This window comes from Paramisgurnus dabryanus, chromosome 16 (genome assembly GCF_030506205.2).
Source record: "Paramisgurnus dabryanus chromosome 16, PD_genome_1.1, whole genome shotgun sequence".
NCBI lineage: Eukaryota > Metazoa > Chordata > Actinopteri > Cypriniformes > Cobitidae > Paramisgurnus > Paramisgurnus dabryanus.
This window is the reverse complement of record NC_133352.1, coordinates 29,318,962-29,575,124: the sequence shown is the minus strand read 5'-3', so window position 1 is coordinate 29,575,124 and position 256,163 is coordinate 29,318,962. Positions and strand designations below refer to the sequence as shown.

Genomic DNA, 256,163 nt, shown 5'->3' with positions numbered 1-256,163 from the left:
TTTACAAAGAAAAACCCACACACTTTATGTAACGTGTCTGTAAGTCATGCATAAGCTGTTATTTTCTGTATTTGTGCAGATAAGACACTCTTATTTAATAAGTGCATATGAATTCACATTCAGTACTGTAAATTTCTTTAGGTTTTTGTTTGGCTATATATACTTTAATCTTTATTAGTGCACTAATCATGAATCACAACATAATTCACGGAACACAGACAGTCCACATGCTGTGGCCATTCACATCATTTATTCAATTGAATTACTGCATAAATGTGCACTAACGTAAGCCATAACCTGATTCATTGTGACTTTTTTATAGACTTTACAAATGTCATCAATCACATAATAGTGCATACAGTAGTAAAGTTAGCAAAACAAACATATCCACTGTTAATGGAGAAATATTTTAATGTCAAATGTGTGCAGTGTTACCATTATGAAGTCTGGATCCTAAAACAAAAAAATACCTGAAGCACCAAATGCCTTTTTCTGTTATTTTAGATTGTCAGTGAATTCGATTAATTCTTAAAGTATTGTTTTCATTTTATACTTAACTGCAAGAGAAGAAGAGGGAGACATTTCTGCACTACCGCTGACACAGATCATTTCTTTCCCTGAATTTTCTCTGCAGCTGGGAAAAGCATTAATGCTTATAATCAGAGAAAATTTATTTAAAAACCTCATGCATAAAGAAATGGGTCGGCAGTGTGTTTTTCACCCGCATACAGAGCCCACTTGTATTCAGGACTATTTATCTATAAGTCCTTTAATAGAAAGATGAACCCTTCTCTTCCCACCAGCAGAATGTCTCATCACTGCAGAAGAATAGAGCAAGTTATTAAATGTAGATGAAAGGCAGAAAGAAAGAGAGCAGGTAGGAAGAAAGAGAAATATAAAATGATAGCAAGAGATTTGTCGTATGGAAACCTGGCCTGCTTAGGGTCATTTTTATTAAAAAAGAAAGAAAGAAAGAGGTTTTCATACTGTATAAACATTCCCAACTGAAGAGAGCGGCATTATGCATTAGTTTGGCTGAACTGAGTCTGTTTATGGTGTAATGAATTATTGAAGCATGAACACGTACTGTACCTGCTTGTCACAAACAAATCTGAAACAAGAACACAAGAAAATAAAAAAGTGAATCTACAGTAGAATAATAAATATAAAGGTGTGGACTTAGGTTAGCTTATCATTACAATTACACTAGCTGTATGAAAACAACATCTATACTGTATCTACAGTTAGATAGTAGTAAACATGTGTGAGTGATTTAAACAAGTATCTTCATATACCATCATTTTATAAGATAATTTTTGTATATCTGAAAGTTGAATAATAGGCTTTGCATTGATGTGTGGTTTGTTAGGATAGTTGGCAGAGATACAACTATTTGAAAACTGGAATCTGGGGGTGCAAAAAAATCTAAATATTGAGAAAATTGCGTTTAAAGTGGTCCAAATGAAGTCTTTAGCAACTGCAATTACACACACAAAAAAAAGTTTTGATAGATTTAAGATAGGAAATGTACAAAATATCTTCATGGGACATGATCTTTACTTAATATCCTAATGATTTTTGGCTGAAAGGAAAATCAATAATTTTGACGCATACAATGTCTTGTTGGCTATTGCTATAAATATACCCATGCGAATTATGATTGATTTTGTGGTCCAATGTCACATATAGTGTATCATATCATGTAACATATCACATCACATCACAACATCATATCATACAGAAACAATGAGAAGAAGAGAGACAGAAGTATCAGAGACAGAGAAGGATCATGAATAATAAACCGTTTAGTTCACTGCCTAATGTAAACATCTCCAGGTCACATTTAAAAAAACAAATTATATTTACATAGAGAGTTTTATAATCTTTTCATTAGTGTAATGCACGCAGATGTCTCCCTTTTAACTGATTCACAGTATCAAGGTGATTTTTAAGTGTATTAAATGAAACAAAAAATATATAAATATAAACAAACAAATAAAAAGAAATATTGCAAAAAAGACCATAAACACACACACACACACACAGAATCTGACACACAGGGGTCTTGAAAACAGCTGTTACTCTTGAATACATCAAACCATCTAGGACACAACATCCCTCACAAACACACACACAAGCACATGAACACACACACATAAGCACACGCACACACACTCCTCCTTTAGTGAGAAACTTGCTTATCAAAATTGAACACATAAATTAACACAGTTTGCAGGCAGAGAGGTAGAGAGGGAAAGAGAGAGAGAGAGAGAGAGAGAGAGAGAGAGAGAGAGAGAGAGAGAGAGAGAGAGAGAGAGAGAGAGAGAGAGAGAGAGAGAGAGAGAGAGAGAGAGAGACTGAGTTAGTGAGATACAGTTTGCTCTGCTCCCAGTGTTGCAATATATGAAATATTATTATTTGGTGCAATTAAATTCCTGCATTATGGATCACTTGTGAAATGCACATGGCTTCCCTAAACATTATCTTTCTCTACAGTAAATCTATAGACTGATTGATTCATTAAAGTTGACAAAGAATGCATTGAAATAATATGTTTAATTGTTCTCTGATATCTACATAGAAGGTATGCAACTTTATTAAGTGCAAAAATTATCTAGAGACGGTTTACAAGTCCATTTACAATCCGAGGATTTGCCTTTAGAATGAAATGGTCTATTACCTTGTTAAAAAGGTCATAAATAATAATGTCGAGCTCTGCTCTGATTAGCTGTTTCACAGAGCAGCTCCTTCAGTAGCTTTGTGTGTGTGTAAACAGTGTTTGAGCCTGTATTAGACAAGGAATAATCAATTTTTCAAAAACTGAATGTAAGTTTGTTGGGGTTTTTTTTCAGTATGGACCTGCAAAATGAATAGTAGAACTTCAGCCTAAACGTTATAGCATTAAGTAGTATATATAGCGCTAATTCAGCATTCACAACTTTGTTTTTAGCATTGTAACATCATTGTTCTTAATTTAATGTGTTTTTTGCATGCACAAGGTTTACACAAGAAGAGGAAAACAATCGTGTTTGAGCCTCACGATATGTCATTACCATGTAACAACTCTTATTATTTGTTTATGCCTAAGTAAATACAGTTTTACATTTTACAGCACATTTAACAGAGATTACTACAGTATACAGTATAACAATTCCAATACACCAAAGATCAAAGAGTTTGATTTAATTGTCTAGCTGCTTTAACACTACATAATTATTGGTTGGTCTACCGAGGGGCAACCATCTCAACAGTATCTGTCTGCGTCCTGCAAGACGGAGGCGTGAGTTGTAGTAGGCGTGACTTGTAGTAGTTGGAGGCGTGTCTTGTACTTTTCTAAATCGCGGTCCACCACGCGAGATCTACCTCTAAGTCAGAATTGAAATTATGAAAGTTTTAATACTTATTTTAAAAATAAGCTTGTATGTTAGCAATTTGGGAATCAATGTGTTTGTAGTGAATTTGTCATTAAATAAGATTTAGAGTCTGTTTGAAAACGGGTCAGGTTAGGACAAGCTGAGGATATATGATGAAAGCCTTTTAATGGTAAATTTCGTTTTGTGCATACATTTGTGCAATGTGCATATTTCAAAAAACGTATGGGTGGAATGTTTTTGGCACTGTGATTCTGCTGGTTAATTAAATAAAATACAATGAATTAATTTATTAATTACTCGTATTAATAAAATGTATATTTTAACACGTTCAGGGATTAATAATAATTGAAAGTGATGACAATGGCATTTTTCATCAGATGTTTATATTTACAACAAAAAGAAAACGACACTAAGCCAGGGGTTTTATTATAATTTATAATAAATTAAAGAAGTGCCTTATGAATATTTTTTATGTTATCCTTTGTATATTTATAAACGTATGAGATACATACACAGCACACAGTCAAGTACATTATAAACATTATAAGCTTATACTGCAGGCCTACTACAAACTCTCTCCCGTTTTAATAATAACACCCTGACCTCTGCATTACATCTGAAGCCTCCAAATTAGGCAATTTTGGGAAAAGATTATCATCTTAACTTTCGAGATGTATAGGAGAGCTCGCGTGATCCGTGAACCGCGATGTACCGTACACACTGCATATTAATTGGGTTGTCACTAAAATGGTTGTCACTTATTAATTCGGTTGTCACTTCACCTTTTAATGCTTAATCCTGTTCTGACAACCGCATAATACAACCGCATTAACTTCCGCAAAATGCAGGGGACAACCGCATTTATAAAAACTCTGCATAGTGTGTACATTACAACTAAAGTGTTCAAATGTGGATCATGGATATGACAGGTCTCTCTTCTGAAAAACTAAATTCCTAAAAGGGGAAAAGTCTTTTGCGTGCGGTGCAGAAATTGACAGAGAGCGTTTGCTGACTAGTGTTGCCATATTGCACTAAAAAAAGCGAACAGGAAAATTCCAATAATAAACCGAAATAAATCCAAGTGCTGATATCAAAATATTGGGTCCCGGTACCTTTACACTTTAATAACACCAAAAACTTGTTCGCTTCATGAGCAAAAAGCAAGCCATAAACGGTTAAGCGCCAAAACAGTACGTACAAAAAACCCGAGGACCTGGCAACACTGCATGACAGCGCGCTGTTTTACAAATGCGTGCAATGCACAACTCCAAGACGGTGGTTTAATGCAAAACATAATGCTGTTAAATTATTTTGGTCAAAGCTTTGAGACGCGAGACGGCAGAACGTTGCTATGGTTATCTCTGGGTCAATCATCACATTTTCGGGAGTGAGTCTTGTTCCATACAGACATGTAACGAACATTTAAGGGATTCACTCCCGCATTTAAATGCGGTTGTCACTCCCGAAAGTTTGCAGTGTGTAATAGAGGATTTAGAAGAGCTTTTTTACCGTGAAAGAGGAAGATCTTGCGTTGTGGACCGTGATTTAGAAAAGTACAAGACACGCCTCCTACTACAAGTCACCCCTACTACAACTGACGCCTCCGTCTTGCAGGGAGTCGGGTCTGTCTGCGTCCTGCAAGACGGAGGCGTCAGTTGTAGTAGGGGTGACTTGTAGTAGGAGGCGTGTCTTGTACTTTTCTAAATCACGGTCCACAACGCAAGATCTTCCTCTTTCACGGTAAAAAAGCTCTTCTAAATCCTCTATTACACACTGCAAACTTTCGGGAGTGACAACCGCATTTAAATGCGGGAGTGAATCCCTTAAATGTTCGTTACATGTCTGTATGGAACAAGACTCACTCCCGAAAATGTGATGATTGACCCAGAGATAACCATAGCAACGTTCTGCCGTCTCGCGTCTCAAAGCTTTGACCAAAATAATTTAACAGCATTATGTTTTGCATTAAACCACCGTCTTGGAGTTGTGCATTGCACGCATTTGTAAAACAGCGCGCTGTCATGCAGTGTTGCCAGGTCCTCGGGTTTTTTGTACGTACTGTTTTGGCGCTTAACCGTTTATGGCTTGCTTTTTGCTCATGAAGCGAACAAGTTTTTGGTGTTATTAAAGTGTAAAGGTACCGGGACCCAATATTTTGATATCAGCACTTGGATTTATTTCGGTTTATTATTGGAATTTTCCTGTTCGCTTTTTTTAGTGCAATATGGCAACACTAGTCAGCAAACGCTCTCTGTCAATTTCTGCACCGCACGCAAAAGACTTTTCCCCTTTTAGGAATTTAGTTTTTCAGAAGAGAGACCTGTCATATCCATGATCCACATTTGAACACTTTAGTTGTAATGTACACACTATGCAGAGTTTTTATAAATGCGGTTGTCCCCTGCATTTTGCGGAAGTTAATGCGGTTGTATTATGCGGTTGTCAGAACAGGATTAAGCATTAAAAGGTGAAGTGACAACCGAATTAATAAGTGACAACCATTTTAGTGACAACCCAATTAATATGCAGTGTGTACGGTACATCGCGGTTCACGGATCACGCGAGCTCTCCTATACATCTCGAAAGTTAAGATGATAATCTTTTCCCAAAATTGCCTAATTTGGAGGCTTCAGATGTAATGCAGAGGTCAGGGTGTTATTATTAAAACGGGAGAGAGTTTGTAGTAGGCCTGCAGTATAAGCTTATAATGTTTATAATGTACTTGACTGTGTGCTGTGTATGTATCTCATACGTTTATAAATATACAAAGGATAACATAAAAAATATTCATAAGGCACTTCTTTAATTTATTATAAATTATAATAAAACCCCTGGCTTAGTGTCGTTTTCTTTTTGTTGTAAATATAAACATCTGATGAAAAATGCCATTGTCATCACTTTCAATTATTATTAATCCCTGAACGTGTTAAAATATACATTTTATTAATACGAGTAATTAATAAATTAATTCATTGTATTTTATTTAATTAACCAGCAGAATCACAGTGCCAAAAACATTCCACCCATACGTTTTTTGAAATATGCACATTGCACAAATGTATGCACAAAACGAAATTTACCATTAAAAGGCTTTCATCATATATCCTCAGCTTGTCCTAACCTGACCCGTTTTCAAACAGACTCTAAATCTTATTTAATGACAAATTCACTACAAACACATTGATTCCCAAATTGCTAACATACAAGCTTATTTTTAAAATAAGTATTAAAACTTTCATAATTTCAATTCTGACTTAGAGGTAGATCTCGCGTGGTGGACCGCGATTTAGAAAAGTACAAGACACGCCTCCAACTACTACAAGTCACGCCTACTACAACTCACGCCTCCGTCTTGCAGGACGCAGACAGATACTGTTGCTTGCAGGACGCAGACAGACCCGACTCAACCATCTCTCTGATGAAGCCAATACGGAAGTGATTTAAATTGCAATTCATCGACTGGCCGCTAGAGTCTGGCTCCAAAAGGGAGTCAATTTCCCACACACCTCTATGTTAAAATGGCCATCTTTAGAGCAGAAAAGAATATGTTTATAGCCAGGTACAAAAAGTGCTTATGGTCTATATAGCAAATTTTGCGCCCTTCATGACAACTGTGAGGGGGGTAAATATTTTACTAATTCATCCGTTTAAATGATATTAAGCCGTAAAGTTCTGCAGAATTAAGGGCGTGGCTACTTGAGTGACGGTTGAACAGCCACTGCTGTCCCTAGAGTCGAGCTAGGCGGGCGTGGTTTCAGCAACCAGCCACCTCAGCTTCACCCACATCCCGAGTCTTTACCATAGACAGTAAAAGAAAGGTCTTTACCAATTTTCGGATATCCGTTAGTGATGCCTAGATTGGCTATTGGCTTCGCCTTCAAAAACGATCTTCACGTTCATTTTTTTTTTACAGTCTATCGTTTATATATCCAGATAAATATAAAAACATCCATATAAACACAGTGTGACCCCTTCGAACTCAGTAAGTACTATACACAATGCTGTATACAAAATATAAAAAAAAAATCCACGGCAAAGTCCATATTTATAAAAACTGTCTCTGGAAAATTGCCGTTGCGCCACGTCAGGGTCTGAGCAGACGTACGCACTTTTGCTTGTCAGATTGTTGCAGGTTTTTGGAAATATAAGCCATTCTGCTGCACGAAATTGGGTTTAAACACTGACAAGCGCTCTTTTATATGTCGCTGCTACATTAGGCATCGTTCAAAGGCGGAGATCTGAAACTGCTCAGCTGCGCACAAGTTCAAGATCATTTGGGATTTATACATTCACATCTGAAAGAAAGGTGTACGCGTTTTTTACGTTCGGTTTAAGAATCACACGTACGCATTTTTGATAAATGATCGTACGCAGCATTTCTAAGCAGGATTTGATAAATGAGACCCCTGATTTCACTGACAGCTAAAACCAGGACTAGGCCTTAGTTTATTTTATAAACATTTCTTAGAAAAATATGTCATTTTGAGACAAATCAATAGCACATATTTTAAGATCTGTCAGTTGTTAAGTTATTATGAATTGAGACAGCTCAAACATGTGTTTTAGCCTTGTCTGTGAAACCAGAGAAATAACATTTAAATATATTACATACAAAATATTTTATATACTACAAATATTTCATAGTTTTTTTTAGAGCAGTGGTTCTCAATATGGAGCCCCCAGTTTTATGACATTATAAAAAAAATACATTAATCATGAATTCTGTGTAATAAAAAAAAAGGCTACTAACCAAAAGTTTGAGAACCACTGTTTTAGAGTCTAATTGTTTAGATTTATTTCTTCAACTGTTTAATTCTTTAATTAGTATAATATTTAACTCTTAACACATTTCTCTCTCACTTTCTAACATGTCATATGTGTGAGCGGATTTCTATTCTGAGGGATGAAGAGAGAAAACCAGAAAGAAAAACTCATAATGGATGTGTAAACAGAGAGGGGGAGAGCGAGAGACTCTTCTCACTGATTTGTGATTTTCAAGAAGAGACCAGTAAGCAACATTCACTTTTGTCTTAAAGGTGTCTACATAATGACAATAAAACACATAAAACAGAGAGCTGAAACTCTGCTCTGCATAAACAGCTGCCATGAGACCGACTGTCAGAGTCCAGATATGAACGAGAGGATTCAGTCAAACACACTGCAGTTTATGCACCTGCTTTAAAATCCCACATGTCACTACAGCAGCTTTCTCCTACAGCTGTGCTGATTTGTTTGGTGCGCTGTCATGAAGGTTAATTAAACACAAGGTGAAGACTTGTGTGATAAATTGAAGAAAGAGATCTCAGAGGTGTTGGGTTCTCCAGCTGGAAACTCAGCTCTAAAATATTCCTCAAATTATGATTTCACATTTATTTACTGCTTATGGCCTGACAAAAGAACAAATCTGAAAAATTATAGCACTCAAAGGTTCAAAACATGTTATGTGCAAGTGTATTACGCAAACGCTTGTAGCTGCAGTAGATCAATTTCACGCATCATTACGTTACATGTCAGCACAATATTTATAATGCGATGCAACGTATACGTGCTGAATCCCAAGCAGTGCCGCATGAGGTGCTATAGTTAACATGAAAATTTGAGAAAATCCTTGACAATAATGAAATCTGAAATCTTATTTATTGTGCAACTTTTTACTGTAGGCAAAACTACTCAATTTATTTCAAAGAGGTCTGGAGACAGCTACACCGAGTTGTTTTTAACTCATAGTTGAGTAAAGTATGGAGTAATTTAAACCAGCATGTATCCATATTTTACCCAAATATGGCTTAAACATAACGCCTATAACAGAACTGCTTAGATATTTTAACACCATGAGTTCCTTCTGAAATATGTAAGGGATAATGTAGGCAACAGATTGTTATCGCAAAAAATAAGCCCTGACAGTGTGATCTTGTATCACACTAAAGGGGCTTATTTCCTGATAACAACCTGTTGCCTCTACATTATCCCACTTATTACACAGCAATTTACCTCATAAGTAAGGTAAGGAGCAATAAATATAGATTTGAAATATTTTAATATTTTTTAATATTTTAATATTTTGCTAATTTTGAACAAATGCAGACCTTCAATGAGGAAAACCCTTTTACTTAAAGGAAAACACCATAGTTTTTCAATATTTTACTATGTTCTTAGCTCAACCTAGACAAATTAATACATACCTATCTTTTATTAATGCGTTCAGTTAGCATCTTTGTACAGCGCGTCGTGAATGTGTTAGCATTTAGCCTAGCCACATTCATTCCTTAGAATCCAAACAAGGATGAATTTAGCTACCAAACACGTCCATGTTTTTCCCTATTTAAAGACTCTTACATGAGTAGTTACACAAAATAAAATGTGACGATTTTTTAAGCGGATAAAAAATGAGAACTATATTGTATGGCGGAAGAGCACTGCAGCACTTCGACGTTTGTGTGTGTGAGAAAAAGAGACTATGATAAAGAATGGACATTGGGTTTGGACATAAATGTGTGTTGGCAGTGTGTGAACACAACGTCTGTACAATTAAAAAAATCCAAACTTTATATTTTAATCCCCATTAAACCAAAGCAGTCTCTTTATTAGACATGCTGTGGTGATTCTCTTGTTAATGTGATGTCACACAAACAAAGCCCCGCCCACGACCACTGACTGACTGGTTAATTTGACCTAAAAGCTTTTCTAAATGGGTTTGTTAGCAAATTGTAGCGCCAACATGAAATCCGCGTTATAGTCACAGAAAATTTGATCACTTTATCCGTGACCATGTCACGGAATTAAGCTTTTTTCTGTGACGCGACCACAAATGTCTTTTCCGTGTCACTCCCACCGATTTCTCGTGTCATTTTATGTATTGTTTTCTCATTGTTTTTTCCTATTTTCTTACCATTGTTGACTGGTGTTAGGGTTTGAATCACTTTCTGTTACATTTTTAGACATCCTAAACCAAACCCCAACTCCAACCCCAACTCCAGGCAAGATTAGTTTTAAAAGCGGAAGAAAGAAATGTAGAAACCAATACATAAAAGTACATCTTAACACAAACCCCAAATCTAACCCTAACCCTACGCGACAATGATTTGAAAAACAATGAAAAAACAATACATAAAATGTGACTATAGACGGTTTCAGCAGTAACAACTTAAACAAGCGGCTGTCGTGGTCCGCACGTAACTTCCAGTAAACGCCGCTAAAAATAAATAACAACAAAGTTCTTTTAAGTAGTTTATTTATATAACAAGCAAAAAACAACACATAGATTACCTAGGAAACCAAAACATTGGTTATTTTCGACGAGGCATTTGTTTAAGAGATCAGCTTAGCAAGTCAGACCATTAAAAAAAACGAAACCGGATGTAAAATCACCAGTTTTAAATGTACACTGCTGGTGGTACCCATATACACCAGCAGTGTACATTATTTAGGGCATTTTGGACATGCTATAATAAATATGTGGGGTATTTTGAGCTGAAACTTCACAGACAAATTTAAGGCACACCTGAGACTTATATTACATCTTGTAAAAATAGGCATATTATGTGCACTTTAAAAGTCACACTGCCAAACAAAGTGTGCTATAATAATATTACGGAATTATTTTATTATTTTATAATATTAAACAAAATCATACTCTCTATTGAACTGAAGTATACTTGAGTAAAAGACTAATTAATTTATAAGAAGTGTGGGCCTGAAGTGGCTTGCATTACTTGGCATAACATGAATGCTTCAACCATTGGGTTTTCATCGAACATTCTCAGAAATAAAGGTACACAAGTTTTCACTGGGACTTTTGTACCCAAAGAGTGCATATAAGTACTTCAAAGGTACATATTGGTAGTTCAAAGATACATATTTGTACTAGGGATGCACCGATAGGATTTTTTGGGGCCGATACCGATTTAAACAGACAACTTCTGGCCGATGCCGATACCGATATTAAACACTTGTATACGATACTATACAGTTGGTCTATTAGCTAGTTTATTTCTGCATCAAATTATTTTTACTGAACATGGATTGGATCTAATTAACATTCAACTGACCAACATAATAAGAGGGGCACAAATTAAGCTAAAACAAATATAATAAGACAGCATGACAACCTTCAAAGGTGGTTTTTGCTATTCAGCATTTATTTTATTAACAACATTAACTCATTTTTTACATATAATGGATTTCTTTATGCAGTTAATTAATAAACAATCGGTATCGGCCTTTCTCGTGCTATTGCCGATATGCCGATGGTTTAAAATTAATCAAAAATTGGCCGATAAATATTGGCGGCCGATACATCAGTGCATCGCTAATTTGTACCTAAATTGTATTTGGACCTTTTTTAAAAGGTACTGCCCCAGTGACAGCTTTTGTATCTTTATTTTTGACAGTGAAGGTGAGTGGGCATTTTCAATGTCCTCAACCTCTTAAAAAATAAAGGTGCTTAAAAGGTTCTTCACAGGGATGTCTATAAAACCTCAAAGAACCATTCAGTCAAAAGCTCTTAGAAGAACCATTTCTTTCATACCTTTTTATATTTTTTTACTACAAATAACCTTTTGTGAAACAGAAACCATCTTTTTATGTTAAAGGTTATGAAGCCATTTAGCCAAAAACAGTTGCTCTATGGCAAGTATCATGAAGGTGTCATGAAGGTGTAATAAAGAATGTAAAGCCAATTGAGATATTTACAAATGACAAACGTGCGTGATCCTGTCACACACATGACCGCAAGAAATATTCTTCAAGTAATGTCTGATCTAAATCACAATGCAAATACACATGCAGAACAATTATACAGTTTAAAAACAAGCATCACAATTTGTTTGGGGTTCTTCAAAACTTTATAAATCTGAAGGTGACTTCAATTCTCAAATAATGCAGCTTGTTTTTTTTTCAGGAAATTAAAAATCTAGTTTTGTTGGGTCTTGTAAACAGTGTCCCGCCATCCTTAATAATGCTCAGTCGTTATAAAATGAAGTAAAGAGCTTCTGGTGTTAGGACTGGCACATTTACTGCCGCAAGATCATTAATTTGTTTTGCAGTAACGTTCACTCAACCATTCTTTATCATAGTCTCTCTTTCACTCAAATAAACACATGCACACTTTCTCCCTGGTGCACATTCTGTAGCATGCAAAACTTGTCTCTCTCCTGCTGTTTTTGCTGAGGTGTGTGGTTTAGACGGCAGCTTACCTTCCCCCAAAACAGCAATAAATGGCAGTAATAAACAGTGCACATTGCCAGAGATGCCTACACCAAAGCCTGTGTTTGTGTGTGTGTCAGACAGGGTAATAAACAACAAAGGCTTACTGTATTTCCATGCCATTTTGAGCAGTAACTTTGAATTTATCATCAGTGTAGGGTCGGCTTAATTTCATATGAGCTCTAAAACATCAATCTTCAATTAAATGCCACTATAATACACTACAAAATACAGTGCACAAATTATGTCTGATTAACTCAATTACAGACATTGGGTTCTTAAAAAAAATATATATGAAATATGCTGCCATCTAGTGACATTACAAAGACATAACCAAATGAAGGCTGGATTTACACTGCGTGTCTTGATGCCCAATTCTGATTTGTTGCCTGTATCAGATTTTTTGGATAACCCGCTTACTTCATCTTTTAAAAGTGACTTGTATCCGATATCAGCATCTACACTAAAAACTTGGCAAAACAATTCAAGAAGTAGACCCACTGACTTGAAGCAGCTTAAACCACAGACTAAGTAAAATGTTGCAATAGGCAATGAACAAAGACAAAATTATTGTACATGATTATAGAGCTTTATTTCTGTTACAAGACATAAAACTTCAACATTATTCCACTAAGCGTAGCCCTCGTTCTCTATTGCGCTGCTAAGAAAAGTCATGTGATCCAAGTGGTGTATATCTGAGTTGACTTCATTTGCCAGCGTCGCATTTTAAATGACGCACGACACATCTTGACATGGGAATATCCACTTTCATTGCGGACGCGAATGCATGTATCCAATTCAAATTCCTATATAAATAAAGTCTTAAACCGATTGGAGAATATTGGAATCTATGCGCTTTTTTCCTGCTTACACGTTTGTGGGTCATATCCAATCTTTATAAGTCACTTAAAACATGCAATGTAAATGCGCCTTAGTGACAAGTTATGCAAAATTACTTCCGGGTTACTTCCGATATTTGCAATTATCCTTTGAATTTTACAACGAAACACCACTTACAAAAAATAATGGTATGAGGTTATTATGGTACTGATGGCAATGCCATGATCATCTACTGTATGACAACTATTCATGTACTGTACAATGGTATTTTTATGTACCGCTACCATAGTACACTTACAATCATTTATTTTATTCTAATCAAGTTACAAAAAATGAGGGCATTCAACTTTTCGTATCATTTAAAGTGTAGTATCAATGAATCAATACAGGTTTTTTTGCATGTTTAAATGTGCAGTGTGTAATTTGACAGAAATGCAAAAAAATATACAAAACTATATTATCAATGGTGTGTAAACACCTTTCTTAATAAACCATTATGTTTTTATTATCCTTAGAATGAGACGTTTCCATCTACATACACTGAGGGTCCCCTTACATGGAAGTTGCAATTTTGTGCCGCCATGTTTCTACAGAAGCCCTTAACGGACAAACTTTTTTTTACTAAGTTGTCTCAGATGATGACATGTTTGTCTGGTGCCGGCTACCGTTGCTTCTTTATGCGTTTCAAAAGCAAGGGGTGAGCAGTGAACTGAGCCATTGGTTGCAATTTGCAACCTCACCACCAGATGCCGCTAAAATTTACACACTGCACCTTTAATTAAACACCATGCTATTTCGTACTTGTCATGACTCTGTTCTGTTTTCCCTGTGTATGTCTCCTATTTTGAAGTCTTGTCCATGTTTTGTAGTTTTTTTGTAGTTTTTTTGTTTCATAGGTCTGCGTGCTGATTGTTCCCCCAGGTGTTTTTCATTTCCTAGTGAATTTAACCCCTGTGTTTGTCTTGTCTTATGTCAGTGATTGTTTTATGCAATGCTCTTTTCCAGTTCCTGTCTGCCTGTTGTACCTGTTTAGATTTTGTTTGTACCTGTTTGTTTGGAATTACTTTAATAATAAATACTGCACTTGCCTCAGCGTGCTTTAAGCAACCAACATTACAGAACTATTTTAAAATGACGCTTGCTTAAATTTGCTCACATCCAGTGTATTAAATAAAATATATTTTATATAAATGCCTTGCCATTGGTTTAAAATAAAAAACACCTTTTAAAAAAGAAAATGGTAAATTAAATTCAAGATGGTAAAGAGCACATGTATATAAACATACACACGGTAAACTGATGTACACTGTCTGCATGTGTGTCACAATTTATCCTGAAATCTGTCATCTTTGTAAATCATTAGCTTACTCTGGCGTTTGTTTAACCGGTTTAAATGATACATAGACGTGGCAGTGAAATATTCAGTCCAAGTTACAAAAGTAAAAGCAATCAACATCACACCACAGTCCAGTAGTGAGTCCAGGTCAGGTCACGCTGAACACTGATGTTTACATCATCAGGTGCATGTTAGAAGAGTGACTAATGCTCAAGATAAAGTAAAATATATACACGTGCAGTGTAATTATTTCTCATAGGGCCTCTCAGAATTACACACATACATACACTACTAGATTTTAACATTTAAGTAACACTGGAAAAAATATTTTGTCGTTTGTTAATGTTTTAACTGTGTGTTTATGTGTGTTTGCATGCTTGTTTTGCTTGCATTTTAATATTTAATCAGTTTGTAGTACTGATACTGTAACTTTAATAGAGAATTGTGTCATTGTGACAACATGTGTTCCTCTTACACTATCTGTCCTTGAGCTCTGCTTGTCGTTTTGTCTGAGATTTCAATGTTGAGTTGTTGTAAAGCACTATTAAATTATTTATCTGTGCCTTATCTATAAGAATGTGTTTAGATTTAACAATCATATTAAATCTTATACATGTATATCCCTTTTATGTATTGTATCTGCATGTGTATATAAAAAAGGTATAAAAGTTGTATCTGTGACTGTACCTTTTAAAATGCCCTAATATGTAGCATTTTGATATGTGAGGTACTAATATGTTCCTCTAATGTATCAATTTGAGGTAATATGCACCTATTAGGTACAAAAGTGTACTTTTTGAAGGTACCCAATGACAACTTTTGTACCTTTGTGTACTTTCTGTTTAAAATTACAGCTTTACATTCATAGAAAATGAGCTTCATTCAACAAATTTGATCAGAGAATAATTAATAACTGCTTGGGAACTGATCAAAATCAATGTTGCATTTTAGAAAAATGAAATTTAGCTGAATCATCACACCCACTACATTATAGCTATCCTACAAAACAACCACTGTAGACAGCACAATATAGGACTGAACATATACGTAGTAGTGATGGCTGTTTAATGTATGAGGCAATATTGCGCAACATGCACGCACTCGTCACTAGAGCTCGCGTGCAGGCGCCTCAGCACATTCCATAACAAGCCGATGCACATGTTGAGCTTTATTTATCACACCAGGGAAGTTTATCTGTATTACACTACAATCACTATTGCAGTAACTGTACTGGGGAGAGGACAGCGAGCATTATTTTCGTCTTCACCAATCAGAGAGTGTGTTTGGATATGGGCTCATGTTCGGACTGATCCGGCACTGACACGTCCCATCATCCCATGCGTCCACGTGCAGCCTACTGTATCTGAATCTAGGATTGAGGTAAGAGAGAAGTGGGAAATCCTGTTATGACACTCCCAGATTTCATTATTTATGCGTAAAAGCGCGAGTCTCCTCCCCGGAAGGGTCATTTCGCGTTTATGTGCTGTGAGCCGGGCATGAGGAACACGCGGGCACATTAGAGTTTGATCTCTAGCTGTATTTTACTTTATTAACTTTGTATAACTGATCATGGACCAAGGTAAGACAAATGTATTTGGAAATGTTATCTTCATCTGTCAATATTTTGTTCAGTATGGTATGATGTAACATACGGATGGTGTTTCTGCAAATTTTAAATACATTATTTTAATGAACAATAAATTACAATTAAAACCACATTTATTATTTAATTATAGAAAACTGTGAGCAAAATATGTGCCAAAATAAAATAAAAATTATTTAATTATTTTAAAGGTGATATGCACCTTCCCTGTCAAATTCATGATGTTTGCCAATATTACAATTAAAAGGCAAACATAAAAAAGAAACTGCTTTTTTTCAAAGGTTTTTTTTAATACTCATGCAACAGTTAGAAAAGCTAATTAAATTGTAAAGTTCACCTTTCATTTTATATTCTCTTTTCTTTAATGATTTCGTTTTTATTTTCCAAGTAAACTTTTGTGCAAATTATATGTTAATTACACATTTATAAAATAGGCATCAAAACCTATAGTGTTTATCATGATGATGGATTTTAATTTAACATTTGTCACTTAGTTTTCAAACTTTTCTGACTTTAGTCTTTCTGAGAAAACTTTGAATAATTGTGGTTACATTATGCAAATCAGTTTAAATGAAACAAAAGTGAAATAATAATTTCTAGATGGCTATGCTGGATAGTCAAATTAAGTGATAAAATATTGTCATTATATTTTGATTGTTTGATCTCTTTAGATACTCAGAGGAACCCTATGATGGAGTTTTGGAAGGAACACTCAAAATCTGCGACGGTCGAGGAGATGATGCTGGACTCTAATGCCCAACAGCTGACCCAACATGAGCTTCCAGAGATCCTCTCAATGCTTCCATGTCTCGCTGGTTCTGATATATTGGAACTGGGAGCTGGTATTGGGTCAGTGATAATATTGTCCTTTAGATTGTGATTAGACCCACGTTTCCTCTAACTGATATTTGGGTAAAAATCGTCATGCCCAGGTCATATTTCAACTTTTCAAGAATGATTATTAGATTCTCATTACAATAAAATATTTTACTTTAATACTGTGAATCTGACATGTGTCCGGTTATATAGTGATTATTGAGAGCAAACAGAAATGTTTTCAATTAATGAATTTAAATTTTTGTAGCAGTTCAGGATAGTGTGTCTGTGTAAACAAGGCTTCATTTTCTTTGTTGTCATCGTGACCTCTGCAGTCGTTACACACAACACCTCATTGGCCGGGCCCGTCACGTGACCGCAGTGGACTTCATGGAGAACTTTGTGGAAAAAAACAGAGCAGATAACAGTCACAGAGGCAATGCGGAGTTCCTCCAAGCTGATGTCACACAACTGGACTTCCCTAAACACAGGTGATAGATGCTGACATTTTCATATTATCAACACAACTATATGCAAATCTTTATTCACTATAATGAATAAATAAAAATCTATAACATATGATAAACTTATCTCCCATGTCATTTAATCATTTCATAAATATTGAACTGTTATAAATTTTGATTTACAGCCGACACCTGTTACTCACAGCCATGCTTACAGTATACAGTAAATATCTGCATGTGACAAATATTTATATTTCAGTTGGTTGAATATAAATATATTGATTTGCAATGAATTATAATAGTTTAAAGGCGGGGTGCAGGATTTTTGAAAAACAGGGAGTTGGGCAGAGTACCAAAACACACTTGTAGCCAATCAGCAGTAAGGGGCGTGTCCACTAACCAACATAGTTGCTGGGTTGCGAATGTGTGGGGTGGGTCTATCAAAAGAAGGTCCAGATTCTATTGGGGTAGGGGTGTGTTTGTTTAAGTGATTTTAAATGTCAACATTGGCTTTCAGAGATCATGCACCCCGTCTTTAATGGTTGAGCATATAAGGCATAAAAGAACAAAATAATTATTTTATTACGCTTACCATTTCTCCATCTCTCTGTCTTCTCTCTTCCTCTGTTTTAGTTTTGACATGGTCTTCTCTAATTGGCTCTTGATGTATATAAGCAATCAAGAGTTAAAGGCATTGGCTGAGAAGATGCTCGGGTGGCTCCGCCCAGGTGGGCACCTGTTCTTCAGGGAGTCCTGCTTTCACCAGTCAGGTATGAGAAAAAAACGCTTTGCATCTTGCTGGTTTGTTTTTATGGCATTAATTTACTATAATAGTTATATTTTTTGGTTTTAAGATTGATTGCTGAAAATAATCAGAACTTAGTAATAAAGTTGTAATAAAGTTGTTTGACTTTTAACCAAACAGGTGACAGCAAGCGAGATTTTAATCCCACCCAATACAGAACTCCCGCCCATTACAACCACCTAATGACATCAGTGCTTCTGGACGAATCAGAAAAAGGCGAAAAGAAATGCTATGGTTTTGACATAGTGCTCAACAAAACAGTTCAGACGTACGTCAAGGTAAACCAGTCAGTCGGAGTGTTACGAAGACCTCTGAAATAAAGGAGATGATGTGTTCCTAAAGAAAACTAGTAAAGCATTCCAATTGAAGCACAAAGGTCATGGGTTTCAATCGCAGGAAACACATGTATTCATAAAAATACAAAAAACTGTATAACATTAAATGCGATGCATTAGATAAAAGCGCAGTGGCGGCTGGTGAATGCTCTTTTCGAGGGGCACACATTCAAAATATGTGTTCGGAGTGTCATGTGTGTTGCTCATGTTTTCAAAATATGTGTTTGTTGCATCATGTGGACCATGTGCGTCACGTTTTGTCAAAATAAGTGCCTGCTGCACACGCGTCAAAACCGTTTGTGATAAAAGAGACACTCAAGTTCACAAAATACACGCAAGACACTCACTTAACAGTAAACTCTGATTCGAATGAGATTATGCGAGTATCTGGCAAACGTGAGCGTCTCTTTTATCATAAACCCTTTAGACACGTCTGCAGCAGGCACTTATTTTGACAAGACACGTGATGCACAAATGATCTCTCGACGCGCAGAATACATATTTTAAAAATACATGTTGTGACGAACTTCGCACCGTGCGCCTTCGAAAAAAGAAGTCACTGGCCGCCACTGTAAAAGCGCCTGCCAAATGTATAAATGTGAAGAACCGATAAGGAACGTTCTCATGTTCTAGATGAAGAAGAATCAGAATCAGCTGTGCTGGCTCCTGCAGAAGGTTCGGCGTGATGTCGTCGAGCAGCATCAGGCTGGATTCTCAACCTTCCAGCAGTTTCTGGATAACCAGCAGTACACGCACAAAGGAATCTTGCGTTATGAGAAGATGTTTGGTTCGGGATACGTCAGCACAGGAGGGCTGAGCACTACTAAGGTCAGGAGTTTCAAACAAGTCAAGTGAATTTAGAAAAATCTGTGTGCACAATACAGGTTCTTGTATGTGAAATGTTATACAAGCAGGCACATATAGAATATATGCCCCTAAAAGAAGGAAACATTCATCTTTCGGCACATTAAACGTTTTTTTTTAGAAATATCACTACATTTGCCTTACAAGTACTTTTAAAATGTTTAAGCAATTTCAGCGTTATGGATGAGACATTTGCAATCAAAACTTAAAATATAAATGCTCAGATAATGCCTTTGTTAAATTAAATTATTTGTCTTCAACATTTTGCCCGCACTAAGTCTGTGAGTTGCCTGCCAATGCACATTATATTAACTTTAATATTTATTTTTTACTTATTTGTATATAAGACTTTTTTTTGATGTAAAATAAATCTTTGGTGTCCCCAGAGTACATATGTGAAGTTTTAGCTCAAAATATTCAGATAGATTATTTATTATTACATGTTAAAATTGACACTTTGTAAGTGTGAGCAAAAATGTGCCGTTTTGAGGATTTCCTTTAAAATGCAAATGAGCTGATGAAATTCAAACTCTGATTGCAATGATGTGGGTTTGTTGCAATTGAAACTACATTGTGCTGTGAATTATTTTCACTCTCTTTCTTTCTCCCTGCACTAAATGGATGTGCCGTGGTTGGATAGTGCAGATTAAGGGGCTGTATTATTATAATAAGTTCTCCTTATGACATCATAAGGATAGCCAAATTTCAATTACCTAATTTTTCACATGCTTGCAGAGAATGATTTACTAAAACTTAAAGTTATTGGGTTGTTTTTCACATTTTCTAGGTTGATAGAAGCACTGGGAACCCAATTAGAGCACTTAAACATGGTAAAAGTCAGATTTTCATGCCATGGCCCCTTTAAACAATGATAAAACACATTAACAGGTAAAATAAAATAATATCAAGTAAAATAGTACCTAGACTATATCAAAAAAGTAGCCCTCCAGATTATTTTATCCATTGTAGTGGCCCTTGCTCACAAAAAGGTTGAGGACCCCTGCATTAAATCATCTGTTTATATTTTTTCTAAACCTCTGAAAATAGACTCCAGAAATCGTAAAAATATCAGTCTATACATTTTTTTTTTCAAATTCAGATGAGGCATACCTGTCAAGATTGGGATTTGAAATTAAGGGAAATTTCCCAAACCCTTAAGTTTTGTATGCGCATTTATGAATAAAAGCAGCATTATGGATGTGACAATTCTAAAATTTGCACTTGTAAAATAATCCATTAACATTAAGAGAGACTTTGCATGGGCATTTAAACCACTTAATATTGACATCTGAGATATCGGTATTGTTAAAAACTTTGGGTAACTTTGGTAAACTTTGCCTTTAATAATCAGGTTGACATTTGCATGAAATTTCCTGTTTATTATTATTATTATTATTATTATTTATTATTATTTAACAAACAGTGTTAAATAGCACTAAAAGTGGTTCTTAATAATCTTAATAAAAGTGGTTCTCATAATCAAAGAGAAACCATTTTAAGTGCCATATAGCACCAATGAAGTACCCGTGTAGCACCTGTGTAGAACCATATTGTGCTATGTAGAACCCTTTGTGTTCTATAGTGGTGCTATATGACCCCAGTATGGTTCTTCATAGGTGTTATATCACTAAAAATGGTTCCTCTATAAAAAGGAGCCAAGAACCACTTTTATTGCTATTTAGCACCATTTGCTTTAAGAGTATTCTTTAAATATAAGTAGTCTGATGCCAATTGCTCCTTTTGGCTAGTTTCTACCTAGTAAATTTGGGACCTGTTTTTATGTCATGACCCACTTGTGGTGAACCACTTTTGTTGAATTTTTAGTGAAACATTAATGGTCTGTTTTTTGTTTAATCTCTCTGATATGTTAATCTATAACCCATCAGGAGTTTGTTGATATGTTGAACTTGACCCCTGGACAGAAGGTTCTGGATGTCGGCTGTGGTATTGGAGGTGGAGATTTCTACATGGCCAAGGTGAGTGACCAGCAACTGACATCTGGCAGATTTTTGTGCTGCTACACTGTCAGAAAAATTGTCACTTGGGCGGTGCCTTTTAAATTGCACCTAAAGGGTTCATAATTGATACCTCAAAGGTACATTTTGGTACCAAATGTACTGTATATATTTCTGTACCTAAATGGACCTTTTTAAAGGGTACTTCCCCAGTGAAAAACTATTGATCATGTTTTCTTGATCAGTGTCTAACAAACACCATCGAACATCAATTGAACAGCAGCTGCATGTGTTTTATTGTTATTTTAATGTCAGACTTTTGCTGTTGAAGTTCTGGGGATGGACTTGTCGTCCAACATGGTGGAGATTGCCATGGAGAGAGCCGTCACAGAAAAACTACCTTTAGTAAGTCACGTTTTTTTAGACACTGTCAGTAACTAAATCTCACACTGTTTCCAGCCAGGTATAATGGTAACCATAGCAACCACCTAGCATTCATCTGAGAAGTCACACAGAACACCTGAGCAACCTCTTGGTTGGTTTATGGACGTGTAGCTCTTTCAACAAAATATCTTGGGCTGGGTGAAAATTATTGATTCTTCGATTTTAATAGATTGTCAATTTAACAAATCCAGATCAATTCGGGAAATCCCTGAATCTATTTTTTCTGCGCATGTTTTACTTAAGGGGATGTAAATATTTTCTGTAATTTGTAAAAATATTTAAACTCTTTGGTTATTTTATAGCACGATGCTAATGGTCTAATCAGATTCAATGGATTATGCTAAGCTATGCTAAAATTGGTACCGCCAAATGTTTAACTCTAGGGGATCTGGGAAATTAGCATATTTTTCAAAAAAGTGGGGTGTCCCTTTAAGTTTCACGTTGTTAATAAATTTCACAGTTGCACCTTTACAGAAATGTTCAGGTGTTCAATTTGTGCACCTTGGGTGCATTGCAGTGCATTTAATATTTAAAGGATACCCCGACAATGAAGACTTGTATGCTTTACTACTTTCTATTTAAAGTAAATAAAATTGAATTGAATTGAATTGAATTTACCTTCTACTACTACTGTAAGTCCATTGATAGAAACACATTAAATATTTTCATTATTTCAAAAAAATCACAACATGTAATACTCGTTTTAAGCTGTGGAGGCCGCCATTGCTTTGTGCATAATGGTTTCTTGGTCGATGATGTGTTATTTTTTTGCAAAATATTACTACACTTTACTCTTTAAATACTATGGTATCTATTATAGTTTTTCGTGTGAGTATGTATTTCCCGTTTCTTACATCTCAGATCATCTGTATTTTGATCATCTTTCATCTGTATGTTTTCTGTATTATTTATAATTTATGTTAATATGATTCATATTTAAAGGGGCTGAACAGAAAACGCTGATATACTTGTATTTAAATGACATGGAGGTGCCAAGATCACATAGCGCCACCTGCTGTCTGTGTACATTTATAACTCTCATCTTCTCATTTACCGATTGAAGACGTGTTTACTAGTGGTGGGCGATACTGCAAAATTTGGTATCGATCCGATACCAAATACATATAGGGTCAGTATTGCCGATTCCGATACCAATCCGATACTTTTTACTTAAAAAATACTTCTGTGTAGGGGAGAGCAGTATGTCATAATTTCTGAGGTGAATGAATGAATAATTCTTTAGGCTTTTTTTATGAAAGTATTGAAGTCCACAAAATTATTAGTTATTAGAAACTGTAGAATTAATTTGTTACAACCTTTTTTTTTTTTAAATAAAGAATAACAAAAATCTGTCATCTGTGTCAGTGAGTCACGTGACGACACAACAACGAATCACAGCAGAGCAGCAGGAGGGGGAGGAGTAGCAAAGTGGGCCAGGCTGAGAAAGCAGCGTTTGCTTAGGATTGTAGGTAGAAGACACAAGCAAAGTATAATGAACGTAGAGGAGAGTTATTTAAATTGAAGTATCGATTCAATTACAATTGTATCGATCTGATACCAATACCAGTGTTGGCATCGATACTATCGATATTTAGATCGATCCGCCCACCCCTAGTGTTTACCATATTTACCTCGCTGTACTGTTAATAGAATGGGTTTTGATTGCAACCATTTTACGTTACGTAAATAGTGGGCTCCGATTCAATATTGAACCAAATAAATCAAAACCATATAAATAAGCATCGCACTGAATTGCAAATTGATCGCAATACCTAGCCCTATAATCTTTTGTATAATGTAATTCACACAGGAGAAAACTATTTAAGCTCTTTCCTTACATTTTAAGAAATTAAAAAAGTGGACAGGAATTACAATACAAACATTTTCTTTTGAATATAACTACAAGACTTTATCTTTACTAGTGTGATTGGATTACTTACTGACCTTGCATATGTAGTGTAATGATACAGGCAATCGTTTCACTTTGTTGACATTGAATGGATGCCTCCTCACATGAGATCGTGATACGTTGATGTCCTTCCTCTGCAGGTGCAGTTTGAGGTGTCAGATGCCACGAAGAGAAGGTTTCCTGACTGCACGTTTGATGTGGTGTACAGCAGAGACACGATCCTGCACATCAAGGACAAAGTTGACCTCTTCAGAAAGTTTTATGTGAGTTAACCAACAGCTGAACGCTCGTGCACATGCCTGCAATGCATGTTGTACACCTGTGCGTGTGAACCTTTCACACGTTTACTAAGACTCAAACATAAACCTTTCTTTGAAAACCAGTACTAAAAATATTGACTTTAGCTGGGTTTTCACAGGCAGGGTGACATATGAGATGAGAGTACTTACCTTATAAAAACAAGTCTTGCATTTTTACTGACCTGCAGAAGATACGCACAGTCAAACTTAATGGTAAAATAAGAAAATAAAGTGGGCATGAAAATTGATTAGAGGAAATAAGAGGTCATTTACATACGTGTCCTCTGATGGACAAATAATGGCAAACACAGGTAAAAATGGTGGTTTGTCAGTTATACTAATGTTAGATGTTGTTTCAACCCCATACTGACTCTCTTTAAAGTGTGCATTTACTGTAGCGTTCACAATCTGGAGATTATCTTTTAGGTTGTGTTGCACAAAAGAAATAAAGAAATAATTTTTATGTGTTTGTGTTTCAGTCATGGCTAAAGCCCGGTGGAAAGCTTCTGATCAGTGATTATTGCTGTGGAGAAGAGCCGTGGTCTCCTGCGTTTCAGGATTATGTGAATCAAAGGGGATATATCCTCTACACACCTCATAGATACGGACAGGTGCGACACAGATACAAAACCAAAATCTTACATTAGTACCTTTACCCTAATAAACCTCATGAAGTTTGTAATCAGATTTATCTATCGATCTGGTGTGTAAAGTTGATGTCACCATGCCAAACCAAACATTTGTTTATGCCCGTGTTGTAATGATGCCGTGTGATATTGTGTTGTAGTTTCTGAGTGAGGTGGGATTCACAAATGTTCAAGCTTTGGACAGGACAGAGCAGTTCGTTCAAGTCATAAAGTCTGAATTACAGAGAGCAGAGGAGATCAAAGACGACTTCATACAGGTGAAACATTCACTCGCATACACATTATGAGCACACTTTCAGTCTTTTGTAATATAAATCATTCACAGTATCTGTGTCAGGAAGCAACTCCTGGCTTAAATCTTCACTCCCCTCATACCACAAGTTTTTTATAACATGAGGAACATTTGGTTCGACCATTTCCGCCAATACCGAGCCAATACCGATTCGGAATATCGTACCGGGCCACCACTAATTAGTATATGTTGTTCAAAATAAATTAATATTGGTATCAGCTCAGAATTGTTTTATCGTTGCATCCCAAATTTTTACTTGTACATTCATGTACATTCTCTAAGTATCTGTACTTTTTCACAGTGGTTTTCATTAAAGGAACAGTATGTTAGCCTGGTTAGCCAGACCTACATCAAGATGTAAGGTCTGGCAACTCTTCACACAAACGGCTCAATGCAAGGGGCGGGATATAAGGTTGTCCCTCAAAATGCCTCTGCACGCAATAGGATAGCGCTATGAACAAACAGAGCAACGAAGAAGGTGACGCAGTTACCGTAACCAGTCGGCAAAACTCCAAACACATCTTTCTTGCTTAAAACGGACTTCAGTAGGGTTATTTGCTCTTCTCTCAAAGAAAAACATAAGTCTAAAGTCGCGGCCAAAGCCGCTTCAAAAGAAAGCTGTTCGCCAGCAGCAGCAGCCATTCGTTGCAGCTCTGTCGTCATCATGTTAAGCCCGCCCCACAGACGCTACACACGATGTGATTGGCCTGACCAAATTTTGGTTTTTGGAGCTGTTAAGTGTATTGTGAGTGCCTAGACTAAACCCTGGCAGCAAATATATTTTGCGGCCGCTAGGGTGCGTCTAGATTTCTAGGCTAACAGTATGTAGGATTGTGGCCAAAACTGGTACTGCAATCACACAACTCGTGGCCAATACACGAAAAGACAACATAAACATCAGTTGAGGGCCACAACTCCACTTTTTAAATGGCAATACCCTGGCCAGACCACTGTTGTCAGTGATATAAGTATTTGAAATGAAAATGATTTCTTAATGTCTAGTGACATATCAGGGCCATTTTATGATTAATTGATATACATTTCTTACATACTGTTTCTTTAACTTAACTTTTACTTCTTTTAATTTCATTTAATACTTAAAGGTGCTGTGTGTACATTTTAGTGACATCTAGTGGTGAAATTGTGGATTGCAATCAACAGCTCAGTCCACAGCTCACTAGAGGTCTTCTCAGGTCCAAAGAAATGTACCTGACCCGAATCACTTTTTACCCTTTTAAGTTTTTTTCTTTTAAAGAAAGACCTGACCCAAGACAAACCCAACAAAAAGTAGACCCGACCCAGTGTTGCTTTTTTACATGAAAAGTAACCAGTGGTCGTAACCATTTTGGACACCTGCTCCATTTATTTTCATTTGTCTTCTGACTACAACCCCAAGGTAATGGTTACAGTGTGCATTCAAAGTTGATTGACAGGTCTGTCTCAATGAAAGTTAACCTACCGCCAGCCACACAATGTCGCAAGCGCTCTTGGCAAACAGACAGAGGGGTGGTTGGAAAAGGACTTGATGCACACACGCAAGATAGTTTAGTTCTTCTCGGGTCCGTACTACAAAAACACATTTATTTTAAATCACCCGAGGCAGCAAATATTATACACGACCCGTCAAAACTGTAAAAACAAGACCCACGGTGTATGTAGATAAAAACGGTTTCGTTATTATTTTTATGATAATCGTATGTTTTTGCACGATTAAATTCATATGCATTCATATATGTACGAATTCTCATGAGATCAGACTGGGTGAGCTGTCGCCTGAGCCATTGGTTGCCATTAACAATCTTACCCCTAGATGCTGCTAAAATCTACACAGTGGACGTTTTAAATGCAGAGGTCACATTTCGAGTACGAGTACCATACTTGACAAACATGTCACAGTTTCACTTTCAGATTGTTTTAGTGTCCATAAGTCTGAATTTTGCTATAAAGAAATAAACATCTGTCTCCTCTGCAGGAGTTCTCCATGGAAGACTATGATGATATCATAAATGGATGGAGAGAAAAACTACAGCGCTGTGAGACTGGAGATCAACGCTGGGGTCTTTTCTACGCTACCAAAAACTGACAGAGAGAAGGACAAAAGTCTTCAAAATCTTATTTTTTTCAGAAACTATACAGTAACACTGTTAAGTTCTAAAGACACGACTTTGCTCTTAACATACTGTTGATATAAAGCCACTGTCATCTTCTTCTTCCAGCATCTACACATGTTCAAAAGACACAGTTTTGTTTTAAAGACGTGATTTTGTTCTTAATTCTGTGAATTGCAGGACAGCGTTGTAACATCAGCATTTTCAAAGCTTCTTAGACAAACATACTGTACTATGAAGCAGAAATTAAATAAAAAACAACACTTTGCTCTGTTTGTCCTCTTGTCATTTTTTTTTCAAGCAGCCTCTTGAGGTTCTTTAAACATTATTAAAGACGTTCATTTTTCTGGCCTCTTATCGGCTAATTTTGCATTATTATTTACTATTATTTACATGTCCAAGTCATGCATTTACAAAATACTTTAAAAAATAATTTGAAGCTTTTTAATGAAATAAATGGATATTTTGGCACAATTACAGTACATTGTTGTCTTAAAATCATGAAAAACATTTCTGTCAGGTGACCTTTAACTTTCAAAAGAATGAAAATGTGTAAAAATATTAAATATGTATTAAATAAAATGTAAAATACAAAAATGATTTGTATTAAATTAAATATTTATATTTGTTCATATATTTATAATGCATTTATCATGTATTGAGTTTCTGGATTTAACAGTTTACACAACCTTTAATATGTTTACTAAGACTCATACAGTATGAGGTGACGGTACTTACTTTATAAAAACAAGTTTTTGCATTTTTACTGAACTCTATTACATACAGTCAAACTCAGAGGCATAGTAGGCAAATACAGTGGAAGTGAAAAATTATCTGAGGAAATGAGAGGTCAATGATTATTTACATATAATGCAACATTATAAACATATATATACGTTTTATCCCATATGGCAAATATATATATATTTTTAAATATAATTTTAAATATATTTCAAAACAAACAAAAAATGGCCAAACAATATATGTGCTGAAATATATTTTGAAATATGTTTACACATTTTTTTTTCACCAATATATATTTTTAAAATAAATATATTTTAAAGCATTTATATTCATGTCGCATTGAAAGAAAACTTTGTATGTTACAAACCTGTAAACTTAACAGGTTTGAAAAGCTTCAACTGCAAAAATATACTTATAATTTTTATATTTTATACATATACATTTTATTCTTATACTTTATAGATTTTTTACAAACTTTTATATTTTGAAAAATTAAAATAAATATTTGTTTCCCCCCTCAAATTCAAAAATATATTTAATTAAGCTTTACTTTCTTCAAAATGTATTTAGCAAATATTTATTTTTATGGGATTACAGTATATGCAACATTATAAAACAGTATCGTATACAGAGATGTAAAGAGAGAGAGACAGAGACCTGACCTAATGTCTCCATGGAGATCTGTTGGTGGGCGTGTCTCAATGTCTCATAGACAGAAAGAGGAAGCGTTGCTGCTGCTGCTGGTGGTAGTGATGATGATGATGATGAAGCGTTTATCTGTCTCTCTCTCCTCCTGACGCGCGCGTCTTCATCTCTGTCTGTCTGTCAGTCGTCTTCATGATGGCTAGACTGAGTGAACACGGCATTCGCCTGAGCTCTGTAAGTTTTCTATAAAACTTTATTGACTTTCATAGTCTTATATAGTTATGGTGTTATACAGTACGTTGTTGTTGTTTTACTGTAGATGAGCCCGTCGTATCTGGAGAGCAACTCTACAAGTCACACGTGGCCATTTAGCGCTGTCGCCGAGCTCATAGGTAAGCGAAACAAATGCACTTTTCCTCTATCATTGTGCTGAATTTGTTATGTTTTGTCAGGAAATGATCGAGACTTTTGGACTAAACTTCCGCGAAATCATACAGACACGCGCAGTGAGAGCTCGGTGCTGCGCACCTGTTACTGTATGCACGCTCATCTTTACATATACAATACCATTTATTATTTAAGAGCTTATTATACAGTGAATATGCATGATGCATTTTTGTGCAATGAAGTCGTCTATTAGTTTTACCTGATTGAGCAAAGATGCGTCTAGGAGACGTCGCTTTTACGCGTAAAAATACATTTTGTATGACGTCTTCTTTCAATGCAAAAAATAGGGTCGTCTTTTTAACGTCTTATAATAAAGTGTGCCGTTTACATTATATGATATTATTTTTAATGCGTGTGGATTAACAGTCTCTGCATTTCAACTTGCATTTATTGATGTCATGTCCCGTTGTGCAGTATGTTAGATGCAAAAACTACGTAATAAAAATAATTGAAAACAAAAGTGAAACTTATGCTGCAGTGTGTAACAATTAACAAATAATACACAATCTTGATATTAAACTGCATATCTGCACATATAGACGTGCATCCAGAATCGGTAACGCTTTATTTGCATTGTCCACTTTAGACATTTTACTAATTATAAGTAACTTGCAACTATGTATTAGTAGGCAGTCTCCTTAATATCTACTAACTAGGGCTGTCAAAAGATTAATCACGATTAATCGCACACAAAATAAAGGTTTTACACATGTAATACTTTTCTGAATGTGTGTATTACAAGTATACAACATAATTACACATGGTGCACACACATATATTATGCATAAACAAACTTTTTAGTATGCGATTAATCGTGATTAATCTTTTGACAACTCTACTACTAACACTTTATTGTGATGGTTCCCTAACAGACATTTAACTGACTGTATCTTTGCAATTACATGTCAACTTATTCCACTAACCCTAACCTCTTGACTAATTCTACCCCCCTTGCGGTCTGCTAATACTCTAATGAGAGTTAGTTGACATGTAGTTGCATGTAGTTATTTTTAGTTAGCAGAATGTCTAAAGTGGACTATCAAAATAAAGTGTAACCAATCCGAAACCATCTGATGCAATATAGACTTGATCATCTCATGTTTGCTGAAAGGCTTAAAAATATTTAAATGCTGTTGTTAGTTGCTAGTGAAAGCAAACGAACAGACTTCATTTATCCAATAAAATCACACGATATGGCTGAGCGGAAAAGATCTAACATGCAGGTGTTTGTCAGTTGATATCATTTTTAATTGTGGCTTACGTGTACATATGCTTTCTGGGGTCACATCTACAGTAACGGTTAAGAGATATGTGTGCAGCTTTGGGGAGCAGATCTCAATACCGTTTGACAGGAAACTGACAGAGATTGGTGGAAATATTTCTAAATGTGTAATCAAGATATGAAGTTTAAAAAACTAAATTTAGTGTAATACCCTGAACAGGATGTATAAAACGGGAAAAACTGCACAAGCGTGTGTGGTTATGGGTTCAGTTACATATAAATAGTAAAAGAGTGTGAATGATGTAGCCCTCCTAGTACATTAAACAGAAATGAAACTGAAGATGGATTTAACTAATTCAGATTATTTATTGCAGATAATGCATCTGACCCCGGAGTCACGGCCAAGAACATCTGGATTGATGTTCTGACCGTCCGAGATCAGCTGTGTCTCAGTTTTATGGACAATGGTAGTGGCATGACGCCTAACAGACTCCACAAAATGCTCAGGTGATGAAACACAGATATTTACATGCAATGTTTGATAGCAGGTCATGCAAGTTTAGATGCTTGTCCATGCAAAGTCATCTTAAAGAAGCCATCCATCAACACCGTTTATGGTGTGTACCACAGATTGTGCAGGTGGTTATAGAGAGAAAAAAAAAACATTTTTAAAGGATGAGTCTATTTTCTTTTAAAAAATCCAGATAATTTACTCACCACCATGTCATTCAAAATGTTGATGTCTTTCTTTGTTCAGTCGAGAAGAAATTATGTTTTTTGAGGAAAACATTTCAGGATTTTTCTCATTTTAATGGACTTCAATGGACCCCAACACTAAAAGTTTTAATGCAGTTTAAAATTGCAGTTTTAAAGGACTCTAAACGATCCCAAACGAGGCATAAGGGTCTTATCTAGCGAAACGATTGTCATTTTTGGCAAGAAAAATGAAAACTATGCATAACAACTTCTCTTCTTCCTCTGGCTGTGTAACGAGCCTGCGCGACCTCACGTAATTGCGTAATGATGTCGAAAGGTCACATGTTACATATATGAAACGCACATTTGCGAACCATTTAAACAATAAACTGACATAAAGACATTTATTAGTCATTCGATATACAACAACGTCGGAACGGTCCTCTTTCTCCACACTTGTAAACACTGGGGCGTAGTTTCGCATATGTCATCCGTGACCTCTTGATGTCATGACGTATTACGTGAGGTCGCGCTGGCATGTCACAAGAAACAAAAAGTTGTTGTTTAAAATTGCATATTTTTTATTTTTCTTGCCAAAAATTACAATCGTTTCATTTGGGATCATTTAGAGTCCTTTAAAACTGCAATTTTAAACTGCATTAAAACTGTTAAGTGTTGGGGTCCATTCAAGTCCATTAAAATGAGAAAAATCCTCAAAAAACATAATTTCTTCCTGACTGAACAAAGAAAGACATCAACATTTTGGATGACTAATCCTTTAAGTTTAATCAACTTAGATTTGCAAGTCTGTATTGACTAGTGATGAGTTGCTCTAACTTATAAAATAAAGTTGAAATAACTAAAGCAAATTCAACTTGATTTAATAAGTTACAGCAACTCATCCTAGCTGATTGAACTTAAAAATGTAAATGCAAAAAGATTTTTTTTACAATGTAACATCATGGCATGGCATAACATTGTTTTTTCTCTTTGCAGTTTTGGATTCACAGAAAAGGGTTCGGCTAAAGGCTATCACAAGCCCATCGGGGTTTACGGGAACGGGTTTAAGTCAGGCTCGATGCGGTTGGGTCGTGACGCTCTGATTTTCACAAAGAATGGGGGCTGTCAAAGTGTGGGTCTCCTTTCTCAAAGCTTCCTGCAGGCCATCAACGCTCAAGCTGTGATTGTACCCATCGCACCCTTCAACCAACAGACCAATATCCTTCTCATTCAATGACCATTTCTCGGTTTATCTGTTTAAACATGAAATAATATTTTTAGGGATTGCCTTGGTTCAATTGAAGAAGCTTTTTGTTTGGAGACCCTTAACAGTGTTGTTTCACAGACGCTGGTGGTAACAGAAGATTCAGAGGCCAGTCTTAAAGCCATCCTGAAATATTCTCTCTTTAAGACTGTGTCTGAGCTAGAGGAACAGCTCGATTCCATACACGGCAAAAAAGGCACCAAAATTATCATCTGGAACATCCGCAGGTCTGTAAGCGCATTTAAACCGTAAATGCTTGTTAGGGATAAAGGATTGACTCATGATACAAAGCAAACGCTGGCTGATCCAACCAGAGACCGTTGACAGAAATATACGCAGACAGGAGGAACATATTATTATTTACATAAGATTTAAATGCTGTGAATAGTTGAGGATACCGACTGCACTGGAACTGAGCTCGGCTGATTTAAATGTGTTTTGAATATTACCCTGGACTGTTTAGTTTAACAAATGCCTCAACAAACATGAAATTCTTGGAGCTCTTTCAAACAACAAAGTATTTAAAGAGGCACTTCTTTTTTTTAAATGCATCATGTATATTAAAACAGATTATGAGACAAAATAATGCAATGTATGGAGGACAAATAGTTTTTTCTCATCTTTTCCGACTAACAGAAATAAAGACGAAAAGCCCGAGTTCGACTTTGACACGGATGCAGAGGATATCCGCCTGCCGGAAATCCATCCGGAGTCGACGCAGGAGAAATGGCGGAGAGATTATTACAGACATCGCAGAGAGAATCACAGCACACCTGAGATCGAGTTTTCTCTCCGAGTGAGTGATAGAGAACAGACGTCTGGAAACTTAGGGCGTGTGGTTGTGTTACAGTGTGAATGCAAATGTGTGTCTGTCTGTGAGAACGAGAGAATTTGTACAGTAGGTTGACCTGAAGAAATGTTAATACAGTGAAAACTTCTTAACATTTGTGCATGTACATTTTTTACATTTGGATATGCATTGAAATCATAAAGTCATTAATAAGCATCTAGAAGTTTAACCCTTTCATTATGAACAGCTTCAGAGACACAAAGGAAAATACTTTTATAGCTTCAGAAGTAAATAGCAAGCAATAGCTGTTATTTCAAAGTCTAGGTTAACCATAGACGTGATATAGTCAGGCTATAAGTAACCCACTTCTAGCCAAAATATACTTGAATTTGGTTACATGTGGTTTTTTCCAAAATAACTTGAGATGATGTGTGACATTACATTTAATGTACGCAAAGTCAACAGTGATAACAAGCTGTTTGCTTTCATTTATTTATTTTAGGGCTGCAAAACGATTAATCGCGACTAATCGTTTGTAGAATAAAAGTTTTTGATGCAAGTATATGTTTAAGAAATATTTATATATATTTATAATATTATATATATAATATTTTTATATTTATATATAATTTATATTATTATATATTTTTTAATTATACATGCATGTGTGTGTATTTATATATACAGAATTATTATACATAGTATACACACATATATGATGTAAACAAAAACTTTTACTCACGATTAGTCGCGATTCATTTATTTATCTCATTTTATTAAATTTTTCACTGACAGCTTAAATTTTGCCTTGATTTAGCCTAGATATGGGAGTTGTGTTTAGATGCTATTATGATGTCTTTTAAATGCAAAAACATTGCTTACTGGGTATGAAAATGTATAAAAAAGCTCTGCATTCCTTAAAATTCCTTAAATCTCTGAAGTTGTTCATACGTGAAAAGTTTATGTGGTTGCTTTTGTTTGTCTCCGTCTATTCAAATATATGAAAATATGTGTCCTGGACACTCACTTTACATACAAATACCTATGAATACAAATTAGATCTGTTCTTGTGAATCCGCTTAAAGGCGGGGTGCAGGATTTTTGAAAAAGATTTTGGAGAAGGGAGTCGAGCCGAGTACCAAAACACACTTTTAGCCAATCAGCAGTAAGGAGCATGTCCACTAGCCGACATCGTTGGAGGGTCTATCAAAAGAAAGTCTAAATTCTATTGGGGTGGGGGCGTGTTTGTTCAGGTGATTTCAAATGTCAACATTGCCTTTTGAGATCATGCACCCCGCCTTTAAACATAAATTCAGCTTACAGGCTTGAATTAAAATGGATACACAAATACATTTCTCTCTCTTTTATTTCAGGCGTATCTCAGTATTCTTTACCTGAAGCCCAGGATTCAGATCATTTTGCGACAGAAGAAAGTTCAAACTAAGCTGGTTGCCAAGAATCTGTCTATGATCGAAAACGACGTCTATAAACCTCAGTTCATTGTATCCTTTCACTGAACGTTAATATTATATTTGATTGTGTTCAGCTCATTTAGACACTTGGTTTCTTTAAAATCTACCCCTCAGAACGAAAGAGTGAAGATCACTTTTGGATTCAACAGGAAAAATAAGGAGCACTATGGCATTATGATGTACCACAAAAACAGACTTATAAAAGCTTATGAGAAAGTTGGCTGCCAAATCAAGGTAATTGATGACATAAGACCACCGATTAACCCTACTGAAAAATCCAGCAAAGACCAGCATAAACTGGTAGCTGGTTTAAGGTGGCAGTAGTCTAAGATGGTCCTTCCAGCATGACCAGCTAAGTCCAGCTAGACCAGCCTAAAAAGTGACCAAAACACAGCTAGACCAGCTTGCTACACCAGCAATACCAGCTAATACCAAGCTGGGAGACTAGCTAAAACCAGCTCACCAGTTTGTGTTGGTCTTAGCTTGATTTTTCAGTAGGGAACGGCCATGATCACAGAAATCGTCCTGATTGTTTCACGGTGGTAATCTTTCGTGACCAAAATGATCTTTACATTATGTAGATAACAGTAAATCACAACAAAATGACTTAAGCTGGGTTTTTACAGGCAGGGTTTTGATTTTAAAATCAACCCAGAAAATATAAGCTTTCATTGTGGGCCTAAGTATGAGGCTGTGTTAACATCAGTGCGTTTTTATTTGAAAACACATTACTTTTTGCTACTATTATGTCTGTCAGGCACACTGCTCTGGAATTTTCCACCCTCATAAACGTAGACTTTTGTGAACGCTGCAGACTATGTTTTAGTTTGTTGTGTTGCAGTGTAGACGGCCATAACATGTAAACGAAAACGTAAGTGCACACGTTCGGTCCCTGATTGGGTGTTTTGGATTATTGTGTATTCGTCCCTGATTCGTCAAGCCCCTATCATATGATCATTATGCTACCGAAAGATGACAATGATCAACCACAACTCCCGTGTAAACAATAACATGGAGACAGAACTGCAGGCTTTTATAAACACTCAAAACAAGCAAACAAGTACTACAATAAATGTTTTTTCCACTTATGGGAGCATATAAATCAACCATTAGCGATCACTGACATTGCTGCATCCTATTGTTCAAGCTTTAAAGTGACAGCACATCATTTTTATTCCCTTCGCACTTCAAATACTACATTTAGTGCCACCAACTATTGCCACAGATTATAAACTTTATTGTTATTCGTTAATGTTATTCTGCTTATACCATGGTTAACACAGGCATTGCTAAGGCTCTGTTTACACGAGAACGCTTGAGGGTGAAAACGCAAAAATATTTTATCGGATGTGCCTTTCATTTACACGGCGACGACATTTTTGGGGCTTAAAAAAAAAAAAAAGTGAAACCACCCTCCAGAGTGGAAATCTTAAAAATGCTCTACTGTCACGTTCCAAAGTCTGCTCGCAGTGGCTCTCAACGCGTACGCGTTAACGTCACAGGTATGCGCCAGCTCAGGAAAATAACAACAAACATATCGGATTTTTCCATACGTCGGACCTTTAAGTTGCCATATCAGCTCTGATAAATATACGAGAGTTTTTCCAGCAGTAATACAAAATATTCACAGCTAGTATTACTGATCAGAAAAGGTGCATTAATTACCTCTATCAAATTGTTGATGCGCCAATTCGTCAGAGGCAAACCAGACGGCTTTGGACGAGACCTGGGAGAACAAGGAAGAGGGTTGTACGCAGGCGTGTGGACCTACCCGCCTGGAGTGCATGCTCATCGAATATCAAGCTTGAATATCTTTGGTATTTCAAGTCAGTCGTTAGTTCGAATTCATTACTGTTTGATCTTACTGATATTATTTTATACCAAATATTGTACCCCAGCCCCAAGCAAAGTTAAAAGTTTGAGGACTTGACATAAACTTCGCTATCTTTGTGTAAACAGCCCGGAGCGACCAAAAAACATAGGCTACATGACAGACTGCCCAGTCGGCATATGAATATCTTCATTTAATTTGACATGTTTTTGTGAAGAAAGACGACCATATTTACCCTACCTGCTCCGATAAAAGCCTGTTCTATATTCTGTTCTGTACTTTATATATGTGCGTTTATCGAAAAATAATGCATACCTGTGGAACATTTCTCAGTCAGAGTAAAGCATCTATATAGCAATATTTCTGCGCAAATCTTTACAGAAACTTCACTGTAGATGAGGATCGTTTTCATATTAACTCTTTACCCGCCAGCGTTTTAAAAAAAGTTGCCAGCCAGCACCAGCATTTTTCATGATTTTCACAAAAGTTTAATGCCTTCCAAAACTTTTCTTCAAAAACACCCAATTTTGAGCAAAAAGCTGAGATAATTCCATTTTTGTGAAGGACTTTTGATAGAGATCAGATGCAGAGCGATCTATAAAACATAGACAGAGTTTATTCTCTTTCACGTGAGGCACTACTTCCAGGTCACTACTTCCGGGTTGTATAAGTTGCGGAAGTGCGCCACTTGGTGGATAACAGCGGTATTGCTGAAAGCCGGAAATTCTTGTCAATGGCAAGGAAGCGTTTTCTCTTAATTGACGAGTTATCTCGTCAATGGCAGGGAAAGAGTTAAAGCACTGTTAAAATGAAGACGCACTACTGTAGTGTAAACATAGCGAACAATCAATGGTTAAAATGTTTTTAACCAACAGCAGCCTATTTGGTGACCCTACAGTGTGTTTAACTCCTATGTTTCTCTTCTGTAGTCATCAGGTCAAAGGTCAGGGGTCGGGGTCATTGGAGTGATCGAGTGTAACTTCCTCAAGCCGGCTCATAACAAGCAGGATTTCGAGTACACTAAAGAGTACAGGTGCAGTTCACCACACACATGAAACATGCAATGCTACACCGAAGCAAACTAACTCAGACCAATCGTCATTTGAATCGTGGCCTGATACTCTCTCTCATTCAAATCCACAGCCGCATGGAAAACATCCTTTAATGACACAGAATGCTTTGTTGTCTGGCTGATCACAGCCGTGCTGAACTAACAATACATCATTTAATGCATTTCAGTTTGTAGCGTTTATAGTAGGGCTGCAAAACGATTAATCGTGACTAATCGTTTGCAGAATAAAAGAATATCATATGCATGTGCATTGTGTAAAATAATTATGGATATATTTAATATTTACATGTAGGCCCAGTACTAGACTTGCTGGATGGGGAGCAGTCTGCAATTTTGGGTGGCAGCCATAACACTCAATGCAAAATATATATAATACAGATCTGAAGGTTTTACTTTATTTGTCTCCCTCAAATAGAAAATACATAATTCATATTTTGTGTCTTATCAATGTCGCCGACATTGGAAGGCGGGAGCTAACATAAATAACTTTTGCCAACAAGGGACACTATTTGTATAAAAACAATTTTTTCATGGTTGGCTGGACATTTTTGGAGGGGCAGAGGGAAAATCTAGACCCGGCCTTATTTACATGTGTATAGACATTTTTATATTTAAATATAAGTTATATTATATATAATTATAAATACATTTTTTTCTTACAATTATAAATGCATGTGTACGGAAGATACGGAAGAGGATTAGGGCCACTGGTGAAAAAAATATTTGAATTCTGACTTTAATCTCAGAATTCTGACTTTAATCTCAGAATTTGAAATCTCAGAATTTGAAATCTGACTTTAATCTCAGAATTTGAAATCTGACTTTAATCTCAGAATTTGAAATCTGACTTTAATCTCAGAATTTGAAATCTGACTTTAATCTCAGAATTTGAAATCTGACTTTAATCTCAGAATTTGAAATCTGACTTTAATCTCAGAATTTGAAATCTGACTTTAATCTCAGAATTTGAAATCTGACTTTAATCTCAGAATTTGAAATCTGACTTTAATCTCAGAATTTGAAATCTGACTTTAATCTCAGAATTTGAATTCTGACTTTAATCTCAGAATTTGAATTCTGACTTTAATCTCAGAATTTGAATTCTGACTTTAATCTCAGAATTTGAATTCTGACTTTAATCTCAGAATTTGAATTCTGACTTTAATCTCAGAATTTGAATTCTGACTTTAATCTCAGAATTTGAATTCTGACTTTAATCTCAGAATTTGAATTCTGACTTTAATCTCAGAATTTGAATTCTGACTTTAATCTCAGAATTTGAATTCTGACTTTAATCTCAGAATTTGAATTCTGACTTTAATCCTACTTTAATCTCAGACTATAATCTCAGAATTCTGACTTTAATCCTAAAGTCATAATTCTGAGATTAAAGTCAGAATTCTTAGATTAAAGTCATAATTCTGAGATTAAAGTCAGAATTCTTAGATTAAAGTCAGAATTCTGAGATTAAAGTCAGAATTCAAAGAATAAAGTCAGAATTAAAATATTTTTTTCACCAGTGCCCCTAATCCTCTTCCGTACATGTGTGTGTATTTATATATTCATAATTATTAATTATAATAATTGTTTTATAGATTTAATCGTTTTATTCGTTTCGATTAATCGTTTGGCAGATCTAATTTATAGTCTATTTTATTTATCATATCATTAAATAGAACATATTTAAGAAATATTAAGCATTTTGTAATGAATAAAAATATACATAACTATAGATATAAATGAACTAATTTACAAACTGTACATAACATTTTTTATTTTATGAATTAATCACTAATGTACTTCAGAAAGTAAAGTTTGCCTGGTTTTGTTTATATCGCAGACTTACTCTGGCTGCTCTTGGTCTCAAACTGAACGACTACTGGCGTGAAAAGAAGGAAAAGAAAGCAAAAGAGAGAGAGTTTCAGGCCTTGGAGAAAACAAGCAAAGACGATGAATCGGAGGAAAGCGAGGAAGAGGAGGAAGAAGAAGAGGAGGAAGAGGAAGTGTACGGTTGTTTTTAATCAGATTTTCATACAGCTGCACAACATGGTTGTTTAAATGCCACTCGTAGTCAGAGACAGCAGTTTCCTCATACCTGATATGTTGGTTAGAGTTCATCCGTCTGAAAGTCAGGTGGCTGAATTTGTCATCGGCAAGCTGTGGGTTTGTGGGTAATAGTGAGAGATGGCGTAGCTTAGCTAGCTAAATACTCAAGCTAAAAAAATTTCAGTTAGACCACGGATGTCACACATATATACACACACATACACAGCGAGAGGCTTTTGATAGCACAGATACATTCATGCTGTTAAATGCAGCTGGGCGACACTGAGAAACTTCATCTGTTTATCATGTGGTTAATAGTGTGATAGTTGATCTGAACAAGTCATACTAGTAGACCCTAAAACAATCATAGATCCAGAATCACACAGATTTGTGTGGACCGGTGGCAGACAAAATCTTGACAATTAACTTTAAGCAGATGTATGCGATTAAAATATCATTTCTCTATCAGGAAAAATGAAAGATTACCTGGAGAACATTGCTGAAAGATGATGTATTCTGCCATCTTACTTTCTACTTTGAGCCAATCACTTCTGCCATAAATGTCATGTGACTTTTGGAACCACAGGAATATGACATTGTGATTGGCTGTGAGCACTTACAGGCCCATTCACTAATGATGATTATATTAGTGTCCACAACAAGGACGATAAAGTTTATTCTAACTCATGCATGCACTACGGTTTCACATTTTAAATATGTGAGACTTTCAATAAGAACTGATTTTGATCGCCTGTCATTGTTTTATTGTTCATAAACTGTAAAAAAAATATTCCAATGATATTCCTTCCCTGTTTTGCTATAGTTGTTGTGTGGATAGGGCTGTTGTCTTATATTTAAGCTAGATTTACACTGCATATAGACGGTTTTATCAGACACACGTGCGTTGACATGATTGCGTGTCTGGTCTGAACTTTACTTCCGTTTTAAGTTTTTTTAATGGTCTGACTTAGTTGCTAAACTGAACTCTGGAAAAAATACCTCATCAAAAATAACAAATGTTTGAATTTCCTAGTGTTGTTTATTTAGCTTGTTATATAAATAACCAACTTTTTTTCTTAGCGGAGTTTACCAGAAGTTACGTGTTGACCACGGAAGCCGCTTGTTTATGTTGTTACTGCTGAAAGCGTCTCTATATCTTGATGCCTAATTCCGATTTGTTGCCTGCATCCATTTTTTTTTTGAAGATCCGCTTACATCATCTTTTAAAAGTGACTTGTATCCCATATTTGCATTTACTCTAAACACTTGGCATAACAATTTAAGGTAGGCATACCGACCCGGAACAGCTTAAGCCACAGAGGAAGTAAAATGTTACGATATGCAATGGACACAGACAAAATTTATTATACAAGATTATAGAGCTTTATTTCTGTAACAAGACATAAAACTTCAACTAAGCGGACGAAGTAAGCGGAGCCTTCATCCTCCATTGTGCTACAAGCATCATGTCATTTGCAAGCATCACATTTTTATGACGCACGACACGTCTTGATATGGAAATATCCGATCTGTCTGCTTACATTGCGAAGCAAATGCATTTATCCATTTTATATCCGATTTATTTCCACATATGAATGAGGCCTTAAAAAACGAGCTTTTTTCCTGCTTAGACGTCCGTGGGTCACATCCGATCTGTGCCACATGAGGGGAAAAATCTGAATTGAGTCGTTTCAAACAGGCAGTGTAAATGCGGCCTTATATCGAGTTTTAAAACTTTATAGTTATTGGTTTCGTGTTTGTGTGTAAGCAACCATGATCACTTTAAAGTACACTCGCATTCATTTGACATTAATAAGTCGTAGCTCATGGCTGTGCAAAATCTCAAGGCTAAAAAATATAAACATATAATGGACATTTTATTTAAAATGGAACCGAAAAGGCAAGGTCTAGGGGAATATGAGAGAATTATGTTGGTGGATTGACGAGTCTCTTCTCTTTCAGTGGTGTGTCATGGATTCAGTGTGAGGAATGTTTGAAATGGAGAGGGATTTCCACTAATCTGTTTGCAGGAAACATTCCTGATCCGTTCAGGTGCAACATGCATCCAGTGGCACGCTTGCGGTGAGTCACCCGTTTCAGTCCTACATCAAACACCGTCTTCATACTGCTAGTAGTATTAGTATGTAAACTAGGAACACAATGCAGATTTTCCATATGCATGCATTGTCCTACAATCCAATGTGCTTAGTCTGACCTAATTCCCTTTAATATCAAATCTCCGCGACACGATCTGCTGACTCTGTAGCTGTCTTGAAGAATCGGTTAATAACCCATCTCTTCCGACATTACCTCACTTCCTAATATAGGACTTCCTATCTTTCTCTGTTTTCCTTTTCTTTATCTGTACATTCTTAAAAAAAAAAACACCCTTGGCTATGAGACTATTTCTAGTGCACCTATGTATTGCTGTTCTTGTGTTGCTATAATTGCTTCTACTGTATTGTTTACATCATTTGTAAGTCGCTTTGGACAAAAGCGTCTGCTAAATGACAAAATGTAAAGGAATTAAGGAACTATATAAAAGTTTTCTTATAATTTACTTGACCGTATGCCATTACAGATGTATATGACTTTCAGTAAAATCTTTTTATGGGGAAAGAAAATAGGAAATTTAGCATGATTGACATGCTGCTATATTTGTATTTTGCAATGGATATGCGATGTATTGATTGCTAAATAAGCATAAAGGTTCTCTCTTTTTCACTTTAGAGGACATTTATTAACCCACTTGAGTCACTTGGATTACTTTAACTCTTTCACCGCCAGCGTTTTAAAAAAAAGTTGCAAGCCAGCGCCAGCGTTTTTCATGATTTTCACCAAAGTTTAATGCCTTCCAGAAAATGTTCTTCTTCAAATATATAAACATACAATATACCAAATGAAAGAACAGACCCTCTGCTTTCAAACAAAAAAAACTGTTTCATCCTACCTTCAGTAGTTCTTTTGTAATCAGCTTTTGAATATGGGTAGGTTTCTGCAAACACCACATTTTGTGCAAAAAGCAGAGATAATTAAATTTTTGTGACAGACTTTTCATAGAGATCCCATTCAGAGCGATCTTTAAAACAGACACGGACATGCAGCAGCTTGCCATAGGGCAATACTTCCGGGTTTAAAAAGTTGCGGAAGGGTATTGTTGGAAATGTTGCGGTATTGCGGAAAGACGGAAAAACTCGTCTTTGGCGGGGAAGCGTTTTCTCTTGATTGACGAGATATCTCGTCAATGGCGGGGAAAGAGTTAATGATAAATGTAGCTATATGGGCGATTATATAAGTGCAGGTACGGTTGGTGTCCAAAGTGTTTTCATAGAAAGTTTTTTCAGCTTTTTTCAATGGTTGCATTTTTATTATTTTGGTACTCAATGTCGAGGATCAGAAGATTGTACAGTATATAATATAATATTTCCTGTGAAAAGTATCTCATATACTCTACCACCTTGGTAACAAAGTTTGATAGTAACAGAACTGACACCGACAAATTTAGACAAGAGAAAAACGTGATTTTCAACTATATAAGACACTAAAACGATAATTAAAAAAAAAAAATTTACCTAAGAAGTAAACATGCCGCAATTCATACTGGGAACTTTCAGTTTTTTATTGTTTGTTCAGATTACTCATTTTGGCAAATTATTTGGACAAACACTTAAAGGGGACATCCTGATGAAAATCTGACTTTTTCCATGTTTATGTGCTATAATTGTGTCCCCAGTGCTTCTATCAACCTAGAAAATTTGATTAATAACAACCCAGTACCTTAATTTTGGTAAACCATTCTCTGCAAGCATGTGAAAAAATAGCTCATAATAATTTGGCTCCTCCTGTGATGTCAGAAGGGGATAATACCGCCCTTTAATTTGCACTATCCAACCACGGCACTGCCATTTAGTGCAGAGATCAACTCATTTGCATGAGCTGACACACACACAAAATGGCACATTTTGCTCACACCTACAAAGTGGAAATTTTAACATGTTATAATAAATGATCTAGATGATATTTTAAGCTAAAAGTTCACATATGCACTTTGGGGACACGAATGACTTATTTAACATCTTTAAAAGTCTTAAGAAAAGTCCAGTCAACAATATAATACTTGTTAGCAGGATGATTATCCTTATTTCATTCAGTAAACACAAAATCATAAATTGACCCCATTCAAAAACTTTTTTTTTTACTTTGGACACCAAATATACCTGCGACTATATATAATCACCCATGTGGTTTTTGAAGCTTCACTATGTTGAACCCATATAAGATACCATGGCAACAGTTGAATATAAAATCAGACAGTTTTCATGTTTTGGTGAACTATTTTTTAGGGCTGTCAAAAGATTAAATCACGATTAATCACATACAAAATAAAAGGTTTTTAGTATCATATATGTGTATGTATTGTGTGTAATTATATAAAACACAAATACATGTTAGGAAAGTTAGGAAAATATTATGTATATTTAAAAAAAATATAATATAAAATATTATAAAACATAATATCATTTCTAATAAAATTATATAAAAATTACTAATATATATATATATATATACATATACATATACACACACATATATACATACATACATACACACACAATGTTTCTAAAATACATATGTGCATGTGTGTGTATTTATATATACAAAATAATTACACAATAAAAACTTTTTTTCATCTTTTGACAGCCCTAGTTGTAACGTACTGTAAGCAGTCAGAAGTTATGAAACTGTTAATTCAAAGATTATGCTACAATATGTAGACCCTGACATGTAAACTTTGGTTAATAATTGGTCTCTATGGGTTTATTTCATAATTGTTCTCTATGGGGGTTTATACACAGTACTTACAGTAAAAGTTAAGGGTGTTTAATCCACATCAGCATCTAGGATTGAGCGATTCATCGTTTCTGTCTATTTGTTTACAGGAGTTGTTTGTTGCCAGAAGACACAGAGGAGAACGTCACGACACCCACCTATAAAAAAACTCTCAAGAAACAGTTAAGATAATACAACCATCTGTTTGTGTGCGTGCATGTACGCGTGCGTGTGTGTATACTGCGTGTGTTCAACCACATCCTGAAGTCTGAATTCACACATTCACAACACTGTTAAAGTGCACGTATGGGTGTTTCTTTAAAGCGACGTTTGTTTTCTTTCACATGTGTACACAGGGAACAGGCATCTGTGAGGAGAAGAGGAAGATCTCTGGAGGTACACGTCTCTGTGTTGCTGTATGAATACAGGATCTTATCACACTTACTCATTGTTGACTCATTGGTGTCTAAATGTTGTCTGTAGGTCTCTTCAGGGCTGTTATATTTTACATGTGGCCATTCAGAACAAATAATGCATATATAAAACAAGAACTTTGCATATGCAAACTTAAACTATTGTTTAGTGTGTGTCAGTGTTAGGTTAAGTTCCTTTGAAACTACATCTTCACTTGCTACATGCTACGTGTCATGATCTGATTAGTTTCAAGTAATGGCAGTCAAGCTGGTCTGATGATAGCAAACAAAACTGTTAAAAACAATTTTTAACTAAACATTTCACAGAAAAATTGCATCGTTGCATGCTATATAGAAACTAAATAGTCTCATTAGTAAAATTAACCAGTGAATTTACTTAGAAGCACAATATGGATAGGATTTTTCTGCATTCAGATATCCCAAACTCAAATTTTGTTCACAAGTGCACTTACATTATACCAAATGTTTTCAGCAATGTTTGAATTTAGAGAATTTATAGTTTTAACTCCGCCCCTGTCTATAGATTCACTTGTCAATGCCGCCATGTCCGAGTTACTCTCGGTTTTCAAAAAATGACATATTGTGTGACTTTAAATGATTTTCCCAACACAATTTAAGAGAAATCTAATACACATTACAGAGTTATGCAGCTGTAGTGTTGTGTATTCCGTATAAATGTAACGGAAATGCAGTGTTTCTATATCGTGACTTCTCTCTTTCTCTGACTAGAAGGCCAGAGGCATTTCTAAAAATAATGATCTGTTAGATGTGAAACATTGCGTCTTGTCTTGGGTTTAGAAGTGTTGTTCACACCACAGACTATAATAAGTATGTTTTGTAGTTGATTAAAAGCTCGGGGAGACATCTTTGCCGAGTACTATCTGAACCTACATCAGTGACCAAACAGGATGAGGTCATGGTTTCCATGGAGACAGAGGATGATGGAGTCACAGCCACAGAAGAGGAAGAGTCATCACCATCACCAAGGTCTGAAGGATTCAGAATGTTTACATTCATCACTTTCGTAATAATTTCAGACATATGGCTTCTGATGAAAAGATTTTTGAAACAAGAGTCTTGTAACTCTAAACTTTGGAAAGTTTTAAAGAGTATGAAACATCCAATCCTTGCTTTATGTTACCATATTAAACTTGTGATTTTCTATTTTCTGACTGATTTTCTAGAAAAAGAAGGAAAGAAACATGTTCACATGTTGAAGAGAGGAAAATGTCCACAAACCGAGCGAAAATCCCAGACTTGCTGACTAAGAGATGCACAAAAACAACAGATCCGATTCACGAAGCAGCATCAGAAAAAACAGATCCGATTCTTGAAGAAGCATCAGAATCAACAGATACAATTCACGAAGAAGCATCAGAAAAAACAGATCCAATTCTTGAAGAAGCATCAGAATCAACAGATCCGATTCACGAAGAAGCATCAGAAAAAACAGATCCGATTCACGAAGAAGCATCAGAATCAACAGATTCGACTCACGAAGAAGCATCAGAATCAATGTATCCGATTCACGAAGAAGCATTAGAATCAACGGATTCAATTCACGAAGAAGCATCAAAATCAACAGATCCAATTCGAGAAGCAGCATCAGAAACAACAGATCTGATTCACGAAGCAGCATCAAAATCAACAGAACCAATTCACGAAGCAGCATCAAAATCAACAGATCCGATTCATGAAGCAGTATCAGAATCAACAGATCCGATTCACGAAGCAGCATCAAAATCAACAGAACCAATTCACGAAGCAGCATCAAAATCAACAGATCCGATTCACAAAGCAGCATCAAAATCAACAGATCCGATTCACAAAACAGCATCAGAATCAACGGATATGATTCACCAAACAGCAATAGAGTCAACAGATCAGACTTACAAAGCAGCATCAGAATCAACAGATCAGATTCACAAAGAAGCATCAGAATCAACAGATCAGACTCACAAAGAAGCATCAGAATCCACAAATCAGATTCACAAAAAAGCATCAGAATCAACAGATCCGATTCACAAAGAAGCATCAGAATCAACAGATCCGATTCACAAAGAAGCATCAGAATCAACAGATCAGACTTACAAAGAAGCATCAGAATCAACAGATCAGATTCATAAAGAAGCATCAGAAACAACAAATCAGACTTACAAAGAAGCATCAGAATCAACAGATCAAATTGATGAAGCATCAGAGACGAATATCCCAGCAGCATCTGGTATCACTACGGTGGCCCGGGAGGAACAAGAGACTCCTGTAGAGCCCCAGACGTGTCACGGACCCCCATATCCCAGAATCCCCCCTCAGCCTCTCTCCCATCACTCTTCCGTGTCTGTGGCACAGACGGTTGTGGTCACGCCTCTGAGCCGTTCGGGATTTCAGCCCATTTCTCCTTTACCGACGGACAACTCAGACCGTGCAGCCCTCACTCAGAGACTCGCACAGCTCGAGCGGGAGGCCAAGCGGCTTAAACGAATTCTGGGAATCCACGAGACGCCAATGGATTTTGCCATGGTAACAGAGGGGAGCGGGTCATCTGACATCACAATGGCTGAGGAGCGACCTGCGTGTGCAGATTCAGGGTCATGCGACCAGAATGATGAAAGACAAACAAACCAGGTGAGGGGAAAGGAAGACATGGACTGTCAGGTGAGACAGGTGTGCTGTGGTTAAAGTTGTTATGTAAGGAATGTAAGGACAGTAGCGTTCAAAAGTTTGTAAGTTGAGTAAGGGGGTGTGCACACCAAAGATTTTACGCCTGCGACCGGCGCATGAAGATCGGCATTTTTCAAATAAGCCACCAGCTAGCGGTTTTCTTTGATATGATGTTATAGATAATGATATTACCCAGTGCCCGAAAATAGTCCCCTGTTATTGAAAGTTACTAAGCGGACTATTTTCAGGTGCTGCGTAATATCATTGCGCCTCCTGCAGCCATGTTACGGCAGCAAAGTCCTTGATTATTACGCCAGAATGAGAGTATAGTTCCTAGACTTATCTGCCTAGAGAATCGCAACTTTTAATTTTCCGTCGGTCTTAGTACACCATGTAACTACAGAAGAGTCAAGTTTTAAATAGGAAAAATAGCAAAACTCTCTGGTTATTTTTGAGCACAATGCTAATGGTCTAATCAGATTCAATGGATTATGCTAAGCTATGCTAAAAGTGCTAGCGACAGACCCAGAGATCAGCTGAATGGATTCCAAAACGGTAAAAATCAAATATTTAAACTCTCGGGGAGCTGGAAAATTTGCATATTTTTTGGACTATCCCTTTAAAGGAGTTCATATCTATTTTGGACTCTTATTGGTTACATTTTCATTTTTTAGTCATGCACATTTATTATTTACTTTTTTGTTTTATAATGAAAAACATGACTCTTGGTACAATTATATTTTTGATGAATGCTTAAAAGTTTAAAGAGTATAAAAAACATTTTGGTCAATTGACTCTGCACTTTTGAACGGTTAGAGTTAGGCTTCATTAATAAATATAAACAAGGCTCTGAGGACCAGATGTACAGTTTGCATACTTAATGAACTGAAAGTACGCATTTCCATGTAAATTACATTGCAAAGCTAAAACGTCAACTTAACATGAGCGGAACAGATGTCTGTATAAATGGTTTGTAAAACCATCATGAAAATGAACATCCCTCATAGATGTCCTGTCTGCTGGTTTTCTTCAACTATATAAAACATTCAACAGAGCTTTCATTAATGAATTAGAAAAACTTAATCTTCAATAAAAACATTAAGTAAGGGATAATGTAGAGGCAGCCGGTAGTTATTGGGAAATAAGCCCCGACAGTGTGATCAGGACCCGACGCGAAGCGGAGGGTCTTGTATCACACTGAAGGGGCTTATTTCCCGATAACTACCGGCTGCCTCTACATTATCCCGCTTATTACACGGCTACTTGTCACATAAGAAAAAAAACGGACATGAATATGAATTTGAAACATTTTATTGCCATATTTGTTTTAAATTAACATTTTTATCCTTCCGCGAAACTTTGCACAGATGCATAAAATGATCGTAATACCTTATTAAGATCCTCTGCTTCATACTTGTCTGTCTCCATTTTTTCTCTTTTAGCCAGTCTTTGAGAAGTTTTAATGCCCATTCTGTATTTTTTTGTGTGTTGGCTTCGTAGCTGTCATGCTCTATTTTGACAAGTTCAGTCTCAGTAAGCTCTCTGTGTCTTGTCGTGGTTGTCCAGTGTTTGTCACAAGATGGTGCCAAACAGTAATCTTTATTGATCTTTATTGGCGCGGAGCGATTTTACTCGTACAAGTAGTACCGGCTATGCGTTATTACTTTGGAGCGGTTATTATTTGAAAAGAACGAACCTGCAAATGTCTCAACTGACCAATCAGAATCAAGCATTCCAGAGAGCCGTGTAATAAATAACTTTAATCCTTTGTTCTTCAGAGGTTGGAAAAACAGGCAAACAATCGTCCATCCCAGCAAGTGCCAGAAATAATCTCTAAAGATGATCTTTACTGGAGTAAAACATGTGCTAAACTCCAGAGTGAGAATCAGACGTTATTAACTGATCTGAATCAGATGAGAACAGAAAGAGATCAACTGATGAACCAACTGAGACAAATGGAGACGAATGAGAGGAGAGACCAAAGTACAAACACACCAAGTCACACATACAACAGGTGTGTGATACAGACTATTTCTCCTCATCATCACTCTCTTACCTTTCTTATAATCACTCTCTCTCTCTCTCTCTCTCTCTCTCTCTTTCATCTGACAGCACCGTCACAATGGAGCGATTGCGGTCCATTCGTCGTAATGTGGTCGCATTACTGTCCTCCATCCTGCCGAACCTGGACATGCAGGGAATAAGCTTTGACACAGTTGATGTAGATAGCATCTTACAGCAGATCATTCAGGCCAATAACCTCTGATCCTGGAACAGTGATTACAGAAGAAGAGCTGGCAGAAAACATCCACCAATGGCTTTCTTAAATGCCAAATGAAAACAGAGATGAACTGAACAGATGAATGCACATCTGATATTAAAAACACAGCATTAAACTTTAGATATTAAACTACTCACTTCATTTGGAAGGGTACAACTACACACAACACACACAATCTGACACACAGGGGTCTTGGAAACAGCTGCTTGCCTTGAATACATCACACCATCTAAGACACAACATCCCTCACATACACAAACATATTCACAACATCCATAACAAACAGGAACACAAAGTGCACACACGCAACATCGCGCACAAACACAAAACATGCCTCACAAACACACATTCACACAACATCCCTCAAAACACAAACATACCCACAGACATATTTACAACGTCCATAAAAAACACACAAAGTGCACACATGCAAAATCCCGCACGAACACACAACATCCCTCAAAACACACAAACATACCCTAAACATCACTTTCACACACACAAACATATTCACAACATCTCTCAAACACAGACACAAACATATTTAAAACATCCATAACAAACAAACAAACACACACACACACACACACAAAACATCCCGCACAAACACACAACATGCCTCACAAACCCACAACCACACAACATCCCTCAAAGCACACAAATATACACTCAACATCACGCACAATCACACAACATGCCTCACAACACACATTCACACAAAATCCCTCAAAACACACAAACATGCCCACAACTTCCCTCACAGACATATTTCCAACATCCATAATAAACACACAAAGTGCACACATGAAACATACCGCACAAATATACAACATGTCTCACAACACACATTCACACAACATCCCTCAAAACATACCCAAAACATAACTTTCACATACAAACATTCACAACATCCACAACAAACAAACACACACATACACAAAACATCTCTAAAAACACACATATCCACATAAACATATTCACAACATCCCTGACACACACACACAGTGCACATACCAAACATCCAGCACAACACACATTCACACAAAATCCCTCAAAACACACAAACATACCCACAACTTCCCTCACAGACATATTTCCAACATCCATAATAAACACACAAAGTGCACACATGCAACATCCCGCACAAACACACAACATGTCTCACAACACACAACATCCCTCAAAACACACAAAAAATACCCAAAACATCACTTTCACACACACCCAAACCTTCACAACATCCACAACAAACACACACACACACACACAACATCCCTCAAAAGACACATACCCACACAAACATAATTCACAACATCCCTGACACACACACAGTGCACATACAAAACATCCCACACGAACACACAACATCCAGCACAAACATACAACATGCCTCACAAACACACAACATTCCCTCCCAAGCACACAAACATTTTCACAACATCCATAACAAACACACACGCAACATCCTGCAAAAACATACAACATGCCTCGCAAAATCACACAACATCCCTCAAAACACAAACACACACAAACATACCCACAACATCCCTCACAAAACCCCAAAACACATACAAAACATCCCTCACACGCACACACACTGAAGATACCGCAGACACACACACCTTCCTATACAAACACACACACTTACATACAATATCCCTCACAAACACACAAACATACCCACAACATCCCTCACAAACACACACAACATGCCTAAAAACACACATACACAAACAAACACTCATACATCCCTCAAAACACACAAACTCTCTCCAGTTTCATGTCACAGGTGACTTTTGAGTTTTTTTCGTGTCATTTCTCAAATACTTGCATCATTGTGCAGCTTTAGCTTTGTTTATATTTAAACCTGATATTCTTTAACTATAATGAGTTTATAATTCAGGCATCAGTTTTCTAGTATTACAGTTTTTTTTGTACTATTACATTTATACACTGATGATCTCATTTTGTTAACATAGAAACTATGTTTCTTTTAATCGCATAATAAACGTCATCAGTGCCGTTTTTGTAAAAGAGTTTTTTCTCTTTCCTTTTTATTTTAAACTGTTTAGCACGTTGAGCTTGTAAGACTATAAAATATATTTCTGAATTATCAAGTGTTGTAAATGTAAACGGGCTGGGATCGGATCAAATATGTAAACGTAATCATTTATTTTAGCTGCTAGCTGAAACCCTGAACATTAGTGACAAGTGTGATTTATAAACAGATAGATGTGCTTTCCTGTGTCAGTATAAACTTACTTGACTCATTTACTAAAAATACTTCATTTAAAGAACTACTGAGGACTTTCAGATAAGCTTGAATAAGTTAATTTACAAACATATAAAAAATCAAGTTATGAAGCAATAATACACTTATTTTTCCATAACTTGCCTTTTATTACAGAATATTACACAATACTGGTTCATGACAATAAGTTTTAAAACAACCTTTAAATGAGTCTGATAATATTAACAGCAGGTCACTGCATGAGACAAAGACAGAAACAAACTCTTTACATTAAGATTAAAATTCAATCCTTTTGTGCAATACAGTAAAGTGAAACAGTGTTAGTTTGTAAATGAATTTAGGATTGTTAACAGGAGAAAGAGTGAATTGAAGCACAGTTGTTTTCACAGTTGCACAAAGGTCATGAGGCGGAGGTGCGACGCTCACATTCAGGTAAACTGGAAGTATTGTTTGAGTAAATTATATTCGCTTTATACAAACAATACTGGGCCCATAAATTATACAGATCAGCCACTTGTGGTCAGGAGCCATTTAAAAACATTCAATATATTTATAATGCCACATCATTATTTAAAACGTATTTCTATGGTTACAACGATTTCAATTATGGCCATGTTTTCACGTTTATCTGAGAATTAATACTGAAGCATATGAGAATCTCGAACTTGCGCAATTACAAAGCAAGAGTTAAAAATGACACATCGAAACAGATTCAGGATAAACAAAGAAATGCAAAGCGATACATGACTGGAAATAAACAGGATAGATCATCGCAGATGATTTAATATTAAAACCTCTACTATTTACAGACGGAGAAAGATTTTTGTGACATTTGTCTTTCAGTCATTTTTAGAAGCTGTGATGTTATTATACAGATTCATCTCAACATACAGACTTAGATTATTAGTTTTAATGCTTGTGGGCGTCTGCAAAATATTGTCAACTAAAAAAATGAAAAAACAAAAAATGTAAAGGAAGCTAAAAAAAAGTTGGTATGCACTGCAAAAATGACTTTCTTACTTAGTATTTTTGTTTTGTTTTTAGTACAAATATCTAAAAATTCCTAAATTAATGATGAATTTTCTTGATGAGCATAATGACCTACAAAAATAAATATAGTTTTTGGACAAAAAAAATTATACACTTAAAGTAAATTTGTGCTTAAAACAAGCAAAAATCTGCCAATGGGCTAAGATTTTTTTTCTTTTTTCTTAAATAAAGTTTTTAAGAAAAAAAGTAAACTTATTTTATGATTTTGTTTCAAGCACAAATTTACAGAGTCCCTAAGATGAAATTGGAGTAAAAAATCTAAAGTTTAGTTTCATGTGCTAACGCGAAACCTTCATGTGCAGAATATTTTTTTTAAGTTTAGTTTCATGTGCGCACGCGATAGTTTCCCGTGAGCACGCAATAGTTTCACGTGTGCACACGAAACTAAACTTTATTTAATTTTTGTCCCCTTAGGGGCTCCGTACAAATTCACTTGACATTTGATATTTGTTGCCTAAAAACTAGACTTTTTTTCTCATGTCATTTTGCTCATCAAAAAAAAAAATGCATCCTAATTTAGGACATTTTTGTTATTTGTACTGAAAACAAGACAGAAATACTAATTAAGAAAGTCATTTTTTGCAAATGTAAACTGCAAAAAAAAAAATTCAAGAAAATATTGTCTTAGTATTTTTGTCTTGTTTTCAGTAAAAATATCAAAAAATTATTTGTGCATAAAACAAGCTAAATAATCTACCTATGGGGTAAGCTAATTTTTCTGGAATTTGTGTTTAAGAAAAATGCCTAAAGATGTTTTTCCTGAAGATTCTCAAGATGTTTTGGCAGATTTTTTTGCTTGTTTTATGCACAAAATCACTTAAATTTAAAGACTTATTTCTTGGGTCGTTTTGTTCATCAGGAAAAAGCATCTTAATGTAAGAATTTTTAGATATTTTTACTGAAAACAAGACAAAAATACTAAGACAATTTTTTCTTGAAAATCATTTTTTGCAGTTTAATATTACATTACTGCATAAACTGTTGCATGAGCAGCATTGTTTATTATTTTTAGTCTACACTGATTTTATGAATTATTTCTTTAAAGCAACATTTTTTATATAAATTATAATGTAGGTGGATTTTTTAAGTTAATGCACCAGATAGTTTTCTGAACAATTCACACGCAGTCCTGTGATTCATAAATGAGATTTTGCTGATTGCAAGACCTAATCGAGCCTGACGGGCTTGGATATAATAAACAGAAATTTACATTGAAAACTGTTCTCATATTTGGCTACATTTTAAACTGTTCTGTTCTCATATATAAAGTAAACTGTCCAGAGAACCACTGCTATAAAGTGTATGCAGATGTTAGATACCGAACATCTCAATCATCTCTTACAGAAAGCAACACATCAGTCCTACCTGATGCATGATCTTCTGTTCCTCACAACAAACACCGTCCAACAGTAACTGTCTGATGGTTTAAGGCAATGACATTTAGAAACAGCAAAGCTGCGTTTTTCCATCAACACACAGATATGCATTTACGCAATAAGGGCTTTGAAGCAAAGCTAAGAGTGCAGAACGATCATCGGTGTGAGGATTTAAAAACTAATTTTATAGTAGAGCATTCGTATTCACCTAAAGGACACTTTCTTCAAATACACTACATATAGCACACGTGCATGACGGCATTAGTGGACATAGACTTCAGTGTGAACTAATCTCAGGGGACGAGTGTGCAAATTAAACATTTTAGTGTGACCACACTTTCATTCAGCTTTTAACATACAGTACACGGTTCTTGTATATATGCAAGGCATCTTGGTTTACATTCAATATGTAAACCAAGATACCAAAAAGTACTTTTACAGTCGAGGCCCATAACAATCCTTGCTTTCAGGCCTTTAGTTGATGCATTCAAAGTACGGACATCAACAAAAGGTGGACATCTAGACGTACAGAAAGCTCCTGGCAAGAATCTTAACACATTATTTGTGGACTATGACACACTAGAAGCATCAAACTCCTGTTGATGGGATCTGGCGTATTGGTCACGACATATATACACATACACTAATGCTCGCTTTGCATCTGTGTTGTGCAGGTTTGTGTTCATGCATTGCGTATGAGCGCGCATGTGTCAGTGTACAGATGGAGTACAATCGTGATCACTCGATGAACTAATCTGTCGTTCCACCGCTCTCAGCGATTTGCATGCCATTATTTTGCTCTCAATCTCGTGCTTTTTCTCGAAATAGTCAACCAGCGATGCTTCTGTCAAGAACGATGCTAAAACCTGTTCGAAAGTGATCGACCAATCGGCATCTGGCGCGCTGCCCCTCCTCCGACCCGCCCCCTCTCCTCCCACGCAGCCGATCAGAACTGTGTCTTCGGCGATATCCTCACACGGCAGGGAACCTGCGCTCACCACGGAGTAGGATGAAACGGAGGTGTCGTCTTTGGTCTCTTCGTCAGAGCCGGACGCCGCTGTTTGAGGGGGCGTCTCCAGCTGCGCCTCAGCCAGGGCTTTGCAGACCAGGGACTGTCCAGATCCGCCCTCCCCGGACGAGTCTTCTTTGTCAGGCTGCAGAGTTTCGTCCGGACAGGTCGGCTGAGCTTCGGATTTTTTGCCCCCGTTGTTGGTGAATTTCTTGCCTACTTCTCCGATCCGCAGCAGGAGACTCGCCACTGTGGCGATCCCGTGATAAAGTTCCTGCTCCATTGGGTCCTCGCTGAACATGTTGTACAGAGTTTTGCACATCTCAATGAACTGCTCCTGTAAACACAAGGATACAAAAAATTGCTTTAAACTGGATGGAAGCAACAGCAATACCCATAAGAGACAGCTCAGTTTTCACAATTTTTCTTCTTAAAGTCATAATTTACTAGGAAAATTAATACTATGGAAGTGAATGGGGTTCATTATCGGTTTGGTTACAAAAATTCCTCCAAAAAACTTTCTTCTGGTTCATCAGAACAAAGAAATGTATACAGTTTTGTAAAAACATGAGAGTAAATGACAGAATTTTCATTTTTGGGTGAACTAACCCTTTAAGATTAGCATGTATTATTGTTAACTAAATCTATTAAAACGTGTCTGTTAGTGCTGAAAGATACACAAAAATGATCAAATACTGCAAATATGCGAAAACAAGGTAATAACTGTGATTTAAATACTTTTTCTTTACTACTTCTTTTCCCAGAAAGAATATGAACGTATGCTGTTATTTTAAATTTTTTAAAACGTATTAAACTTTTAATAAAAAATTTGAATAAAAAGCATTATTTATTCATATTTAGCAAATTATCACATTTCACATTTTTTCTACAATTTTGTGTAGCCCTAATGTCTGTTAATTGAAATTAAAGTCCCTGTAACAGGATTCCCATGACAAATTCCCTGGTTGTACCTGACTAAAAAGCTGAATTTCCTTTGAAGGCAGGGGGCATGATGTTTGAAAAACACTTTGAAAAGAGTCGGGCGGACTACCAAAACACACTTAGTCAATCAGCAGTAAGGGGCGTGTCTACTAACTGACATTGTTGCCTGGGTTGCGTATGTGTGGGGGCGGGTCTATCAAAAGAAGGTCCAGATTCTATTGGGGTAGGGGCGTGATTGTTTAGGTGATTTTAAATATCAACATTGGCTTTTAGAGATCTTGCACCCCACCTTTAACCTATATCCGGGATGCCGTGAGCTTGGATAATGTTCTGTACACTGTGAGTTTATAAAAACATGGCTAAAATGCCTGAACAATTCCAATAAATAGCTGTTTAAATTGTAGTCAGCAGAGGCTTGGACCCGGAAATGGTATTCCTTACGTCACAAGTTAAAAGCAGATTACATTTCGATAAATGGAAACAAAAATTTAAAGCAAAAAACAAAAATCCCTGATATTCTATCACTTGGACCAAAAATTCCTTGACTATAAATGTCTGGAAAACACCTTTTAAATTCCATGATATTCCAGAAATTCCATCACCCATGTGAACCCTGTTGTAAAGTCAATTTTGAAATGGTTTCAGAAGACATTATAAATGCATTGTTCAAACACACCACAAAGACTGTGAACTATGTAGTACTGAATTGCAGAGTTAAATCGTCTAACAGATTTTCACCATTTCTGCGTTAAGGATTTTTTTAGGTAGGCCTAAAGCGGTGGTTTGATGGCGCACCGGAGCCCCTGCGCATGGTCCAGCCCCTAACACAATCACAGGCATTCATGCAGGTTGTAACTGTATTTGAAACTTGAAAAGGTGGCAGCTTTCCCACAAGGGGGCGTGGTTTCAGTTCAGCGACACGCTCCTGCCTATTTTAATAACTTATTTAATTTGCTTGCTGTTTTGTCCGGCATTCAAATTTGGTTGGGTGGTGTAAAAAACTCAGAACACATTTAATATCTGACCTAACAGGGACTTTAAATAAAAAAATCTAATATTAGTTGAAAAAACTAAAGTAATTTAAAAAATTTGCCTAAGCAATAAACTGAAATACATATTGTGGCACTAAAATGATTAAATCGCAAAAAATTGAAACTGAAATAAAAAATCTACTTAAATAGCAAAACTACATAAAAAAATTACAAAAACTTAAATTAAAATTAACATGAAAACTAAAAGTATCAAAATAAAAAAACTAATTTAAACAAGTTATAAAGCAAAATCTAAAATAACTTGAATGCAAACCAGAAATGCTGCTTAACTAACCTGCATGTGGCTGCATGTTCACCATAACATATCACTTTTATTAATATTTAAAATGAACAAACATTGGATATTGATTTCTTAAACCTTAAACAATTGATAATTAAACTTCTACTATCAAACCAAGTGCAAATCAATCATGTAATAAGCAACTGATTCGGATGAAGAAATGAAATGTAAGCATTCAGTTCATTTCCACATATGACAGTAACTCCAGATCTGAAGTGAAATAGTCAGATTTAGTACACTTTTATTATTCACAAAAGACAGAATAAGATTTGTGTCATCTTTAGCCATTAAAAGAATAAAACCGGATTCTCACCTACAGATGAACGCATTATTAGACTTGATTACCTGATTCATGCGTGGCAGATCTTTGATATTTTCTTTCTTTGGTTCTCTTTCTTTGGCCCACATTCTTAAATAGTATTTATAATCCTTTGGCTTCTCATCTGAAACCCACAAACAGCTGAATCAGTCATAAGAGTTCAACTCAGATTCACACACATGATTGATCACCTAAAATGATAAGTCATGAAGAGATTTGTGTTTGTACCCTTCTTCTCATCTGTGTCACCGGTCGCTCCTTCTCCTCCCTCCTTCTGCTCTTCACCTGTTAAGAGACAGATAATACCAGATTAATAAACAATGCGACATTAATAAACACAAACATGATAAAAACAATGACTGTAAATAACATATCATGTTTACAATGAAGATGGTCTGCTCATAGCGTCGTTCCAAAACCTGGTGAGCTGCCTACAAACACAGCATTTCAACATTACAGGCACGCTCTCGTGTGTTTTTGAAGGTAGGAAACCTTTGAACCAACATGTAAAGCATTGTCCTGCACTGAGAAAACAATCCCAGAATGCATTGCAAGAAACTCAAAGCATTCATACAAAATGGTTAATGAACAGAGAGAAAGGCTCATTGTAAAGTTATTTTAGCTATTGTTTTACGATCTTTTTAGATTTGATGGAGAATAAAAGTGACGCAATCCTATGAAATATTTGTCTTGCACTTGTATGAGTTATTAATACATTAAAGGGATAATTCAAATCCCTTGATAATTTTGTCATCAATTACTTACCCCCAAATTTTTCCAAGCTTGTATACGTTTCTTTGTTCTGCTTAACACAAATGATTATATTAAAAAAAGGGTCTGTAAATAAAACGATATTATCCCTTAAGTGTGATGCCTTTATCTGGAGCACTATTGACTTCCATAGTAGGAAAAGTTATATGAAAATCAATGTCCCTGACTGGTGGAGATTTTTTTAAGTAATTTATACAAGTTTGGAACAATTGAGGGTCTGTAAATGATGACAAAATTTTAATTTTTGAATGAACTATATTATCCCTTAAGTGTGATGCCTTTAAAAAAATTGATCTGGGGCACCATTGACTTATATAGTAGGAAAAATAATATGGAAATCAATGGTGTCGCTGATCTGGTGGAGATATTATTAGAGACACCATTGATTTCCATATTATTCTTACTACTATGGAAGTCAATGGTGCCCCAGATCAATGTTTTTTTAAAGTAATTTATACAAGTTTGGAACAATTGAGGGTCTGTAAATGACAAAAATTTCATTTTTGAATGAACTATATTATCCCTTAAGTGTGATGCCTTTAAAAAAAATAGATCTGGGGCACCATTGACTTATATAGTAGGAAAAATAATATGGAAATCAATGGTGTCGCTGATCTGGTGGAGATTTCTTTAGAGACACCATTAATTTCCATATTATTCTTACTACTATGAAAGTCAATGGTGCCCCAGATCAAAGTTTTTTTTAAGTAATTTATACAAGTTTGGAACAATTGAGGGTCTGTAAATGATGACAAAATTTTCATTTTTGAATGAACTACACTATCCCTTAAGTGTGATGCCTTTAAAAAAAATGTAGATCTGGGGCACCATTGACTTATACAGTAGGAAAAATAATATGGAAATCAATGGTGTCTCTGATCTGGTGGAGATTTTTTTAGAGACACCATTGATTTCCATATTATTCTTACTACTATGGAAGTCAATGGTGCCCCAGATAAAAAAAAAATTAAGTAATTTATACAAGTTTGGAACAATTGAGGGTCTGTAAATGAAAACAAATTCTTTTTTGAATGAACTACATTATCCCTTAAAGCAACACCAAAGAGTTTTTTTTTACCTTAAAATAACGTTTCCAAAAAAGTTTCAGTGGTTCATCCACTCAAAACAGGTTGAATGGCACTTTCACATTCGCTTTGCAGCCCTCTATCGGGCCAAAACCGCACTAAAGAAGTTTCCAACCGTCGGGTAGTGGTCCTGTAGTTCAAGTGAAAACTACAAAAACTTGCTTTACGGCAGACTTACATTCCAATCAGAGCCAGCTATGCTGCAGTATTTACGACAGTGCTAATGAACAATTACGCTTCTAACCTGTAGGGGGAGCAAAGAGCAATAAATCTTTAGTGTTGCTTTAAGTGGGATGCCTTTAAAAAAAATAGATGTGGGGCACCATTGACTTAAACAGTAGGAAAAATAATATGGAAATCAATGGTGTTGCTGATCTGGTGGATTTTTTAAAGTAATTTTTACAAGTTTGGAACAATTGAAGGTCTGTAAATTCATTTTTGAATGAACTATACAATCCCTTAAGTGTAATGCCTTTAAAAAAATCAGAAACCAGACCAGCCCATTGATTTCCATATTATTCTTACTACTATGGAAGTCAATAGGCCCCAGAACAATTTTTTTTAAAGTAATTTATACAAGATTGGAACAATTAAGGGTCTGTAAATGATTGCAAAATTAAATTCTTTTAATGAACTATACTATCCCTTAAGTGTGATGCATTTTAAGGCATCAAGCCAGCTCAGGTTTTGGAACACAACCATACTTCTGTTTACATTAGAAAAGATTAAAGCAGGAAAAGGTGTTTTAAAGTTAAATTACACACTGTTGTTAAAACACCACGACACGTATCAGAGCACACCATGTGTGAAAGAGAAAGAGACAGGGGGAGTGATACAGAGAGCGAGGGAGTTCAGGTTACAGGAAGAACATCTACTGTATGTTCTGTGTTAAAGTGAACATGCTTTACTAAAGATGAGGGTCTGATCCTCATGACATCAAAAAGACAAACCTGAGGTCACTTCCTGTGCCAGGAAGTCCGCATGAGACAGGAAGGGAGGATCTAGAGTGATCAGATGAAAGAAAGAATGATAAAAAGATAGAAAAAGAAATCAAGTAAAGAGAGATGAGCGGACAAGATGTTACATAAGAGTTCATTATTAATATTTATTTATTAGTAGTACCATCCACAGACACATGCAGAGGAGAACACACTTTTAGTTAAGATAAACCAACTAATATTAAATCAATGTTACGAGTTCAACTTTGAGAAACTCAGAAAAAAAACAAAGGAAAGGTGGACTCTCACAAAGGGAGAGGGATTAAAGGAATTAAAGGCATAGCAACATTTAGCTATGAGGATCAGAAAGACAGAGATGGCCACATTCAGGAAGATCAATAACATTGTAATATGATTCCTTTAAAATCAGGAAAAGTGCTTGTATGTACCCTGGGGTGTGTCATCATCAGTAAAAAATTGTGTTGCTTCCAGCGCTGACTCTGCCTCTTCGGGACACAACGCTGCAGAGATAGCGAGAGAGAAAACATCACGCACGCGCACACACAAGCATCATAAAAACACAACATCTGACATGAACATATTCTTGGTGCATCATATCCTCTATACACAGAGTAAAGTAACACAATCTCATCTTTACATCTTCACACAAACACACAGACTGGTTTTATTGGTGAAGTTTCCTCACACCTCCTCTCTGCTTCACACTATTGGCTGTACCTCTCACCCAATTACTGTTTAACAGCGAGTCTGTAAAACATACCAGGAGGCAAGTGCAGCTTGTAGAGTAGTTTTAGTTTCTCAGTCATATCTCCATGATACATCCCACCTGAAAAAACAAACCAAATGTGTCCAGAATCAAATCATAACATAAGAACTAAAAAAATTTTTTGTCTATTTTAGTAGTAAAACTACATGTTTAAAGGTCACCTATTTCAACGTTATTTTGTGTATTTGGTGTAATTCAATGAGTTTGCGTGGTTTATGGTTAAAAAACACATTATTTTCCACATACTGTACATTTAAGATCCAGATTTCCCTTTCTTTCTAAAACGCATGGATTTTGTACAAAACTCATCGATTTGAAAAGCGTTGTGTCCGTGATTGGCCAGCTAATCTGTACGTTGTGATTGGCCTGAATACCTCTGACATCAGCCGGACCCTCCATGTGACCCTCCTTACCATGTTTGAAAGATTCGCTCACAATTCAATGCTAAAAGAAGTTAACTTACAGGCTGTGAGTCCAAAGCGGGATAAATTATGATAATGTCGGTCTTCTCTACATCACCAATCCCAGGAAGTAAACTGTTGCCTACAATCCGTGTGTTTGTTGTAGTCCAAGAAAAGAGATTTACGTTGGAAACGCTAATTTGCGTCGTTGTTTACTTTGGGGTTTGTACATTTGCATTTTGTTAACATGAAAAAAAAACACGTTCACACCAAAGGAAATATAAAAACGTGAGTCATAGGTCTTTTTCGGCCTAATACTGCGTACACAACAAACACAAAGCATCGCGCTCCTCGCTCTAGATTACTCACAGGATTATTTTTAACTTGCACGAAAGATTCATTTTAGGTGAATAGGGCGTGTTTTCGCGGCAAATAGGTCACCAGATTTGTGTAATTCGTGAATCGAGAGTTCGGGTCTATTATCGTCTTTGCATTGACTTTGTATGTAATCTACTTGCGCAAATCATTGAATTCACATTCGGTGTGTACACCCTATTATGCTGCTTACACACCAAACACAAAGTATTTCATTCCTCGCTCTAGATTACCCACAGGATTATTTTCAATTTGCACAAAAGATGCGTTTGAGGTGAATAGGGCATGATTTTGCACCAATCAGGTTGGCCGATTAGGCTACATTTCCATGACAACATGTGGTAAAAAAAAAGGTTTGTTATTCACAAAAATGACAGAAACGCCAGTAGACGGCAATGTTACCTTTGTAAAGAAACACTACATGCCTGTGCACAAAACAATCAAGACGCCAAAAGCATCAAGCAACTTTGTTTAGATGGATATGAGGAACATTTATTACTACAAGTGACCCTGGACTTCAAAGTGCCAAAATGTTATAAACTTTGTTGGAGTAGTATAAATAAAATTACAGCACAAACACAATCCTGTACTGTAGGTTGAAATTGTTGTTTTAGTTATATTCAGGCATGAATATAGACCGAATTAACACATGCGCATAACTTCACATTATCACAGATTTAGTTATGTAAATTACACAGAGATGACAAGGCTTCGTTTTCAAAAACTTGCACTTCGAAATCTATCATTAAAATGTTTTGTTTGTCATAAAAAACAAAAACAGCCAAACCAGTTTTTGGTTGAAAATGTTAGTTTGGACTAGTGTTTCCCAACCAGGAGTCCGGGGCCCACAGGGGGACTCAGCAGATTTCCAAGGCGGCCTCAAGATTACTTAAAATTATAAAAAATTGGACAAAACAAGCATTAAAATAAGCTAAACAAGATGTTTCTTATTATTTTGGCCATTTTAGTAGCGAATATGCATCTCTGAGGCTGTTTCCACATGGCATTAACATGCCTTTTCGTCGATCGGATCAGAAGTGGACAACGTTAATGCCAGGTGTAAACGGTGTTCAAAACGTTTTGAGCTCGTCCACTTTCGACCACTTTCAACCACATCCAGAGGTAGTCGAAACCACTTTCGATCGGATCGCTTTGAAGTTACGGAACGCATGTGGTTGAATGTGTTCGAACAGCCACACGCGACCGCCTTCTCTCCGCCCATTTATCTAATCTGAGGTATTAAACACAAGTTTTACGTCTTTTTTTTACTTCTGGTGTGAACATACGGTTAACTGCGCCATTTTTAGCCTTTCATTGATAAAACTAAAGTGGCTGATCTTCGTTTTGAAAGCTGCGCGATCCTATTTCATCAATTGCGCTGAAAATTCAGAGAAAGCTCTAACACACACACGTACAAAACTCTGTGCAGCATGTATACTTGCTAAACAAGCAGCGGACTCCGACATAATATTTGTTTGCGTCCATATAAACTCATAATTACTCCCGCTCGGGTTTGAATGACAGCGGAGAGACTCGCCCACCTTCTCACAGACCACCCCCTCACAGTATTCAGGACAGAAGCGGTCGAAAGTGGACAAAAGAGACTAATTTAAATACCAGGTGTACACGTAATTTGTCTCTCTCGTCCACTTGTGATCCGATCGATGAAAACACATCTTAATACCAAGTGTAAACAGCCCCTCTGTCTAGTAATTCCAAGCTCTAGTTAATTTTATCTGGAAAAAATTGAGTGAGTGGGAGGCCTTCAAATATTGTTTTGTTGCAAACTATGGGGCCTTGAAGTGAAAAAGGTTGGGAATCACTGGTTTAGACAATACTCATTATCTCCCAGAATATATCTGCTTTTAAATCAAAACCATTACATCTTAAATCATCATTTAAACCATGCACATGCCATTGTTGCCGATGCGTAATTAATTCACCAGCATAATGCATTTCATACTAATAAAAAAGCTATGTTTACCTCAACACACAAACTAAAAAATGACAAGCAGAAGCATCACTAACATTTCTGTTGTGAGTGATGTCACAAACGAATCACTGAGTTTTGATTTTGTTGTGCAAAACCAGAGGATTGTCTACTTACTGAGACCGGTGACAAACTCTTTAAAGTTGATAAGCGAGTCTTTGTTTTGGTCGAGCAGGCGGAAGAGTCTGGTGGCGAGTGTGTTGGAATGAAGGCCGCAGCTCCAGGGTGCAAGAGCGGAGAAGAGCTGAACGAACTGACCGCAGTCGATGCGATACTGCTCCAGATACGGCAGGCTCGGGTCGTGACGCTCCGCCGGTGTGCTGCTGGCTCCCCAGTAACAGCTCATGATGTGTTTGGCCTGTGAGAGGTTTTATTTATATTTCAGCACAATACTTGATTGATGGGAATGTGCAAGATTGGTTTTCCCAGATCGGAGCGTTTAATGCATAAACACAACATGCTTACACAAAACCGATTCATCTTACCTTAAACAGAACAAAGAGCTCCTCCAAATCCTCAATACTGAAGGCTGATTCAGTCATGATGGCTCGCACCTGAACAAAAGTAATTACACTTACCAAAAGTCTTAAATTATGAAATACATACTGAATATGTACACACGTAAACACCTTACCACACTCCTCTTGGCTGTATCTTCTAATGACTGTATGACTTTTAATCTCTGCTTGAACCTCATCTGCTCGATGACATCGGCACGCAGACTACCAAACTTCTACAACGTAAAAGAAACCACTTTATTACTCTGACCAATGAGAGGTAGTTTAAATACTAAGTCCCACCCTCTCGCTTTGTCCTCCTCACCTCATAGGATGCTTTAATGAGTTCAAACACATCAATCTCAGGTGGAGGGCTGTTGCCACTGGTCAACAGGGCGTGAAGGTGAGGAATGGGTGAAGAAACAGTCTGCTTATTTACAACATTATCCAGATATCTGCAGGATTTAAAGACACAGAAATAAAATGTAGAAAAATACTTGTATGTGGGAAAATATATATCAACAATAAATCTCTTAAACCTCATCATCAGATGTACATGTTTATCCAACAGCAAATATACAGGCCACACCCATCACAACCACGGCAAGCTCATCCCTGACACACCCATTGTATATAGCCACACCCACCTGCCCAAAATAGTCATGGCTTCTCCCTCGTCTGAGCAGGCCAGCAGTTGATCCATGTTAGCATATAGCACAGCTAAAGACACCTGAATATGAGAGAAAGCTACTGTCAGTAAAATGCACTGACCAGAGACTGAAAATATCAATAATCCAATATTAATATAGTTCACTGTATTTTTTTCATAACGGTGATATGGCTTCTATTTCGAATATTTCACTATACATTCACATGTCATGTATAAAAACTTTTTCCCCGCCAGCGTTTTTTTTTTTAAGTTGCCAGCCAGTGCCAACATTTTTTGGGGGGGGGGGGGGATTTTCACAAAAGTTGAATGCCTTCTATAAAACGTTTTTCAATGAATATATAAACAAAAACAAACCCTCTGCTTTCCAACAAACAAACAAACCAAAAAGTTTCATCCCATCTTCATTTGTTAACTCTTTCAACGCCATTGACGAGATATCTCGTCAATTAAGAGAAAACGCTTCCCCGCCAATGACGAGATTTTCCGTCTTTCCGCAATACCGCTATTATCCACCAGGTGGCGCCCTTACGCAACTTTTTAAACTCGGAAGTATTGCCCTATGGCAAGCGGCTGCATGTCCGTGTCTGTTTTAAAGATCGCTCTGAATGGGATCTCTATGAAAAGTCCGTCACAAAAATGAAATTATCTCTGCTTTTTGCTCAAATTGTGGTGTTTTTGCAGAAACCTACCCATATTCAAAAGCTGATATGTTTATATATTTAAGGAAGAACATTTCTGGAAGGCATTAAACTTTGGTGAAAATCATGAAAAACGCTGGCGCTGGCTGGCAACTTTTTTTAAAAACGCTGGTGGTGAAATAGTTAAAAAATAAAAAAAATCAGCAAAAATCTCAAATAACTGAATTTTTTGTTAAGGAGTTCCGATTCAGAACGATTTTTAGACAGAGTTTTTACTGTTTTTGAAAAAGGAGACTTAAGCATTTTATAAGTTGGGTAAGAGCACCATCTAGTGGATAATAGCAGAAATATAAATTACTGTAAAAACTCTTCAGTAAAGAGTCACTGGCAGGGAAATGTTTCTCTTAATTGACAAAATAACTCGTCAATGGCAGGGAAAGAGTTAAATGCGTGTCAAGGTGCTTCTTTCTTCCAAAGCGTGCTCCCGTGGCGTCTTTTATAGCTAAGCAACCTTGAGCCGCGCTCTCCGGGAAGGTGAGGATAACAGAATGCCTGATCGGATTTAAATCGCTCATTTGTAACTCCCGTCAAATAATATCACTGTCACAATGCAATGAATTAATCTGGTTGGGAAAGAAAATATAGGCCTAGAAAATAGCAACTTTTGCAAAAAAATTTAGTTGTTCTTAGTACACAATGTAACTACAGAAGAGTCAAGTTTTAAATAAGAAAAATATCAAAACTCTTTGGTTATTTGAGCATTTTATTTATTTATTTATTTTATTTGAGCAGTAGCCATTGTGCTCAAAAGGAGTAGGCCGAAGCAAAAAGCTTATTAACGCCCTCCCCAAAAATCATGGATCATGATGCTAATGATCCAATCAGATTCAATGAATTATGCTAAGCCATGCTTAAAGAGGTACCGCCAGACCCGGAGATCAGCTGAATGAGTTAAAAAAAGGTAAAACTCAATTGTTTAACTCTAGGAGGCTGTTTACACTTGGCATTAACATGCGTTTTCGTTGATCGGATCACAAGTGGACGACGTTAATGCCAGGTGTAAACGGTGTTCAAAACGTTTTGAGCTGTCCACTTTCGACCACTTTCAACCACATTCAGAGGTAGTCGAAACCACTTTCGATCGGATCGCTTTGGAGTTGCGGAACGCATATGTGGTTGAATGTGTTCGAACAGCCACAAGCGACCGCCTTCTCTCCGACTTCTGGCGTGAACATACGGTGAACAGCGCTATTTTTAGCCTTTCATTGATAAATCTAAAGCGGCTGATCTCCGTAGTTTCGTTTTGAAAGCGTGAAAGTTGCGCAATCCTATTTCATCAATTGCGCTGAAAATTCAGAGAAAGCTCTAACATATACAGGTAAAAAACACTGTGCAGCATGTTTACTTGCTAAACAAGCAGCGGACTCCTACATAATATTAGTTTGCGTCCATATAAACTCATAATTACTCCTGCTCGGGTTTGAATGACAGCAGAGAGATTCGCCCACCTTCTCACGGACCACCCCCTCACAGTATTCAGGACAGAAGCGTTCGAAAGTGGACAAAAGAGACGGATTTAAATACCAGGTGTAAACGTAATGTGTCTCTCTCGTCCACTTGTGATCCGATCGATGAAAACACATCTTAATACCAAGTGTAAACAGCCCCTAGGAGAGCTGGAAAATAAGCCTATTTTCAAAAAAAGTGGAGAGTCTCTTTAATATAAATTTTTCTGTCCAACTATCTTATGTCACATTAAATAGCCACTTTAGGTCACTTACCAAGGGGTCACACCAGCCGTGTTAAAGGCGTCAAATTCACGTCTACCGCGTCTAGTTTGCGGCTTGAACATTTTGAGGTTACTTCATTCACGCGTAAAAGCCGCACGTGAAATTCTAGTCATCGTCACTACTAGAGCAAGCTCCTGATTGGTTAATGCTGCGTGTTTTTCCGGCAAAGTTAACATTTTTCAACTCGCGTTTTTGCCACGGCAACGCTCAATTCGCGCCAAACACGCAAATTAGGTGGAAACGCAAATGATTTGTGCCGCGAGACCTCCACATGTGCATTAATGCATCTTCACATTGACTTAACATTAAAATCACTCGTGCTTGACGCCACTACCGCAGCTGGTGTGAACGCAGCATTAGGCTTTTTAATAATATTTTCCCACATATTACTATAATAGCAAAGTTATCAAAACTATGAAAGTCAATACTGTTAGTTAAATCTGTTAGTTTGAGACACCTGCATTTATCACTGAGTGACGATCAGGTGCACCTCATTAATATTAACTCTTTCGCCGCCAGCATTTTTCATGATTTTTACAAAAGTTTAATGCCTTCCAGAAAATGCTCCTTTTTAAATATATAAACATACAATATATAAAATAAAAGAACCCTCTGCATCAAACAAAAAAATCTGTTTCATCCTACCTTCATGTGTTCTGTTTTTATCATCTCTCAAATATGTGTAGGTTTCATCAAAAACACCAAATTTTTGAGCAAAAAGCTGAGATAATTCCATTTTTGTGAAGGACTTTTGGACATACAGCTGTTTGCCCTAGGGCAATACTTCCGGTTTTTATAAGTTGCGGAAGAGCACCTGGTGGATAATAGCGGTATTGCAGATTGACGAGATAACTCGTCAATGGCGGGGAAAGAGTTAAAGGTAAGCCTTAAAGTCCTATTTTTATTTGACAATGAGTTTACGTTTAATTTTATATGAGGGCAAAATACAAATTAAAGATGAACATCAATTTATTTATACCATTTTTTAAATATTATATTGTTTTATAGGAGGAGGTTTCATAGGCTTGGCAAGTTCATTTGTTCAGAAATGTTGATAAAAAAAACAGACATTTTTGTCAACATACCAAGCCTTTTTTAACATTAATACCATTATCATATTTATACTGCAACGGTTGAAATTTTGTGATAGAAACTTTAGCCATATCGTCCATCCCTAGTGTGATCTACTGTCAGTCAAATGCAAAAATATCAGAGATCTACTGCACTAAAGAAAGCTTGAAAAGATGGTTAATAAGATGAATAATGTATTTATAACTAAGAGTTATTGCTTTCGTTAAATTTCTCTTGTGTAGCATCTGAAGATCTGCACCTGGAAAATGACTTTAATGCCCTCGTAAAAGAAACAGTCGACCAGCAGGACAGCGCTGTCAAAAGGCATGACGGAGAGGAAGAGTGTGAGAAACCAGGACAGAGAGATGGTGGAGATAACACCCAAATCCTGCATGTGCTCGTATAACAACGGCAACACTTCACGGGTGAGCTCCTCAAACACGCCCTGATCCACCAACGCCCCTGAAACAGTGAGATAGAGAAACATATAAGAGTGAACTGTTTACGTCATTCAGCACATTTTATAAAGTAGACGTGTTTATGTATTTGTGACTAACCCACAACTCTAGTGTTGTAATAATCAGGCAGCATTTGTTCGCACAGCGCAACAAGTAGCCAAAACGCCTCTTCTTCATTACAATACAGCAACAACACAGATGTGACAATATTCATCGCCTGCAGAGAAAATGAGAATTAACAGCCGTTCACACACAAGGTTGAAAAATGTCTGAGTGCGAAAACATATTTTGTTATTTTAGCTTAGAATCGGTATTTGTAAACATAAACACATGGGCCCAATAAATGTACCTGACAGTATCCAATGCCTGGGTTCCTGTACGCATAGGCTGTTAAAACTCGTCTGAGTGCAGCGATACCCATCTCGTTCTGAAAAGCGTGGTGCTCGGGCATCGATCTGTGAAGATCTCTCTCAATCTCCTCTGTTGCTAGGGTACATTTACCCATCGCCTGCTCAACCAAACTGGCGTAGTAACCCGGGTGTGCAGCCATCTCGTTCTGAGCCCCTGGAGAGAGCAAGAATTTAAAATATCCATTTATTTAACTCTGCTGTATCTTTAAAACCAAAGCGAATATCAGTCATGTGAACATATTGAGACACAGAGGAGAATAACAGTGATCCCGGGGTACCACATGTTAATCTTCAGAATGACAGCTGATGGTGTGTTTTTCATAGACAGTACAAGACGCGTCACATATGTGTGAAACAAAATCTCTGACATTCACACACACCCATCAGAGATCTCAAACACATTTACACATGGCTGTTAAATGGCAATAATGTACCACCATTGACCCGTCTATGTATTTTTGTTTGTTACTTAAAGTAGCATTACCCAATCACAAGTAAGCAAAGCCTCTTTCATGCACGTGCGTATGTTTGAGCATTAACTCTTTCTACACCAGCATTTTTTTTTTAAAGTTGCCAACTGCAGAACTTTTGATTTTCACAAACGTTAGTGTTTTATAAGTTGGGTAAGAGCGCCACCTAGTGGATAATAGCAAAACCCATCATTGGCAGGGAAGTGGTTTCTCTTAATTGACGAGATAAATCGTCAATGGCGGGGAAAGAGTTAAAAGAGTGAAATGGGAACCGCGATCGCAGAACGGTCACTTGCCCGATCAAGTCAGTGCAACGCCATCACAAACGACTATTTCACATGCTTTTGGCATTGCCAATTGAAAATTTAAGCACAAAACATAAATAAAATCCAGATAATTTACTCACCACCATGTCATCCAAAATGTTGATGTTTTTCTTTGTCCAGTCGAGAAAAAATTATGTTTTTATGAGGAAAACATTCCAGGATTTTTCTAATTTTAACTGATTTTAATGGACCCCAACACTTAACAGTTTAATGCAGTTTCAAATTGCAGTTTCAAATGACTCTAAACGATCCCAAACGAGGCATAGGGGTCTTATCTAGTGAAACGATTTTAATTTTTGGCAATAAAAAAAAAAAAAAATGCACTTTTAAACCATAACTTCTCTTCTTCCTCTGGCTGTGTGACGTGACGACGTATTACGTAAGGTCGCGCTGGCGTGTCACACGACCGGAGAAAGACGAGAAGTTGTGGTTTAAAAGTGCATATTTTTAATTTTTCTTGCCGAAAATGACAATTGTTTCGCCCCTATGCCTCGTTTGGGATTGTTTAGAGTCCTGTGAAACTGAAATTTTAAACTGCATTAAAACTGTTAAATGTTGGGGTCCATTAAAGTGAAAAAAAAATCTGGAATGTTTTCCTCAAAAAACATAATTTCTTCTCGATTGATTTAAGAAAGACATCAACATTTTGGATGAAATGGTGGCGAGTAAATTATCTGAATTTTTTAAAGAAAATTTAATAATCCTTTAAGAGCAAGATAATCTAAAAATGCCGTAATTATCCTCGTGTACACATTTCCTGTCTTTGTTATTTTATTTATCATGTGTTTTCTTTATATATATATATTTCACTGTATGAAAATTTGTTGGGTCAAATATGTCACAGTTTACTTTATTTTGCTATATACGTCCCTGTCCCCTTCACATTAAGATGCCGCTATGCCCCTCCTTGACAGTGTGATGAATAAATATAAAGTGACATCATGCATGATCTCATCATTAATTGGATTAGGGGCGACCAGCGCCCTCTGATGTTTATAGAATTCAATACCTGAGAAGAGCAGCCAGAGTTCTCCTCTCAAACTTTCTGGTATCCCGTTCAGAACCAGCTCTCGGGTCTTAGACGTCCGGTACATGCAAACTCCACGTCCAAACTCAAAAAAGTGGATGTTCCACGATTCTTCTTTCATCTTCTCTCTCGTCTGGATCACACGAGTAAAAATAGTTCACAACACAACCAACAAAATACAACCAATATGACCTTTGTCATCAAATTTCAGCTAAAAATACAAATAGTATTCTTTATTATTTCAGAACACTGGTTCTGCGGTCAAATATTTTTAATGCGATACTGTAGTATAGAGTTAGGCTGGTCATTATCACAAATATAAATCCACTTAGGGAGATACAAGATCTCTCCGTCCTGTAAGGGCTTTATATGTAATGTAATCTTTATCTTATTTCACTCTGCTGTTTATTAATGTATCTCTCCATAGCCCATAATAAAGACATGGTACAATAAAATGCATTTAAGTCCAGATTTAGCAAGGAAATCAAGAGCGCGCTCTCACAGCTTTGGGTCCGAGCTCCTCTGGGAAGTCCTGCTGGTAGATGTGAAGGAGACCATGCTTGGCTGTAGGCAGATTGGGTGTGTAGTGTTGGTTTTGGGGTATCTCTCCTGCTCCCAATGTAGGTGACGGAGGTAAAGAGGGAGGCGTGCTCGGGCTGGGATTCTCCTGGATACCAATGATGTACAATAATGCAACCATTACAAACACATCAGTACACGCAGTGTTGCTTAATTTTAAATGGCCAAAATCATAAAAACTAATTGGAAATATTTTATGTGTTGCTCAGCTCTGACGACAACTGAAATTTGTAGTAGCATTAGCAAACAATATTTTATCAATATTTTATCAGTAAAATAGGCATTTGAAATGACTCACGGATTGAGCGAGTAGGCCACAGGGTCCGTCAGGTGTCCGCTGCAAAAAGTCTGAGATCCGCTGTACCAGGAAGTCGCGATCTTTAAGATTGGCAAACAGAAAGGTCATCTTGTTTTTAGTGCTGATGGACAGTGGACTCGGCAACACGCTACTGCTGTCGGCTTTCTCCACTATGGTCACCTGCAAAAAAAATAAAAAGAGCTTGGTGAGCTGTTGTGTTTTGTGTTGGTGTAGTTATTATGTGTGTGTTTATGTGTGTGTTTACCTCTCTTAGAGGGATGATGAGCTGACACAAATCTTCCTCGCGACTGGCGAAGCAGATGTAGTTGTTAGAAACAAACATTTGGCCAACAACGTGCATCTTGGCAAATGGAGTCCAGAGGGTGCAGTCTGTGTGGCCGTCCAAACGCTCGTCCTGTGTGAGTCGAAACAGTGCGCGGTATCGCTCGTTCTTCGCACGGGCGTCCAAATCTCTGGAGCGTATGAAACACATGTTAGAATTAAAAATATCAAAGTGGTTCAATCTCATTTACATAACTAGTCTACAATTTACTTTACGCATAATTATGAGTCACTGATGCACTATAGTACATTGCCACGTGGTAACCTGTGATGTTGACATGTGTAGATGACATGATTTAAAATAAAGCTTTTTTTCTCCTACAGTTAAATTTAATGAATCCTAAAATCTTCTATGATGTGCAACACAACCAGCTGTTAATATATCAGAAAATATTGTTTAGTATTTCATGACCCTTTAAATTCACAGCACTATTTTACACTAAAGAAATTTAAACCTGTAAATGATTGAACATTATTATAAATCTCAGCAAATTTTCAAGTTCCTACAAAATGATAATGTAAACCACATCACAAGAAATGTTTTTGTTTTGTTAATACTGCATTTCCAGTTTGAAATCGTGTTCTAAAGAGCAGTGAAAGATGAGACACATTCAATCATGTAATATTCATCTGTTCAGACCTTTTAAGTGCAGAGACGTTCTTCAGGGTCTTGCAGGGTTTTGGGAGCGAGCGGTCGGCAGCGAAGCTCTCATTGTCCAGCAGTTGTCTCATGGCGATGTTGGCCAGCTGCTCCATAAGTTTGAAGGTTTCGTTAATGTTGAGAAACATGGAAAAGAAGTGCTCGGTGCCCCGCGTGCTGACGCGAATGCTCTCTGGGAAAACCAGCGTGGCGTTCTTGTCCAATTGTGTAACGTCTGTCCACTGCACCACCAGTGAAACTAAAGAGATAATTCAGAATAAAAATGTTACACGACTCACTGGAATGTGACTGTGACAGCATTCCTTATTCAAATACTTCTGTATGAAGTATTAACTAAAGACTAAAGTATACTAAATAACGTTTAGTTTTTTAAAAGAACGCAAGGGTCAGTGTAGTGCACATGATGCAAATTTCATCATCAGAAGAGTACACATGTACTATTTTTGTGCATTTAACTTTCATGCATTAATTGGTTTATCCACAAGGTGGCAACCGTGCCCTGGGGAGCCTTGATTCACAATGGAGACGATGAAAAACTGCATAAACAACACACATTGACTTAATCGTAATGGAAACTAATCGTGAGACGAGTGATGATTCACACCCCTAGTTTGTAGACGTTTTCAGATAAGTATGAATTAGCATTTAGCTAACAAAGACAAACAACGTTGTTTTGGGGTTGGTGATGTCACTAACCCAGGAAGAAGCTCACTGTAGTTTATCCAGCCGTTCTTTTGTAGTTTATGAGAAGTGATTTCTGTTAATAAATCTCCATTTGCATTGAACTTTGCAACATTACACACTAACTGAAGTTAAAAAGTGAAATCATAATCAAGGACCCCTTTAACTTGTGAAATGACCTCTTTAGACTTACTTAACTGCTCCTTACAGACCCCTGTAGGCCAGGAGAGGAAATGCATGCGCCCAATGCTTTTATACGTGTTCGAGGCTGTGCATTTGACTGTTCTTGTACGCTGGTGAATGCATAAATGTTCTCCGCTTCCAGCTTAATAGTGGTAATAACCACAAGAAAATCATTTATTTATTTGTTTGGTTAGTAATGCTTTAATAAGCCTTGCGTTATATCGCTTAATTGTCTACAACTAGGGCTTTTACTGAGAAGTTAAATGTAATATTTATCATATCGCTTCTGCTTGGATGTTAGTGATACAAGCAATCACATTTTGAAACCCGTCGACAGATAAAATGTAAAAAACTCACCTTCTTTACCCAACAGGAATGAGTAGAAGCACAGGTGATTGACAGACAGGTAAATCCAGCCCTGTCGCGGGACTCTGCCTTTCCAGTAACTGCAGGGATAATAATTAACCAGCTTTTCTTCCTCCGGCATTCCGAACAACTTGCGCATCTTCAGCTCGGCTTCACGAAATTTCCCAGGATCCTCGTCCTCTTGAGGTCTGATGCCTTTATTTTCCTCAGCGATGATGCCCTACAGAAATACAAACTATCTTATTAAAGAATTCTTTATTTCTTTAGAGAACAGATCTGCAGTTCACAAGGTTAATATTGGATGTTTTAAAAAAGTATTGATGAGTTTTCATGTGTTGGTGACGTCGCTATCCACTTATCCTTTTAAAAAACAACGTTAGAGTTTCTTAAGCATTTAAGCTTTGGATAGAAGGGGTTTTAATATCATGAGAAAGGACATTTCAATCAATTACATCCAAACATTTGACTGGTGGTGAACTATTAGTGCACCGCTTACAGCATTGTTTCTAATGCAATGCAGTAATAAATGCATCAGATAATATAAAACACAATTACAATGAATTATAAATAAATAATTGAATGAAACAAGTAAAATGTATAATTTAAAAAAATATATAAAACAAGTGAAGGGAGGGTATTGTTTACATGCATTCAATAGAGAAGTAATGTAAAGCTCAGCTAGTAGACTTTAACCTAGAGAAAATTATTAAATGACTGAAAATAGAGCTTAAATAACCCAATCACTTTGTTTTACATGGACATACAAATAAAATCAAAGTCCCACCTGTATTTTACCCTTGACAAAGGTGGTGATGTCTACATCACTGTCAAAGATGGAGAGAGTTTGAAGCAGATTTGTCTCCAGCCACTCCCAGTGTTTAGTGATCTCCTTACGAGACGAGCCTGACACGTGCACATTTACACACACACCAACACACAAAATACACACAAGTTGAAGTCAATAAGTTAGGTCAAAGTATATCCATTTAGATATCTTATCAAATGTTGTTTCCTTGCATGTGTCACTCAGACACATTTACAATTTCCACACTGATCATTTATGTATCTTAAAGTAATCAGCTATATCTGATGCCTTAAAGGGGTCATAGCGTGAAAATCTGACTTGTTTTCAATGTTTAAGTGCTTTAATTGGGTCCCCAGTGCTTCCAAGAAAATGTGAAAAAGAACAACCCAGTAACTTTGTTTTGGTATACCAAGGGTGAAAAATAGGTCATTCAAACTTCGCCTGTTTTGTGATGTAGGTAGCGAGTTTTATTACAAAAATACAGCCCTTTAATCTGCACCATCCAACCACAACACTGCCATTTAGTCCAGAGAAAAAGAGAGAGAGGAAAAAAATAATTCACAGCACAACTGAGTTACATTCAATAAACCACCATCATGGCGATCAGTGTTTGCATTTCATCACCTCATTAGCATTTAATAGGACACACCCAAAAATGGCACCTACAAAGTGGCAAATTTTAACATGCTATAATACATTTTCTGTGGTGTATTTTAAGCTAAAACTTCACATACAAACTCTGGAGACACCAAAGACCTATTGTACATATTTAAAAAAAATCTTATAATATGACACCTTTAAAGTTGCCATGAAATTGAAATGAACAACTGTCATTTGTTTTGGAATATTGTGGTATTTTCTTACAAAGGAATATTTTTTTTAACTCATGTGTCCTCATAATCTTTAATCAAAAATGCAAATCTCCTCCTTTCCTCGAAACTTCTCTCTTTACTTCCGGACATATGGTATGGCAGGTGGCGGGGTCCGGGAAAAGATCGTAGTGATTAGAAAATAGCAACGTGACCCAACTTCAAATGATCAAATAAATTCTCGATGGATGAATTCAAGTCCAGCCACACATTTATTCATTTCAGAAGCCGTTTCCCCACAGGGAAAATAAGACAATCACTACTTCAATTTCATGGCGACAAACAATCTTCACTGTAAGTAAAAAAATCCCACTATCACATACACACATATTTGGATAAAAGAGCCATGGGTTTTACAAACACTGACCACAAGCAATGTTCCAGAAGATCTGAGACTCTCCAGTCTGATGCAGAATTCTGTACGGAGCGACACGAGCACTCGAATCCAACACAACATCCAAGGTTCCCACCAACAAACCTGACAGAAAAACATGGACAGAGAGAAAGAGAAAAGAAATGTAAGGCAATGTTCACAACAGAATTTTCGAAAAAGAGACGTCTCCTTCAGGTCTCACTGCCTCCCTTACATTACAGTAACACATTACTGACATAAAATTTAAAACGTTTTTAAAATGCTCCCACAAACACATACAAAGCTTTGATTAAATTGTGACAATAAGTACTGTACGTTTACATGCAACCAAATAATCAATTTGTAATCGTATTGATGGCTCAATCGTATTAAAAAGCCTTCATGCAAACACCTTGATCAATACGATTGAGGTCGATCGGATACAAATTTTGATCGTATTGAAAGGGGTAGTGTAAGCAGGAGAAAAGTATCCATGTAAATGGATGAATCATATATTTTCTCAATCGGATGCAAAAATACCTTGTGCACATGCACACAGAACATTTGTGTTCAAGTTCATGTCTTATATTTACCTCATACTTACGTAATACATAATTCTGGTCACAGAAACATGCAATAGCAAGGCAATGGCAACATACATTATGAGGTTAGTCAGGCGCTGTACATTCTGCAGCATTTATGTGTACTTTCATAACAGTACATAAAACATTATTATAGCATCGTGCCTTTTCGAAAATTGTGTTCCCTTTCGAGGAACTCGAGCTGCGTCGCCATAGCAACGCTTTGGGGAACGCCTCGGCGTGACTGATCTGAAGCACGTGTAACACATAATCAATAATTTGATGATTGGATATAGGCTGGATGCCGTGCGGACCAAGGGTATAAGAAGGCATCCCACACAAACACACTCGCTTTTAGTGCCTCAGCAAGTGACTGCGTGTACGTTTGCATAAATCTGAAGTATGTTTTATGAAGTTCAAGTATGTGTATCTCCCTGTCGGCGCGATATCACAGACAATGTGTCTAGAGCGCGGCACGCACAGTTGGCTTTTGAGAAACCTGGCTGTGTGCACTGTGAGCATTCCCGTGCACGTGTTGCGCTCCAGCTTCGCGCTAGAGAAGGATATCTCAAGGCTCGCGTTCTCACGGATCCGGTCCCGCTTCTGTCGAGGCAAAGCGGTGACTGCACTCGTGCGTGCAGGCGGCGGTATCCCCGCCTACACCCGTGACATCTGTCTTTCGCTCTCTAGGAAGCTTGGGCTCGCGGCTGCGATCCCGCTTCTCAGCGGCGGTTGCACTCGTGGAAGTCGCCATATGATTTCGCGCAGGCGGCGGTATCTCCGCCTGCACGTGAAGTCCCTCTCTCTCACTCGCCGGATCGGGAAGGCGCCCTGCGTGAGAGCCATATATGTTCAGCTGTCTATCTCCGGAGAGATGGATCATCTTCATAATCCGCCTACTGTTTAAGGCTAAACGTGCAGTCTCCACGTGAAGCCTCCTCTCTTCTTACAGTATGGAGGTATTATATGTATGTACATACACATAATAATGAAAATAGTAATATTTTTACGTTTTCTACACCTGTATGTGTAGGCTATGTATGTATATCTGCTTGTCACAGCCTGTGTGAGCTGTGTCAAACAGTGATTTTGTGTTTATGCTGAGTGTTGCTTGTACAGCTGTACACAGCATATTCTCCTGATCATCCGCTGGTCAAGATATGATCTTTTGTGTTACGATTCGAGTCCTTCATCCGCTGAGGCGGGTAACGTCTTCGTTCGTGGCACTCACTATTTCTTATTGAAGCGAAGCAGCTCACACCCCATATATGGTGCCTGCTTCCCTTCAGTGCCCTCGCAGGGCACACTCACTGCTGTGCGTAGTACCACAGGCAGCTGCAATTAACCTTCACCTGCACTGGTGGAACTGCATACAGCCGGCTCCAGTGGGGAGCATGTATACATTCTTGTGCAGGAGGCTGTAGAACCTCCACATGAGAGAAATGATGACCTACAGCCATTGCTTTATTGTTTCAAAAGGAGTTGTAATTGTTCAATGATGCAGCTCAGTCCTATCCTGTGACTGAGACAGACTGTGATTTAATCAGATCCGAGGACTGATTCCTTACATAGAGCTTATGTCTTCATTCAACACGGGAGGGGTTTCCCCGAGGGGAAACCCGTCTCGCATGATCAATGTCACGCACCGTTTTTTGCGTGCTGTGGTAACAGGAAGAAAGCATGGCTTCTGTCCCAAGGTCCTGTGTTGGGTGCGCGTTGTCGATGTGTGACGCTGACAACAGAAGCGTCCCTCACAGGTTGTTGCGATTATGGAAAGCCAAAAGGGTCAAAATCGCTGAAACTCATCATCGGCTATGGCACTGAAATTGCCTTGGAATTGATGGTGGTATGGGTTGGACTCCCATTTCCTTCTAGACCTGAGGAGCCATCATGTGTTTGTCTAGACAGACATCACATCGGTGGTTTCTTAAATATATCTCTAAAGAGGTCTGCAATCAAAGTCACGCATCGTTGTCTGCGTGCTCTGGTGGTGTGGAGGAAACCTTGGTTTCTATCCTAAGGACTGTTTTGGGTGTGGGCTGCTGGCGTGTTACGCTGAGAACAGACACATCCCTTACAGGTTAGAGTACAGTTATGGAAAGCCGATAGGGCCAAAATCACAACATTGTTAATTTTGGGATAATGGCATTTGTGGTCTCTGGACAAACTGTACTCGTTGACGACAGTTTAGACCCAGGCCACTTGCATATGGCAGATGCCCTGTAAGGCAAAGCCCATTCATGGGGACTTGAGATTCCAGCCAGATGTAGTGAACCACATCTGGAGAGTATTTGGACACGCAGAGGTGGATCTGTTTGCATCTCAGGACACCACACACTGCCTGATATGGCTTTTTCTTCTTTCCCCCAATCACTCTTCCACAGAAGTTCTGGAGAAAGTTTGCCAGAGATCTGGTAGCTGTCAGCTTGGCCTCTGAGGGGGCCAGGCTCGCAGGCTCAGGTCTCCCAACTGAGGTTGTGGAGACCATACTTTACTTCTGACAGTCCCAGTCAACTGCCCTGTTGTTGTGGTGCTGAAGTTTCTGCAGGAGCAAATCTCTGCTGGCTTAACTCCTTCCACTTTTAAGGTTTAGGTGGGAGCAGTCTCTGCCTACCATGCTCCTTTGGAAGGATGTCAGGCTCCCAACTGAGGTTGTGAAGACCATATGATTACTCCAGAGCTCCCTCAGGGAGCTTTAGCCCTAAGTGGAGAAACTTCACCTCATGGTGTTCAGCTCACGTGACAGACCCAATCACCTGCCCTGTTTATGTGGTGCTGAGGTTTCTGCAGGAGCAATTCTCCGCTGGCTTAATTCCTTCCACTCTTAAGGCTTAGGTGGCAGCGGTTTCTGCCTTCCGTATTCCTTCTGGAAGGACCTCATATTTCGTCTGGACAACCCTCGAGAGAGCTTTATGCCCTTAAGTGGAGAATTTTTCACCTATTGGTGTTTAACTCCCCTTACAAAACCCAGTCATCTGCCGTGTTTATGTGGTACTGAGGTTTCTGCAGCAGCAATTCTCTGCTGGCTTAACTCCTTCCACTCTTAAGGTCTAGGTGGCAGCAGTCTCTGCCTACCATGCTCCTTTGGAGGGACCTCATGCTCCCGAATGAGGTTATGGGAGCCAGATAATTACTTCAGAGCTCCCTCAACGAGGAAGCTTATGCCCTAAAGTAGAGAAACTTCACCTTTCGGTGTTCAGCTCACCTGACAGACCCAGTCAACTGCCCCTTGACGTGGTACTGAGGTTTCTGCAGGAGCATATCTCTGCTGGGTTAACTCCTTCCACCCTAAGGTTTAGGTGGCAGCAGTCTCTGCCTACCATACTCCTTTGGAAGAATGTCATGCTACCAACTGAGGTTGTGGAGACGATATCATTACTCCACCTTTAAGGTATAGGTGGCAGCAGTTTTTGCCTACCATACATTTCTGGACTTTCTGAGGGCAGTCTACATACCAGGCCACCTGAATGTGGCAGATGCCCCTTCGAGACAACAGACATCTCCGGTGAGAGTGGAAACTTCATCTAGATGTGGTGAACCACATCTGGAAAAGGTTAGGACGCGCAGAGGTAGATCTGTTTGCATCCCAGGACACCACACTTTGCCCACTGTGGTTTTCCATGGCACAGGCGTGGCCGAGGCTACGTCTGTATGCTTTCCCCCGTGGTTGTGTTTATCCCTCCACGGGGCAACTTTATTCCCTTAAGTGGAAAATGTTCACCTCTTGGTGTTCAGCTCATCTGACAGACCCAGTTATAACTGCCTGTCAACGTAGTGCTGAGGTTTCTGCAGGAGCGTTTCTCTGAGTTTACTCCTTTCACCATTAAGGTTTAAACGGCAGCAGTTTCTGCCTACCATACTTCGGTGGAAGGCTCATCAGTGGGTAGACACCCGTTACTGGCTCGCTTTCTTTGTGGCACTCGCAGGTTGCGACGTGTTAGCCGCACAAGGGTGCCAACTTGGGACCTACCAGTCATGCTGGAAGGGCTCTCGTCGGCTCCGTTCGAGCCATTTGAGACTTTGCCAGATAGGTTTCTGGCCTTTAAGGCTGTGTTCCTTCTGCTATCACCTCTTTAAAGCGAGTGGGGGACCTTCAGGCCCTGTCAGTATCCCCGACATGTCTGGAGTTTGCACCTGGGATGGCTAAGGCTTTTTTACACCCGAAGCCAGGTTATATTCCCAAGGTGCTGAACAATGTGCCGAGGCCCATTGTTCTACAGGCCCTTTGTCCTCCCCCCTTCAGGAGCGCGGACCAAGAAAAGCTGTATTTGGTGTGTCCCGTGTGAGCACTGGACACATAAGTTCACAGGACTGCTCAGTGGAGGAAGTCCGAGCAGCTATTTGTTTGCTTTGGTTCACCCAGAAAAGGTTTTACCGGCGACCACGCAGACTTTGAGCAGATGGATAGTAGATGCTATCTCACTGGCTTATGAACATCAGGGCTTACCCTCACCTGTCGCGGTGAGGGCCCTCTCTACCCGGGGTATGGCTGCCTCTAAGGCCTTAGGGTCAGGCGCCTCTCTTGACGTGTGTAATGCGGCTGGTTGGTCTTCGCCGCTCACCTCCGTCAGATTTTATGGTCTAGACCTAGACCCCTCTTTAGGGTCCCAGGTTTTTTGCCTTGACTGTGTTCAGTTATACACGCTACAGGCATTTGGTAGTATGGAGGCGTGGGCATCTCGTTCCCCAAAGCGTTGCTATGGCGACGCAGCTCGAGTTCCTCGAAAGGGAACGTCTCGGGTTACGTAGGTAACCCTGGTTCCCTGAGAAGGGAACGAGACGCTGCGTCTCCATGCCATACTCCCTGCATCCCTGTAGGCACTTGCTTCGGCACTGGTAGCGAGTGTGTTTGTGTGGGATGCCTTTTTATACCCTTGGTCCGCACGGCATCCAGCCTATATCCAATCATCAAATTATTGATTATGTGTTACACGTGCTTCAGATCAGTCACGCCGAGGCGTTCCCCAAAGCGTTGCTATGGCGACGCAGCGTCTCGTTCCCTTCTCAGGGAACCAGGGTTACCTACGTAACCAGAGACGTTTTCATTGCCTATATCTGAAAACGTCTTAAAGGTGACATAGAATGATTGAATGGAGTATTTATCCTTGTTCTGTGATGTGACATGTAGACAAAAATGTTTTTGTTTGGGTCTGTAATGCCTTAGAAGCTTCCTAAAAACCTCTCTCAGAGGCTGTTTACACTTGGCATTAACATGCGTTTTCGTCGATCGAATCACAAGTGGAGGACGTTAATGCCAGGTGTAAACGGTGTTCAAAACGTTTTGAACTCGTCCACTTCTGACCACTTTCAACCACATCCAGAGGTAGTCGAAACCACTTTCGATCGGATCGCTTTGGAGCTGCGGAACGCAATGTGGTTGAATGTGTTCGAACAGCCACACGCGACCGCCTTCTCTCCGCCCATTTATCTAATCTGAGGTATTAAACACAAATTTACGTTTTTTTTTTACTTCTGGCGTGAACATACGGTGAACAGCGCTATTTTTAGCCTTTCATTGATAAAACTACTGCGGGTGTTCTCCGTAGTTTCGTTTTGAAAGCGTGAAAGTTGCGCGATCCTATTTCATCAATTGCGCTGAAAATTCAGAGAAAGCTCTAACATACACATGTACAAAACTCTGTGCAGCATGTTTACTTGCTAAACAAGCAGTGGACTCCGACCTAATATTAGTTTGCGTCCATATAAACTCATAATTACTCCCGCTCGCGTTTGAATGACAGCAGAGAGACTCGCCCACCGTCTCACGGACCGTCCCCTCACAGTATTCAGGACAGAAGTGGTCGAAAGTGGACAAAAGAGACGGATTTAAATACCAGGTGTAAACGTAATGTGTCTCTCTCGTCCACTTGTGATCCGATCGATGAAAACACATCTTAATACCAAGTGTAAACAGCCCCTCAGATAGCTCTATTAGGGTGGGGGATTTTAAACAAGTGGTTTTGCACCTATTTGGCTCCACCTACTGGCTTAACTTGCAATCTCATTACTGATTAGCTGACTTTGCTGCCACTCTAAAAATGTAGCCAATTATTTTAAAGTGGAGGGGCAGTGAGATGCCTGTGATGTCATAAGCATCAGTTTTTCAGATTGGGCCGTTTTCTGGCTGACATTTCTAAAAGAGGAATTTCTATGAGACTGAGATGTTTAGCATGTCTAGCACTTTTTGTATGTTTGTAAATGCAGGTAGACTACCATTATTCAACAAAGACAAAAAAATTTTCATTCTCTGTCCCCTTTAAGAACAACTTTCTCCAACTCAGCTTTGTACATGTGTCCAGAGATAAAGCGTGAACTCGACGAGAGATGCTAAACAAACATTTTCATCAGATTGAAATATTTAGGGTACCTGGGTGATTCTCGCGAAATTAGACTCATGAGGTGTCATGAAACATTTTTATTAAAAAATTAAATGTAAAGTAAGAGTATCAATATAAGATGCATACAGTTACAAACATCTCTTCATGTACTATTTTGCACATGATTTCAAATGAAATCATACAAACCAATATTCTTGTTTTTTCCACATTTAAAGGGAAAATTTTCATTACCGCAACGTGTCCATGACTGGATTTGGGTTCTTTGACATGGAAATATTTATAATTAAAAAATATTAATTATTTTGTTATAGCATGTTATACTATAAACATTTACAGTAAAGAAACATGTGGTATTTGGTGATCATTGGTAAATGTAAAGAAAAATGTAAATAATAAGGAATATAAATGTGTCCAAGACCAATTTTCTCATCCTCCGCAACAATTTTCAATCATTGTTTAAGCCCTCAAGAAACTAATATTTTAAAAAAATAAATGTTGGAAGGGACATAATTGACTGTGACACTCAAGTTGGCTACCAGGTTAGCAGTTCTTATTTTTTCTACAGATAAAAGTTTTAATTTTGTTTGTCATAGTACCTAGACAACTTTTTAGTTCTCATAACTGAAACATGAGTTTATGAGATAATATCGTGTTGCGGTAATGATCATTTTTGATAATGATAATCTAAAAAATGTAAATAATTCTATAGGAAATATTTTTTTAATTCTCTAAAAATAATGGATATAGTAAGTTCAGACCTTAATCTTATATGTGCAAAATAAAAAAATTGGCTTCTTAAAAATTCTGATTGTTAATCTGGATTTCGTGAGAATCTGGATTTCCTGGCAACTCTCGGGTTACAAGTCTGACTCTCTAACCACTAGGCTATGACTGTCCCTTTAAAAACACAGTGTGTGGGAGAGAGAGAAAGAGAGAGAAAGAGAGAGAGAGAGAGAGAGAGAGAGAGAGAGAGAGAGAGAGAGAGAGAGAGAGAGAGAGATTAAACTTGAAAAAGAAGGACTGTCACAGTTTCTGTCTTGTGACGAAGACAAAACAAAAGTCATTTACCACACAACACATCACAACACAATTTTACTGAAGCAACGCAAGACACAGAAAGGGGAAACACAGGCAACAAACACCCAAATCACATAACAAGACTGCAATAATTGAGTTTATAATGTCACTAGGGTCAGAGGTCAATACAGTCATTGTCCTGTCATGTGACAGACACATCTTTAAAAAAATGCCTGTTTAGTTGTTATGTGTCACGAGGGAAGAGACATAAGCACATCTGTCTGAGAATGAGATTAGGAAGTCTTTCAGAAACCAAGACTCAAACTCAAACCTTACATAACATAAAGGTAATGTTTAAACACACAAAATAAAAACAGGTCTTGTGTCCTTATGATTTTCAATTCATTATTTTATTATCAGATTATTTTATATATTATGATGGCACCTCAGTTAGAATTCTGACTGATGAAAATGAAAGCATAAATTAGTGCAACTAAAATATTTTTTAATTTCCTTGCCTTTCCCAAGTCTGAAAATCACGTCAAATTCATGACCAAGAAATGAAATCTATGTAAACCGCATGACATGTCTTAGCATATTTCAAAACATTGGTATTATTACCTATCTATCTACTGCCACAGTACTGCTAAGGTTAACTGTGTATGGTGCTAAACTGTTATTACACCCAGAAGTCATGAATAAGCAAAAGTACAGGATGACAGGCAAAGTGTGTGACAACCAAACATCTGTATGTGTTAATTCCTGCATGCTTCAGCAAGGACAGCATTAAACCTTACAAACAATATAATAGCTCATTGCATTTATTACACGTGAGGCATGCATGTAGTACAAATACATACAATTAGAGATCATTTAGATGTAAATAATAATAAACAGATGACGCATGCACAGTCACCACCATCATAAGATGATGCGACCAAAACACGAACCGCACATAACATCGTACACATGACATAATAAACGCAAATTATAAATGAGGCTCACTGTGTGTTATATTTAATGAACCATGTTAATAATGTCTGGGTAATGATGTTTTGTCTTGCTCGTACCCGTGATTCCTCCTCCGCGGCCGTGTCCCTTCCGTCTCTGCAGGATGAAATAAGGATTCGCGCGCTCGCTCACCCATAGCGCGTTAGCCAGTAACACTTCTTCTGGAGTAATCCACATGGCCAAATCCTCTATAAACACTTTATTTACACATTAAATGTGTGAGTTTTTATCATGTCAGACTGGACGGCACTCAGCTGATGTTTATCCGCACGCTCCGCCCAACTGAAGCGAATGCGGACGAAACCAGCCACCGTGGAGCCAAAATGGCGTCCAGAGCAGGAGCCTTTCAAAATAAAAGCCAATTACGCAAACAAAGTTTAACTTAATATATTTTAAATAATTATGTATATTTACTAAACAAATAAATTTAGTAAGGCAAATAGGATTTGAGATTTAAATTGGCTTGCTGAGGCTCTACGCGTTTGCTGTGAGAAATTCTTTAGGTAGTAAAGTATTAGTTCATGCAGTATTGTGGTGTACACCGATGTCCACGTGGTGGCAGTATATATAGTACACTACATTATACAGTATATAAAATCAAGAGAATGTCGTTTCTTCAATCCAAAGGCTGCAGCCTACGAAGGTGGCATATGCAGGCTTCATACGTCATCAAGCCTGGTTTATTTAAGTTAAATGAGCATTACATTCGCAAGTCATAAGCAAATTGCAACAACAGTTACGATTAACTTAGAATAACATTCCACTTTATGATTGTTAATATTCTAAAAATAACTCAGTCTTGATGATGTATGCAGCCTAGAAATGCGACCTCCGGAGGCTGCAGGCTTCGAATTGAGAAACGGCCCTTATTAAACTGGATGTTCTCAGCCTAATTTGGAGACGGCTTTTAACACTAAAAGAAACAGAAACAACGCATTTTACCTCACAATTATTTTTATTCAAATATAACTACATAACATGTTATGCCTGATTTGCATAAATTATGCTTTCCATAGTTTTTCCAAAATTTTCTAGGCAAAACCTATTTCACTGTTACATTTGCTAAACCAATGGTTCTTAATTTTTTTGTGTGCGGCCCCCTTCTGTATGGTGCATCCCTTCATGGCCCCCCCAAAGAAAATGTATGACATAAAACATTTCAAAACTTAATATTTGAATTAAACAAATTATACAATGTAGTGCTTTTAGTTAGTAGCCTTATTTTTCTGAGGTTTAATTACACAGAATTTATGATAAATTAATGCATTTATTTTTTAAATGTCATTTAAATGTCATTAAAAATCTCAGAGCCCCCAGATTGAGAACCACTGTACTAGATGACATTTATTTTGATGTAAATTAAAATAAGACAGAAAAATATATTGATGCAGACAATTTTAATAACTTATGTACTTATCTTAACAGATGTCCTGCCTGATTTCCAAAACTCATGCTTTCCATAGTTTTTTTTTTAAAAAATTTCTAGGAAAAAAAACTATTTGTTAGGCACGTCGAGTGATCCTATGTGCATCACATGTCTTGTCAAAATAAATGCCTGCTGCAGATGCGTCTGAAGGGTTTATGATAAAAGAGACGCTCGCGTTTGTCAGATACTCGCATAATCTCATGCATAATCAGAGTTTACGGTTAAGGGAGTGTCTTGCATGTATTTTGTGAACGTGAGCGTCCCTTTTATCATAAACGGTTTTGACGCGTGTGCAGCAGGCACTTATTTTGACAAAACACGTGATGCACATGGTTTACATGACGCAACAAACACATATTTTGAAAACGCAAGCAACACACGTGATACTCCGAACACTTATTTTGAAGTCACGAGCCGCCACTGCATCTAACCCGACTAAGGTCCATCAGTTTTAAAGATACATGAACTCTTTGGAAACATTTTCTCTTTCGTTGACGCCTGTAATGATCTCAGTGTCAGACTGTAGAACTAGAAGCACCAGATCCAGCGCTCTCCTCCAAGCTTCAAACTTCACTGTCACATTATCGTACACAGCAGCACTCACATCCGTCTCCACCTCATTCTGATTCCTTATGCAGTCAACGGAGGTGTGTCTCTCCACAGGTGCCCATAATACTTTAGCAGACATGGGTCCTCCATCCTCACATAGTCTCAGCTGGTGAGCGATAGCCGTCCAAGCCTCCGCTTTAGACAACACTGTCCCGCAATTCAGCATCAGTGTAGAAATGTAATCCATCCAGCCGGCGGCCATCAGCTGCATCACAACCTTCTCGTGTGGGTTCTCCATCTCAGTCTGTGTGGATTTATAAAGCTGCCGGATGCAGAGGAGCTCTGTGGCTGCTGCTCCCTTAAGAAGCTTCCCGTCTGCGAGTGCCTGGTGCAGTCGGTGCGCGCAGCTCCAAAACCGATCCTCCAGACTTTGTAACTCAGCAGGTACAGAGCTGGTTATGACCGCCGTCACCAGAGACGTGCCTGCGGTTGTAATGCTGATGGCGGTTGATCCATCTCTCCCAAATTCTCTCCACCGCCTGACCTTTACCCCTCGGCCCACGCACCGTTCGTTGAGCTGTGTGATGTAAGACATGAGCACGGCCCCTGTGGACATGCTAAAATCCTTCAAAATGTTGCTTCTCGTACGTTCAATAATCAAGATGTTGGAGGAAATGCAGTGGTCCTTCAGTTTTATGGAGACCACACCGCTCACAAGCAAAATGTTTATGCTCAGTTCACAGAGTGTTTTTAATGCAGATTGGATCCAGTGCTCTTCTTGGCTGACACCTGTCATGTTAGCATGATCTGCGATGTGTGTGACACGTGCAGGCCGGTTAAATCCCACGTGGCGATATTTCTCACTCAAGTCGCCATTCACCAGAGCAATATTTAATGTTCGCTCCTGAAGGTGTTGAACCACCGAGGACTGTTCATCAGATATAAGCACGACATATCCGTGTAGCACATGTGAGTGTTTCTCAGAAAGCCCTGGCACTGGGCATGTGACCAGCTTTTGGACATCCAATGCACCGTTCCCACACTCATCCGTGATGTTTCCTTGCAACTTGCATGCTTCCAAAACTAAATTCATGGAGGCCTCACATCCGTGACTTACGGCTCGTGCTATGTGAGACACATCAAAGCTTTTCTTTGCCTCTTCATATTGTGAACTAAAGTGTCTGCTGTGTTTCATTGTCGACCTGACATTTTCTTTGGGCATGGTTGTGTCCTGAACCCCCAAAAACCGCTCTGTGACTAAATTACCCTGCGAGTCTGAAGGTGTATTTGATGGTTTTTCTCTGCTGGAAACCTCTTTCAAACATACAGCCGACTGCATGCATGCCTCCAAACACAACTCTAGTGCTTTGGTCATGCCTGTTTTTATGTCTAACACAGTCATTCCTCTGTGCAGACAATCCAGTGCTACTCTACTCCAGATTCCGGCCAGAAACGCCAGCGAGTTTGTTCCAGAATTGAGGATCTTGTGCTGAGACCGTACCGTCTCAGTTAGCAGCTGACCGACAGAACATTGGAGCTCCATGTTCTCCAACAGACGTACACAAGAGCTGACCAGCACTGCGCTCCCTCCGTCCTCATCCTGTATGAACTTCTGACGTTTGTTGGGTCCCAGAAATGAATGAGATGTGGTTGCTATGGCTTCCAGCTGTTGGAGAGCGATATGATGATGCTGACCGATGGAGGCTACTGAAGCTCTGGACATCTAGTAGGGGAATAAAAAGATGCTGGTTAGAAATGAAAATAACTATGATTGTACTAGGGCTGCATAATGATTAATCACAACTAATCGTTTGCAGAGTAAAAGTTTTTATCATATATGTATGTGTACTGTGTATAATAATTATGTAAAAATAAATACACACACATGCATGTATAATTTTAAGAAAAAATATATACTTATATTAGCATGTTAACGTAAATTAATTTTAACAACTTTAATTTTATAAACGTGCGATTAGCGCAACACGCAATTTCTGTTTGACCCTAGGCCTAGCACTTTGTTGGATAAATTGAGACGGAGCCTTAGACAGGAATTGTTATCAAACAACTTAAATAATCTTTATTTGTACATTTTTTGAGAGGTGTACCGTCCTAAATGCTAATAAATACAAATTGCATGTATGACATTTTGGTTTCGGTTTTAAAATGCAGAAATTAGGAATAAAGTGCAGGACTTGCTTGATGTTAAAAAAGATTCAAAAACGATTATCATTCAGCGCTGACTGACACATCTGAAGCATGCACACAGACGTGCGAACCCAATATATGCACAAAGACAGAATTACAATTTAAAAAATATCTGTTTTGACAAGAACTCACGCTGATATAATCTTTTATGCCTTAAGTAAGTGTTTGATTAAATGTTAAGGAAAAATATCTTATGTGTAACATTATATTAGATCTGCACTACAGTAGATCTTAAAACTGTGTGTGTTAAAAAAGTTTAACATATATTGATATTGTTTTTTGACCTTGTGTGAGCCAAATCTATTAGTTTTACCAGTAATTTTAAGGTATGGATGTGGTGGTTTTGTTTTAAACCTTAAAAAAACAACTGGATTTTTTTCCAAAATTATTTTTGCAGACTCTTTTACTAATAATAAATGTACATTTGCATGAAGCATCCATATATGTACACAACTATACTGGTAAGATTATTAAAAACTTAAAAAGTGTTAAAATTGAGGGAAAATAGAACAGATAAAAATGTGTGAAAAACTTGCAATTAATCACGAATTAACTCATGACAATCATGCGATTAATCTAAATATCTTCATCGATTGACAAACCTAATTTATATACTAAGTATTTATATATAATATAAATTATGTAAATTTTTCTTAAACGTATACATGCATGTGTATTTATATATACAGAATTACACAAGAGTACACACACATAATATATGATGTAAACAAAAACTTTGATTCTGCAAACGAGTAGTTGCGATTAATTATTATGCAGCCCAGGATTGTACTAAATTATCATTCAGTGGTACTCAGTCACAAACGCAAGTCTATACATATACACTATATAAAAACATATCGATTTTTTTTTTAATTCCACTTACATTTAATTTAAAATCAATTAATAGTTAAATAGTTAAAACAGTAACAATACACTTGTTCACTTGATACCGTGAATCAAATTAAATTAGTATTTTACTTCATATTTAGCTGTCACCACTTGTTAGAAACAGAACAAAGTTTACCTTTCAGTAACGTTACAAGTCCTCATCTATTTGGTAACTTACCAGCCCAGGTTATTAACAACTGTTCGACATAAACGATGCATTATGAGAGCAGAAACTAAACACTGACGAAGAAAGGAAATGATTTATATCAAATAAAATAATGCAATGAATCGATGCAATAATGACAACAGTACTTTATGTATGCTAGTATGCACATGGAAACGAATGTCGATGCATTTCAGGCAATGCGTTTGCAAAGTAACGTTAGCCTGCAATTAAAACTATTCAACACTTTCTGCGTGTAATTTATTTATCTCATATTTTAAAGACCACAACATTTACGATGTTAAGCAGCTTACCTTTACTAAAAAGCAACCCGGTAGTCATGTTGTAAGAGGCGCATGCGCAGTATCTCGCGCCAACTACGACAGCACGTTGCTAAGAGACAGACGCCAAACGAACGCAACTGTCAATAAACCCGCCCACACTCCAATGATTGGTGGTCGGCATTACCACACAGCAAAACTACATCACCTATTGGATCAATCGGTTGTCACTCATCCTCCATACAAAAACCGCACTGCTAGGAAACAACGGCACTGACAGCATTTCCTACTGTTATTTACTAACAGTTAACACAGTTTGAGAAGCTTTAGTTTGATTTTACTGAAACTTTCGACATGGTAGGTACACTTCATGCTTTCTTTAAAAAAATTTTTTTAGCAGAACCTGAATTAGAGGTTAATACGCGTTTGGTTAGCCTGAGCTGTTAGCTTGTAGAACCCTGCAGAGACTCCTATTAACTTAATTGTTAAAATGAAAACAAAATCGACTTCTTTATTAAAGATTATATACATTCGTAGATTTCTAACTATAAGCACATTCTTTTACTTTGGTAACACGTAAAAAAGTCTTGAAAATCCAAGTGTATGGTTTAAAAGTGATGTCAGATCATGTTTAAAATGACCATGAAAAAGTATAAAAAGTAACAAATATTTGTATTTTGATTACTCGTATCTGTGTTTGCTAATTTATAGCAGAAACAGTCGTTTAAATTAGATCTATTTATTTGCATTAATGCATTTGATGGACGCATAAACCAAAGAGACTGCATTCGTTTTATTTAATATGTATGTGTTAACTGGGATCAAACCCATGACCTTCGTGTTGCCATAGCAACATAGTTTTATCCATTGCGCCACTGCAACACTTATAACAGTTTATACGGTCATATGCTGTCGTTGTTTGATGATTTCAACACAAGACTTAAAATCTGCAAAACATTACAAAATGTAAAAAAACGCCCTCTAGTGGAAGCTTGGTCTTGGCTGCATCTTTATTGATGCCCTTTTCTGGTGTTTTTTTTTTTTTCAAGGCTTCTAGCTTCAGAAAACCAAGTGGCACCACAAACCAGCGGAAAAGAGCAGGACCCAAACCTGAACTGACTGAAGAACAGAAACAAGAAATCAAAGAAGCCTTCGATCTGTTCGACACAGATGGCACAGGAACTATAGATGTGAAAGAACTGAAGGTAAAGTTTAACCCATAGCAGTACAGTAATAAATTAAGGTATCAATCAATCAATCAATCAAATTGCATTTACATTTACATTTATGCATTTGCCAGATGCTTTTATCCAAATTAGAGCAACACACACACATGCATGTATGTATTTAAGAAAAATTTACATGTGTATATACATTTTTATGTTATTTATATTATATAAAAATATGTTATATATAAATATATTTTTTCTTAAAATTATGCATGCATGTGTGTGTATTTATATATACGTAATTATTATACACAGTACACACACAAATATAATGTAAACAAAAAAAACTTTTATTCTGCAAACGGTTAGTTGTGATGAATCGTTAAGATGCCCTAATCCAAAGCAATTTACAGTGCATTTCAAGGTACACAATTTTTATCGATATGTGTGTTCCCTGGGTTCGAACCCATGATCTTTTGCACTGAGCTATACAGGAATACAGTACTTTTACTTTTCTTAAACAAATATATGCAGTTCAAAAAGCGTGAACTAGCAAAACAAGCAACTATGAAAGAAATAAAACAGTTCTACAATTGTAATAATAACATTAATAGCATAGTGGTAAAGCATTGTGCTAGTAGTGCAAAAGGTCATGGGTTTAAACCTGTGAACACACACACATACTGATAAAAATGTATAGCTTGTAATGCACTGTAAGTCACGTTTGATTAAAGCATCTGCTTTATAAATGTAAAATAGAAAGAGATTTGAGGTTATGTATTATAAAACATTACAAAAAGACAGGCTAAAAAAGGGTGTTTTTATTTAGATTCAAAACTTTTAATATTTTTAGCACATCTACTACCTGTGAATGATTGTTCCAGAAGTTAGGAGTATAATCACCACATCTTTCACTTCTACCTTGTGGTACACCTAAATGAAAACAATCTGAGGATCTGAGAGTCCTTCTATTATACATATATACTGAAATCCTTTTTGAGAGGTAATCTCAAGCAAAACCATGTAATGCCTTATTATCAAATAAAACATTTTAATCATCCAATTGATTTACATAAAAGATTTATAGAGTAAATCTTCTGATGACCCAGTCATATAAAATCCCAACTGAGTGATTAATCTTCTCACTTTACTTACTCACAACAAATTCATCCTGAGATTAGGATCAGGTGTCTAAAAACAGCTTGCACTGTAATATCTTAAAATATATCACTGCCATTGTTTGTCTCATGTTGTAGAGTATGTTTGTAAAAATGTCCTGGCTTAATTTAACCGCTTAAATGCTGTATACAATAAACTTTTTGCTGTAGGTTGCTATGCGAGCTCTGGGCTTCGAGCCAAAGAAAGAGGAAATAAAGAAGATGATCGCTGATATTGATAAAGAAGGATCGGGTACAATTGACTTCAGTGATTTCCTGTCTATGATGACACAGAAGATGGTAAGCCTGCATGCTTGTCAAAAATAACTAATTCAGCTATACATATGACCACTTTAATGGCATTTCATGTTTATAAGATTTACCATCCACCCGACATACATGTATGTCTTTGTAAGTTTTGCTGGTTTTTTTTCACGACAGAGTGAAAAAGACTCTAAAGAAGAGATCCTGAAAGCATTTAGACTTTTCGATGATGACTGCACGGGCAAAATCTCCTTCAAAAACCTCAAGAGAGTAGCCAAGGAGCTCGGGGAGAATCTCACAGATGAAGAGCTACAGGTAGGTTTGGATACATCGGCCACCAAATGTGGGGAAATTCACAGAAAATTGGGTTTCCTAGTGTGATCAGAGGAATCGGTCGTGTCTCTCCTCAGAAACTGGTTAGTCAGTGGGTAGTTAAGGTACTTTAGATCAGATAAGATGTTACACAAGAACAGCTGACACTTGTTGGAAAATCTGCAAAAACATGTTTTTCTAAACTGTTGTTTTAACCTGTTTGTGTTTCCGTTTTTTCATCAATACAGGAAATGATCGACGAGGCTGACAGAGACGGTGACGGAGAGATTAATGAGCAGGAGTTTTTAAGGATAATGAAAAAGACAAGTCTATACTGAGTCTACACCCCCATGTCACTAAAGCTGTTGTGTCTGTAAGCCTCTGAAAGTGTTGCTTCATGTTGCCTTCTTTTCTATGAGGTTGTAAGAATATTTTAATCTATACATATTTTGTACAATATTCAATAAAAATGTATTTGCTGTATCTGTGTAGTCTATCTCCACATAATGATCAAGCGTACATGTTGGAAATATACTCTACAGTAAGGCCTAAAAACTATTTTAAGTTGAATGAACGTCAATAAATTATTGGATTACAGGCACATAAATCCAAACATTTCTCGAAAAATACATATGTTAGGTTTAAAGGGGACATATCACGAAAATCTGACTTTTCCATGTTTAATGCTGAGTTTACACCAACCGCGTTTCGGCGTCAAAATCTTCACTTCACTTTTGAGTCACGTGACGTTTATCGACCCGCGTCGTTTATTTTCCCCCTATAGTAAGGTTACCAAATACAAACTGGTAACTCTCTCGATAAATGCACAATCATCATCAGTCATTTTGCAAACAGACAACCGCATAGCACTTGCCCCTCCCACAAGAAGCGGAGTTTGCCTCTGACGCGCGTCAAATGCTTGCTTTTTCCGCGCGTCTACTCCGCTCTACACGCGCGAATGCATTCAGATTGTTCAAGCGGCAAACCTATAATCAGGTCCCCAGTGGTTTGCTGCTTGAACAATCTGGATGCATTCGCGCGTGTAGAGCGGAGTAGACGCGCGGAAAAAGCAAGCATTTGACGCGCGTAAGAGGCAAACTCCGCTTCTTGTGGGAGGGGCAAGTGCTATGCGGTTGTCTGTTTGCAAAATGACTGATGATGATTGTGCATTTATCGAGAGAGTTACCAGTTTGTATTTGGTAACCTTACTATAGGGGGAAAATAAACGACGCGGGTCGATAAACGTCACGTGACTCAAAAGTGAAGTGTGTATTACAATTACCAGGTTGCCCAATGTCCTCACTGACACTCTTCCAAGCGAATTCCTTTTTATTCCGGTCTCCTCTATAGAAATAAGAACTTGTGTCGTATATCTCCGGGTGACTGCTTATGGACAATATCAAGCGTTGGTTGAATGAGTGACTCCGGGCGGGGCTGCCACCACAGCAGCAAGCAGGCTCCTGATTGGTTAACGCAGCGCGAAATTCCGCCAAAGTCCAACATTTTCAACCCGGGCATCAGCCGCAAATTTGCGTGAACCGCAAAATGCACAAAAAGCACCATTCGCGTGAGCTTCAAGCGCGAAAGACACGTTTCCGCCTCTCCCGTCAACGCGTCTTCACATTGACTTAACATTGAAATCACTCGCGCTTCACGCCTCTACCGCGGTTGGTGTAAACGCAGCATAAGTGCTATAATCAGGTCCCCAGTGCTTCTATCAACCTAGAAAATGTGATAAAGATCAACCCAGTAACTTAGTTTTGGTAAACCATTCTCTGCAAGCAGGTGAAAAAATAGGTCATTGAAATTTGGATTCCCTTGTGATGTCAGAAGGGGATAATACCGCGCCTTAATCGGCACTATCCAACCACGGCACTGCCATTTAGTGCAGAGATCAGCTCGTTTGCATTCAAGGGGACACTCCCAAAAACGGCACATATGGTATTTTGAGCTAGAACTTCACATACATATTCTGAGGACACCAAAAACTTATTTAGCATCTTAAAAAAGTCTTGTGAAATGTCCCCTTTAAAATGATTAAACATAAGATTTTGGCTTGTCTTTAAAAAAAACAAAAAAGCAAACACCTTATAATAACTGTTGACTTTGCTTACATGATGAAATATCAGATATCACACAAGTTACCATTGAATTCCAGTTGATTTTATCGGACTGTATAAAATCTCCTAAAATGCACTCCTATAAGAAAATTACCTTATCACACTCTGTGACATGGATCATTTAAACTTGGGTACGACAAGCATGTAGACTGTACGATGATGACACGGAAGCTTCGGCAGCTGCGTCACACGTTAGCGCAACATGACCAGCATGCGCTAGTCGTAAACATATACCAGTATGCAGGTCGTAGCAGCAAACACACTGTGCGTTGATCATGCTGAATTTCTGACACTGTCAGAAAACAATCGTAAGCTATCTTTGGACGCAAGACCAACTCGATCAACTTTACCAGTGCGGCTTGAGCAGAACATAACAGATTGGTAAGGTAAGGATAACTAAACATAAAACCATGTCTGGATTTGTGATCGTAAATACGACAACAAGTGCTACTTCACACTGCACAAAACTTGCGTTTGAATCATGGTTTAGTCAGTAGTAAATTCTTTAAAATGAAGACAAACTACTTACAGGCTGTGAGTCGAAAGCGGGCGGGATTATGATAATGACCGTTATGTCCACGTCAACAGGCCGAGAATGTAAACTGTTGCCTACAATCCGTGTTTTCGTTGTAGTCCAAGAAAAGAGATTTAAGTTGGAAATGATAACTGATCAATATAAAAATCAAAAAACTAGTAGTGCAATGTATTTTTCTGTAAAGCACATAAACAGCACTATAAAAATAATTATAATTGAATAATGTGATGAAAACCTGAGATTACTCTGCTATGACACCTGACTTCATGCAGTCCCTAAAATTCATCATGACTGACGGCTTTAACCTCTTGAGACCCATAGAGGGCACAGTCTCCAGAGGTGTAAAAAGTACTCAAAAATTTTACTCAAGTAAAAGTACAAGTACTGAGTGTAAATTTTACTCAATTAAAAGTAAAAGTATCTGGCCAGAATCATACTTGAGTAAAAGTAAAAAGTACCACATTAAAATTGTACTTGAGTATTAAAAAAGTAAAAGTAACAGGAAACATTTAAACTAGAGATTCTTGTTTAAGCTTTTAATCTCTAAAACATGAAGTGAATGCACAACATACAGGGTTTTATCCTTTACAACTGTTTGTATTTAATTGTATTTCATTATCAAACTATAAAACGACCTAATTTCAGTATGCAACATGCTACTCAAAGTTTTGAAACCTCGAATTTAACTAAAGCAGAAGCTGATTTTCAAAATTGAGTATCAAGCATCTCATAGACAGCCGTTGCAGTAAGAGGTGTATTAGTTCTTGTTCACACTGTCAGTCCAAATCTGATTTTGGTGCATATTCGATTGGAACCCAATCACATTTAGAACGTGTGAACGGCTAAAAACCACATGAAATCTGTTTTTTTCTTTTCTGTTTCAAGCTATATCCAGAGGTGGTTTGAAATACTTTTCAAATCACATTTTCAGAAATACATTTAAGTCTGACCGCTCTGATCGTATTTTTGTAGCTTTCCAGTTACGTCATGCTGTTGCGTCACGTAAAATGTAAACACGATTGTTGTGCCAGTGTGACGTCATTGCCATAGAAACAGTGCAGATAATTCAGAAAATGGCAAAGCCCTACAGGACGCACAGATCGGATCAAAACAGTTGTGATACACAATGTGGACAGTGAGTCTGTCCAGTCAGACATGCAACAAAATCAGATTTGGACGGACAGCGTGAACAAGGTCTTAGTCTTGATAGAGAGGCTGCAAATAGCAGGGAACGTGAGCAGAGACTTCCTGGTGTCTGAAACTCAGGCCAGATATCCATCCAACTTTGCTGGCTTAATGTGTTGTCGGTTTCAAAGAAGCGAAAAAATCTTCATCCGACGAGCCCACTCGTGAGTCTCTAGCCCTTTCTCGGGCCAAGATATGGTCAACCCTTCCCGGATTTTTCCTTGGCCTTAGCTCAGGCACCTTAAGTCCAGGGCATTCGCCCTTCGGGTCCCTTATCCTACCCAAGAGGGCCTTTCCAACAAGCCACCCACGAGTCTCTAGCCCTTTCCCCGGCCGAGATACGGTGGTCCTTTCCCCGATTTTTTCCAAGGCTGTAGCTCGGGCAACTTAAGTCCCCTCGGGTATAAGCGACCCAAAGGCATCCAAGCTACGGTTGAGGGAAAATCAGGGGAATGACCGCTGTATCTCAGCCGGGGAAAGGGTTAGAGCGTCAGGGTTGGCTCGTTGGAAAGGCCCTCTCAGGTAGAATAAGGGACGCCAAGGGCGAATGCCTAGGACTTAAAGCGACCGAGCCACGGACGTTTGAAATTCAGGAGACCGTCGGCCACAGAAAGGGTTAGAGAGTCGGGGGTTGGCTCGTTGGAAAGGCCCTCTCAGGTAGGATAAGGGACCCGAAGGGCCAACACCCCGGACTGAAGGTGCCTGGGCTACGACCGTATGAATTTCAGGGAGTGGTACGCTGTATCTCGGCCAGGGAAAATAAATAACATTTAAATTAAACTGGCCATCAGCACAATTCAATTGGTTTGATAAGAGTAAGGGAAAATAGAATAAAGTGATCTCTAAAAAATAAGTACTTTTTGACTGTAAATAAAATTGTAAGGAGTAAAAAGTACTTTTTTTTCTTAAAAAATGTAATGAAGTAAAAGTAAAAGTACTGATTTTAAATTGTACTCAAGTAAAGTAAAAATCCCCAAAAATAATACTTAAGTACAGTAATCAAGTAAAATTACTCAAGTACTTTACACCTCTGACAGTCTCAGTAATGCTGGACCTCAGTACCATTTACTGGTGGTCTACAGTACTATTCTAACTAAATACTTAAAAAACAGCACTTCTGAAATTGCTTGCTATTTACGACATAGGACTTGTGCTTGTTTGGTGTACAAAAATGTGTCACGTCCGACCACAGACATTTAATAAATGTGACAGACTTTTACTGTTGAAGGTAAATATATGAGTCAATGAAGATGTACGGCCTAACCTTTATTGTTGAAACTTTGCAGGAATAGACCTGCACGAAAGTCGTATCAAGTCAAATGTAGTCGTTTTTCTAAGTGTAGTCTTGTGTAAGAGGAAAGTGAAATATCATCCCCCCAGATGACCACATATTAGACATGGGCACAATGAATGAAGGTTTAATCAGTCGTGTGACTTTCTCTTGAGAGTTGTGGGTTGCGGTCATCGTAATGTGTCACATACGGCCAAAATCGGTCGACTTTTTGTACTTAAACACAAACGTGTTCAAAATTAAATCAAGGAATGAATGTGCGAAAAACTTTCCTAATGAACAAAATTCACAAATGGGTCAAATGTCTTCATTACAGTCATATAATGTGTAAGGTGTATAAAAATTGAAAGAAAGAAAAAATTCAGACTCATGAGAGTGTACAAGAATCAAAACAATGACTCACAAATGAGCAGAATTAATTTTTTTGGTAAATTATAAATGCAAACAGTTTTGTTGTTGTGATTTTATATTTATTTTAAAACCCAAGAAGTCTATAGTGTGTTTATTTAGATAAATGTGTGTCGTCTCTTGGCTATAGAGGCCTCTGAGAGCAGCGATGCTCAAAACCATCATGGCACCAATATGACTCAGCCACACAGAGAGAAATGAATGAGGCTTTAATGAAATGACGGAGCCCAAACCTTCATGACTAAGCTATCAGTAAAAGTGATTTTGCTCTTAAAATGTAAAATTGAAGGCGTGAAGACACGCCACACCACCGATAAAGCGTCATCGTGCTTAATTTAGCTTCGCTTAACAAATAAGCATTTTCCAAAAATAATTAAAAACGCAACCTGCAGTCTTTACCTGTGTAATAAACAGGATTTTAGTCACCGTTATTTTCCAAGCTCTTGCGAACGACGAAGGCGTTGGCGTTCTGCTTGCATAAGGGTGAAAGTTTGTTTACAAGTTTCATACACTAAAAATTCTGAATGGAAAGTAGGAAATGGTAAAATGTTGTGCGTCAAGGTGTCAAAATTTCATCGCTGCCTCCGTGTCTGATTATTCGTCTGATAACAGGGCCTGAACGCCAACACCCCCTGTATGTCCCCCTGCCTCTTGTACAGTATGTAATGAAACAAATCTTTTTTGTTAGTTTTAATGATCGCATTATTGATTCGTGATATTAGATATCTGAAAGTAACACCAGACTAATGCATTTTCTCGAGAACCCTTTAAACGAGGCTTGTTTTTCCCCCAAACTGTGAAACACTTAATACATGAGTTGCGCTTCACAAATCATCAAAACTAAACATACACTTTCTTACCAAAATGTACTAAGGGTAGGTTAGTACAGTGATTTGATCTACCATAGTTATACTGTAACGTGCTATCCATGAGCCCCATATAAATATACTTAAAAAAATATTGTGCCTGAAAGGTTCTTTTGACCCGAAGTGTTAACCCTCATTATGTTTTAACTCAAATAAATAAGTACACTTAACCTAAACTCTGAAATATTTCCTTCGTTTTAGTTTAATGCATGATTTCTCTCATTCAACAAGAAATTTTGAGTTGAATCAATTTATTTTAGCTTATTTAAATCTCTGGATTTGAAAATGTGACCTATCATACATTGCAGCATGCATAAATTAACTGCTACTGTTATGTGAGTGTTGTCTTGCTGTTTGTTGTCTTTATATTTTACGACTGCAGTTGTTTTTGTTATCATTTTTGCTTATTATTTGACCATTTGGAGGAAATGCTTTGTTAATCTAAGAAGAATATATTGCTTTAACGAGACTTTTTTCATGTTCAGTGACAGAAAAAAATGTAAATTGCCTGTTCGGCAACCTTAAGTAGATTTAACTTAAATTTACTTTAAAAAGGCAAACTTGACATTTGTAGGGCAGGGAGCTATCCTGTGTTTTTTAAGTTTAATCATCTTGTCTGGGCTTACAGTGCATACACTATTTTTGGCTATTGCTACAAATTTAACCATGCAACTTAAAGGGTTAGTTCACCCAAAAATGAAAATAATGTCATCAATGACTCCCCCTTATGTCGTTCCAAACTCGTAAGACCTCCATCTTTGGAAACAAGATTTTTTAGATTTAGTCCGAGAGCTTGTTGACCCTCCATTGAAAATCTATGTACGATATACTGTCCATGTCCAGAAAGGTAATAAAAACATCATCAAAGTAGTGACATCAGTGGGTCAGTTAGAATGTGTTGAAGCATTGAAAAAATACAGTTTGGTCCAAAAATAACAAATATTATGACTTTATTCAGCATTGTCTTCCCTTCCAGTTCTGTTGTGAACTGCGTGAAGTCACATGACTGCAGTGACACAGCTGACGTGTTATCCTCAAACATGTTTGCAGAGTTGTCTACAGTCATGCAACTTCAGTCTTATGCACGCAGTTCACAACAGAACCAGAAGAAAAGACAATGCTGAATAAAGTCATAATTTTTGGACCAAAATGTATGCTCAACTGACCCACTAATGTCACATGAACTACTTTGATTATGTTTTTATTACCTTTCTGGACATGGACAGTATACCGTACATAGATTTTCAATGGAGGGTCAGCAAGCTCTCGGACTAAATTTATAACATCTTAAACTGTGTTCCGAAGATGAACGAAGGTCTTACGAGATTGGAACGACATGAAGTTGAGTTATTAATGACATTATTTTAATTTTTAGGTGAACTATCCCTTTAAGACTTAAAGGGATAGTTCGGCCAAAAATGATATTAAACCCATGATTTACTCACCCCCAAGCTGTCCGAGTTGCATATGTCCATCGTTTTTCACACAAACACATTTTCGGATATTTTAGAAAATGTTTTAGATCTTTCAGTTGATTAAATGTAATGTTACGGAGTCCACGACCTTCAAGTCCAAAAAAGTGTGTCCATCCTTCACAAATTAAATCCAAACGGCTCCAGGATGATAAACAAAAGTCTTCTGAGGGTAATCCGCGCGGTGTTGTTGTAGACATATCTAAATTTAAAACTTTATTAACGAAAATAAATACCTTCCAGTAGCACCGTCATCTTAGTCGCGTCCGAATTCAGGATGAGAGCTTACGCAGCCTACGGAGGCTACTCTGCTGCTGCTCTGTGCCCCCGCCCTCCGAATTTGTCATACGTCACTAAGAAAAGTGCGTACACTACGCTAATACTCTCTCCTGAATACAGAGGAGTCTAAGATGGCGGCGCTACCGGAAGGTATTTATTTTCGTTAAGAAAGTTTTAAATATGGATATTTCTACAACAACACCACGCGGATTACCCTCAGAAAACCTTTCCTTATCATCCTGGAGCCGTTTGGATTCATTTTGTGAAGGATGGACGCACTTTTTTTGGACTTGAAGGTCGTGGACTATGGGTGGACCCCGTAACATTACATTTAATCAACTGAAAGATCTAAAACATTTTCTAAAATACCCAAAAATGTGTTTTTTTCTGAAAAACGATGGACATATGCAACTCGGACAGCTTGGGGGTGAGTAAATCATGGGTTTAATTTCATTTTTGGCCGAACTATCCCTTTAAGTAGTCCAGGGTAGCATACAAAAAAAGCACAGACACCATAATTGTACTGCTTCATGCACGCATGTACGTTCATGTAATGAATTATTAACCTAATCAACAACTAAAAAACAAAAACTAAAGGGCATCTCTTCTCAGAAATCTGTGTACTGTACGAGTCGCTCTGATGGGAAAATTAACTTTGAAGTCTTAAATAATACTCCCACATATGAGCCCTCTGGACAGAAACTTGTGTCTCGTTTCCACTAAATCTCTGCGTTTCCATAACAACATGCGTCTTGTTGTTTTCAAAAGCGGCGATCTGTTAACCCCTAAATGTCAGGGAAATGTCATGGTTTCAGAAATGATAATATTGCATAATATTGAATAAAAGACCCCTTTAGTTTTCAGTCAGACACCAAAGCGTTCACTGCCTCACACTGCAGATGATCCAGACTGACGGCTTACACTGGTATGTACCTGAGCATTTTTATAAGGATGTTTTTGTTTGCCATATTATTGTCACGTAGAAAGTAATGTAGGTGTAGTTTAAATATCCTTATTGTGTTGTGTCTTTAGTGTGGTAAAATGAATATTTTATCTGATGTTCTTCACATATTAGTCTTGAAGGGTTTTATGAACTCTCTTTTAGGTGTTAATAGCACTGAGAGGTTTAATGCTTTTATACATGTGACACAGAATTGGGCGTGACTTTCTCATTTAACTATATTGAGACTTACCTGAGAGTGGAAACACCTCTCCTTCTAACAGAGGTGTCTTATAAATGACACAGCTTCTTAAAGGGATAGCTCACGCAAAAATAAAAATTGTGTCATTATTTACTCATCCTCATGTTGTTCTTAACCTGTACGAGTTTTTATTTTGATGAACATTTTAATAAATGATGGTAAGCACACAGTTGATGGTACCAATTGAATTTCATCGTATTTGTTTTTCCAGTCAATGGTTACAATCAGCTGTCTATTTACCATCATTTATTAAAATATCTTCTTTTGTGTTCTTCATTTAAAAGAAATTCATACAGGTTTAGAACAACATGAGGTAAATGAGTAAATAATGACACAATTTTCATTTTTGGGTGAACTATCCCTTTAACAAAAATAAATAAATAATCAAAATGTTTGATGCAGAAACTAATGTGTTTTGTTGGTTTTACCTGTTTTAATATAGTTTAACCTAGACCAGCCTGACAAAAAAAAATCAGCCAGGAGGCTTGTACAAATTCTTACTTAAAGGTTCTTTGTCGGGTTTTATGGTTTCAACAAAAACAACATTTCTGTTGTAGTGGAAAAATGTTGTACGAACTATAAAAGTTAAAAAATAACTTCTTTAAGGAACCAAACATGTTTCTTTTATGGCATTGCTATTGAAAAGCATTTTTTGTTTTAAGAATGCAATCTTAATATAAAGGTGCTTAAAAGGTTTCTCATTAGAACCATTTTTGGTTCCTCAAAGAACCATTCAATCAAAAATCCTTAGAAGAACTGTTAAATGTTTAGAATCTAAAGATGCTGTTTTGAAACAAAAAGCCTCTTGAGATGTTAAAGTTTTTTATGGAACCATACAGCCAAAATGGTTCTCCTATGGCAGGGGTCTCCAACCTTTTTGTGAACAAGGGCTACAACAATGGATAAAACAATCTGGAAAGCTACTTTTTTTAGTCTACTCAAAACTTTTTGTTGCACTTGTTGATTTTATTTTATTTTACTTGTTGATACGTTTTATAATCGTTTAAAATGTTAATATACATACAAGAACCAAGCTAATAATTTTTTTTATAAATCAATATTACAACTGAGATTATTACTAGGATGTGCTTTGGCGAGCAACTCACAGACTTTGTGTGGGCATCCTGGTGCCGTGGGCAAAATGTGTTTTTTTCTGCTGGTCAGACAGACTACAAAAAGCATACATTTCATTAGTAGCAACTTATTTTTACTTACTTTCTTTCTTCATTTATTTATTTTCACGCTATTCCAGCATCTATGGCTATATTCATGGTGAGAACTGGTTAATCCACACACAAGTTGATCCTATTTTTTATTTATGTTATTAAAATATATATTGTAATTTCCCTTTTATTGTAATAGTGTTCACAACAAAAGTTTATTTTAATAGGATATGTATGTGCAATAATAACTGGATATTATAGAGATGTAAATGTAACTTCATACAAAACATTACTTAATTGCTTAATTTCTTTTACAGATTCTAATAAATACATTTAAGTCTAAAATTCTAACAATTTCAACAAAACCTCATCTACATCTGCCAAATAATATGAAATAAATTCAAAACACCAACATTCAATCATTAAAATTCATCTTAATAATGTTATGTCATTCTCCATATTGAAAAGTAGGACACAAGGAGCCACACATTCCATAACAAAAAACACACAATCAATATATTCCCAGCTTACATACAGACGAACCGGCCGTCCCCCGCCCACATCGACCATATCATCTTCCTGTGCACTTACCGTAATATCCGCAAAATCGACATGCCTCTTTCTCAGTCTGAATAAGCCGGAAAACTGATTCACCTGTGTCCTAACACATGCCCCCAATATCGGTCGGCTGACACCGCTGTTGCTTTCAGCTGGACTTCAGCCTGGAATCAGTACGGTACTGGAGGTTGTTGTGTCTGCGCATCTGGTGTTCTGTGTCTACGTGTGAGAGAAAGAGAGAGAGAGAGAAAGAAAGTGAAAAACTGAATATTCAGAGTCAACTCTCAACCTACACGACAAATGCAACCCGGACGTACAGCACGTTGCCTGTTAATGTATAGAAAATGCCCACATATAGCAAAAACTTCAACAATATTGCTCACGTAATGAGTAAACTCAGAAACAATACTCAAACAGGATCCTCGTGCAAAAAAGTTTGTGTCCTACTTCTCAAATTGGGCTCCATAATTTCCTCATTTGACTAAAAGAGTCTACGATTGCTTTTTAGTTGTTTGCTGGTGAATTTTTTATGCATTTTAAGGGAACTGTACATATAGATAAATCATTAAGATAAAAAGGGAAAAAAATTAACTGCCCTTAAAATCTGATCAGCACTGATTCTTCAAACAAAAGCACGCCTACAGCACAGCTCAAAAGACACGAGTTCAACGTGCTACACTAAAAAATTATATTTTGAAAGGTTGTTGGTTTTGCTTAAGCAGTATAGTTTAATGATACACATTTGTTTTAATCCACATATGTTTTTCATTTAAACACAATTGCAATGCATACTGGCATAGATAGGTAGCTCTTTGACATAACTTAAAGGAAAGCACCACAGTTTTTCAATATTTTACTATGTTCTTACCTCAGCTTAGATGAATTAATACATACCTATCTTTTTTTAAATGCGTGCACTTTTAAAGGGATAGTTCGGCTAAAAATGATATTAAACCCATAATTTACTCACCCCCAAGCTGTCCGAGTTGCATATGTCCATCGTTTTTCAGACAAACACATTTTTGGATATTTTAGAAAATGTTTTAGATCTTTCAGTTGATTAAATGTAATGTTACGGGGCCACGACCTTCAAGTCCAAGAAAATGTGCGTCCATCCTTTACAAAATAAATCCAAACGGCTCCAGGATGATAAACAAAGGTCTTCTGAGGGTAATCCGCGCAGTGTTGTTGTAGAAGTATCCATATTTAAAACTTTATTAACGTAAATAACTACCTTCCGGTAGCGCCGCCATCTTAGATGCGTCCGCATTTAGGATGAGAGCTTACGCAGCCTACGGAGGCTACTCTGCTGCTGCTCTGTGCCCCCGCCCTCCGAATTTGTCATACGTCGCTAATAATACGATGAGTCTAAGATGGCGGCGCTACCGGAAGGTATTTATTTTCATTAATAAAGTTTTAAATATGGATATTTCTACAACAACACTGCGGATTACCCTCAGAAGACCTTTGTTTATCATCCTGGAGCCGTTTGGATTTAATTTGTTAAGGATGGACGCACTTTTTTTGGACTTGAAGGTCGTGGACCCCGTAACATTTAATCAACTGAAAGATCTAAAACATTTTCTAAAATATCCGAAAATGTGTTTGTCTGAAAAACGATGGACATATGCAACTCGGACAGCTTGGGGGTGAGTAAATTATGGGTTTAATATCATTTTTGGCCGAACTATCCTTTTAATCTTTGTCGGCGCTTCTTGAATGTGTTAGCATTCTTTAAATAGGGAAAACATGGAAGTGTTTGGTGGCTTCTAAATTCATCCCTGTTTGGAGCCCTAGGAATGAATGGGGCTAGGCTAAATGCTAACACATTCACAACACGCTGTACAAAGATTAAATGTGCATGCATTGAAAAAAGATAGGTATGCATTAATTTGTCTAAGTTGAGGTAATAACATAGTAAAAAATTGAAAAACAGTGGTGTTTTCCTTTAAACTTTTCTTTTTGAAAATACTCAACTCAGTTAAGAAGCTTAACTGCTTGCTCAGTTTACTTAATTAAAATTAGTTACTTAATTTACTTAATTAATTTGTGTAGGGACAACATCAATCATTTTCGTTGACTAACTGAAACTATGCAGATGATTGAGTTCCCAGCATGCTTTGCTCTTATGACAAATGAAAACAGTAAATGTTAAATTAAGTACTAAAATGTGTGTTTTTAACCAAGATGAAAGTTATGGGGACATGTTATTGTTTTTTATTCTGTAATGTTGAAATTTAGAAGTTTTCTGTTATGTATGTCAGTTTTGGGGGGTTACCATAGTGGTGAAGTGGGAGTGTTTCACTTAGGTTCAGGTCGAGCATGTTTATACCATTTTGGTATGTATGCAGCTTTACTCAATGAGTAAATCATGTGCAAATTCATGCATTAAACTCACTGGTGCTTCCTGAAAGAACAATTTCCATGGCTTATGTTGAGATAAATAAATTAAATTGTGTTAAGTTAGACCAACATGCCTAAATGTTTGAGAGCTTTTTTACATTCAGGGTTCCCACACCTTAGTTAAAGGAGCAGTATATAGGATTGTGGCCAAAACTGATATTGCAATCACAAAACTTGTGGCTAAAACTGGTACTGCAATCACACAACTGGTGGCCAATACACAACATGACAACATAAATGATTTCTTAATGTCTAGTGACATATCAGGGCCATTTTATGATTCATTGATAAACATTTCTTACATACTGTTCCTTTAACTTCAAATTCAAGGACCTTTCAAGGACTTTCCAATACCCTCAAATTCAGGGACTAAATGTGGGGACACATTTCAAGTGAGAGCAAGGTTACATCGTGTTATGGCAAGGGAGACGCAGCGTTTCGTTCTCTTCTCAGCGAACAACAGTTACATACGTAACCCGAGACGTTTTCATGTGTCAAACACAACTATGCAAAAAAGCATTTTGGTATGAATCAACATTCACATACAGAAGATATAAGCATTTAAAGTGAACAGTTTAGCATGTTTGCTTAAAACGTCTAGAATTTTTATGATATTATCCTACACTACACAGGGAATATTATGGATTTTTTTTCCAGAAAACGTCTTGCATAAAATAGATTCAAGCACTTTCAATGACCTGTATCTACAGTCTTGTTCAAAATAATAGCAGTACAATGTGACTAACCAGAATAATCAAGGTTTTTAGTATATTTTTTATTGCTACGTGGCAAACAAGTTACCAGTAGGTTCAGTAGATTCTCAGAAAACAAACAAGACCCAGCATTCATGATATGCACGCTCTTAAGGCTGTGCAATTGGGCAATTAGTTGAAAGGGGTGTGTTCAAAAAAACAGCAGTGTCTACCTTTGACTGTACAAACTCAAAACTATTTTGTACAAACATTTTTTTTTCTGGGATTCTCTGGATTCAATCCTGTGAATCACTAAACTAATATTTAGTTGTATGACCACAGTTTTTTAAAACTGCTTGACATCTGTGTGGCATGGAGTCAACCAACTTGTGGCACCTCTCAGCTGTTATTCCACTCCATGATTCTTTAACAACATTCCACAATTCATTCACATTTCTTGGTTTTGCTTCAGAAACAGCATTTTTGATATCACCCCACAAGTTCTCAATTGGATTAAGGTCTGGAGATTGGGCTGGCCACTCCATAACATTAATTTTGTTGGTTTGGAACCAAGACTTTGCCCGTTTACTAGTGTGTTTTGGGTCATTGTCTTGTTGAAACAACCATTTCAAGGGCATGTCCTCTTCAGCATAGGGCAACATGACCTCTTCAAGTATTTTAACATATGCAAACTGATCCATGATCCCTGGTATGCGATAAATAGGCCCAACACCATAGTAGGAGAAACATGCCCATATCATGATGCTTGCACCTCCATGCTTTACTGTCTTCACTGTGTACTGTGGCTTGAATTCAGAGTTTGGGGGTCGTCTCACAAACTGCCTGTGGCCCTTGGACCCAAAAAGAACAATTTTACTCTCATCAGTCCACAAAATGTTCCTCCATTTCTCTTTAGGCCAGTTGATGTGTTCTTTGGCAAATTGTAACCTCTTCTGCACATGCCTTTTTTTAACAGAGGGACTTTGCGGGGGATTCTTGAAAATAGATTAGCTTCACACAGACGTCTTCTAACTGTCACAGTACTTACAGGTAACTCCAGACTGTCTTTGATCATCCTGGAGGTGATCATTGGCTGAGCCTTTGCCATTCTGGTTATTCTTCTATCCATTTTGATTGTTGTCTTCCGTTTTCTTCCACGTCTCTCTGGTTTTGCTCTCCATTTTAAGGCATTGGAGATCATTTTAGCTCAACAGCCTATCATTTTTTGCACCTCTTTATAGGTTTTCCCCTATATTCAACTTTTTAATCAAAGTACGCTGTTCTTCTGAACAATGTCTTGAACGACCCATTTTCCTCAGCTTTCAAATGCATGTTGAACAAGTGTTGGCTTCATCCTTAAATAGGGGCCACCTGATTCACACCTGTTTCTTCACAAAATTGATGACCTCAGTGATGGAATGCCACACTGCTATTTTTTTGAACACACCCCTTTCAACTAATTCAACTAATTGCCCAATTGCACAGCCTTAAGAGCGTGCATATCATGAATGCTGGGTCTCATTTGTTTTCTGAGAATCTACTGAACCTACTGGTAACTTGTTTGACACGCAGCAATAAAAAAATATACTAAAAACCTTGATTATTCTGGTTAGTCACATTGTACTGCTATTATTTTGAACAAGACTGTATATATGACTATTTTTAAAAACTTCCCAGGGCCTTAAATTGTTTCCCCCAGATTCACAAACTTTCAAGGATTTTAAGGACCCGTGGGAACACTGTACATTAACCCTGTATATCCATATGTATTTTAAATATTAAAGGGGACATTTCACAAGACTTTTTAAAGGTGTCAAATAAATCTTTGGTGTCCCCAGAGTACATATGTGAAGCTTTAGCTTAAAACAGCATAGATAATTTATTATACCATGTTAAAATTGCCACTTTAGGTGTAAGCAAAAATGTGCCGTTTTGGGTGTGTCTTTTTAAATGCAAATGAGCTGATCTCTGCACTAAATAGAAGTGTCATGCTTGGATAGTGCAGATTAAGGGGGTGTTATTATAATAAAATCCCCTTCTGACATCACAAGGGGAGTAAGCTTTCAATGACCTATTTTTTCACACTTGCAGAGAATGGTTTACCAAAACTAAGTTACTGTGTTGATCTTTTTCACATTTTCTAGGTTTATAGAAGCACTGGGGACCCAATTACAACACTTAAACATGGAAAATGTCAGATTTTCATGATATGTCCCCTTTAAAAAAAAAAATTTTCTTGCAGAGATTTGGAGATGTTGATTCATGCCTTTGTGTTTTTAAGACTTCATTTATTGATGTTTTACTTATGGCTGTACAGTACAACGTCCTGTTGTTTAAATAGTGCTTTAGAAATAAACTAAACTTAATGCTCTTGTGTAACAGAAAACAGAATAACTGAGCTGTTAAATAAAGTGTCTGATAATAACTAACTTAAATCAGTAAAAAGTCAGTATGGAAATGTAAAAACAGATATTTATTATATTTTTAAAAGATGTATCATGACAATTATTTATATCTTAAAAAAGGAAGCCACATTTAATCATACTATGCTTTAACGAACATGTTTTGAGCGCATACAAGAAAATGTTTAACAGAATCATTTGTGCATTTTTTCATAAACATACTGTCATTCATTTACAAAATTTAAGCATAGTTGTCATGTAAAGATGATTTTATATATGAGCATTTTCACATGTGTTTACCACACACACAAACAGATCCAAGATAAATTTTGTTTTACTTCAAGCTTGAACATTAATAGTGTTGGTTTGGGTATCATTTAAGTAACTTTGTCTTTGATATTAATTCTAATATTTGTGGGTGAAATAAAATAATAATTTAAACAGTTAAAGAACTTTTAAAGTTATTAAAGTGGATTATTTGTTCTAAGGTTACTAAAACCTTTGACTTTTGCTTTTAGAAATATTGGCAAATCTGAACATAGTTTGAGATTTTGTTAGCAGACATTAATGTGTAGATGAATCAAACAAACAATATTTAAATTGAACAATAATAAAATAAAAAATTGTAGTTGCCTTTTGATTTTTATTTCAGATTGGTAAATGACCTGTGCTATACACTACTGTATATCGATTCACACCTGTAAAAACCATAATGTGACTCAGTGTGTCTTAAGTGTGAGTCAATTTGTTTGTGAACAGCTGTTTTGTGTTGTTGGCCAAGAAATACTTTAATGAATCAGTAACCCACCTCATTATCAGACTGCAAACCACCTCCACAAACACAACTGAATAACAACAAGCCATGAAATCAATTCAAGTTTTTCAGAAATTTAGCAAGACCTTATAAAAGAGAAGAAAGAGGGAAATGCATGTTGGCTTTGTTAATAACAAATTGAAGAAGAGACGCTGATATTTAAATCAGGTTATGCTTCATAACTTTGTTTAAACAGAAAAACAGTGAGTAAGAATTCTGTTCAGAATTTTGCTTGGTTTCATTTTATAAATGGAAATATGACAACAGAAACTGACTCATAACTCAAAATATCTAAGTTATGGTTGATCTTTGATCACCGTAGGGCCTTTCCCACTTTGAAGTGAACTTTCTTGATTTTTATCAAAATACATATTTTCCTCAGATGATTTTTGAGCGTTACATTGAGTGTTGAGTCATTTGAAAGGTGTGTCTGATTTCAAGGTTTGTTTAAACGGTTAAAATAGAGGAAAATTTTCATTTTCCTTCAATGGAAAACATTGCGCATCAGTTTTAAGGCGAACAACAAATCTGTTTTTGCCTCACATACAAACACTGTCTAACTACTCTAGATTTAGCTTCCACTGTGTCACATCATTGCTGTATGCAAATAATAGAAAAGAGTTTGGGACTTTTGAGAAGTTAGTCATCAAAAAAGGTAAAATTATGGAAAAAGGGAAATTGCTATATTTTTATTTTATAATTACAACAAACATCCTGATAGAAAACACAGCAATTTGTTGCTTTGATTAGATGCAAACAAACTAAGATTTAATACCACAAAATCAATTTTTTTAAAATAAAATGTATCCGTGTGAATAAATAAGCTTTCAATTGATGTACGGTTTATTAGGATAGGACGATATTTGGCTATTTGAAAATATTGAATCTGAGGGTACAAAATAAATATTGAGAAAATTATCTAAAGTTGTCCAAATAAAATACTTAGCAACTGCATCCACTCACAAAAATAACGTTTTGATATATTTATGTTAGGAAATATACAAAATATCTTCATGAAACATTATCGTTTTCGATCATGATTTTTTTCAAACATAAAAGATTCATACGTTTCAATCTTGCTTTTTTCTTTTATGGGCAATTTCAGTGCTGGATGTACAGTGGAAGTCCTTATATGGGCACTTTACCTGTGTTTGCGTTTTGCTGGAAATCGTTGCGTAAGTGCATATAATGTAAATGACATGAACACATAGGGAATCATAAGTTAATAAAATAAAGTTTTGTGTATGTCATTGACCGTGACTCACTCCACCCACGGTACACCTCCAGGGGCCTGTTTTTTTTTTGGGAAAATAGTAGTACAGCTTATCTGTCTTTTATAAATCTGATAAAACTGAAGACTCTTTGAAGATATGAATGAAGTAATACTACTCTACAGGTACTCAAGATTAAAATCAGATACGGAGAAACACTTTGTGTTATGTGTTCTAATTATTTTTTTGCATCTACAAAAATCTATAATTTTGACTCATACAATGTATTGTTGGCTACTGCTACACTCTTAAAACGAATGTGTTAAAATAACACATCTTGTGTCTAGTTAAGGAAAACACATCTATTGTTATTCCTTTATATTATTTGAACTAGAAATTTATACGAAATGACACATAATGTGTTAAATAGGATAACACAAAACTTCCTATTCCTATTTTAACACTGCTGGGTTATTATAAACCTTGGTTGTTTAACAACAACCCAACATTGGGTCATTTTAACCCATTATGTGTTCTGTCCAATCTTTACCCATTATGGGTCAAAAATAACCTAGCCTAGACCCTAGAGTCAGGGTCACAAATGTTTACATTTTCAGATGGAAGAAGGAAAGGTGAAGATGAAGATGTCCTGTTTATGTCTAAATGTAACTATTCACTATTTGAGATTATTACAAATATTCGACACTTCTTGCTCCCGTGTGGCTCATTGGTCGAGGTCATTGTGTTAACAGTGCAAAAGGTCACTTGTTCAAACCCAAATATCACACATAAACTGTAAAAAGTGAATAGTTGGATCAACTTAAAAAATTACTTAAATTGGTAACATCTAAAAAAAAGTTTAGTTTATGCAACTTAAAATTTCAGTTTAGGTGAAAATTTTAAGTTGAATAAACTTACATTTTTAGGTTTTACCAATTGAATTAACTTTTTACTCACTTTTTACAGGTATTGATAAAAATTATACCTTGTAATGCACTGCAAGTCTGCCAAATCTATTAATGCAAATGTTGCATAATTGTTAGATGTATCTGTCCATCTCTAGAAGAAATAGGCCTTATCCTCAGATGTTTAAGATATTTAAACATTGCCAATAATGTGTCTAATAATATTTCTTTATTGTCTGAATCATTGCTTCCCACATCTAGACGAGAAGAAATGGACATGACGTGACAAAACAGAGAAAGGATCGAGGACAGAGGTTGAGAAATAAAGGGGGTTTTTGACATTCAATGAAAGTCATTTCAGTTATTACAATAAGTTAATACATTATGATGAAAGAATGACAAAAATTTACTTTTTTAACACGCACCAATATCGCATAATACCACATGTTAATTTCCTGTTGATTTGGATCATCGGCAGATGACATCTGCATCCGCAATATGTTTTTGTGAGAAACATTTTTGAGCCTGTCTGTGAAGTTCAAGCTAAAGTCTCAAAATCTGATGATGAGATTTGGAGCAGCAACGTTTGATTTTAATCTTTAAAATGATCTTACTCAGTCAAAAAAAAAATTATATATTCGAAAAATGCTATTTACATTATGTAAATCACAGAATAATGATTTCATATGGGTTTTCACATGCATGCAAGGTGACATTTTGGTTGTGTTTTTTCATGACAATCATATAACAACGTCAGACTCTAAAAATCTAAATCAGTGACATCAAAAACCGAATATGTAAAATTATCTTGGCTGTGTTTTAACCCCAGCCCTAATATCTCTTCTCACACCTCCAACACTTTTTGGGTTTTACATCATCAGCCACAGATACCGTCAATCTGCCCAGCTCACAAACGCACACCAATGCAATAAACTTACTTTATTTGGAATATTATAAGTTGCAATCATGCAATGACTCGCTATTTTAACTTTAGATACCCCCTACCCACATAGCATTTTGCTTTCCAGGTGAAGGGAAATCATTCAGTTCTTGACATAACTGAAAGAGGAAACTTCTGAATCATTTCATTTTCACCTGAACGCTTCCATGATCACCGAGAGGTAAACTGAAGGAATCCCCAGTACGGCTTCATCCACGGCCCCGGGGGTCACTGAGGGCCTTCCCCTGCTGTGGTGTCACTATGACATCTAACAACCGTCACCCACAACTTCCTTTTCAATGCCACCAGACTCTTCTGATTGGCCGGAGGAGGGGTTGTTTCACATGCCCATGCACATGACCTCACTTCCTGTTCTATGATGCGTACAAGCGATCGGGCCTTTCAAAGCGTGTCACGATACTGTGAAACTGGCCCCTGATACCGCAGTCGTGTGCATGCTAAACACGTCACGCCATTCGTTCTCATCCACATCCCAACATCTTTCTGTCATTTATCTGAGATAATGTCTTTTCCATCAGCCAAAGGATTGGTTGGATACTACAGTGAGCTATTCTTATCTCACAAGATGAACAGTACATTCAACTTCCTGTTTTTCTCCATAATCAATATGGTTTGTGGGTAAGGCCACAAAGCAAAAAGCACCTTTGTCATAACCATTTGTACTTGTAGTCTCTCTTTCACACACACACACACACAAACAGTGCCGATGCTGATTCATATTGAGAAAAGGAACTGACAGCATTTTGTAGTTTCCTGCCAAGTGTGCAGAAAGTCTGGGTCAGGTTCATGCACACACACAAACACGCATGCACACAAACAGAAACACACACGACGCATCCGTACACCCCCGCGCACGCGCCTCTCGATTACATCTTTCTCGATTGACAGTCGTGACGAAGGCCAGTGGAAAAGAAAAAAGTCATTACCCACTGTCCGTCCCTCTAGATTTCCAATCTCCACAAACAAGCGGTTTTCCTGGGTCCCCAAGGATTCTTATATAAAGGTGAATCTCTACCTGTTGACAGTATGAAGGACAAACAAAGCTGCAATAGAGAAAGCAAAGAGCTGAAAGATGAAGACATTTATTTGCATTCTGTTCGCAGTGACGTGTTGGGTCGTAGCGACGGCTGAAGATTCTCCGACCGTCCTGACGCTCAACAAAGCTATGAATGAACTCAAGAAGATAAAGGAATGGAGCAAAGGACAGGTATGATGATTTCTGATGCTCTGCCGATGGCTTAAAAATACATCACTGTGTTTATTTACACATTTACACTGAGCGTCCTGAACGATACTGACTGATGGGTTCTTTTTGTGTTTGTGTTTTATCTAAAAAAGGACAATAATATGCAGATCCACTCGCCTACTGTCAATGATATAGAGGTAAGAAAAAGTTAACCGACTGTTTTTTAAACAAGGTCTGGATGATGTGTTGTACTTTGGCTTTTTAATTGGCGACCACAATTTACTGCCGTAGGTTTATTGATTCGTAGCGGTTGTTGCATGATTCAGTGAATTGGAACAGGATTTAACTCATTGTTACACAGCCCACCTTAAATAACAGCCTGGTTTCGCTCGAACGTCTTAATCTGCAGAAACGCATTCAAACCACGACTGAACGATTTACATTTCATAATATGTGGGTGGATTTCATTCAAACAATCTGTGTTTCAATGAAAGCTAAACTCTATGGAGAAACAAACCTTTTAACTTCATTTTAGTCATAGTTTTCCTTACAAGCAACTCCTTTCTTTGCATCATTTTGCAAAGGGAGACGGTCGCTTCGTCGCTTTGTTTAGGTGAAATCTGATGAGTGATGTGAAAAATACTGCAGTCTACTTTTTAGAAAACATCTGAAGGGTTAAATGAAACTTTTTCTGATTTCGCAAAAGACAACATGTATGTTCATTATCTAAAGTTCTGCAAAACACTGAAAAAAATGGTTTCTGTTAAAAGCAGAACAGGAAGTTGAGATGTATAGATATTTACATCTAGTACTGACAGAAGAAAGAGAGAGAGAGAGAGAGAGAGAGAGAGAGAGACAGATTTTTGTTCTTATTCTTTTTTTATTTTTATAACTTACTATTTTACTTTAAATGTTGGAATCTATACTTTGTATTATTTTTATTTACTTTTATTTGCACTATTTGTACACAGCGAGCTGCAAATGCTTTGGCAATACATTCATTTTTAAATATTCATCTTTCTGTTGTTTGTTTATCTGAACAGGACTGCTGTATTGCATCTGCTCTCAAATGTTTTCGATCCAAAGTGATTGACATTCCTGTCAATGACAAGGTGAAGATGTCACAGATATGGATCAACAGGAATCTAGGCAAAACATTAATTGTGAGTGGATGTAAATTATAAATTATATTTTGTGTATTTGCATCCAGATGTCAAAAACAATTGTTCATCTTGTAATTGCAATGTTTTACACTTTTAGAGAGCATTAAACATTTTGACAATGAGTTAACAATAAGTGTAGTCTGTAAAGCCATGTTTACAAGTTTTCTAATATGTGTTGATTCTTGTTTGTAAAGGTTAAGAGTGTGTCCAGTTGCAGTCGAGAAGAGACAGAGGTGAGAAACAAAGCAACTGCTGAATACAAACATATTGTAAAAAGATCCATTACAGAATTTAATATACAAGTCCATTGTTTTGACATGCATGTATAACGCTGTGTTTCAGAAAGCCCAGTGCAAAGCATGTGACTCGTACCCCCTGGTTCACAGACATAAGTTTTTAGAGAACTTTCACACTCTCTTGCAAAAGGTTAGTGCAATGCAGAACTTAATTTTATTTTTTATTTTTATAAAACCACATGTCTTTGCAACTCTGATATATTACTAATATATGTAATGCAATGCTTTGGATAAACAAATCTACAGAATGCATACACCCATTAAGAATGACTGCATCATTATGACATCATTAAATCCAATTCACCTGCTAAGACCTGGTATGTTCACATATGTGGACATCACTTTTTTTGCACCATAATACTTAATTTTGTGTAACTGGAACCTGTTGGACAATTGTACTGCTTCATGTTCAATGAAAAAAATTTGGTTATATTTATTGGTTCTTCCTAGCCCCAAATAGCTGGAAGAAATCTAAAATGCAAGCCAAACCAAAGCTATAGGACTATTTGTCCAATAATGATGATGCAATGAAAAAACTCAACTGAAATGAAACGTAACCCATGTTGTCGTGAGATTCAACCGTGCGGTGTATTGCTTTGGTTTTACCGGTAATAAAAACTGATAGATTTTACTTAGCATGTTCTGCAATGAGCAAAAATATCAAACAGTGAGTAACGTCCCACTTTCTTCTTTCTCTAGATCTTCGTCAGACTGCAATAGAGATGAGTACAATGAGAAAGTGTACATGACACTACCACAGCAGAGTCCCCCAACTGCGCCGCTGCTCTGAGATCCTGCCTTTCTATTTATTACTTATTTATTGAACATTTTCGTGTTTATTTTGAGATCCGTTGCATTTTCGTGTTTTATTAAGAGATCTGTTATAGGACAGCTGGCTGAACAGTAATGCAGATGTTTTTAAGTTAACTTAAACGGCTTCAATTTTGTCAAATGAGAAGTTTGTCGCACCACCTTGTGTTGAGATCATCAAACTGCTGTTTTAATAATGTGACTGTTCCTGGAAAGAAACTTTAGGGTGGTTTCCCTACCGAAGATTAAGATAAAAGATAAAAAGTGCTTTTTAGTTGAAATGTGACCCTGTCTTTGAAATCCAGGGTAAAGTCTTATAATCCAATGCATCAAAGCTTGATTTTACATTGATCTTACTCAGTCAATATTAAATATATCAAGGTTATATTTTCACAGAATGTTGCAGGATAATTTTAAGTAGAAAACAGTAAATTACAAAAAAAAAAGACTTTAGCTGGGTTTTCACAGGCTGGGCCACTATTTTCACGGTTATGTATCTTGACAATACATTATATTTTTAATGTCTGTCAGGAAAGGCACTTTTATAGATCAGATAAACACTGATATCTCACATTGAGATGTATGTATTGTGTTTTGGATGGTATTTATTTAAAAATAAAATTATTTTTTACATTTGTAAAATGTCTGTGACTGTTATTTGGGGTGGACATAAGTGTCCCAAAACTACACTGCAAAAATGACTTTCTTACTTAGTGTTTTTGTCTTGTTTTCAGTAGAAATATCTAAAAATTCTTAAATCAAGATGTATTTTCTTGATGAGCAAAATGACTTAAGAAATTAAGTCTAGTTTTCAGATAAAACTGTACAATTTAAGTAAATTTGTGCGTAAAACAAGCAAAAATATCTGCCAATGGGGTGAGGGAAAAAATCTTGAAATAAATTTTCTTTTTTCTTAAACATTTAATTCAAGCTAAATTTTCTCACCCCATTGGCAGATATTTTTGCTTGCTTTAAGCACAAATTCACTTAAAATGTATATTTTTTGTCTAAAAATTAGACTTATTTTCCTACGTCATTTTGCTCATCAAGAAAATACATCTTGATTTAAGAATTTTTAGATATTTATTCTGAAAACAAGACAAAAATACTAAGTAAGAAAGTTTTTGCATTTTTGCAGTACATGAAGTGTTTTATAACCAGAACATTATTTGTAGTTAAATCTTTACATTTTTATCAGTATGTGTCTTCCCAAGGAATCAAACCCATGGTTGTGTGTTGCTAACACTATGCTACCATTTGAGCTATGGACCACAAAACCTTCTTGAAGGGATAGTTCACCCAAAAATGAAAATTTGTTCATCATTTACTCACTCTCATGTTGTTACAAACCTGTATAAATGTCTTTGTTCTGATGAACATGAAGGAAGATATTTTGAGGATTGTTTATAACCAATCTGATCAGAGGCCCCATTGAGTTTCATAAGAATATTATGGAGGTGAATTTGTTTCACGAATGAATTGGTTGCAAACATTCCTCAAAATATCTTCCGACTAGTTGTTCGCAATATTTAAAAAGCTTATTAAATTGTGAGGCAGGGTTAAAAGGATAGTTGACCAAAAATTAAAATTCTGTCATTGTTTACTCATCCTCATGTTGTTGTTACAAACCTGCATACATTTATTTGTTCTACTAAACACAAAGAAAGATAATTGTAACGAAGCAGAAAACAGAAGCACCATTGACTTCCATAGTCTACTAATATGGAAGTCAATTGGGCTTAAAAACAGTTTGGTTTAGGGAGTGATAGCGAATAATCGCAATTAATCTATACCAGAATATAAGTTTTTGTTAACATTATATATGTGTGTGTGAACTGTGTATAATAATTCTGTATATATAAATATGCATGCACACATGCATGTATAATTTTAAGAAAAATTATTTATATATTTTAAAAATGTATATATTAAAGGTATAGCGCAAGATTTTCTGTTCTTGTTTTTTTTCTTCAGAGGCCTTTCTCTTCTAGTCATGCAATTCATAGACACTTTTTCTCTTGCGAACCTCAGACATTAAAAAACACGGTGAGAAAGCAAGCTTCAATGAATGGCTGAAGCCGTAGCCAACCACACATATACACCTGAAAGTGCGCATGTGCAGAAAACAAACCTAGGGACGAGCATGTACGACTGCCTTTTGTCAACATATCATCAAAATGATTAACAACTGGGATGACCAATAGTCTTGATGCTCCACCCAGAAAAAGAAAATCTTCCGCTATACCTTTAAGTATTTATATTTATATATAATATAAATTATACATAAATATACACATGTAAACATTTGTTAAATATTATATGCATGTGTGTGCATTTATCTATACAGTTATTATACACAGTTCACACATATGATGTAAACAAAAACTTTTATTCTGCTATAAATCGTTATGCATCCCTAGTTTGGTTACAAACATTGCTCAAAATATCTTCCTATGTGTTTAGCAGAACAAATTTTTTTATACAGGTTTGTAACAACATAAGGGTGAGAAAATTATGACAGAATTTAAATTTTTGGGCCAACTATCCCTTTAAAAACGTAAAGTTGCAGCTGCATACCTCTCAACTGTGCATCTAAACACAACTTAAACAAAAGTACAAGTAAATATTTTTTTAAAGATTATCAGTCATGAACAGAATAGTGTGAGGAGGTAACCATAGCAACAGATGCCAGCTATAGTGACATCTATAAGCATCAGTTTTCATTGACAAACCACTGTCCTTATTTATTTAAATATCACAAGTATGTCACAAAAAAGGTTTAGTGTTTTTAAAGTTCCGAATCCATCTCATAATATTTAGCTAAGTTATTTAGTTCCCCCCTAGTGGACTGAGCTGACAATCAAAACTGTCAAACAAGATCAGCAGACAGCAAGACAAATTTGACTAATTTCTAACTTTATAGCGTTTAACTTCATTTTACATTGCTAACAATGAATCAACATTATCACAATTTATCAATTATCATTACAAATAACCCAAATTCTTCAAAGATATGATTATATACCGTAAATCTACAGTAGGCTACAGGATGTGAGGGCAGGTTGTGTCGTAAAGTGAAGCATTTGCGCCCTCTGCTGGGGAAGCTTTCTGCTCATTAATGTTTATTATGACGTTAACTCCCAGTATTACTTTATGTTGCATTATGCTAATGTATTTTGATGCCTTTAAGTTTTCTAACTCTAACGCTAAAATTCATACAGGTCACTTAAGTAAAATAAGGTATTTACACACATCATTCATCAAATTGATCATAAAGTATTTACCTCATTTGACAGCTCAGGTACATCAAAATCGCCGCCATCTTGTAAGTCAAAGGTCATTATTGTGTCGTCGACGCCACGGCTGTTGTAAGAACCGTCGAGATGTTTTCCATGAAGAAACATAATGATCTTTAACAACCCGTTAAATGCCTGTTGCAGTGGCTATTCTTTCTAATTTACGTTATCTCATGTGGTTACTGGTCATCTTATCGCGGTGTTAACAGGTCCTACTGCGTTGAAGTTGCATCACTAGAATATCTGAGACGGTCTAATAATCAGATTTGTGGTTAATTGCCATAATAAACACTATAAACACATCTGCTGCAATGTGGTATTTTGTCACACAGTCAATCTTAGGTCAATCCTGGGGTGTATTCGACGTCATGCGGCGCTGCGAAGACCGATCGACCCATGACGTCAAAGTACCGCGAGAGGGGAGCGTGCAGGTAACGTAACTCCGCTTCTTTACCTGTATTAAATCCATTAATTACACCACGCCTTTATTTTATTACTTTAAACCTCTTCATGAGTATTTGAGTTTATTTTGTTTAAATAAAAGAAAACTCAATGCGTTTGTCATCTCTCACCCCACCACATAAGAAATACAGATGGCTAAATTCCCAAACATTGATACAATTAATTTAGATCTACACCATACATTTTGGTCATTATTTATCAATTAATTTAAAACATCATTAAAACAACCATGATCACGTGTGTTGTTAAAGTTAAAAAGAAAACACACTCTTGCATTTTTAAAGAATTTTCTCACCCGAAATGTAAATTTTGTCATGTAAGGTTTTTTTATAGAACCCCTGAGAAAAAATACAGAATATAAAGCTGTATACAATTACAGAATATACAACTACGTATGGAAACCATAAAAAGATGAATAAAAATAATAAATGTGTGTGTGGCTTGTCATGTCAAAATATGGGTTCAGGGTGTCATGTGTGTGGCTCGTCATGTCAACAAGGGTTCAGAGTGTTGTATGTGCGGCTCGTCATGTGGGTTCAGGGTGTCATGTGTGTGGCTCGTCATGGTAAAATATGGGTTCAGAGTGGCATGTGTGGCTCGTCATGTCAAAATATAGGTTCAGGGTGTCATGTGTGTGGCTCGTCATGTCAAAATATGGGTTCAGAGTGTCATGTGTGTGGCTCGTCATGTCAAAATATGGGTTCATGGTGTCATGTGTGTGGCTCGTCATGTCAACATATGGGTTCAGAGTGTCTTGAGTGGCTTGTCATGCTAAAGTATGGATTCAGAGTGTCATGTGTGCGACTGGTCATGTCAAAATATGTGTTGTAAATATATGTGCACCATGCGTCATATCAAAATACATACGTGCTGTATATGCGTCGAAAGGGTTTGATTAAAGAGATGCTCACGTTCAATAAAACCCCCACATAACACTATTACACTAAACCCTAAACATGAGATTAAGCGAGTATCTGGCAAACGTGAGTGTCTCTTTTATCATAAACCCCTTCGAAGCGTCTGCAGCAGGCACGTATTTTGATATGACACGTGATGCACATAGGTTCACATGACATGTCGAACACATATTTTGCATATTTTGACCTGACGAGCCACACACATGACATAAATCCTGCTTCGCATCCTGCACCCTCGTTAAAGAAGTCACCGGCCGCCACCGTAAATGAAGAAAATATAAGCAAAATATAATAATAATAATTGAAATGCATCTAGTAAATCAAAGTACAAAGTACAAATATTACTTTACATGAGCATTTGCCAATACCCATCACTGATATGTCACTCAATTAGTGTCAGGTTGTGTCATGTGTACTAATAAAAGTGACCAAAGGGCAGAAATGTTATTAAAAGATTTTATTTCCTTATTTTAAATGTATTGAAAACATTACACATTTAATTCCAAATCAAAACATTAACAACATTTACAAGTGTCTTGATCTTTTGAAGGGAAGCAAAGAAAATTAAAAAGTAAGCTGTTAAAAAAATAGCAGTGACAACTTATAAACCGAATAATTTTTTAAAGAATTAACTTTACTTTAAACTATTGAATGACTATTATTTTATTGCATAACCACTGTTGTTTATAACTGCAGCACATCTGTGTCAAACCGAGTCAACCAACTTCTGCAACCTAGAAACAGATATTTCAGCCCAGGGTCTACAGTTCATGTAATTTTTTAGGTTTTGCTTCAGAAACTGCATTTTTAATGTCACCCCACATGTTTTCAATGAGGTTTAGATCAGGCCTGAGCTGGCCACTCCATTACCTCAATCATCTCTGTCTGAAATCAAGATTTTGCCTACTTGCTTTTGTGATTGGGGTTCTTGTTGAAACCACCCATTTTAGAGGAATTTCCTCTTCGACAAAGGTTAATATAATCTCTTTAAGTATTCTGTGTATTTAAAATGAGCCATGTTCCCTTGTATACAGTACGATAAACAGGCCCAACACAGTAGTATGAAAAACATCCCAATACCATGCTTTTTGCACCACATGTTTAGCTGTCAGTGTACTTGAATTCAGTACTCGGGGGTCGCCTGAAGGCCTATCGATAACCACAAGACCCCAAAAGATCAATTTTACTCTCATCAGACAACAAAATGTTATACAATTTTTCTTTGGTCCAGTTGATGGGATTCTGCACATTACTTTTTTTAATAATAGTGCTCAACATGGCTTCTTGCTAACAGTTTAGCTTCAATCAGATCACAGTCACAGTATACTTACAGATTATTTTAGATCATCTTTGATCTTTCTAGAGGTGATGAAAGTCTGAATCTTTGCCATCCTGACTATTCTTCAATCTGTTTTAAAAGAAGTTCATACATTTTACCCTCTCAAATCAACTTTTTAATCAAATTACATTGTTCCTCTGAGCAATGATGAAATGATCTATTTTAATTAGAAATTCAGCAGCAGGTATATTTTATAACAATGGGTGAAACATTTGCTTCCCCTCTTTCTAAATAAAGGACAAAAAGTAGGTGTTTTTTCACAGAATTAACTCAATTTCCAATTGAACTTCACACTGCTATTATTGTGATCATGCCACTTTCAATAAATGAGTCAATAACGCAGAACAAGTAGTGTAGATATCATCACTAATGGGTCTATTGTTTTCTATTACGCTACTACATCTGTAAATCATTTCCAGTTCAGAAATATAACTATTACTTATAACATTGGTTTATAAGGTTACTGAAGTTGCACTGCTATTTTATTTAACACAACTGTACCTGCAACTCTCCCCATTACCATACAGGTACAGCCAAACCGCATCCTTTGTTATTAAACATGCTACCCATAACATCATCCCAAGCCTATACGACTGTTTTGGTGAAGCACATCAAGTGAAATTAATATGCTCTTCTTTTTAATTTAAAGAAATGTGAAATGACAAATGACCCAAATATAAGTAACACATTACTAGCTCATCACAATGAACCAAGCCACCATTTGACACACAACCAGAATGTTGTTACAGTGGGCCATACTGTATATAACGCCAAAATGCTGTAAAAGAAATTGTGCAAGTATGTCAAACATGTTTCTGTGACATTTTCTGAATAAAATTTGAGAGCTCTGTTGAAGGGGAAATGTTGGTGTTACCCTTACGCAAAAGAAGTATACTTTAAGTTTTTTATTATTTATTTTATTATTATTGTAAGTGTACTAAAATCTAATTTGTAGTACTTCTAGGTGTACTACTTGAATACCATTTAGGACTAAATTGGCCCACTTTTAAGTATATAAAAAGTATACTTCTAACTAGTACTGTATGGTTTACTACGAGTCCTTGAGACCAACGCATTTTTTTATGGCCATATAAAAAAACACACAACACATAACAATAATAATAAAATGCAATGTTGATGGGCATTATTTGGAAATGACATCCCATGGTGCAATGCAAAGATACTGCCATCAGAGCCGTTTATTTATCTCTAGAAAAATAGGCAGAAGATGATGCATGTGTTAGGGATTTTTTTAATGATAGTAAAAGTCCATATTAAGACGTTAAGACTGCTCCTCTAAACAATTCCCAATCTAGTTCAGTCTGTAGGCATAACTGTTGATTATTAACTGGGGCGAAATTAAATTCACAATGAATATGAAAACTGACAAGTTTTTACTGTATGGTCAGACTTGCTTCCTCAAAGACTCGGTCTTGACCCGGACTTGACTGTTTTTCAAAACCAACGGACTCGGTCTCAAACCTTCAAAGACTCGGTCTTGACTCGGACTTGGCGGTCTTGTGCCCATCACTACTAGTTTTTTACTGCAATTGAACTGATTCATATGGCTTTTTTGCAGCTTTCTTGATGTAGCTTTCGTTGTTGCATATTTACTTTATAGTTTTTAAGTATATGTCAGTAAACAAGTATAGGCCAAATACATTTAGACATTTCTGTCAGTATAGATTAAGTATACACCAGTGCAATTTTAGAGAAGTACATAAAAAGTAAACTGAACGTATACTTTCTTATTTTTAGTTTAAAGGAATTATACCCATAGCACACATGAATAAACTTATTTTTTGTAAGGGTACACTGTAAAAAAATTCCGTAGAAATCGCAGCTGGGTTGCTGGTAATTTACCGTAGATTTACATTTATGTTATTTACTGGCAAGAGTTTGTTCAAAGTTAAATGAACATTAAACATTTACAAGTCTGTGAAGATAAAGACTTGTTAATATTTAAAATTTATTTAACTTTAAACAAACTCTTGCCAGTAAATAACATAAATGTAAATCTACGGTAAATTACCGGCAACCCAGCTGCAATAACATTGAAATTTCTACGGACTTTTTTTACAGTGTAAGTATAACAACAAATATTTTGTTTCTTAAACATCCTTATTACCGTCACATAAATCATATGGATTGCCTTATGGTGTTTTTTTTAAGCTCAGCAGCATCCACTGGCATTTCATCACACAGGTTTTGAATAACTTGAACCGTTTCATTGTTGGTCTTGGAAACTGCATGTAAGGCAAAGTTAAATTAATGTAAATATTATTCTTACAAAACTTCTATAGATATACTCTTAACTGTGTCCAGGTGGATAAGGCAGTGGTCATCTGGTAGCACCTGTTCTGTGAGGTTTGTCTTTGAACACAAGGACTGGCAGACCATTCATTCTCATTCCCTATGCCAAAGTCTCCCAGAGGATGGTTGTTTAAACATGGTTGGCTAAAATTAAGGTTTTGATGTGTGTTTGTGACACAGCTGCACAAAACTAAACCAGAGTAATGATGCACATCAACTCAAGCACTGTTTATTTTCTCTCTATTTAAAACCGCTTCAAACATTTTCTGCACTTTCCACAACGTTGAGTTTAATTACTGAAGATATTTAATGCTCATGAAAAATGTTTACATAGGGCAGGGGTCTCCAAACTTTTTGTGAGCAAGGGCTACAGCAATGGATAAAACAATCCACTACTTTCCACTAGGGCTACTTTTTTGATATAGTCTACTCAAATACGCTAATATAAAAATATTTAAAAAATAAATATTAAAATTGAGGCTATAAATAGAATGCCCTTTGGCAGGCAACTCACAGACTCTTTTCGGGCAACCTGTCCAGAACGTTGATGTCTGGAGAAAATGGCCTAACATAGTGACTACAGCTGTAAAGGTCTATAAATCTTGTTCATGTAATCTGTCTCTCTTGTGTGTCTATCCATATGATATTATCAAAATATTTGCAAAAAATCCTTCTAATGCAAATACACCACAAGTTTGCAACAACACCAGGGGGATTTGAGATTTTTCGTGGTGGGCGGTAAACACCACCTTTTTGTTATTTGGGCATGCAATTACAACTAGTCAGCACAACAACATATTATTGCAAAGCTGTTGACATCGAAAATTTCCCAGACCCAAGTTTTGTGCTTACATTACAGCTTACGTTATTAATACATCAGTCTGAGCACCTTGACTTTGACAGATGCAAGGTGAAATCTTTTGTGGTCACAAACACCTGAAAGGTTGTTTTTTCTTTCACTCACAAATCAACATAGAAAAAAACAAAAACATACGCGTTTAACTGCAGACTCATGAAATGTGGTTAGCCACATCACCAAACTCTCACAGTCTGTCATCTGCAGAAAGTCGCTCTCAGCAGGTGTTTGTGCCTTATGTGATTTCCAACCTGGGGAATTCAGATGGACAGCCACCTTTCTCTCTGGTCAGATACTGATTCAGTACCAGAGTACAGAGATGACAAACATCAGGGTCACATATAAACCAGAGGGCTACATGTTGTTCAGGTATGGTCTGGACATGTCAAGTCAAGTCACATTTATTAGTATAGTGCTTTTTTTTTACCATATTTCATTGTTTCAAAGCAGGTTTACATGAAAGATGAAGAAAACAACACAGAAAATGTTGGTGGTTATTAAATGTGTTACATACAGTCACCTATAGTATTAATAGGAACACCATACTAATACTGTGCTTGACCCCCTTTCACCTTCAGAACTGCCTTAATTCTAAGTGGCATTGATTCAACAAGGTGCTAAAAGCATTCTTTAGAAATATTGGCCCATATTTATAGGATAGCATCTTGCAGTTGATGGAGATTTGTCTCATTGTCATGTTCAAGAAACCAATTTGATGTGATTTGAGCTTTGTGACATGGTGCATTATCCTGCTGGAAGTAGCCATCAGAGGATGGGTACATGGTTGTCATAAAGAGATGGACATGGTCAGAAACAATGCTCAGGTAGGCTATGGCATTTAAACGATGCCCAACCGGCACTAAGGGGCCTAAAGTGTGCCAAGAAAACATCCCCCATACCATTACACCACCACCAGCAGCCTGCACAGTGGTAACAAGGCATGATGGATCAATGTTCTCATTCTGTTTACTCCAAATTCTGACTCTACCATCTGAATGTCTCAACAGAAATAGAGACTCATCAGACCAGGCAACATTTTTCCAGTCTTCAACTGTCCAATTTTGGTGAGCTTGTGCAAATTGTTGCCTCTTTTTCCTATTTGTAGTGGAGATGAGTGGTACCCGGTGGGGTCTTCTGCTCTTGTAGCCCATCCGCCTCAAGGTTGTGCATGTTGTGGCTTCACAAATGCTTTGCTGCATACCTCGGTTGTAACGAGTGGTTATTTCAGTCAAAGTTGCTCTTTTATGAGCTTGAATCAGTCGGACAATTCTCCTCTGACCTCTAGCATCAGCAAGGCATTTTCACCCACAGGACTGCCGCATATGGGATGTTTTTCCCTTTTCACACCATTCTTTGTAAACCCTAGAAATGGTTGTGCGTGAAAATCCCAGTAACTGAGCAGATTGTGAAATACTAAGACCGGCCCGTCTGGCACCAACAACCATGCCACGCTCAAAATTGTTTAAATCACCTTTCTTTCCCATTCTGACATTCAGTTTGGAGTTCAGAAGATTGCCTTGACCAGGACCACACCCCTATATACATTGAAGCAACTGCCATGTGATTGGTTGATTAGATAATTGCATTAATGAGAAATCGAACAGGTGTTCCTTATAATCCTTAAGGAAAGTGTATATAATTGCAAATTTTATTGTCCTCATAGATTATAATCTAATGAAATGGAACATGCCTTTGCATCCTACATGGTTCGAGTCCCGCTCACATTATTAGTTGGAGGTGTACTTTGTGAGATGAATGTGTCATGCAAATGTCACTCCAGAGGAAAAATGCATCTGGTGAATGATGCAAGTTTTTATTTAAATAGTAAATTGATGGTTATTCATTATCATATACAGATGACTGACCATGAATAGATTCCCACTTTTTAACATAGTAATATTACATTTATGTTACATCAATGTTCCACTTGACTCTGACCGTGCCATCTTTCCATACGTCAGGCTGTTCACCTTGACGCAAGTATGTGGGTTTTTAATGAAGGACACAATGAGTATTATCAAAGGAGTAATTTTTTCAGCCCACAAGCAGGTTTCCCTCGCTCACATCTAACCCTGCGGCCTGACACTCTCACAACTAACCACTTCATAATGTCAGATCTCTCAGAAACTTCCTGCTGGCCCAGCAACAACATTACATAATAAAAAAAATTAAATTACATCTAATATTCTGCAAACGACCTTGCATCACTCAGTTGGTAGAGCATTGCATTGGCAGTGAGAAAGTTGTGTGGGCGATTTCAAGTAAGGAACACACGTTATTTAAAATGTATACTTTAAATAAACTGACGGTCGCTTCGGATGAAATAAAAGGCCATATGCAAAAAGTGCCTATAATAGATTTCACATTTCATGAAGTGGTTATGATTTAAATGATTATGAAGTAAATGGACATCCACTTAATATTCTCAATCACAAAAATGATGTTGATTTTGTAAAAAAAATTTTTTATAGTTGTTATATTTAGTGTTGGGATAACGCATTACAAGTAATGTGCATTACATAATAATATTACTTTTCTGAAATAACGAGAAAAGTAACGCATTACTTTGAACACATTAATATTTGAGTTTAGTAATGCAAGTTACTTTTCAGTTTGATTAATAAAAAAAAAAAAATTATGTACTGAATTAAACAAAACGTAGTCAAGAAGACTTAAATACTTTTTGGATGTGCGCCTGAGCAGTTTGGAACAGTTTGAGTCAGAAACAGAAATCGCAGGCCAGAGCTTGACATTTTTGCGATGGAAATGTGCAATTTCTGAATGCAGAACTTCTCAGTCATAAAAACACCTGCAAGGCCTGAAAGAGCCTTAGCCAAGTAAGAAAAAGTATCACAAAACATAAATATTAGTTTCCATAAAAAGTAACTAAGTAACGCAATTAGTTACTTTTTGGGGGAGTAACTTAATATTGTAATGTGTTACTTTGAAAGAGCACCAATTATACGATTCATAATTTTTTATTTTTTTTGGTGTGTAGGTGTGTATTAGTACATGTTAACGATATGCAAAAGGTACATATCCCTAAGTAAATGCGAGTTATCGTCTCCAATGTAAATCTTTTTTCTTGGTCTACAACAAACACACAGATTGTAGGCAACAGTTTACTTCTTGGAAGTGGTGATGTAGTAAATAACAACATTATCATAATTCCTCCCACTTCGGACTCTGTAAGCTAGTTAACTCCTGTTAGCATTGCATTGTGACCGAATCTTTCAAACATGGTAAGGAGCGTTACATTTCTGGCTGACATCAGAGGTATTCAGGCCAATCACAACGTACAGATTATCTGGTCAATCAGGGACGCAAAGCTTTTCAAATCCGTGCGTTTCAGGAAGAGATTGAAATTTGGAGCTACGGTATGTGAAAAAAGTTTATATTATTATTATAAACCATGCAAACACATTGTATTATACCAAATACACAAAATAACGTGTTTTTTAGCAATGAAATAGATGCCCTTTAAAAGTTCCCCAACACTGATCATATCTACATGTATGCATTACATTTATTAACTTACAGTGCTTTCAAGCAGTACATTTTATCAGTATGTGCGTTCCCTGGGAATTGGACATGTATAATAATTTGTAAAAAAAAACATATTTCATTTTTGTCCTATCAAGATTCACCTGTAATAATATTTTTTGTTATTTTAGTCATATTTGAGTTTAGTTCCTAGCATATCTGCCTAGAAAATCGCAATTTAAAAATTTCTGTCGGTCTTAGTAAACAATGTAACTACAGAGAAGTCAAGTTTTAAATAGGAAAAATATCTAAACTCTTTGGTTATTTTTTAGCGCGATGCTAATGGTCTAATCCAGTGGTTCCCAACCTTTTTCACTTCAAGACCCCTAGTTGCCCACAACAATATTTGAAGGCCCCCCCACTCACTCATTTTTTTCAAAATAAAGTTAACTAGAGCTTGAAATGACTAGACAGATGTAAATTCGCTACTAAAATAAGAAACATTTAAATTTTTGCTTGCTTTAGTTTATTTTAATGCTTGTTTTGTCCAATTTCTAATTATCTGAAATCACCTTGAGGCCCCCTTGGAAATCTGCTGAGGCCCCCCTGGGCCCCGGCCACCTGGTTGGGAAACACTGGTCTAATCAGATTCAATGGTTGTGCTAAGCTATGCTAAAAGTGCTAGCGCCAGACCCGGAGATCAGCTGAATGGTTTTCAAAACGGTAAGATTCAAAAGTTTAACTCTAGGGGAGCTGGAAAATTTGTATATTTTCAAAAAAAGTGGAGTGTCCCTTTAATTTGAGTAAATTAACGTTTAAGGAATTGTATATAAAGCTTAGTTTTTATATGTATTGTATAAAATTATATGTAATTTTTTTGGTGATAACTGCTCGACGCGCTAAATCTTAAAATTAAATAAGATCGCTGAACCGTAGCCATGGTTTCCCCTTTATAGGTTAAGTTATCAAAAATGTTTATCATACAGAAATTTAAATAAAGCTCACTAATGATTGCAGGGTTCAATAATAAGAGATTTTCTTGCGTAGGAACTGCATTCACGCAGGGACATTCAAAGCAAAGCGATGAAGCGTAATTTTAAAGTGACTATCAACTTATTATAAAATCTGGTTATTTTTTTCCGGCATCACTGGGGGACCCCCTCCCAGCCAGGGGCCCTGATCTTAAGCCCCGGATAAGCCCATGCATTAATGATTGTGGGCGCTGTTTTGATAGATGAAGGCAAATTGTGCCACAGCTTTGGACCAGCTACTACCCAGGCTCTTTCCCCCTTGCATCGCAGTCTAGATCTGTGTACTCATAATAGATGACTGGTCTGTGATCTGAGTGATCTGACTAAATTATGCTCAGTAAACAACTCTATTATTGAGGAGCAAAATTGTTTAAGACTTTGTAGACAATTTTTTATTCAATATGATGTTGAATCGATAGCTAGTGCAATGAATGTAAAATAGGCTTAAAGGATAATTCCGGTATTTAACACTTTGAGTCTCATTTCTGATTTGTTTTGGATGAACTACAGTGATGGACACTGAAATTTTGACAATGGGTCGTGTCTTGACTTTTTGACTCGTTTAGAAGCGTCTCTTGACTGCTTCAGAATGGAAGTCAATGACCATGCAAAACATGTCATTAAAACAACACTTAACGTTCATTTTCAAAACTGTGCTACTCACCGAGTGGTTCGTGGTGTTCGTTGATGATTACAAACAAGTTGTGTAGCGAAATACAGTTTCTGTCGTGTTTTATTTGGCATTTTGTAAAATTCCATTGACTTCTCTTGGAAGACTCATTGCTCGCTGATATATCACTCCGCCGCTGGAAATGGAAAAGGGGTCTGTTTACATGTGGTTGTAGTTTTTTCGCTCGGTTTCTCTCAGAAGAAATTTTTCCTATATTTGATGGCTCAGTGACCAGCTTTAGGTTTGAAGTTGAGCTCGATTGTGACTGTCTATACGCTAGACACCAAGCGTACTTGTATAGCAAAGTGGTTGTCGCCATCAAGTGGTCGAGAGTGTGCTAGCGCTTCAGACTCAAATATAGAGCGGAAGTATGTACGCGGTTGTGAGGTATCTGAAAAAATAGATCCACTATAGCAAATAACACGGATTGAAATCATACATTGCGCCAATATATTTGTTTTTAATCATCCATGAACACCACGAACCACTCGGTGAGTAGCACAGTTTTGAAAATGAACATTAAGTGTTGTTTTAATGACATGTTTGTGCATGGTCATTGACTTCCATTCTGAAGCAGTCAAGAGATGCTTCTAAACGAGTCAAAAACTCAACACACGACCCGTTGTCAAAATTTCTGTGTCCATCACTGTAGTTCATCCAAAACAAACCAGAAATGAGACTCAAAGTGTTAAATACCGGAATTATCCTTTAACCAAAACTCTCCTTTGCTTTGACACCCTACGGCTGCACCCCATAACTTTTGGTTAAAATGAAAACTTATAACAATGATGATTCATTTCAAAAAGGTTAAATATTATAATTTCATTCAAAGAAGAATGTATAACATCAATTAAATGTTCTCTGTAATGGAAAGGCCTACAGGTTTTTAGACTATAGATGGTTTTATCAACTTAAAATCAGCTTTTGTGGACCAAACTTAACTTCCGGAAGACTTCCGCAAGGAATCAATAACAACAGAGTCCTTTCAGAGTAGATTATTTCTGAAAACAAAAAAAATAAATGACAAGTCAATTACCTTAGTTCAAATCATAGCTAAAGCGTTTCAACCATTACACTGAGCTTACGTCATTGTTACCTGTGGAAAGGTCCAGAATACGAGCACTGTATAGGTAGTAAAACAACTTGGTTTGGCAAGTCAATTCAACCTACTATTTTTAGTTTTGACATAACCTGTGATAAGTTTGAGTTTCGTCCATTTGCGTCTTTGCATTGTGTGTGTATTTATTTGGTTAATGGTTTTTACCGTAATGTTTGTTTGTTCATTTTTTATTACGTCATTGCATGTTATTATATAGCGGTGTCTTCCTGCTACACACATCCTGTGGCAGAAGAACGGACCATGGGATATGGATTCTCCAAAAATGAACATCCTCTGGATGATTATGTGGCTGAATTTTTGAACTTGACACCCCTGGTGAGCTGGAGCGATGCCATGCTTAACTCATGCTTCCGTGTGGGACTGGATGATCATATATTTATTATCATTTCCCCAGATCTATGCCATTTATCCCTTATGAATTTCCTAAATTGTGTCCACCAATTGAATGGCTCTAATTTCGAGGTTGCACTATAAAATATATTGGGTTGTTTTTAACCCAGGGCTGGGTAACTATAGGACAGAACACATTTCTGGGTTAAAATGACCAAAATGATGGGTTGTTTTAACCAAACTGCTGGGTTATTGTTAATCAACCATGTTGAAACAACCCAGCAGTTGGGTTAAAACAACCCATTATTTGGGTCACTTTAACCCAGAAATGTGTTCTGTCCTATAGTTACCCAGCCTGGGGTTAAAAACAACCAAATATTTTTTAGTGTGATATTATTAAAGAGGACATAAGTAGTCATCATCCAGTCCCAACCCGAAACCAGTGCAGTGCTCCAGCTGACCTAAAAACAATCCCTGTGTCCTTCACCTCACCTAATCAGCATGAGTGCCATGCTCGTTCACCGATCGCCACAAGTCCCACGCTCGCTCACCTGATCGCCACGATTCCCACACTCGCTCACCTGATCGCCACGAGTCCCATGCTTGCTCACCTGATCATCGCCAGACTCTAGTAAAGAGCCCCTACTCTTCTTTGAACGCTGTCCTGAGTCTACAGAATTTATTGAACTGTGTTAAGGGTTTTCTCTACCGCCCAAGCTTTGTCTCATACAACCTACTCCAGCCCAACCTCAGACAAACTCACGTCCCTGAACTTTGCCCAGCGCCCGCTGGCATCTCTGTCTTAGCCCAGTACCCCTAGAACAGGATCCTAAAATCGTTGTGGTGGCGGTGGTGACGCAGGCTCTAGGGTGCGTCTTGGCCGCACACCTCCATGAGCATCCCCAAGGATACACTGCTGTCTCCTGGTCTGCGTTCTGTTGTGTTACTTTTGACCCAGCTGACATGATCGAAAGTAAAAATGCACTACTTATGTTTAAAGTGAAATTATACTGGTCAAAATGTCACCTTGTGTAAAATTAATGTATACAATTTTGGCTACAGATCCTTTTTGCCTGGCTGCCAAATCCACTCACTGTCTCCTCTCATTTTTATTCTCCAGAAGGAAATTATTCCAGAGGTTAATTTAGACAATAGCCAGACCGATAAACAAACACAGACTGGAAGTTAACTTAGGGCCAGACGCATAATCGTTGCCATGTATGTGGGTCAAACGAAACCGCCTACACTCTTAATAGTCCTGGACCTGGCCTGTAGACCCGTTCGCAATTTGGTGTTGCAATTTCTCACTTGAACTGAGCTAGTGGGTCCCTAGACATGAAAAATCACTGAGGTGCTCATCCGCCATAGTGCCACGAATTACATAATAGTCAAGTCAAATATGTCCGCCATCGGATGATGACGAAAATCTAACTTCTTTGTTTCTGATTGTTAATACACATGTAATACCACTAATTTGACTAATTATGGTATGTAGAATTCATTTCAGCCAATGATATGATCATATTGGGTGATTCTGACCTTGAAAGGGCATGGTCAAGGTCGTTTTGCTATTCTGAAGAATCTCAAAAGACATGTACTGTACATGTGAACTACATCTCTGCCCTTATACTGTGTATTTGTACAACACGAGACAGAGTTCACAGAAAATAAGAAGACATGGTATCTTGAAAAAAGCAATGCGCTAAAGTTCAGACATCCTGAGCTATACCGGCGCTTCTCTATAGGCCATTGGGTTGTGCAGGATTGCCCTGGCTGGTTCTGTGCTATGAGAGGGACATGTCATGAAGGTCAAAGCAGACCGTTCAGCGAGTGTCAAAGGGTCCTGTACGTCACTATATAGTAGGAGCCACACACAATACAAATGCTGTTGCAGAGTTTGAGCTGTTGTTCCATGAGATTGGGATGATCACTGATATCCTCAACTATCTCACCAACAACCACACTTTGAAACAGACAAAATGCCACTGGTGAGAGGCGCCATCAAGCAGTCTCGTGTCTTGGAGCGTCACTGTCAAAGACAGTGATTAAACCAGATATCCTGACTGAAGATGACTGTATGAGCAAGGTGGGGACTAAACATGCTGCTACACTCTCAGAAATAAAGGTACGAAACTGTACCTTTTCTGTCACTGGGGCTGTACCCTTTCAAAAAGTACAGCTTTGCACATAAGGATTTCATTTAATTACCTCAGAAGTACATTCTGGGACCAAAGAGAGCTTATTAGTATCTCAAAAATTCATATCAGTATCTCAAAAGTACATATTGATACTAAATTTTTACCGGTAAATATCTGTACCTAATGGTCCATACAATTGCCTTTTTAAAGGGTACTGCCCCAGTTAGGGTACATATTTTGACTTTTTTCTAACAATGTAGGGTCCTTAAGGTATGGTTATCTACCCAAAATTGCATTCTGTTTTGTATTCCTGTAAAGATACCAAACGGAAACTTAGGGTACAGCCCCAGTGACAGAAAAGGTACAGTTTTGTACCTTTATTTCTGACAGTGTATGATATCTGACCCAGTCCAATACTTAGCCAACATTGGAGAGGCAGACACCTTAACAGAGCAAGATGCAGCGTTGGCTGAGAAGTACTTTGTGTGTGTCTGGGCCGGGGCCATGTCAACAACAACAGCTAAGAGATTTGATGACTTCAGAGTAGAAATCTGCACCAGTGGAAGTACTGGAGTTGATGCTCTCCCTCCCACAAGTAGTGGGATCAGATGCCACATCCGAATGGCTTTTCTGGTTCATACAAAATGCCACTTGCTTGCAACAGCCAAGGAACCCAAAGCAAGACTAGAGCCAACGGAACATGGATGGAAGGAGCACTTTGGCAAACTCCTGCCATCAAAATGTCTGAAGCCCTTATCACAAATTCTGCTCACAGTCTGCAGGCAAGTGTGACTATCACCGATGTGGCTTTCATGCTGCTGGAGATTCATGCACCGTATCCTGCCATGGAAAGTCATCCTGTAAAAACCCATCCCACTAACATGCATGCACACACACAGTGCACTTTGAGAGAAATCAGACTATATGGTGCACTTTTAGTTAATTTGGTATCATGTAATTTGTATCACTTTTATAGCTACATGATTTTATTTGCACCCAATTGTTTTATTTTATATCAGGGATGTTATCACGTCAATTAAGAGAAAACGCTTCCCTGCCAAATGACAAGTTTTTCCGGCTTTCCGCAATACAGCTATTATCCACAACTTATAAAACCCGGAAGTATCGCCCTAGGCCAAGCAGCTGCATGTCCGTGTATGTTTTAAGGATTGCTCTGAATCTGATCTCTATCAAAAGTCGTTCACACAAATCGAATTATCTCAGCTTTTTGCTCAAAATTTTGTGTTTTTGAAGAAACCTACTCATATTTGAGAGGTGATAAAAAGAGAACAAAAGAAGGTAGGATGGAACAGTTTCAGGAAGGCATTCAACTTTTGTAAAAATCATGAAAAATGCTGGCGCTGGCTGGCAACTTTTTAAAAAAATGCTGGCGGCGAGAGAGTTAATGTTAAGAACAGTATTAGCAATGATAGTTAAATGTCAGATTAAGTAGAATTAGACTTATTGCATCTGGTTTTTATTCCTAATAATGGCCAAGTTATGGTCAAGGTCTTCAGAATAAAAAAATGACCTTGACCATGAGCTTTTAAGGTCAAAAATCACCCTATATGGCCACAACAATATCAGAAATGTATTCCAGATACCATAATAAGTCTAAATGGAGATATTATATGTGTATATACATTTAGAAACAAAGAAGTTGGATTTTCATCACCATTCATCGGCAGCCATATTTGACTTGACTATTACGTAATTCGTGGCACTATGGCGGATGAGCACCTTGGTGATTTTTTATGTCTAGGGACCCACTAACTCAGTTTAAATGAGAAATTCCCCCAACACCAAATTGCGAACGGGTCTACAGGCCAGGTACTGGATTATCAGAAAAATGGTTCTTCAAAGGATCTTAAACAATGATAATGGTTCTATAGAACCATAGCTTACTGAAGAACCCTTTTTTGCTGAAATGGGTCTTTGTCTTGGCAAAAGGGTTCTTTATTTCCCTCCTTTTTTATTTTGAATTTAGTCAGTTATTTTCGAGCTGCCTCTTGATTATTTTCACCTGTAAAAGCCCTGAATCATCAGTCCTGCTGAACCGCCTGCAGTCTAACAACACAAACAGGTAAAAGAGTAAAATAACCGTCATTTACTATTAAAAACATTATGAAAATTGAAGTTTTGTGTGTTCTTATTGTATTTTATTTCTTTTATAACAGGTAAACTTAAGCTGGATTCTCTTTATAGCAGGTAAGCTTCATACTGTTTTAAATGATATATTTAGATGATTCTGCTTTAAGACTTAGGATAGTGATTTGTTAAAGTGTTAAAAAGCGAATACATGTTTATTGTACATAAAGTTTATTAAACTAATTCTGTAAAGAATGTGGTACAACATGTGTTAAGATTTTTTTATTGATATTTCAAAATTTTCGGATGTGAGGTAATCTTACTGGGAATGAAGGCAGTGCGCATGACCGCTTGATATGAGAGACACATATCAAAGGTGTTTAAATGTGATGTATGCATGTTTCTTTCAATGCTGATATTAAAATAGTTATTTCCTGTTTAAACATTTTGGAGATTGTGTGTGAGATCTTGTGCCACATTTACTTGTAATAGCAGAATTACTTATTATTTTTGTCTATCTGTTTTAGGTGGATCGTGAAGCTCTGCAGGTCCACCATTGGCTTGATAACAGTGGCTTAGGTGAATTCAGTGAATTTAATTTATAAATAAATCTTTCACCAAGCATTCACCTATTTACTGACAAAAGAGGTAGCTTGAGCAGAATCACATTAAAACTTCTGTCAAATCATGTTTTACATACAGTATGTAAGCAAACTCCAGGCTAATATTAACTTGTTTCGTCTCTATGTCTTATCCTTTCACTCATGAACGACAGATCCAAATCTTGTTCGGCCTGATGCTCAAACTTGTATGATCAACATGACAATAGCCGACCATCTCTTATCTTAATCTATTTGACTAAATGTTCAACGTCACTGCCACAAAATAAAGAACATTGGATTATGCAATGATCCCGTAAACAAAATAATATGCGCTTTTTTGGCGAGATTCTACAAACATTGACAATCCTATTAACTTTTTTACAGTTAGTTATGTATTATTAACATCCCATTAATTTGTATTCGATGCCATCTATCTGTTTTTGCTAAAATGTATACATCTGTAATGTCATAATATGTTAATATTCAGTATTATCATTTGCATGTTTTGATGTGGAATATGTCATTATTTTAATGATTTCATGTAATTATTGTCTATTAGGATTGTCTTTTTTCCAAATTTTATTGTTCATTTATTTAATATTTTTTAATATTTATTTAATATTATTTAGCATCCATATCGTATTTGAGTAGTGATTTGTTATATTTGCATAATAATTCATATATTTATTTTGTTTGTGATTTTAATGCACATATTTATTATTCTATGATATCTCATGTAATGAAAAAGTGAAAATAAAAGTATTTTTCTGATGTCTTACAGTTCTGTTTTTAAACTGTTAAACCATATAAAGTGCTATAAATAAAAACAAAAATATAAACAAAAATAATCCCCCTGACTGCTGATAAATAAATTGGTTCTTTATAGCACCACTGAGGTTCTATCTAGCACTTTTCCAGGCAAGGTTCTATATAGAACCATCTAAAAAGGGTTCTATATAGCACCAAAAAGGTTGCCGCTATTGTTAAAGAAGAACCCTTATTTGATACTATATAGAACCATTTTTCCTAAGAGTGTATAAAAAGCTATTAAAAAGTTTTTGTTTCAATAAACAGTCTTTGAATTCATCTATGGAATGGCTGAACTGTTGTGACCCTGAACCTGAGGGCATGTGGAGAGATTTCAGGAAGATGTTTTAAGACGAATTAACATTCCAAACTAATTCAGTTCAGATTTAAAAATTGTTGTATAAGAAATGTTTACTTTTAGTGGTGGTCATAGAAGACAGGAAACAGTAGGAGACTAAATATGAAGAGACTAGTCCTGTCTGAAATGCAGAAACAACTCCTGATGCAATTCAGCCTGTGGCTTAAGCATTTTGAGTGCCAGATTTTTTTCCCTTCATTCCAGTCATGGGTAGTCACACGAGAAAGCAGATTTCTGGAAGCCGAGAAAGAAATGCCGTGGGCTTCAGACAGCATAACGTCTATGCCTAAATCTTTCATATGTCATTTTCATGTAGATTTCAGAATTTACTGTAAAGAAAGAGCAAAAAGTCTGCATGCCAGGAAAGAGTCTTTGAATCACCAGCTTTGTTGTTTTAGCAAAGTTTTAATGTTCATCCATATTTATTTTTCACTCTTTTTTAAGATACAAACAGAAAATACAGGAAATATGAACACAAAATTAAAAACAAAACAATTTCAGAACTAAATGTCTAAACAACAAATCTAATGGTAGCATGGTGTACATAAAGCTTTTCTTAAATGTATACATGTATGTGTGTAATTATATATAGGCCTACATAATAATTACACACAATACACACACAAAAATATTAAAATATTATGCAAACACAAAAGTTTATTTTGTAGGCGATTAATCAGCCCTAACTTTTCAATTTAATGTGACAATTATCCATCAAAAACTAATTTAGTCAGTTTTAACGGAACAGTCTGTGGGATCCTGACGTAAGTGTAGATTGTTCAAGATAAGCTTCACAGTCACACACACAGAGGGAACCCTGAGGTGCTGAAAAATGTGTTTCCGTGACAACAACCGTTCCTACCCACCAGCAGAAGCACATCAAGGTGTGATGCACAGGCCAATCCAAAACACATCAGAGGGCTTTTCCCTGATCTCTTCCCTTCTTTCTCTCACTTTCACTAAGCACTTCCCACATATTTGTGGTCTATAAGCACTAAGGGACAGTGACTGTGATGGTATTCCCCCTAATCACATAGGCCTTGCATTTCAAATCAAGCATTAATAGTCTATATTTAGTACCAAAGTATAAAAAATATAAAAAGTACAGTTTTTTTGTAGATGTTGGTAAATTGGATGGTTTGCACATTTAAGGTATCCAAAGTGCTGAGCAGAGTAACATTTTTTTTTTAAATAGTGATAGAGATAGCAAGGCGGTTTAAGTAATCTTTCACTTGGTCAGATTGCAGGTTAAGATCTCGGGTTGTTTAATCACATAATCAGAGAAACCATTCAACAGCGTTAAATATATGCTCTGGCTCTTTATCCTGTTAGATTATCTTATATTGGGATTTCAAAAGATTCATAGCAAGAATGATAATAAACCTATCGTTTCCGATCTATCCTCCAACCCATATGTTTGATTAGGTTGTTTCCCACAAATACAACCCATAGAGTCATTATATTAACTAAATTAAACTAAATTAGTTATTAAACTAATGCCTCTACCAGCAGCAGGTAAACCTTAATATATTGGGGTATGAAATAGTATATTAAGGTATAATTTTGCATTGATATGATATGATATTGAGATATGATTTTTATTTAAGCCACCAGGATTAATTTGTATTTACGTTACATGTTACACTATACAGGAATTTTAAAGCAAAAAATGTTACAAAAGCATTCCCATTTATTTATTACATAATATAAAAGCATAAAAAACCAATTACGACACCTGCGTTTTACAGTGATTTTCATATAAAGTGATCTTAAGGATTCAGTTTTCAAGGTTTGTTATGGGAGTTGTTTGTAATACCTTTTTTATATGACCAGTGGTTGGGTTTAAGGTATGGGTCATTCAGCGCCAGCCCGAGGCATTAGCAAACTAAGCGGCTGCTTGGGGTCCCCTGTCTTGCTTTTTGAAACGCAAGAGACGCGTTTCAAAAAGCAAGCGAACATACAGTCTTTCTGTTCTTGACAAGGCACATACAAACAAAATGATCTCCACAGAATTCTTTTTCTAATAAAAACATTTGTTTATTTATTAAGCGTATGTTTAGATTACAGTCAGAAACCAGTCTGTACTTGTTTGGTTTTAAAGAGACAGTAATCTCAATTAACCTACTTAAGTCTGTGTCATTTATGTTAATCAAAAACCACGACACATAGAGAAAATCACTTCTGTAGCTCTAAAAATATTATAATTATATTAAATTTATACATGAAGTGTTATGATTCATTCGATTCGATTTCTGTACCTTCTGCTAATTTCAGATCTTAAATGTCTTCATTTGTTATTAGATTTTTCCCACCACTTTATTTGCTAATTCGAAAAATGATCCGATCCGTGCCTCAAAAACCAAAATGTGATCCGAACCGTCAGTTTGATTGATTATAGATATCAGTTTAAGTTGGAGAAAACAGACGAATGTTTTGTGACAGTTTGTATTCAGAAGTTTAAGAGTAAAGTATTTTTTTTAAGTATCAATTTTTTATTTTTATAAATACATAACCTCACTGTGTTAATTTATAATGTAACGTTATAGCGTGACATTTGTGTCAAAAAATCTTGACTCCAAGTGTTGGGAGGGGGGCACCCAAATCAAATTCTGCTTAGGGCCCCCACTGGGCTGGTTAGAAGTAGGGATGCAACGATTATAGATTTTGATGGTACGGTTATAGTCTGATAAATAATCACGGTTGTACGGTTATTACGGTTATTATGGACTCATTTATTTTACAACATTAATGTAAAAAATCACATGGATAAATTTTTGAACTATTGCTAAATTCTTTTGTATTTTCAGTTTGTGTATTTTTTGTCCAATTCTTGGACAAATTATAATAATAATAACCTAGCAGGCTTTGACTTAAACAGTATAGGTGCCTTTTGAAACCTGTAGGCTATTCATTTTAATGATCTTTGGAATAAATGTAATTTTATATTTGGACTGAATAAATATTTTTATTTTGATTTGTTTGAAGTATTAGTAAAATGATAAGAGCCTCTCAAAACGAATAATAACACAGGGTCATCCTGGACTGGGTACCGCGAGTCATTTTGGACTGGCAGCATTAACGTGTTAACTCATGCTATTAATTCATAAATCATTAACGCGTTAAAATAATTCAACATTATTAAATGCAGTCAGACCACCAGGAGCCCCGCCCGGATTTGATCCCTGAGGAGGAGGTTTTTAATGCTGCACAGACTGATTGGAGTGTGGCTCTTTCACGCACCCGTGCAGGCACTCACGCACACACACACACACACACACACCGATGCATGAACAACCAAGAGACGTGTCACACGCACAAATTCTTTTGAACGCGGAGCTTTGTCATACAGTGCGCTAACGAGCATGTCGCACGCCGCACGCGCCTCTTGGTGGTTCGTGGATCTGGTTTGCGCGTGCGTGAAACAAAAACACGCGGTTTACGGTTAGTTAACCGTGACATTTTAAAGCGCGGTTAATAGTGAAACCGGTTAATCGCTGCATCCCTAGTTAGAAGTGTGACTAACCATGAATGAAATGTGGAAAAAGGAATGTGAGTCTGGACCTGAAATGCTCAAGACAGACAGACTGAATTCATGGGGCTGTTTCAGCATTTCAGTCTGGTCTAGTCTCCTCACATTTAGTCTGCTACTGTTTCCCGTCTTTTATGACCACCACTGAAATAAACTTTTTTTTGCTGCATGTGTGATTTTACACCATGTTGTTGGCCTTTCTTCAGTCATTTTAGCTTTCCTACAGATCCAGTCTCACAATTAGGTCTTCACATTACTTTGTCTGTTAACTATTAACCTGGAAGTCTCCTTATCCTCCAAACTAATTGTTTCACACATTAACATATCCAGGTTTGAAACCAAAACCTGGAAACTTTTTCACCCTAGATTGAAACCGATTTCAAGTAGAAACATGGAAAAAGAATCGATTAAAGGTCAATACCAGGTCAATACCCACTGATTCATTCTAGCAAATTCGCAGGCCATAAATTAAATTAAGCAATGCCATAACTGCAGACAAGCTTTACGTAGCATCCGGTGGAATTTTTTTTTTGCAGTAAAATGTGCTCATAATTTGGCTTTATTTTAAATCATTTGATAGTAGACTAAACGTCTCAGTTGAAAACCGCATTGACTGTGAATCTGAAACAGAGGTTAACACTTGCTGTACCACAGTCGACTAAAGAGAGAACCCAGCAAGCAAAAAAAAACTAGACTATAGACCCTATATAGTCCAGCTATGAGTAACCCACTTCTACATTTACATTAACATTAAGTCATTTAGCAAACGCTTTTGTCCAAAGCGACTTACAAATGAGGTAAACAATAAGAGCAATTATAGCAACACAAGAACAGCAATAAATAAATACACTAGAAATGTCTCATGTCTAACACAGTATACATAGCCAAGGGTTAGTTAGAAGGGTTTTTAGAATGTATGTAAGAATGTATAAATAAAGAGATAAAGAAAAAGGTAAAATAGAGAAAGATAGTAAGCCCTATATTAGGAAGTGAGGTGTTGGTGGAAGCGATGGGTTTCCTTACAAACAGACAGTGAGCGCTTTCAGTTAAAATAGATCTGATTAATATAATCTGACACAATAGGGGACAGAGTACAACTCACTGAGGGTGGAAACTATGGTAATGCAGGACTGTAAGTGGGCGGGGTTTTGTCTATGTGACCTCACATTGATAAGAGAATCAAAATGGCATGTCTAATGAGACTGCTTTGGTTTAATGGAGATTAAAAAAGAAGGAGCGGATGGATTTTTATTTCATTGTAGGATGGTTGTGTTCACACACTGCCAACACACATTATGTCCAAACACCTTGTTAAAGTGGATTTTGCATAATGGGTGCCCTTTTAATTGTTATTTACGGGCAACTGTTCATACAAAGTTAAACGAACATGAAACATGAACAAGTCTTTGTCTTTACATAATAAAACTTTAACAGCCTCATGCAAAGCATTCTGGAAACAAGAAATCTTCATCAACCTTTTTCAGTTTTTTTCCTTCAGATGTGGGTTCCCAGATAAAGGTTGATGAGGATTTCTGGTGCCCAGAATGCTTTGCATTTTACTGTTATTTAAGTTTTATTCTGTAAAGACTGTTTAATGTTCATTTAACTTTGAACAAACTGTTACCAGTAAATAACAAACATTTAAATCTACAGTAAGTTACTGGCAAACAGCTACATAACTGCAACGTTTAAAGTGTAGCCAACTTTAAGAATCAGCATTTTGCCAATACCAGAGTTGCTGATACTGAGTTTAATATCTTTTTCTATTTATCGGTTATCTTTTCTGTTCTTATAAAAACCTGTTCTTATAACTGTGTTAGGTTTGGTGGTCTTCATAGCTTTCTTTGGCATAAAAAAATGATTTTGACTCATGCAATGTATTGTTTCCTATTGGCTGCCGACTCATTCACCGGATGGACTTCTCATAAGTTTAGCCAACTGAATTCCTGTATAACATTTTTTGTTATCAGTAATAAACGTTTTAAATTAAAGGTGCTTTACGATGCACTAAAAGAAGCATTTTTGGCTAAATGGTTCCTTAAAGAACCTTTAGTGAAACAGCAAGGTTCTTTCAGAGGAACCTTCATTTATGGCATCACTGTGAAGAACCTTTAAGCACCTTTAAATTGAAGAGGATAGACGGTTTCAGCAGTAACAACATAAACAAACGGCTTTCGTGGAACAAACGTAACTTCCGGTAAACCCCTCAAAGAATCAATAACAACTTTGTCCTTTTAGAGTAGTGTATTTCTGATAAGAAGCTAAATAAACAACAATTAGAGATTAAGATTACCTTAGTTCAAATCATAACTAAAGCGTATCAAAAACTACACTGAGCTAACGTTACTGTGTAATAGATAAGGTATTCAAGGTTAACTACAGATCAGCTGCCATAAACCTCCCTTCACATAGCGGTGATCCATGATTGCCGTTCCCTCATCTTTAGGAAACCAAAACATTTGTTCTTTTCGACAGGATATTTGTTCCAGTGTAAGTTAGACCATTAAACTGGAAGTTAAGTCACGTAACTGCGACAATGCACGTGTGTCTAATGAAACCGCTTATAGTGTTAATTTAATGCCAATGTTAACACATTAAGGCAATTTTGGCACCAGTAGCTGTTTTCAGACAGGGCTCCTAAACACTCTATAACCACATATAAAACAGGGATAAAAGTATTTTATCATTCAAAAATTGACCCTAAATAACAGCACACCGCTTAAACAATGTAAAGCTTATCGCTTTGGTAACAGTTTATTTTATAAATAGATAAAAATTGTTGATTATGTTTCCTTCAAAAACCATTGAAAACTAGACCGACCCGAACAGCTAAAGATAAGATACAATGATGTGCTATGATGTAATGTCACAGATTAGATATGATGTCAAGACTTTTTATGTTTTATGTTTAGGGGATCACTTTCCACATTTAGTTGTGGTGATACAGCATCTGTGTACAACCTCAATGTACTCTCACATACACACACACACACACGCGCACACACACATAGACACACGTTGAGGTGAAGGGTGGAATGACAGGGGGGTGGGGGCAAGCTAGAGGAGAAAAGGGCAATACGAAAACTCCCAACAGTCATCAAAGAGGAAAAAAACTCCAGCAGTTGATTGCACTAATATCTAAAAACCTTCAGCCCACCCATTCATTTTCCAAGCCTAGCTGGCAATAAATAAAGAGACATGGGCTGGTTTCTTGACACTTGCACTTGTGCACTGAGGATAACCAGGTGAACATCTCAGAAGACATCATGCCTTCTCTACACTGGATTTGTGTGCTTACACTGGCAATGATCTGCTGTCTGACAGCCCAGCCTGTAAAACGGAATGTAGGGAGCGAAATAGAAATGATGCTTGAAGAATATTCAGTCAAATGTGTAAGTATTTAAAATCGCACAGCAATAATCACCATCACCTGTGTTCAGTAACTCAACAAATTAACTTACCAAACCTTTATTTTTTTTATAAGGACGCAGAAGCAAAGTTCTACACTCCTGAAAATTTTAAGGTGAGTAAACATATGAGATGTTCACTTCTCAGTTTTTGGGCACTTAGTTCACATGTTGAAGAGAGATAAGAGATCAGAGGAACAGGAAGGAGGTTTACTACACGAAAGCCAAACCTCAAGCCAGCAGAGATAGATCTCACAACACAGAGAGAGAGAGAGAGAGAGAGAGAGATTAAACAACACCTGTGGAGACATCTCAATATCTCAACAACCATCATTTGCAAGTTTTAATACTTTTCTCTTTTTGGCTCTTAGGACAACTGCTTGGTTTCTGCTCTAAACTGCTCTTTAGAAGAATTAGCTGTGATCAATAAAGAATGTGAGACTGTGTCTGGCGATTACAATAATCTACTCACTACACTGATAGACATTCGTGATGACAATGAAGATAAAGTAAGTGTTATTTCTTCTGCACTAACTAAACTAACCAAAGCAATACTACTAAGTGTGACCTGCAGTCTTTTTAATATGCTCTTTATTCTTCTTCTTACATAGACTTGCCCAGCTGAAGACTTCACCTGTGAGTTGGCTCCCGAAAAAAACGTTACGACATTTCTGAAGTACTTGAAATCACTCGTGCAACGAATCGAAGCTAAAGCAAAGTAGACCTGACTCTCCCAGTGACCAGTGACCAGATGACAATGTGATCACCTAAAGGTTTCTGTGCACTCGACCACTGCACTTCTGACATCTACAGAGCCTTCTAACCAGCTTGATGTACAAACTCTTCACTGAATATTATAGGATTGTATTGGTTTATGTTATACTATATTGCATTGCTAGGAATGCATAAAGTTTTTATCAAGTTTCAAATGCTAATGAATGTAACTTCTATGAAGATATGTTGCCAGTTCTCAAGTTACTTATTTTCTAAAGAAAAAGCACTAGAATGTTTAACATAAGCTTTGCTGCTTATTTATGTATTTATGAAGATATTTATTATATTATTATTTATAAGAACATGTACTTTTTAAGAAACAAATAAATGTGAACATATTTTTAAAACAGTGAGATTTTTTTGATGCTTTTTTATTTCTGTGTTGGTTTAAATACTCAAAGGGTTTTTTTTGGCAGTGGAGGTAAAGTTATTAATCTGTTACTCTTTTGCTGTGGCTCTGGATGTGAACCCACGTGCTGGCTTTGATTCTGACCCCATGACCTACATGCGTGCCGAGGGACGGCGGACATTACGATTTTAAAGTCTGACCTTTTCGGGTATCCAACGCAGGTGGACATCACGTTAGGAAATTCCCCGTTCACACGTTCTATGACAAACGATGGGAAAATAGATCCGCCCCTTTTTCACTCCCACTAATATTAGGTCACCGCACATCACTTTTGCCCACCTAAACCGCACTGGGACGCTCCTCTTAATGGTTTATATTCGATCTCTTCAGAGTGGCTAATTCTTTAACCTCACTTGCTAATTCAGTTCATGTGACGTTGATGTGGTCTCACACACTTTTCCCTTCAGGGATACATTATGAGATCATATCTCGCATTACTCACTCCACATGTGGGCGCATGTCCGGAAAAAAAATTACTCTCCAACAGCGCTGCTGTCCTTAAAGCTTTAGATGAGAAATAGTAAAGTCAGAGAGGATCTAACACCCACCTTCATTCACAGGATATGTTTAAAGACCCGGCGTAAAAATAACTGTGGAAGTGAAACCAAATAAAACAAATGGGCTCGCATGTGTTTGTAATTTTATGAGTCTATGCGGCTCAGCACTATTACCCAAAACTATCTGTGCCTTAACCGGACGATGTGATGAAGTTTCTCACTAAATGTTACGGTGGCTCTCTTCCACCTTTTAATTGATCACAGATCAGTAAAGTGATGCATCAGTGTAGTAAAAAAAACACTTTGTTTTTAAAACCACATCCTGTAATATCAAAGCAAAATGACATTGCAATCGTATTCTGCTGCTTTTTGACCTCAAAAAGCTTTCTGACCAAAAACTGAAAGTGTTATATTTCCTCATCGGCTTTACGTGCCATTTATATTTAAGCTCAAATACAAGACTGCGTCTCTAGAACAAGCGTGTCAGACTCATTTTAGCTTGAGGGCCGGATGGTAAATAACGTCACCATGTGAGGACCGGATCATTTTTAAAACCTAAGTGTGATAATGTTTTATAAAGTACAAATTATTTAGGAAGAAAAACATCTCTGTGAACACTAATTTTTTATAAATCCTTAGAAACATTTACATACTTTACAATAAAATACAAAAATTCACACTGGTCTTGGGTTGAAAGCCTTAATTTAACTTCCTCTTCATAGAACCTTAACAGAATTATACCATATGTTTTTAAATCGTGCTTCCTTACATTTTTTGACCACTGAATTAACATCACCAGTTTTGGGGTAGGTGCTGTGTGCTGACCAGCCACGACATTTAATAAAAACCCTTTTCAAAACTAGAACCCACTGCAGTTTGTCGCAAGTCACCATCGTGGCTTGTTAAGACAGAAACTGATTTTTGGATGCAGGAGCAGCGCCATCAATGTTTTGCCGCTCTCCTATTGAAAATGAACTAGACACTTGCGACTTCCGCGTCCCATCTGAAAGGGATTTTAAAACATGAATGTATTATTTCATCAACTGTATAAATCATCATGCGGGCAGGATTGGACACCGTTGTGGGCCTTGTTCGGCCTGCAGGCCGTATGTTTGACACCCCTGCTCTAGAAAGTCACAGGCAACAATGGCAACATGCAAGTTGCATACCCCTGCCTTTGACCTCGGACCCCAACTTTGCAACTATATGACAAATCCAAGGTTGTTTGAATAGTTACAGGACATTTAAGCACTATTCGGAAGGGATTAGGGGAAAGGAATTTTTATCAGAGCTTCTCAGTGATTTTAGTCCAGTCTGAATGCTCCATGTCAGTAAAGATTACGGCGACTTTTACCTTCTGTAAAAAGGTCCAGAGAAATTACCTCAGGTAATATTAATCCAGTGTGAGCAGACCAGCTGTAAATATACACGTAAATTGCGTCATTTCCTGTTAATTTGCAGGTTTCTTTTAAATATAAAAGCACTTAAAGAAGCATTTACTTGTTGTTTGCACATGTGATATCAGGAAGCAAGGTAATGTGCACGTGACGACGAGAGGTGACGCGCTGTGCAATTGAGTTACCCCTCCCACTTCTGAATCTTTTACTGAGATTTTTAATCCCGTCCGAATTGACCATTAATATTACAGACATCCTGTGGTAAAATTACATTACCCCTGTAAAACTAATCCCATCCGAATTGGGCTTATGGGGCCTATCATACTAGTTTTTGCTAGTTTGAGCCTGGCGCAGTTATCATTTTCACGTTCAGTGCCATGTTGTTTAAATAGCAAATGCATTTGCGTCCATTTTTGCGCCCATGAGGGTTCATGTCTACACAAAAAGGCTTGCTCAGCCGCATTGTTGGCGTGCTGTTATTTTAAAGCAACTAAAATAGACTACGCCTTTGACCAGGTCTAAAGTGTAAAGTCAATGCCGCAATATTGCTTGTGTTATTTAAAGAGTGCCTTAGCAATTTGCGCCTATAATGCGTGTTTGCTTATTACACACATGGATGCCCAAGCATCACACAGATGTTTTTAAATATGAAAAATTTAAGGATTACGTCAAAGATTATTTTTGAGTCTCTTGGACATAAATGAGGACCGATTACGAGACGTTAGAAGGTGTAAAGAATTGCTTTACCTGTAGCCTGGTAAGTAGCCTAATTGAATGTTTTGCTTTAACCTCCTAAGACCCGGGTTTTGGTTTGTCTTTTTTTATTTCTACCAGCTATTTTGGGGTTATAAGAACCAATATAAAAACCAAAATGTTTTCTAAGAACATGAAGCAGCGTATTCGTCCATGTTTGTCTACAACAGGTTTCAGTTACACAGAATTAAGTATTATGGTGCAAACATCAGAAATAATTCATGTCAGAAAACTATCTTAGGCTATCTTTGGACGCAAGACCAGGAAAACGGCCGTCTTTGAACCTCTCTCATTGTACGACATAGGACCACCGATGAAGAGCCACGATCACAGAAATCGCGACGATTGTTTCACGATGGCAATCTTTCGTCTGGGACAGTCAATAATCGTGCAGTGTATCCCGGGCTTTAGGAGGTTAAACAAATGGAAATATTGCATTTATTTTGAAATCGAATTTTTTTAAAGCAACACCAAAGAGTTTTTTTTTTACCTTAAAATAACGTTTCCAAAAAAGTTTCAGTGGTTCATCCACTCAAAACAGGGTGAATGGCACTTTCACATTCGCTTTGCAGCCCTCTATCGGCCAAAACCGCACTAAAGAAGTTTACAACAGTCGGGTAGTGGTCCTGTAGTTCGAGTGAAAACTACAAAAAAACTTGCTTTACGGCAGACCTACAATCCAATCAGAGCTAGCTATGCTGCAGTATTTACGACAGTGGTAATGAACAACTACGCTTCTAACCTGTAGGGGGAGCAAAGAGCAATAAGTCTTTAGTGTTGCTTTAATGCTACCACACGGAATTTTTGTATATGATTACTTTGTACCATATGGTGAGATCAGAGCCTTTTTAAGTAATGCATTTCAAAACATTCACGGCGCTGTCCGAGTGCTGAAACGTTTCGGCAAATAAAGTATTTTTAAAGTACAAAGCTTTTCTTGCATATTTATTAATTATTCTTTGAGATTACGCTGATCATGGAGGCTATCTATACATTTACAGGAATTAAAAGCCTGCTATTTTATGACTTTTAAAGATAATCAAAGGTTTTAAAAAAAAATATAATACAAATAAAAGCAGCAATTTTTTTAACATCAATCTTAAACTGGCATTTTACTTCATCCACTTAGTATTTTTAGTTTCAAATTACGCCATCTAAATAAATAAAATAGGGAATCTGCATGGCGCCAGTGCAACTGGCTTTTAAAGGTGATCGAAGATGAGACTCTCATTGGTTTATTGCACGTTACGTCCAAAACACACCCACTACTCATTACGAGAATAGGAACAACCCTTGTAGACTGTGCGCTAGGCGCACAAACAATTTTTTCTGTTGTTAAATTAGCAAAAGAGGATACGGACACTCCCATTTAGACCATGCGATTCGATCGTTAAAATAGGGCCCAATGTTGACTTAATTTAGGCTACACCTCAATTTACATGAAGGTTACTTTGAAGCATTGCATGAATTGCTATGAATCCATTACGATACATGACACCATAATCCAATGACAGCATAAAACATTTGGCAGCACAACTGTTTGTAACATGCGTAAACACATTCATCAAACCTGCATGTCTAAAGAAAATGCACACACAAAGTCATGGAGCGCTGATGATTTTAAGCGATACATACGGGGTAAGAAGTCTTGACAGTTATCTGCAGTCTCCCAAATCTCCGCAGCGGGATGCTCGCTTGACAATTTTCACAACATAATAACCCGATTCAGTAAAAGGATGATCCACTCACATTGGATGCAGTTGAACCTTTAACAGGAAGCCCCTGAGGTTTCCTGTGTTGTGGTGTGAGCAGAGCACAGAAACGTGATGTTTACCTCTCTAAACAAACACATATACAAAATATTATAGCAGCCCTTCACTAACACATATCATTTGCATTAGGACTGTAGGGCAGATACACGCTTGGAAGTCTCTTAAAGCATTAGTTCATCCAAGAATTAACTTTTTGTCATTAATTCCTCGTCCTCATTGCGTTTCACACCTGTAACACCTTTGTTCATCTTCAGAACACAAATAAATACATGAGAGCTTCATCAAAATCATCTTTATTTGATTTGTGAAGATGAGCGAATGTCTTACATGTGTGGAGGGTGAGGAATTAAAGACTATTTTCATTCCGGAGTGAACTAACACTTTAAGGGACACAGGTTTTTTAATAATATTTACATTTTTTCTAAAGTTTTCTACTTGAGTTTTTTTTTAACCAAAATGTATTGTTTTCTTTTCTATCATCTCTGAGCATTATAAAGCGATCTGTTAGCTGCTGGTCCAAACTTCAGTCAACTGCAGCAGCATCAAGTTTGGAAATGTTTTTACTCGGTTTTGTATTTTTTCATTTGTACTTGTGGGAAGAAAAGATCTCTTGTATATCTCGGTTGTCTAAGTGCCATAGTGCCACAACCAAATAAAATAAACAGTCGAGTAATTCACAACACAGAACAATTAAAACAAATAAATAAATAACTTGAAATGGTCACTGATCGGCGGTTTCTCCACCCACTGGCCGCCTGTAGCCCTTCCTGGCCAATATTTTTTCTGCTTCCTGGTAAGGCTCTGCCGTTATCTTCATGTGCCATAAAAACAAAGATCATATTAAATAGTGCAAAAATGATAATGAACAGATTCAGATCAACTTGTATGCACGTTCATTTATGTCACTTCCAGATCAGTCATAGCTGTAATTGTTTTTCTCAATTGGAAACTGAGATTACTGCTTTTCTATTGTGGCCTGTGAGAAATTGCCATCACACCATTAAGGCATTGCTATGGAGTTGGTGACTGGCTCGGAGTAGGGTTATACCAGCCATTCGTAAGTTCTTCAGTGAAATGTAAAGTAGTAACAACTAGCAAGAATAACTAACTACTTTCTTCAGTTGCACATTTGTTCATAAGACAGAAAGTTGCTAGCAGGTCACAAGTGCTTTATAAAGTAATGCATAGTCACATAATATGACGTTTATCTTCAATTAACCAACAAAAGCCTTGAAATGTGAGTAGTTTAAACTTTTTTCATCTTCTACTAATGATTAACAGTTACAAAACACAACAGTTTTATGAAAATAATACATAGAAAATATATTTTAAATGAATAAAGATCAATCAATAAATCCTGATACAGAAAACATAATAAGTTGCTAACAAAGTAATTTATTCACTTTATGATCTCTTTCTTAAAACGTTAGCATGTGTTAATGTCAGCGTTTGTGTGTGTGTGTGTGTCAATTGTTTTACTTCCAACTACTCGTGTTTAGAGACTTACGGAAATATTTATTTTCAGGACTTTAAGAAGGGTGACACTGGAAATCTTTTGGTAGTTGTGAGTTTTGGGGAAGAAAGAAAGAATAAAAATCTCTTTTACCATCTTTACTGTACTCTTAGTTAGCACATATTACATGTAAAAAAATTCCGTAGAAATTACAATGTTATTGCAGCTGGGTTGCCGGTAATTTAATGTAGATTTAAATTTATGTTATTTACTGGCAAGAGTTTGTTCAAAGTTAAATAAATTTTAAATATTAAAAAGTCTTAATCTTTACAGAATAAAACTATACAATAACAGCCTCATGCAAAGCATTCTGGGAACCAGAAATCATCATCAACCTTTTTCTGTTTTTTGCTTCAGATTTTGTTTCCCAAAATGTTTTGTTTGATGCTGTGTTTTTAGTTTTACTCTGTAAAGACAAAGACTTGTAAATGTTAAATGTTAATTTAACTTTGAACAAAATGTTGCCAGTAAATAACATGAATTTAAATCTACGGTAAATTACCGGCAACTCAGCTGCAATTTCTACGGATTTTTTTTACAGTGCATCCAATCATTTTTATTCTTATTATTTCAACTCTAATAGCTTTAAATTCAATTTCTTTGTTTTAAATAGTTTTAAATTGTTTCATTGAGCACTGCTGGACCTCAGCATGAGGACATAAATAATGTGACGCTCTTTATAAACGGATCTGAGTCTCTGTCAATCATAAAAGATGTAAAAGGAGCTAAAGCAAGTTCATAATTGTGGCTCATGTGGTGTTATTTGTGTATGCTGATATGAAAAAATCTCAGACTTTAACTTCGTAAAAAGCATCTCACTTTAAGCGATATGATAAGCTCAGCCTGCAGCATCTTATCTGTGTCGAGAGGAGCTGCGCTTCATGTCATATAAAGCTTATAATGCTTTGTACTCTCATTGTGGAGTAATTCTTAATGCAAATTTTATGTTTTTATATTACTGATTTATTATTTTCTTATTTGAACTGTCTTTAATGTACCGTGACCACACAAATTCTCACAATCATTGTCTGGTGGTACTCATATAAACACCAGCAGCGTACATTTAACAGTCAGGGTTAAATAATAGGACTGCATTACCTTTGCCTCTCTGTATGTGACGGTGTTGAGTAGCTCCTCTCTCTGGGCTTCTTTAGATACTGATTTGGACTTCTGGACTGCTCTTATATGGAGAGCTGGAACAAAAACACAGAAAAGACTTCAGATACAACAAACACTCCAATAACCGTTTACGCTTTCAAAATAAAAACAAAATGCCAGAAATGATGTAGATGCAAAACAATATTATTTGTTAAGTTGCACAACCAAGTAAATGATAAAACGGGATTTATTGTTAGATAAACTAATCATTTAAAGACAACCTCATGGGCATTCATAGGTGGATGGAGAGATGCATAGACGAAAAGACGCAAGAAAATACATATAGACGCATGCACGAAGGAATGCATGGATGCTCTACATTTCCAGCACTTACTTTTCTGTGGACTTGCCTGCCACAGCATCCAGCACCTCAATTGAATGATCTCCATGACTCCAGTTAATACTGAGGGATTTCTGAGTGAGTTGTGTTACAGCGGGAATGGCCGAGGTCACCAGGCTGATGTGCGGCCAGTGGGCGCAGTAATACATGGGAAGTGCTAAGGTGATGCCGTCTACACGCTAATTCATTGCCATCTCCATGCCATGCATATCACTGCCACTCTCATCCCCTCAACACATTATCAACCAAACATTCCACAGTTTTCCAAGTGCATCTCATATCAAAAATCAGAACGCTAAAAACGTGCTATTATAACAAATAGACTTATGAAGACAATAGGCTTTAGGCCCAGCTGCACTACTTCCTGAACTTCAGCCAGCTCCTTGTTTCCTGTCTGCCATTATTGGACAAACTGATTAATCCAGGTGTGCCTCAGTAGTCACAACAACAATAATCAGACACACCTGGTTTAATCAGTTTGTCCAATAATGTCAGACAGGAAACAAGGAGGTGGCTGAAGTTCAGAAAGTAGTGCAGCTGGGCATAAAGCCTATCGTCTCCACCTCAGATTAGCAGGTTACAGGCAGGTGTGGAGTAAACATGGAGAAAAAGAGCAGGAACCATGTCCAACCATTATAGGATATATTTAAGCTTACCGATGGAGATGAAATGCAAACGCTGATCGCCATGATGGTGGTTTCTTGAATAAAAACTCAATTGTGTTGTCAATTATTCTCTCTCTATTTCTGCACTAAATGGCAGTGCCATGGTTGGGTAGTGCAGATTAAGGGGTGGTATTATTATAAGATCCGCTTTAGAAATCAGAAGGGGAGTCAAAGACCTATTTTTTTCACATGCTTGCAGAGTATGGTTTACCAAAACTAAGTTACTAGGTTGTTCTTTTTCACATTTTCTATAGGTTGATAGAAGCACTGTGTACCCAAGTATAGCATTTAAACGTAGAAAAAAGTCAGATTTTCATGATATGTCTCCTTTAGGAATGACAGATTGAGGAACAAAATCACTCCACTTGTAACACGCAGACTTCACAAATCAGCTTGGACATTCCAGTATTGGCGGATAATCTACGTATAGTGGTTAATAGAAACAGACGCTAATCTGACATCTTTCTCTATACAGTGTATCTATGTGGTGATCATTGACTTGTAAGATTAAAGGATTAGTCAATTTTCTTTGAAAAAAAATCACAATAATTTACTTATCACCATGTCATCCAAAATGTTGATGTCTTTCTTTGTTCAGTCGAGAAGAAATTATGAGGAAAACATTCCAGCATTTTTCTCATATTAATGGACTTTAATGGACCCCAATACTTAACAGTTTTATTGCAGTTTCAAAGTAGACACTAAACGATCCCAAATGAGGCATAAGGGTCTTATCTAGCAAAACAATTGTCATTTTTGGCAAGAAAAATAAAAAATATGCACTTTTAAACCACAATTCTTCTCGACTGAACAAAGAAAGACATCAACAGTTTGGATGACATGGTGGTGAGTAAATTATATGTTTTTTTTTTAGAAAATGGACTAATGCTTTAACTAAACTAACTGCTAAGTCATTACCGAAGCATTCAGGCTGATACAACCGGTCTGATTTCAATTTTATTTATGTAGCACTTTTTACAATTGTTAATTGTTTTACAGCAGCTATTTTTCCACAAGCCATCAGGCTTCTCAACACCAAGAACTGAAATACTTCCCATCTATGTCACTTTACTTTATTTTACAATGCTACTATTTATTAAAGGTCACATTCTTCCCTAGTTAGTGTGTAATGTTGCTATAATATCATAAATAATACCTGTAAAATGATACAGCTCAAAGTTCAATGCCAGGTGATATATTTTCTTTAACAGAATTCCCCTTTCAAAGCCTACAGCGAACAGCTGGTTTAGACTACAGCCCACTACTTCCTGCTTTAATGACGTCACTAGAACAGTTTTTTGACTAAAAATAAACTAAAAATACCGTGTTTTTACACGTGAAACATTAGCACATGTTATATCGTGCACTGTAAACACAATCAAAGCTTCAAAAAAACAGAAAGACCTTGCTACCATTATTCGGAATGTCACATGACGCTCTATGGTCAGTGCTGTATTGTATGTACTTGTCCTGTGAAATATAAACTCTTGTCTCGTTGCACTTTTTGTTGTAGGCTACGTATAGCTCTGTGTTGTCTATGTGACTCTGTTGTTCTGTGTAGCACGATAGTCCTAGAGAGAAGTTCGTCGACTGTGGATTGCATCAGCTACAGTATATATGGTTGAAATGACCATATAAAGCTTATTGAACGGGAAATAGTTACATGCTAACTAGTGAGATGACTGGCAAATTCCTGCAAGCATATATAAAAATAGCCTTGCCTCACATTAGAAACAAGCAGCTAAGAGGATCACAATGTATAGTAGCCTATCCCATATAACTTGTTTAGCGAAGGGTAAACATGATATCATTACTGTGAAATAAATGTACTCATATAGTGAAACAGATTATTGGTCACACCACCCACCCCTACTTGTGGCTTTATCTCTCCCAATCTTTTATTAAAAGGTGTTAACTTTCTGGAAAGAGATGTCTTATAGTAAATGCCTTACTGCTTTCAGGTACTTTTCAAGAGTCTATGAAACCTACAGTTGTTAAACCTCTCCTAAAAAGAGACTTAAACTTAAACCCATTTCAAATCTTCATTTTATAGGCAAGATCATTGAGATGGTTGTTCTCAATCTGTTAAACAAATTCTTACATCACAGCAGAGAGACAGTGCTCATAATAAATCGCTTAAATCCGATTTAAGGCAAAATATCAGTGCTGGTATTACCAGATCTCAGTTCTGCCTTTGAATGGCTTTATGGGGAGGGGGTCAATATGCAAACAAAAGCAATTACAAATCTGAATGGACATTCATTAAATGTGGGGTCCCACAGGGCTCAGTTCTTGGACCGCTTCTGTTTCATTTGTCTATGCTATTACAGCTGTGCACCCTCTGGTCATTTTCTTCGTCAATTTCTTGAGGTGCATCATGGGATGTTTATAAACCGCAGCTATGAAGTTGTCTTGTGTTGGACATCTGTGTGCTGCTTTTCCTTCACTATCCAGTCTATCCTTTGGGTACTTTTTAAGTACTTTTATGCCGACAATGACTTTACGTCTATAAAGATTTTAGGATCATAAGAAATCATACATTCAGTCAATTGCATCTAAACATTTATTAGTCTTTCTGGAAGTGCCAGAAATGTTTGATTTTGGACATCAATGAGCAGATCAACAGCAGTTTCTTTACATTAGTAGTGATCTTCGAGCACTCATTCAGGATTCATCCTGTGGGTGCTGGACTTGTGTTTGTATTCAAACTGCTCGTCTCAAGAGCAATAACCTCACATTTTGTGGCTTCAGAAACAAAACACATTGAATAAACAGGACGAATGAACTTACTGACAAGAACAAAATAAGGCAATAAATAAAGTGTTGCTCACCCCTGTAAAACTCAGTGAGTTGTTTAAATCTCTGCAAATTTACAAAATGTAGATATTTCATGCTTGTATCATTAAAGTCATCTTAAAATCCAGGTACGTGTGTTTTCTTAAGAACATGAAAGGAATCTCCCTTCCAAATCCATTTAAAATGGCGGTTGCAATATATGATGTCACTATTTTCTCGGCAACAATAGCATTTAAGCAAATTCAATTGTCATGGCTCCCAACTTCCTCCCTGTTAACGTAAGTATGTCCAAAAATAATAACAAAAAGCATGTGAACAAGGTTTAGACCTCTTAGTAGCATCCTGTAGATGTTATCTATACCAATAACGGTCTGCCAACAACACGAACATTCACCATTTTTCTTGTTATTTTTTTTTTGGTCTAATCTAGATTTAAAATGAAAAATGGCAAAAAATCCCAAAGGGAGTAATACAATGGCTTCCTCTTCCATAACACTTCATGCACCATTGTTATCCAACAGAACACCGACTATACTTGGCATGTTGGGTGAAAATTCCATCCGTCATCATTGTTTATCGGGTCCATGATATTACAACAATGAGAACCAGGAGACGGTTGTTTGATCTTCTGCATAAAATAATAAAGAGTTCCAATCAGCTGTGTGTACTTGTGATTCAAAGGCGAAAATTCTGTAATCTTTAGCATGAAAAACGCTATTCCAAAGTCGTAAGTTACAGTTGCAAGCGCTTGTATGAACAGGGGTAACAGAAAACAGCAGTAATGTGAATAAGGTAAGATCAGTCCTCACATGGAGTATAATACTTGTGCTACTCTGATTGATCATATGCTTTCATTTATTGCTGTCTGTCACAGCAACATATGCAGGGTTCCCAAACCTTTTGACCAATAAATGATGGCTTTGTCAACAAATCAACTTTTTAAAATTATAATGTACTAAACAGATAATGTACCTATCCCTTATCCATAAGATATAAGTGATTTAGTGTATTGAAAGGGAAAACTGTGTCTACATCATTAACAAAATGTTTTAATACATAATAGGTTGCCGCTTTTTATGCACTTCATTCATTAAAATAATGTCACAATGCAAAAAGCTTTCCTAAAAAGAAAATTCACTTAAAAATGAAATATAATTTGATTATAATGCAGACGATGCAGATTCTGTAAGGATTATAAACATCTTTTATGTCACACGACATCTTAATAGAAATTCCACAATTCCAGGCTGTGGTCTGACTTCCTGTGAGGTTGACTTACGGGACTGACATATGCGGCCACTGTTCCTCCACAGGCAGAGAATTCTGGGTAACCGTCCATTAGCTTGGTAAAGATCTACCTCAACGCAATGGGTACCTGATCCTTCAGAGGGTTCTTCCTCTCTGTGTTTTGTCAACCACAATGAAATTATTAGTCAACTTAAGCTAAAGTTCACCCAAAAATGAAAATTCGGCACACCCGTTTTACTCACCCACATGTCGTTGAAACCTATGAGACGTTTTTAAATTCATCTTCACGGAAGTTGAAAATATTCAACTCAAGTGAAAAATGTGCATCACACGAAGTTAAATCCCGCGAATAATGTAGAGAGGGGAACACGATGCTCGCATTTAGGCAGAGTTTAGGGGGGCAGTGCCCCCCAGACCAGAGCAAATTATAATTTTGTCTGAGCTTTTAATTGAAATTATGAAATTATTAAACAATGAAATTATTTGTCACGGTTAAATCCGTGTCATGTTTTGTGTCTGTCCCGATTACCATCACCTGGACTATTCATTGATTAATTACCTGCCTCATCACACCTGTGCATTGTTAGTCTATCTGTATTTATACCCCTGTTTGTGCTATACTCATTTGCCGGATCATTGTCGCCATCCTGTCTGTTCCTGTTCATTTATTCTGCCCGTTGTTTGATTCCCGTGTTTGTTTTCGGTGTTATTTATATTAAATGTTATCCTTTTATGTGAACCCTGCATATGTGTCCTGATTCCTGTTTCCTGGGGTGACAGAATGATCCGGCCTTTCAAGGACGCAGCGGGTTCAAAGAGGAGGTCTCTTGCAGGGTTCCCGCGGGGTCTTAAAAAGTCTTAAAAAGTCTAAAATTCAGAAAGTTAAATTTAAGGCCATAAAAAGTCTTAAAAACGGCCAGATTTTCATCCAAGGTCTTAAATTTAATTAACCCAAGTCTTAAATTTCTTACCTCCGTTTATTCCCGATAAAGCGTTGTCTGCAAAAAAAAATAGTAATTTAAAATGCTTAGAACTATCAGTGACAGAGGAAGAACGTGTTTGATTGGCGGGCCTCTAAAAAGAAAAGTTCTGCACTTCGCGCACCACTGAATCGCACTTAAATCCAGTTTTTAATCATTATTTTTAAAGGGGATACACATGTAGGCTATTATAATCCACGCAATTCATTCCATAAGCTATATTTCAGGTGTTGTGATCTGACTGTATACTGTAGGTTTGGCGAGAAACAAACCTTAAATGCAGTTTTGTATATGCAAAAATCTTTTCTGTGTTAATTTAACCAACTAGCCCGTGGCTTACCTGAGCATTTGCCAGGTTCTGAAACCGAGGACCCAGAAGCGAAAAAATCAACACTGCTTTATTGAAAATCAACTTAAACATTCAGGCCGTCGAGTCCCGAGCCACCAACAACGAGTCAACTTTAGTGTTACACAGTTTTCACTTAGGAAGCTTTTGTTTACCTCACTGCTCCATGCGCGTTTACTCCCTTGACTTTAATCTGCTAATCTTGATGACATATGCAGCCTACAAATGCGACCTCTGGAGGCTACAGCCTTCAGATTTAGATACAACCTTGTTAGCAACACACAACAAACCACGAACAGCCTTTTAATGGTAAATTTCCTTTTTATTTAATTATTGTGTAATTAGAGAGGCGAATAAATGCGATGGCGCTACAGTGCATATTTATGCATATAACGTATGGGTGGAGAAAGTGTAAAACATGTTAACAAGGCACATATCAGCAGCTGACCATACTGATCTTCCCATATTAGTGGATTTTATTTGTCAAAAAAATAAAAATAATGATATAATAAAAATAAATAATATAATGTTTTAAGAATTTCTGAGATCATTGTGTCGCGTTGGTCTTAAATTTCACTCATAATGGTCTTAAAAAGGTCTTAAAAAGTCTTAAATTTGACTTGGTGAAACCTGCAGCAACCCTGTCTTGGAGCTTACTGTGAGGGAACGCTCAGAACTCCAGGCCGGGCTCGAGTTAGCCGTCGCCATGCCCGATTCATTCCCCGGGGTGGTAGCTGCGACACTTGAGCCGGGTTTAAGTGAGGGTCCAATCGGTTCTTGTGATTCTCCTGTTGGTCGAGTCGTCTGGGTCAGTTCCTGGGAGGTCCACCGCCATGAACGATTTGGGGCTCAGCACGGACACCATGCTCGATTTTTCCCCGGGATGGTCGCTACCGCGGAGGAGCCCGCTTTCCCGATATGGAGGGAGTTGACTCCCAGGACTATCGGATCACCGTCGGTTCCCAGGAGGATTGAATCGCCACTCCAGTTCTCCCGGCTTTGCCCCGGCTTCCTGCCCTGCTGGTTTCACCCCGGCTTTTTACACTGCCGGCTTCGCCCCGGCTTCCGCCGGCTCTGCTGTGGTCTCCGAGCCCTCCGTCCCTCCCCTGGATCCACCCTTCCAGACTTTTTGTTTGTGTTTTGTCTTGAGTGTCTGGTAGCCACTCTTTGAGGGGGGGGTAATGTCACGGTTAAATCCGTGTCATGTTTTGTGTCTGTCCCGATTACCATCAGCTGGACTATTCATTGATTAATTACCTGCCTCATCACACCTGTGCATTGTTAGTCTGTCTGTATTTATACCCCTGTTTGTGCTATACTCATTTGCCGGATCATTGTCGCCATCCTGTCTGTTCCTGTTCATTTATTCTGCCCGTTGTTTGATTCCCGTGTTTGTTTTCTGTGTTATTTCTATTAAATGTTATCCTTTTATATGAACCCTGCATATGTGTCCTGTTTCCTGGCGTGACATTATTAGTCAACTTAAGCTAAAGTTCACCCAAAAATGAAAATTCTGCACATCCTTTTACTCACCCACATGTCATCCGATGTGACGTTTTATCCATACCTGTTAACATCGGTATTTGAAAATAAGAAAAAATTCCCGAACCCTAACAACCCCCCCTCCTTCATTACTACGCAAGGCAATGGATGGGTACACTGCAAAAATTACTTTCTTACTTAGTATTGTTGTCTTGTTTTATATATACTTATTTTTTGGTGAGCAAAATTATGTTTTAGACAAAAAAAATCAAAATTAAGTGAATTTGGGCTTAAAGGAGCATTTCACCCCTTAGAAACATTAATCTTTATTAAAAGTGTGTCATATTTGTAGTCGAAATGTAACATACATTTCGAATTTGGTGCCCGTTTGACCGAGAAAAGGGGTGTTTGTAGTCTCACCCCCTCTACAAAGATATAGGACTTCCTTCTTTCAATGATGTAAAATGATGATTTTTATATCATTGAAAGAAGGAAGTGCAACACTGAAATCTGTATTTCTCCTGTCTCAGCGGCAACTGAGAAAATGATGCACGACCATTCAAAAACATGACTGGGGTTCTTACGATACAAAGCTTAATGCAAATGGGTGAAGTGTCTTTTAAAGGTCACGTTCTTCCTGATATCATTTTTTAAACCCTAGTTAGTGTGTAATGTTGCTATAATAGCATAAATAATACCTGTAAAATGATAAAGCTCAAAGTTCACTGCCAGGCGATATATTTTCTTCAATAGTATTCCTCTTTAAAAACCTACAACGAACAGCCGGTTTGGACTACAGCCCTTTATTTCCTGCTTTAATGACGACAGTGAAAACAGCGCTATACAGATAAGTAAATTGTGTGAAAAATACCGCATTTTTTTTACACGTGACACATGAACACGTTATATTGCCCACTATAAACACAATCAAAGCTTCAAAATCACAGACAGAACGGGACCTTTAAAACAAGCAAGTAAATATGGTTTTATTTTCACTTTTTACACCATTTAACTGCATTTCTAGCGAGAAATTAGTATTGTAGTTTTCAAATATAGGGTAAGTTATCACAAAGGCCCTCTCTGTTTATAATTGAAAAGAATTCAATTTTGCTGCCTTTGAAGTCTATCCAAAAGCGTTTTCTTGGAGCTGCCTTCATGCCGCCAAAGTAATTGGCAAAGAGGCATCAAATCAGCTGCCTTAGCTTTCGGACAATTCTCCATTTCTCCTTTTGCGCATGATGGAAGTCAAATAGATTTCGGTCTAATAAACAGGAATGTTCATCTCGTAAGGACACGTGCACTGATACTTGGCATAAGTACTGCATACAGTTATTGAAAACATATCTGGCTCGAACTTTGGATCTTTAGATCTTTTCCATTGTTTCTTCTGATGATTAATAAAACTATATTTATCTTCTGGAATGAATTTCTGGAACGCCCGGATCTTTGTCTCTTACGGGCAGCGGTCTCTCTGGGAAAAACACACAAAGCACACAAAGGTCAAGTCAAGATCCACAAACAAATACACAAGATGCACAAGGCTCTCAATTCTCACGCCTTCACCGTGAGACATACGCATTTCAGTGAGTTCACACGCTCACACCTTGTATTTCTCCCACTGAGAAGAAATAGCTGTCTCGAATTTTTGTAGGTAATTGAACTCAACTTTTTGCAGCGATGCAAGAACCGACATGCAGATGACATCAAAGTACCGCTTTGATGTACCGGAGTCGTCAGATTTCAAATCGCTCTCCTCTGATGTCATCCACTTGGATTCACACACGGAGTGAGAGTCGGAAGAGCAAGATGCGATGAATGCGGTAAATAACGCAGGTTGGGGAATATAGCCAAATTCGTGCTAAATTATGATCAGTCAAAATTTTTTTAACTGCTTTCCAACCAGAAGCTTCAGCTTACCAAGCAAAGTAGAATAGAGGCTTCTTAAACTTAATGAAAGGACTAGATATGTATTTCATTATTATTGCCATGTCGTCAAGGCATTAATTGTATTTAAATTGTTTAAATTTTAAAACAATTTATTTTATTTGGATAAATGTGTCTGTCTTTTATCAGATTTACCAAGTGTAATAATTTCTATTTGTGCTGTCAATTATGAACAAAATTGTACTGCTAGCAAAAACTTGAGAATTTGTTGTAAATTCTTGAGTGGCCCTCCCCTAATAGATATAATCTCACTCCAAACTTTTCATAAAACACACATTAAGCACTTTATAATGTACTAAGCATCATTATAATGTATAATGTCATTATAAGCACATTATAATGTACTCCATCAAAAAGTTTACTTACTTGGGGTTATAAATGTACTCTATTACGTAACTTGTTACATATTTAAAAGTATGCATTTCATAGAGTATGTAAAATGTACAGTGGAAATAGTGACTGTACATTTCAATGAGCTGTATCTCAACAGCACAAATGTATAGCTTGTAATGCATTGTAAGTCGCTTTTTAGATAAAAGCATCTGCCAAATGCATAAATGTAATAGTGCTATGCATATATAACAGTGATAACAATTATTATTACAGATCATTAACCTGCATCTTTCAATAATACCATGTCATTTTCCTGTTATTCATGATTCGTTTTTTCTGTTCTTCTACACAATTTTTGCTTATATCTATACTGTTTTCTGTAAAGCCACTTTGATGCAAAACTGTCAAAAGCTACCGAGTTCATTTTGAACTGAATGAGTTAGTTTCACATGTGAGCAATACTACAAGTGATGCTTGCCTTAACAAACACCAACAACAAAGACATGTGCATTAAAAGCAGAAAAATACAAAATCAAAATCTGCTGGTATTTTCTGCCTTACCATAGGCTTCAAACAGCCATGCTTGAAACATTTTAAATGTTTATGTAACAGGTGAATGTGTGCGTTCTTACATTTAACTTGCATTAAAAACAAAGACTGCACCCCCACCTCAAACAGGAAAGAGCTTTACCGAGGTTTCACGGGATGACTGTTTACCTGTTTCGATGTGAGAGAACGCAGCGAGGACGATCTCTTTCATCTGCTTTCTGAGGCCGAGGAAACTTTCACATTGAATTTGAATTGTTCATATTTATATTAGACTTAATAATGGAAGGGCTGACTAACAGCTTTCAATGGAAAGTGTCAACACAATGTCTCACGATCCTTACAAAGCAGACCTAAAATACAAATGGGTAATGTAAATTCTGGAATTTTGTCATGAACGCGCAAGGACCAAACCCAGATGCAGGTGGCAGATGACCGAATAACTTTATTTGACATAGACATAGGAAAACAAAAACCCACGAGGGGGCAAAACAGACAATTGTACCGGAGACATCAGTTCATTCCCACATTCACCACCGATCACTGTCACCTGATTACTAATTGGCACCACCTATTCTGCCTTCATCAATCAGCACACTTTAAAAAGCCACACTTGCTCACTCGTTGTCAGGTCTTGTAAACTAACTCATGTTTCTGTGCAGACATTTCCTACCAGGCTGCCTAGATTTCCTCCAGTGATTTCCTCCCATCCTCTATCGGATTTCCTACACTTAAGTTAAAGACTATTGCCATAACCCGGACTCCTGTGACTTTCCCTGTGTGTGCTTGAGCTGCAACTTTCTCGAACATCCGTTGTTACGTCTGCTTCAATAAAAATACATTCTGTTTTACTTTCATCTCTGTCAGTATTGTATATATTATTCAACAAGAAACAAGAAAGAAAGCACTGGCTTTGAATAAAAGTTTCTCTGCGCATCAGAGAAACTCAAAATGCGCATCATTGCTTACACTTTGGGACACACTAGTGCACAACGCTGGCAAAACACTTGAAATGGGTTTAACTGGAATGCATTAAAGGGGCCATTTCACAAGAATTTTTTTTAAGATGTCAAATAAATCTTTGGTGTCCCCAGAGTATCTATGTGAAGTTCTAGCTCAAAATATCATATAGATAATTTATTATAGCATGTTAAAAATTGCCACTTTGTAGGTGTGAGCAGAAATGTGCCGTTTTTTGGGTGTGTCCGTTTAAATGCAAATGAGCTGATCTCTGCACTAATTGGCAGTGCTGTGGTTGGATAGTGCAGATTTTGGGGTGGTATTATCCCCTTCTGACATCACAGGGGGAGCCAAATTTCAATGACCTTTTTTCACATGGTTGCAGAGAATGGTTTACCAAAACTAAGTTACATTTTCTAGGTTGATATAAGCACTGGGGACCCAATTATAGCACTTAAACATGGAAAATGTAGCCCTTGGTCACTTGGGGTAAATTAAAGCAAACATCGCAGGTGTGCTCGATTTAATGCAGTGCTGCGCAGACAGATCAGTGTATGACATACCACAAGAGCAGTTTGAAAACTGCGCACACCAGGCGAGTTGCTGTTGTGACATCACAATCTCGGTGTATTGTGGTAAGCTGTGTATAAAGCGGTATAAGCAATGACCCAAATGACTACACACTATGCACTTATACGGATTATAGGCTACTTGTCCACACGACCATGGGCGCAGCTTCATCTGTGCAATTTGGCGTCGTCCACCCGCAAACGTATCAGGTAACTGAAACTGACTTTTTTGAAAACTTCTGCCAGGGTGATTTTGGAAAACTTGGTTGCAGTGTTGTCATGTTGTCAAAGAAATCTAAAAAGATCAATGTTTGCTTTCAATTGCTTTTAGGTTTCTTCAATTAAAATAAGACTTGAATTGCATATGTCAAACATTAAGTTAAAATTTTCGTGACTTATATCACTGCTAAATATATCCACTGGTTTCAGTCAGTTTTTTTGTTAAATATTGAGTGTTATTGCACATTGAACAAGATCTTTTGGGGAAAGAGGGGGGGGGGAGTTTTTGAGGACGAATTACCCTAATATTATTGAACTGATTGTCTGTAAGCAGATAGTGTCACTTAATGCAGTGGATCTCAAACTGGGGACCACGGCCCCCTGGGAGTCCCGAGACTGGGGGGACCCAGTTTAATGACATTTTATAAAATACATGAATTTATCATGAATTCTGTGTTCTTAAATCTTAAAAACATAAGGCTACTAACCAACAGCACTATATTTTAATAAGTTTTGTTTAATTCAACAAGTGCACAAGTGGGGGTCACCATACACAAGGGGGGCCGCATGCCGAAAAAGTTTGAGAACCACTGAAATAATGCATTGGAGAAAAGAGCACCCATACAAATAATAAGATAAAGTTGCTTATAGGATTTTCCTATCATTTTTTTTTAAGTAAGCCCAAAAACCAGCAACCAACAACCCTTCCGTAGAACCCGACTTTATAACATAACTTAATAATAAAAAATACAAAAGTCATGGACATACAGACAGTATCATCAGTATGGCTTTTCTTAATTAACATTTACATGTAAGATTTACATTTACGCACACAGATTTTGGTTTCACACATTTGGATTGATGAAGTCACACAAAGTTTTCTGGTAAGCACAACCACAAACACATTTTTGTTCCATTAGCTGCAGGCCAATATATTATTGACCCGTGATTAAAAGTGAAAGGGATGGAATTTAAAGGGCACCAGAAACAACACTGTGCTCAGTTGTGCAGTAGGGACAGTAAAGGGGTTTTTAAACAGTTGCTCATGAAAACACAGTTTTCCAGTGACTCAACACTCTTCTGTGTGTGCAACAGGAAAACACTACAGAGCTTATAGATCTAAATATAGAAGACCTTTATTAACCACAAAACTACAACATCAAAAGAGAAACACTAAGATACTCTGCCAAATGATATGTCATTCAAACCCAATTTCTCCTATTTCATTCGTTTAATTATTATAAACTTATCCACACATACGTGTATATATATACATAAATACACGTATGTGTGGATAAGTATACATATATACATATAAAATACTTTTATTTACATAGTGTTCTTAGTGCGTTAAAATTGCATGCAAATCAAAGAGATTATATTTGATCTAATAAAAACGATGTTTCAAATATGCCGATAATGGAGATAAATCAACCACTTTCTGAAATGGAAAGGGTAAAGACCCAACCGTAGATGCAAAACCCACAACACTGTGGAAAGGTTTACTAACCTCAGGAAGACCAGCAGTTAGTCTGTCTGGACGTGGGATGACTATTTAATATATATTTTTTCAATTCATTTCGATTTACATTTTTCTGATTACTCTTTCAACAATTATGCAATGCATATCAGCTTTATGATTAACACGTGTTAGGACAACCAGCAGAGATGGAAAGAAATTTAAAAATTATAAAAACATGGTTGTGGCGTTGTCACAAATCTTTTTGTCATGAAAACTTAAAGAATCCATTCATGGATTTATGATTTCGGTTATCGACTGAGTGGAAACAAACATTTGTGTTTTTCTAGTGTCTTATGGTGAGCAAAACAGCATCCAACCTCAAACCCACACACTAATATTGATGCCTGGAAACACCTCCCTAAAAGCATGACGTGTTTGATATTATTTTCCCGTCTTTTGTTTTCAGTGGTTTCATTTTTTTATTCTTATTTGTTTGCATGTGCATTTACTGTATATCCCTACGATGGTTTTTGTGTGACCAGGCCCGATCAGGTATTCATGACCTATGACATACAGGGCAGGTTCTGTGTAGGAGTGATTTTTGGTTGAAGACGGTAAATGTAGACATCTAAATTGGTCGGGTGTCAGATAATATCTATAAGGTACATTTATATACATTATGTAGGAGTAACCTATGTTCCCCTTTTCAGCAGTAATCTGAATCTGCTAATCTGCTAATAGCTTGCAGACATTTAAGTGTTAATAAGCCTCTTTTGCAGAGATGAGTTCCTGAAATGTGAGCCAGTTTTGATGCATCATTTCAAGCTTTTCCGGAAGAAGTAAACACATGAGAAGAATTAGTCAAGATGTTGGACATGGGCCCAAACTGATGATTAACTTTTATGATTTATCACTGTGATATCTGAACATCAGCTATAATAAATTATAAATTATTGTTTTTAAATCTGTATTTGAAGAATTAATAGTTGTCATCAACATAATTAGTGACAGAACAGAAGTTGACATTTTGCTACAAAGATGTATTGTATTGGTCATTTACTGGTAAAGATTGAGCTTATTGTTTAAAGTTTGGCATTTGTAAAATCCAGTAGAATTTTTGTTTTGACGTGTCATTTGTGTGAATTGTTGAGCGCCTCCTTCTGATAGAGACTGGTAATTATGAAGTGATATTTAATGTTATCTTATATTATGTTAAATGTCATAAACATAATGTTTATCATGCTTTTCACTTGGTTTCAGTTTCATTTTGATGACCTTCCTGTGACTTCAAAAGCTAATGGGCACTAATCCCAGTTGGGTTATTCAAAATACAGAAGAGAAAAGGTTATTCAAAATACCAATCCTGTCTGCGATTCAGCATCAGTTCCTACAGTGCAAACAATACGAGGATGCTATGATTCACATCCCATGGCAAAATCTGTGGATGTCTGCTGTGATTCCGCTGTGCTCATTTTACGACATTTTATGCACATATATTTAATATAGCCAGGAAGGCAGGAAGGGAATGCTTTTATGAAAATATAATTATTGTGTGGGATCAGAGACGACCTTTCGGATGAACCCATATATTCTTAGCTCACTCTGAGATGCAAACCTATAAGAGGTTCTCAAAGTGGGGTCCGCTTTGCTCATTCAGGAAGTCTGTGAAACAATTTGTTATAAATTATAATCGTGTTGTATTATGAAAAGAGGATATTTACATTGAAGAACCATATCAGTCTTGCTACTGTAAAATTTTATGAAAGCTTTTAAGATAATTTAAAAAGTATAACTTTTGAGTTCAAATTTAATTTGAACAAAACCCTTTTAAAAACAAGTTAAATTTTGCACCAAGGGGTCCCTGGTCATAAAAAGTGAGAACCACTGCTTGGTGCTTTTAAATATAATCACTTTTGATGTAAATATCCATCAATTTTACAAATTATTTTGGGTCCCTTATAATGCAAAGTGTATGCTTTATTTAACGTATAAGATTTAACATTTATGGAATTGCTTCATTGTTGTAGATATTTTAATGCTATAATTACTGTGCATTTGTTGTACTATTGGTTTTAGGTTTGTTACTTAAGAAGTAATTAAACATTGACATTTCGTTTAATTTTTATAATCTTTAAAGGTCCTCAAAGGTGCTGTAGAATGTAAAACTGTATTTTTCTAGGCATAGATGAATAATAAGAGATTTGTACATGGTAATGACATTTTGTAAACTTGAAACACGATTGTTTCCTCCTCTTGTAAACCTCGTGCATGCAAAAGACATAACATAACACCAACTGCGACATTACAGTCGAGATGTATCCCCCCCAACAATAAATTACACATTAAGTTAATTGCAATGGTGTTACAATGCTAAAAACAAAGTTGTGACTGCTGAGTTAATACAATATATGCTAGCGTTTAGGCTGAAGTTCTACTACTAACGCTACAGTTATGTTTTGCAGGTTTATACTGAAAAAAACACAAACTTTCCACTCAGAAACGTCCATTAACAATCTCCAAACAATTGATTATTCCTTAAAATCTGTTTCTTCATCTGATACTGGAACAAACATAAGACCTGTTTACACACACACAGAGCTACTGAACTGAACTGCTTTGAGAAATAGCCAGTCAGAGCAGAACTCAACATTATTATTCATTACCCTTTTAAAGGATTAGTCAATTTTCTTAAAAAATTAATCCAGATAATTTACTCACAACCATTTCTTGTCAAAAATGACAATCGTTTCGCTATATTAAGACCCTTATGCCTCATTTGAGATCGTTTAGAGTCCTTTGCAACTCCATTGAAAAAACTGTTAAGTGTCAAGTTAAATGTTAAGTGTTGGGGCCCATTAAAGTCCATTAAAATGAGAAAAATCCTGGAATGTTTTCCTCAAAAAATATAATTTCTTCTCGACTGAACGAAGAAAGACATCAACATTTTGGATGACATGGTGGTGAGTAAATTTTCTGGATTTTTTTTTAAGAAAATGGACTAATCCTTTAAATAAGGTAATAATAGATCATTTCATTCTGAGGGCAAATCCTAGTTTTGCACTTAATAAAGCCACATACCTTCTATGTAGGTATCAGATAACAATTTAACGTATTATTTCAATGCATTCTTTGGCACCTTTAATCTTTTATACAATGATAAAAATACAATGATAAGGACATCATCTTTGATAACAAGAAAGGATCTAGACTAACTTACTCATTAAAATGAATTCAGGCAAATTAAGCTACAATACGCACCACGGCATGCTACTTTTTTATACTGAGAGCAACATGATATAAATAATCAAAATAACATTTATATCACAAGTAAAGAGACTGCTGTTGAAGTGAAATAAATAACGCCAAATTTACCATTTCCAGCTAAATCGACCAAACAGTTCAACTTTTACATCATAATCATAAGTTGTGAATCGGGATAAGGAAAGTTAACGAGACAGTTTTGAACACTTTATGTACTTGCTTGGTAACTGATTTTTTCCAAATTAAGAAAACCACAGAATTATTGCAACATTAGCGTATGAGTCTGGTGTTATTTACCTGTGTTTTATTCTTCCACATTGACATAAGCTTAAGATGGGGACTTTTATTCTGCACAATCGATGAGTTATCCGGAAGCGGGGACTTTTATTCTGTCCTGTTCGGTTCCGTTCATATGGCTGACGATGGCGAGCGGAGCTGGGCCCGTTGCTGCTCTCTGGACCGAAATCAACCGCTGTGGACAGAATGGGGACTTTAGCAGAGCTTTAAAAGCTGTCAATAAAAGTAAAGAAAAACAATTTAATTATTTGTGTCGTCAGATATCCTTAACGTAGCTTAAAACAATGCTGTAGTAATGGTTTTCTCCTGTAACGTGTCTAACCTGCAGTGAAGTAGATTCACAAATGCCAGGTTTTTGAAAAAGAAGCAAAAAACCAAATGCGATTTGATTTCTTTAATTTAACACATTGACTCGTAAAAAACTCTTTATTTAAGTCATGTTGATGTTTTAGGTGGGTTGTGGAGTTTAGGATTAGTGATTACGTGTCATAGACGACTGGATTGAATCTAACCAGAATGTTTGACATCTTAAGTGTTACGTTTGTGTTTAAACTCTCTTTAAAAGTTAAAACTTTCTACTTGTTTAGTACAATGTTAACACAGACATGTTCTTTGCAAACAGCAAGTTTATTGCATATCAAATGTTAAAAAAAAATTTCAATGAAAAATATTTCTATTGTTTTTATTTTTGCAGTTTTGCATGAAAATAAAGATGACGTAACGGCTCTGCGATGTAAAATTGTCTGTCTGATCCAGAATGGAGGTTTTAAAGAAGCTCTAAATGTTATAAACACTCACACGAAATCTCTGAGCAGGTAAAACAGACACCCAGGTTGCATTGCAATACTGGTTTCATTGAAAAGTACATACATACAATTGTGTACATGCTGTATATTGTGTCATACCATTTATTGCATTATAGTATTTCAATTATAATCTTTCAGTCTAAATACAGTTGAGCAGAAGTTTTATTTGTGTATGATGTCTGTGATTGTGTTTCTGAATCTGTAGTGATGTGATCGGGTTTGAGAAGGCCTACTGTGAATACCGTCTGAACAGGGTGGAGAGCGCATTAAAAACGATCGAGGCAATCCCAGAACAAACAGATAAACTGAAGGAACTCTATGGTCAAGTGGTAAGAGATAATTAAATGATGTCTGTTGTAAGCCACATTTCTAGTGATAACACTGCAAATCAGTTTTTGGACTGGTCCTAAAGGCTTCAGTCCTGCTTTATCCAGAATTCAAAGCATTTGAAGAGCTAATATAATGTGTTTGTGTGTAGCTCTACAGACTAGAGCGCTATGATGAGTGTCGTGCTGTCTATAAAGATCTGATCAGAAACTCTCAGGATGAATATGAGGAGGAGAGGAAGACGAATCTGTCTGCTGTGTTGGCAGCCCAGAGCACCTGGGAGAACACGGCACCGGTAAGAGACCCATAACGGCTTGCATTTCTCAATGCTGAATGCTGCTCTAATGAATTTACACAACAGCTGCATTATGTCATGTCATTGATGCCTTTTTAAATGCATAAAGTATATAAATAATGAAAATGACAAAAACAAAGTTTAAAGCTGATGCCTCTTTGTTTACACAAAAGCAAAGCAGCATCAGATTTGTATTTATACTGAGGTGGCTAAGAACAACCATATCAGATGTTATAAGCTAAAACAACAGACACTCCTTACATACAGCAACTAGAATAACAACTAAAATTGTTATAGTTGATTATAAGCCTTCTCTGTTTCAGTTTTGTGGTCGTGTGGTGCTGGGATGCACTTGATGCTCACACAATTTCTCATTGTACTGTTAATGACAAGCCAAAAACTTTTTTAGTATACGGAGCGTAAGCGCGCGGTCAAATGCACAGCCGTGCAAAGCAAGGCGCCGTTTCAAGAAAACCTAGGGTATGGCGTAATTTACCACTTTTAGCATAGCTTAGCATAATTCTTTGAATTAGACCATTAGCATCACGCTCAAAAATGACCAATGAGTTTCAATGTTTTTCCTAAGTAAAACTTGACTCTTCTGTAGTTAGTTCTGTAGTCCCCTTGGAACTTTCAATAGCAGGGGACTTTTTCGGGCATTGCGTAATATCATTGCGCCTGCTGCAGCCGTGTTACGCCAGCAAAGTCCTTGATTATTACGCCAGAATGAGAGTATAGTTCCTAACCATCTGCCTAGAAAATCGCAACTTTTAATTTTCCATCGGTATTAGTACACTATGTAATTAGAAAACAGTCAAGTTTTAAGTGGGAAAAATATTGGAACTATTTGGTCATTTTTGAGCGTGATGCTAATGGTCTAATCAGATTCAATGGATTATGCTAAACTATGCTAAAAATGGTACCGCCAGACTCTGAGATTGTCTGAATGGATTCCAAAATGGTAAAAATCAAGTGTTTAAAGGAATAGTCCATTTTCTTAATAGAAAAATCCAGATAATTTACTCACCACCATGCCATCCAAAATGTTGATGTCTTTCTTTGTTCAGTCGAGAAGAAATTATGTTTTTTGAGGAAAACATTGCAGGATTTTTCTCATTTTAATGGACTTTAATGGACACCAACAATTAACACTTAACACACAACAGTTTTTTTCAACGGAGTTTCAAAGGATTCTAAACGATCCCAAACGAGGCATAAGGGTCTTATCTAGCAAAACGATTGTCATTTTTGACAATAAAAATAACAAATATACACTTTTAAAGCACAACTTTTCCTCTAGATCCGGTCCAGCGCGACCTAACGTAAATGCGTAGTGACGTAGGGGGGTCACGTGTTACATATATAAAACGCACATTTGCGGACCATTTTAAACAATAAACTGACACAAAGACGTTAATTAGTATCAGTTGACATACAACAACGTAGGAACGGTCCTCTTTCTCAACACTTGTAAACACTGGGGCGGAGTTTCGCGTTCGTCCTCTGTGACCTCTTGACGTCATGACGTATTGCGTGGGGTCACGTTGGCGCATCACGACCGGATCTAAACGAGAAGTTGTGCTTTAAAAGTGTTTATTTGTTATTTTTTTTGTCAAAAATGACAATCGTTTCGCTAGATAAGACCCTTATGCCTCGTTTGGGATCGTTTATAGTCCTTTGTAACTCCGTTGAAAAAAACTGTTACGTGTTAAGTGTTAATTGTTGGTGTCTATTAAAGTCCATTAAAATGAGAAAAATCCTGCAATGTTTTCCTCAAAAAACATAATTTCTTCTCGACTGAACAAAGAAAGACATCAACATTTTGGATGACATGGTGGTGAATAAATTATCTGGATTTTTCTTTAAGAAAATGAAATATTCCTTTAACTTTGAGGGAGCTAGAAAATTTGCTTATTTTCAAAAACCGTAGAGTGTCCCTTTAATACCATTTATATTCTACTTCATATATCTAATAATTTTCCTATTTTTGTGCTTCTTTTCTTTGTCTTTCATATAAAGCTGCTTTGAACAATGCAACACTGTAAAAAAAGCTCTATATAAATAAACTTGACATTCTGTTTGTATTCAGGAAGATCTGGGTTTACCTGAGAGCTCCTACGAGCTGTGTTACAATGCTGCCTGCTGTCTGATTGGTCAAGCGCAGCTCAGCCAGGCCCTGACGAAACTACAGAAAGCTGAAGGTAAGAAGTCATGTTCTTAATTCAGAAATATAGTATGTTTTTGATTTAAACCACTTCTCATGTCCTGTAGGAGTGGGCAGATGTTTGCAGTCTTAACCAGATACAGATGTTTTACTGAAAATTACAGCCGTATTAGACTGGGCTCATAAAATCTGTAGGAAGGAAACGTTAATTTTTTTATGATTTGTGCGGTGAACCAATTGATTCGGATATGATCTGTCCCAGTTGCATAATCCTGTGGCTCTGTTTTGCCAGTCTTGCCTACACGCTTTCGCTTTGAGTTTTCGCTGATGCAGGTGATCGAATTTTTAATCGGTTCATGTTCATCTTGTTTTTTCAGAGTTGTGCAGGAAGTCTCTGGCTGAGGACTCGGTGAGTAATTCCTCTTTCATTTATCACCACTTCTTGTAAGATGTTGTCTGTCAACGGCAGCATCTTTGTAGACGGTTTCATCAGGCACATGCACGTCGTCGCTATCACGTAACTTGTGCATAACTTAACTTCCGGCCTCTGTTTGGATTGTGGCTAAACTTAACTCTGGAACAGATACCTTATCGAAAATTACAAATGTTTTGGTTTCCTAAAGACGAGGGGAGACTGCGATCACTGATCACTGCTATGTGAAGGGAGGTTCATGGCAGCCGATCTGTAATTAATATTGTATACCTTATCTAGTTAGTACACATTTTAAAAAGTAACGTTCAGTGTAGTTTTTGATACGCTTTAGCTATGATTTGAACTAAGGTCATCTGCTTGTTGTTTATTTGAGTTTACCGGAAGTTACGCTTGTTCTACAAAAGCCGTTTGTTTATGTTGTTACTGCTGAAACCGTCTATAACGGTTGCACATGCTCGCTGTTTGGTTTGTGATTGAGAAGATATAATGTGTTTATGTAGGATGTGATGGAGGAGGATATTGACGCTGAGCTGGCCGTCATTCACTCTCAGATGGCTTATGTGATGCAGCTTCAGGGCCGAACCGAAGATGCTCTTCAACTTTACAATCAAGTCATCAAACTCAAGTCAGTTTCTGTCAATAACAAATAAACAAATACTCACGTGCTGGCTGTGTAAATATTTTAAACTTTGACTGTTCTGTTTGTATTCAGACCGTCTGATGGGGGTCTGCTGGCTGTTACTGCCAATAACATCATCACCATTAACAAGGTAAATAATGCAGATGAACAGTTTGTGTTTTTAAACGTGCCGTATAAGGTGTTTAAAGGTGTCAAGGGCTTTTTCCACCTTTCCACATAAATGTTAAAGAAATCAAAATCCTTAAAGACTCCGCTCTTTACTTTTATCTTCTTGTTAATGTAGTTTTTTTTAATTGCTTCAAATCTGTGTTTCTGATGTTATTATATTGAAATCTTTCAGGACCAAAACGTCTTCGACTCCAAGAAAAAGGTGAAGCTAACCAACGCTGAGGGAGTAGAGCACAAACTGGCCAAAAAACAGCTGCAGGCCATCGAAATCAACAAAGCCTTGCTGGCTATGTACACTAACCAGGTGACGTACACAACATACACAAATACCATTCTGTCTATAATCGAAAGTATGATCGTGACCTCTCGTGTCGCCCCATCGCAGGCGGAGCAGTGCGGTAAGTTGTTGTCGAACTTGCAGTCGCAGAACCCAGGTCACCCCAGACCGGTTCTCATTAAGGTGGCCCAGCTGTGCCGTGAGAAGCAGCACAACAAAGCCATAGAGCTGCTACAGGTACTGGAAACAGTTTCTCCTGCGTCTCATTTTGATTTGTGCCGTCAGTGAAGGTTTGTAATCATTTTATCTGTCTTGTAGCGGTTTGCGGATCAACATCCTGAAAGTGCGTCTGAAATCAAACTCACTATGGCTCAGCTGTATCTGACACAAGGTACCTGCACTGAATACAATATATACTCTAATAAGCTGCATCCGGGGTTGAAGGCTCTTTAACGCTTCCCCGCCATTGACAAGTTAACTCCTCAATTCAGAGAAAGCGCTTCCCTGCAAATGACGAGTTTTTCTGCCAATCCATATTTCCGCTATCATCCACCAGGTGGTGCTCTTACTCAACTTGTAAAACCCGGAAGTATTTCCTTAGGGAAAACAGTTCAGACTCTGTGTATGTTTTGAGGATCGCTCTGAAACTGATCTCTATCAAAAGTCCTTCTCAAAAATTGAATTATCAAAATTTGTTATTTTTAATGGAAACCCTATCCATATTTGAGAGGTGATTAAAAGAGAACAAATGAAGGAAGGATGAAACTTTTTTGGTTTTTAAAGTAGAGGGTCCGTTCTTTCGTATGATATATTGTATGTTTTATATATTTAAAGAAGAACATTTTTTGAAGGCATTAAACTTTTGTGAAAATAATAAAAAATGTTGGTGCTGGCTGACAAAAAAAACTCTGGCGAGGAAAGTGTTAAAATGCAGCCCTAAAATGCACGCTGCTTTTCTCTAAGGTTAGAACAAATTAATCCTTCACAGCTCGGCTATCCCGAGATTCATTGCGCAATATTTTAAAATAAACATTCAAACGGGTAAATAAAAGTGCATATTAAGGTCTTTATCAATGTTTTAATATCATAAATTATGTTTTGTATTGATATTATTTCCTGTATACTGTTGGGGTAGCTTAATCAACATCAATGCATCCTATTCTCTAATATGACAAAATGGAACTAGAATTTTTATATTTTAAAGTCGAAACGTCTCTGCTAAACGTTCTTCACGTCTTGATTCCTCCATTTGAATTGTGAGGCAGCTATAGTAAAGGAGAGCGAACTTTTGGAGTTTAAAGAGTCATTTATTTCTCTACCCCCACAGGTCATGTGACTAAAGCTTGTGACATCCTGAAGTCAATAGAAGACTTTAAATACAAGCTAGGAATGGTAAGATTTGATTTATTTAAAACATGAAAACATTTGGGATTGTGATTTACAGTATTTTGATGTTTTCTAACAGATTTCTGCTCTGGTCACGTTGTACACGCACGAAGAAGACATGGACAGCGCGATTGACGTCTTCACTCAGGCCATCCAGTATTATCAGACCGAGCAGGTAAAACATAATTTGTCTGAAAACTTGAGAGCTGTGTAACTCTGTCTCTAACTCTGTCTCCTCCATCAGCACGGGTCTGATGCTCACCTTTGTCTGGTGCGAGAGGCTGCCAACTACAAGCTGAAGTACGGCCGTAAGAAGGAGGCGATCAGTGACTTGGAGCAGCTGTGGAAACAGAACAATAAAGACATTCATACGTTGGCTCAGCTCATCTCTGCGTACTCACTGGTGGATCAGGAAAAGGCCAAAGCGTATCCTTAAACACAACTCTGTCTTAAAGCAAATTATCCACAAAACATCCAACTTTGAGTGAGGAATAAGTTTTATATTGGTGTAACTGTAGTAGGAATGTTTTCCTGAGCGTTCAATCTTTCAGGTTGAGTAAGCACCTTCCTTCTCCAGACTCAATGTCTTTTAAAGTGAACGTTGATGAACTGGAGAACTCGCACGGAGCCACGTACGTCAGGAAAAAAGCTGCTAAAGTTGTCGGAGAAACTCCACCGAAAGAGCAGGGGTAAAACATTTGTGTATAAAGACTCCCTGCATCAGAGTTAACATGGGGTTTTTTCAGTTTAAATATGCTATGTTGGATCTCATATTCACATCATTGTTCTCTTATCAACACGCTTGTTTTAGGCCTGAAGATGTTAAAAAGAAGAAGAAAAAGAAGAAAGGTATGTCTGCCATTTGTGTCGATTAATTTTTTTAAGACGTAATGAAAACTATTGGGTGTGTTTTGTAAAATTATTTAATCGTTTTGCTCCTTTAAAGGTAAACTGCCAAAGAACCACGACCCCAAATCGACTCCAGATCCCGAGCGATGGTTGCCAATGCGAGAGCGCTCGTACTATCGCGGCAGGAAGAAGGGCAAGAAGAAGGAGCAGGTGGGCCGTGGTACGCAGGGCGCGACCTCAGGAGCTACTGCCGAGCTGTAAGTTCACCAACGCCTAAAAACTGAGTTGTAGAGTACTAGTTAAAAATAAATGAACCCGAGTGACCTCCCTAGTAGTAAGACTGGGCAATCTATTGAATATTGGGAATTATTGTGCTAAAGATAAGATTACATTTCAGAATATTGTGAGTATCGAATATTTATGAAGATTGAGTGAGTACAAGCGAGTGAGTACAAGCGAGTGAGTACAAGCGAGTGAGTACAAGCGAGTGAGTACAAGCGAGTGAGTACAAGCGAGTGAGTACAAGCGAGTGAGTACAAGCGAGTGAGTACAAGCGAGTGAGTACAAGCGAGTGAGTACAAGCGAGTGAGTACAAGCGAGTGAGTACAAGCGAGTGAGTACAAGCGAGTGAGTACAAGCGAGTGAGTACAAGCGAGTGAGTACAAGCGAGTGAGTACAAGCGAGTGAGTACAAGCGAGTGAGTACAGGCGAGTGAGTACAGGCGAGTGAGTACAGGCGAGTGAGTACAGGCGAGTGAGTACAGGCGAGTGAGTACAGGCGAGTGAGTACAGGCGAGTGAGTACAGGCGAGTGAGTACAGGCGAGTGAGTACAGGCGAGTGAGTACAGGCAGGCAATTTCACTCTCCCCGTTGTCTCAAAAACACCCACAGGCAGAGACATAAATTTGCACCTATGAACATGCATGTTTGTTAAGAAACGTATATCTAATCCTTGTTTACATTTGTTATATTTCAAAATACACACCCACCCACTCTATAACAACTACCTCACTGCAGTGAATTGGTGCATTACCATCGTGGTTAAAATACTGCCACCGTCACAGAAAAAATATGAATTGGGTCAAATGATTCTTTATAATTATCTCTTGATATATCTTCTTTTGCACTAGAACATCCCATTTTAGTTATAAATCTTGTGGCTGGATCCTAATGCAGCATTGCAATTGAGTTTTTATTTGGTTTTCAGTGATGCCAGTAAGACGGCCAGCAGTCCACCCACCTCACCTCGACCCGGCTCAGGAACAGCCAGCACCACGAGTAACGTGGTGCCTCCACGACAACAGAAACCTGCGGCACCCGGAGCTTCTCGTAAAAAAGCACCACCGAAGAAGAAAAAGGGTGGGAAAGGAGGATGGTAGAAAGAGAGACAAATGATTCGATCTGAAATAATTAGCTCGTTTCTTGAAGGATTGTTTGTTTGGTTTTGAAACATTGAAAAGCAGAGTTGTAAGGATAAGGATGCCACGTCCCCTCTAGTGGTCCGGAGGATGAATTGTGCAAACGTTTCGGTTCTAAAATATGGAAGGGGTTTTCAAAGTCTAAGGATGAGTGATAATGCAGGAATAAACAGGAATCATTTAAGGTATCAGATTTTTTGTCTTTTGTTTTAATCATTCAGTCCATTGTGCATTACTGTAACTGTAAGGGCATTTTTTATATCTGCATTACAAGTTTATTTTTATTTTTTCTCCTTAAATTTTATTCCTGCTTGATAAATGTTGGCTCGAGTATAAGACAATGTTATCATTTTACAATAGAGGCTCTGTCAAAGTTGAAATATATTTATTTTTAAACTCCTGAATATAAAAACTCAATCCTAATTTTAATTTTGAACAAAAATCCATCAGAAAACATGAAACCCAGCCTTAATAAAAAGATTCCTGAAACAGATTTAGTCTTCATCGTCTGTGTGTCATTCTAAACAGTCAAAGGATTAAATCATTGCATGAACAACACACAATATTTAATAAAATAAAACATAACAAAATTATTCAGCAAGACACATTTGCTTTTATACAGATAACTTCTGAATACAGTGTGCAGCATAAATAATACAGTAAGCATAAATGTGAAGTAAATTGTGACTGTCTGTAAAATCCAGACTAAAGTCTTCTAATGCAATGATGAGATTTGAAGCATCAGTCATTGATTTCAATATTTGACTTGACCTTACTCGGTCAATATTATAGATATCAGTGATACATTTTCTATACATTATGTAGGGTGATTTTATTTAGAAAATTGTAAATCACAAAAAAAAGACTCTGTCACATACACAGAAAAATTAAGATATATTTCTATGGTCCCTTTCAGTTTTTCTAGATTTATTATTTATAGGCATGTGTTTAAGTAAAATTATAACTTTTATTTCATTCTGTCACCACCTGCCAAATTCTTCATAGAAATAATGTTTTTATTTGCATTTATTCACTGAAAATTGAAATGGGGGAAACATGCTCAAAATAATAAACAAGATTCAGCGTTTTCCGATCTTCAATACTGCAGAAAAAAAAGTTCAATACATTAATACATTTGGTCGACAGAGGGCCCTGCTACTTGTGACGTCACGTCCATACACTATTCACTGTGTGATCTCGCGCCCTCTAGACAAAACGTCTCACATTACAAGAATTAAGTGTGTCACGTACGAGTGTGCCTTTAACATTAAAGATTTATTCCGTGTGCAGGTTAGTTTAGTTAATCTCAGTGGATTATTTGAGCTTCCAGTTCCCTGCAGAGAAGATCAAAATCTCCTGGGTCTTGTTGTGATTATCTCACGAGATCTTTGCATTAGTTGTTGTTCTCCGGGCAACGCAACAGCTCGACTTACACGCTGTGCATATTTTGCGAGGACCACGGTGGATCGATTTTAAACATTTATTTATTGCAGTCGTTTACAAACTGTATAAATCTGCATCGGTGGTGGTGCGCTTTCGACTCTCCGGAAATACAAGCCGGACTTTATAATCCCCTTGTGGAGTCTCCCAGAGGCCTGTCTGTGATCATCATGTCCGTGTAACTTTACATGTAGATAAAGCATTTAAAGCGTTTGGTTTTATTCTCATTGTATTTTATTTGAACGTTCAAATTAATCGTGAAAATGCCCGGTGTGCGCGAGGTCGGGCTGATGGGCGCCGCGCTCGCGCTGACGGGAGGAGTAGCGTGCGCTGTGTGCTATCTGATGCGCGCACACAAAACAGATGAACCCAAGAAGGAAAATGAACAAAATAACAGAGAGAAACCCAAAGAAGGAAAAGTGCATGAAACTACCAGCACATCACAAAAGCATCCCGTAACATCAGAGGTTTGTTGTTTCATTCAAATTTGTTTTGCGTTGCAAGAGGCCTCAGTCCAGAAATTCAGAAAGTTTAGTTACAGTAACCAGTTTGTTAGGTCTTGAGTGTCACTCTTGATTTAATACGTATATATGCTTTCACACAGGCTAATATTAATAAAAACTTTAAAAATGGAAAATAAAAAATATTGTATTTTTATGTTTATGAACAAACATCAACATATCAGATATTGGATATGGAAAAGGGCTGGGCATAGATTTTTTTTTATATATATATATATATATATATATATATATATATATATATATATATATATATATAATGCACCTGTTCACATGCATGCTGTGTGCTTGTGTCCTGTGATTTCCTCAGTAAAACATGACTGAAAGTTTTATTCTGTCTCTGTGTTGTGTGTCATGTTTGCAGCCTAGGACCACAGGTACCCAGGTGCTGTTTTTGGGTCTGGATGGGGCAGGAAAGACGAGTTTACTGCACTGTTTTGCAACGGGCAGTCTGGAGCAAGACGTGAGTCCCACGCAGGGCTTCAACGCCGTGTCCATCAACAAGGAAGAGCTTCAGATCGAGTTCTTAGAGAGTAAATACAAGTCATGCACATGTTCACGTCTACATAAATCATGCTTTTTTTAATGCATTCGATTAGTTGTTTAGATTTAATTGACAATGATTGATAGTTGTTAGTAATAGCCAATTAATAAAAATATATATATATATATATTTTTGACATCTACTATGGTATTACTTTGAAGTACCACTTATGGTGCTTTTCAATTGCATAGTACCCCACGAGTTGGATCAGGTCAGCTTGCCTTTAGGAGCTTTTCCACTGGGTACAGTACGTAGTACCCCATACTTTTTTTTAGTACCACCTCGGTTGGGGTTCCAAGCGAGCTGAGCTCATACTAAAACGTGACGTAAGCACACTGTTGATCACTGATTGGTCTGAGAGAATCGTCACTACCAGCGTCATCGCTAAATGCAAGATTAGCTTTTCCTTCATCTCGAGCAAACCTGGTGTCATCTGTGCATTCCCAAACTCCGGAAAACCATAACATTGTTTTCCTTGCAGTTTGTGGCGGCACATCCGCAGTGTGCACGTATGCATGTATGCACGGCATTTTTGCAACTTATCGGAGCCCGTCAACTGACGCCACGGGTGTTTGTACAGAAGATGTCATGTAAGACAGAGGTAGTGATAAACGCGATGTACAAACATCTATTTGTGGTGGTCAAGTTTGATTTTGTGGCTGGCTGACAAATAAATGAATGTATGGGAAACACTGCATTCCAACAATGCTCGCTTTCATGTTTTGAATGATGTCACAGCAGTAGGCAGCACAAATATCCCTCCCACTCTGAAGTGGTACTAAACTAAATGGAAAAGCTAACCAAGCATGCTGACCATACTATTATGCATCAATTTCAGTACCACGGTAAACATCAGCAAATCTAATTCCATCTATTCATTTTACCACATCACAGTAAGTGTAGTAAATGTAGTAAACTGTATAATAATGCTCTGCTTGTGTTTTCTTTGTCATGTAGTCGGAGGCACAGAGAATCTGCGAGATTACTGGCAGAGGTATCTGCATAAAGCTCGGGTTCTGGTATTCGTGGTAGATTCTGCAGACACGGACCGCTTCTCTTTGGCTAAACATCATCTGCACCAGCTGCTGTCTGCTGACCCCTACCTGCCACTGGTGCTGCTCGCCAACAAACAGGTGAGAGCGTCTTAAACTTTAATCCCTTTCTCAGTGTCTGCCTAATACTAATATTTTACCGGGGCTGGCTGTGTGTCGCCACTGAAGCAGGAGCGAACTCTGAACCAGACCTCATTTAAACCAGAAAGGGAGCTGAGTGCACTACGTCCACAGAAACCAGAATCTCTTGCGTTGTATTACTAATTTCATGTTGTATTATATTACTTCTTGTTAGAAGGGCTGCAACTAACGATTATTTTCATAATCGTTTAATCGGGTGATTGGTTTTTTATTGTTTATTCTGATAAAAACTTAACTATGTACTCAATTACATTTTTCACTTACCGGTATTATAGCTTAATAAGGCACTACATTTGGCTATTCACGTGTAGAAGTGTACCTTTAAAATTGCAAAAGCCACACACTACAGTACTACAGTTTTACTAAAATAATTTTTGATTTTGATATTTTAATCCTTAAATAAAAGTTTGTGCAGTTTTTTTAATGATAATAAAAGTAGTTGACAACAAATTTCATAATCGTTGCAGCCCTACTCTTTAAATTACAATGTTATTATGTGTTATTATATTACATTGCTGCTTATGTGTTATAAAACAGCAGGTACTTTAGGAAATTCTTTGCTTTTTTATTAAAAACACAATAAAGTTGCCTGTAAACACTATTATGAACATTAATAAAGAGTTAGTTTACGTCTTATTATATATTTTGTTCTATTCTTCACTTTAGCCTTAAGTGACTGTTTTCAACATATTTATACTTTTATAGTTCAGCTTTATTGCACATTTATTTCATTTATGTTGATTTAAAAGGATTTACTAACTTTATTGTATTACATATGAGACAAAATGAGCAATAATGCATCTAAAACACTGTCTGTAGCACTGTACACATCTCAGTACACAAGGGGGCGATAGTTTCCTTTAAATGTCTCTGCCATTACACCAGATGTGTTAGTACTGTGTATATACTATATTACCCTACAAGAGTAAATCTTTACAAATGCCTCTGCAGTGCATGAGCTAACACTGTGTTTACTTTATAAATTCACACGCAGGATTTGCCAGGGGCCCGTGGCATCACCGATCTCTACGAGGCACTGGATTTGGGGAATGTTGGCGACGGGCATCGGCTAAGCGTGATTGGTACCCAGGTGAAGAAGGGCAAGTCGGTAACCAATGTTGGTGTGCGGGATGCCCGTGACCTCATCATAGAGATGATGTCAGAAGACTAATTGTATGTTTTAAAGGGGATGTCCTTTTCGTCGCACTACAAACATCAGAATGTCTCGATCTTTCAGGGATTCACGACACCAAAGAGTCTTCAAACCAAACAATGACAACAAAAGAGCCTGTTTTGTAGGATATGGGAATTTAAAATATTTCTCATTAATAAATTAAATAGACTAATTGTGCTATATTTAAGTATTTGTTTGCTTTAAATATTTTCACAAAGCAATATTTTGAGAATTAAAAAATAACAATGTATTTCAGTTTATTATTGATGCTGCTGTATGTATTATTATGAAATCATTAAATATGTTAAGTGTCCTGTTTGACATTTTCGGGCTCTTGAGTGTGTGTTGGACATGATGGTGTTTGTTGCTTTTTCTTAAATGACAAAATTTTACATTTGTTTACAATGTAACTGACGGTTTGGTCACTTAAGACTAAAGAGCCATGTCTGTATATTAATTTTGTAATTTGACCCTTCTATCTCTCTTTGATATATTTTGTGATGGCATTTTGATAACTATTAATTCTGGATTAAAGTGATTAAATATTATTATTGTCTTGGTGAGTGTTAGTTATGTGAGTCATGGTGTCAGAAAACCCCCAAATGTTTTTGTAGTATCTTAATCTTAGTAACTATAATTGTCGTCATCTTACTTCCTGTATCATTGTCTATTCAAAGCATTGTGTTTATGACATCACTGTTTCACTACAAAAATGACTTTCTTTCTTAGTATTTTTGTCTTGTTTTCAGTACAAATATCTAAAAAAAATTTAACTCAAGATGCATTTTCTTTGATAAGCAAAATTACCTAAGAAAAAAATAAAATATACAATTAAAGTGAATTTGTGTTTACAATAAGCAAAATATCTGCCAATGGTGAAAGGAAAACATTCTTGAAACAAGTTTGCTTTTTTCTTAAACAATTCAAGAAAAATGTTCTTACCCTGTTGGTAGATTTTTAACAAATTCACTTAAATTTATATTTTTTGTCTAAAAACTAGACTTATTTTCTTAGGTCATTTTGCTCATCTAGAAAATGCATCTTGATTTAAGAATTTTTAGATATTTGTACTGAAAACAAGACAAAAATACTAAGAAAGAAAGTCATTTTTGCAGAGTACCCAGCAGGACCATGGTTCTGGCTAGAGGGAATACAGCTCTGGCAATATCTTGCAAGATGTTGGGTTTAGGATTAGGTTTGGGGGTAGGATTAGGATAAAAACAAGGGTCTTGCAGCAATATTTCTAGATATTTTGGCCATAGCTGTATCCCTTCTAGCCACAACCTAGGACCATGTGACACTTGTTGTTGTAACAGCTTCCTTAGCAACAGCTGGTCAGCACTGTGATAGAAGCACATATTTCCCAAAATTCCTGGGAGGTCTTTACCTGGACAGAATGCGATCTAATACAGGTACAAATACACCTTTAAAATAAAAACAATTGTTCTGGTTTTGTTGTTAGTAGAGAGTTGATATCGTACCTTTTACATTTTTCAAAGAGTTTGAATTGAAGTCTTCTGAATTGGACAGGTATGCAAACACACTTAATTTTTTTATATATTAATTTAGTCATGATTTGTATATTAAAAAGACTAATATTTTTGTAGGATTTCATTTCTAGCTCAACCCAAGCAGTCCGAGATGGTTTGGTTCACAAGGCCGTGGTAAAATTGTGTTACTATACCCTGTTTAACCCTGTGTAATTGCAAACATTTCCGTTAATCTATTTAAAGCTCATTCATGTTTTATCCTGTGATGACGGACTGCCTGATGTGTGTTTGTGTGCAGGATGCTGACATGGGGAAATCAGGAGTCAATACGGCCTCTGTCCCATTCTGCACTGCGAGCCATTCCAAGCCACAGAATAAAAGCTCTGGCCCAGCACAAAAAAGATTTCTCCTGCCATCAGACTGAGCGTGGGTACGAACTACAGCAGTAAATATCTTACAATGTCATCTTTCTTTAATGCTGACGTGTATGTGTGAAGGCAGTGTTGTGAGCTCAGGTTTAGCTGCTTCAGCAGGTGTGAGGAGAACATTGAGGTTAATAATGAATGAGCGCTTGAGGTCAATGTTCAGAAACATGGCTGTATGTGTATGCCATGTTATTATGAGTTTATTTATTTTCCTTTATTTTTATATAGGGGGCAGGGTTTCTCTCTCAATACTGACAGATTTCAGGTGATCTCCTGGCTTTCTGTGCCATTTTGCACCTTGTTCTCTTCATGTGTTCAATACTTATTCCCTGTGTCATTTCACTTTATTTATTATGACTCAACTTGTATACTTAAATGTTCGGATTTCTTTGTATGAATTCAATATTTGGCTTGATGGCTACATCTGGTGGAAATTTTGTGTCAATAGCCCACTTAGAAATCCCCTTACTGATAAAAATGCTGATGTGTCAAATACTTATTTTCACCGTATATTAGGGATGGACTGATGTATAAGCATATAATCGTTATTGACAGATAAAAGCATTTTTCCCCACTATCAGACATTGGCCGATTTTCAGGTAGTGCCCATTTATTAAAACTAAAGCTCTTTCTTTCAACAAATTCCACATTCGTATTACGAAATAAAATCTGTGTTAATTTTTTTCCCTCTTTTCCCCAGTTTCCTATGCAGTTAAAGTTAAAAAGCTGAAGTTAAAGACGGCGCTTTCACACTGCTTGAGTTCTCTGTGAATGAGCTGCTTGTGTTAATTCCAGACTTTTATGAGATATTGAATAAACTCATTTGCTTCTTTGAGTCCAGCTGGCAAGATCATTTCTCGTATTAAAGGGGACATTTCACAAGACTTTTTTAGGATGTAAAATAAATCTTTGGTGTCCCCAGAGTACATATGTGAAGTTTTAGCTCAAAATACCATATAGATCTTTTTTATACTGTTAAAAATTGCCACGATTTTTTCTCTGATGACAAATGTCCTTTCACTTATTTTCCTGCAGGAAAGAGGAAGAGGGGAGAATGATGAAGAAGATGCTACATCCATCTCACACATTACAGTATGAGCACATCATCCGTCTGGCCACTCCCAAACCCAGAGGTCGAATCTCGCAGGAAGTGGGGTAAGAGGGCACACAAAAATCCAATCAGGATCTTCACAGGATGCACTCACAAGAACTCACAGATGGTTCCAGAACTAAAATTAGCCCTTGCTAAGGAAGCCAAAATCTCAATATCTGTTTTTTCAGTAGCACAGAGTCTGTGGTCAGACAATAGACTGTTGTCCAAGCATGCATCTCCTGGAAACTCTTGTGTGCAACCACAAAAATCTTAATAAAATCCAAAAGCACGGATTTATTCCCATTTTTGTCAGGCTTGCATGTTGTGTCACTTATGCTGTTGTGTAATTTTGTTTGTAAAGAAAATTCCAGTGTCGGATCCTTTGGAATGGTAAATAAACCTGGCAGATTTTTGTTATGTAACATCTTATAGTTGAGAACATATGTGAGAACATATTTGGTGAAGAATAGAAATGGAAATGGATTGAATGGAGAACAAATTAGGAATTTAGCTTGCAACATCTGAGATAAAGTTAATATGAACCATAAGCTTTCCTAGCTATGTGTGGTCATAGATCAAGTAGTAGAGCTTGGTGCTTGCAACACCAAGGTCATGGGTTCAGTTCCAAGGAGCACACTTGCTTTGGATGAAAGCGTCTGCCAAATTGCATAAATGTGAATTGATCTCCAGAGCTATGAAACCTCTGATAATGTAATCCTGGTGTACAGTTCTCCACATTCAGAGCTGTGCGAGTATAAATGTCCCATCTGGCACGTGAAACCCTGCGTGAGGAACATCTCAAAACGACTTCTTCAGCTGGCCCTCCCTAAATCCAACCACCCCAACTTCACCAGCGATAGACAGGTGAGAATGTTGCTTTCATCCCCATTTCTGGGAGTTTACTATACTGTATTTGAAAATAATGATTTTGTTTTGCATTTCAGAGCATACAGACATTCATTTCATGTTCTGCTAAAACAGCCAAGATGACCCCACGACTGGAGCAGCTCTCACTGCCCAAATTGAGAGAAAACAGACACTTCTACGACCTTGGAGAACCAGAAAGCCCTATCCGACCGGTGAGAAAGTCAAACAGATAGTCCCGTCCCAAACTCTGGCTGGTATATGCTCAAGCAAACAGAGCAATGTTTTGACATGACACACATCATCTTCAACAACAGCAATGAACATTTGCTTCTGTTGGTATATGCTGTGAAATGAAATGAGCATGGACTGACTCTCTCTGTGGCTTCTGTTGTTCGGTTCATATTTTACAGGTTTCCAGAGAAGCCCGAAACGCAATAGCAAGCGCTCGTGTTCGAAGTCTGTCTTCTCCCAAACCCCTCTCTAAAGACTACATCCATCCAAAAGAACCAGCTTGGAGAACCTGAGGAGACGAGAGGAAGGTGACAGAACTGGATTTATTTTTTCATTTCGCTCTGTCTTGCAGTTTTTCTGTGTCCTCTGGTTTTGTAATCACTGTCTGGGGCTTTGTTTCAAAACTTTGACTGAACTGAAAGTATTACATGAGTCTCGGCCTGCTGGCCGCTGAAGAAGGGCTTTTGTTTTAATGCTCCTGTGGATTCAGACTCTCTGCTGTCCAACCATCAGGTTTCAGTGTAAAACACTGTGGGCGAATCTCAGATCATCAGCATCTGTTGTACAGATGATTGTTTTGAATGGGTTTTGCTTTTTTGAAAATTATCTTTCTGTTTTTGTGTAAAAATATATAATTTTGTTATCTGCCTGTTTGCCTCTGCGTTCTCCGCAAACTGTATGGTGCACTTAATGATGTTGATTTAATTTAATTTGTTTATATGGTTTTCTTCTTTTAAGGGCCATACTATTTCCCTTGTCAGATATTTAAATATACATAAATATATGGTTTTATTTAGATTATAAACTATTCACAAGTACAGTAACATTTGCAATGATACCATATTCTAAATAATATGTATTACATTTTTCTGTGGTTTCTTTTCTTCTACTTTAATGTAAAGATGCTTTGAAGCTATGCAACACTGTAAAAGAGTGTTAGGCTACATTAATAAATTTGACTTGACTATTCTTATCTCCAGTAAATTCTTGTTTTTATTTAACTCTTGAAAAAAGATTTTAAAAGGTCATTCAAGTTTTTATTCCTTTGAATAGATTCTCTTCTGTCGAACAATGTAAATGTAAACTTAAATAAACTAAAACTCCTGTGTGTATAGTTTGAGATACAGTTGGAAAACAATAAAAAATATTAAACGGTTCCCAACAGCTTTATTTTATTAACATTATAGGACAAAGTTAAGACCAGAGGTTGGGTCAGACTTTTTTGATTGACCATTATTTTGACGGACGGACTCGCAAAAATTCCATCCCAAAAATTTTTGCGAGTCCGTCCGTCAAAATGATGGTCAATCAAAAAAGTCTGACCCAACCTCTGGTCTTAACTTTGTCCTATAATGTTAATAAAATAAAGCTGTTGGGAACTGTTTACTAATTTTATTGTTTTATATATATATATATATATATATATATATATATATATATATATATATATATATATATATATATATATATATATATAGAGTGAAACGGCTTTTGAAATGAAAAAAAATGTCATGTTGCTATTTGCTAATCGTTGCGATCTTTTGGAGAAAGAGAAGAGATTCGCATTTTTGATTAAAGAGCATTTATCATGATGCTTAAAACAATGTTATTTGGTGTATTTGATGTAATACAATGTGTTCACATGGTTTGTGGTTAGAAAAACACATTATTTTCCACATACCATACATTATTGTTGCTCCCCATGCCCTGCCTACCTGAAACACGTTGAGTTTGTACATAGCTCATCATTCTGAAAAGCACACTGAAATTTTTGATGTGTCTGAATACCACTGATGTCATGTGACACTCATTACCATGTTTGAAAGATTAGCTCCTAATGCATTGCTGACAGGAGTTAACTTACAGGCTGTGAGTCCGAAGTGGGCTGAATTATGATTATGACCATCATGTCCATATCAACAGGCCGAGGAAGTAAACGGTTTCCTACAATCCGTTGTTGTTTGTTGTAGTCCAAGAAAGGAGATTTAAGTTGAAACGATAACTTGCTTCATTGTTTACTTTGGGATTTATACCTTTTGCATATCGTTAACATGAACTAATGCTGCGTTCCAGGCAACCTGTAACCCGTAAATCACGACTTCAAAACCACGACTCTGAGGCTTTGTCCACACGAAGCCGGTGCATTCCCTATCCGTTCATTTTTTTTCCTTGCTCTAAAAAAAATAATCCGTAAACACGAAACCACTGAAACCGACTGAAAGCGGTGTAGTATATATGCCGGACCAGTATGGGGCGCTGTAATTCTGCCACAGATATACACTATACACGGAGAAGACGACTTTGAGCATGCGCATAACCAACGTATGGTGTTGTCCATTATCGCTTGTTGGTCACCACAATTGCATCAAAGCAATAGATTTTGCTGTAATAAAGCTAGTAGGCTTTAGTAGCTTCTGTAGCACGAACACAATCACGTTGTCCGCCGTTATTGTTGTTGCTGTTACATGTGACGCTTCCGACACGTCATGTGATGACGTTTTCGCTTCACAAAATATACGGATTGGCTGTACAGACTAAACCGAAAGGGTGTCGGTTTCAGATTTATCCACTTTAGGACCCGGTTTCAAAAAATAGCGGATTCAGTCTCCCAAAACGCTGGATCCGTGTGGATGAAACGCCAATACGATAACAAATTTATACGTATACAGTAGGGCTGTCACTTTTGTGAAAAAATCATTTTCGATTTTTAATATATAAGTGTTCATTGAATCGATTGTAAAATCGATTTTCCATGTCTAAAAAGACAAATAACAGACAAATGTAAAGAGAGCGCCTGAAACGCACAAGTCAGCAATATTTCTTATTCATTGTCATTAAAGGAACAGTATGTAAGAAATTTATATCAATTAATCATTAAATGGCCCTGAAATGTCACTAGACATTAAGAAATCCTTTTCATTTCAAATACTTATATCACTGACAACAGCAGTCCGGCCAGGATATTGTCATTTAAAAAGTGGAGTTGCAGCCCTCAACTGATGTTTATGTTGTCGTTTGGTATATTGGCCACCAGCTGTGTGATTGCAGTACCAGTTTTAGCCACACGTTTTGTGATTGCAATACCAGTTTTGGCCACAATCCTACATACTGTTCCTTTAAGTTTCGTGCAGAATAAAAAACAGCAACAGTAGTGCAACATTCTCTAAAAATGCAAAATATGCAGAGTGGACTGCTGCCATGAATGAAAAACATTACTGCGGGCTTCAACCAGCTGCTTTTATGATTTAGGCAATTCAAAAATTATTTTAAATAATGATTCGATCCATTTCAAACAACTGTTCAAAAATGAAACTTTAAATAAGGCGTGAAACTATAGGTGCGTAAAATTGCTAGGTATTTTCTGTCTAGCTTTCGCACACCTACTGCACTTTCGGAATTATTTATTTTCTTTTTCTGCTTGTTTGTTAGTTTTGTTACATCTATATTTTTAACTGTTTAATTCTTTTAAAATTAAAAGTGTACATATTTGGTTAAAATCGATTGCCTATTTTCGTTTTCGAAACTTTTTTTGGTTGGTCCGATCGATTGTGCAATCGATTTTCGAACGAAAAGTTACAGCCCTAGTATACAGTGATACGCGTCTCCGTGTGGACAGCCCCTGAACTGGGAGTACATCGATCTAGTACGAGTTCACGGGTGGGAAGTCACGGGTTTGACTGCCGTACAGTGCACTTTCACAGGTAGAAGGTTGTAAAAATACGGGTTGCAGGCTGCCTGGAACGCACAGAGTCGTGAGTCGTGGTTTTGAAGTCGTAATTCACGGGCTCAAAAACCTACCTGGAACGGAGCATATTAGACACTTACACGTAAAATCGTGAATTGGAAAATAGGTTCTCTTTAAGGAGGGCACATGTTTTTTTTAATAATGAAGCTCACAGAAAAGTAATTTGTAAAAAATACCAAAACAAAATGTTTCATGTTTTTGTTCATGAGAACGTGTGTCACTTCACGTTCAGTATTACAAGAAGCAGAAAAGTATAATGTTTGTTTGCTTTTTCCGCAAGGCACACGACGTTTGTGCCTGAACAGGCAAATATGAATAACACAATATTACAACCATAGATATGTATATAAAGGCTAGATGGCTCGTCCGCGCTGATGGCCAATTGAGTGGAACGTCCGCATTTTGGCGGCCATCTTAGGACAGGGCGCTCGCTCACTCGTAGCATTGAGTTTTAATGATGCAGGTACTTTTAAATGACCATAACTTGCTTAATTTTTTACCGATTTTCAAACGGATTGGTTTGTTATAAACGTCAAAGATGTACCTATGACACTGAATACGTATACTAAAAATAAATAAAAAATTCATGAAACATGTTAAAGCATCCAGAATTATAGCCACGTTAATAACGTTTGTAAAAAACCAAACCGTTTGTAAATCCGTCAAGAATTCCGCAAGTTACGAGCATTTTAGTTGGCGTATGTCACTCACCTTCCGTCCACAGCAGCAGGGAGCAGCACTATGGCAGCACTGACCTAAGATGGCCGCCAAGTGACGACACAGCTGACTCCGCCTTGAGCCATCTAGCCTTTATATACATATCTATGATTACAACTACGATATAAAATATTGCGTTAACACGTTAAAAATAAAACACATAAACTCGACTTAAGTTACCTGCCTGACCTTAAACCTTTCTGCTCTGCTTTCGTTTGTGTGTAATAAACGCACCAAGGCAAACTGATACAAACTCTATTGTCATTAAATGTTGTGTCTTTACCTCGAACAGACAACTTCTCATGGCAGTTTAAATCTTGTTCTGGGTCTGAAATCAAATCGCGCTCCTCTACCACACTGTTCACCTTCATGCAGAGGTGCGCAGACCGAACAACTTATGACATCAAAGTATCGCGATAGCGATTCGAGGCCACTGTTACTCGCAGAACTTCACTTTCATCAGTCTGTGCAGCCGCAGCGCCGCATGAACTACACACCTCGGCCGTTTCTGGCAGCCTTCGGAGGTCGCATTATGCATATGCAGGCTACAATTAAATGTCATCAAGCCTGGCTTGTTTAAGTTTAATTTAGTGCTGGGAAAAGATTAATCGCATACAAAATAAAGTGATTTTTAGCATAATATACAAGTGTGTGCTGTGTGTATTTATTATGTATATATATTCTGAAATGTATATATGTGAGTGTGTTTAAATATACATAATAAGCACACAACACACACATATATATTATGCTAAAAATCACTTTTATTTTGTATGCGATTAATCGCGATTAATCTTTTCCCAGCACTAGTTTAATTGTTTAATTACATTTACGATAATAAATAATCTTTCAAAATGACGGTGGGTCTTTGTATTTTGCCGTCACTGCTAAAAAATCAGGTAAGACAAATTTTTTTTTTTACATTTACCATGTCATAACAGGACTTCCTAAAATGATTTGTTCATATAGCCTACATTTCATGTTCCTCAAATGTATTAAATTTAGGTCAATTAATTTATAGGCTACTGTATGTGTCATTTACAGCATTCTTGGGTTCTTGTTCTTCTCAGGCACTACAGATTGTTGAAAAAGTCAGTTTGACCCCAAATCATTCCTATTTCTGTTTCTCTCTCTCTCTCTCTCTCTCTCTCTCTCTCTCAGATTCCACTTAAGTCTGTTGAGTTGTTGTGGTAACACACAATGCCTCTGCATCACATTCAGTAAAACGCATTTCACTCCATCAGACTGAGAAAAGATCAACAGAACCGAATCAAAACTTCATCAGACAGCCTTAGAGGTGAAGGGTTCATGTGTAGGATGTGTAGAATTATAAGGAGCCGATAGGATAAATGTTGATTTACAAATTCACATTTCTTGCAAAAGTATGTCTTTTTATCAAAACTTAATTTTATGTCCAAATGTCACGATCATTTTAAATATCCTGTGGGAGTCTCCAATGTCAATGTAGGAGCTTACCTAAAAAAACTTTTACTGGATAAAGTGTTTGTGTGCACAGAGCAGCATTGTGCTGTAGTCAAATAAACATGTTTGTTTTTCCATAGTGGGTGTGGAAAGTTTTTCACACCCCACTGCTCAGAAAACAAACACACACCACTGCCGTCAGCATCCTTCAACTTAAACTTGCCTTTCAAACAGTGCCTCTCTTCTTCATTGCTTATGTTTTCAGAGAGTTTAATATTTGATGAATGCCATCAGCATCTCTACCAGCCTGCAGCATCTCTCCATATGGATTCTGTTGTTTTTTTCATCCTTTGAAAGGCATCTACTATATCAAAATATTATTCTCCTCTTCATCACAATTTCATGAAACGGCATCTCTTTATCTCTTAAATGTTTATGTTCCTCAGGGCTGCAGGTGTGTATCAGTAGAGAATGAACAGTGAGAAACCAGCATAGCTGAGCACGACGTCCATTGGAAAACGTTATTGCTCTCCAGTTGGTCTTTCATTGCTCAATTGAGCTCTCAGTTGAATCTCAGTAGATGTTTCTCCTAAATGTCCTTAGGAAAACTCAAAATGTAAACCATAAGACAATAGGTGACATACAGTAAGTCAGCTGTATATTAAAAATGGACAGCATGTTTGAGATCATACGATCAAAGAACATAAGATCTTTGAAGTTTACTGCAGATCTTGCTATACCGGCACATTTGAGCAGTTTGAGACATTGTTGAGATGACTTCAAAGACTTTAGAAAAGACTGGGGAAAAGATATGATATGAGCAGAAGACAAAAAAAATGGTCCTTTAAGAAGCATTTAGGATAATTTTATTTACTGTCAGCTTATATACAGATCAAATGTTGAGATGATTATCTGATAAAAATGCAAATGAGAAAGACAACAAGTTTAGGTAATTACTTTTCAATTGAACTAAACCTCAGGATGTACAGACTGTGTATTTCTTTATATACAGATTTTTACATTTACTTTATATACGTTGTTATAGTATTAATAAAATACATGGCACAGCCTACATACACTTTGCTTTTAGCAATAGATTATAACTTAAAACACAGAACAACCAGTAGGGATCATTAATCTGCAGAAAATGTCCTCATAAATGAAGAAAGCAAAAAGAAAGACTGCTGATCTACAGACGAAACATAAAGAAGGCATCTGTTAATCCTTCACTGATCCCAGTTCTGCTGGAAGACCTTCTGATTTCCTCCACTGAGCGTTTCTCATCCTGAACCATTTCTATATAGAAACAGAGAGAGATGGAGAGACAAATGTTAGTTTATAAGAAAGAAGATAGATGCCCTTCAGGCTTAGTGGGTTCGTGGAGAGAGGCAGATTGTGTTTCAGCACGCCGTAAAGGTGGGTCAGATTTGTGTCCTCTGGGTCAGCAGCTCTACCTCACAAATACTGCATCATTTAAGGTTCTGAGGCAAACACTTTACACAGAGTGCATGTGTTTACTATTGAGCAGGACTGACCGGTTTAAAGCCAGAGAAAAGAGGGTGTGTGTGTGTGTGTGTGTGTGTGTGTGTGTGTGTGTGTGTGTGTGTGTGTGTGTGTGTGTGTGTGTGTGTGTGTGTGTGTGTGTGTGTGTGTGTGTGTGTGTGTGTGTGTGTGTGTGTGTGTGTGTGTGTGTGTGTGTGTGTGTGTGTGTGTGTGTGTGTGTGTGTGTGTGTGTGTGTGTGTGTGTGTGTGTGTGTGTGTGTGTGTGTGTGTGTGTGTGTGTGTGTGTGTGTGTGTGTGTGTGTGTGTGTGTGTGTGTGTGTGTGTGTGTGTGTGTGTGTGTGTCTCTGTTCATCATACCACACCCTTCGGCTTTGAGTATTCCTAACATTCAAATAATGCAAAGAGGTGATATCATATGTCCTGGAAAAAGGACAGAGTTTGTTATTCAAACTCGCTTACCTCAGGTCACATTTGAATAAGAAGTACATTCACAGATAAAATGCTCAGCTTAGCTTTCTGCATGGACATTAAATATTTCACTTATGGGGTGACTCTCCTTTAATGTAAATAAACTATTCAGAAAGCCAGAGTTTGGGACCATTAACAGAAAAAACCTTACTATAGTGTACTGTAATTGAATTAAACAAACCTGTTCTGCTATGTATTAAAAGCATTTTGCGCAAAAGCATAATACTAACTGCGACAAACGTGGAGCATCCTTAGATGTTTCCAGTTCACAGCTGTCATCACGGAAATGTAGCGTATCAGCCGTGAGTTGTCCAGACAATAGTAAACATTACAACATTACTAACCCACCCGATTACATATCCTGTGGATAGAAATCCGACACAATGTGTTTGAACACGTCAACCCTGTCCACGCGCATCCGAGGCCCGCTGTCTTTACTGCTGTCATTGTGTTATTTCAAGCTGGTGACAGCAAAACAGGATTGAAAACAATGGACGAAAAGGAAAGATATGTGACATATGCTGACAATTGAAACATTGTTTGAACCTCATGATGATCCGCGTACTTTCACTGCGCACTTTATTGTGACATCCAAACCCTTTATGGACTAACGTTAAGTGTGAGAAATAAAGAATAACTAATTTGACGGAATATTAACGTTTATTACAATCATAAACTCTTTTCTGTTAAATAAAAACAGGTATTCTGCAATAACTCAACCAACGTGACGAATATTTTCAGTAAAGCTTATTACGCTAACGTTCACCAATCAGCGTGATGCGCGTAACGCCAATAACGCTTCTCTTAGGATAATTAACCACATCTTTGGGGGTTTGTATATAGTAAAACAAACCACAGTAACCACAAATTTATCATGGTGGTCTAGTAACCACAGTTTAACCATGTTACCTGAATTAAAACTATGGTAGCCAAATACAAATGGTAATCAATCAGCTAAACACTTTTACTGTAACAAAACCATGTTTGCGCTTTTCTTTAGTGTTAAAACGTTTCGGTCGACCAATCAGCGGTACGCATATTCAGCGCACCGCGGCAAAAACGCAAAGGGGCATCAGAAGCGTTTTGCGGATTTCTTAATGAACTCACCGCCGTCTCCGACTCGCTTAGTCCACACTCGGCCGCGATCAGCATCAGTGTGGTGTCGTCCGGATGTTTGCTGACTTTTGTGAAGTTCTCCTCCAAAACCTTGATCTGATCCTCCGATAAATCCATCCCGTACGTCATGTTTCCGTGCGCGCTCATGGTCATATATCACAGCTCGCGTGATCCGAGTCGCCCATGCAAATAAAGTCCAGATGTGTTAAGAAACAGCAGCAGAAGCCTCCACGAGAAAAGCTGTGGGGAGAGCAGACCAAACTGTGAGAGATCCACGAACTTCAGACGCACGCAACTGCACCAGTGGGGAAAGTTCACGAGTGAACGCCCCTTTCCTAAAGACAAAAATCAACTGCAGGGCGTTCTTTAAAGGCACAGGACTGTGTGTGTATGTGTGTGTGTGTGTGTGTGTGGGGAGGGGGGTTTGTGGGTAGTGTACCTGCTATGATGATGTCTGCACACCAACTACTGACTCTCTCATCATTCACGCCACTATGCCATACCCTCGGGTGACGTCACAGGGACCGACCACCTGTAGGGTAAATGTCTGACAGACTGAATGTTTACCTGCAGCAGGTGAAGATGAATGTTTTGAAGGCTGTCTACAACATGTCTGGGTCATAAATGCTCCTAAAATTAAAGGTTACCAAAAGCTTCTTTGTATAAGAACCTTTAACATCCACAAAAAAGGTTCTTTGTAGTGAAAAACCTTTTTTAGGAACTTTTATCCACTACAAAGAAGCTTTTGTGCAATATAAAGTTTGGACTGTATGATTCCATAAAGAACTTTTAATATGCAAAGACAAAACTTGAGATGTGGAGATGGTAACAGAGCAGTTTAGGTTTCACAAGAATGCTGAACGGTGAGTTTTGAGATACCTTGAAGTCATGTACTTTAAACACATGTATGCACAGATATGAAAAGACTGTATGGTGTTTTTAAGTGAAAGGAAACTGGATCTTTTGAGAGGGTGGGGTAACTGGAGGTAAGAGAGGACTGTTTGGGCACACTCATATTATTAGAGGAACTGTGATGGAGGACAGGCATAGTGGGCGAGCGATTTGACACACTGCCACATACAGTCCAATGAACCTCTTATCTAATTATATATACTTTCACAGAAACTCTAAAGAGAACATATGACACACACATTATGCATCTCGTATCTACAGTAATAGTTTACACAGTATTTTTCATAACATTTTCTTTCTGCCAGCTTCACCAGTTCAGCAGGAAGTAGAACAACAAGAGATATTTCATGTTGCAGAAACCTGTTATAAATATGCACTTGTAACCTGTCTGGTCACCTAAAAACTAACAGGTGATTTGAGGTTCATTCACGAGTTTTAGGGCTATGAGTTTGTTTACATCAATTTTATTTGATATGAATTGTGGTCAGTGTGTGCAGCTATATTTTACTTTCCTACACCGTTGGCTGCTTTTCTGTTGCTTTAGGAAAGGGTGTTGTTCAGTTCTGACTCACGAGTTTTGTTTTTTGTAAGGTTTGGCTAACAGTGCCCACACAGGCCCTGTTTTACACCCAGAGGGCCATGTTCTTCACTTCACACGCAATGACTTCATCCATGTAATAAGATGAAAAATCTCGATAGGACTTTTTTCCACAGCGGCAGAAGTTTGCTTATTATCCGTGATTTCTCTCTTGCAAAACCAAGATCTTGTGAGCTTGTGATGCGCTGTTCCATTATCTCAAACTGGTGTAATAATCAAGGACTTGGCTGATGTAACATGGCCGCACCGGGCGTAGTGATATTACGCAGTGCCCAAAAATAGTCCTCTGCTATTGAAACCAAGGGGACTATTTTCGGGCAGTGCGTAATATCACTACGCCTGCTGCAGCCATGTTACCGCAGTATGAGAGTATAGTTCCTAGCCATATCTGCCTAGAAAATCACACCTTTTAATTTTCCGTTGGTCTTAGTACACGATGTCACTACAGAAGAGTCAAGTTTTAAATAGAAAAATATCAAAACTTTTTCGTTATGTATTAGCGCAATGCTAATGGTCTAATCAGATTCAATGGATTGTGCTAAGCTATGCTAAAAGTGCTAGCGCCAGACCTGAAGATCAGCTGAATGGATTTCAAAATGGTAAGAATCTAATGTTTAACACAGGGGAGCTGGAAAATTAGCATTTTTTTTTCAAAAAAAGTAAAATGTCCCTTTAATCTTCATTTAATTCCCCCGTGTCAAAGAGCTGAACGATAACTTCTTGTTGCGATAACAGGCGCATTCTCACTATGGCACGCCCCTTGCCGCATTGTTTCTGCGTCTCGTTCACAAAGAATGCTTTCCGTATGTTACGGCAATGTTACTAGGTCCTCTTTGCAATGTAACCGGATGATGGTGAAGAGATTATGTAAACTAAATATTTCTTTATATAGTCATCACACCCCAGATTCATAACAGGAACAAAGTTCATGTATTTACTGTAGTAACACACTGGTCTTTAACCTTTAGCTTCTCTGATCATAAAACAAATGACTTTGCAGAATACAGTCCGTCTGTGCTGATGTATACATTTTGTTTCCCATCAAACAGCAGCCAGATCAAATGATGGACACAAAAATAGTGCTGTTGTCTCAACATGATCTAATTTTGTGCGAGCAGCTTCCCAGATGTTGTGATATTCTTACAGTCAGAATGAGAAATATTTACATTATATACCATTATATAAAGTGAACGATCTGGATGATCACGCACTTTCTGGATTCAGAATTGAATTTTCACTGAACAACATGCTGTTTGCTAAAACAGGTCGAGCGGTGTACGTCAGTGTACACACAGGTGTGTCTGTCTGTATCCTGTCAGATGAACAGTGAAAGATGATGTGCTTTTGTTAGTGATTCACGAGTGTTCAGAATGAAGTGAATTATGTGATTATGGTAATGCATTTATAATAGATGTCAATGGCACGGCATCTCACCAAGCTTTCATATTACAGAGCACTTATGACCATTAAAACCATTATTGACCATTGTCCTATATTACTCTGCTCACATTTATTTGAATAGTGCTTAATACTGTAGCTACATGTTATAAAGACAACGCATGTTACAGTCTGTAGTTTCTTGTATCGCTTCATGCTTTCATTTCTATTATCCCTTATCATCTTAGGAATATAACAATCATCTGTCAGATTTGACTGCACGAAGGTTACACAAGGGCAGTAAACAGAAAGATGCACAAACAATAGGTTTATATAAGAAACAGGGAGGGTTTGGTGACCCATTAAGATGTAATCTGCCTATTGTGAGGAACACCACAATCTTCCCCCATTTCCTGTCAAACAATATGTATTGTGTGCAAATGGGATAATTGTGGCCGACAAAAACAACAACAGCTCGTACATGCAGACACAACAGGGAAAATATATAATTAAAGTCAAGATGGAAAATTTGCACTGAAAGTTGTCAAGCACAGATTAAAGAAGGAGAAAACTGACTTGGATTTGGAAAAGGGAAAATGCGGTCATTTATCTGGGCAAGAGGAAATGTATGACATAATTCGTATTGAGTATCAAAAGTGTTTGTAGTGGAAAAAAGAAGAATAGTGTGTGTGTGTTCGGAGTGAGACTCACTCATGATCCAAAATATCCAGCTGTTTATAAATAATCTTCAGATGTGAGAGAGATCGTTATGGATGTGAGCTCTATATAAACTCACAGAGATTCCTGTAGGTGTGTCGAGAGTCATTGTGACGTCTGTGTGTTTCCAAATGAAACTCTTTAGAAAGAAGAAAAATGTGTTATCAGATCTAGTGGAGTTAAATCTGCAAATGAATCCTTCAATTAAAGTAAAACTTCACTAGTACTCATTGACAAATATTGTTATGCAAAGTCAATTGAATGTAAGAAATAAATCAATTAGATTAAAAACGGTAATTAAAACCAATATTTTAAAATAACAAACCAAAATCAGAAACAAACTAAATATCTAAGGCATTTACCATACAGTATAACCTAAACAAAAACAATAATGGCAAAATTTTATTAAAACAAAACTGAAACCTAAAATACCATGCAGGACTTCTATGATGACGGCCTATGAATAAGAACTTACATCTTTGAACAAATGCACTGAAACAAATCATCTGAACCATGTGTGCTCTTGAACCCGTTTTTATAAAAAAATAAAAAAGTTCAGTTCAGTTTGCAGACATTTCTCATTGAAAATGTTAATGTGCATTTTAGCTGAATGATATTTCTTGTTGCGATGATGCGTGTGCATTTTTGTTCATTATAAGCTCATATGAGCATGCGGCACGTTTTTCTTTTATGCTGCTGAATAATCTCAGCTTCAGTGTGGATAGTGATGAGCTCCATGATCTCGGCTTTAATCCACTTTGCATAATGTGCATTTAAAACCCTAGTTTTTTTAAGAGCTGAACGATATTTCTTGTTGAGATGACATGCACGTCCACACTACGGCACGTCTCTTACGACAATGTTTCTGCATCTTGTTCACACAGAATGCTCTCTCCGTGTATATGGCAATGTTACTAGGTGCTCTTTACAGGAGCGATTCCAGAACATTTATGGGACGTGTTTGTGTTCACACAAAATCATCTCTGCCAATTTTACAGAAATTTTCTGGGATCAAAAAATGTGGTTTATAATCTGATTTTTTATTAAACTGTGGTCCTCAGCTTTGGTTTTAGAGTAACTTATTGGCTGAATTTATATTCCTGAGCCTTGACGTGCTTTGGATGTCTGCCTGTACTTTACTCTACTGCATGGTTCATTTCTTCCAGCGTCAACTCTGTGCATGCCAAAAAGTTTGATAACCACTGTGCTAAATGAATAAATGTAAATGAGTGTTTTATTCTCCAACCTATTCTTTTAAAGGGACACTCCACTTTTTTTGAAAATATGCAAATTTTCCAGCTCCCTAGAGTGAAACATTTGATTTTTACCATTTTGAAAACCATTCATCCGATCTCTGGGTCAGTGGTACCACTTAGCATAATCCATTGAATCTGATTAGACAATTAGCATCACGCTAAAAATAACCAAAGACTTTCAATATTGTTCTTATTTAAAACTTATCTCTTCTATAGTTACACTGTGTATTAAGACCGATGATTGCAATTTTCTAGGCAGATATGGTTAGGAACTATACTCTCAAACTGGCGCAATAATAAAGGACTTTGCTGCTGTAACATGGCTGCAGGAAGGGCAATGATATTATGCAGCACCTGAAAATAGTCCCCTAATATTGAAAGTAACCATGGGGACCACTTTCGGCCACTGCGTAATATCATCGCCCCTGCTGCAGCCATGGTACAGCAGCAAAGTTCATAACCATATCTGCTTTTAATTTTCTGTCAGTTTTAGTACACGATGTAACTACAGAAGAGTCAAGTTTTAAATAGGAAAAATATCGAAACACTTTGGTTATTTTATAGCGGAATGCTAATAATCTAATCCGATTCATTGGATTATGCTAAACTACGCTAAAAGTGGTACCGCCAGACCCAGAGATTGTCTGAATGGATTCCAAAACGGTAAGAATCAAATGTTTAACTCTATGGGAACTGAAAACTGAGCATATTAAAAAAAAATGGGAGTGTCCCTTTAAGGAAGTAGCATCATTCACACCCTCAGGATGAAACATTCATTTTAAAAATCCTTTACATATTTAGAAATGATGGTGAGATTAGAGAGAAATTTCAGCCTTTACGCAAGTAATGCTTCTGCAAACTAAACCTTAGGGTGTACGTACTGACCTCTGACCAGCTGTCTCATGTTTTCACGAGAAGTTACAGAAGTGAATGTGTCAGACCAGTTGTTCTCAAACCGAGGGCTGAAAGACAGTGACAGGGAGGTCCGAGTTTCATGATTGTGCATTCCAATTAATATCGATAAAACTGCAGTTGGTTTGTTTTGATAAGCCTCAATCACTAAAACAATACAGTCAAGTAGCACAATATAACAATAAAAACATGATAACACCATAATAAAAAGAAATAAATGTTTTGACAAAAATTGACAGTTATCTCGTTCTCAAAACTCTTCATGTTTTGTTTAATTCAAATTTTAAGATGTTTTATGTTATACATTTTCTTTGGGGGTCCACGAAGGGGTGCACCGCACACAATGGGGGTCCACACACCGAAAAAGTTTGCGGTAAGATTTAGACAGTTTACGGCTCACATTCTTCTTTTGTGACTAAAGAACCTCTGAACCCAGTTTTAAGATGTGTAATGTACTGACAAAACCACAGGATTCCTGTGAAACCACAGTAAGTGAAGTATATCATCATCATCACTTACAGATTTCCATTTAACCACCATGAGGCTCTATGGTAGATTTCTTTAAAGTTGACTTAGTTTCTAAACATTAAAAATGAATAAAGTGGATCCAACACTTTGGTAGCCCATATTGAGTGACAGTTTAAAGGCGCTCTAAGCGAATTGACGCGTTTTAGACTATAAAACTTTTTTCTTACATACCGGAAACATCTCCTCACTATCTGCTTGCTGCCTGTCCGCTGATCAAACTGTAAAAAACGCGATCTCTGTAGACAGCCCAGGCTTCACAAACGGCGATATCAACATAGTGGCCAAACCTAGCACCACAAAACAAAACAAAGTATTCTAGCCAATAAACGACAAAAAGGATTTGGGGTGGGGGATAGGGCGCGTTCATGAAAGCAGGGAGGGGGAGGAGTTAGCTACGCTCCGTCTGTTTGAAAACAGTTCAAACGTCAACAAAAACTAACGCAGATTCGCTTAGAGCGCCTTTAACTTAACCTAAATTTACCTGATGTAGCATTTTTATTTTATTTAACAAACTATGACAGAATTAATATTTATATTATACATTTAATATGCAAAACTTGCATAAAGATAAAAACTTTTTAGATATGTTTAACATTGAGTTTGACCTTATGAAGTAAACAATATTTTAAGATTAAGCATCTCATTTAATTGACCAATGTTTTAAGGAAATTTTAAGTTTTGTTTGTGGAAACTGTCAGGAATTTAAACACCCAAAGCAAGAATTATTTCATTTAATTCAATAAGCTTGTCATAAATTATAGCACATTAAAATATTTCGTTGAGGGTTACAAAGTGGATAGCGACATCTGTTGGCCTGATTTGTTCTTTCAAAGAAAACATCGAGCTGTCAGCGAGGAACATCATAGCTTCATTAAACAACAGTTTGGAGCAGTTGAGACAACAGAAGAGAAAATATGAGGAGCCAATGTTGAAATGATGCAAAACAGATGCACCACTGCAACAGACAACGTTTTACAACTCACATTAAAGATCAGGAAATGAAAAGGACAAGAGGGAAGGAAAAGGACAAAAGCAAATGGGAGAAACTGAAAACATGAAAAAAGCAAGCGGACGTGATGGTGAAATCAAAAAGCATCATGGAGCTCTGAGTGTATTAAATGTGAATGTATTAAAAAGCTACAAATATACACTCACTGTGATTCTACAAATGAAACAAATACAACAACACAATGTGAAATGTAAAGAGCAAAAGTAATGCAACAGGAAAAACATTATTCAGTGACTTTAAAATCCACTGTGTCTGACTCCAGTGATTAACAATGAACACAGAAATGACTGACAGCTTGTTCACTGTGTCTCTATGTGCAATCCGCTCTACTGCTATTCTTTGTCCGCCGCATTACAACTTTGTTGTTGTAACAGTCATATATTCATTCGTTCACTTAACATCTTATATACTAAATTGTCTTTAAGCAAGCTCCCCACACACGCACATACAGGAACCACGGGTTGTGATTGGCCAGTGGGGTATCTCATGCCTCTCTGCGGTCCAATCCAAGTTGGGCCGTGAAACAGACGCCAGACATAATCCTGTGGGTTCTCCGGTTCTACTTGGACATCTGCTGCTGAACGTGGAGCAAGAACTCATAATAAGAGAATGCCGATTCAGTGCGATCCTCTACCATATGCTGGAAAAAACTCCTCTTGATAGACTCGTCATCCCTGTAGAGAAGAGAAACAAGTTTATATTTGTCACAACTAATAATGCATCAAATTTGCTGAATTGTTGAAGCGTACAATACTACTGGTTTGTATGTGTCACTAGTGACACTGATGATTTTGTGTGCAAGTAACTCAATGCTTTAAAACGACTCCATAAGTAGAGGTCTTCTCGGGTCTAAAAAAAAATTTATCCCGACCCGAATCACTACCTGAACCCCACATGCATAAATCTTTTTTTTAACCAGAGACTGCATGCCCCCTTACATTATACCCGACCTGTGTCCAAGGCACACGTTATACTTTTAGACCCTGAACCCACTTGGTAATCGGGTCAGACCTCGGGTTTCAAGTGGACCCTTGAAGACCTCTACTCCACATACGTAAGCCAAGGGATATTTATGTTGCGGTAAGATGGCATGTTTTCTTTAAAACATGTTGAAGTTGAGAGAAATGTTTTCACAACAGTACAATGATCTAAAAACAATGAGGAATGCAACAACTCCCACTGTGAGAGGAGATATAAAAACACACAATCCTCCCACATTAACAAAAGTTATGAATAACAGGGAGAGAGAGAGAGAGAGGGAGGGATAAAGAGACAATAGTTGAACACTAAGAGCAGACGTACTTGATGACATAAAAAGCAGGATGGAAGCTTCTAGACTCCAGGAGCCAAGAAACGAACGCTCGAGTCCTCTCTGAATACACCGTCTGCAAATCTGGAATTTGTGTCTGCAAAACCACACAAAAAACAATTGGTTATCATCTTTCTCCAACACGTATCCGTTACTTGTTAGAAACAATATAAAGGTTTCAAGTCTGCTGCTTTGAGATAAACTTAATCGATGGGAAAGCCTTTTCTGAAGACTAAAGTGGGTGGAGCCTGCTGCCACCATCTTGGCAGCGTGTCACTCTCGGATAACCAAAATTGGGCAAAGAGGCGGAACGTGGGTGGAGCTGAGGTGCCTTGTTGCTGAAACCACACTTGCCTCAAGTGTAATGAGCTAGCTTGCCTGGCTCAATACACTTGTCACTCAAGTGGCCACGCCCCTTCACATGTCGTGAAGGGAAAAATATGCTATATAGACCAAAAACACTTCTATTTCTATTTTCGGCATTTTAACAAGGGGGGGTCTATGGGTTCGATATCCTTTTGGAGCCAGTCTTTAGAGACCAGTGAATTAATTGCACTTCGGAAAAAGTCACTCCTGTGTTGGAATCACAAGAGACTGGAAGGTCGACCCTCGATTGTGATGTACAAGCTTTGTTTGTGAATGTAAGATTTAAAGTACATCAAATATAATCCTTTATATACTTTAAGAACTGTTTTAACAGTGTTCCCACACCTTAGTGAACTTAAAATTCAAGGACCTTTCAAGGACTTTCCAGGTCCAGTACCCTCAAATTCAAGGACTAAATGTGGGGACACATTTCAAGTGAGAGCAAGGTTACATCGTGTTACCTCTTAAGATACATTGTTACAGTTCCCTTTAGAGGGAACTTGCGCTGCGTCACTGCAGTGACACTTTGGGGACGCTTCCAGGGGTAAGTGCATCTGAATGTGTATATCAAATTCAACCAATGGTGAGGCTTAACGACAAAGACAGGGTGACGCAGGAGCCAAAAAGTATATCGCTATCTAAAATATTGCCAAAGACGGCGTTACAGGGACGCAGGAAGTATGGCAAGGGAGACACAGCGTCTCGTTCCTTCTCAGGGAACAACAGTTACATATGTAACCCGAGATGTTTTCATGTGTCAAACAAAAATATGCAAAAAAGCATTTTGGTATGAATCAACATTTGCATACAGAAGATATAAGCATTTAAAGTGATGAGTTTAACACGTGTGCTTAAAAAGTCTAGAATTTTTATGATATTGTCCTACATTACACAGGGAATAATATGGATTTTTTTCCAGAAAACTTCTTGCATGAAATAGATTCAAGCACTTTCAATGACCTGTATCTATGTTTGTATATTTTCAAAAACTTCCCAGGGCCTTGACATTTCCCCCAGATTCACAAACTTTCAAGGACCCGTGGGAACACTGTTTTAAGAACTTTTGAGCAGCAAAGGATGAGAAATACTGCGTACACACACTCACCATGTTGGAGGGTATGGATGCATAGTCGGGGTAGCCCAGGACATCACGTACAAACATCTCATTACAACATTTGCCCACCCACAAATACATCACCTACAGGACAAAGAGAATGAAAGAGAGTTGAGAGCTGTACAGAAGTTTACTGAGAAGGTCAGAGGTTTAGTACAGACGTTCATTACATTGCCACAGTCCATGAGAAACGCTCCCTCTCTAGTGAGCTTCTCTGCCGTGAGCTGCAGTAACGGTGGCTGAGGAATCACAGAATCATTCACGTTCAGCGCCCCCTAGAGGAAACACAACACACAATATTCTTCAGTTATTTATAACAAACTGATTATATAAAATACTGGACTACTGATTTGAAAGTCAGATCTAATTCAAGTAATATCACAAAAATCTGAACCGTCCCCAATATAGGTTGGTCCTTCAAGGCATCTATTCTATTTAGATGCATTTACACTTGTATCCACAGTGACGTACAGTGCATTCAAGGTATTCATTTTCAGCAGTTCTTATTCAGTACTTTTATGCATGCTTGTTTCTTTCTAGAGCTCATGAATTAAAGGGCCAGGGCTCTTGAGAAACAACTGCCAAGTAATGAGTAGGGGTCTAACAATACATCGATATGGATTATGGGTGGGAATTGGTGCAGCAATTCTCCAATAATCAATGTATTGCTTGCTAATCCTTTGATAATACGTAACAATATCTGACAAACTATAAAAACAAAATGTTTAGAAAAAGATTAAGTGCTACAATTAATCAAACTTTAATAGGACGTCAAACACGCACCCAGTGTTTACTACCACATGTGCTGTAACGCTAACCAGATATGAAAATGCCGCTGTAACCACAAATAACACATAAAAAGTAAATAAACCCACACGATCATCGTTTTCACGTTTGAGTACTCAAGCAATTGATTACACGTGCCCATCCCTACCTACAACTTTGTCCTGTTAAACAAAGCACACCTGTATTGTCCTGAGTTACCTGTTCAGTCATGTTGTCGATTCTGTACAAGTCAGGATAAACCATGCGCATGATCTGATTTAGCGGTTGACTCTTAAACTCACACATGGCGAACACCCGTTCATCCAGACGGGTGCTGGTACCGGTGCGCAGGGCTTTCTGCAGGACAGAACACACAACCTCATTTAAAACCAGACTAAAAATCACACACCTATAACTGTTTTAAACAAGTCTTTCAAGTGTTTAAAGGGATAGTTCGGCCAAAAACGATATTAAACCCATGATTTACTCACCCCCAAGCTGTCCGAGTTGCATATGTCCATTGTTTTTCAGACAAACACATTTTCGGATATTTTATAAAATATTTTAGATCTTTCAGTTGATTAAATGTAATGTTATGGGGTCCACCCATAGTCCACGACCTTCAAGTCCAAAAAAAGTGCGTCCATCCTTCACAAATTAAATCCAAACGACTCCAGGATGATAAACAAAGGTCTTCTGAGGGTAATCCGAGCGGTGTTGTTGTAGAAATATCCATATTTAAAACTTTATTAACGTAATTGACTACCTTCCGGTAGCGTCGCCATCTTAGACTCCTAGAGAGTATTAGCGTAGTGTACGCACTTTTCTTAGTGACGTATGACAAATTCGGAGGGCGGGGGCACAGAGCAGCAGCAGAGTAGCCTCCGTACGCTGCGTAAGCTCTCATCCTGAATGTGGACGTGACTAAGATGGCGGCGCTACCGGAAGGTATTTATTTTAGTTTATAAAGTTTTAAATATGGATATTTCTATAAATACACCGTGCGGATTACCATCAGAAGACCTTTGTTTATCATCCTGGAGCCGTTTGGATTTAATTTGTGAAGGATGGACGCACTTTTTTTGGACTTGAAGGTCGTGGACTATGGGTGGACCCCGTAACATTACATTTAATCAACTGAAAGATCTAAAACATTTTCTAAAATATCCAAAAATGTGTTTGTTTGAAAAACGATGGACATATGCAACTCGGACAGCTTGGGGGTGAGTAAATCATGGGTTTAATATCATTTTTGGCCGAACTATCCCTTTAAGTGGTATTTAGTTGAGACATGACAATGAGTTCATGCCAAATATAAATATTGTCAAATATTGTAGAATCGTTAATAGTGCAATACGGAAATGCAATTTATTGTGATATTTATCACAATATCTTACAAAAAAAACCCTGATTATAACTCTGAACTGATGGGTGTGTGTGTGTGTGTGTGTGTGTGTGTGTGTGTGTGTGTGTGTGTGTGTAAAGCGCCCCCACCTGTTTAAGCAGAGCCAGCACATATAGAGGGAAGAGACGTAGGGCAGCAGGTGCGATCAGTCCAGAGGGCTGAATGTTTGAGCCGTTAGCACGATACGCTGATAAACAATCCACCACTGCATTTACTAATGCGTCTCTCGCATCACACAAACTGGAGGAGATAGAGCGATCAATAGCTGCAGAGAGAGAAAGAAAGACAGAAAAAAAGAAAGAAAGAAAGATAGATAGAGATAGAATTAACAATATGAAAAATTCAAAAAAGAAAAGCTTTTTAAAATAGTGCTTGTGAAATATTTGGCTAAATTATACAGATTTTTTTGGAAGAATTTCACAGCCTTTGATGTTTCAGGAAAAAAAATGTGCAAAGAATATTGACAACATGATGCTCAAAACAGTAACTGTCAATGCCGGCTGTCGTGTGTTGTTCCACTTACCCATGTTGGCCAGCAGGCATGTGATCGCCCGGATATCTGCACCAGCAAACACGTCACTCAACTGACTGACCACAGGCAGACATAGCGTGTGTACTCTGATTCGTCGTTTACCTGTCAATCATCCATTAAACACCAATAAGAAAACGTCAATCAATCAATCACAATGAAACGCATTAATGATGAGATTAAAAGAAACAACTAATCGAAGTGAAGTAAAACTGGGGTTTGCGTGCGCACACGTTTACCTTTGCTGGATGTATAAAGAAGAGCCGCCTGAAAACACACAAGCGACGTGTCTGCTAAACTCTCCTCGATAGACATCTGTACAGCAAAACCAGAGTCTGGATTCACATTGGCCAGGGACAGCAAATCAGTGGAGCGCACAAAGAAGTTCCCATGGAAAGTGTGGATGGACAAACCTATCAACCAATCAGAAAAAAGAGTCACTTAAAATGGATGTCCAAACAATCTTTAAAGAGAGATGTCGTCAAAGGTTATGTTTAATGCGCATTGTCAGAGTTGCCAGATTTGTTTATCATAATCAGCCCCAGGGACATTCAAAACTAGCTCAAAAGTATGGACTTTAATAGAGCCCAACATTTAATACTTAACTCAACACTTAACAGTTTTTTTCAACGGAGTTTCAAAGGACTATTAACGATCCCAAACGAGGCATAAGGGTCTTATCTAGCGAAACGATTGTCATTTTTGACAATAAAAATAAAAATATGCTCTTTTAAACCACAACTTCTTGTCTAGGTCCTTTCCTGCGTGACCTAACGTAAATGCGTAGTGACGTAGTGACACGTGTTACATATATAAAACGCACATTTGCGGACCATTGTAAACAATAAACTGACACAAAGACATTAATTAGTATCAGTTGACATACAACAACGTAGGAACGGTCCTCTTTCAACACATTTGTAAACACTGGGGCGGAGTTTCGCGTTCGTCTTCTGTGACCTCTTGACGTCATGACGTATTGTGTGGGGTCACATCACGCATCACGACCTGATCTAGACGAGAAGTTGTGGTTTAAAAGTGTATATTTTTTATTTTTCTTATCAAAAATGACAATCGTTTCGATAGATAAGACCCTTATGCCTCGTTTGGGATCGTTTGTAGTCCTTTGAAACTCCGTTGAAAAAAACTGTTACGTGTTGAGATAAGTATTAAATGTTGGGCTTTATTAAAGTCCATTAAAATGAGAAAAATCCTGCAATGTTTTCCTCAAAAAACATAATTTCTTCTCGACTGAACAAAGAAAGACATCAACGTTTTGGATGACATGGTGGTGAGGAAATTATCTGGATTTTTCTTTTAAGAAAATGGAATATTCCTTTAATCCACAGAAAAAAAAATCAACTTGTGAAAACAGTTTAAAAGTAGCCAAAATCTGAACTCCACAAAAAAAAAAAACTTGGCAACGCAGTGCACAGGATCTCTGGTCAAGCTCACACTTCATCACTGGATAAATGTACAAAGTCAAAGTTGTTCTTAAGACGTTTTCGCTATTTTATTGCTTTATGTAATGTTATGAAAAACGCTGCAGAATGTACAGCCCATTACATTTCGTGTTTCCCATACATTGATTTATTTGTGGTGGCCCACCACAGAATCAACACTGGCCCCCACAAATAGAATTTTCATGATTCCCATTTACATTTTAATTTCACCATTTAAAACAGCTTAATTCGGCTTAAAATATAATTTGATATATAATACAGATCAAATACAGATACAGATCAAAGAGTAGAAGTGAAACATATTTCAGGTGCCAACACTAGATCAAACTCAAACACAACATGATGACGTCACATATATGCTAATAAGCGGGTGACGTCATCACCACCACAGTCTCCTCAAAATCCTGTGGGAAACACTGCATTTATAATGCAGGTTGATTTATAGCATGTTCTGTGACCAGAATCATGTGATACGTAAATAAGAGGTAAATAAAAGACGTGAACTTAAGCACAATTCTTCAGCACATGTGCACAAGGTATTTTTGCATCTGATTGAAAAAAAAACAAAGATTTACGCGTTTACATGCATAGTTTCTTCTGATGATCGGATCACAGAGCGGACTACATTCCCTTCAATACGATTGGAATTTGCATCCGATCAACCTCAAATGTATTGATTAAGGTGTTTACATGAAGGCTTTTCAATTTGATTGAGCCACCAATACGATTACAAACAGATTATTTGGTTGCATGTAAACAGACCTACTGTCAAAGAAACGTCAATCACAACAAACATGGTCCAGGATATGCTCGTTGGGAGAATTACCTTTGGTGCACCTAATCCGCATGACAGCTTCGAATCCGATCTTTCTGGTGAGGTAGCGCTGGAGATCTTTCTGGAATTTCTGTTTCTGTGCAGGATTGTGAATGTGATGGAAGGCCGGGAAGTAGAAAATGCTGCCGGCTGAATATTTGGAAACGCACGCTGCACAACAGAGAAACAGATTCTCATCTCATGTAAGAGCACAGGTGAAATTACGTCTGTGTGTCGGTGTACGTACCTAAAGAAGCCAGGTCTGAATACTGAGCGCTTAGTAAGAATAAATCCACTCCGATCTGCTGACCAGAACAATCCAATGCAAGTTTCTTATAGAAGTCTGTAGCAGGACCCAAGTGTTGGACATTCTGAACACAAACCAACCATCATTACATTATCAAAACTACAGTCACAGCAAATAAAGCTTTAAGATACATGTGCAGTGTTTCCGCTATATACATTCAACCGTGGCGGCCCGCCACTCCTAAAACATCCCCGCCACGCCTGCGGTTGTGGATAGAAGGGATACAGCAAACGAAATCTCGTTGGATGAGCACTGTTTTATCCTAATCCTTTAACCAAACCCAACTCTAAACACAAAATTTCACACGATTGTAGGATGTATTTGTATCTAATTTAGCCAGAACCGCTGTTTTCATCCTAATAATCCTACCTCCAAATCTAATCCTTAACTTTTCGGCATTTGCTGTATCCCTTCTAGACAAAACCCACAGCGGCAGCTCGCAAAAAAGCTACCGAAATGTCCGCTCTGCGAGACTGGCTGTCTAGAAATAAATTCCTTTCCGGATTTGCGTTGTTCGCTCATTTATAAATAAATGTCCTAAAATATCATAATTTCCTCCATTGGTTTAGTTTCATGCACAAATAGATTTAAATCAACAGAGGATTATTAAGCTACGTCTCTGTTTGAGAAATAATAATTAAATAAATAAGCCTATACGAAATATTTTGCACTTAAATAATTATTAAATTGACAAAACGAATAAAAAAATATTTGAGTGTCTGTTCTTTTTTTGTGACGCGCTCTAAAACCAAACCAGCAGAAAGCACGTCATGTTTTTAATGATTATAAATAAGCACAAGGTTTTCTCCTTATTGTGAGTTTACACAAATAAAAATACATCATTTGAAGTTTCGAATGTTGTTTTACTTTTATCTTTATGACTATAAATTTAGGGTAATTTAAGCTGCAAGGTCATCACGCATATGATGTTCACCGGCGCATATCTACACCAACACAGCGCAGGGCTGCGAGAAAAGACACTATTAAACTTTTGATTTAACATATTACGAGTTTTTTGGACATTCATTTGGAATCACTGTACTCATATTATCAACTTATCGGGCCATTAGTTATTCAGTATAGGCTATAAGCGCAGCGCACTGCTAACCACTCAGCTGTCAGTCAATCGTCTGTGCTTTAGATCGACACTTACAAAGTTTCACATTAAATGATAAGATATTTGTCCAAAAACAAAAGGCTAAATACTGAATACTACTTATATGCGACTGCAAGACATTAATAGTCGAATCTGTTTGTAAGGAAACTTACATTATTCCCGTGGAAGAGAAGAACGTTGGTAATAGAAACTTGAGGCAGACGGTGAGACTGTTTTATCTGTTTTCAGACGAAACAGCAGGGTCGGGTTACCCGCGGGTAAACCGCATAATATTTGATCTAACGGGTGTAATAGGCTATTCGCGTGTCATTTGTGTTGTAGATGCAGGTAGGGACTCAATAGACAAGAGTAAAATGCGGGTCTAACATCCAAGACCAAAATTCGACTCGTTTTTAAATGTCCCGTGCTTATTTGTGTTTAAGATCTGTCTGAAGACCGGTAAAGGTTTATATTTAACTGCGCGATTTGCGGTGTGACCGGCTCGGGGTCACAGTCTTTATGTCAAATGGTACGGGTGTGAAATAAAATTGCTGCTGATGTCGGATAACTGGTCGGTTGTTCTGTCAATCACAGCGGTGCGGATTATCAAACAGGACTGCATGACTTTGTAACAGCTCTGTACGCTAAACACGAGGACGAACTTGCAATGCACACTACATTAAAACTACAATGAAATATCCGAACTACGTACGTAGCTGTGTAACGTTTTTTTAAGAAAATACAGTTTAGATCAAACATAGAAAAGCAATATGCTATAAATATAAGGAAAAGTAAATGACAGCGTGAAAATTATAAAAAAATACATGTTAGTTTACTGTAGCCTATATTCTACATTAAATTTTTTTTACATTTATAATCATCATGGGCGCCCCCTGCCGCCACAGCTGAAAAAAATCCTAGAGGAAACACTGCATGTGACTTGTGAGCCTTTTGAAAAACGATTACCTGTATAAATCTGTTAATATCTAAGGACTTGGTCTGTCCATCTGTATGATAGGTTTTAAGTATGCAACTTTCTGAATGTCTTTTCATAGTCCAATCACTGAGTGGATCTCTGGGGCTGTTTATACCTGCCATTTAAATGCGTTTTGCGTTCAATCGGATCACAAGTAGACAAGAGAGACACATACATGTTTACACCGGGTATTTTAATTCATCTCTTTTGTCCACTTTGACCGCTTCTGTCCTGATTACTTTGAGGGGGTGGTCTGTGGGCGAGTTCCTTTGCTTTTTATTTAAACACGTGTGGGAGAAATGACAGGTTTAAATTGACACAAACTAATAACAGGTCAGAGTTCGCTGCTTGTGTTGTTAGTAAAATGCTAAATGCTTCAGAGTTTTGTACATGTAAGAGCTTTCTCTGATATTTCAGAGCAATTAATGAAATAAGTTAAAATTGATCAAATAAAAGTTTGCGTTTGCATAACAGATTTGTGTGTGCATTTTGTGTAATTATTATCCATATATAAATACACACACACACATGTATAAATTTAAGAACAATTATGTATATATATTATGGCTGTAAGATTTGTCTGACATAAGTGAAAGTGACAGTGACATACTTGTCAAGTATCCAACGCATAATCGAAATGTGACCTCTACATTTAACCCATCCCTGTGAGTAGTGAACACACGCACTACAAGTCATGAACACACACACAAAAAATTTGGGTTTAGGTGTCTTGCTCAAGGGCACCACGGTTGCAACGTGCCGGCCGTGAGACTCGAACTAGAAACTGTTGGGTTACAAGTCCGACCGGTTTCCAGCTGTAATGTGGACCAGAATCTACACTGTTACTGTGGGTTCACACCAGAAGCATTTGAAACGTCAAATTCGTGTCTACCGTGCGTAGTTGGACGCTTGAACATTTTGAGTGTACTCGCTTCATTTGCGCATGAAATTCTAGTCATTCGAGACATTCACGCTTTAAATTGCGTCATGGGAGGGGCTTCTGCAACTCGGCTCGCTTCCTGTAATCATGTCACTACTAGAGCAAGCTCCTGATTGGTTAACGCGGCATGTTTTTCCCCCTAAGTTCAGATTTTTGAACTCGCGAACTAGACGCGCAAATGAGGTGGACTCTTTCGAGCTGCGAAACCTCCAGAAGCGCATAAACGAGTCTTTAAATTGACTTAACATTTAAATCACTCACGCTTGACGCCTATATCATGGCTAGTGTGAATGCAGCATTAGTCAACAGTCCAGCAGTGTAAAGATGTTTCACCTTAGTGCTGGACCTGAGACTGGGGTCTTCACGTGACTGCAGGAGTCCGGCACCGACTGTGGGCAGCTGCGTCTGAAACACGGACACTCTGCCTCCTGTCGGGGACATGAGTTTATAGGCGGCCTGTAGAGCCGGACCCAGTGCGCTCTGAGTCTCACGCGAGTGTGTAAACATCCCCGGCAGAGAGTTTAAGAGATCCTTCACCAGCTGTACACATAAACACAGAGTTAAAGATTACACAGCTGCAGGGTCATCTTAACATATCAGAGAAATACTCGCGAGATTCATACCTCTTTACTCTCTTTGAGGTTCACCAGCAGACTGTCATGTGTTGGGATGAAAATATCTTAACAGAAAAAACAGAAACACTTCAGATAAACACACCTGAGATCAATTCTTAATTTACTTTTATATTTGCTATTATAAAAATACTGCCCATAAATAAGACACAAAATTACCGTCAATATCAGAGACCACCAGCATCTGAGGCTGAGACAGACCCTCCTGCAGGTTGTAAAAGTGGACGGTGCTGTCAAACGTCAAAAACCCAACTCGTGTACGTGTATCCCCCGGCAATCTGAAAAAGACATGCACTCACATATTAAAGATGCTTGATGCTTATAAACATGGGCATCTGAATCAACTCAAGAATAATAGCTCACTTCTCTAGGTTGTCTAGTAATGACTGACAGAAGACATTCAGGTAGCCTGACTCCACTGCATTATGGGATACATCCAACACAAACAGGTACACAGCAGGCTGAGGAGGCCGCAGCTACGGACAAAGAGAAAACATCTGTAAAGTACGAGTGCAATGTAAGATTTAAGCTTGGACACACGTTTGCTCACCATATAATCCGAGGAGGCAATGAACTCTACGGTGGAATTCTGCACCTCAGGTCTCTTGTGAGGTTCACCGTATGAACGGGTTACAGGATTATACATGAACTCCTCAGGAACTGATAAAAGACAAACAGATGTCAGAACAGATCATCATCATCACACTAAAATATACCCCAGCACAAGAGAAGAGGATCTTACCATCATTGACTCTGTAACACAGATTACACTTCCACCTGCGCTGATCCAGAAACGACACGAAAGGGTTTATGTATGTCCGACATGAGCGACAGCGAACTATAGTGTTTGAGGTGATGACCGGTAATTGCTGTAGTGAGAGAGAGCGAGAGAGACAAAGTGTGATTTAAAATTCAAAATAAACGATTATTAAGGATAAGAGCCCGACCGATATGCATTTTTTGGGGCCGATGCCGATACAGATATTAGGGAGTAAAAAAAACACAGATAACGATATATCGGCCGATATTCTTTATGTGTATGTTATAGTACAGTACACATATACTACAGTATATTATACTACAGCAGGCTACTGTACATATAATACACTATATACATTAACAGAATATACTATATATAAATACTTTTTTTGCAATGATCACTCACAAATGTGGTGATCAAACACTTAAAATGACGTGACAAAGATATGTAATATAGGCAGGTGTGTTTTACAAGTTAACAATAAACTTTATTATCCAAAATGATTCTGATATAAGTGCACAAAACAGTAAACTTGACTTATTATAAATAACTTTAAAACACAAACAAAACAAAATACATATAACTTAAAGGGATACTTCACCGATTTAGCATTCAGCTTTGTATCTGTAGAAACCCGGCAGTATTACTGAATGACCATGTTTCCCTCCCTCATTTCCCCCTGAGAGGAGAGATATCTGCATTTTGGTTCTGCAAAAAAGTCCTCCGATGATGCAAAAATCGTCATATTACATCATCGGAGGACTTTTTTGCAGAACCAAAATGCAGATATCTCTCCTCTCAGGGGGAAATGAGGGAGGGAAACATGGTCATTCAGTAATACTGCCGGGTTTCTACAGATACAAAGCTGAATGCTAAATCGGTGAAGTATCCCTTTAAATCATTGTCAGTTTTGACGAGAATGTTATATTGGGCTTATTTTGAAAATGGAAACTTATAAAGTCATTGTTTATTTGCTTTACAGTAAGTTATGTACTTCACAAATTAAGTAGAAACTTACTGTTAAGACGACAATACTTTACTGACAACATACTGATGTAGGCTTATGTTTAATGTACTGCACAACGTTTTTATGACGCGAACCCACAGTGTTCTGCCGGTACTTTAAACTTTTATAAAACTAAAGCGTCTTCTCTCCGCCTCTTTAATTTAACGAGGGTGTAAAGTTGCGCGAGCTTATTTAATCAATTGCTTTGAAATGAGCATGTTCAGTAACAGCACAAGCAGATGTAATGTTACTCCCACAGACTGTGCGGCAGTTAAAGCGCGTCCTTTCTCCGCCTCGCGTCATTTCTTCCGCTTGCGTTTTAAACAACTCGCAAGTGGAAAAAAGAGACGGATTTAAAACACCAAATGTAAACCGGAATGTGTCTCTCTCGTACACTTATAATCCAATCGACCAAAGCGCGTCTTAATACCAGGTGTAAAATGTTGTAAAGAAACCGCGTGACTGCCACCACCTGAACTGAGGAACTGACTGAAGTGAAGGGGGTGGGGATTGGCTGGTGTCACTACAGTGAGTGGCCTGGGTCACCATTAGCAACCAGTAGGGCGCACTCTGCTGGACAAACATGTACTTAAATCTTTCAAAAGCATTTAATGTCTTCTGTAAGGAACGTTCATATCGGCTTCATATCTGCGGCTTATACGCCGATACAGATATATATGCGACAGGCTCATATCGGCCGATAAAATTGGCAAAATGATAAATCGGTCGGGCTCTATTAAGGATGCACCGAAATTAAAGTTCTTGGCCGAAACCGGAAACCAGAAAAACCAAGAGAAATTATGGCAATTATTAGTATCATTGCATTTATGGCTATCACTGTGTACTAACTTCACTAGGGGTGTGACAGATCACAAAACTCACGGTTCGGATCACATTACGGTTTTTGAGGCACGCATCTGATTATTTTTCGGATCAGCAAACATTTTTTTCAAGGGGTGGGAAAAATCTAATAAAAAATAAAGAAACTGCAAACATTTATAAAAAAGAACAAAGTTGCACATTAAGTTAAGTCTGAAATTAGCATAAGGTACAGAAATAGAATTAAATGAATCATAACACTATCTTTATTGTATAAATTAAATATAATTATTATTATTATTGAAGCTACAGAAGTGATTTTCTCTTTGTCTTGACACTGACTTAAGTAGGTTAATTGAGGTAACTGTCCCTTTAAGACCAAATGAGCACAGACTGGTTTCTGGCTGTAATCTATACATACACTTAAGACATAAACAAATGTTTTTATTAGAAAAAAAGAATACTGTGGAGTTGATTTTGTTTGAATGGGCCCTGTCAATAACAGAAAGATTTTATGTTCGCTTGCTTTTTGAAACGCGTCTTTCCGTGTATGCACTATTGAGAGGGCGAATTCCAAATGGCACAACAAAAAAAGTTGCTCCACATAAAAACGTTAAGTTGTTTTTCATTGTTTTATTCGCCAAATGTATGTTAATGGACTACAGTATGAGAAACAGTAGCCAAATTCTCTCTAAAGTTTACACATCAAAAGTTCTGACCTTTGAAGGGCATACTGGAGCTGGACTGGACACATTCAACCGAATGTGCGTCCGTGCGTACAGACAACTGCTTACTTTAGTGCCTTTTTGTGGTTAAATACGTCCACACTTGCTTTAGACAATCACGTGCAGGTTGCGGTTTCTGTTTGCGTCATCACAACATTTCGGCCGTATTGTTTCGGTGATAAAAGTCATTTAGCTAAAATATTTCGGTGGCCGAATATTTGGTGCATCCCTAATGATTATGAAATTCATTGTCAGGGATTTGGTTCATAAATTGTTGGTATTTGGGCTGTGAAAAGTCATTGGGAAGCTTTTGGACTAATTTGGAATGACCATTTAAAGTCATCCAAATTTTTATTATGCTAATGATGCAACACTGTAGGCTATATCACTTTCATATCATATGGATTATGTAGTTTGTTAATAATGATGAATAATGTTTATCCTTATCAAAATCTAAAGTTGAAGATTAAAATAAGTTTATTAACCTGTTTTGCTAAATTTATTCACCAGCACATCCCTGTGGACTCCATGAGTCAGTTTCCCAGACAGAGTTTTAGATTAAACCAGGATTAGGCCTTAGTTATAGAGAGACATATACAAACATACCTACAAAAAGAAATAACTGGTGTGCATCTTGAGACAAAACAATGGCACTGACATGTGTTAAGTGCAAGATGTTTTTAAATAAAGGCAACTTAAACAGGCATTTTAGTGTGGGACTAGGATAAACTCTGTCCAAGAAACCACCCCAATGTGTTTTGTTTATTATTATTATTTTTACATGTAAAGATGTTTTACTATTTAAAAGCTGCACTAACGCTTTTATTTTAGGCTTAAAAAATGAAAATCCAAAAGAAACTCTGAACTTTTAAAAGTACACTTCTACATATAAACACCCTCCCCTGATAGCAATAAACACCACAACGGATCCAGACCAGAGTTGCCAACTTCGGCGCAGACCCGGTACGGATCCACCACAGAGCATATTGCTATTAGGGTCCTTTAGTGCCTTATTTAGCTATAAGTGAAAAATCTAATTGAGTAAATATTTAGTTTTTTATCAGATTAGTCAATTAATCGAAAAATAATCACCCGATTAATCGATTCTGAAAATAATCATTAGTTGCAGTCTTAGTTAAAATCATCAAGTACATAAAAGTGAAAGAACAAATGTGTTCAATATTAGTTCATGACACTTTTTGTCTTATATCTTTAATCAGACCCATGTCATGTAAAAAAAAAAACGTTTCGATCATGATTTGTCCCTTCCAAATAGTGCTGGTGCTCAGCTTGACTCCTACCGTTAGATCTCTAAAGGGATGCAGCAGTAGTCCAAGAGGGAGACGGGCTTTATTCAACAGAGCTTGAGTCTGGGGAATGTTAGTGAGAGTACAGCAAAATGTGCTGTGAGAAAGACAGAGAGAGAGAGAGAGAGAAACTGTAAGAAAATCCACAATAAAAAAATACCCAACTGTATGTCTGTTTGCACCTGTACTGTCAAACCACAAGCTTCCACTGTTACAAACACACTTAAGGATGAAACAGTTCATCAGATATTTTTAACTTAAAGCATTAGTTCACCCCAGAATCAAACAGAATCATGCTTATCAAGTCAGTCTCAAACGTGTATACACAAAAGCAGCACGTGCATGTGTTTTAAATGACAGCCATAGAAATAAAAAACATAGATGCCCCAATAAAACTTTCCTTCCCAACGTTTTTAATAAAAGGTGCCAGCGCCAGAGATATTGCATTTTTTGTAAAGGACTTTTGTTAAGATCAGATTTAAAACAATGATCAAAACATAGAGTTTTTACTGTTTTTGGATTTGTGGATGCTTCAGTGTTTTATAAGTTGAGTGCCATCTTGTGGATAGTAGCAGAAATTTGGACTGCTGTAAAAATCATCATTGGCAGGGAAGTGTTTTCTCTTAATTGACGAGATAACTCGTCAATGGTGGGAAAAGAATTAAGGGCTCACAACTATAAAGCAGTCAAATAATATAATATGTCTATGGCTGAGGCATGAATGGCTGAATACATGCACTGCTTTTGTGAATACACGTCGGAGACTGACTTTGAGCACAAAAAGTATTCTTGTTGCTTCATAAAATGAACATTGAATTGCAGTAGTCATATGGACAATTTAAGATGTCATTGGAATAGCTATATTCTAAAGATGCACAAAGGTCTTACAGTTATGGAGGGTGAGTAATTAATGACAAAATTTTATTGGCACGAGATGAAGTCTATTACGGTTATCTCTGATGATCAAGATCAAGACAAAGATCCTTAATCTTGTGGCACGTTTTCTTAAAAAATAAGATGGAATATGCAGAATATTTATGCAATTTTATGTGATGAAATTGCGTGGACTTGCCAGAATTGCGGGAACTTGCAAAAACAGCTTTTGTTTGCAGCTTTTCATTGATGTTCATGTCGCGTAATTACGTCACTTCCTAACATTCCCGTGAAAACAGGGGACATGGCTGCGCATGTGTGAAGTGTGACTTTTTGCTACGAAAATGCGGTGATTATGAAATCATGCAAGCCCCACATATTTTGCGAGCAGAAATCTGCAATTTATGGGGCGAAAGTCGGGCATATTAAAATTATTTATGCATTAAATCATGCAATCACATAATCAAGTTTTTCTGGAGGGACTGTTTAAAAAAATCAGAACCATAATTTTTACAATCCCGAATGTAAAGAAACCTAGAAAATTCTAGACCATTACACCAATACAAAACAATGGTCATATCCTAGCTTTCTTACTCTGGACTGCAGTTGACCTTGCGGAGATCACTGCTCAGGTTGGGCTCAGGTGGAGGTGTGCGTTTTGGAGGAAGTATGTTCCTCTCCTGAAGTAGATTCACAGGCCTCAGGGCCTCCACTTCCAGCTCAGGAGCGCCGCTGAGACCCCCTAACGCCGACGACAGCTCAGACAGAGATGGGAAAGGCTACACACGCAACAAGACAACAGTTTTAGGAACAAATCACACACAAAGAAATCTGTCTAACAAGCACCAGAGCACGGACCTGTGAGTACGGCTGATACCCCGGTTGGTTGTACGAGCCATGAGAGGGGGAGGGGTCCGTTCTGGGGGTGGTATTTTGCTGGTAAGGAGGATGCACGGTTGGATAATTGTAGCCAAAGGGCGGAGCCTGTTTGGCAGCAGTGGGAGGAGCCGGGAGATCTGACGAAAGACAGTGAAAGTTAAAAGTGTGTCAGTGAATCATTCATGTGGGGATTTTGCTTGCAGCTGTTGTACCTGGGTAACTGCCACCCTCCAGAGACTCGTAACTGTTGGGAACTGGAGATGCGCTGCCTGTGGTTGTAGATGAGCTGTCTCCACCTGTGAGAGTTCACACACACAAAAAAAGTTTCTCATCTTTCTGCACAACCAATTTCAAACACAGGAACTACACAATGTTTCTTCCACTGACTTCACTTGGATGACCTTGCAAAAAGAAAAATGAATACCTTTTTTGACCCACCTATTAGTGTGAGAGTTTGGTTCTAAGGACTCAAGTAAGAAAACACTGTAATAGGGCGTACACACCAAACACAAATTCAACAACTTGCGAAAGTAGATACATACAAAGTCAATGCAAAAATGTAAATAGGTGTGAATAGACGCAAATGCTGCAGACTCTGTTGTCACTTAAAAACTCCAGTGTTTCACTGCAGTGTAGACAGACCTAAACAGAGACTTGCATAAATGAAGGCATGCATGAACACATAATGCTAAATCTCAATAGGGCTTAACCTAATACTAATCTGCCATAGTCCATCTACTAAAACCAATAAAAGAGAGACTGTATTGGCTAAGCTGCTGTCAACTGACGTGCAGTCGGTCACCTCACTATTGGTGCATTTCCATTGGATAGTATGGCTTTAATGACGTCAGTAAACAGTTTTTGACTAAACTCCACCCACAGGAATACGTCAGTCGCCAGCTAAGCTAATGGCAAGCTAAGCTAACGGCAAGCTAAGCTAACGACAAGCTAAGCTGCTATGGAATCACAACACTAAACAAGCTTCACAATCAGAATTCGATACGTATTTACGGACTTTATAGACCAAGGAAGACATCAGCCCGTTTTTAGGACAGTAAAAAGAGCGGTATACAGATAAGTAAATTGTGTGAAATATACCGCGTTTTTTAAACGTGAAACATGAACACGTTTTACTGCGCACTGTAAACTTGGCTGGTGCTGCGTCTACAGCCGCGAGAGTCCGCCATATGCTGCTTCTGTAATTATGTAATTCAATGGATTCTGTCATGTGGAATGACGAGTATGCGAACTTCATGCTAGTTGTCTTTTTCGGTTAATTTAGCCTATTCAACCTTCCAGGTAAGTTCTGTATGCTATTGTTTATCGTTTAAATAACTGATAATATTACTTTTAACGTACAAACATGTCTTCAGCCTGCTGTTCTGTCTGCTATTGTTTATTTGAAAAACTTGCCTTTCCAGCATAAATGTCTGTTCTTCGGCTTGGATTTTGTGAAATAATTTTCTAAATAAACGCAGCGTATAGTTCACTGTGACTTATGTTATTTTGTCTTAATGACGCATTTTTTAACGATGCGGCTTATAGTCCGGAAAGTACGGTAAACATACTTCACCTGGCATATTTCTACTTTCATGAGCTGGTGAGCTTTGATGTAACATTCAGAAGTTTTTTTAAACACAGACTAAATAATAAAGGTCATGTAAAAGTAATTTACAAGACATTGTGGTTTTATATTTAAGGGTGAACAGAAAAAGAGACTGAAGCAGTTTTACAGCATTTCACATACAGAAACCTGCCGTCAGTCAAGGTGCATCACACCTTTTCCGACTTTTCCACTGCACACAGTTTAGTGTAACAGAATAGTGATTGAGTTTGTTTTTTTCATCAATATAGTGTGAACAAACACCCCATACTGTAGTCTGTTTAAAATCCCTCATCATCTTTCAGGAAAAGTGTGATGACTGAGTATGAGGGTAAATGTGAGTTTTTTGGTCGGTAGAATTAAACTGGTTCTGTGAGAAGTGTTTTTGGAATAAACATTTGACCAGTTTCAAACAAAAACACTTGGACTTCAGCTCCAGAATGAGCTTGAGGTTGATGAGAAGTGAACAAAGGAACAGGGAAATACTGGTGGAAATGTAATGATCCTCAGACACACAACACTGCCATTGTGTGTAAAACTGTTGGTAATGGATTTGCTACGAGTGAGTGTTTGTGTAATAGTATGTAAAATCTTTGCATAAAACACTTAAAGCGTGTGGGTATGGTTGGAATGGAATACTACTCATACTAGTTTTTCTTCTTATATATTCATGCAGAGCATACCTGCATGAATACCCTGTGAAACAGTATTGTATCCCAAAATTGAATGCACACAACGTTCATTTTCAAAAATTGGATTACTTACACATGGATGTTCATGCAATGAATCGGTTTTAACTAATTAAAAAACTAATTCCAAACTGCATGTATCATTACGAAATCATGCCACCAAAACAATGTTACTAACAGCTTCACATATCGAAAAAAGTACACACTGCAGAGCAAACCGTATGTTAATATTCCATTCCAAACTTGTATGAGAGAGTGAACACGAGTCTTGATGTAACTAAGAAAGAGAAGATGAACAAACACAAAAAAAATACAATGACTCTGTGTGTCCCGATGGGCACTTGAAGAGTTCATGGGAATGAAGACAAGAATATAACGAGAAGAAACATGAATCTAAAAGTGAGCAGTTGAAGACAGCAGGACGTGTACATCTGTGTACATTAGAAAGGAAGATGAGGGGATGAAGACGGCAAATTACAGGAGGAGGGTGGAGGAATAAGAGCGAAAGCAGACCTGCTTCCTCATCCTCCTCATCCTCTTCATCACGGTCAGAACTGGATGAGGAGTGATCGCCTGGGACCGAGCTAACAGCGTTATTGAGCCGGCGGTCACCGTACAGGAGACCTGAAATACAGCAACCATCAGAGAGAGAGAGAGAAAGAGAGACATGGGGGTTGAGTACAGAAAGAAAGCTGGAACTGAACTGGGGCTCCCATCCCATAATAAGGAAGACACAAATACAACCCAAAACCAAACAAGGCAAAGAACGCCTTTGGGATTTCAAAGCTGAATAATATGAAGTCGTCTCTGAGTCTGCCCAGAAGTTAAGATCAACATAAAATCAAACTTACAAACCTTTAACCATTCTAATATAGCATATTTCGGAGTGAAGTAACATACAATGAGAAAGATGTAGAATGAGGCATGATTTTATATATCAACAATGATTGTTTCAACCAGAATTTAGAGTCGGAACTATGTTTGCAGAGGATTGTCGGTGATTACTGTTTGCCCCCCCCCCCAAAACCACCCAACTAAATCATGCAGCACCTCACATACAGAATTAGTGACCAAAAGAGCAACAAAAAAATATTAACTGACAGACTCATAAATGATTGTCAATGAATCTCATACCTGGATGGTGCTGTGGTGAAGAATGCACAGATGTGCCAGGGGTTCCTGAAGGCGGCCTCTCTCTATTAGGTGCCTCTGAGCTGGGATGGGCCCCGGCAAAATGATGGCTCACAGGATTTTGGAGTTTTTGGTCATAGTGTGGCTGAACTACAAAAACATCAGGAAAAATAAAATCAACTGCAAGTCTGTCTTGAATAGGGTTGCAAAGTGGCGGAAACTTTCCTGTAAGTTTCCAGAAAATTTATATGGGAAGTTTTCCAAAAGTGGAAATATTTCAAATGGAAAACTTTATATGGAATTTTTTATAAACTATATTATATACAAACACAAGTAAACATTTTGTTTGGTTATAAGCAGACATGCATGCAAGGTAAGTTTTAGTTCCCAGTTTATTCCTATTAATTCCCATAAATTCATGTTAATTCCCATATATTCCCGAAAATTACTATTTAAAGTTTCCAACCTTAAAAATTCCCAGAATTTTAAAACCCTAGTCTTGAAGTAGTCTGTGATACGATGTCCAAGATTTTGTGTGTTTAGGTGTTCTTTGAAGGAGTTCAAAGATATTCGAACATACCTGAATTCGATTGGCCATTGACAGTAGCAGTTTGGCTGAATGGTGGGGCTCCGTAGCCTGGATGAGCTGGTGTGGGTGTGGCCTCGACCCCGTTCCCTTGAGTGTACTGTTGCAAAGAACTCTGGGAATGTGGTGGAGGCATTACAGTAGAAACCGGTAGTTGCCCTGGAGCAGTTTGAGAGGATCTCAGCGTTCCGTACTGATTGTTCCCAGGGGCTGATGGATAAGACACGATAGGGTACAAAGGGGCCCCGAGGTTGTTTCCACTGGATGCTGGTACCAAGCTGGGCTGCTGCTGGGGAAGTTGAGTTTGCCCTGGTGAGGGGTGACTGTACTGATGTCCATAGTATCCGGCTGGCATTGCGTATGACATGGCTTGCTGGAATGACTGTACAGGCTGTTGGAAAGGTGCACTGGACACAGGGGCGTTGGAGGTGGAATAATGATGGGCAGGGGAATTCGTTCCTGGCGTCGCAGGGTATGGAGACGTACCCGAGCTGTTCTGGTAGTAGTTTGAAGAATAGTCTGTGCTACTAACTGGGACTTTACCAGTCAGAGGAGCGCCGTGTCCCGTCATAGTGGGGTAAGCCTGTGGTGGCGCAGAACTGTAGTAGCTAGATGATGGATGCATAGCAGGGTACGTCTGTCCTGGACCTGTCAAAAAACAACACTGTCAATATGATATGTGAGCCCACCATGCAAACAGTCATTCAAATGTGATAAGCCACCTTTCCTCAGAAAATCACAGGTGTTATGCAAATGGGTCTCCAAAATACTATAGTAGGTTAAGCTCCAAGCAAATTTAATTTTCCTTATAAAGAAATGCTGTGATGGTACCATGGAACAGTGATGGTGATACCTTAGTAGTGACCGAATAACGAAGCACACAATGGCATTTATGCACCCTTGACGGGCTATTTGTAGGGATGAAAGTGAACATCTGAATCCCTTCGTGAAGGGCACATCCAGAAATAGATTTAAATATAATACCCAATATTGATCTGAGGTTAAAAGGTGGAACACTAGTTTAGATTGTAGGAGATTGTTTAGATTGTTAAAACACCAGGCACAGCGAAACGTAGGACTAAATAACAACTATTCACAACTTATCTGATGCAGAATAAATGTTTTTTGTTTACATCCCATCTGTATTGAGTGTAATAATTATGTATTTGTGTGTATTTATATACACAATTTTTGAGATTAATCGTTATGCAGACCTACACCTACAAATCAGTTTGAAATAAGACAAAAATAAACAACATTTAACAAGAAATATTAAAAAAAATATTTTTATGCAACAATTGAATCTTGGATTCCATGCGCGCGTGCAGCGTTGTCAAGGTAACATCGGTCTGCCGGTCACTCCACCAAGGGAGATCCAAACCCCTACACCCTTCAAAGAGCTCACTTCCGTTAGGAAATCGCCCGATTTACCATATGTATACACATTTTACATGGTACTCTATTGTTGATACCCTAGTACCATGACCAAAAACAATCTTACAGCTTGCTCCTGTCACGACACACTCGCATTAAGCAAATAAACAATGTAACTGTTACATTAGAAAATACAACACTAACAGCTGACGTTATCATTTAATATTACACTTAAACGATAATTTGTATAGTATGTAATGCATATGCGTTGAAGTAGGATAATTAAACATATATTCACTTGAAATATTACATGTTTCATAAACTGCGACCAATCCAGTTTTCACAGGATATGAGCAAAATATGCGAGCTTAACTTAGATCTGTGAAAAGTCCAATTAAAACAAGCATAATTCCAACGTACCATGACAAACAATTAAGAGCTTAATGTTTACACTTAATCAATCACATACTTTTACCAAGTATGTTTATCAAAACGAGAAAAAACAGAGGAACTAGCGGATCAAAGCTAAGTTAGCTGCTAATGCGCTAATCGCTGCAGGTGTATTGGACCGAGTACATTTTAACGGATTAAAACGCTTAAAATCCAGCTGTATGACTTCAATAATGGGCACAGAAAAACCGTTAAATCCTCTAACGTTAACTCACAGAACCTTTAAGGGCAAAGTCTCCACCCCAAGAGCCTGATGGGCAGGTGCTTTAGTCGCTAGCTCAGGCCTGCTAACCAACGTATCTTTAGCATGTAACTTAACATGCATAGTAGACCTTAACATCTCATCTCAGCATGTAGGTAATAGGCTTAACATCCGGCTCTTGTAAATAAATGTGATTTTCTTTTAGTTTAGCGTTAGCATAACATTTTAGCTGTTAGCTCCGGTCTCATCGCACCGTTCTGACAGGGCACCGTCGCCGCTCCGCCTCCGTTTTGTGTCGAGCTCGTGCGGTAATTATGCACGGACGGGTTAGGATTTGTGTAGCCCGGTGCAGACATCGCTCTCCGGTTCTGGATCCTAGGCGGTGTAAAATCACAAACGATACCGCTGTCACCAGTTGTGGATCTCCATCAATCTGGCCGCAGCTGAGCGGAGTTTCTGACAGACGGTAATCTGATCAACGGCCGCACGGCGGAGATCAACAGCAACGCGTCCTTCAAAATAAAAGTGTGAAAAGAAGTTGGAAAATAAATGAATTAAATAATAAAACCATATAAAAAAAAGTGGAAAGAAAATATCAAATTAATAAGAAGAAAAGGTTAACTAAAAATAAGAGCTTTTATAAAAAATAATAGTAGAAAGAAGAAAATGCAGTTGCTGAAAATGTTGGTTTGGTAGATATGAATTACCTTATTAGACTCAGACATCATAAAAGTCATTTTAACAGCAGTTGGATACTATTGCAAGTACTAGGCTTGCTGAACTGGGGGTAACATTAGTCAGGAATTTTGGGTGGGCAGCTATAACACTCAATGTGTAGATATAAAACATATCTGAAGATTTTACTTTATTTGTCTCCCTCAAACAGAAAATACATAATTCATATTCCTGTAGGGGTTCAATCTAAATTTAGTGTACTTTTTTATAACCTTTGGCTATGATTTGAACTAAGGTAATCTAGATGTTTATTTTGCTTGTTATCAGAAATAAACAATTCTCACATGCCGAATTTTATCGTAAGTTATTGTTCCACGACAGCCACTTTTGTGTTGTGGTTACTGCTGAAACTGTCTATAGATCCCTCCTTCTGCTAAAATGTTTTACACATTCATCCCTGAGAAACTGTTACCTAAAATAAAGATATTTATTAAATATAAGCAGTGTAGTGCAAGGTAAACACATGTATAAAGAGTATTAGCACTTCTTTATTAGACGGCATGGCACTTATAAATTCCAAATATTAATAAATAATGTTAATTTTATAATAATCCTGAGGCTGAGAAGTCCAGCAGCAATATGACAATATTATAATGACAATAATGACCCATTTTGGAGTGAACTAAACTAGAGTGCACCCCTAGTCCCCCATAGACCCACACAGAAATCTTTTTTGTGTATTTAAAATACACAAGTTCATGTAGGGCAATGTGTCAGATTTCTGTATAGGTGTATATAATAATATGTATTAAAATCTGCATGGCAGTTTTTCAATTTTCACCATGCATTTTTTTAAATACCTTTCAGAATGTGATACAAAATGTTAACACATTTTAACAAACTAACACTGCTATTACAGAATGTTTGTTCCTAAGAAAGAGTTGCTACTCATCAAAGACTAGCTGAAACTGGAGATATGTCATCCTACTGACCAGATCTGACTGGCCGTAATGTCACTCATTCTTTTATAACCTTAGGTTATTATTTATCAACGCTTATTCAAAATGGTTTTCAAACTAATAAAACATGGTAGAAATGATTTGTAATGATTTTTCCCTAAAAACAGTAAAAGTATTTTCATGACTGAGGACTGTCATTGTATAAAATTGTCTCATGTGTGTGGAATGTTCAAAGACAGAATGTTTGGATATTACCCCCCCCCCACCCTGTGATCCAGTTAAAGTCAAATCTGAAGATCTGTGTGCAGAGGTCACAGGACAAATATGTCTTAATTGTTAATTTAGTTGAGTTGACACATTTTGAGGATCTAATCCCATTTAAATCGATTAGCAATAGTACATATATACTTTTGCAAACTCTGAGTTTGATATTTATTTGTTTTTTTATATTTTTATATATTGCATGTTACAGTATATGATTTAAATACACTAATATACAGGCCTATGTCATGTTCATTACTCACTGGGTTAAATGCAAAGGTCAAATTTTGAGTACGGGTTCCATACTAGACAAATATGTGACTTGACTTGCACTTAATTCTGATAAAAAATACTGTCAAAAAATAAATAGCATACAAAATAAAAGTTAAAATATATTATAATATATATCATAATATATTTGTGTGTGCAGTTATTATGTATATATAAATAAATACTTATAGATTTAAGAAAATTTTTATTTATGTATGTATATATATAAAATCTAAATAACACAAAAATAATTACACACAGTGCAAACACATATGTTATGCAAAACAAACTTTTATTTTGTATGCGATTAATTGCAATTAAGTATTTGACAGTACTAATAAATACCACTCAAATTTATTACATAACACTTCTTTGCTGGAGGCACATTGCTATTCTCTTGGCAGTCATACATACTTTTATAATAAAGCAATAACCTGAAATGAATGGGTTGACACAGAAACAAGTGATTAACAAAAATGAAAAAAAAAAAACAGGTCTGAATCTGTTCTGTGCCTTGACTCAGCATTGCGCTGAATGGTCCCGTCCCAAATGGCACCCCTAAACACTCACGCCCTTCCTACAAGTCACTTTCATGATATAATGCTCCATTGACTGTCTAGATGAAGTTTACTGTAAGCTCACACAAAGTGCACACAAATAACCAAAAAGGGACACCTGTGTGCACCCTCCTGAAACAACAAATGGGACACCCTACTAGTCTTGTGGACTTATCGGACGCGTGCATGCAATAGCCATATGTCCACGAGACCGCAAGTGCACGCGAAGTGTGCCATTTGCGACGCAGGCAATCTGTTCTGTGCACTTGATTGAGCATTTCTCAGCCACTGTAACATAGTTTCGTTTGTTACCAGTAACTGTTTCCAGTTTTTTCACACTTTGCTTACATCTGCTGGCTGTATGCGTACTATGACAAAACAAAGCAAAAGAAAACAACCTAATTTTCTAACTTTTAAAAATCTGTCACTGAAATGTCTAAATTAAAGGTCATTTACTCATTTCATGTGAGCATATAGATATCATATTCAGTCAAGCATTTGCAATATCTTTATTGAAAAACAATCACGAAATAAAAATAACAAGCTTTCAACATCCATATATTCTCAAATAGCTGTACAACTTAGCATGAAGCTCCAGGCTTCCTAAGACTAGAACCATTAGTCGTTTTAAACACATTTTACTTCTGTAATGTACCTGTGAGTGTAACTTAGTATTGTATGAGAAAAAACAGTAGATATATATAGACCAGGGCTTGCTTTTGTCTACAGGGTATTGGTTAGATTGTAAAAACTTAGTTATTGCTACCTTCATTATATTAATGTTAACTGGCACTAGTTTGACACAGTAGCGCTTCATGCGACCAAACATTAAGTTCTAGCTCACCTGTTCCCCTCTCTTTCCAACATCATCAAATTAAACAATACAAAAATAACTTAAAACATTTCTTTGTTAAATATTAAAAAGAATAAAGTTCACCTAATCGTACACAACAAGACCATGAACATCAGAAAAAAGGTACATTAAATGGTACATATTAGGACCTTTTTAAAAGGTACCGTCACAGTGACAAAAAGGTAAAACTATTTCTGAGAGTGTATGAAGAAATTAAAGAGGGTATAAGTTTAGATTTCATGTTGATTTAAACATTACATTTTAGAGTCAGCAACCGCGGTTTAGAGTCGAACCTAAAACTAGAAACATCAATTTTAATCAGATTTCAGTCTTTTCAGTTTGTTTTTTGTAATACTAAGTCTCTTTGCATTGCACTTGTTTCATTCTCCCATAATCTGAAAAGTTTACATTTCATCATGTCACCTTCTGTTCCATCAGATCATTTAATGTCTATCATTACAGAACACCGTCATTGGTGTACGAAGGATTCCCAAGACCTCCTGCTTCACCCATAACACTTTTTCTACACGACTTTCGTCGCCATAGAAAAACAGCAACCAGCGTAAGCACCAGGATGCCGATGACCCCTCCGATGACTCCTGAAATCAAAGCAGCATAGTCCAGCTTTGGGGGCTCGTATTGGGCACACGACTCTTCGCTGACCCCTGCCTCATTTTCAGCCGACACACAGACCGTCTCTCCGAACTTTAGCCCAGGGACGGCACCATTCCGCAAATATTCCCCGAAAATTTGCTGTTGCTCATCTCCACCTTTCAGAGTTACTTTATAATGTGTGACTGTGGAGTAAGGGGCACACCAGTGGACAACCACCTGTCCCGACTGTTCCAGTTTGAGCTCCCGAAGCTCCGGGGCCTTAGGCTTCCTCTCCGAGCCCGTCAACCCCGGACAGAGGCAGCCCGTCTTGGCCGAAATCTCAGTGCAGGGGGTCGTTTGAGCCACACAGGGGTCATAGTCACAAATATGGGGGATTGCGTGGGTGATGGTGGACCTTGGTGATCGGGGTCCGACTGTTGTCGCTGAGTTTGGTTCTTCGTAGTCGTCTTCTACTGCAATGATGCGAACACGCGTGACAGGAGGCTGAAGCACGGACGGGCCCACAGATGTGGCGCTGATGGACTCCGACAGCAAAAGCAGCAGTAAAAATGTGACCCGTGACCCCGGCAACATCTCAATTCTGTAATGAATATAAAGTTACAGTCAAGCTTATTTTGGCAACTCCATTGATCAAAACAATTATATACAAGACACACAAATTTTTTCTTATCTAATCCTTTCTCGTAGCAATTCTTTACATTATGAAGATCAAATGGATTCATGTTGTTCATTAATAAACTTTAAATTTTAAACAATGGCTAGCTGTGCATAAACAAACAATCTGGCCATCCCATATGGATGTAATTAAAGTCAAACATCAGGGTGTATTTTTAACAGGACACACACATCTGAGTCAACTCATGGCCCACTTACAGTGGGAAATCAAATGCAACCCAGAAGAAAGAAGGGAAGAGAAACCTGCTTTTTATAAGTGTATAAACAATGCTTTATGCCAGTTTGATGAAAATGCACATAAGATTTGAAATACACTGTAAAAAAAAATCCGTAGAAATTGCAGCTGGGTTGCCGGTAATTTACCGTAGATTTAAATTTATGTTATTTACTGGCAACATTTTGTTCAAAGTTAAATGAACATTTAACATTTACAAGTCTTTGTCTTTACAGAGTAAAACTAAAAAAACAGCATCAAGCAAAACACTCTGGGAAACAAAATCTGAAGCAAAAAACGGAAAAAGGTTGATGATGTTTTATGCTTCCCAGAATGCTTTGCATGAGGCTGTTATTGTATAGTTTTATTCTGTAAAGATAAAGACTTGTTAATATTTAAAATTTATTTAACTTTGAACAAACTCTTGCCAGTAAATAACATAAATGTAAATCTACGGTAAATTACCGGCAACCCAGCTGCAATAACATTGTAATTTCTACGGATTTTTTTTACAGTGTAGAGAAAAGAGAAATAAAGCATTTGTCCAAGACAGACAAAGCAATTTACCATGGCAACCACAAGCAGCACCAAATAATTCAATTTACATTTATTTGTATAGTGCTTTTCACAATACATGTTTCATTGCTGCTTTAAAAAAGTTGTATGTTTGACCCAACGTTTAATCCGCATTTTTTAGAGTGTAACAAACAATATTTTGTTAGTAACTAACCATAGTAAAACAACACACAGACCAGTATTAATCTGTAATTCCCAGCAATCATCATGGCAAACTAGAAAGAATGTAAAAATTGTAAAGTTAATTTTGACTTGTACCTGTATGGTGTCTTTAGAGTTTCTGTTCTTGATAAATGTGATCCTGCCTCCACTTTCTCTCAGTCGAATGCGTTCTTCTCTATTAACCTTCCTTATTTTCTTCCCACTAAAGTTCCCTCCCTTTGTACACCCCCTCACTAGTCTGCTAACCTCTCTCTCGCTCATTCCTTTTCATGCAACTCTTCCATCTTTTGCCCCTTGTTTTTGTTCAGCACTTTCAGTCCCTTACTACCCCCTCACCACCAACATTCCTTTTCACGTTTGTGTGCGAGTCCCACTGAGTCCTGTGCTGCCCTGCATGTTAATGTCTTATCCAGCAGTAATAGGAGGCACGCTGGAACTCATCTGGCCCCTATTGTGTGTGTGTAGGCATGTATGAATTTGCCTTTTTAGAAATAGTTAAGCATCGTTATGAAACAAATACATTTTATGACAGTATTTATTTCTATGCAGCACCATTGTAAATTTTTCTGAGAGAAGGGGAAGAGGAAATCCGTCCTTTTATGGTCATGTTGGTGGTAAAGAGGTTCCCATACCTTTTAAGAGAGACAGATGAGTGGTCAAACCAGACACACACACACACACAAAAAAGGGTTAAAATTACCATGAACCTTTCCAAATAGACAGATTTATAGCTGTAATTTCAGGGATACAATAGTGTAAGGATGCTTGAATTTGTAATTAAAAACATGTGACTGCTTTAATGCTTGGCAGACAAAGAAACAGGTGATAAAAACATTATATCATCAAGTGTTGGGGATGAACTAACTTTAAGTAGTTGCACAGCACCTGTCCTGTCAAACTGAAAACTCAATCAACTATAAAGCAACACAATACCACTCTCATATATTTTATATATATATTTCAATATTGAAAAATTACATTTTGGGGATCAACACTGATGTTTTCATATGATTTAAATGTTGTAATAAATTAACAGAAGTGTTTTGTTGTGTTAAAGGGGTTGTTATATACAGGAGGAGAGTCAGACTGTCTGTTGTCATCCACACCCACATTCTGACTCAGAAACACCCATCAACATCTCCATGAGTCACATTATCATGAGAAGAAGATCTGTGTTAGACTTGCAGGATCATGTCAGGTGAACAGCGTATCTATGTGTGCGTGAGCATAAAGACAAAACACACATATTCACTGTCTGAACATTGTAAAGAGTGCATAGATTATGTCTTTGCTAAATCGATTTGGGTGGGACAGGGGCTGTTTGTCTCACCTTTTAAAACTGTACAAAGTTTTGGCTATAACAAGCTACTGAACATTTTTATTGTCTAGGAAAGATACAGCCCACAGGCTCCAGCGGCGGGGCATGTTGTCACATAAAATAGGCTGTGACGGTGTGAACCTGCTGGTTGTTGACACTGATTGAGAAAAAGGTTCTGGTATTTTAGTTTAATTGGTATTCATAGTTGGTTCCAGTATTTTATATTTTAAAAGAGAAAATTAGTAACTGCATAGCTTACATAAACAAAAAAAAAATGTGGTAACGCTTTAGATTACAGCCTGGAAAGTACTGCGTAAGTACAGCGAATTTACAGCGTATGTTTCTGTAATTATAGTTTACTTATGAAAGTGTAATTAAAAGGGAACAATTTATAATATTTGGGTAATAAAGGGGTAACAATCAGGAAAAATACAAATAATATATGCAGTAAAGTACTGCGTGAGTACAGCGAATTTACAGCATACATTTCTGTAATTATAGTGTACTAATAAAGTACATACGTGTTATTTTAAGGGAACAATTTATAATATTTTGGGAACAAAGGGGTAACAAGTGCCACTTTAATTTACAGCCCGCAGATGTTGTATTTAACTACGTGAAACAAGGGGGTAACAAGTGCCACTTTAATTTACAGACCGCAGATGTTATATTTACTCTGTAACTATGTGAAACAAGGGGGGTAACAAGTGCCACTTTAATTTACAGCCCGCAGATGCTGTACTTACTCTGTAACTATGTGAAACAAGGGGGTAAAAAATTGATAGACTGTAACAACACAAAATAATGGTATATTTACACAGTAACTACAGGAAATAGTTCTAGTTTTGCTTGCTTTGTTTTCACCATAGTTACCTTGCCTATTTTTAATTTTGCTTGATGACCCAACAAATTCCTGTACTCTTTTTCTTTTTTAAGTTAAGTAACCTTTATTGAAAATTCTAAATAAATTGTATCATACTAATAAATAGCATAAACACATTAACTGAATTTCAAGTTTTGTTGTTTAGTAATCTCCATCATCATCCATCATGAAATTATATAATATGTACCCCCCCCCCCCCGTGGTTAAAAAATACTTAGCCTATGCCTAAATATATTTTAATAGACTACCTATATTATTCCAAAAATATATGACTATGATTGAATAAAGACCCACAGTTTGCAAAATCCATGTATGACGCCAGTGAGATCACCACGCACCAGCTATATGTGGAGAGGAGTGTGATTGAGCCAATTCAGTGAATGTGTGTGTTCTCGGTAAATTACTCTCAAACATAAGATTGTTTTGTATGACTTATGCTAAAACTAAATGGTACTGTACATATTAGCAAAGTGTATGAAGCAGACGTACAAAATCACAGTTTCAGTCAAAATACTGAAAGAAAAAGCATACAGCTGCTTATGTAATGAAACCGGATGAAACATATGCATCTCTCTCTCTCTCTCTCTCTCTCTCTCTCTCTCTCTCTCTCTCTCTCTCTCTCTCTCTCTTTCTCTCTCTCTCTCTCTCTCTCTCTCTCTCTCTCTCTCTCTCTCTCTCTCTCTCTCTCTCTCTCTCTCCTCTACCCACTACTTCCTTAACTTCTGTACACTGTGTGCTATTAAAAGAACCTAAAGCCGCAGGAAATAATGTGACCTGCTGACCTCGCCACCTTTGCTCCGCAGTCCCACACTCACGCATTCGACTTGAATTCCGCAGGGATGGAGACGTCACAATAAAGAAAACATATCTTTCGTTTCAGAAAGTCCCTTATATCATGACCAGTGTCTAGCTCTAGCAGAATAAATCAGGCTAAACTGAGTCATATTCAATCTAAGTGTTTTCAGCAGCATTATTTTGCCTTCTGTAAACGATCAAATTTGTTATATTATTCTTTACATTTAATTACATTCTAAAGATCTTAAGGAGAATAGCAGTAGCTAAATGTAACAAGTTTAAGATGTGATATATAACTCTAAGTAATAAATAAGATTTAACTATTTATGGGTGTGTGAGCTGTGTACTAACAATCTCCTGATAATGAGCCATCAATGATGTCAAATGCTGTATCTGATTGTTCACTATGACAGGAGGATTACCTCATCATAGTTTCAAAATCTTTCTTAATACAACGTAATGTTTGCATTTGCTATGCAAAGTTGCATTATTTATACACATACCTACACATACAGCAAAAAAATACATTTTCAAATATAATTTTTCATACATTTCAAAACATAGAAAAAATTGCTAAACATATGCTGAAATATATTTTAAAATATGTTTACAAAAATTTATTTTTCACCAATTTATATTTGACCATTTTTGTATACTTTAAAATATATATTTTTAAATAAATATTTGGTTTATTTACGTCGCACTTGAATTTGTAATAAAAACTTTACAAACCTGTATAATGTGTTTGAAAAGGTCAAAATTAAGTCATTTTCAACTGCATTTTTTTATACATAAAACACTTATGTTTTGTCCAAGAAAAATATATTTTTGCTGTATGGGTTGTAAAATTAGGAATACATTTGTTGCCAAATGGTGGTGGGTATATGTGTAGTTGAATGAATAATAATGCATGAATAATCCCTTGCTATTTATTTTATGTGCAAAACAAACAAAGTACTTTTATATGAAAAAATATATTTTCATTTCCTTTAGTAAAATAAGAATAACTTTTGAATTCAACATGCTAAAGAGACTATTAATTACTGCCATCTACTGCTAACAACCAGAACCACTTATACACTTTCAAAACAGTGTTTAGAACACAAATAAGAAAATTTGGTGGTTCATACGGGGACACTTCAAATATTTTTTGGCGGAAATTGAATGCAAAAAGGGTATTATTACTCCCTTCAGTTGGAATAAAATAACTTTTGCATTCATTATGATAGAGACATTTTTTTATTTTCCTCTGTAAGCTGACATAAGCTGATTATCTAATCAACCAATCACATGGCAGTTACTTCAATGCATTTAGAGGTGTGGTCCTGGTCAAGACAATCTCCTGAACTCCAAACTGAATGTCATAAAGGGAAAGAAAGGTGATTTAAGCAATTTTGGGCGTGGCATGGTTGTTGGTGCCAGATGGGCCAGTCTGAGTATTTCACAATCTACTCAGTTACTGGGATTTTTACACACAACCATTTCTAGGGTTTACAAAGAATGGTGTGAAAAGGGAAAAACGTCCCGTATGCGGCAGTCCTGTGGGCGAAAATGCCTTGTTGATGCTAGAGGTCAGAGGAGAATGGCCCGACTGATTCAAGCTAATTGAAGAGCAACTTTGACTGAAATAACCACTCGTTACAATTGAGGTTTGCAGCAAAGCATTTGTGAAGCCACAACACGCACAACCTTGAGGCGGATGGGCTACAAGAGCAGAAGACCCCACCGGGTACCACTCATCTCCACTACAAATAGGAAAAAGAGGCTACAGTTTACACAAGCTCCCCAAAATTAGACAGTTGAAGACTGGAAAAATTTTGCCTGGTCTGATGAGTCTCGATTTCTGTTGAGACATTCAGATGGTAGAGTCAGAATTTGGCGTAAACAGAACATGGATCCATCATGCCTTGTTACCACTGTGCAGGCTGCTGGTGGTGGTGTAATGGTGTGGGGGATGTTTTCTTGGCACACTTTAGGCCACTTAGTGCCAATTGGCCATCGTTTAAATGCCACTGCCTAACTGACCATTGTTTCTGACCATGTCCATCCTTTTATGACCACCATGTACCCATCCTCTGATGGCTACTTCCAGAAGTGCACCATGTCACAAAGCTCCAATCATTTCAAATTGGTTTCTTGAACATGACAGTGAGTTCACTGTACTAAAATGGCCCCGACAAGTCACCAGATCTCAACCCAATAGAGCATCTTTGGGATGGGGTGAAATGGGAGCTTTGTGCCCTGGATGTGCATCCCACAAACCTCCATCAACTGCAAGATGTTATTCTATCAATATGGACCAACATTTCTAAAAAATGTTTTCAGAACCATCTTTCCCTTTCTGACATTCAGTATGGAGTTCAGGAGATTGTCTTGACCAGGTCCACACCCCTAAATGCATTGAAGCAACTGCCATGTGTTTGATTGATTAGATATTGCATTAATGAGAAAATGAACAGGTGTTCCTAATAATCCTTTAGGTGAATGTATATTTATATATGTGTGTGTATGAGTGTGTGTGTGTGTGTGTGTGTGTGTGTGTGTGTGTGTGTGTGTGTGTGTGTGTGTGTGTACCTGGTAATTATCACGTTGTGGGGACCAATTGTCCTCACAAAGATAGGAATACCAGTGTTTTTGTGACCTTGTGGGGACATTTTGATGTCCCCATGAGGAAACAAGCTTATAAATCAAACAGAATGATGTTTCTTGAAAATATGAAGTAGGAGAAGGGTTTCTGTGATGGTTGGGGTTAGGGAATGGGGTAGGTAAGGGGAATAGAATATACAGTTTGTACGGTATAAAATGCATTACGTCTATGGAATGTCCCCACAAAACATGGAAACCAGAATGTGTGTGTGTGTGTGTGTCTATGTTTATGTATATGTGTGTGTATGTATATAAGTATATCTATGTATATGTATACATATCTTATAGACATTTTTATATTGATATTTACAACTATTACTTGGGATCACAACGCATTTACTTTGTTTTCTTTGCAACACATTGGATTAAGAAAAACTATTATATCAATTTTATTATTATAGTTTCATTTAGATTAACTGACAAATATGCATCACATAAAGTTTATTTATTTATTTTTTTTAAAGTAAAATAAAAAGTATGTAATACAAAATGATGGAAATTTGACATGTAATCAAAATACATAAATCTTATGAATTAGGCCTAAATATTTTTTGAGTGTTGTCCAGTTCTGGGGGCTTGTATTGGGCACATGACTCTTCGCTGACCCCTGCCATATTTACGGCAGACACACAGACCGTCTCTCCGACCTTAAGCCCAGGGACGGTAGCATTCCGCAAATGTTCCCCGAAAATTTGCTGTTGCATATCTCCACATTTTAGATTTACTTTATAATGTGTGACTTTGGAAGAAGGAGCACACCAGTGGACGACCACCTCTCCCGACTGTTCCAGTTTTACCTCCCGAAGCTTCGGGGCCTTAGGCTTCCTATCCCAGCCTGTCATCCCCGGACAGAGGCAGCCCGTCTTGGCCATAAGCTCAAAGCAGGGGGTCGTTTGAGGCACACAGGGGTCATAGTCACAAAGATGGGGGATTGCGTGGGTAATGGTGGACCTGGGGGCGACTGTTGTCGCTGAGTTAAGTTCATCGTAGTAGTCTTCGTCTGCAACATGCATGACAGGAGGCTGAAGCACAGATGTGGAGCTGATGGACTTCGACAGCAAAAGCAGCAGTAAAAATGCGACCTGTGACCTCGGCAACATCTCAATTCTGTAATGAATATATAGTTAGTTACAGTCAAGTTTATTTTGGCAACTCCATTAATCAAAACAATTATACAAGACACACAAATGTAGTAATTTTATAATAGCAGACCTAACTCATTCTCCTTTAGATAAACATTTATCTCATATAATCCTCTTTTTTGTAGCAATTCTTGGAGATCAAATGGATTCATGTTGTTTGATTAATAAACTTTAAATTTGAAACAATGGCTAGCTGTGCATAAACAGTCTGGCCGTCCCGTATGGATGTAATTAAAGTCAAACATCAGGGTGTATTTTTAACAGGACACACACATCTGAGTCAACTCATGGCCCAGCGGCTGGCACTAAATGTGGGAAATCAAATGCAACCCAAAAGAAAAAAGGGAAGGGAAACCTGCTTTTAGGAACAATGCTTTATGCCAGTATGATGACAATGCACATAAGATATAAATATATTTGAAATGTTATAAGGAGAAAAAGCATTTGACTAAGACAGACAAAGAGTTTTCTATGGCAACCACAGGGAGCACCAAATAATTACATTTACATTTATTTGTATAGTGCTTTTCACAATACATGTTGCATTGCTGCTTTAAAAAAGTTGTATGTTTCTACATTTCAAAATCAAAATGGTCCAACAGAATAGAAGCTAAATACTAAAGCAAGCCTTACTTTTAATATTGCTCAAACTTTATAGGGATTTTAATTAAACAAGTTAACATTAATGTGTTAAGACAACTCATAAGCTATAAGGACCAGAATATATCAGACATGTATGTGGATTCTTGGGCCGGTAAGCAGTTACGCACAACATCTTAGCAGCTGTTTAACTTGTTTAACAAGCTGTTTATCACCTAGCATCCCATAGCACTGTGACTGTAAATTGTGCTTGTATTTGATTTGGGAACTGTATTTAAATTAATCAGAATAGCACACATTTTACCCAAAGGCTACACTGTAAAATATTTGCTGTAGTTATGCAGCTATTTGCCAGTAACTTACTGTAGATTAGATCAAAGTCAAATGAACAGTAAACATTAACAAGTCTTCAACTTTACAGAATAAAACTATAAAATACAGCCTCTTGCAAAACATTTTAGTAAACTGGAAATCCTCATCAACCTTTTTCTGTCTATTTATTCCCTTCAGATTTTGATTCCCAGAATGCTTTGCATGAGGCTGTTATTTTAGTTTAATTCTGTAAAGATAAAGACTTTTAATGTTTACTGTTCATTTAACTTTGAACAAACTGTTACCAGTAAATAACATTTGGATCTACAGTAAGTTACTGGCAAACAGCTGCTATTAATACTGTGCTATTAATACAGTGTTGTCCATATTTGACCCAACGTTTAACCCACATTTTTTAGAGTGTAACAAACAATATTTTGCTAACTATGGTTAACCATGGTAAAACAACACACAGACCAGTATTATTCTGTAATTCCCTGCGATCATCATGGCAAACTATAAAGAATGTAACAATTGTAAAGTTAATTTTGTACCTGTATGATGTCTTTAGAGTTTCTGTTCTTGATAAATGTGATCTTGCCTCCAGTAGACTTTCTCTCAGTCGAATGCGTTCTTCTCTATTAACCTTCCTTATTTCCTTCCCACATACACAATTATGTGAGGTCGCGCTGGCTTGTCACACAGCCGGAAAAAAAAGAGAAGTTGTGGATAAATTTTTTGTATATATTTTTTGCCAAAAATGACAATCGTTTTGCTAGATAACCCTTATTCCTTGTTTGAGATCGTTTAGAGTCCTTTGAAACTGCTGTAATAAACTGCATTAAAACTATCAAGTATTGGGGTCCATTAAAGTCGATTAAAATGAGAAAAATCCTGGAATGTTTTCCTCAAAAAACAAAATTTCTTCTTGACTGAACAAAGAAAGACATCAACATTTTGGATGACATGGTGAGTAAATTATCTGGATTTTTTTAAGAAAACGGACTAATCCTTTAATGAAACGAAACAGGTGATAAAAACACCTGCTGTTCGTTAACACAAAATGTGTTAGATGGTATTTTAGCTGAATTGGTACTCATAGTTGGTTTCACTTGTGAGGTAGAAAGTGCTTTATAAATAAAGTTGAGTATTTTGAATTTAAAAAGAGAAAATATGAAACATCTACATATAGCCAAAATAAGTAACTGCATTAGCTAACGTAAACAAACATTTTAGGATGTTAGTTGATACAAATAGGTTATTGTTGATCTTTGTTCATTTGTGTTAGTTCATTTTGTATTAAAGGGATAGTTCACCAAAAAATGAAAATTCTGTAATCATTTTCCCATCCTTATGTTGTTCTAAACGTGTATGAAATTTCTTTTTCTGATGAACTCAAAAGAAGGTATTGTTAAAAAATGATGGTAAGCACACAGCTGATAGTAACCATTGACTTCAATAGTAGGAAAACAAATATTATCTAAGCATTAACAGTGATTTAAGTGGGCCGGTATGCGCTGGTTCTCAGTACCGCCACTTCCAAATATAGCTCTTGAGCGTACCACGACTTCTCCGTGCGCCCAGAACGTGCTTTTAGCGTACGTTCATTTTAGCTCATTTGCACATCTGTTAAAATCAGGAGACTACATTACCCATACACCCTTGAGTTTTACAAGTTAAAAGCGCATGCGTCGCTTTTGCTGCTGTCAGTGTCAACAACTCAACGTGGTCTGGGGAGGTGTGTTTGTGTGTAAAATGCGCAACCATAGATGCTCGGTTAAAATAAAAATAAACACTTAATATGCCCTCCTGGCTTTATAATGAACTTATGGGTGATCTGTGTACTAATAATCCCTTGATAATGAGCCATCCATGTCGTCAAATGCTGTATCTGATTGCTTAGTATGAATTGCCTCATCATCTAGTTTCAAAATCTTTCTTTATGCAACGTAATGTTTGCATTTTCTACGCAAAGTTGCATTATTTATACACATACCTACACATACAGCAAAAAATACATTTTCAAATATAATTTTAAATATGTTTCAAAACATAGAAAAAATGGCTAAACATAGGCTGCCGCTGAAATATATTTAAAAACATGTTTACAAAAAATTATTTTTCACCATTTTATTTTTGGCCATTTTACTTAAAAATATATTTTAAAATAAATATTTTTATTTACGTCACACTGGAATTTGTAAGAAAAACGTTGTATGTTACAAACCTGTATAACAGGTTTGAAAAGTTAAAATTAAGTCATTTTCAACTGCAATTTTTTATTTTATACATACTTTACAAACATTTATATTTTGTCCAAGAAAAATATATTTTTTGCTGTATGGGTTGTAAAATTAGAAATGCATCTGTTTCCCCTGCAATAAAATATATATAAATATATGAAGGTTGACTAAAAAGATGACTAAACTAAATGTTCAAATTCAAAAATATATTTAATTAAGCTTAACTTTCTACAAAATGTATTTAGCATATATTTAAAACACATTTATGCCCACACTGTAAAAAACATGCAGTATTTTGTCTAATCAACGTATATTTTTATGTTACTGTAACTTAAAAAATTAAGTAGAAATTTAACTTGATTTTCTAAGTTAGGTTATTGGAAATGTATTTTTTGACATGTGGGTAAATGTGGTGTGTATGTGTGTAGTGTCTGTGAAGTAAAGGATTGCCCCTGACTGATTGCGCCTCCTAAAGTAAAAAAGATGCAGCATTAAGTAAAAAAAAATTGGGTTTTGCAAGTCAATGTTAAAATACTTTTTAAAGTTTTGATCTGTGAATAGTTGACTGAAAAAAGCTGTTTAACTTAATTTTTGAAATTAAAGTAACAACAATATTGATTTGACAAAAATGCTGCATTTTTTATAGTGTACTGGTATTCTGCTGGTAATTTGAACATGATAGTTTTCTTTAGGCCTACTGAATTCAGATTGTGACTAAAAGGATTGGCCTGCTAATATGTTTAGTGTGGCACATAAACGGTAAACGGATCTCTGCTGCACTCTTATGGTCGACAGCAGTCATTGTAGGAGAATCCGTGATTTAGGACAGTGGTTCTCAAACTGGGGGCCGCGAGATGGTGCCAGGGGGGCCCCAGTTTTATGACATTTTATAAAATACATGAATTTATCATGAATTCTGTGTAAATAAACCTAAAAAAAATAAGGCTATTAACCAACAGCACTACTTTGTATAATTTAATGTTTTGTTTTAGAACAAATTTGTCATAAATTTACTTTTGGGGGGCCGCAAAGGAACGCACCATACATAAGGGGGGCCGCATGCTGAAAAAGTTTGAGAACCACTGATTTAGGATATTCGATCCAGTAGGCCTATAAATAACACAAGGTAAATAAAACAAAGCAAACGCCAAATTACAAATACAGTAATTTTAGTAGGCGATGCATGCTATTAGACTCTAAATAAGTTGGTTTCCTTTAATCTAAGTACATACAAAGTGATCTAATCTAAATTTTGTACTATTAAACATGCTTTTCTAAAGTAGTTGTTTTTTATCTGGTTGGCGATTTTGCATGAAGACATCACACACAAGCAAAGGGCCAACAGTGATGTCCAGATTTGTACAATAGACTATAAAATAGATTTCTAGAGCCGAGGAAGTCAGCTTAGATGAAGTTGGATTAGGGTTATTTATTTGACTGGGTAAAAGGGGCAAACAATGTATCAGGGAATATGGGCTTTATACAAAAAAGAAAATGCATTAAAAACATGCAACGAAAGGCTCACAGGAAACAAAGCATACACTGACTTCTATTTTATAAGTCAGATCCTCTCATGTTTATGATTGCAATTCTCCTGGGCCTTGACTTTATGAGTTTTGCGCATATGTTGTGTCTTTTTTGCCAAGCTTCCTTAAATTCCTTGCATTTATAAAATGTTCAAATATGAAGCACCACGCCAATTTGGACATCGCATTTCCCCATGCACCACACTGTAGCCTACGGTATGCGTATATGTTAGACATTGGAGGTAGGCATACTGTACAGGAAAGCGCGTCACAGATCCTCCCCTCCATACCATAATAACCCGTCATGGCTACCCAAACACGAGCTATACGCATCTATATGAACAGTTTCTCAGCCAGGTGCATTTCACCGAACACTCCGCGCTGTTCTGACAAACGACCAAGACGACGATCCTTGAACTCTCTACAAACCGGACCGGTCTGATTTGTGCCTAACATCGATGAAATGCGCACTTGTCTCTTCAAACAACCGGGCAACAATCACCGAACTGGATGCATTTCGGCTTTTCAAACGACTCTCACGTCACTTGTAGGCTACTGTTCCCAGCGCGCTTCCTCGGTTTTAACCAATTGCCATACGGGATGAGGAATGGTGAGATAGGGGGTGGAGTATCTCCGGTTTTCGATTCTTTCCGTAATCCTGCGCCGGTGGAATTTTAAATCCTTTCCCTCGGCGGGCCCTCGAGGAGGCGGATCAGTGTTCAGATGAGATTGTTTACTGGAAATTGTGCATTGTTTCTCAGAACGAACATGGTGGCATTGTAACACACGTGGGGTGAGCTCGTGTTACAGTGTTACAGAATGAGCAGTGTTGTTACATTGTGGCATTGGCAGCAGTAGTGAGCGGGGCAGTGCACCGGGATCTGTCGTAAATATTCAACAAATGATATAGGAGGAGTCGGTGCGCGTTCTTCTCCAGATAAAGAGATGTGGACACGACCTGAAGCGCCGTCGACGGTCCAGACCGGACATTTGCTCGGTGTCGCGTCGCTTTATTAAGAAGAGTGATCTCTTGTAACAGGATTTGGATTTTATCGATCGGATTATGACTGATCATCCGCGCAAAGCTCCGTCCACGCGTGTCAAAGATTGTTTGGTGTTCAGTTAGTTGGCTTGAACTTTAAGATCGCTGAAAACTCTAATAGACATTTTCATCTGCTCTCGCGCATATGCTAAAATAGTTTGTGGTTGTTGTTTATTTTTGAAAGAAAGACATTTGCATCCACTTTATAAAGGATGCACCCAGAAAGCAATGATAAAACTGCAGAAGGAGGCAGCGGGACCCCTGTTCCGGAGGTACAAGAGACGGGACACGCCGTCCTGCCCTCTTCCTCTGCAACAATGCAAAACCCAGAGAACAAAGAGGAATATGAGGAATCGGAGCATAAAATTGTCCCGGAGGACAGCACGGTTCAGCTGATACAGACCGACTGCCCTGAAAAGCGTCCGGCGACGCCGCCCGGCGCGCAACCGGGACGCGGGTTTATTCCGCCCGAGGGAGGGTTCGGATGGGTCGTGGTGTTCGCAGCAACCTGGTGCAACGGCTCGATATTCGGCATACAGAACTCGTTTGGTATTCTGCACGAGATGTTGGCGAATGACCACAAGAATTCCACGGATCATACGTCCGAGACGTCCCAGTTTCAAGTGGGTGAGTATGTGCGATGTCAGGCACATTGATCCCACGATACTTAAATGGTCCAGAGGTCACTTAAGCCTGGTGACAGATGCCCAAATCTGCTGTCTGCACCCAACAATCAGTGGGTGTTAATAAACATAATATACATCAATACCACCTGCTTGTATATTAGATATACTAAACGACTAAATAATTGGGTCTGTCAAATACATTACAGTATTACTACAGTCAGTGCATGACACTAGTTTTTTCTAAGAGACATGATTTTATGGGTAAAGCTTTCATTTCATTTCAAAATAACACATTTTGGTATTTTGCAATGCAAAGTTTTATACAACACGTTTGGTGCCACAGTAGTTTGTTGGGAAGGTTTTGGATTTGATTATGTACAAAGGTAAAAATAACTGATAAATATAACAGTAATACTGACACGAAACATATTCATTATAAAAAAAAACATTGCTGTATTTGTATCTCACATAATGTGTTCGGTCACTGTTAACTTTTGCTGATGACGCTATAGCCATAGTAATACTGTAATTGTACTGTAGTAATACTGTAAGTGCTGCTTATTTGGGGGGGGGGGGTTTCTCCATAACCTTGGATGTTTTGCTGAATTGCCTGTTTCATGGCAAACAGGTGGGTTGAGAAGATTTGACCGTCTGACCACACTGGACTGTGTGAACTTTCACTGCACATTAGATAATAACAGATAGAAAACAGAGTCCTACAAACTCACTTTAAGTTCCAGTTTCATGAACCCCCCGAACCACTGATGTCCCCGACAACCTCGATTCCCTTCTGATTCACTGCCAGCATAAACCCAGTCCACATGCTAATAGTCTCACAGGCCTCTCGGCGTGCAGGAAATCACCATCTGTCCTGCATGTTTGCTAAGAGCTCAGTTAGTTCGTTTTAATGTTCGGACTCCCAGTTGGGTGTTCTGCTTTACAACTTTTTGTGTGATGTAGTATTATAAGTGTGTCAAACAAGCATGCACCATCTGAATAATTTGGGGGAAGTTTGGTCTGTGCTTTCCTCATCACTCTCTGTCCTGTTAGATTGAGATTACAGTCTTCTTTTAAAATAATAATAATAATAATGATTAATAATAATTCCAAATAAATAGTAGATGAATTTCTGTTTTTGGCAAGTGTTGAAAGCAGGGTTGGACTTTAGAAATGCACATAAAGGGAACTGACAAAACACTTTTAGATGTGATTTCACACTCCATTTAGCAGCAGAACCATGTGTAACTGTGCCAATAATTTAAATGCGCTTTTAAATACCACATTTAGACATCAGAGCAATCTCTTAAGGCTCACAGTGTTTGCAAAAAATGGGGGGCTTTCGCATAACAAATAAACACTTAAAAGTAAAAATACAGAAAGTCCTAGTGATTACAGATGTTTGTATGGTGGTCTCTCTTTCAAATCTTTCTCTCTGTCAAATGTGCATCATATTTCTCTCTCACACACATCTTTTGTGTAGTGACCCTGCTGAAATGGGCCAATCTGGTTTCATAAAAGAGGATTTGATTTAGGGGTGCTTAACGATTAATCGCGATTAATCGATAGCAGAATAAAAGTTTTTGTTTACATCATATATTTGTGTGAACTGTATATAATAACTTTGTATAAATAAATTCACACACATGCATGTATATATTTAAGAAATGTTTACATGTGTATATACATTTGTATATTTATTTATAATTTATTTGATATATAAATACCTAATATATAAATATATTTTTTTTCTTATAATTATACATGCATGTGTGCATATTTATATATACATAATTATTATACACAGTTCACACACATATATGATGTAAACAAAAACTTTTATTCTGCTATCGATTAATCGCGATTAATCGTTAAGCACCCCTAATTTGATTGGTTTATGAAGGACTTGCAGTAGTGTAAAACATGCAGGGCTTAAAGGGGCGTGTCCAGCGCTCACATGGTTATGTCTGCCTTTAGAAAGACAAACTTTAATGTTTAATCTCCATAGATGATTACAGCAGACACTGTCCCTCAATAATACATGAGATTAACACAAAAGGGCTCTATTTAAAAAACATGCTTCAAACATTTTGCAAAAAATGTTTTTTGCATATATACCACACCGATCAGCCATAACATTATGGCCACCTGCCTAATATTGTGTACACACATAATAAAAATACAAACACACACACAACTGAGTGCACAAAATCTCTGCTGTGCTGCAATAGTATGTGGCCGGAGCTTTGCCATTTAATGCAAAGCCTGGAGGGCAAATATGAAAAGAATTCCCCTTCATCTTTTGGATTTGTGTCACGATTATTATTGTTGACTGATCTTCGGTCAGATTTGTTTGGTGGCATTCTTCACAGCGCTGAGCAGCACATTTTTAAGCACACGGCTGGAATTTTGCCTAATCTCTCAGGCGCTATGAAAGCAAGTGTTTCACCATAGCGATGTTCCTCTTGTTCTAGTTCTTGGATCTTAACTTTGCATGTCAATGAACAAGAAGGATTTGAATTTTGAATAAATTGAAGACGTTTCTCATCAGCAACAAAGAAATCGTGATTTTCAATTCTCTTAACTGGCATAAAAATGATGTCATATAAAAAATGGTTTGAAGTTTTTAACTTGGCTTCGTTTCTTTAAACAAAATATAACTCATGATTCTTTGTTTTGATTTGGGGGTAAAATATGAGGGAGAGAGGGAGAAAGAGAGATCCATTCCTTCAGGCGTTGAGTGTTATTCACAATCTGTCAAACAGCATCTGTCAGTTTTATTGGGTCACTTGTTTCCCTGGTCTCTCTCTCTCTCTCTCTCTCTCTCTCTCTCTTCCACACACAGCTTCCTTCTTTCTTTCTTTCTGTTCTGGATGTCTAGCTGTGCCTCGGTCTCTCATATAAAAACACTATAACATAAGAAGTCTCATTACAGAGAATTACTGTACGATCACTAGAGGGGAGAGAGACTGAGAGAGTAAAAGTTTGTTATGTGGTGAATAATGTCAGAGCGGCTTTGTTTATATACTGAAGCATTTGTTTAAAATCTTTATGGACAAAACAAAGGAAATACACAGAGAAAAAGCCAACAAGAGAGCATGCAGAACCTGTTTATAGGAGGAATGGAGATGGAAAACATATGGTGATTTTATGCACTGAAGTTTTGATATGAAGAGGATTTGAGAAGGTTCTTGCTCTTTGTTGGGCAGGTTTAAGTTTCATCTGTTTATTTATTTATTTAATTATTTATTTATTTTTTGAGAAAGTGAACTATTGTTCATCTTGACAAAAATGTTAACAAATCATTTCAAATCAGTTTACAAAATCATTCAAAGGGTGAGAAAAGAGAACCATGTGTTTTCCGAAACTCATTTCTGTTGTCAGCATGGGTCGTACGAGGGTTATAAGAAGTGACATCACACACAACTCACTTCTGTCTCTCTCTCTCTCTCTCTCTCTCTCTCTCTCTCTCTCTCTCTCTCTCTCTCTCTCTCTCTCTCTCTCTCTCTCTCTCTCTCTCTCTCTCTCTCTCTCTCTCTCTCTCTCTTCTCTCATTGTTTTTTTTAGTGTAGCAGCTGGGTCCATTGGGATCATTTTCAAAATTTTCCAGGATTAAGGATTAGAATAATAAGAGATTTTGTGGAATATGATCCTTAAATAAAAACACTGCAGTGATGCCCAGCTTTTGACTTTGGTTGCACTTTATTTTACAGTATGTGTTTTTGTACATATATGGTCAATATATTGTACTTACAGACAAATGTGTGGTACTTACTTTTGGTTATCTACATGCACTGTAAAAAATACTTTGCTGCCTTAAATTTTTTTGTTGAATTAACATGGATTTACAAGTCAGATCAACTTACTATTATTTATCTTGACTAGAGATGAGTTGCTATATCTACAGGTGAGTTGTTATAACTTATAAATTTAAGTTGACTTTTCTCAACTATATTTTATAAGTTGTGACAACTAATTTCTGTTGACATGACTTGTAAATCTGCGTTGATTTAACAAAGAATTTTAAGGCAGCAAAGTTTTTTAAAGTGTGGTAATTAAATTGTATCAATACTGTACTTACCAGTGGCACATACTTGGGTAGTTAATATGTAACTCGATAAGTACTGGGTAATACCAGATACGTACTTATAGTGTATGTATACTGTAACTAACAAAAAACACTTCTGTACTTACAAATGAATTTATAATATAATATATTTAGGATGTACAGGCAAGTGTGGGTTTATGACAGGTACTTATATTGTACAGTATATATGATAATAACTAATGACAAACACTACAGGTCATTGTAAGTTAATGACCGGCACATATAGTATGTGTACTGTAACTAACGAGAAACACTACTGTACTTAAAAATTGCATTAACGTGTTGTGTAGTACCAACATGTCAGTGTGAGTTAATGACAGGTACTTATAATGTATGTATATGACAACTAATAACAAACTTTAATATTGTGCCATTTTTTTGTACTCAGTAACTTCGTCCTTTATTGTCCTTGTATTGTACAATAGTAAATGCATGAAAGCAGAACTGTAAAATAAAGTGTTGCATTATACACCATTACTTCACATACCACCTAGGTTTTAACGTAGTATACATATGCCACTGTTAGTTATATTAACTAGTAAGACCATAAAAAAGATGCATTGTTGTGGATGCATATTTCGTGTTTAAGTGTTTTTTATCAGGTATCATATATGAACACTATAAGTACCTGTCATTAACCCACACTTGCCTGTAAGTACTAAATACTTATATTGTACATACTTTTGTAAGTACAGTAGTGTTTCTTGTTAGTTACAGTATACATACACTATAAGCATGTATATCTGATATTACCCAGTACTTATCTAGAGTTACATAATAACTACGCAAGTATGTACCACAATTGTCTGTAAGTACAACATAATTACCATATTTGTACAAGGTAACACGTACTGTAAAATAAGGTGCTACCGTGCGGCTATGAAGGGAAGGAACCGTGAAGGAACAAGAGCTGCTTTCTAAAAGTTATTTAAGTCAAGCAGAAATGAGAAATGCATTATTCAATGTGTGTGGTTACATGTTAGCCTTGCATTAAAAAGTGTAATACTTTTCCTTTCTGTATGTGTGTTTTTCCTGGAAAAGTAAGATAATCTCTTCCTAATAGTCACTGGAATGTTCAATCCTTTCACATGGCCACAGAGACCACTAAACGCACACACACATCTACCTTATGTTTTCTGCATGATTTTCCTTTAGAACGTGGCCCTTTCCGAACACACTATTCCAAAATATAAACTTTTGGCATTGTTCTGAAGTTCCCAACATGTACTTCCACGGGAACTTCACAGAACGATCAGTAATTTGCTTTAAAGTGAAAAAGCAACAAACAGAAGTCTCCCTGTGAAACCTGTGGATAGCATACATCTCATGAAGGTTTAGCTGCTGGAGTCACTGGCGCCTCGTTTAAACTTTGACCCTGTGGACTTAAACAAAATATAATGTAAACATCATTTGATGGGTTTGTTACTCCACGGCTTCCTCTCTGGAAGTTTCACTCAACTTCAGCCAGGATTAGACACACACACAGATTAGTGTCAAATATTGAACTTAGTCTTCAGACAAATCATGCAGACATTAAACCACCTTTGATCCATGGAAAACATCCAGTATGTGTTTGTTTGAGCGTGACATTGATTATGACCAGCCAGTGCTTGGGAAACAGAGATGATACACATTCATGTCTCTTGGCAGAATAATGGATGTGGGCACTGGGCACGTATTTTTCTGTAAATATAATTTATTTGTGTATGTGTTCGTGCGTGCATGCTTGTGTGTCCACATGCATCAATTAAGTTTGTTTAGAATAATGAATCTTTTTGTAGCTGTTTTGTTATTGTGATGTTGTGGTGTTTGTAGTCTCCAGCATCTCTGTTATTGCTTTGACATTTAAAGCTGTGTTAATACTCAAAGGGGTGTTCAGTATAAAATAACTAGACCACACCTTTGCAGCGCTAATTATCCATTGCACGCTTTTAATAAATCTCAACAGTCGTTGAACAACCCCTGGTAAGCATCCACATCACCCTATAGCAGTGGTTCTTTGCACATTTTGTATGTCTCTCTTATCTGATGGACAATAAGATCTTTGCTAATGAGCTGATGATCTGAATCAGCTGTGTTAGACAAGGGAGAAATACAAAATGTGCAGAGCAGTGGGCCTCCAGGACCAGGATTGAGAACAACTGCCCTATAGCATTGTGCTGGTACCTTTGGATAGGCAAACACAGCTCATGTTTTTTTTCAGAATATGTAAAAGTATAGTTTATGAATGCTGCTCATTAATGTTTTATCTTTCTCTCTCTCTCTCTCTCTCTCTCTCTCTCTCTCTCTCTCTCTCTCTCTCTCCTTAGCGTGGGTCGGAGCTCTGGCGATGGGAATGATATTTTTCTGCTCTCCTGTGGTCAGCA

General features: G+C 37.2%; 13 protein-coding genes and 1 long non-coding RNA gene across 20 annotated transcripts in view; 9 read left to right on the top strand and 5 right to left on the bottom strand.

The window, feature by feature from the left end:
• The first annotated feature begins 15,918 nt into the window (after nt 1–15,918).
• Nucleotides 15,919–27,564, top strand: pmt (phosphoethanolamine methyltransferase). Of its 3 annotated transcripts, none has more exons than XM_073812077.1 (13): nt 15,919–16,134; nt 17,029–17,206; nt 17,509–17,664; nt 18,271–18,407; nt 18,563–18,720; nt 19,411–19,605; nt 21,528–21,617; nt 21,912–22,001; nt 23,104–23,169; nt 24,090–24,212; nt 24,728–24,859; nt 25,036–25,152; nt 27,160–27,564. In XM_073812077.1, the coding sequence occupies exons 2-13, from the start codon at nt 17,046–17,048 to the stop codon at nt 27,268–27,270; spliced, it is 1,536 nt and encodes a 511-aa protein (XP_073668178.1). In that variant the 5' UTR covers nt 15,919–16,134; nt 17,029–17,045; the 3' UTR covers nt 27,271–27,564. The 3 variants fall into 3 exon arrangements, with proteins under 3 accessions (XP_073668178.1, XP_073668177.1, XP_065130777.1); XM_073812076.1 differs by lacking the exon at nt 15,919–16,134 and adding an exon at nt 16,175–16,333; XM_065274705.1 differs by lacking the exons at nt 15,919–16,134; nt 23,104–23,169 and adding an exon at nt 16,175–16,333.
• Nucleotides 27,565–28,735: 1,171 nt separating this feature from the next.
• LOC135760621 (uncharacterized) lies at nt 28,736–52,821 on the top strand. Its single transcript, XM_065274697.2, has 17 exons — nt 28,736–28,918; nt 29,004–29,076; nt 30,728–30,860; nt 32,046–32,267; nt 32,394–32,540; nt 32,950–33,109; nt 34,477–34,605; nt 34,690–34,809; nt 37,336–37,439; nt 39,319–39,483; nt 41,487–41,606; nt 44,465–44,536; nt 44,711–44,750; nt 45,630–45,775; nt 45,973–47,413; nt 49,228–49,463; nt 49,562–52,821. Exons 1-17 carry the CDS (start codon nt 28,877–28,879, stop codon nt 49,713–49,715), a joined length of 3,504 nt encoding a protein of 1,167 aa, XP_065130769.1. The 5' UTR covers nt 28,736–28,876; the 3' UTR covers nt 49,716–52,821.
• Nucleotides 52,822–53,290: 469 nt separating this feature from the next.
• tbc1d9b (TBC1 domain family member 9b) lies at nt 53,291–86,099 on the bottom strand. 2 transcript variants are annotated; one of them, XM_065274678.2, is made up of 23 exons: nt 85,856–86,099; nt 76,865–76,975; nt 75,608–75,726; nt 74,815–75,043; nt 73,573–73,831; nt 72,856–73,063; nt 72,591–72,770; nt 72,216–72,380; nt 71,696–71,846; nt 69,830–70,044; nt 69,580–69,697; nt 69,282–69,484; nt 65,501–65,583; nt 65,179–65,308; nt 64,991–65,089; nt 64,842–64,910; nt 64,474–64,714; nt 61,585–61,650; nt 61,253–61,324; nt 60,816–60,866; nt 58,238–58,294; nt 58,036–58,133; nt 53,291–55,753 (listed from the first exon to the last, which is right to left on the bottom strand). In XM_065274678.2, the coding sequence occupies exons 1-23, from the start codon at nt 85,971–85,973 to the stop codon at nt 55,118–55,120; spliced, it is 3,678 nt and encodes a 1,225-aa protein (XP_065130750.1). In that variant the 5' UTR covers nt 85,974–86,099; the 3' UTR covers nt 53,291–55,117. The 2 variants fall into 2 exon arrangements, with proteins under 2 accessions (XP_065130750.1, XP_065130756.1); XM_065274684.2 differs by lacking the exon at nt 60,816–60,866.
• Nucleotides 86,100–87,143: 1,044 nt separating this feature from the next.
• Nucleotides 87,144–152,746, bottom strand: bbs12 (Bardet-Biedl syndrome 12). 3 transcript variants are annotated; one of them, XM_065274837.2, is made up of 3 exons: nt 152,347–152,746; nt 105,326–105,511; nt 87,144–89,494 (listed from the first exon to the last, which is right to left on the bottom strand). In XM_065274837.2, exon 3 carries the CDS (start codon nt 89,492–89,494, stop codon nt 87,674–87,676), a length of 1,821 nt encoding a protein of 606 aa, XP_065130909.1. In that variant the 5' UTR covers nt 105,326–105,511; nt 152,347–152,746; the 3' UTR covers nt 87,144–87,673. The 3 variants fall into 3 exon arrangements, with proteins under 3 accessions (XP_065130909.1, XP_065130913.1, XP_065130907.1); XM_065274841.2 differs by lacking the exons at nt 105,326–105,511; nt 152,347–152,746 and adding exons at nt 91,046–91,107; nt 91,345–91,374; XM_065274835.2 differs by lacking the exons at nt 105,326–105,511; nt 152,347–152,746 and adding an exon at nt 93,346–93,772.
• Nucleotides 91,518–94,696, top strand: cetn4 (centrin 4). Its single transcript, XM_065274844.1, has 5 exons — nt 91,518–91,668; nt 92,361–92,516; nt 93,809–93,937; nt 94,079–94,216; nt 94,462–94,696. The coding sequence occupies exons 1-5, from the start codon at nt 91,666–91,668 to the stop codon at nt 94,549–94,551; spliced, it is 516 nt and encodes a 171-aa protein (XP_065130916.1). The 5' UTR covers nt 91,518–91,665; the 3' UTR covers nt 94,552–94,696.
• On the top strand, nt 114,219–118,727 carry il21 (interleukin 21). Its single transcript, XM_065270858.2, has 6 exons — nt 114,219–115,887; nt 116,019–116,063; nt 116,910–117,029; nt 117,224–117,262; nt 117,372–117,455; nt 118,025–118,727. The coding sequence occupies exons 1-6, from the start codon at nt 115,753–115,755 to the stop codon at nt 118,043–118,045; spliced, it is 444 nt and encodes a 147-aa protein (XP_065126930.1). The 5' UTR covers nt 114,219–115,752; the 3' UTR covers nt 118,046–118,727.
• LOC135752355 (uncharacterized) lies at nt 146,959–148,458 on the top strand. Its single transcript, XR_010533140.2, has 3 exons — nt 146,959–146,997; nt 147,253–147,390; nt 147,493–148,458. It is a non-coding gene; the product is annotated as an uncharacterized lncRNA (long non-coding RNA).
• Nucleotides 152,747–172,682: 19,936 nt separating the features above from the next.
• On the top strand, nt 172,683–181,857 carry srp72 (signal recognition particle 72). The gene is made up of 18 exons (XM_065274659.2): nt 172,683–172,827; nt 173,297–173,417; nt 173,614–173,737; nt 173,887–174,030; nt 176,120–176,231; nt 176,572–176,603; nt 177,128–177,252; nt 177,340–177,397; nt 177,608–177,739; nt 177,821–177,949; nt 178,031–178,103; nt 179,040–179,104; nt 179,178–179,273; nt 179,343–179,524; nt 179,650–179,787; nt 179,910–179,947; nt 180,045–180,204; nt 181,154–181,857. Exons 1-18 carry the CDS (start codon nt 172,728–172,730, stop codon nt 181,323–181,325), a joined length of 2,001 nt encoding a protein of 666 aa, XP_065130731.1. The 5' UTR covers nt 172,683–172,727; the 3' UTR covers nt 181,326–181,857.
• Nucleotides 181,858–182,562: 705 nt separating this feature from the next.
• On the top strand, nt 182,563–186,785 carry arl9 (ADP-ribosylation factor-like 9). The gene is made up of 4 exons (XM_065274671.2): nt 182,563–183,271; nt 183,690–183,858; nt 184,827–185,002; nt 186,057–186,785. Exons 1-4 carry the CDS (start codon nt 183,068–183,070, stop codon nt 186,231–186,233), a joined length of 726 nt encoding a protein of 241 aa, XP_065130743.1. The 5' UTR covers nt 182,563–183,067; the 3' UTR covers nt 186,234–186,785.
• Nucleotides 186,786–187,071: 286 nt separating this feature from the next.
• LOC135752347 (sperm microtubule associated protein 2-like) lies at nt 187,072–191,276 on the top strand. Its single transcript, XM_065270839.2, has 8 exons — nt 187,072–187,648; nt 187,736–187,766; nt 187,844–187,900; nt 188,025–188,156; nt 189,187–189,306; nt 189,973–190,108; nt 190,189–190,323; nt 190,522–191,276. The coding sequence occupies exons 1-8, from the start codon at nt 187,633–187,635 to the stop codon at nt 190,633–190,635; spliced, it is 741 nt and encodes a 246-aa protein (XP_065126911.2). The 5' UTR covers nt 187,072–187,632; the 3' UTR covers nt 190,636–191,276.
• Nucleotides 191,277–197,075: 5,799 nt separating this feature from the next.
• hopx (HOP homeobox) lies at nt 197,076–199,653 on the bottom strand. Its single transcript, XM_065274646.2, has 2 exons — nt 199,305–199,653; nt 197,076–197,522 (listed from the first exon to the last, which is right to left on the bottom strand). The coding sequence occupies exons 1-2, from the start codon at nt 199,464–199,466 to the stop codon at nt 197,445–197,447; spliced, it is 240 nt and encodes a 79-aa protein (XP_065130718.1). The 5' UTR covers nt 199,467–199,653; the 3' UTR covers nt 197,076–197,444.
• Nucleotides 199,654–206,329: 6,676 nt separating this feature from the next.
• sec24b (SEC24 homolog B, COPII coat complex component) lies at nt 206,330–231,244 on the bottom strand. Of its 2 annotated transcripts, XM_065274631.2 has the most exons (24): nt 230,996–231,244; nt 228,711–229,364; nt 228,134–228,280; nt 227,513–227,623; nt 224,920–225,003; nt 224,687–224,844; nt 224,423–224,607; nt 222,950–223,052; nt 219,081–219,207; nt 218,889–218,998; nt 218,702–218,814; nt 218,498–218,616; nt 218,330–218,385; nt 218,040–218,246; nt 214,635–214,758; nt 214,400–214,558; nt 212,350–212,523; nt 212,105–212,215; nt 211,671–211,846; nt 210,396–210,533; nt 209,582–209,686; nt 209,403–209,495; nt 207,925–208,028; nt 206,330–207,296 (listed from the first exon to the last, which is right to left on the bottom strand). In XM_065274631.2, exons 1-24 carry the CDS (start codon nt 231,096–231,098, stop codon nt 207,182–207,184), a joined length of 3,576 nt encoding a protein of 1,191 aa, XP_065130703.2. In that variant the 5' UTR covers nt 231,099–231,244; the 3' UTR covers nt 206,330–207,181. The 2 variants fall into 2 exon arrangements, with proteins under 2 accessions (XP_065130703.2, XP_065130711.2); XM_065274639.2 differs by lacking the exon at nt 227,513–227,623.
• A 2,712-nt stretch (nt 231,245–233,956) lies between these two features.
• LOC135760579 (LRRN4 C-terminal-like protein) lies at nt 233,957–244,915 on the bottom strand. The gene is made up of 2 exons (XM_065274615.2): nt 244,810–244,915; nt 233,957–235,512 (listed from the first exon to the last, which is right to left on the bottom strand). The coding sequence occupies exon 2, from the start codon at nt 235,503–235,505 to the stop codon at nt 234,774–234,776; it is 732 nt and encodes a 243-aa protein (XP_065130687.2). The 5' UTR covers nt 235,506–235,512; nt 244,810–244,915; the 3' UTR covers nt 233,957–234,773.
• Nucleotides 244,916–248,033: 3,118 nt separating this feature from the next.
• slc16a2 (solute carrier family 16 member 2) overlaps nt 248,034–256,163 on the top strand; it is a 28,160-nt gene continuing 20,030 nt past the window's right edge. The window contains exons 1-2 of the mRNA XM_065274592.2: nt 248,034–249,693; nt 256,107–256,163. The exon at nt 256,107–256,163 is cut by the window's right edge and continues 88 nt beyond it. Of these exons, the coding sequence (XP_065130664.1) occupies nt 249,279–249,693; nt 256,107–256,163 (472 nt within the window). The 5' untranslated portion in view covers nt 248,034–249,278. The remainder of the gene's footprint in view (nt 249,694–256,106) is intronic.

Bases quoted from the DNA above. Each gene is read 5' to 3' on its own strand.
- il21 (XM_065270858.2), top strand. From the start codon at position 115,753: ATGAAGACATTTATTTGCATTCTGTTCGCAGTGACGTGTTGGGTCGTA. The intron at 115,888-116,018 runs GTATGATGATTT...TATCTAAAAAAG, and splicing joins AGGAATGGAGCAAAGGACAG to GACAATAATATGCAGATCCA. The intron at 117,263-117,371 runs GTGAGAAACAAA...GCTGTGTTTCAG, and splicing joins GCAGTCGAGAAGAGACAGAG to AAAGCCCAGTGCAAAGCATG.
- tbc1d9b (XM_065274678.2), bottom strand. From the start codon at position 85,973: ATGTGGATTACTCCAGAAGAAGTGTTACTGGCTAACGCGCTATGGGTG. The intron at 75,727-76,864 runs GTCAGTGTTTGT...TGCACGTGTCAG, and splicing joins CTTCTGGAACATTGCTTGTG to GCTCGTCTCGTAAGGAGATC. The intron at 61,325-61,584 runs GTATGTTTTACA...CTATCTCTGCAG, and splicing joins CAAGCTGCACTTGCCTCCTG to CGTTGTGTCCCGAAGAGGCA.
- bbs12 (XM_065274835.2), bottom strand. From the start codon at position 93,459: ATGTATAATAGAAGGACTCTCAGATCCTCAGATTGTTTTCATTTAGGT. The intron at 89,495-93,345 runs GTAGTAGATGTG...TTCCCCTACTAG, and splicing joins TCTGGAACAATCATTCACAG to ATGTCCAGAGCTTCAGTAGC.
- srp72 (XM_065274659.2), top strand. From the start codon at position 172,728: ATGGCGAGCGGAGCTGGGCCCGTTGCTGCTCTCTGGACCGAAATCAAC. The intron at 176,604-177,127 runs GTGAGTAATTCC...GTGTTTATGTAG, and splicing joins AGTCTCTGGCTGAGGACTCG to GATGTGATGGAGGAGGATAT. The intron at 179,274-179,342 runs GTAAAACATAAT...CTCCTCCATCAG, and splicing joins AGTATTATCAGACCGAGCAG to CACGGGTCTGATGCTCACCT.
- sec24b (XM_065274631.2), bottom strand. From the start codon at position 231,098: ATGTCTGCACCGGGCTACACAAATCCTAACCCGTCCGTGCATAATTAC. The intron at 224,608-224,686 runs GTCCGTGCTCTG...TTGCGTGTGTAG, and splicing joins GGTATCAGCCGTACTCACAG to CCTTTCCCATCTCTGTCTGA. The intron at 223,053-224,422 runs GTAAGAAAGCTA...TCTTTCTCACAG, and splicing joins AAGGTCAACTGCAGTCCAGA to CACATTTTGCTGTACTCTCA.
- LOC135760579 (XM_065274615.2), bottom strand. From the start codon at position 235,505: ATGTTGCCGGGGTCACGGGTCACATTTTTACTGCTGCTTTTGCTGTCG.
- arl9 (XM_065274671.2), top strand. From the start codon at position 183,068: ATGCCCGGTGTGCGCGAGGTCGGGCTGATGGGCGCCGCGCTCGCGCTG. The intron at 183,859-184,826 runs GTAAATACAAGT...TTTGTCATGTAG, and splicing joins TCAGATCGAGTTCTTAGAGA to TCGGAGGCACAGAGAATCTG. The intron at 185,003-186,056 runs GTGAGAGCGTCT...ATTCACACGCAG, and splicing joins TGCTGCTCGCCAACAAACAG to GATTTGCCAGGGGCCCGTGG.
- hopx (XM_065274646.2), bottom strand. From the start codon at position 199,466: ATGACCATGAGCGCGCACGGAAACATGACGTACGGGATGGATTTATCG. The intron at 197,523-199,304 runs GTGAGTTCATTA...GTTTCTATATAG, and splicing joins TAAGCGAGTCGGAGACGGCG to AAATGGTTCAGGATGAGAAA.
- cetn4 (XM_065274844.1), top strand. The intron at 93,938-94,078 runs GTAAGCCTGCAT...TTTTCACGACAG, and splicing joins CTATGATGACACAGAAGATG to AGTGAAAAAGACTCTAAAGA. The intron at 94,217-94,461 runs GTAGGTTTGGAT...TCATCAATACAG, and splicing joins TCACAGATGAAGAGCTACAG to GAAATGATCGACGAGGCTGA.
- LOC135752347 (XM_065270839.2), top strand. The intron at 187,901-188,024 runs GTAAAATTGTGT...GTTTGTGTGCAG, and splicing joins GTTTGGTTCACAAGGCCGTG to GATGCTGACATGGGGAAATC. The intron at 188,157-189,186 runs GTACGAACTACA...ATTTTCCTGCAG, and splicing joins TGCCATCAGACTGAGCGTGG to GAAAGAGGAAGAGGGGAGAA.
- LOC135760621 (XM_065274697.2), top strand. From the start codon at position 28,877: ATGATGGCTAGACTGAGTGAACACGGCATTCGCCTGAGCTCT. The intron at 28,919-29,003 runs GTAAGTTTTCTA...GTTTTACTGTAG, and splicing joins ACGGCATTCGCCTGAGCTCT to ATGAGCCCGTCGTATCTGGA. The intron at 32,268-32,393 runs TATCCTTCTCAT...TGTTGTTTCACA, and splicing joins CCCTTCAACCAACAGACCAA to GACGCTGGTGGTAACAGAAG.
- pmt (XM_073812076.1), top strand. The intron at 17,207-17,508 runs GTCAGTGATAAT...TGACCTCTGCAG, and splicing joins GAACTGGGAGCTGGTATTGG to TCGTTACACACAACACCTCA. The intron at 23,170-24,089 runs GTCAGTATTGCC...CTTCCTCTGCAG, and splicing joins CGATACCAAATACATATAGG to GTGCAGTTTGAGGTGTCAGA.